Genomic DNA, 265,121 nt, shown 5'->3' with positions numbered 1-265,121 from the left:
CTTTTAAAATATTTGAAGCAACAGAAACTTGAGGTTGTTTAAGCAAAAGGAGTTAATTCTAGAGATACAGGGTATCTCACAGAGGTCAATGACAAGAATGGACTTTATGAGAGACTCGGACAAGACAATGGAAATTCATTGGGAGTCTGGAGTATCACCTCTACCTTGTCGCTGAGACAGCTCTTCATTCTTTTCCTGAACGTTCTCTTCTACACAGTCCACACTGTGGAAAACAGTCGCCAATACCTCTCCTCCTTTCAAGAGATCAAGCCAGGACAAGATTGGACTCCTAGTCTTAATACTGACAGGGATTCCACTTCCCATGCTAGTCCCTCAGCTGCAGTCATGGGGTGGGGAGGAGGTTCACACAGCACCTAGGTAGCTGCTAGAATCCCAGTTCTGAGACCCTAAGGCTGGCAGAGGTAAGGGTGGTCAGTGGGAGGCAGTCACAGTGAAGAGAGGTTGGGTACTCCACACACACTCACAAACGTGCTTTTATTTCAAAGTTTGGCCACGTAAAGAATAGCATTCTTAGGGATGCCAAGAGCAAAAAGGACAAAGGGGCTGAGAGGGAGGGAGAGGACACGCTTCTTGCTGCCAGACTCAGCTCTGAGAAGCCACAGACTGGGCAGCAGGGGCTGCGTCTTAGCAGGAACGGGTCTGTTGAGTCAAGGGCGAGAATACAAAGCTCAAGTCTTTTGGCTCTTTCAAAAAGAAACTGTTTCTTGCTTCAAGCTGCTGTTCCCTGCTTTAAGAGTGAGAGTAAAGGCGTGTGAGGTTGGAAATTCAAAGGAAAGCCAGTTCGGTGGTTTGTTCTTTGTTTGGCTGATCTTGGGTCATTAGCAGCCTGCTGCTCATTTTGAGTATTAAAAATGAGGGTAATTGTATTGTTAATAAGTTGCTCCCTCTCTTATGGACACTATGCTTACATACTTCACTGGATTCCTTTCCGAAGAACCCAGAGCCTAACTTTAGTTGTTTTAGGGGTTGTGTAGTAAATCGAGGGTCACAGTCTGGAGGGGAGTTTGGTGATGCAGTGAACTGAAGAAATATTTTAGGGAAAGGACAGTGTCTTAGATAGGGCTATGATATCAAAATATCATGAACAGTGTAGCTTATGAATGACAGAAGTTTCTTTCTCACAGTTCTGGAGACTTGAAGTCTGAGATCAGGGCACCAGCACGATTGGTTTCTGGTGAGAGCCTCTCTTCAGATTGCAGACTTCAGACTTGTATCCTCGCACTCGGCAGAGAGCAGGGAGAGGAGGCAAGCTCTCTCCCGACTCTTTGAAAGGCACTAATCACATCGTGAAGGCCCCACCCTTGTGTGACATCATCTAATCCTAATCACCTCCCAAAGGCCCCACCTCCTAACACCATCACATGGGGAGGAGCTGTAACATGTTAAGGTTACAACACGTGAATTTTGGTGGAAAACATTCAGTCCAAAACAGACAGAAATGGGATTATGTCCAAGCCCTCTAATGCTACAGCCAAGTGAAATACTGCCACTTCTCATCCAGTGGAACTTAGATCTACAGGTTTTGAGGTAGAAAAGGAACTCTTGTAGGAAGATGGAGCCAGGCATCTGCCCAGAAGGGTTCAAGATGTCCCGCACCCTCAGGACACTCCTCCCTGCCCAAACCCGGATGTGTTCCTTGATTGCATGACTTATTGTGGCCTGCCATCCTTTGGGATCCCATGAGGAGTTCAAGGCTGTTCCCTGCAGGGGCTCCTCTCCTGAGGAAGCACAGGATATGGTAAATGATAACAGCACCACAAGGCCCTGCTCTGTGTGCATCTCTTGTTAAGCGCCTCATCAGAAGTAGCTGGTGGAGAATTATGATTGAGGTTTTCTTATCTCTTTTTCCATCAGATCATGACTAACAGTGAGAATAAAATTTAAGAGTCTCTAGTGTAGATAATTAATAGAGTCCACCCCCCTCACTTGGATTGTTCATTTATCTCCCCCCCCCCATCTGTTGAGCACCTCTTGCATAGCACATACAGTGCTGTGTTAGAACTAGGTCCCTGCACTCGGGTCCTCAGAGATGTGCTTAATATTTCTGAGCACCTACTATGTGTTTAACTTACATTATCTCATGTATTTATCACAACGTCTTGATGGTTTTTATTTATTTTTTAATGTTTATTCATTTTTGAAAGACAGAGAGAGAACACAAGCAGGGGTGGGGCAGAGAGGGGGACACAGAATCAGAAGCAGGCCCCAGGCTCTGAGCTGTCAGCACAGAGCCCAACGTGGGGCTCGAACTCACAAACCACAAGATCGTGACCTGAGCGGAAGTTGGATGGTTTTCATTTTTTACAAGAGAGAAAATGATGTGCTCAGCGGGTAAGTGACCCCCTAATGTCACACGGCTTTAAGTTTCAGAAACTGGATTTGAACCCAGATCTCTGACTCAAAACCATGGTCCCTATCCATTCAAGGGGGAAACAGACATTTCAGCAGCTAACAAGGTGAGTGCTCTTAAAGAGGCAGACATGAGCAGTGGCAGTGGCTGGCTGCCTGGAGAGACTGGGGACACTGGCAGATGATTTATTCTTCAGGACTGGGAGGCATATGGGAACAACACCTATTCCCTTCCCTGAAGGCACATTCAGGGTCTGGAGTAGCTCCTCTCTGTTTCCCTCCTCACCTCTGTGACCTAGTCCCTCTTAGTCTGCCTATTAATTATAATCAGCAATAACTACATAATCCCTGGCCTATGTCTGGCTTGCCAGATAAAATACAGGATGCCCAAGGAAATCCGAGTTTCAGATAAATGAATAATTTTTTACTTTAAGTATGCCCCCAAAGTTGCACGAGATAACAATTATGCTAAACAATTATTCAGTGCTTATCTGAAATTCAAATTTCACTGGGTGCCCTGTATTTTTATTTGCTAAATCTGGTGACTCTAAAAGCCATCCAGAGGCCTCTTATCTCATCCTGTCAGCAGCCTTGTTAACCCTTGACTTTTCTGCACGTTGCATCCTGATAGCAGCCTGGCTGGGCTCCTGGTCCCCATCTAAGCACCCTGCATCTGTTGCCATACACGTCCCAACATGACAGCTGGGTCTACTGCTGCGGCAGAGGAAAGTTTTCATCATATTTTCTTGCTTTGCTTCCTCGGAGAGCACCTCGTTGGCACCACCAGTCAGGCTGGCACCACAGGCTGAGCCTGAAGGTAGAAATCAGCAGAAGTTCATCTCAAAGGAAATGGCCCAAGAGGACAAAGTGTTGAAACAGCAGAATTTTGTGGCTTAAACTCAAAACATGGCCGGTTATAAACATCCGTCACTTTGCACGTTGGAAAGAAACAGATGTTTTTAGTTACTTGATTCTTTCCTCACTTAGAGTTCTTGGCTTCTCTCCTCTCCCCTGTTCAGATACTTATTAAGGACCTACCATGGGCACCACATTATCAGGCAGGCAGAGAGACAAATAAAACTTTGCCCACAGGTATCTCATGGCCCTGAAAGGAAGCCAAGACCTGTCTAAACACCTGTAACATGTGTTAGAAAATAAGGCCCAAGGAAAATGCAGAGAAAATGCTGTGGGACTTCAGAGAAAGAAGAGGGCATTTTGGGGAAAGGGAGGGGTTCAATCCAGGCAGCCTCAAGGAGGAAGTGTCATTTGAGCAAAGGATATTTATCTTTTGTTTTCTTTTTTCTTTTGTTTTAAAGTAGGCTCCACACCCAGCATGGAAACCAACATGGTGCTTAAACTCACAACCCTGAGGTCAAGACCTGAGCTGAGATAAAGAGTTGGCCACTTAACCCACTGAGCCACTCAGACGCCCTGCAAAGGACATTTACCAAAGGATAAATAGTGTTTAAACATCTCTGAATTTGCTAAATATCAAATTGTTGAACACTGGCTCATTAATAGTAACTTATCAATTTGTCAAATGATGAGCTCACTAAAACCTCGTTTCTTTTAAGTATTTGTAGAATCTATAGCAATTTGGTTTTTTTCACCAAGGCTTCCAAATAATGAATTTAGTCTTTTTTTTTTTTTTTTTTTAATCTCAGGCCATGTTCACATCAAAAATATTATACAGTTGATTTCTCTCTTCCATCCAATCTAAACTCCATCCTGCTACCTCCCTGGGTTTGTGTGACTGCACTGACTTCATTCCCATTGGTAGCCCCTGTTACTGACACATGCTGGAAACTTTCTCTATCCTGTGACTATTCCTTTGTAATTGTGATATCTTTGAAATAAACACAAGTAAAGAGAATAACGATAAACTTGTGCCTGCTGGTCAGCGGTAACAAATCTTAACATTGCCCCATATTTGCTCCAGGTCATTTTTTCCCCAGAAACAAAAACTACAGATACAATTGAAGCCCCTATTGGGCACTTGCCTGTGATTTGATTCCTTTCCTTTCCCTTCCTCTCCAGAATCTGACAGTTCTCATTCCCATGTTTGTCCTTATTCTTTTCTACATATGCGTGATTCCATAAAGAACGTTTATTGTTTTGCATCTTTACAAACTATACATATATAATACTGTTTATATCCTTCTATAACATTATATTCTTGTGACTTATCCATTCTTTTTTTTTTTTTAATGTTTATTTATTTTTGAGACAGAGAGAGACAGAGCATGAATGGGGGAGGGGCAGAGAAAGAGGGAGACACAGAATCGGAAGCAGGCTCCAGGCTCTGAGCCATCAGCCCAGAGCCTGACGCGGGGCTTGAACTCACGAACTGTGAGATCGTGACCTGAGGTGAAGTCGGACGCTCAACCGACTGAGCCACCCAGGCGCCCCTATCCATTCTTCAACATAGAACTGTTAGTTTATTGTAAGTTACTGAATAGTATTCCATTTTACAAATATACTACAATATATTTATTCTTCTGTTGATGACCATTTAGGTTATTTCTCACTTTGTATTATTAAAAAAATTTTTTTTATTAATGTTTATTTATTTTTGAGAGAGAGAGAGACAGAGCACAAGCAGGGGCAGGCAGAGAGAGAGGGAGACACAGAATCCAAAGCAGGCTCCAGGCTCTGAGCTGTCAGCACATAGCCCAATGCAGGGCTCGAACCCACAAGCAGAATATATTTCTAGGGTTATAGGTTATGTTCAGCTTCACCTGTGTTAGATATTGCCTAACTGTTTATCAAATATTTGAAGCAATTACTCTCATGAACAATATTTCTGTTTATCAAGCCAGGGGCAAGGGCAACTCCCACAGATAATACCCAATAAAAGCATGTGCCAACTTGCAGGTATAAGGGGATATATATAGTACCCCAAATTCTGACCATTTCATGGGCAAGTGCACTCAGGCCAGGCACAGCTGGATACACCATGTACTATTGCCTCACATGTTTATAAAGGAGTATGGAGGAAATCAGGATCATCTGACCAAGCTGGCTGTGTGATTAAGGGGTCAGCCTTCCTGGCATGAGAAATGTGTTAGAAACAGGGGCGCCTGGGTGGCTCAGTCAGTTAAGTGTCCGACTTTGGCTCAGGTCATGATCTCGTGGTTTGTGAATTCCAGCCCCGCATCGGGCTCTGTGCTGACAGCTCAGAGCCTGGAGCCTGCTTTGGATCCTGTGTCTCCCTCTCTGTCTGCCCCTCCCATGCTCATGCTCTGTCTCCCTCTGTCTCTCAATAATGAATAAACTTGAAAGAAATTTTTTTTAAAAAGAAAAGAAATGTATTAGAAACAGCCCAAATAATTCAGAGAGTTTATAGGCCAGAGGCTTTGCAGCCCACCGCAAAGAGCCAGCTTATTGCTAGGCTGTCTGAGAGAGGCTCACAATGGTTATCCAGTTGAAAACCTGGTTTATCTCTCTGCATTACGCCTCAGCCCTGGGAACTTGTTAAATAGAGGCCTTCCAACCCAAGGTGTTACTAGGTGATAACATTGTGATGAGTTTGCATCATGGGCTGTGAGAGGTATTTTTATAAAAAGGTATTTTGAAGGTTTGTCCTTTCTGTAATACAAAGGGAGAGTGTTTAAACATTTTTAACATAGGTCTTCAATCTATCTAGAACTTACTTGTATTAGGAAGAAAGTAGAAGTTTCATTATTTAAAACAGTGAGATTAACTTTTTATCCTGTTTATTGAACGATTTATGCTTTGCTTTATCGACTTGCAATGCCTTCTCTGTCGCTTACCAATTTTCCATATATGCATGGGTCAGTTTCTGGCCGCCTCGTTCTATTCTTCTGGTCTATTTATCTACACATAGGCTAACACCATCCATTCTTAGTTATTCTTACTTTATAATCAGTCCTACAATCATTTTTGAAATAGCAACTCCCTCAAACTTGTAATTAAAAAATACTGTTTTGATTAGGGGTACCTGGCTGGCTTAGTCAGTAGAGCTTGTTGTGAGTTCAAGCTCCATATTGGTTGTGGAGATTACTTAAAAATAAAATCTTTAAAAAAATGTTTTGATTATTCTCTTTTTACTTTTTAATTTTTTTTAATTTTTTTAACGTTTATTTATTTTTGAGACAGAGAGAGACAGAGCATGAACAGGGGAGGGGCAGAGAGAGAGGGAGACACAGAATCGGAAACAGGCTCCAGGCTCTGAGCTGTCAGCACAGAGCCCGACCGCGGGGCTCGAACTCACAGACCGTGAGATCATGACCTGAGCCGAAGTCGGACGCTTAACCGACCGAGCCACCCAGGCGCCCCTGATTATTCTTTTTTTAAATGTTTATTTATTTATTTAGACAGAGAAAGCCTGCGTGCACGTGTGGGGGAGGGGCAGAGAGAATCCCAAGCAGGCTCTGTGCTGTTAGCACACAGCCAACACAGGACCCCATCCCATAAATGGTGAGATCATGACCTGAGCTGAAATCAAGAGTTGATTGCTTAACCAGCTGAGCCACCCAGGCACCCCGGTTTTGATTATTCTTGGCCCTTTTGCTCTTCCCATTTGATCGTTAGATGTAGCTTGCCAAGTTATCTGAAAATTCTGTTACGATTTGTATTGAAAGTAGAAAATATAAATCAATATACATATTAAATTAATAACCTTGGGAAGAACTGATATCTTTATGATAAAGAGTATTCTCATCCATTATCATGGTACATCACACCATCTTTTATCTCTTTCAGTATTACCTTTGAGTGTACAATAATTAGATAGGACTCCCCACTTAGGTTTGGAACAAATTGAGAAAAAAAAGGAATAGTACCTGGGAGGCCAGAATTTTACCTTTACTGCTGATAGAGACCATGTTGGAGGATGTGGCTTTAGGTTAGATAACCAAGTGATTGGTAGTTCAAGCCAACAAATATTAGTAACATTCAAAAGATTTATGCAAACAATATAATAGACGTAGCTATATATAGGACACTGTCAGCAGTTGCTCCCCAAGAAGAAGAAAAACAGAACTGAGCCTGGCATGCCCAGATTATTCTTCCTAAATGTATTATTTAATGTCACCCTGTCCTCCAAGGAGCAGAATGAGTAAAGGGGCAGAGAGACAGAGTGCAACACCAGTAGAATTCCTTTCAAATGTATGAAAATCTTACAAGTAGGGAAGAAGTATTCTTCCTGACAGGCACCTAGGGTGCTTGGTTTCATTAAATTAAGAATGGAATTTGTTTCCCGTTACATTTTCTCCTTGGTTACTATCAGCACATAGAAATTCTACTGGTTTATCTATGATGACCTCATTTTCAGCAACCTTAGAACAATTTTATGAGATAATACACCTTTATCATTCCTCTTCTATATGAAGAAGCTGAGGCGATGAAGAGTTTAGGTAGCTTGATCAAGGTCACAAGCCTAGAAAGTGGTAGAGACTGGCTCTGGTGTAGGCAGTCTGATTTCAGACTCATCACACTAAATCCCCAAAGTATCTATTGGATGACCCAATGCTTATTTACCCAGTCCCTGCTGGTGGGCATTTAGCTCATTCTGTTTTTCCTTATTACAGATACACTGCAATAAATAACCTTGTACATGTGTCATTTTAAACACATGTGGGATAGATTTTTGGCATAACAAGATGTCCTAGGTTCATCTTGCACCTTTCTTGCCTGAGACCTGGAGTCAATTGCTTTAGAAAGGAACGCTGGTATCTTTTAGTAGGGAATGGTATTTAGAAAACAAAATCTAGGCATTTGACATATATCTTTTAATGAGACTCTCTTAATTCTTTGTGTAGAAAATGTCTTCATTTTGCCCTCATTCTTGAATAAGTTTGACTAGTGAAACAAATTCTGAGTTAACCGTTCCTTTTCCTTAGCACTTTGAAATTACCTTATTATTTTCTGGCATGAATAGCTGGTAATAAGAAGTCTGCTGTCAGTCTAATTATTATTTCTCTGTAGTTAATCTTTTTTTCTCTGATAGCTATTAAGATATTTTCTTTTTTTTTTTTTTTTTTTAATTTTTTTTTTCAACGTTTATTTATTTTTGGGACAGAGAGAGACAGAGCATGAACGGGGGAGGGGCAGAGAGAGAGGGAGACACAGAATCGGAAACAGGCTCCAGGCTCTGAGCCATCCGCCCAGAGCCCGACGCGGGGCTCGAACTCACGGACCGCGAGATCGTGACCTGGCTGAAGTCGGACGCTTAACCGACTGCGCCACCCAGGCGCCCCTAAGATATTTTCTTTATCCTAATTATTCCACAATTCCACTTCAGTGTGCCCAGATACAAATTTGTTTTCATTTGTCTTACTTGGTACTCAGCATGTGCTTTTTAAAAAAATTGAATATAGTTCACACACAATATTACATTAGTTCAGGTACACAACATAGTGATTTGAAGAGTTTATTTCACTATAAGTGTAGTTACCATCTGTCCCCATATATGGCTATTACAATGTCACTGGCTATGGGGTGCCTGGATGGCTCAGTCTGTTAAGCATCTGACTTTGGCTCAGGTTGTGATCTCACACTTTGTGAGTTTGAGCCCCGCATCCTGCTCAAAATAAATAAATACACGTTTTAAAAAAAGAATTAAAAAATACTTATAAAAAAACCAATACCACTGACAATATTCCTTATGCTGTGCATTTTATTCCCATGACTTATTTATTCCATAATTAGAAGCCTGTATCTCCCACTCCAGTCCACCCATTTTGCCCAACCTCCCTCCCCACACCTTCTGGCCGCCATCAGTTTGTTCTGTGTATTTATAGGTCTGATTCCTCAGCATGGACTTTTTATACGAGACCTTATGTTTTTCTTCAATTCTAGACAATTTTCAACTATTTTTTTGACTTTTTTGAGATATAATTCATATACCGTAAAATTCACCATTGTAAAACACACAATTGATACTTGATTCCTTTTTATGTTGTATAATATTTCGTTGTATGTACATACCGCATTTGTTTATCCATTCATCAGTTGATAGACATTTGGGTTTCCACTTTTTGTTTTGGTTATGAACATTTGTGTTCATTTTTTTAAATGTTTTTTTCATTTTTTAGGGAGAAAGTCAGAGCATGAGCAGGAGAAGGGCAGAGAAAGAAGGAGACACAGAATCCAAGGTAGGCTCCAGGCTTCAAGTTGTCAGCACAGAGCTGAGTTTATTTATTTTTAATTTTTTTAAACGTTTATTTATTTTTGAGACAGAGAGAGAGCATGAACAGGGGAGGGGCAGAGAGAGAGGGAGACGCAGAAGCAGAAGCAGAAGCAGGCTCCAGGCTCTGAGCTGTCAGCACAGAGCCCGACGCGGGGCTCGAACTCATGAGCCATGAGATCATGACCTGAGCCGAAGTCAGACGCCTAACCGACTTAGCCACCCAGGTGCCCCTTGGGTACTTGTTTTTATGTGAATATATGCACAAACCTATGCTTTCAATTCCCTTGGTTGGAATTCTCTAGAAGTAGAATTGCTGGGCCGTCTGGTAACTCTATGTTTAAATTTTAAGGAATGGCCAGACTATTTTCCATAGTGGCTGCACCATTTTACATTCCCAAGAGCAGTGTATCATGATGATTCCAATTGCTCCACATCCTTTTCAACATTTGCTTTTTTAATTTTTAAGTTCTAGTCATTCTGGTGGGTATGGAGCGGTATCTTGTGGTTTTACATGATGTTGAACATCTTTGTATGCACTTATTGGCATTTGTATATGTTCTTTTTTGAGAAATGTTTATTCAACTCCTTTGTCCATTTTTAAATTGTAAAGTTTGTCTTTTTATTGTTGAATTGTAGGAGTTCATTACATACCCTAGAATGATGGTGTCCTTTTGAAGTACAAAAAATTTTAATTTGGTGAAGTCCAATTTATCTGTTTCTTCTTTTATCAGTTGGACATTTGGTGTCATATCTAAGAAATGTTTGCCTAATCCAAGATCACAAAGATTTACTCCTTTTTTTTTTTTTAAGGGCTTTATAGTTTTAGCTATTACGTTTAGGTCTATGGGAATTTGGAGTTAATTTTTTGTATATGGTATGAAGTGGGGGTCCAACTTCATTCTTTTACATTCAGATGTACATGTGAACTATTAATTTAAAAAATTCTTCTTGGGGTGCCTGGGTGGCTTCGTTGATTAAATGTTGAACTTTACCTCAGGTCGTGGTCTCAGCGTTCATGAGTTTGAGCCCTGCATTGGGGCTCTTTGCTGTCAGTGCAGAGCCTGCTTCAGATTCTCTGTCCCCCTCTCTCTCACTCTCAAAAATAAATTAATATTAAAAAATATTTTTAAAAACGATATATTAAAAAATAAATAAATAATAAAAAATTCTTCACCGTTCTTTCCATTCTTTTCTTCTGAGACTTCTAAAAGAGATTACATTAGACAATCTATTCTTCATGTTACTTTGCTGTTATATGTTTTTACTTAAACAAATCATTATTACTCCTCTGCTATTTTTGTTTAAGTTTTTTTTTTTTAATGTTTATTTAACTTAGACAGAGACAGAGACAGAGACAGAGCGTGAGCAGGGGAGGGGCAGAGAGCAAGAAGGAGACGTAGAATCCAAAGCAGGCTCCAGGCTCTGAGCTACCAGCACAGAGCCCGACACGGGGCTTGAACTCACAAACTGTGAGATTATGACCTGAGCTGAAGTCAGACCCTTAACTGACTGAGCCACCCAGGAGCTCCTATTTAAGTTTTGGGTTTTTTTTTTTACATTTATTTATTTATTTTGAGAGAGAGAGTACACAAGCGGGAGAGGGGCAGAGAGATCGGGAGAGACAGAGAATCCTAAGCAGGCTCCACACTGTCAGGGCAGAGCCCACCGTGGGGCTCAAACTCAGGAACCATGAGATCATGACCTGAGCCAAAATCTAGTCAGATGCTTAACCCACTGAGCTACTCACGTGCCCTCCTTTGTTATGTTTTAATTCGTATATTTTCTTTTTGTGCTTCGGTCTGCTGTATTTTTTAAAACATCGAATAAATATTATGTTCCCAAGATTTCTAATCCAATTTTTTCTGATTAAGAAATAAAACATTTAGGGGTGCCTGGGTGGCTCAGTTGGTTGAGCGTCCAACTTCGGCTCAGGTCATGGTCTCGCAGTTCATGGGTTCCAGCCCCGCTTTGGGCTCTGTGTTAACAAACAGCTCAGAGTCTGGAGCCTGCTTTGGATTCTGTGTCTCCCTGTCCCTCTCCCCCTCCCTTGCTCATGCTCTGCCTCTCTCTGTCTCTCAAAAATAAATAAATGTTAAAAAAAATTTAAAAAAAAGAAATCAAACATTTAATTTATTATTATGCAATATAAGCTTATACAAAATTCAAAAGATACAAAATATAATTAAGAGGTTATTGGGTTTTTAAGATATCTATCTACCTGTTCTTGTTTCATTTTTGTCAATTTTTGTTTCATAATTTTGTATCCATATAATGCACGTAAGTCATTGGGCTGTTGGGAGGAAGGAGGAGAGAAGCATTGACACTGAAATGACAGTGGGAAGGAAAGGAGGGGCAGGGAGAGTTTGAGAACCACGAAGGGTTCAGTTAGATAGGAGCACAGCCTGTGGAAAGAAGACCAGTGGGAGGCAGGGGCTGAAAAGGTAGGTGTCGGGGTCAGTCTGTGGACTTTGGAATAAAAAGTGAGAAAAGCATAGGTGAAGATTTTCAACACTATTCTCTTAGCCATGTATGTAGTCTATGAAGATTTCTTCCCCACACAATAAACACTATGCTTTAGGAAAAGTAATATGTTTCAGATACGCCAAAGGGAGAAAATGGGTATTCTAGGCCTCATTAAAAGCCTTCGTCTTGGGGGATCTCTCCTCCTTGCTCTGTCTTGATCTCTTTTAATAGGCCTATGTACTTATCATAAGCCAGATGTTTCAGACACTTTACCCATTCGAGTGTTTCTGTATTTAAAATACCGTGTTTTATTGTCTACTCCTTGGAGTATTTTAAATGCCCCTGATGTGGAAAGGCATTTCCTCCGAAAGCATTCTTCTTCCCCGGGTCCCTCAGGGTTCTCCCAGCAGGGGGCGGCAGTGGCACACTTCAGGTGCTATGGGAAGGGTGGGGTGTTGTGAGGTGCGCTGTGGGGAGGAACTTGTAGGAGGAAACCCATAGAGTGGAAAAAGTTAACTAGTTACTCAGTCCCACCTCAGAGCCAAACCCACACCCTGTGGTGGGTGACGCCACAAACACCATGTTTTCTGTAAAGCTGACAGTCTTTTCCTCTGAAGGGAGGAGAATGCTCTCAAAGGTTTTGGGTATGTAAGCAATGAATCACGGGAATCTACCCCCAAAACCAAGAACACACTGTATACACTGTGTGTTAGCCAACTTGACAATAAATTATGTTAAAATAAATACATAAAAGAAGAAAGAAAAAAAATAGGTTTGAGAACCTGACTTTTCGTTCTTTGCTTTTTCCTAACACTTTATCTTCTGCTTTTGCTCATGAAAGTTCTAGTTCCTCCAGTTTTCTCTCTCCCATTCTTTCATTTCCTCTATTTTCCCACTGCCATGATCATTAACCAATCTACATAATCACCTTACTGACACCCAGTCATTCTGGGAGTGGAGATGCAGTGAGAGGGAGGGGCAAAGCCGGCTGCTCCCCTAGCTCTTTACCGCCCCCAGAAGTATCACATTTCTCTTCAAGACTCTAATCACCTCTATCAAAGGCCTTGGACAATCTCTAACACGTCTTCACTCACTTGCTGGATCCTCCACCTAGACGGGATGAGAATGTGGGGACCCACTTGCAATGTGGCCTGTAGCTTGGTGTACTCCTACATGCCATGTGGGGAAGGAATCCTGGGGAGCAGCGCATGTGGGAACCCTGGGGATCAAAGCACAGTAGTGAGGGGTGGTTTTGCAGGGATCCCAAAAGAATGTGACCCTAGGACCTTCTCACTGCTTTCCCCCCAAATCCACATTGCCCTTCTACATTATCTCTGTCCTGTCATATTGAAATAGAGGCAGTGTGGGGGATAGAAGTAAACACATGGGAGTTTGTCACCTGGGGGGTGTGGTAGGACTCGGCCACAAGCCATACACTGATTTTACTGCTGTTGGTTTTGGGCAAATCACTTACCTGCAAGCCTCAGTTTTCTCATCTGCAAATGGAAGTTAACAATGCCCTCCATAACTACCTCACAGAATTGAGACAAGCATGTAAGATAATGATATGAAAAGGTTTTATAAACAATAGGATGCTTCCAAAACAACATATATTATGACTATTTGTTTTTCAAGTATTCTTTGGCTCCTGTTTCATGGGCACAGAGTCAGGTATTGGGACAAATTGGATTCTTGAAAGTTCCAGGGCTATTGAGAGGCAAGACAGGACAGAACAGAGTGGGAGTATTTCCAGGGACTTGGCTCCTAGCCTTCTGTGAGAGGAGGGGATTTCTTTTCTTCTTTTTCTTTCTTTCTTTTTTTTTTTTTTTCCTGTGGCGAAGGAGATCTAATAGGGAGATCTACCTCTAGACTTCTGGTGTGGACAAGACCACCAGAGAGTCATCAGTGTTAGACCATTTCCCTGTCCCTCACTTAAGCCTGCGTCTAAATTACACCAGATATGGGGCACCTGGGTGGTTCAGTCAGTTAAGCCTCTGACTCTTGATTTCAGCTCAGGCCATGATCTCACAGTTTGTGAGTTCAAGCCCTTCATCGGGCTCCATTCTGACAGCACCAAGGCCTGCTGGGGATTCTCTCTCTCTCTCTCTTTCTCTCTCTCTCTCAAAATAAGTAAATAAAACTTAAAAAAACCCCAAATAATAAATAAAATAAACTTAAAAAACACACACACACAACTATACCAGATGGATAAGAAAGAATATGGCAGGTAGTCTGTTTGTTAGGTGTTTCCAGGGAAATTCCACAACCTCTCCTGGTAACTCAGAACAAAGTATATTTTACAGTGAGTCTGTATATTTTATTTTTGCCCTTTGGCTGCAGTTGAAGGTTTGGAACGCTCTGAGGGAAGGAAAGCCTCCATTGATTTTCAGGTCCCATCTAATCCCAGCACAAAATGGCCCTGATGTTGACCTGATCTGTATTGTTCTGACCTCACCAGAGCTAGAAAATATACTGGTCTCCATTCTTGAAATACAGTATTTGCAAAGTTCAAAACAACCTTTGCAATAATTTGGCTTGCTACTTCTCTCCTAACTCTCCCTCCTTTGGGGACCAAGTGAGATACGAGTAGGAACTGGCAGGACTGAACTCCCATTTCTGATCAAGGACAGGCCCCATTATGGCTTGGCTTGGACTCTCCTCCCTTTCCTTATCGCATGAAATCAGTCATTGCAGGAAATTGGCTTCTCCAGATTGTGAGAGACAGGAAGCAACGCTAAGAAGCAGGGTCCAAGAGGGAAGCCAGAGATTTAGCATACGGTCCAGCCCCGTCATTGCCTGGCCCCGTCCCCAGTCCTCCTTTCTTGCAGTTCTGTCTTATTCTTCACCACCTCTGGCCTCACACACCCTTTCCCTGGGGCCTGGCGTGGGAGGCTGAAAAGGACTGTATAAGTCAAGGCCTGCGCTCTCAAGTCTTCCAACATGTGCTGGACTCTTCCAGAGATGGGAGCTGTGCTGTTTCCCCAAGAAATCCGCTTCATTTTGCCTTTTATCCAGCTGACAGCTGCCTTTGTAGTCCTTACTGCCCTCTCTTCTCATGGGACAGCTCTTCAGATGCCTTAGTCTCCAGGCTGACCATCCCCCACCTCAGGGAGATCCTGATAAAAGCTTGAGTTTCTCAGAAACTTAAAAACCCAAAGGGAGTCAGAACAGGAACCTAAGTGGGAAGGAAATGCTGACAACAATGCCCTTAGTGAGCTCTTTCCTTGCTAAGGAGACCTGGGGTTTACGCTGATGTTTACTACAACTTTGACATACTGCCTTTTCCTCTTCCTGTGAGCCCAGTGTCTTCTGGGAAGATATTTTCCCCCCATTCAGCTCACTTTATTAATGTTTGCTAAAATATTTAAAAGTATTTTTAAAGACATCATGGCATTTTGCTCCTAAGTACTGCAGTATATATCTTTAAAACATAAGAGGGGCACCTGGGTGGCTCAGTCGGTTGAGCGTCCGACTTCGGCTCAGGTCATGATCTCACAGCTCGTGAGTTCGAGCCCAGCGTCGGGCTCTGTGCTGACAGCTCAGAGCCTGGAGTCTGCTTCTGCTTCTGCGTCTCCCTCTCTCTCTGCCCCTAACCCACTCGCATTCTGTCTCTGTCTCTGTCAAAAATAAATAAACATTAAAAAAAAATTTTTTTTTTAAAAAACATAAGAATATTTTCTCGGCAGAGCTGAAACCAAAATATAATACCTAGCAAAATTAATTACAATGATCTAATGCTTAATCTATATTCATTTATTTATTTTTAAATGTTTATTTCTATATTTTGGGGGGAGGCAGAGAAAGAGGGAGAGAGAGAATACCAAGAAGGCTCCCCGCTGTCGGTGCAGAGCCCAACATGGGTCTCGATCTTCACAAACTATGAGATCGTGACCTGAGCCAAAATCAAGAGTCGGAGGCTTAATCGACAGAGCAACCCAGGTGCCCCAATCTATATTTAAAATCAGACCAATGCTTGGATGTCTTCATCTTTGCCTTGCTCTTGAGAGGCTACACAGCCCTCAGCCAGCAAACTTGGCCAGTCATTGCTTTTTTCCTCTGCATGCTATCCCTTCGTGACCCAGACTGGTGTCCCTGAGACTTTGGGTCCCTCAGCTGGTTGCTTCCAGTCACGTGGCCCAGGAGCCAAAGCTCCTGCCAAGCTGAGCACCACGCCATACAGCTGTGCTGGGTCACTGCAAACAGCACCGAGCAGAGGGGAGGAGCGAAGGCTCAAATCTGCCCACTCTTTTATCCGTGGGCTGTGTCTGGCTGGAGGGCATTCCTTGTAACTCACACAGAGACACTGTATGGCAGAAGCCCTGCCCCTGGAGATATTGGTGGTACTGCCAACCTAGTAGTTAATCCTTTCTCCAGTACTTCATTGTGCAATTTAACCTTCATAGAATCATAGTCTCAGGGCTGAGGGGTTCCGAAGTTCTGAGCCCTTAGTCTATCCCCAACACCAATAAGGTGTCCAAATCCCTTCTGAATGAGGCATGGTATTTTGAATTCCCCAACCTCCCCCTCCCTTCAAGCACTTAGATTCTTACATTATGCCTGCAGCAATTCCCCCCCCCCCATCTCTTTCTCTCTGTCTCTCTCTCTCCTTCTGACTCATTGCTTGCAATAGCCTCATGAATTCTCAACAAAATATAAACTACCTTCAATCTTTTATCCGGTTCATAATGACTATCACTGACAGACACAATCAACAGAACATGAAACTGACAATTGCTTATAATGAGACATTTAAAAAGTTGTAACTAAATACTGGAAATAAAAATTTTAAAAGAATTTGGGCCTGCAAAATTTGAATCAGAAAATTTGGACTTCATAGGGGCGCCTGGCTGGCTCAGTCAGAAGAGCGTCCAACTCTTGATCTTGGGGTGGTGAGTTCAAGCTCCATGCCGGGTGCAGGGATTATTAAAAAAATAATAAATGAATAAATAAATAAACTTTAAAAAAAAAAGAAAATTTGGACGTTGTATACATAGTGACCATGTAAACAACTCACAGTGGTCATTAAGGCAATTTCAGTTGCAAGGAATAAAAAGTTCAACTGAACGGGCTTAAAAGGGGAGAGCAGAGAGGGGATTTAATGACTGTACAACAACCATAAAACCCATAAAATAGCTCTTTTAGATGTAGTTTGATCACTTTTGTTTCCATGGAGGCCCCTACGTCCTGCCCCTCTCTGTGTGCTGGTTTAGTCCTCAGCCGGTATTTCCTCATGGCAACAAAATGGCTGCAGTGATTCAAGGCTTCACATCTTCACAGCACCCTACGCAGAGGAAGAGAAGGGAACTGCTTTTCTAGAAGCCCCCACCAAAAGTCTTTTTCCAACCTTATTGGTATGAATTAAGTCATGTCCTATGTCCTGCCATAATAACATTCCAGTGCATCAGCCAGGAGTGAAGTTAGCTTTCCTCAAAGTTCCTGGATTGCCTGGTGAAGATATGGTTCCTGGACAAAAGCTGGGGTTGTCACTAGGAATAAGGAAATAGATGTAGGGGTGGAGGGGCAGGGAGTACAGTCACAATGTCACCTAATATGACAGAAACTGTGGTAAAATTTGATGTAGATCTGATACAGATAAAGAAACTGAGCAATGAGACAAAACTTAACTTAAAATTTTAAAAGGAGAAGAATTGATCCTGGTGAAAATGTCTCAGCTGACTAAAAATAAAAACAGATAAAATGGAAATGTGTCAGTATCATAGAAAGATGAACAAAGAATTAAAGTGGCTTAGTGTTTGTTCCAGAAAACACATTCCTGATGAAAATTAATCAATGTTGGTAAAATTCATTTGAAGTGTTTGCATTGAAAAGCTCCTTGGGGACAAGATGGAAAGGATCAAAATGTTCTCTAGCTTCCTACACCAGCTCCTAGTGACCACTGCCCCTTTGAGGTGCCCACGAACCGTCTCATTAATAATCCATTTTGGTTCTGGGGATAGAAATAAACACAATGGCTTGTGGTGTGTAGAATTGAATTTCCTCACTGTTTTGAAAATTGTAATGTGTCTGCCTCCACAGGTCTGTCCCTTAGACAATGCTACAAGGGTAATTCATTTGCAAGTCTTCCCAGACTCTGAAAGATAATTTGTTCTGGTCAGATTCCTGGAATTCATATAAAGTCACTGGGTTTGTCTCTTGCAACTTTTTCTCCCACCTTGGGTTAACTTTTCCTCTGGGTGTTTCTATTCTAAGAACATTCCCTTTGACAGAGAAAACAGAAGCAAAACACAAATTGAAGAGTTCTGCTTTCTCTTTGTCACCCACTAACATGACAACATTGACCACAAACAGTGTATCCCCTTTTTGCTTTGAATATGACTTTATGAAGCCCTTTATGGGTCTCTATTCATGTGAGGCTTTCACTTTCTCAAAAGTCCATTGGGCATCCGTTCCATGTTTTTGTGTTTATCAGTGGATATGCACCTCTCTGTTCATCTTGGGCTTACTTTCTTGTACAATCAAATCAACAAACATACATGCAACTGTTTGGTTTCTTTAAGCTCCTTTCCCTTTTTCACTGACGTGGGATTTTACAGGTAAAGTGAATGTTCCTAAGAAGTACTGAATTCAGGGTACCTGGGTGGCTCAGTCGTTTAACCGTCTGACTCTTGGTATCGACTCAGGTCATGATCTCACAGTGATGGGACTGAGCCCTGAGTCGGGTTCTGTGCTGACAGCGAGGGGCCTTCCTGGGAGTCTCTCTCTCTCTCTCTCTCTCTCTCCCTCTCTCTCTGCCTCTCCCCTGAGCATGTGTGTGCTCTCTTTCACTCTCAAAAATGAATAAACAAACTTAAAAAAAAAATAAAATCGAGGGAACATATCTCAGTGTGTGCTGTCATTTTTCTCACCACCACGGACTTCAAGAAGACACAGTTTCTTTCTTCCAAAGGTTCCTGTCACTTCCACTCTGCCAACCAATTCCTCCTTTTGGCCAAATTTAGGCTCAGGGTGGCAGTTCCCCTTATCACTTCCTCTGCGCTCTGGAAGATGAAATTGTCAGCAAGCAATAATAATAGCTAAGGTCTATTGAGTGCTTGCTGGTTAAGGGGCACCATTCCTATGGGGAAGCTGAGGCCCAAAGAAGATAGGTGTCTGCTCAAGTTCATCCTCTTTGGCAGGTGCTAGAGCCTGGACATGAGAGCCAGAGTCTGACTCTAGAGCCCAAGTTCTGTCTCTGGTTAAAAAGCTTATCACACTCACACTTGGTCTTAGTTGGACAGACTTTTAGCCAGACTGACGATGTAAAGATCTCTTCATCAGCATCTCCCTACTTCTGGGCCATTTTTATGATGTGGAAAGGCTAGCGGTCAGCTTTCTGGATCTCTCCTCTCCTCCTACCCTCAGTCTTCGATCCTTGTGACCTATAACCTGATAGCCTTTCCACTCCTGACATGGGTTCCTTGGTTACTTCCCAGGATGCCTTCATCTCTTCCCCCAACAAGTCAGGCAGGGAGGTTTCTTTAATTTTATTTATTCTTTAAATGTTTATTCATTTTTTGAGAGAGAGAGAGAGAGAGAGAAGGAGAGAATGAGCAGGGGAGGGGAAGAGAGAGAGGGAGACACAGAATCTGCAGCTGGCTCCAGGCTCTCAACTGTCAGCACAGAGCTGGACATGGGGCTCAAACCCATGAACCCTGAGATCATGACCTGAGCCAAAGTCAGACGCTTAACCCACTGAGCCACCCAAGCCCCCATAGAGAGAAGCTTTTTTAAATGCCTTTGCTTCCTCCTGCTGGCAGATCATCTTGCACTCCTCATAGACGTGGTAGGGGAAAGATAACAGGGCACACCTCTGGGGGCCACTTGAGGTTGTGATTCCAAGTAGTATGGCTATTCCTGTGACTCCTCCTTCTGCTCTTTTGTTTTTGTTTCTAAAGTTAGGTAGGTTAGAGAGTGTTACACTTTTTCGGTTTCTTAAGTAACCCTGTTTCAGTTAAACTGCTGCCCAAGCCTGTTTCCATTTCCAGTCATCAGGAGTACATCTGACTTTACCCCAAGTAATAAAAAGCCTAATAATCACAATCTGTATGATTGAAGAGATAAGATTGAAAGGAACATTTCATTGAAATGATCTCAGGGGCGCCTGGGTGGCTCAGTCAGTTGGGTGTCCCACTTCGGCTCAGGTCATGATCTCACGGTTCATGAGTTCAAGCCCCACGTCTGGCTCTGTGCTAACACCTCAGAGCCTGGAGCCTGCTTTGGATTCTGTGTGTGTGTGTGTGTGTGTGTGTGTGTCTGCCGCTCCCCTGCTCACACTCTGTTTCTCTCTCAAAAAAAATAAAAAGAAAAAAAAAGAAATGATCTTAATTCAGTATTGCCAAATTTAACTTATAAACCACTATAAACTTAGAATTATTTTCTTGTTGATAATTCCAATTGTAATAGCTGTGATTACAATTACATAGAATTATAATTTCAGAATAGTTTAAATAGTAATTATATAATAGTATATATTATATGTTATATATATTAATATATAATAATAATAACCCAAATCACAAGAATTTCTATCACATAATCATAAGCCAATCTTCTCAATTCTTAATTTGAGCTGATATTATTTCACCTGTAAAAATTTATTGGTTAGGGGTGCCTGGGTGGCTCAGTGAGTTAAGTGTCCAACTTCAGCTCAGGTCATGATCTCACGGTTTGAGCCCCCCTTGTCTCCCTCTCTCTTTGCCCCTCCCCTGCTCACACTCTATCTCTCTCTGTCTCTCTCTCAAAAATAAACATTAAAAATTTTTTAAAAATATTGTTTATTAATGTTTCCACTAATATCTTCGGCATATTTTATTTATGTATTTATTTATTTTTCTCCATATCATTCCAATTTTAGCGTATGTGCTACCGAAACGAGCACTGGCATGTTTTAAATATTTCAGGTTTCCTGTATTATTATCAAGTTTTGGCTAACATTTAACTCTTGTTCTTGTATGTGTTTCCAGACCTAACTCACCCAGAAGTATACCCCAAAACACTATTTCAGGATATCAGACACAACTCTCTCTGAAGAGAGCTCTATCACTCATGTAACTCATTTCCTTCTAGGGTGGGGGACTCTAATTTTTGACTGGTGCCAGTTGGATTGCAGTTCTTATTTCCTTGGGGTCCAGCAGCTTTGCTCACAGCTGCACATCATGAGGTCCTATTCTTTTTTTTTTAATTAAAAAAAGTTTTTTTTTTAAACATTTATTTATTTTTGAGACAAAGAGAGACAGAGCATGAATGGGGGAGGGGCGGAGAGAGAGGGAGACACAGAATCAGAAGCAGGCTCCAGGCTCTGAGCCACCAGCCCAGAGCCCAACGCAGGGCTCGAACTCACGGACCGCGAGATCATGACCTGAGCTGAAGTCGGAGGCTTAACCGACTGAGCCACGCAGGCGCCCCTCATGTGGTCCTATTCTAATAGGAGTTGTTGCCGTCATTGCTTTCTGCTAGTTCCAGGAAAATCTTCATTTTTACCTTTCCAAATCCCAATACCTCCTTCTCGCCGCTGCCTCTCCTCTTTCCCCCATCAACTTTTCCAACTTACAGAGGTTTTTTTGATTTCTCCCTCCTCCCCACCATTTGGAGGGGTTCTTGAATGCAAGTGTTCCTGACTGCAACCAACAGAAACTGATTGTGCATCCTTTGGGCAGGAAAGGAATTCTTGGAAGGATAGTAGGTAGGTGTCAATGTGAGGCTGAAGATCTTGGTGAGCAAATGAACAGCACCAAGGGGAGGTGGGCAGCTGTAAGGACAGCCGTGGTCATGCCATGGGGACAGCCTGCTTGGAAAGCTGTGTCACTGTGGCTGCTGAGCACTGCCCCTGGCACTGCTGCCATCATTGCCTCAGATATCGGAGGCTGCCGCTGTCACCTCTGGAGCAGTCAGCTTCTTTGCATCGCTTCCTCCAGACCCATGGTTCTAAGCACAGACTCAGACGGTTGAGCCTGGATCATGCAATCATACCCTAATTTCCAAGGCATGGGGCTCTGTTTCCTACCACGGCCGTGCAAAGAAAGACTACGTAGTAAGGGGGTTTGGATGCTGACCACTTCTCAAAAACAACACAGCAAATACTATTATAGATCCAAGTCTTAGGTAAATGGTGTTCTTTTCCCCAAACAGAAGAAGGGAGTCATTTCTGCTCTCAAAGGAATTCCTTCTTTCACAAGGAATACCAGCTGCCTGGAGTTTTCTGATATATACTGACATATAATTAATTTTTATACTTAAACGATATGAATTTGTAAATATTTATATGTTTATTATCTTTATATTACACTTAAAATAACTGGATAATATATTAATATAGTATAATTAATCTATGTTAATGGTCTCCTTAGCAACCATCTCCATCATAGGATTAGGATAATTGTATTTAAAAAATTTTTTTTTAACGTTTATTTATTTTTGAGACAGAGAGAGAGCATGAACAGGGGAGGGGCAGAGAGAGAGGGAGACACAGAATCTGAAACAGGCTCCAGGCTCTGAGCCGTCAGCACAGAGCCCGACGTGGGGCTCGAACTCACGGACTCTGAGATCATGACCTGAGCCGAAGTCAGATGCTTAACGGACCAAGCCACCCAGGTGCCCCAAGGATAATTGTATTTTAAATAAGAAATGTACGCACTCGCTCCAGCAGCCCGTATGTTAAGATTGGAATGATAAATAAGAAATCTATAACTTCAAAATCTCTAAAACGTAACATTTAAAAACATTTAAACAGGGGTGCCTTGGTGGCTCAGTCGGTTAAGTGTCTGACTTTGGCTCAGGGCATGATCTCTCCGTCCGTGAGTTCAAGCCCTGCTTCAGGCTCTGTGCTAACAGCTCAGAGCCTGGAGCCTGCTTCAGATTCTCTCTGCCCCTCCCCCACTAGTGGTCTGTCAATCTCTCAAAAATAAATACGCATTTAAAAAAATGTTTTAAGCCACATTTAAACAGATGTTAAAGGGAGTGTTCAATAGTAGGGAAATATTTTTGCTTTGGAAGGCTAAATGTATGTACTTGAAATACTCCACAGCTACAAAGAGAAACTCTGCACACTTTCAAGGATAGTGTGGTCAAATACTACGTCAGTCTGTCACTTAGCATGAGGTTTTTGAGCATTAAGATGTTGACAGTCGCTCTAATATCTCATCTGCTTTAGAGTGTAATAGTTAGGAAACAAGATGTTTTCCATAAATGTGTTTTCCAGGTAACTGGGTATCAACCTCAGCACTGATTTTTTTCACTCTGATTGTTTAAAATTCTTTTTTTATGTTTATTTATTTGTTTTGAGAGAGAAAGTGTGTGCAGGCATGCTCATACACACAAGCAAGGGAGTGGCACAGAGAGAGGGAAAGAGAGAATCCCAAGCAGCCTCCACACTCAGAGCCGAGCCCACGCGAGACTCAACCTCACAACCACGAGATCATGACCTGAGCTGAAATTAAGAGTCGGTCGCTTAACCCATTGGGCCACTCAGAGAGTTCACAGAGTTGTACACCCATCACCACAATCAATTTTAGAACATTTTCGTCACTTCAGAAAGAAACTCCCTACCCATTAACGCTCTCTCCCCAACACTCTTCAAGCCCCAGACCTATGTAACTGCTAATCTTTCCGTTTCTATAGATTTGCCTATTCCGGACATGTCATATAAATCGAATCATGTATGTGGCCTTTTGTGACTGACTTCTTTCACTTAGTATGTTTTCAAGGTTCATCTGTGTTGTAGCATGTATCAGAACTTTATTCTTTTTATGGTCGGATAATATTCCATTGTATAGATATACCACATTTTGTCTTTCTATGTATCCTTCAATGGTTGTTTTGGCTGTTTCCACTTTTTGGCTATCGCAAATACTGCTGTTATGAGCATTCATGCATATATTTTTATATGGCCCTATATTTTCATTTCTTTTGGGTACCTACAAATGGAATGGCTGGGTCATGTGATAACTCCATGTTTAACCCTTTGAGAAACTGCCAGACAATTTTCCAATGTTTCTGCACCGCTTCACATGCCTGACAGAGACGTGTGTGAGGGTCCCAGTCTCTCCCCATCTTCGCCAGTACTTGTTATCCGTCTTTTTATTTTAGCCATCCTGGTGGGTGTGAAGTGATATCTCATTGTGGTTTCGAGTTGCATTTTCCTGATGACAAATGATGTTGAGCGTCTCTTCGTGTGCTTATTGGTCATTTGCATATCTTCTGGAGAAATGTATGTTCACATTCTTTGCCCATTTTTTAATCGGTTTATTTGTGTTTTTGTTATTGAGCTGTAAGAATTCTTTATGTAAGTTAGTCTGTTCTTGATGACCTAGAGCCCTGTTACGAGCATCAATGACTGAGGGTCACTGCGCATGGGTTATGGACCCCTGCAAGGCTGTCTGCCCTATTTTAAAGGGCAACATGGCATGGTCAGGAGGAACTAAAAGCAGTTACAAGAGCATGCCCTCGTATATTTACGTTTATCTTTTTTTCTTACTCTCTGCCATCACCCCTTATTCTCAAAGGGGATAAATAAAGAAATATTTATTATTACTCTAGGTAGAGGCTGAGGATGACTCAGTTTATCCCATGTATGAGGTGCCCGTCTTTGAGACAGCATTCTGCTGTGTTTTGGTTAATGATAGTTGCCAGAAATTTGATTTCTGGAAGAATTAGGTGGCATTTTACATAAGTAGAGGTAAGAAATTGAATACGATGGGATTAATGAGGGCAGGGTTTGGGGGAGGTGAGTCTTCAGTGAAATCACTAAGGTAGTGACAATAACCTGGTGGAGAAGAGGAGATCCCTGCAGGAGGGACTTTGCAAGATGTGTATGGGAAATGCATCGTGGGTGCAACAGATCTTGGTAACTATGGTGAGAAGCAATGAAGGGAAGAATGTCCTTCAGAGTGGTGAAATTTGCCTGAATTCAGCCCTTGCACTCAGTAGTAATAATTGGTTCTGACAGGTCAATCATCCTCTGTTGTGCTAGTGTGAGAAAAAAAAAAAAAAGATCACTCCTCCCTGTTTCCGCTCACCAGCTTCCCCTCCTCTGCCGACCCCACCCTGCCCCCAGCTTGTGGCTAAACTGCCCAACTGCCAATTAAAACCCACACTTCCCAGCATGCCTTGCACAACCCAGAAGCCCCCATCCCCACCATTGATTCTGTTCATCAGCTGAAAGCAGCCGTAGCAAATCAGCTTCCAGATTCAGGGCGCCTACCACAGGGCCTTTCGCTCTCTGGGGGCCTCTCCTCACTACCTCCCCTGACTGTGGCTGAACCTGCTACCACTTGATAGCAAACCACACTTGACACAGGAACAGGGAGGAGAGTGGGGCCCAATGCCCTACGCCTCTACAAGATCAACAAAGTTGTGCTTCTTCTCCTGCCACAACAGGCTGCTTCTGAGCCTTCCGCCCTTCCTTCCTCTCTCCCAGGGTCTCAGGAGGCCTGGCAGGGCCCCCAGTGGTAGTCTTCTTTTTGACGTGTAGAGCTTCTGGGGGTGGGTGCGTGTAAAATGAATTGGAGAGCTTTTGACTGGTGCTCTGTAGCAGTTTGTATGCGCTTTGCCCCACGCCAAGGCCTCTTGGGTCTCCAGAACCAGCACTTTCTTCTCTCTCTGGTCCTCCCTCCCTTCTAAGGAACCCGCTTCTTGTCCTACAGCTGACCTCCAGACCTGAACCCTCCCTGTTTGAGGAATCCCACCACCATTTTTTTTTTTTTTTTTTTTTTTAGATTCTTTTGCTTCCCTGAGCAGCCAGGACCTTGTCTCATGCTTAGGCCTTTCCTTCTCCTGGCATGCTAGAGTGCCCTAGCTGTTGGGAAACACGGGCAGACTGTGGAGCAAGCCAGGCTTCAAATCCTGACACGAGTCCACCATTCTGAAATCTCTGAAAATCAAAGGTGTCTTTGTTTGTTTTGCTTTGTTTGTTTGTTTTTGGTGTCTTTTGTTTTGTTTTGTCTTGTTTTGGTGAGTTTGGCACAAACTTACTGGGTTGCAAAACCTGACCTGAACTGACAAAACCCTATTTTGCTCACTTTATCGTTTGCCCACTTAGTATAAATATTCATGTTTGTTGAAAAAATATTAATTTGTTGATTTCGGGGTGTGGTTCTAGACCCTGTTGAAAGAATTAGCCAGCATATGCACTGTGTTACCCTTGTAAATCATGAAAGATCATGATTTTTTTGAGACACTTTTGGCCCCAGAATTTTAGGATGGGTTATTTTGGACCTGTACTATAATGCAACACAGAAGAGGACTGGATAATTGTAGACATCCAAGTGAGAGAACACCACAGAGCTGATCAAAATCACAGCCATGAAAACTTAAGGGTATAGGAAAATAATTGCAATGCATTGTTATAAATTATTTATGTAAATTTTTAAAAGAACACATGGAATCTGAACTTTATATTTATTTCTGAGAGAGAGAGAGAGAGAGAGAAGAGAGCGTGCACAAGCAGGGGAGGGGCAGAGAGAGAGGGAGAAAAGGAATCCAAAGCAGGCTCCAGGCTATCAGTACAGAGCCCCATGCAGAGCTCAAACCCATGAATTGGGAGATCATGACCTGAGCTGAAGTCAGTTGCTTAACTGAATGAGCCACCAGGTGCCCCTAAACTTTATATCTAAAAAAACATATTACTTATGCATAGAAGAAGCTTGGAATGCAACATACCATAATGTTAATAGAGAGTTGTCTCTGTATTGTGCCTCCATGGTTGATTTTCTTCTTTTTAGCCTTTCCAGTGTCTATGTAATGCTGTTATAGTCAGCAATTTTTTTTAAAAAAACCACTAACTTACTAAAAACAAGTTGGTACTAACACTTTTTACTTTGTGGCCTTGGGCAAGACATGCAACCAACCACATGACCCCAATTTTCTCTTCTGTAATTTAAGACTATTAGTACCTACTTCACAGAGTTGTTGAGGGACAATGTATGTACCTAGGCAGGTGGCCATGATTTTTGGACCTCATGTCAAGGTCTGCTTTATCCTCCACCAGACGTGGGCTGCCCATTGTTTTCTTACAATAGCACAGGGCAAGTTCCCCACACCTTGCCTGCTATGACTCTTTGTAAGCAGGGATGATCAATCAACAGTCCATTCAGGTCTGTCTGTCCGTTGCCTTGCTGTCGTTGTAGTCTTCTTCTTCTTCTTCTTCTTCTTCTTCTTCTTCTTCTTCTGTTTCTTCTTCTTCTTCTTCAAGTTTATTTATTTATTTTGAGTGAAAAAAAGAGAGCAGGAGAGGGACAGAGAGGGGCCGAGAGAGAGGGAGATGGAATCCCAAGCAGGCCCCATGCTGTCAGCACAGAGCCCAATATGGGGCTTGAACTCACAAACCGTGAGATCATGACCTGAGCTGAACTTGGCTGCTTAACCGACTGAGCCACCCAGGTGCCCCACGTTGCCTTGACTTCTGCCACATGCAGAGGGTTTCCCACTCTGCCAAGTCTTATGCCAGTTGTGGACTCGATCCCATCTCTGCTCATCTCTACCTGATCCCTCTGCCAGGGAAAATAGATATATTTATATGGCACCGCATGCTTTGCGAGAGATATTCAGCACTGACCCTTCCTTTCTTTCATTACCTTATTTCTTGAAAGAGCAGTTGTCCCTCCCTGTGTTTATTTTCATATGCCTAGGCACTAATTATCCAGCACCCTGGCTCCTGACCCCACCCCTCTACTTAAAAACTGCTGCTTTGAAGATCATTCATTCGCTAGTCCATGTACACATACAAGCACCTGATGTGTGTCAGCAGTGAATAAAAGTTCTTTCCTTCAGGGGCACCCAATCTAGTTGGAGAGGCAGACAATTAGTGAGTACATTTATAAGATGTTAGCCAGTGACATGAATTTAAAAATGTTATGCAGTGGGGCGCCTGGGTGGCGCAGTCGGTTAAGCGTCTGACTTCAGCCAGGTCACGATCTCGCGGTCCGTGAGTTCGAGCCCCGCGTCAGGCTCTGGGCTGATGGCTCGGAGCCTGGAGCCTGTTTCCGATTCTGTGTCTCCCTCTCTCTCTGCCCCTCCCCCGTTCATGCTCTGTCTCTGTCTGTCCCATAAATAAATAAAAACGTTGAAAAAAAAAATTAAAAAAAAAATGTTATGCAGAAAAATTAAAGTAAGGGAAAAGAAAGTGATGCAGGGGTGCCCTTTTAGATGCTATGTTCAAGGAAAGCCTCCTTGAGGAGGTGACATTTGAGCAGAGGCCTAAAGGAAATTAGGGAGTGTGGTGTTTGGCTATCTGGTGGAGGGAGAGGGCATTCCAGGCCTAGGAAAGAGCAAATGGCAAAAGCCCTGAGACAGAAGCCTGCTTGGCTCAAATGAGGAGCTATCAGGAGGACAATATGCTCTGAGTGGAGCAAATGAGGAGGAAAGTGTTAGGGTATGAAATCAGAAGGACAGAGAGGGGACCTGTAGGTTCACAGCCCTCCCAGGAGGGTAATCTGAAAGCCCTCCCTCGTGTAATCTGAAACTGGCCCCTGTACTCAGAGGGCAGGGAGAGACCTAAGAAAGGGCAGGCTGCTCAGGGTTGGTAGATGGCAATGTTAATAATAGGTACGGGAACTTACATAAAAGTCCTGTCCTGAGCAGCAGCAGCAAGATGAATGGATCCCTGCACCCGCCCTCCAATCTGAAAAGTTTATAAGGAGGCCCCGACTGGGCACATAGATACCATGCAGGTGTTTTCAACATCACATCACCATCTCAAGGCTCTGTCCTTGGAGGAGACTCTGGGAGTGGGAAAGGAAAGTGGAACCCATATTCCAAAGGACAGGGGAGGGAAAGAGGAGCCTGTGAGTGCCTAGGTCCAGCTCATGGGTCTGTCAGTGATCATGTCTTTTTTGATCACATTCCCCAACAGAACCAGATCACGCAAGGCGTTGAGCCCATGATAAAGACTGGGATTTATTTTATTTTATTTTATTTTATTATTTATTTTGAGAGAGAGAGAGAGGGAGAGAGAGAATCCCAAGCAGGCTCCACCCTGTCAGCACAGAGCCCAACGTGGAACTCGATCACGACCCAAGCCAAAATCAAGAGACGCTTAACCAACTGAACCACCCAGTTCCCCCAGTAAGGACTCAGATTTATATTCATCAATTGTGAAGAAGGATTTCTCAATGACCAATAAGTGACTTTTCTTAAATCTTCAACCTCTCCAACTGCTCTAGGGCAAATGACACTTCAACTTTCATTCATTTAAGAAATTTTCTGTTGCTAGAGGCACCTGGGTGGCTCAGTAGGTTGAGCTTCTGACTTCGGCTCAGCTCGTGATCTCACAGTTCTTGAGTTCAAGCCCCATAATGGGCTTGCTGCTGTCACACTGTCAGCACAGAGCCCACATTGGATCCTCTGTCCCCTTCTCTCTGCCCCTCCCCCACTTGTGCTCTTTCCAAAAATAACAATAATAAACATTAACAAAAATTCTGTTGCTAAAAAACAAAACAAAGAAACAAAGGTTCCCTGGATGGTTCAGCCCATTGGGCATCAGACTCAATTGGGCTGGGGTCATGATCTCACAGTTCATGGGATCGAGCCCTGCATTGGGCTCCATGATGGCAGCGCAGAGCCTGCTTGGAATTCTCTCTCTTTCTCTCTCTCTCTCTCTCTCTCCCTCTCTCCCCCACCTCTCTCTATGCCCCTCCCCTGCTCTCTCTGTCCCTCTCAAAATAAATAAGCATTCAAACAAACAAACAAACGGAAACAGACTCATGCAGAAAACAATCTGGTGGTTGTGAGAGGGAAGGGGTGGGGCGATGGGAAAAATAGGAGACGGGGATTTAAAAGGTATAAGATACATTAAGGAGATGTAGTGCACAGCATCAGGGAATATAGTTAACAATATTGTAACAACTTTGTATGGTGACAGGTGGTAGCTAGTCTTCTCACAGTGATCACTTCTTACTGTATGTAGATATTGAATCACTATATTGTACCCCTGAAACTAATACAATATTGTATGTATTGTTCGCCAACAACACTTCAATAAAAAGAAAGAAAGAGAGAGAGAAAAACCTTTGCTGGGCACCCACTAGATGCTAGACCAGGTATTGCTAGGGATGCATACCAATGTGAACAAACCATAGTCCCTGCCTGCCAGGACCCCCTGCCCCCGGAAAGGCAGAAGTGGAACAAGAACTGCCCGTGTGCAGCACCGGACAGAAGAACCTTGATCAGACTCCTGCAGACGTGCAGAGAGATGCCATCACCTCTCCTACAGTCTCTCCTTGGCATGACTTTATCTCATGCATCACCTTCCTGATCTCTCCTTCAGTCTTTGACCCCACACCCAGTCCCATCTTGTAAGCATGCAGTTCAGACGCTGCCTTTTCCACAAAGCTTCCTTTGGAGTCACCCAATAGTCATGCACCTTTCTCCCATGACTCTCCCAGCACCTGTCTTTGCATGATTCATTCCCTCCCAACTCTGCCCTGAACCGAACCATGCCTATCGTGTGTGTCCCTCCCCATCAGTGTCACAGTGCTAGCTGCACCTTGGCACTGACAGGATACTTCTGCAGGAATCTTGTCATCTTTGCCCCACACGAAATCTTTCATCATATGTTGATACTGTCAGTATTTCTAGAAAAGGAAGAGGCAGGGGCAGGGTCCACACGGAGGTCAGTTACTGGAATTAGTGGCTGAGTGAGGCCATGGGCTCATTATCCTAGGAGAGCTTTGTGAATTGTGTAAGTCCCCACCTCATGGGCAACAAGGAGCAGGAAGAGCTGACCTGAGGATTTGAGACCCACCCCCTCCCCAAACGGTTACAGCAGAGGAGTAAACAAGCCAAGAAGGACCTTCAGCCAAGCCACCCTCCCTCACCCTCAGTCGTTGCATTGAACCCTAAGCTTTTCCAGGACTGGCATCATGAGGGGTTGAGTGGTTCCACTGTGGGCGGTGGCCTCTCCTCTTTCCGTTTTTGACTTTTGGTTCTTAAAAACTACATTCCAAACGAGGGAAATGAAACTACTGAAGACTCTCCCCCAGCAGCCGGCTGATGTGGGGCAAGAGAACAATTCCCAGTTAAGGCCCCAAAGGAAATCCCCTCCCTGTCATGTGCCGAGGCCAGGAAAGTGGGGGAGGCACCAGCTCATTGCTTGGCCAGGCCCAGCTACCAAGGTATAGGGCCAGATGGAAGGGCTGCCCTCTCTGTGGTTGGGTCAGAGAACCCAAGGTGGACTAGAAAACACCACAGGGAGATCTCGGTGGGGAGGCTTTGCAGAGGAGGGGAACCCAAGCAATGCCTTGGGGATGGGGAGGGTTGGGGTAGGCGGAGGAGAAGCCATTGCAAATAAGGGAAGCCTCTGACAGAGGGAATACAGAGTGGGGAACATTTGTTCTGTGTTTAGGGAAATTGTGAGCAGACCAGATTGGATGAACCCACTCTCTTCACTGAAAGGAAAGAAGGCTAAGAGGAAGAAGGTAGTCCCAGCCCCCACTGTCGTCAAAACTCGGGAGGCCAAGAAGGTGGTCAATCTCCTGTTTGAGAAAAGGCCCACAAATTTTGGCATCAGATAGGACATCCAGCCCAAAAGCGACCTCACCTGCTTCTTCAAATGGCCCCACTACATCTGGCTGCAGAGGCAAAGGCCTCTTCTCTAGAAACGTGTAAAAGTGCCTCTCATGGGGGTGCCTGGGTGGTTCAGTCGGTGGAGTGTCTGACTTTGGCTCAGGTCATGATGTCTCGGTTTGTGAGTTCAAACCCCGTGTCAGGCTCTGTGCTGACAGCTCGGATCCTGGAGCCTGCTTTGGATTCTGTGTCTCCGTCTCTCTCTGCCCCTCCCCCACTTGTGCTCTGTCTGTCTGTCTATCAAAAATAAATAAAATGTAACAAAAAAATTTTTTAAAGTGCCTCTCATGATTAACCAGGTCACCCAGGCCTTGGACCGCCAAACAGCTATTCAACTGCTTAAGCTGGCCCACAAATACAGACCAGAGACAAAGCAAGAGAAGAAGCAGATATTGTTGGCCTGGGATGAGAAGAAAGCTGCCAGCAAAGGGCATGCCCCCCCTCGGTGGCCACCTGTCCTTCAAGCTGGGGTTAAAACTGTCACCACCTTAATGGAAAATAAGAAGTCTCTGCTGGTAGTGATTGCACATGATGTGGATCCCATTGAGTCGGTTGTCTTCCTGCCTGCCCTATGTCATAAGATGAGGGTCCCCCACTGCATTATCAAGGTGAAGGCCAGACTAGGGCATCTTGTCTACAGGAAGACCTGCACCAATGTTGCCTTCACACAGGATAACTCAGAAGACAAAGGTGCTCTGGCTAAGCTGATGGAAACCATTAGGACCAATTACAACGACAGAAATGATGACATTCACTGTCACTGAGGAGGTAACGTCCTGGGTCCAAAGTCGATGGCTCACATCGCCAAATTGGAAAAACCAAAGGCTAAAGAAGTGGCCACCAAACCAGGCTGAGTGTGTGCTGTTGAATGTTCTGTACATCAAAGTCATAAAGAGTTCTCTTTAAAAAAAAAAACCAAAAAAGACTGGTTGAAACCCACTTGCAGACACATGTTGAAGTGTGGGAGGTAACAATGACTAGAGGCTGGAGGCAAGACCAGGCTACAGGAGGCACCTGGACTTTCTCCCCCAGTTGACAAGTGTCCAGCTTCTTGCTTTCACCTCACATCTCCTCAGAAACCCTGGTGTCCTGCTTGACACTAAATTTGGCTTTGTTACAGTTGAGCAGGAGATGGGTACAAACTCACATATGGAGCAGGCTCAAAGAAAAAGGCTCAGAGTCCCCCAGACTGTCACCATCCCAAGGAGGGATGTGCTTGGCTAGGGCAGGGCTGGATGCATGGTTGAACTCCAGAGGAAGTACCCTGATCCCCTCTGTCTCGACCAGCCTGCTTGGGAAGGGGTCCAATCCTGGGCTCTGCAGCCAGGGCTACAGCCTTGCTGGCATGAAAAGTGATCTGTCTTCAGCTGCAAAGCAACATTGGTTTCAACTGGAAGTCTTAGGTCCTTCCAGCTCGCTCTAGAGCTGTTGGTGCAATTTGCCAACAGACTGGCCTGTCTCCACACATCCATGAAGACCACTGGTTTTGTAACCGTTTTTGTTTTTGTTTTTTGAGGGGGTGGCCACTGCCTTTCCTGAGATAAATTCTGTGAAGAATCTCAAAGCATAAAACATTTAAAAGTGGAATTGTTTGGGATGAGGAGGTAATGAAATGCCCGGGGTCCCACCAAGCAGTCCTTAGGCGCCTCTGAGGAGCCCCTAAACTCGTTGAACCTGGTTTTAAGGTAAGAAAGGCAATGGCAAGCCGTGAAAGTGCTTTAAGCAGGGAGTGAGACGATCGGATACACATTTTAGAAAGACGCCTGCAGCAACTGGGTGGAATCTACATCGGAGACAGAGAGCCCTGACAGAGAGACAGGAAGCTACTGAAATGATCCAGACAGGAATTGATGAATCTAGACCCAGGACAGTGGCAGAAAGGATGAAGAGTAAGTTTGGATTCCGAGTTAGAATCAGTACGAATGGGTGGCCAATTGGATGCGAGGGGTAAAGTCTTCCCATGAACAGTGACGACCAAACAGGGAGAGAAACTGGCTGGGACAAAGGATAAAAATTCAGTTTAGGATATATTTCATTGCAGCCACTCTGGGAGGAGTTGACTGACCATCAGACAGTTAAAAACAAAAGTCTGGATCCTATTGGGAAGATCTTGGGAGAGAACGTTGGAGCTGGAGATTGTAATTCAGAAGTTCTCAACATACAGGTTGACACAAAAGACACGTGAGTAGAAAATGCATCCCACAAGAAGAAAAAGGCGTGAGTAGAAAATGCATCCCACAAGAAGAAAAAGGCCTGGAAGAGAAACTTCGTTCTCTTCCATTTGACTTTTATTGAGTTTTTCATTAATGTCATCATTATTACCATCATGAATGAATATTTTACGGAGCAAAGACAATTTTCTGGGTATTTGGAGCAGGAACGACTTACTCTTGTTCTCTTAGGATGGACATTCCAAGAATAATAATGCCATACAGCATCACAAATCAACAGGCTACAAGAGATGGGAGCCAGCCCTCCAGGACACTTTAACCCTCTAGCTCTGATGGGAAAGAACAGAACTGAAGATCCCTTCCCTGACTCCTACTGTGGTTGCCTGCATTTCTCACTTGGGATGCAGCAGACACTATAAATATTTTGCCTTCTCCACTAGATTCAAGTTCCTCGAGAACAGGACCAATGAGGTAATGCACAGAAAGCTCTTAGCATAGTAGTGCCTGACAGCCGATGGTGGCTATTATTAGCTCAATTATTCTTTTGACCTCTTGGCAAGAGCTAGCAGGGAAATTTGTACATATAAGGAAAAAAACTTAATCCATGCAACCTATGATCAAGAAGTTCATGGCACTTGATGGGGAACCTGGTGGCTCAGTCTTTGGCTCAGGTCATGATCTCACAGTTTATGAGTTCGAGTCTTTGGCTCAGGTCGTGATCTCGTGGTTCATGAGTTTGAGTCTCATGTTGGGCTCTGTGCTGAGAGCCTGCTTAGAATTCTGTGTCTCCTTCTCTTTCTCTCTGCCCCTCCCCCTCTCACATTCTGTCTCTATCTCTCACAAAGTAAATAAACATTAAAAAAAATTTTTTTTAAGTTCATGGTACTCAAAAAGTTCACCACAAAACAATTTCTGTGTGTTTTTCTTTTTTTGATATGTGGGACACATAAAAGGAGATTATTAATAAACTATCTGAGTGGATGACTCTTCCAAAGGTGGACTCTCTCCTGATCGGAAAAAAATGCATATCCTACCAATATCCCAAGTCTGCTCCTGCTTGACCCTGGGCTATAACCGTGGGGAAGAGTTTCTGGGTCAGCAGAGCTCATAGGAATTGGTTCACCACCCCTCAAAATCTCTAAGGCAAGAGAGTCAAAATGGATTAAAGACCTAAATGTGAGACCTGAAACCATAAAAATCATAGAAGAGAGCACAGGCAGTAGCTTCTCTGACACTGGCCATTGCAACGTTTTTCTAGATAGGTCCTTTGACGCAAGGGAAACAAAAGCAAAAATAAACTGTTAGGACTATGTCAAAATAAAAAGCTTCTGCACGGCAAAGGAAACAAGCAACAAAACAAAACTAAAAAGACAACCTACTGAATGGAGAAGATATTTGCAAATGACATCTGAAAAAAGGTTAATATCCAAAATATATGAAGAACTTACACACCTCAACCACCCAAATAATCCAATTAAAAATGGGCAGAAGACATGAACAGACATGTTCATCATTACTTATCAGGGAAATGCAAATCAAAACTACAATGAGATATTACTCATATCTGTCTGAATGGCTAAAATGAAAAACATAAGAAACAACAAGTGCTGGCGAGGATGTGGAGAAAAAGGAACCTTTGTGCACTGTTAGTGGGAATGCAAACTGGTGCAGCCACTGTGGAAAATAGTATGGAGGTTCCTCAAGAAGTTAAAAATAGAACTACCCTATGAGCCAGCAAAATACTGGGTATTTACACAAAGAATCCAAAAATACTAATTCAAAGGGATATATGCTTCCTTATGTTTCTAGAAGCATTATTTACAATAGCCAAACTATGGATGCAGCCCAAGCGTCCATCAATTGATGAATGGATAAAGATGTGGTATATATACTCAATGGACTATTACTCAGCCATAAAAAAGAATGAAATCTTGCCATTTGCAACCACATGGATTAAGCTACAAAGTATAATGCTAAGCAAAATAAGTCAGAGAAAGACAAATACCATATGACTTCGCTCATATGTTAATTTAAGAAATAAAACAAATGAGCAAAGGGGAAAAAAAAAGAGGGAGAGGCAAACCAAGAAAAACACTAACTATAGAGAACAAACTGATGGTTACCAGAGGGGTGGTGGGTGGGGGAATGGGTGAAAATAGGCAATGCGGATTAAGGAGTGCACTTGTGATCACAAGGGTGATTAAAATAAAACTAAAAAAAAAAAAGGCTTTAAGGCAAGAAAGCCTGGGTAACCTTGGTTAGCAGTCCTGGGAGACCCCCCAAAATAACCGGACTCGTGGCTAACGTGCAAGCGGCCCTGCGCGGGGTGGGGGGCCCTGCGCAGCCGCCCTCTCCCATCCCCCTGTCAGCACCGCAGGGCAGTTCCCTCTAAGATGCCTGCTCTTGCGAGTGCTGAGTCGCTGAGCAGCTTGCTCTCCATGTGACTTCAGTTTCCGTCCGTTCCTTCCGCAAGTGCTAAAATAATCTGATGCCCCAGGGAGAGGAGGCAGCCCAGCCCCGCGTTCGGCTGCTCTCGAGGAGTCCGAAGCCCCGGGAGAGGATGCGCCCCGCGGAGCCGCCTGGGCCTGCGGGAGCCGTGAGTATTTCCTGCGGGACGGCCCTGCTGGGGTGGGCGAGCTGGCGCGCGGCTGGGTGGTAGGAGGTCAGCGTCCGTGGCTCGCAGCTCGGGACTGACGGGGAAGTTGTGGCTTGCTGCATCCAAACGCCACCGCTTTTGTGCTCGGTTTGGGGGCCACAGCTCCGGGTAGGTGGAGAAACCTCCCTCAGGGAGCACTTACAGCCCAAAAAGGTGGTGTGGTGCAGTGAAAGCAATGAAGGCTTCGGATTCCTCCTTTGGGGGTTTGAGTCCTGGCTCTCTGGGGAGAACACTTGAGCCTCAGTTTCTTCATCTGTGAAATGGGAACACTAATGCTCCCTTCCTGGGCTGAGTGACTGGAGGAGGTGATAAGACTCTACTGTGAACACTCAGCATGCTGAGTGCTTTGACGGATCTCCTTTCCTGTCCCACGACGTGGATTGAGAATCACCATTTCATAGATGAAGGCACTGAGACTCATTTACAGGGACACATATTTATGGATGTCTTACATGTGTCGGTGCCTTCAAGGTATTGGGGATAGGACTTGAATAAGACAGGCAAAGCCCACTCCCCAGAGATTTTGTCCCTGGGAAATTCTATAGGGTGTTGTTACTCGGACCCACAGCTAGTAAGTATCAGAGGGAACCTAGACCCCAGGCTTTTCTGGCCCCTTGTCCAGTGCTCTTCTGTAGTAGCCCTGGTGGCCTATCCATGTGGGCCAGATTATAGAGGTTCAGCTTGTATCCCTGTGCACTTAGGAGCTGTCATAAGTAAGGAGCCACTGACCACGCTTTACCCCAGAGAGAAGGTGGCCACGTGCCCAGCTATGGCTGGAACTATAGGAGGCTGAGCAGGATCTTAAGAATGGAGCCCCTGGAGAGGGCTGGTCCTGAGTGGTGCACTTCCAGGGGACCCCACTGGAGGTTTCTTCCCTGATGGGTGCAGCCTACTGGAGTCTGATGGGAGAAACATTCAGTACCTAGAGCTGGCCCTGCGAGCCCCCATGTTGTGCCCCCTTCACCTACTGGCTGTGCTGCAGTAGACGCTGATGGTTTGCTGGGTTTTATAGCCCTGAGACTTATTTATTTTTCTTGCACACCCCATAGGTTTGTACATGTATGTCTGAGAGTTCCTAGGGGTGATTAGAAAATCGTGGGGCAAGAAAAAAAAATTGAACAAAACAAAACCTTGATTATTGCCTTTAGGTTAAAAGAAAACAAAACAAAAGTCTGTTTCACAAAGAGGGTGCTTCATCTAGTGGGCGCCCTTATAGGAACTTCATGAAAACCCATATAAACCTGATCCCACATAGTGCTTAAACCATTCATTCAAGAGCGGGGACTTCCCAAACAGAAGGCAGGGCCTGGGGTCTTTGGCCTGAGGCCTTTTTAGGAATGCACTGACCTCTGTCGCTGGCTTGTTTCTTCCTCACAGAAGAGTGATGCCAGTATCCGTTACAATTTTCATTCTGACTGCAGTGTGCATCCACACCACAAAGTGTAAACTAGACTCTTGGATGGACAACTAGATGTACCTCACGCTATCCTCAGACCCACATTATAACCACAGAAGTTAGGGGACAGTGGGCTTTCAACCATGACTGAAAACCTTATCTTGCTCAGGACATGCTATATGCTCAGCGATGCTTACTGACATGCCTGGATATTAGTGACGAATCTTTTTTGCCTTTGATAGAACTCCTTTATTATACTCATTTCCCACCCCTCAAACTATTCTTCGCACCATCACTGATAAAATGTCATGTGCTCAATGTGTAGGGGCTTCTGGGCTAGGTGAGGGGATGATCTCTGAAAGCTCGGAGAGGAGAGGAGAGGGAAAAAGGACACTGGCACTTGGATCTTGTCAAGCTTCACAAGCAACTGTAAACCTGAGTTCAGGGGTCTTTTAGTTAGAAATGACAAAAACCTAACTCAGCCTGGCTTCAGGGGAAAAAAAAAATATTGTTTCAAATAACCAAAAAGCCTGTGTGAAATAGCTTCAAGCATGGGTGGGTCCAGGTGCTCAAACACTGCCAGCTTTGCCTTTTCCTGTTATTAGGCAGGTCCTAAAGTTGGTGGCAAAGATGATCCCATTCCTCCATGAATTCAAAGAACTGCAGCTCCAAGCTTAGTTCCCACAAGTTTGGCATCTGAAGGCAGGAACAGAAAGCCTCTTTCCCAATAGTTCTAACAAGAGTCCTTCTCTTGATTGTCATGGGCTTGTCATCTGTGATGTACCCAATGTAAACCCATCACTGTGGTTAGGGAAATAGGGGGCTCTGATGGGCCTGGTCTGAGGCCTCGTGCATAGGCCCCTCCTTGGAGCCAGGGATTGAGGTCAAACCCAAACAAATGTGGGCTTCTTAAGAAAGGAAGGGGGTTTGTTGCATGACAATGGAAATGTACTTAACACTATTGAGTTTTACGTTTAAAAATGGTTAATGGGGCGCCTGGGTGGCTCAGTCAGTTGAGCGTCCAACTTCAGCTCAGGTCATAATCTCCCAGTTCATGGGTTCGAGCCCCGCATTGGGCTCTGTGCTGATAGCTCAAAGCCTGGTGCCTGCTTCAGATTCTGTGCCCCCCTCTCTCTGTCCCTCCCCACCCGATGAATAAACATTAAAAAAAATAGTAAATAAAAATAAAAATGGTTAAGATGGTAAATTTTAGGCTATGAGTATTTTACAATTAAAAAGCAACAAAATAAAAAAGGAAGATAAAGGAAGAGGTGGTTTCCTCAAAGGGGAATTGAGGAGATGTTACCAGAAGGAGAAATGAGTGTGGGTAGGAAGAACCAACTGATTTCCAGAGCAAATGGAGTCAGGTGCTGACACCAAAGCACATGTATCTTCTTGCTCTAATGCATGAGTGATTTCAGACCAACAAAGGGAATAAAGGAGGAAGTAGAACCCTGTCGTGTTCTCACCAGCGAGGTAGGCATAAGGAGCAGAGCTAGTGCCTATGATGGGCTGAATGTGGCCACAAAGCCCTGTGAGGACACAGGGATGCCCCACATCCAGCCCCAACCCAGAAGGTCGCTGTAGTCAGGTGCTAGCTGTGTGCCCCAAGAAACTTTCTGCTGCCACCTCCAAGAAAAACAAAGAATCAGGAGGGGATTTCTCCACAGAAGATAGCACTTGGGGCTCTGTCTTTTTACCTTGACTCTGTCCTTTTACCTTTTTACCTTGGGGCTCTGTCTTCTCAAGCAGGACCTAAATGTCTGAGGCAGCCCAGCACCCACGGTGCCGGCAGGGGCTCATCTTGATGTGCACATCATGTTCTCCAGTAACTTCATGTCACTCCTTTCTAGACGTCAGGCTGGACACTGGTTCCTTCTGGTCCTTCCTGTTGTTACTCCTCATCTAGACCAGCTATGGTCCCTTGGGTCTCTCCTGCCTTTCCAATGTCTCCTTGGGGGTCCTACCAGATGCCAAGGCTGAGCTCTCTCCCTCAGGTCTTTCCTGGGTTGGCCCTGGGTCACCTCCTTCAGCTTTCAGACACGCTAATGGTCTCCTTATCACTGTCTAGGCTGACAGCTGTAGACCTCCTCATGGGACTCTCCTGATGGCCTTTCTCTTGTTCTAGGTTCTCCAGACTTTCCCCAATCCCTGAACTGAAGCTTCCATTATATTTAGTAATACTGGCTTCTTGTTTCCTTCTAAATTCCCAGGTTTTTCCCAGGCTTTGTAGCTCCTTTTGCAAACCTGTAAAGGCCTTCACCTTTGTCATAGTTACACTTCATGGCATTGACAGGTTACCCACAGAAGACCATGGCCCCATGAGCACTCAGGGGTACTTACTATTCAGAATATCAAACACTGCATGGCAGAGGCACTGACCAATCGGAATGGACATTGTCATTAGAAGCAGAATCCTGGGGCCCATGTTGGGTCAGGTGTTAACCTCCCTGGCTGCTCGATCATGGTGGGGCCTGGCAGTTCCAAGAGAGGGGCCAGGCTCATGGGATACCTATTTGCCAACAAATACAAACCTGTGCAACCCAGCTGAACATTCACTCAACATATATTCGTCCCAGGCAGGCGCACATCCAGCACCTCCTACCTGGGCCAGAACTTGGGTTTTGGCTTGTTGAACAATTGATTTGGGTCTTTCTGAGCCTTGGACTTCTTATCTATAAAATGGAGATAATAAGCAGGGACTTGAACATAGATTTTCATTCCAGTATTCATAGCAGTCTTATTCACAGTGGCCAAAAGGTGGAAATAACCCAAATGTCCATTGATGGGTGAATGGATAAACAAAATGTGATCTATACATACAATGGAATATTATTCAGCTACAAAAAAGAATGACATTCTCATACATGCTATGACATGAAGGGACTAGAAACCTGATGCTAAATGAAATAAGCCAAGCACAAAAGGGCAGATATTACATGATTCCACTTACACAAGGTACCTAGGATAGGCAAATGTATAGATAAAGAAAGGACTGTGGGAGTACCTGGGTGGCTTAGTCGGTTAAGCATCCGACTTCGGCTCAGGTCATGATCTCACGGTTTGTGAGTTCAAGCCCGTGTCTGGTTCTGTGTTGACAGCTCAGAGCCTAGAGCCTCCTTCAGGTTCTGTATCTCCCTCTCTCTCTGCCCCTCCTCCATTCATGCTGTCTCTGTCTCTCATAAATAAATAAACTTTAAAAATTTTTAAAAAAAGAAAAAGAAAAAAGAAAGAACTGTGGTTACCGGGAACTGAGGGGTGGGGGAATAGAGAGTTCCTGTTAAGTGGGTACCGAGTTTCCATTTGGGATGCTGGATAGGTCTGGAGAAGGCTTATGGTGAGATCGCATGGCAAAGTGAATGTATTTAATGCTACTGAATTGTACACTCAAAAAGGTTTAAAATGGTAGCTTATATGGGTATTTTACCACAGTGAACATGGAGACAGCAACGCCTATTTTATAGAACTGTTGTGAAGTACTAAACGAGATCCAAGGTCGGTAAGAAGACTTTGCAACTTCATGCTGTTATTGCTATTATTATTCAATAGTGTTAAGTTATAATCCAATTGTTTTGGCTTTATCCAAGAATCCCCTAAGAATCATTGGTATTGGGCATCTGGGTTGTTTATTTGGTGAAGCGTCCAGTTCTTGGTTTCAGCTCAGGTCATGATCTCACCGTCCGTGAGTTTGAGCCCTGCATGGGGCTCCACGCTGACGTTATGGAGCCTGCTTGGGATTCCCTCTCCCTCTCTTTTTGCTCCTCCCCCGCTTGAGGATGCGCTCTTTCTCTCTCAAAATAGATAAACTTGAGAAGAATATTATTTTAAAAATCATTGTTATTTTTGGCGGAGGGGATTTCTTCTTTTAAAATCACATTACTCCCATTCCTCTGTGAATTCAAATAAGTTGTAGTGGAAAAAAAAATCAGCCTTAGAACAGGCAGCCACCTTGTCAGTGCAATTTGAGGGATTTTGAGAAAGACAAAATCATCTCCCCTACCGTCCTGAACCTACACCATGAAAACTTTATTACATTTCATCATTACCGATATAAAAGAGACTTGTATTAAAGAGCATATCCGTGTAAAGAGCTGTGAAGTGGGGCGCCTGGGTGGCGCAGTCGGTTAAGCGTCCGACTTCAGCCAGGTCACGATCTCGCGGTCGTGAGTTCGAGCCCCGCGTCAGGCTCTGGGCCATCAGCCCAGAGCCTGAAGCCTGCTTCCGATTCTGTGTCTCCCTCTCTCTCTGCCCCTCCCCAGTTCATGCTCTGTGTCTCTCTGTCCCAAAAATAAATAAACGTTGAAAAAAAAAATTAAAAAAAAAAAGAGCTGTGAAGTGTAAGATACCCATTAAAGAGCAGTGTATTAAAGGAATATCAGTCATTTACACTGCAGTGTAGACAGCTTTCCTCCTAATTCTGAGGACTCTAAAGCAGTGATTGTCAAATCTTTTTTTTTTTTTAACAAGACAAACTTTTCTCCAAATAGCTGACTTTGCAATCTCGATTAAATTAATTAGATTGATCTAGAAGGTTGAACAAGTAGTAGCTTCATTTTTTGTTAAATCGCTTGATATGCATTCTAAAGTTTTTAGGGGGAAGTATACTGATGACTGCAATCTATATCTTTTTTAAAAGTTTGTTTATTTATTTATTTACTTATTGAGAGAGCACAGGGGAGGGACAGAGAGAGGAAGAGAGAGGATCCCAAGCAGGCTCTGCACTGTCAGCACAGAACCCAATGCGGGGCTCGAACTCACAAACCATGACATCATGACCTGAGCCGCAATCAAGAGTCGGACACTTAACCCACTGAGCCACCTAGGCGCCCTGACTGCAGTCCATTTATAAATGCATCAAAAAATGAGACGACTTGAGATCCTAGGTGGCTCAGTCAGTTAAGCATATGATTCTTGGTTTCAGCTTGGGTCATGATCTCACAACTCGTGAGTGCCAGGGCCATGTCGGGTTCTGTGCTGGCAGTGGGGAGCCTGTTTGGGATTCTCTGTCTCCCTTTCTCTTTGCCTCTCTCTCGCTTGTGCTCTCTCTGTCTCTCTGTCTCTCTCTCTCAAAAGTAAAAAAACAAAAGATCTTAAAAAAAATAAGATGGATTGAAGGCTGGATAGAAGGATAGGTAGATCGATAGCTATGTGATAAAAACAAATATAGTAAAATGTTAATAGCACAATCTGTGTGATGGGTATACCAGCAATCACTGTCAAATTCTTTCAACTTTGCTGTGTGTTAAAAATTTTCACAATAAAATATTGGGGAAATGTCAAATTACTCACAATACCTGGTTAACTGCTCATTTTGCTTTTCATAAACATAAAAATCAAATAACAAAAATATCAAAAAACTTCAATAAGAGCTGTAACTCTATGATATATTATTATGTTATACGGATCATTGGATCATTGCTCAACTGAACTATTAGAATGAGATGAGGAGGTGACATATGCACTGGGCCTTGAAGGATGAATAGGAGTTTGGCAGCTGGAGAAGACCAGAAAAAGGACCTTTCCCTCAAAGGAAACAGTGTGTGAAAATATACAATTTAGTCATGGATAGCAAGTATCCCAGGTGGCTGGGGCTTGTGGCATTGGGTTGAATTTTGCTGGATTCACAGACTAGGTTTGAATCGCAGCTCTGACATTCTCTAACTATATGGCCTGAACCTTTGTGAGCCTCAGTTTACCATGTGTAAAATGAAGATGATAGCATTTATCTGCTAGGATTTTGTGAGGATTATGACATGTAAAGCCCTGGCATAGCACTTATCCCAAGGTGAACCCTCAATAAACATTAGCTATCGCAATTGAGAGCCTGGGAAGCAATTTGACAGCTTGAATACCACCCCATTGAGCTGGTCAGTTGTCCGGAATCTACATCATTTCTTTCCTCAGTTGGGCTCTTTTTCAAGGGAACCAAGGTTGGAGGGGCGGAGGCAATATAGTTCCACTCTGGGCCATAAGCCTTGGTTCTCACCTATAACCCCTTCCCTGCCTATAGTCTCCCACAGACTTTGGGTGGTCTCTCCTCTTCCGAACATCTCCAGATCCACACTCCACAGCTCAGACAGATGGGAGAAGGTACTGCCACTCTTCTGTTTTATTTATATCAGTATGAGCTCCCTGTTTGCACAGAGGAATTCTGCGTTTAATTCTGACATGACCTTGTCTTACTAATGAAGTCTGCAACATTTCCTTATATTGACAAAGTTCTTCACACACATTCTCTCATTCGGTCCTGAAACAACCCTGTGAGGTCAGCAAGGCAGGTATTATTGTCACCTATGACCACATTGGAGTGTGAGAGAGAAACCTGTGATATTGAAAGGAAATGACAAGTTTGAAACTAATGCATTGTTGGTAGGGTTCCTGTCCACAGAGATTACGTGGGTCTCTCCTAAATGAAGGTGACAACACATGCCCACTACCACTAACCATGTAAGAGCAAGGTGTTATGGCCCCAGGGGGAGCATATTTGCATTTTTTAAAACCTGTGGTCATGGAACAGGACAGAGCGAACTGACCTCTATTGGTTCTAAAGGGCTGACCCTGACCACATAGGGAAGCCGGCTGACTCATTTGTAGCCCTGAGGCCACAAAGTCGGGCAGGATAGTGTTTAAGCAGCATTCCCTCCACACCGGCTGCCAGGAATTGGTTATAGGTAGAGCCCAAGAGAAGAAAAGCTGCTGTGGCCTCCAGCCTCCCTCCAGGCAGAGACAGAACCTAAGCCATTCCCAGATGAAGACTCTTCCCCCAAGAGTGGGTAAAGCTTGGCTGATCACGTGTGCTAGGCTGTGGTGCAAACAAGAGATCTATCTGTATTTTAAACCAGTGCCTGGAAACCACTGCACGGTGTTCCCTGTGGCACCTTGTCCATATCATCCCATCTCTCTGGCCTGAGTGTTCTCATCTCTAAAATTCTGGTGGGTAGTTCCTTCAGAAATGCTACAATTCTCCTGAAGAAAAAAAAAAAAAGTCAGTTACTAGATTTGAACGAACATGCACGTGGCAGAAGAGTCATGTGCAACAGAACTGTCCTTTCTCACATAAATTCTTGGGGCCACACATCCAAGGAGCATTCTAACAAATTCAAATGATACTCCTCGCTTATTTGTGCAGGGGATCACGAGTTCTAGAAGTGGGATCCGAGTTCTGGAAGCAAATGCAAGCGGTATTTGCACGACCAGCTGCTTACAAAGCAGTGAGCTCCTACCTTGGGTGTGTTTAATGCCACAGGCAGGTTGATTACCTGCCAAGGATGACACGTTAAAGATGACAAAAACTATTTTTGAACCTTCTTTTAAAACTTACCTTAATTGGGGCGCCTGGGTGGCGCAGTCGGTTAAGCGTCCGGCTTCAGCCAGGTCACGATCTCACGGTCCGTGAGTTCGAGCCCCGCGTCAGGCTCTGGGCTGATGGCTCAGGGCCTGGAGCCTGTTTCCGATTCTATGTCTCCCTCTCTCTGCCCTTCCCCTGTTCATGCTCTGTCTCTCTCTGTCCCAAAAATAAATAAACGTTGAAAAAAAAAATTTTTAAAACTTACCTTAATATAGTAGCAACCCTACCACACAGGCATTATGATTCCCATTTTACTGGGGAGGAAATCGAGGCCAAGAAATTGAGTGATGTACTGAAGGCCAGGCTTTGAACCTGTTCCATTTGTCCCCTTAGCCTGGACTTTGAACAGAGCCAGGCTTTGAACCTGTTCCATTTGTCCCCTTAGCCTGGACTCTTTCTTCACCCTTACAGTCACCTTTCTAGAAGCTGGACTAAGAACACGCAGCCCAAAATCTAAATCCCTGGGGCCCTAAAAAAGAAAAAGAATTTCTATAAAACAACTTAGTTATTTTAGTTATTAGTCGATGATATTTTTCTTCCATTAACTCCAAATATCCCTTTAAGCACACTTATAATAATTTCAATTTTAAGCACCTATAAGAAATTCTCTATTTTTGTGATATTTGTTAGGCTCTGATTATAACATATATTTTAATTTCAATTAATAGTATATCGATTCTATTCTTTTAAAACTTGTCTTGGGGCACCTGGGTGGCTCAGTTGGTTAAGTGTCCGACTTTGGCTTACGTCATGATCTTGTGGCTTGTGAGTTCGAGCCCTGCTTTGGGCTCCACGCTGCTTGGAGATTCTCTCTCTCTGCCCCTCCCCTGCTGTCTCTCTCTCTCTCAAAATAAATAAATAAATTAAAAAAAAAACTTGTCTGGATATAGTAATTGAAGTTGATTGTTGGAAAATTAGAAAACACTAAGAAACAAAAATACAGATGTGGAAAAAGTAAATATTAGGTGCAGTTCTCTCCACTGTTGAGATTCAGCTGTGTACCCTTTCAAGTATTTTCCATGCACATGCACATGAGTGCAGATTCCTTTAGCACACTTGGGATTATACTATACATTCTGTTTTGCATCTTCCTTTTTTTCTTAATATTTTATTATGACCATCTTTCCATGTCGCTAAATATATTGCCACTGAAACATTTTTAATTGTAGCACATTATTCCTATCATATAGTTGTATCATAATGTATTTAGCCAACCCTTTCATTGTTGGACTTATAGATGGTTTCCGCTTTTTAAAATATTATCACTAGGGGCGCCTGGGTGGCTCAGTCGGTTAAGCGACTGACTTCAGCCAGGTCACGATCTCGCGGTCTGGGAGTTCGAGCTCCGCGTCGGGCTCTGGGCTGATGGCTCAGAGCCTGGAGCCTGTTTCCGATTCTGTGTCTCCCTCTCTCTCTGCCCCTCCCCCGTTCATGCTCTGTCTCTCTCTGTCCCAAAAATGAATAAACGTTGAAAAAAATTTAAAAAATAAAATAAAATAAAATATTATCACTAATATCTCACTGAATATCTCAGTAAAAATATCTTTGCGTACATTATAATTCCTTAGGATAAACCCCTAAGAGGGGAATGATTGAATCAAAAATAATCTACGTTTCAACATCTTTGATAAATTTTGTAAAATTGTCCTTCAGAAAAAGTGTGCCAATTTTCCCTCCCACCTTCAGGGTCTAAGACGATGCTGGGGGTGATGGGGACTCAAAAGCTATTGTGTTGCCTATGTTTTAACAAGTTCATTACTAAGAGAGAAAGCCAGAGAAGCAAATTGTGAGGTCTGAATTCACACATCACAGTTCTAAATGCCATGTTGCCCCAATCCTCAGTATGCAAGTTCTTTTTTAGATGTGTCCACCATCTGAACATTGATTCTATGCAAAATATAGGAATGTACTAATTCAACCAAAGATTACAGCTGGTTCTTCACTTTTATGACTCTTCTTTATTTTCTTTCACATATAATACCAAAACCAAATTTTAAACAATCTTTGGATTTAAAAGTCCACTGTTTGGACATTTATCCAAAGATATAGAAATAAGTCAATAAAGGCATGTGACTGTTCAACATCATTAGCCATTGGGGAAATGCAAGTCAAAATCACAAAGAGGCCACCTCACACCTACTAGGATGGCCGGAATACAAATGACAGAAAATAACTAGTGTTGATGAGCACGAGAAGGAAATGGAACACTCCTGCCCTGCTGGTGGGAATATAAAGTGTGCAGAAACTGGAAAACATTCTGGCAGTTCTTCAACGTCAAACAGAATTACAGTCTGACCCAGCAATTTCATTCCCAGTATGTATAGGCAAGAGAATTGAAAACATGGCCACACAAAGACTTGTACATGAATGTTCACAGATGCATTATTCATAATAGCCAAACGGTGGTAACAGTTCAAATGTTCATCAGCTAATGAATTCATAAACGAATGTGGCAAGTTTGTCCGGACAATGAATATTATTCAGCCATAAAAAGGAAGGAAATGCCGATTAATATGTGCTGCAACATGGATGAACTTCGAAAGCATTATTATAAGTGAGAGAAGACAGACACACATCGTATGATTCAATATACATCAAACATCCAGAATGTACAAATGCACAGAAATGGAAAGTAGACTAGTGTTTGCCAAGGGAGGGGGGAAGTGACTGCTAATGAGTACAGGGTCTCATTTTGGGGTGTTGCAAATGTTCTGGAATTAGACAATGGTGATGGTTGCACAACGCTGCGAATATACTAAAAACCATTGGTGAATTACATAGTATGTGAATTATGTCTCAATTTTTAAAGTATATCTGTGGCTTATTTGCAGGAAAAGAGAGCACAGAGTATCTTTAAACCTTTTTTAGACATGTTTAGTTTGATAGCTAGTTATCAAAGTAATCCAAACTCACTATTCAAAAGTTGAATAGTTTTTATCTTGAATTTATGTGTTTGTTTGTTTGCTTATTTGTTTATTTATTTATTCATTAACTTACTTATTGCCTCAATCAGAAGGACTCCCCCCGCCCCCCCCCCCCCCCCCCGCCTTCTCATCTTGAATTTAAAGTTTGAATCAATGGGGCACCTGGCTGGCTTAGTCAGTTAGAGCATGCGACTCTTAATCTTGAGGTCGTGAGTTTGAGCCCCACATTGGATGTAGAGATTACTTGAAAATAAAATCTCAAACAAATCAAAACAACAACAACAAAAAACCAACATAAAGTTTGAGCCAAAATGTCATTCTTGCTTTTCTTTCTTTTTTCCTTCCTTCCTTCCCTTTCTTCTTTCCTTTTCCAGACTACATTTTAAGCAATAAATATATCTTGCTAAACCATTTGCTTGGTGTCAGTATAATTTCTCCAAGCAAAAGTCTTGCAAATCAAGTTAGTTTTATGTGCAGATTCTTATAAAGAAGAAATAATGTCTACAGTCATCTAACATGATGATTTGTCAGTACTCAAAATAAGTCAGTTTTCCTGTAACAAGAATCTAATTAGTTTTGGAGTGCACTTTTTAAAAAATTTATTTTGAAAGAGAGTGGGGGAGGGACAGAGAGAGAGAGAGAATCCCAAGTCAACACCATGCTGTCAGTGCAGAACCCAACTGGAGGCTGGATCCCATTAACTGTGAGATCATGACCTGAGCAGAAATCAAGAGTTGGTCACTCAACTGACTGAGCCACCCACGTGCCCCTAGAGTGCACTTTTAAAAACATTTGTGTTTTTATGTGTTAATTTTTCATAACTTTTAGATTTAAGTTTATTTATTTATTTTGAGACAGACAAAGAGAGCACATGTGCATGCAGGAGCATGCAAGTGGGGGAGGGGCAGAGAGAGACTCCCAAGCAGGCTCCACACTGTCAGCCGAAATCAATAGTCAGACGCTTAACCGACCCAGGTGCCCCCATAACTTTTACCTTTGAAACCGTTTCTAACTTACAGAAAAATTGCAACACAACTAAAAGAATGCCCATAAATTCTTCACCTCTGTTCACCAATTGTTAAACATTTTGTCATATTTGTTTTCTTTCCCTCTCTCTCTCTATTTATTAAAAAAAATATATATATATATATATATATTTCTGAATGATTTGAGAATAATGTTGCAGACATTATGCTCCTTTACTTCTAAATAATATAGTGTTTTTTTTTTCTAAGTATAAGGATAGTCTCTTACATAAATGTAATCAAAATCCAGACATTTAACTGGATGCCCCTTTACTTCTAAACAATATAGTGTATATTTTCTAAGTATAAGTATAGCCTCTTACATAAATGTAATCAAAATCCACACATTTAACTGGATCTCCACCATAAAACTGTTATTTTCACCTTTGCAAAATTAGTAAGGAATCTGTAGAGAGATAGTTTAAGACTACTGTCTTGTTTCCCAACAAAGTTTTGCTCTTCAGTTTTCCTTTTCCTTAAGTCTTGCCTATAGATTGCACTTGGAAAAATACATTGCTAGCTTTCAGATTTCAGCCACTGTCTCTAATTTTCAGGTAGCATCATGAACCTTGCATGCATCTATTGTCCAGTTTTGTCCTTTGGGTTTAAAACTTATTAAAGAGCAAGTCCTATTTTAGTTGGCTCCTTTTTGTTGGCAAGATGCAACAGTAGGGCCAGCCTTTGAGGGGTGTTGCGGGGTACTATCATGAGAAAACATGGAGGTTGGAAATGGATCTGACCCTGCAGAGAACCATCAGGAACCCTAGAGGCGGCCTCAGAGCCCATTCTCACCACCCAGCCTGGAGGGCCCATCCTCCTGTCATTTTTCCTATCCTCCCTTTTCTGATCTCTGTTGAGATGAATGTTGACTGTTTTCATTCTTTTCTGTTCACACACCTTGTCATCTGACTCATAGCTTCTGCTTCCTCACAGCAAGATCCCTCAAAAATTCAATTCTACCTTCTCTCTGTGGCTTTTAGTTCCAGTTTCCACTGCCAATGACCTAATTGTCTCCCTTGTCTCTGCGTTGGGATCACTCATAGGGTGCTGGCTGCATGTAAGGATTGACCTCCTCTGGTCAGATGCTTCCCCAAGATTCTATTAGCTTGTTGGAGGTGGAGGTGGAGGGATACGTAGAGATGGTGGTGAGGTCATGTGTCTCCCTTGAGGGCTGCCTCGCCAGAGGGACTGTAGGTGTGGTGGACAGAGCTATCGACCTGGACAGTGGAAGTTATATTAGTACATCAGGTCAGAACACGTGATCTACCACTCTAGGGCTCTTTTCAGATAAGAGAGAAGCAGCCTGGAAGCTCTCATTTGAATGTCAAATGTTCCAATTTTCAGGATATCTTTAAGGTTGATGTGTATGTGCATTTTTAACTTAACAAATGTTTTCTGAACACCTTTCTGAGAAGAATATTTGAAAAATATATGTTCCAGAAAATCTGGGACAGAAAATCACCATAATTCCCCCTCTGCCTTTAGAAACCCCAACATTTATTTCATTTTCCCTATTAATTTTTATTTTGAAAAATTTCAAACTCACTGGAAGGTTAAAAGAAAGTATCATGCTAAATTTATCAGTTGGTAATATTTTCTTTAATTTTCTTCCTTCCTCTCTCCCTTCCTTTCTCTCTCTTTCTCTCTCAGGCCATTTGAAAGTAGGTTATATAATTTGTAGACATCATGAAACTTCACCCCTAAATACTTCAGCGTGCATTTCCCAAGAATAAGAGCACTTTCCTACATGACCAAAAAATCATCACCACACCTAAGAAAATCAGCAATAATTCGATAGTATCATTTGTACATAATACCATCTGAAAGCACATTATTCAGTACCTCAGTTGTCTCAAATTTTTCTTTTAGAGATTTTTGAAAATCCAAAATCTACTCAAGGTACATGCATTACACTTGGTTATTATGCTTCTTTCTTTCTTTCTTTCTTTCTTTCTTTATTTTTATTATTATTTTTTTAATATATGAAATTTATTGTCAAATTGGTTTCCATACAACACCCAGTGCTCATCCCAAAAGGTGCCCTCCTCAATACCCATCTGCTTCTTTTTTTTTTTTTATGTTTATTTATTTTGAGAGACTGAGAGAGCGTGAGAAGGGGAAGGCAGAGAGAGAGGGAAAGAGAATCCCAAGCAGGTTCCACACTGCCAGCGCAGACCCCGACGTGGGGCTCAGCCTCACGAACTGCAAGATCATGACCTGAGCCAAAATCACGAATGGATGCTTAACCGACGGAGCCACCCAGAAGCCCATTAAGCTTCTTACTCACTTGTAATCAAACCTTCCCCCTTTCTCCTCCACTGCCTTTTTTTTTTTAATTAAAAGAGTTTTTTTTTAATGTTTACTTATTTTTGAGAGAGAGAGAGAGACAGACAGATCACAAGCAGGGGGAGGGGTAGAGAGAGACAGAGACACAGAATCTGAAGCAGGCTCCAGGCTCTGAGCTGTCAGCACAGAGCCCAGCGCGGGGCTTGAACTCACCAACTGTGAGATCGTGACCTGAGCTGAAGTCGGATGCCACCCAGGCGCCACACCTCCACTGCCTTTCTTTCTGTTTCAAGACTCTGACTTCTTCGAAGGGCCCAAGCCAGTTGTCTTATAGGATGATGTATAGCCTGGATCTGTCTGATTGTCCCCTCATGACTGGGTCCAGGGCAAACGTTTTTGGCAAGCGTACTGCCAAGATGGGGCTCTGTGTTTCCCAGGGTGCCACATCTGGAGGCTCAGAGTGTCAGGTATTCTCACTACGGGAGATGCTAAGTTTGAACATTTGGTGAGGGCTCAAGTCACTTCAATTTTTTGCTACGATCAAAGAGACCAAAGCTGTTTGCCTGGGGCTTTCAAATACTTCTCGGTAGTAGGAATGATTTGAAGTGTTCACAGACTGGTGTTTCTGTTTTTTATTATCCATTCTCTGTGGTGTGTGACCAGCTGCCCTTCCCTCTCTCCCAGGATCCCAGGTGGGATTTGCTCTTTTCTTTTTAAACAAAGGCAGACTCCCTTCCTGTGGAACCCTCTAGCTAGCAACTGTACCTTTCTTCAAGGGTGTCAACGTCACACATTCACGCCCCACGCTCTGCCTCTAGAGATTTCCTCCCCTCAGGCCAGTCTATAAATATTTGTTTCTGAGACCGGTACCTCTGAGAGTTACCATCTTTCTCCAAAGTCCTCTTTCTTTAAAGCATTTTCAGCTATTTGATTACTTGGAGGAGGAAATTCTCAATGACATGCTAATGTATGTATCACATTCTTAACACTGACTGATCGCGCCTTTAGCAAAGAGCGCGCAGTGTGCAGTCGCAGCTCTGGGGGCAGCGGCTAGAGTAGCAGCGGTGACGGGAGGTGGGGAGGTGAGAGTGTGGGAGTGAGGTGATATTCGGGGTGCCCCTGAATGTTAGAAATCCAGCATCCTTGCCTGAAAATGAAGCGGAGCTCTCCCACATTCATGTCAGGGTTACTCCTTAGCATTCCCAAACTTTTCGTACGAGGAGATCTTTTTATGGACAAAAATACCTGTAGATTAGCCTTTACTTGTGGTTGTGTTTCACTCCCAGCTGGTTAAGACGTTACATCATGACAGAAAGCTACTTGAAATGAATAACACTTAAAAAAAAAAAAAGTTTTATTTTTTTTTTATTAATACAGGAAAATCGACATGCATTTGGAAAACAAGCAGTGTACATATATGTTTAAGTGTCAGGGGGGTCTAATAATACTAAGTGTGCTGCTGCACCCCTGGATGATTTTGATTTTTGTGAGGACAGGGACATGGAAATTTCAGGACTTCCAGAAGCAGAGACCAGTCAAAAGATTTCACTCACCCTCTCCTTCTGTCCTTCGTAAAAGCAAGCAATCTCCCACACGTCCCCTTGCTGAAGCCATTCTTTGGACTGCATGCCGCCACCTTCTTCCACTAAAGGCGTCCTGAGCCCAGAACTGATGTGGTTGGATATGGAAAGCGCTCACCCAGCATACAGTCAAGCTGCTGCTGGCAGGATCGGGACACCCTGTCCAAAAGGAGTAAATGTTCCCACCCCTTTCAGCCCACAGGGCCACCTACTCAGTCTTCTTTGACCTTACTTGGCTCAGTGAAGCAGGACCTTTTCCCTCCTACCTTGTGGAAATAGAAAAAGCAAACAAGCACACTTTCTAAAACAAGGAGGAACTTTTACAGCTGATGGGCATTCTTCTTCCTCACTGTTCGTGTTCTCTTGCTGTAGAATACAGTCTCGATTCATGTTGTTTTTGTGAAGTGGATCGTTTTTCACCACTTATTTATGTTCATCCTAGGTATGAACAGAGAAAAAATAGACAAAAAGCCATATTGTGTTTCTGCCTGAAAAGGAACACTGTGTAGGGTAGCCTGGCTGGCTCAGTCAGAAGAGCACGAGACTCTTGATCTCAGTGTCGTAAGTTTGAGCCCCACATTTGGCACAGAGATTACTTAAAATAAATAAATAAACTTTTTTTTAAAAAAAAGGAACACTGTATGCACATGGGATTGATGTGGGTTGAGTCACAGTTTTCCATGATAACCAATTAGAATGCATAGTCTCAAGACCATTGGTTGCATAGGGGATGCCGTTGAGCATCGGAGGTCCTGATATTTCAAGGACTTCTAAGAGAAGTTTGTGATGACTGGACACAAACAGAATAGCTAGAAGATAAAGAAGAAATGTAAATTCAATACTACGAGGACTTCACTCTAACAGAAGGGTAGGATTTATAATCTCAATATCTCCAACTCAAATGTGTTACAGACACAGTACAGTACTTACGTCCTGCTAGCACCTGAGTCAATAGTGCCTTGTCTTTGAAAGCTTTTCACTGATTAGAAGCTGACAATCTCTGGCATCAGCCATGATCAGGAAAACCGTGACTGGATAAGACATAGAGAGACCTTATAGAAATTATTAACTGAATAAAAGAATGTAGGATTGTAGATTCTATATAGAAGAGAACAGGACTTACCATTTTTTTGCCTCTACACTTAGAAGGAACTCTTCAATTTTGTTACCTGGCTTAAGAAGATACGAGCTGAGTCTGTTAATGCCATCTGCCTCTCGTGTCAGGATCTCAGCTTTCATATAGGGGAGTTTCCCAGTGGTCACCCAGACCAGGAGACGTCATACTTATTCAGACCCTACTTAGGGAATGATTTGCAGTTTCTTATGGCTCCGGTTCCTCTGTGGCTCCTCAGTGGTCATAGTCCATGAAATGGAAACCATGAATCCAGGACCTTTTAATTATAGTGAGGGGAGGTTCCAGGTTACCTCATTTAAATTATTAATTTCAAACGGCGCCTGGGTAGCTCAGTTGGTTAAGCTTCTGACTTTGGCTCAGGTTATCATCTCACAGTTTGCGAGTTGGAGCCCCGTGTCGGCCTCTATGCTGATGGCTCAGAGCCTGGAGCCTACTTCGGATTCTGTGTCTCCCTCTCTCTCTGCCCTCCCTCACTAGCGCTCTGTCTCTCTCTCTCTCTCTCTCAAAAATAAACATTAAAAATTTTTTTAAAGTATTAATGCCACACTCGTGTGTCCTCCATTATAATTATTTTCCTTTCCCTTCCCTTTCTCTACCCAAAGTGTAGTTGAGGTGATTTGGCTTAAAAAATGGATGTATTTTCTAGAAGATGCCAGAGAGATTGGAGTGAAGTGGGACAGTTACTTATTTGCCACCAGCTTAGATGCTCCCTTATAGCTCACCCAACTAAGGTTAATCGTGAGGAGGGGAAGCAGTCCTGTGCACACAGCAGAGGCTTCATGCGATTTCCAGTGAGATTTGCCATCCAAACTCATCTTGTACTCTTTGCAGCTCCATGGCTCTGAGGAATCCTTCTGCATACTCTTGGAATAGTGTTTCTCAACCTGACTGGTTGAGGAAGAATAAAAAGTCTTTTATTCTTTTCAGGGTCACTATATACCTTTTTTGTTTAGGACTGATCCAAAGCCATTCTCACTTACATCATTGTATCTGCCAGGGTCCAACCAGGAAACAGAAACACCCAGATTATTTGTTAAAGAGAAAATTTAGTGCAGGAAATTGGCTACACATGAAGAGGCTAAGAAGCTAACCAGCAAATAAACAATCAACCCAGAGGTTAGCAATTTCAGGAAGCTATGATCTTCCCTAGTAGGGGAAGGATAAAGTAGGGAAAGGATGGTGTTACTAGAGTCTAGGAGTCACCAATAGAAGCTCAAGGACTTCTCAGTCCAAGGCAGGGAGAGATGGAAAGATTCAGTCCTCCTTCTGCTGTCTAACTTCCCATAGTTCCTCCCATTGACCAAACCAGCCGGAGGCCAGCTGACACCCAGAGCTTGGGAAATAGGCTTCGGAAGTCAGTTCCCTATGATACAGAGCAGGGTAAGGCATCTATCTGAGGACAAACAGCTCTCAACCAGCATAGTCTTCTGTTACTGGAATTAACCTTGTTCTGGAATTTATTAACATAGAATTTTTAATGCAATCTTCCTGCATACCTTTCACACACCAGTTGGTATAATGATATATTCATTCTTACATCCAGATTTTTCATTCTTTTCCCTTCTTTGTGTAACTTGAATTACCTTGGAGATGACACGTAACAGCCACTCAACCAGCTCAATGGTGTTTGAAACTCATAAATAATAATTATGTCATTAACTACCTTCACAGTTAATGAAGCACTTTCACATATACTGGTTGATCTCATAAAAACTCTGAATAGTTATTATTATCCCCATTTTATGGATATCGGAGTCTTGGAGACTTTATATGAATTGCTTGGAGGCTTTATATGAAGTCTGCTTGGAGACTTTATATGAATTGAAAAACAAATCCTGGAGCCAGAATTCAAACCCTGGTCTGTCTGGCTCTAAATCTGATAATTTTTCCATGCTGCCTCATGAAAGAAGGAGTTGCCCAGAGGGAACAACAGTAGTTTTTCTGGGCTGGTTGGCTGATTTTAGGAGGAAGGAGAAAATATATTTTAAATTTGCAAAAATTTTCTCATTGACCCAGAAATTAAAATTATGCTCAGGGCATGACTTCGGGCCTAACATTCCAGTCTAAAGAATTATATTCTCCCTGAAGAAATCACAATCTTTCCCTGTACATATCTAGATTTGGCATTTCAGTATAAATTGAAATGGCTGTTCTAGAAGGGTCATTGTCACAGCAGCATGTACCATCCCAAGCCTGACAGAGGGGGTGAGGGAGGAAGGCAGTGGGGAAAGTCCTTGGTTTCCATTTCCCTGTCTGTTTTCAATAAAATATAGGACACCCAGTGAAATTTGAATGTCAGGTAAACAATGAATTTCTTTAGTGTAAGTATGTGCCAAATATTGCATGGGACATATTTGCACTAAAAAGTTATTTATTGTTTATCTTACATTCAAATGGCATCTCGTAATTTGCTAAGTCTGGCAGCCTTATTTCCAGTTGGGCAGTGATCCCAAGGTTGTTTTGTGTGTGTGTGTGTGTGTGTGTGTGTGTGTGTGTGTGTGTCCTGTGCAGATCCTAAGGACAAAGCCCATATGGCTCTGCTTCTGCCATCTGTGCCCTGTACATGCCATGAGGTAGTACTTCCTGCACAGGTGCAGAAATGGAAGGAGGGCCGGGAAGGGGATTCCCAGTGTCCAGCAAATACTGATGAATTCTCAATTGGAGGTTCCCTTTGTGGTAAGGAGCGCTGACCTGACCTGAAGTGAAGGTTAAAGTTGATTTACCTGGTTTCGCTTTGCTTTTCTGTTAGTCTGTTTTCACTGGTGAGTATTAAAATCTGACCATGAAGTTAAAGTTAGCCTCAGAGATGTGTAAACTTATTCAAAGAAAGAGGAAGAGGAAGGGGCCCAAGATGTCCTGAGTGTGTGAGGCAGAAAGGTCTGTGGGTCCCATGGAATGGGTGAGGAGGTTCATTTCAGTGCTGGTGCTGCTGGCCTAGGAGAAGCCTAGGGAGCAGGCCCTGTGGTCCCTTCTGGGGAGATGTCAAGGAGAGGATGGAGCAGAAGAAATGCTGGGACCAGGCACTTGCATCTGTTTGTGAGGAAGCAGAGCTGAGAAAGGAATGTCACTGGGCTGTAAGCCCTCCCAATAGGAGGGCAGTCAGTTCAACAGCGCCCTCAGGGAGAGAAATTATGCTGGTTACTCATCCTGGAGCTCAGGGAAGGGGACCTCGGTGGGGGCTGCTCTCAGCCCTGCTACTAAGTTGATCTGGAACCTTAAATAAGCCCTTAGTGTCTCTGGGCCTTTGATTTCACTGGGTGTCCTATATTTTAAAATGCAATGGCAGAGAATATAATATATTTCCATTATGGTTTTGCTTAGTTCTAAAATTATATTGGTATATGTATAATTTTAAGCCTTCTCATGGTTCCTGTTCTGTGTTCACTGGCCAGGTAAGAGGGCTGGCAACCACACTTCATCAATAATCCTTATTATACCTGAAGATTACTTTTCATTTGCCCCTTAGTTATTTTCTCTTATTCAGGCAAACTATCAAAGTCCTTTTTTGCAAAAGGTTGTATTCAAATGAGTCAAAACCAATGAGACCTACCCTCCTAAAAGCCTCATGTCAACACAGCAATTAGTAACTCTACAGGACCAGAAGCTACAATTAGTATTTCAATCCCAGTTCACCATTCTTTTGTTCATTCATTCATTCATTCATTCATGCAGCAAATATTTACTGAGTTCAGGCAATGCATCAGGCAGATTTGAGCTTTGGGAGGAAAACTTCAACAGAACTACAAAATGTGGCAAACTCTGGGTGACCTGAGATCCGGTTCCTCAAGTCCTTTGCCTCTCTCTTCTGTTGGTGGGCTGTTAGAAGTTTCAGTATTCAGCCACCTGTCCATCAAGTGGTAGAGGCAAAACAAAAATAAGTTCTTGTGAACAGTTGTAGTGAAAGGTTGAAAGTATTGGCTAACTTGAGGTATTTGAATGATCTGTGGGTTTCCACCTCCTGATAGCTGTGGGCCTCTAAGACCAGACATAGCTGGGAACTGGCTCCTTCTACCAAGAGTGCAAAGCAGCCCTCTGGGATGTCCTTCTCTTACTCACTTCTTCCTTGCCCTCTGTCCACAGTGCTGCACTTGAGATGGAGTTACTGCCCCTCTGGCTGTGCCTGGGTTTTCACTTCTTGACAGTGGAATGGAGGAATCAAAGTGGAATGGCCACGGCAGCTTCCCAAGGGGGCTGCGAGTTGGTGAGTTTTCCAGGAAACTCTGTCTGTTGGTTTTGTCCTGACAGGGTCTGGTCTATTGGAAGACTGATGTATTGTCAGTCAAAGAGGGCAGGGAATGAAAGAGTCTGAATCACTCTGTAGCTGCCTAGCATGAGGCCATGTGCAAGCTGCTCCTTAACCAAAGGTTCAGATGACACCTGAGAAAGACCAGGCAGTCCCTGCCCATCTTCCTCATACCTACTGAAGCCAGGAGGCCCCAGAGACAGGCACAGGTTAGTCACCTGAAACGAGCACCCTGTTAAAAATCTGGATGATTGAGCTCTACTAATGGTATCAGAATCCCTGAGTAGGGCGTAGTAAAATTGGATAAGCCCTGACTCAGCTTGTATATGAGCCAATAGCAAATGCTCAAACAGCTGTACTGCAGAGCAACATTCTTGATCACATTCAGGCTGAAGACGATCAAGGGAGTGGATATCTGAGCTTTTACAGTTTACCCTCTCCAGGGCTTTCAGCCTCTATCTGGAAACAGATCTGGCTCATAACAACTGGGCACATTTCTGGAAAATTTCCCCCTTGCCTATAAGTCAAAAGTCTGCTTGAGAAACATATATTTCATAAACATTCCTTGAGTCCTATTATATACTAGGTACTAGAAAGACAAATTGGATGTCGGGGTTAATACCTACAATCAGAATTGTATTCTTAAAGCTGATAAATTTAAAAAACCCAGTTGGTCATGGTTCTTAACCACCTTTAGTAACCTCTGACCACTATGCTGTAGTATACTCTAGTACAGAGTGGGGGTTATGAGCCAGACCAGGTTTAAATCCCAGCTTGGGGCACCTGGGTGGCTAAGTCGGTTAAGCGTCTGACTTCGGTTCAGGTGGTGATCTCACAGTTTGTGGGTTCGAGCCCCGCGATGAGCTCTGCGCTAACAGCTCAGAGCCTGGAGCCTGCTTCAGATTCTGTGTCTCCCTCTCTCTCTGCCCCTCCCCTGCTCGTGCTCTGTCTCTCTGTGTCTCTCTCAAAAGTAAATAAACATTAAAAAAAAATTTAAATCCCAGCTTGCTAGCTGGTGACATGGGGGGAGGGGGGGCGCGCTCTGTGTCTCAGTTTCCTCATCTGTAAAATATAGAATAGTGGCACCAACCAATAATACCATAACACTGCATTGCTATGATGATTAAATGAGCTAGTGTATATAAAGCACTCAGAACAGGGCCTTGTTTGTACTAAGAGCTATGTGTTTTATCTGTCATTATTGTTGTTAGTCTCTGTTACTACAGACTTCCATTAATTCCTTACAGAGGCTATTAAAAATTAACTTCAGGGCCGCCTGGGTGGCTCAGCTGGTGAAGCATCTAAATCTTGATTTTTGGCTCAGGTCATGATCTCATGGTTCATGGGATTGAGCCCCACATCGGGCTCCGTGCTGACAGCTCTCGCTCTCTCTCTCTCAAAATAAATAAATAAATAAATATTTAAAAACAACATTTAAAGGTTAACTTCACAGTAGCTAAATCAAGAGGGAATCAGAAAGTATGAGTTCTTTGATAGCCTTTCAGGGTTCAGGCTAGACTGCCGGTCTGACCCTCTCCAGCCTGGTGGGCAAGAGCAGGGGTCAGCTGCCAGGGGGTTCAAAGAGTGGATCACCCATGGCTCTTGGAAGGCTGAGAGTTTGAGGGTCCAGGTATCTCCGGTGCCCTGCCTTGCCTAAGCCACATGTTATCATAAAGTGGACATGGTGAGATTTTCTTGGGCTCTGACAGCCACGTCGTCCTTTTGCAGCTTTTTGGTGGGGCCGCAGGGAATTGCAGAGGTTGACCCCATGCTTACAACAGCTGTGGTGAGACAGGGTCTCGTGGCTTGAGGAAAGCCTCTCACCACAACATTCTCCAGAGAGTCCCTGTCAGGGGGAGACCAACACTTACACAAATAAAGAAATGCACCTTGTTTCTGCATGGAGGGATTCAATTTTGTAAAGATGTCAGTTATCCCCTAATTAACCCATAATTGTAATGTAATCCCTGTCAAAATTCCAAAGACTTTTGAGGGGAGGGGAAGTGTGAAAGGAACTTGGCAAATTCACTCTGACGTTCATCTGGAAATTAAAAACAACTCAAACGTGCAACAACAGAGATTAATTAATCATATCTTGCTAATCATTATAGCTAACATTTATTAAGCTCTTATGTGCCAGGTTGTGTATTAAGTGTTTTACGTAAACAATCACAAGGAAAAAAAAAAGCCCCTATGAGAAAATTACAAGTATAATTTCCATGTTACAGGTGGAGTAATGAAGGTCCTGACTGGTCAGGTAACCAGCCCAAAGTCACCCATTTGATAAAAAGCAGAACCAAACTGATCTGACCCTAGAACTCTTGCCTTTAGCCACCGTGCTATTCATGCAACAAACTGATATAGAGTTATATAACAGGATGTGATCAAATGTATTTTTATTGCCAAGACGCTATGTCTATACATTATCAAAGGTGGTAAAAGTAGATCACTGGACAGTTTGCAGAGTATGGGCTCATTAAAAAACTTTTTTTTCAGGGCGCCTGGGTGGCGCAGTCGGTTAAGCGTCCGACTTCAGCCAGGTCACGATCTTGCGGTCCGTGAGTTCGAGCCCCGCGTCGGGCTCTGGGCTGATGGCTCAGAGCCTGGAGCCTGTTTCCGATTCTGTGTCTCCCTCTCTCACTGCCCCTCCCCCGTTCATGCTCTGTCTCTCTCTGTCCCAAAAATAAATGAACGTTGAAAAAAAATTAAAAAAAAAAACAAAAACAAAACTTTTTTTTCAACAATCATTGACTTTGTCCTACTGACCAATCCTGGGAAAGGAATGCCATTATTCTTCTATCTGATCACTTAAAACATTTTTCCTGGACACCTGACACCCTGTGACTGATTGTTTTTGCCAGTCTTGTAGAACATTGCGATGCATTAAAGCATCCTAAGGCCTGTGTGACCTCTGCTATGAGAACAGGGTCGTCCCATCCATCCTGCCTCCTTATGTTGCACAGCTGTGGTAGAACACATCCAGGAAGAGCACTGACTTGGGCATTAGAAGTTCTGGACTCCTGTCCCTGCAATGCCACTGGCTCTTCGCTTCGCTCCAGACCCCACTTCTCTGTACAATTCAGGGAGATATTGAGGACTAAAGTCCTTTTAAGCTGTAATATTTATCAACCCAGAATGTAGAGGAGCGTCCCAGGCAAAACTCCTTTGGGTGACATGAAGATGCCACAGCATGTTGGTTGTTTTGTGCTAACCCTGTTGGACACACAGGTGTTAGGGTAATAGCGATAACAATACAATAGCGACCGTTTACATTAATGGTGTTTGCTGTGTGTCAGGCTCTGTGCAGCCTCTCACCTAATCTCACTGCAATCCTCTGGGCTAGCTACTCTCTATCTTCATCTCCGTTTTTTCAGAGGAAATAACAGACTTAGGTTAAGTTACTTGCCCAAGGTCGTGTAGGAAACAAATGGCAGAGGTGGGATTCAAACCCGGATTCAAACCGGCAGACAGCCCTGGTCCTCAGTCCTTCTCACAGTCGAAACCAAACTGCAAGCACAGTTGTCACCACGCAGAACCCACGACACAGGTGCTCAGATTTTCTCTGACGTGAGGTGTGTTTTAAGTGAGGCCTGGAACTCAGCTCCTAGCTGACTGTTTCAATGTGAAGGTAAAGAACAAAGAAAAGTTCCCTTTTGTTCCACATTTTCCTAGCCTTTTTTTTTTTTTTTAAATTATGATCTCTAGAGTCACTCTCAGAAGCTGCGGTAAAAGTCAAGTGGATGAGTCACATTTCTGTACATAAACTTGTCTGCCTCTGAGGCCCTCCTCTCTGCTGACCAGTGTCTGTCTGATCCTAGGTTGATGGAGTAGCCAATTGCCGAGGGCAGAACCTTGCATCAGTGCCCAGCGATCTCCCTCCCTACTCCCAGATGCTCATCCTGGATGCCAACCCGCTTAAGATCCTGTGGAACCATTCCCTCCAGCACTACCCTCTCCTGGAGAGCCTCAGTCTGCACAGGTGCCACCTGGAGCGCATCGGCCGCGGCGCCTTCCAAGGGCAGGCCCGTCTGCGCAGCCTGGAGCTGCCCGACAACTCCCTCTCAGAGAACTACAAGGAGACAGCGGCTGCCTTCCACCACCTGCAGGCTCTGCAGAGGCTGGACTTGTCAGGGAACTCCCTGACAGAAGACATGGTGGCCCTCATGCTCCAGAACCTCTCTTCGCTGGAGGCTGTGTCCCTGGCGAGGAACACCATTATGAGGCTCGACGACTCTGTCTTTGAGGGCCTGGGGCACCTCAGGGAGCTGGATTTGCAGAGAAACTACATCTTTGAGATTGAGGGTGGCGCTTTCGATGGCTTGACTGAGCTGAGACACCTCAACCTGGCCTATAACAACCTCCCTTGCATCGTGGACTTCAGCCTCACACAGCTACGGTTTCTCAACGTCAGCTACAACGTCCTGGAATGGTTCCTGGCGTCAGGGGGAGAGGCTGCCTTTGAGCTGGAGATGCTGGACCTCTCCCACAATCAGCTGCTCTTTTTCCCACTCTTGCCCCAGTGCAGCAAGTTGCACACGCTCCTGCTACGGGACAACAACATGGGCTTCTACGGGGACCTGTACAACACCTCTTCGCCGCGGGAGATGGTGGCCCAGTTCCTCCTTGTGGATGGCAATGTGACCAACATCACCACTGTCAACCTCTGGGAAGAGTTTGCGTCCAGTGACCTTGCGGACCTACACTTCCTGGATATGAGCCAGAACCAGTTCCAATACCTGCCTGATGGCTTCCTAAAGAAAATGCCTTCCCTCTCCCACCTGAACCTCAACCAGAATTGCCTGATGACGCTCCACATCCGAGAGCACGAGCCCCCAGGGGCGCTCACTGAGCTGGACCTGAGCCAGAACCAGCTGTCAGAGCTGCACTTGGCCCCGGGGCTCCCCGGCTGCCTGAGGAGCCTCCGGTCATTCAACTTGAGCTCCAATCAGCTCATGGGTATCCCCACTGGCCTTTTTGCTGATGCCAGTAACCTCACTACAATCGACATGAGCCACAATCAGATCTCACTTTGTCCCCAGCCGGCTGGCTTGGACCTCCCGGCGCCCCCAAGCTGTGTGGATTTTAGGAACGTGGCGTCTTTGAGGAGCCTCTCTCTCAAGGGCTGCGGGCTGGGGGCATTACAAGACTGCTCGTTCCAGGGGACTGCCCTCACCCACTTAGACCTGTCTGGCAACTGGGGGGTTCTGAATGGGACCGTCGCCCCTCTCCGGGGTATCGCCCCCACGTTACAGGTCCTGTCTCTGAGGAATGTGGGCCTCAGTTCTAGCTTCAGGGAGTTGGACTTCTCTGGGTTTGGGAATCTGAGAGACTTGGATCTGTCAGGGAACTCTTTGACCAGTTTCCCACGGTTCAGGGGCAGCCTGGCCCTGCAGACCCTGGATCTCCGCCGAAACTCGCTCACAGCCCTTCCCCAGGGAGCCGTGTCTGAGCAGCTCACGAGAAGTCTGCGGACCATCTACCTCAGTCAGAATCCGTATGACTGCTGTGGGGTGGAGGGCTGGGGGTCCCTGCAGCGCCTGCACGCCATTGCCGATTCGGCCATGGTCACTTGCAACCTCTCCTCCAAGGTCATTCGCCTGATTGAGCTGCCCGGAGGCGTGCCTCAGGACTGCAAATGGGAGCGGGTGGACATGGGCCTGCTGTACCTCGTGCTCATTCTTCCCAGCTGCCTCACCCTGCTGGTGGCCTGCACCGTCATCTTCCTCACTTTCAAGAAGCCCCTGCTTCAGGTCATCAAGAGCCGCTGCCACTGGTCTTCCATATACTGACCTGGCCACGTGCCGAGATTAGAAATGGGGTCTGTGCGTGGAAGAACCCTTTCTCTGCCAGATTTCCGGATCTGACGCAGAGAACAAATCCAGTGAATTGAGGTTTAAGTGAAAGTTTTAAATGTTTCCAGCCCTTAGTTGCCCCACGTTCTTCTTCCATCGTTGTGAATCATCCTCATCATCCTGGTAAAATATTTATTAAGTGATGTTCTGTGAAAATAAAACACGTGTCTCATAAATATTTTTTAAATCAAACTCGCCTTGTGTTTTTTCTTTCTTTAATGTTTTTTGGTAGTTTCACTTAGATTACTTTGCAGTGTCCTTCCCTTGGTGACATCCATGGAGCTGGCTAGAAAGGGTGCCAGTTCAGGCAAAAACAACCCCAAGAGCATGTCCTGTGGGTGGCGAGAGACAGTGCCCTGGGGGTTCACCAGTTCACCAAGAACAAGAATTTCAGAGCAGAGCCGGGAGTCTGAGGTGAGAATTCTCACCTCTTGTCTTGGCTTGCATTGTCGCTGCAGCCAGAGCGGTCCTGTCTGAGTGCCCTGGGTTCACACCTGTGGTCTCTGCAGGCAGGCATGACCCTTTCATGGAAAAAAGAGAACAACACCTGGGCCCTGAGTTCATTCGTGTAGTGAACTGAACACCAAGCGCAGCTCTTGTTTGAGGGAAAGTGAAGAGAAATGTAGAAAGGAGCGACTTCTGCTAACTTGTAGGCAGCCCCCACTCTTCACAAAAACCACAGACAACTACTCAGCCGACTTTGAGTATATGTGCACTCACTACATTCCTAGTTTCCTTCGCCTCCTTCCCTCAGCGAACAGGGAACGATTTCTGTGCTCCTCTGTGGGGAAAAGACAATGAAGACACAGGCCTCGCCGCCCTTTCGGTAGTTTAGAGTTTATGCTGTCCTTGCACTTTTTATCCTTGTTTATCAAATCATAAAGGGGCTACATGCAGGGGTGGGGGGGAGGGGGAGGAGGTGGAGAGAGGATGGAAATCCCACGAGTTGATTACTATTACCGTGAAGACTACATGTCAGCAGAAATGTTTAGGCAAATCAGAGAGATAAAAACAGTGGTCTTAATTTGACAAAGCAGAAACTTCCCTTGGTCGCTCTACAAGGGCAGAAAAGGCCGTTCCAGTCAGGCTCCGCACCCAAGCACTGTGTCAGCCTGTGTTAGATGTTGCCGGCACTGCCCCTCCATCTCTCCTGCCATTGTGTCTCTCTCCAGCCGGCACTGTCCCAGCCTCGAGCCTCGTATGTCCCTCAGGTCGCCTTGAAGCCTCCGTCCGGCGCTGTCCTGGGCGAGCCCCGTCACCCCAAGTCCATAAGACCAGCCGCCCCTAATTTCTTCCCGCATCAACACAAACACTTTTTCCCCGGGATTCTGCTGTTTCCCAGGGTGACAACCAGCTAATTAGACAAATGAGTCTATCTGCGGCTTGTACATTTACGGTTTCTCTTGAGTTAACGTGTCACCCCTCCTATCAGTTCATGATCTTAGTTTCTTGCAACTGAAGACGACTCTGTCTGATTTAAGCAGCATGGGGGTTCAGTAAAGGGATACTGGGAAGCTCTGGACTCTCTGGGAAGGCTGAGGGACAGAGCTGGGAAATGGGCAGAGACCCGGATGCTACACAGCCGTTCTGACTGCAGCCCAAATCGTGCCACAGACAATAAATGTGAAGACATGACTGCGGCCACCCCTTTACTGCTGGGCACCACAGTTTGCCCTGCCGCCACTGACCGCTCTGGACAGGGCCACTGCCACAGCTGCCACCCACTGCCAAAATACGTGACCTCCCAAATTCTGCTCTCTTGTATCACTAGCTCCTGATGCACGGTCTGGAGCAAGTGGACCTGGTCGGTTGACCTTAGGTCATATGCCCCTGCCCTGGTGGTAGAAAATGGGTTCTGCTTCCTATAAGTACTATACAGGGTGGAGTTCTCAAAACAGGAAGGGAAGTTCAATGTTGAGAAGACGGAAAAAAAAAAAAAAGAAAGACAAATGTGCACCACACCCTCAAGCAGCATGTACATTTTAGCAGAGGACTTCTTGAAGCAAATTCTTAGCATAAAGGAATGACTCAAGTAATGGAAACTTCAGGGAGGCCTTCAGGCCAGCAAGGGAGATAGTCTGGGGTCTGGCAGGCCTTTTGAAGCCACTCAATTCACACCGTGTAGCTCACCACCCACTCTACCTGTCCTTAGGGCCTAGTCTTGGAGAATGGCAAATTGCAAGGACGTTAGGACAGAGCTCTACTCCTGCCTGTGGTAGTAACTTCAGAAGGCTGTGGCCTTTTCTAAGTTGATTGGTCCATCGCTAGGGTCCAAAGGTGATTTCCTAGGTTTCTTTCAGTATGGTGAGAGGAGTGACAACAGCAGGTGGATTTCTGCAGCCAGTCCTGAGCTATGATTCCCCAGCAAATTCTGTATCTTTATCCTCCTTTGCCCACCCCTCCCTCCACCTGCAGAGAAGAGTACTGTCCACTCTGGGTGGGTGATAGGCACGAGGACCCACAGAGCCTGTTCTGAGTTCCCTGGCGGGACCAGAATGGTGTCTGCCTAAGGCCTCCCAGACAGCCAGATTGAGCACCAAGTGGTTCTTCCTCAGTGGATGGGAAGGGGGGGCCACCTCCAGCTGCTACATGCCAGAATAGACAGAATCAAAGATACATAATGTCAGAGATTGGACTATCAACACGAGTAATAGTAATTTGGACCTTGAAAACTCAGTCATAAAAAAAAAGCTTAAGATTTTTCTAGAGGCACAAAATGTTACTAGGAGAGGTCAACTGATTTTTTTTTTTTTTTTTTTGAGGACCCTCATTGCAAAAAATTGGGTAAACTATAACCTTGTTTCATATCACCGGTCATCTTTGGTCATCGTTGATCCATACAGAGCCCGCTTTGTTTGTTTAACGTGCCAGTTATCTTGCATTTGCCCTTCCAGATCCACTCTCCACCCTTCTCTGTCCTGCCCCAGGAGGTGAACCTAATGGGCTTCCTTGCTCTCTGGTTTCCGGTTGTACTTGGCTAAGAAGGAGCCTTGGCAGATCAGAAAGAAGGAAGATAGTGAGGTCAGGGTGTTCACTCTCCTGTCCATTCCTTATGGATTTGTCTCGAACTGGCTGCACTCAAAACCAAAGTTCATACTCCTCTGAAGGTGGTCCTTTCTACACAAACCTCTGCCTTGAGGTTCTAGGAGCCACTAGGGACGGGTAACAGGTTTGTCATTACCAGCCCCGTGTCATTGCATTATGTCTCAGGTTTGCCTTTCCCTGCCTGTCCTTTTTTGTTTTTTAATTTTTTTAATGTTTATTTTTGAGAGAGAGAGAGACAAAATGTGAGTGGGGGAGGGGCAGGGAGAGAGGGAGACACAATGCAAGCAGGCTCAAGTTGAGCCTGATGTGGGGCTCAAACTCATGAACCACAAGATCGTGACCTAAGCTGAAGTCAGACACTTAACCGACTGAGCCACCCAGGAGCCCCTCTGACGGAAATCCACTGTCCCTTTGTAAGCAGTCTCCTTATAAATCCTCCTTCAGTTACCCTTGTTTGAATATGGTTCCCACATTTACCCATCTGGTTTCTGTTGGAACCCTGAGCAATGCAGTTTGTTATTTTATTTAGTAATACTGAAGTAAAGAAGTCTCAGTACTTGTGTCAGAAACCCACAGAAGGCTAAGGATGCAGCCTGTGGGTATAGAGGCCAATCCTTTGGAGACAGCTCTCCTTGTGATCTGTTGTGATTGGACATGAGGAAGAAGCTGGACATCAGGAAGATGGCATACCTCATCATTTTACAAATAAATTCAGATGTGGCCCACATTGGAGATGAAGAAGTTTCCAGCCTTGGAGACCTTCTTTTAAAAGTATGAGTAGTGGGGCGCCTGGGTGGCGCAGTCGGTTAAGCGTCCGACTTCAGCCAGGTCATGATCTCGCGGTCTGTGAGTTTGAGCCCCGCGTCGGGCTCTGGGCTGATGGCTCGGAGCCTGGAGCCTGTTTCCGATTCTGTGTCTCCCTCTCTCTCTGCCCCTCCCCCGTTCATGCTCTGTCTCTCTCTGTCCCAAAAATAAATAAACGTTGAAAAAAAAAAAAAGTATGAGTAGGAATGCCTGGGTAGTTCCATTGGTTAAGTGTCCGACTTCAGCTCAGGTCATGATCTCACGGTTCATGAGTTCAAGCCCTGAGTTGGGCTCTGTGCTGACAGCTCGGAGCCTGGAGCCTGCTTTGGATTCTGTGTCTCCCTCTCTCTCTGTCCCTCCCTTGTTTGCACTCTCTCTCTCTCTTTCAAAAATAAATAAACATTAAAAAAATAAATAAATAGGGGCGCCTGGGTGGCTCAGTTGGTTGTGTCCAATTTCAGCTCAGGTCATGATCTCACGGTTCACGAGTTCAAGCCCTGAGTTGGGCTCTGTGCTGACGGCTCAGAGCCTGGAGCCTGCCTCAGATTCTGTGTCTCCCTCTCTCTGCTCCTCCCCTGCCCGCTCTCTCTCCCTCCCTCCCTCTCTCCCTCTCAAAAATAAAAAATAAACAATAAAAAAATTTTAATAAATAAAATAAAATAAAAAGTATGAGTATTGTGATGGCATGGAGCCAAAGAAAACAGACAATGGGACTAGGAAATAAGTGTTATAAAGAAAAGAAAAAGGAAGATACTCCTCACTAACTAGTCATCTTCTATTCCATCGTCACCCACGATTACTAAGTGCTTATTTTGTGCTAAGCTTTTGTAAGGATAATTTCACTTCATTTGGGAAAACCTCAGACTGAGAGCAGTTGAAGTTTTCCCAAGGTCACACTGAACTGTGGGAAAGACATTATTAGCATTAAGTTGAAGAAGAGAAAAGAGCTTCGGCAACTTTGTCTTTATCAAGTTCACCGAACTAAGGACAGCACCCCACAGGTGGCTGGTGGCTACTGACCAGCACAGGTTGGCTGATTAAATGGCGGATGTGGGAGGTTCATATGAGGCATAGATGAGGAAGTCCACAGTGCTTGAAGACCTCCGAGTGCTCAAGCAGCTCTTGGTCTCAGCGTTCCCATGTGTGGTAGACAAGGGCCCCTGAACCCCAGAAAAGATAAACAGAGGAGAATTGTCACACTCAGGCCTCGACATTCCGCATGGAGTCTCTCTCACATGGTACTTATCAAGGGCTCTTAAAACATTTAGTGACTATTCCCAAGAGCTGCTTGTGTATTTCGCACTTTTAACTGTCCCATCGTCATGTCAGTGCAATGACCGTCCTCAGCAGCCTTTTGGGCTGTTCTTGGTCCTGTGGACATTCCTCAGGTGCTCAGTCCTACACTCCTGCCACCTTCAGATCCCTTAATATGCCATATATGGAGGACTAGATTCCAAACTTCTATCTTATTTAAAACTCTTATCCCTGGACAAAACAGTCCCTCCCTTTGCTTATTTCAAGAATGTTTAGCTTATAAAGGGCAGCACATACCATTTCATGTATAAGAACATGCACAGCAATACTGATACCAATTGGGTCTGTATCACAATGATTAATCCCTAGTTACTTTAAGCAACAGTATCTCACATGTTGCTGAAACTGAGAGAAGTTTCTTGCATAATCTCACCATTTTAGGGGAGGTGGCATTAGCAGATCACAGTTTGAAAACAACCTTTCCCACAGATGTCCAAAAAACATTATCTAAGAAGAGGGTTTGGGGAAGGTATACAGCCAGACCAAATTGAAATGGGAATAAAATTGGCTTGAACACTGGACTGGCCTGAAAAATGCAACCCCAAAGGGGCCTCTAAGCCTCCAAGGGAGAAGGGGGGCCAACGTGGGGAGGGTGCAGAGGAGCAGGAGGGTCATGCATTCTGGAGGGTGGGTGTGTTTCTTTCTTTTCCGGCTACTGTTATCGATGCGGTAAGCACATCCCTTCAGCTGAATGCCCTGGAGAGGAAGCCCCGAGCTTCCTGTCGTCTTACCAGTGCTGCAAAATGCAATGTAGAAATAAAGAAAAATGGGGAAAAGAGGAAGAAATGGGAAGCTCCTCTGGCTAGGTCAGGAATTTCCAGGAGGAAACCTAGCTCTTCTTTTCCTGGAAGGGTAGAGGAAAAGGCACATCCTAGACGTCAGCTGATTCTCACATCAGTCGGGATCCAGCAAATAATCTCTCCATATATAAAAGGAACTTTATGAGGAACAACAGAATAGACAACAAAGTTGAAGATCTTGAAGGGAAGAATAAAGAAATGTGTATAGGGAGATACTGCCAGAAAAATATACCCATCCCCTGCGTTAATGCCCTTAAAATCCCTCTGTTTGTGAGACTCTACTTCCAAAGTTTTGCAGTGTTGGAAAGAATAGTTTTAATACCAGATTCCGTTTTGTTTTGCTGCAACGAGAACCTTAGCTATCTAGGAGATACTTTGCGAGATTTAGCTGAAATAACACCCAGGCCTCCAGGGTGGATTAAACAGGTGGGACAACAGGTTGTCATACACCTATCTATCTATCTATCCATCTATCTATCATCTATTTACTTACTTATATCATTAAATAACGTATCACTTAGCAAAATAGTCAACCCTTGCCAGTTTTATCCCCATGGAAATCTTTGGCCATGTACCTTCCCCAAGCCCTGCTCTTGGATAATGTTTTTTGGAGATCTGTGGGAAAGGCTGTTTTCAAACTGCGATTGGCTCATGCCACCTCCTCTAAGACTGGGATGATGCGAGAAACTTCTTTTAAGCTTTTCAAGCCAACCCTGACTTTCCTGAACTAGATTTCTTTAACAATATTATCTTCCTCTATTGCCTGTGTTTCACATCACAGAACATCCTTCCTCTTAAAGAGATTAAAAACAACAAAAATTCCACTTTGATCAGAACAGTCGATTAGAAAAGGAAACTCCCTCCAGCTTTCTAACTTTTCAAAAATGTCATACTTTCCCCTTGAAATAGGAATAAGTGTTGCATCCCCAACTGCAAGTCCTACAGTTTTCCTAGCAGGCAAGTTAGGTGACACGTGGTGACAGAGGCAAAGGGGCACAGACATCTGCGTTGCTAACATCACGTTACTGTCTTTTTTTGTTACATCCAGTTTTGTTTCTAAAGACAAAGTTTTCCTACTTCTCTCTACTCTCTTTGACTAGAAGCTCCACAGGTATTTAAATGATCTTCTGGACTGACAGTTCTGAAAGATTATCAGATATTCTGCAATATGAATCACATCCCAGAGAAAAGACCTGATATACGTGTCAAGGGACAACCTGAAGTGCAGAGGGAGGTGCCCAGCTCTCTCAGCTGGTTCTCCTTGGGAGTGGAGAGCATTGCAACAAAGACTAAGTTAAGTTTTCCTTTCTTGTTCACTGTTGACACAAAAAACTGTCATGAATTGCAAAAATGGCTACAAATTCTGCTAAAGCATTAATTGAAACAAATACAATGCAAGTGGTTCCTTAAGAAAGGAAAGACTGTACGGATACAGGGATTGAAAGCTTCCATGATCATGATGTAGGAAAAAAAAGAAAAGGTGGAGCATCTGGGTGGCTCAGTGGGTTATGCATCTGACTCTTGATATTGGCTCAGGCTGTGGTTTCACGGTTGTGAGATTGAACCCCGCCTTGGGCTCTGCGCTGAGTGTGGAGCCTGATTGGAATTCTCTCTCTTCCTCTCTCTGCCCCTCCTCTGCTTACACGTGCGCTCTCTCTCTCTCAAAATATATAAATAAACATTAAAAAAAAAAAGTTTCACATTATGTGGATTGGGTAGTAATGAAAACACAGTGCAACCCATGAGCATGACAAATTTTGAGCAAAATCATTCTATTTAATGCATCTAGAGACAGTAGTTGCCCAAGATAAGGCAAAGTCACACAGGCCTTTACCTAAGTTCCGGTTTCACGTGGATTTCAATGCCATTTGGATATGTGTATGAGGATAGACAGATGAAGAAATTGCATGTGAAGAAAAAATAAAAGGGGTGGGAAATGGGCTAGATGGGCATTGAGGAAGGCACTTGTGATGAGCACTGGGTGTTGTATGTAAGTGATGAGTCACTGAATTCTATTCCTGAAACCAATATTATAGTGTATGTTAACTAACTAGAATTGAAGTTAAAGGATGAAATAATTTAAAAAAAACAAACATAAAACAAAAACAAAACAAAAAACAAAAAATAGGAAGGTCCACAAATAGAAAAAGTGCGAGATCCCCATTTTATCAATATTAAAGGACAAAAGCTTAACAGAACAGTAGAAATTCAAAGTGTACAAAAAATATGAATAGTTCAGTGAAGATATTATCAATGGGACAAATTAATAACAAAAAAAGATGAAAAAGAGGGAAGAAAGCAAAAATATTCGATTTCATAAAGACAGTTTCATTTAGAAATGAAGGACGGTTTGCAAAAAGAATGTGTTCACAGGGGTGCCTGACTGGCTCAGTCGAAGGAGCATGGGACTCTTGATCTTGGGGTTGTGAGTTCAAGTCCCACATAGGGTGTAGATTATTTAAATAAATAAATATATTTTTTTTAATCCTAAAAAAAAAAAAAAGACCGTGTTCACAAACAAGAAGCTGGTATTTGTGAAGTCACTCCCTGAATAGAATCCTGGAGAAAGGCATTCCTGACACTATTCAGCTTTCTCTACGTTTGGGGGGCCCCAACGCCCTACCCACTTCCCGTAGGAGGTAGAACAACTTTGTACTTGAGTTTATTCAGACAAATGGTGAAATCTTTTGACAGCTGGATTTTATTTTCTTCTGATAGCTATTAACTTGAGTACTCCCCCTTTTAAGCATTTAAGATCTTGTATTATAGATACAATTCATTTCTCAGTCCTCAAAGGAAGAATATTGCTGATACTTGAATTATTCGAGAAGCTCAGCCTCTAGTCGCTGGCACTGAATTCTGTTGGGTCATCACTGAATTTATCATCTTTTCTCTTCCTGATTTATTTAATCTCCCCCCCCCCCCACCCCCACACCTAGTTTGTACCTCCTCACTTCCCTTCTTTCACTGTTAGGTGCTCTTCTTGGGTGTATTTTTGTGAGTTCATGACCAAATTTTGCTTCTTTTGGGGGGACTTAACTTTCCAGTGTTGATTTATTTGTCCCATAAATGTAAGTATCTGAACCCTGGCAAAATGTTGGACTTACTGTTTATTTTTGTATTTTGTTTGTAGCTTTAATCACTGAGTCATTTAGGGAGATGTATTTCTGTTGCATGGTTACCAAGATAGTGACTGTCATGGCTCGTTTGTTAAGACTTAACTGATGTCTGAACTTTCATGTCCGTAAAGTTTGTTCATTTTTAGAGGACAATTGAAGTTTGAGTTGGTAGATGAAACTACTAGTTCTCATATTACTGGGTTTCAATATTAAATTCTAGGTCCTGCTTAATTTCTGGTGGCGGATGACAGTGCTTGCTCATCACCTCCTTTGAGCTGACTGAGTATAGTCTCTTTTGGGGGCTTATAACAAATGAGGGAGGGTTGCTGTTTGAATGATCCTGCTCCTTTGAGTCCTCGATGACTAACAATTTCTACCTTTCATGGGACGTGGTCTTCTTCCCAATCCCAACCTATTCTCTTCTACATAAATGATTTTTAAACTAATCATTTGATGATAAATTTTTACACTATCAGTTCCTGAGCTCTGATAGTAGGAAGGTAGGACAGTCTCAGGTCTGGCTGTTGAATCTACTTTGAGGTTATTCATGATAGAGGAGCAGTACTAGGATAACAGAGGAGTTTTAAACTCGGAGTTATAGCTGAGGTTGTAGTCCCAGCGTGGCTTCTAACTCCACGTGTCCCCTTAAATCATATATTTCTCTCCCAGACTTCACCTTCACCACCTACAAAATAAGGAAGTTGAACTAGATTGTCTCTATAGTGCCTTGCAAATCTAACATTCCATGGTTCTTAAGGAGCTTTCTGTTGGACTATGTGAATGAAGCCTGCAACTATTATATTTGTAAATAAAATACTAATTTTTACAATAAAGTTAGAAACAGTGGGGGTCAGCTTAGGTCAGAAATGGAGTGATACAAAGGTGTCTGGTTTGCTAATGGCCCAAAGATGATAATGAAGCAGCCTTAGCTTCTGCTACACACTTTTGTCTAATGGCATGTAACTGTGAGCTTCCAGAATTTTGAGAACACATGGATTTTTTTTTCTTGTTGTCTATGAGCCTTTTGGCCAATTTTGATCCAGTAACCCTTTGAGACTGGTGTGTCTCAGGTCTACCTTTCTCCTCAGGGTTCCAGGATCCACCTAAGGGATACTGACCAGAAACTTCCTGCTTAATACCCCTTAAATGGGCCGGAATTCCCCTCTGCACACAAACCAACTGACAGCAACTGAGGAGAACAGGGCAAGAGGAAGGTTAGAAGTTACCAAGCATGACAAGGGGTGCTCTGCTAGAGAACTGCCCACAGGTTTCTTGGTATCAGTCAACTGGAGTTTAAAAAAAAAAACAACAAAAAACAAAAAAAAACCCAGCTTCATCACCCCACTGCCACATCCTTAAATTCCTAATTCCTAATAATTCCGAATCAGGGAATTATAGCTCAGTGTCTTCCCTATGATTTCAACATCATGGACCTTTTAGTTTTGCTAACTTTTAAGAATAGTCATTCATTTGCTTGGGGCTTATTTCAAGTTCAAATGCCCAGAGGAAATACCTCACTCCTTGTTCCATGCCCCTCAGTGTTCCACAGTGAAAGAATGGGCACAGATCCCCACGGCATTCATTTATTCAGCAAATATTTAGGGAGCCTCTGCTATGTACCAGGCATTACTTACTTCTTGGGATATATACAAAGCTATTTTTCTTCTCATTGGTTGTCATTTATAAATAATTTTCTTTGGGTGCCTGGGTGGCTCAGTCGGTTGGGCGGCCGGCTTGGGCTCAGGTCCTGATCTCGCGGTCCATGAGTTCCAGCCCCACGTTGGGCTCTGTGTTGACAACTCAGAGCCTGGAACCTGCTTCGGATTCTGTGCCCGCCCCCCTCTGCCCCTTCCCCACTCGTGCTCTGTCTCTCAAAAATAAATGTTAAAAAAATAAATAAATACTTTTCTTCACTTCCCTCTCTTCAGCCCTCCACTGTTCTTGACTCTCATCAGTATCTATGAGAGCTGAGTCCTGAACTATTCTGGTGAGTACAGGGCTGAGGTTCTCCTTGCTGTATTTGGGCAGTTACAAAAAGAGAGTATCACAAGGTAGTATACACTCTTTTCCGTGTCTTCAGTTTTCTTAATTTAATGTGCTCCTGAAAGATGAAAGAGTTTCTGTTCCTGTGCCAGCCATTTATTTGCCACATAATTCAAATCTGCACAGTGGCCACTTCTTTACTCTTGATTCTAAAGCTGGGGGACATAGACATTAACCCATCACAGATCCAGTCATCCAAAAGATACTTTAGCCCAGGCTCTGAGACTCAGAATCTCAAAGAAACTAGGAAACAAGTAATATTGGCTTGAGCCCTGGTGCCAGCCAACTGCCTATTTATAGTAGTTTCATATCCATTCTTGACCCTTCCCTGTTTTGCTCTGGATCTATTTGCACTAATACAAAGAAATGATTGAATAAGTGAATGAAGAAGAGGAGATAAGTAGTCCCCACAGAAGAATTCTAAATAATGCATGTAGATATACACCACTCCAAAAGGCAAAACTCAGCCCCCTCTCATCCCCCTTGCTTTTGAGTGCGGGCTAGAGTTAGTGACTGGCTTCTAAAGAAGATGGAGAGAGAAAAATAACAACTTTACAGTGGAGAGATGTGGTAGATATTACTTGAACCTGAGATGTGGTAGATATTACTTGAAGGGATCAAAGTTAACATCAACAGGCATGTCGTGTGGATATTATGCCTCCTCTGACATGATGTGATGCAATCGGCACTTCATCTCTGTGGCATTCTTTCCAAAACCCATAACCTCAGTCTAAACATGAGAAAAACAGAAGACAACCCCAGTTTGAAGAACGTTCTACAAATATCTGACCAGTAGTCTTCAAAACGTCAAGGTCAAGAAAAATAAGTAAAAACTAAGAAACTAATAACTAAACACAATGTATTATCCTGGGTTGGATCCTGGAACAGACAAAGGTCATTAATGAAAAAGTCTGGTGAAATATGAGTCTGGAGTTTAGCTAATAGTAACATATCAATGTTGGTTTCTTAGTTTTGACAAGGGGAAACAAATTTGAAGGGATATGGGAACTTTCTGTGCTATCTTCACAACTTTTCTTGCAAATCTAAAATTATTCCAAAACAAAAAGTTTACTTAAAAAGTTTTCTAGAAACACTGATTAAGAGGAAAAAAGCACAGATTACCAATATTGGGAATGTAAATAAAAATACTGCTACAGGGGCGCCTGGGTGGCGCAGTCGGTTAGGCGTCCGACTTCAGCCAGGTCACAATCTTGCCGTCCGCGAGTTCGAGCCCCGCGTCAGGCTCTGGGCTGATGGCTCAGAGCCTGGAGCCTGTTTCCGATTCTGTGTCTCCCTCTCTCTCTGCCCCTCCCCCGTTCATGCTCTGTCTCTCTCTGTCGCAAAAATAAATAAACGTTGAAAAAAAAAATTAAAAAAAAAAAATACTGCTACAGATACTACAGCTGTCAAAAGATAGTAAGATGAGAAAAGTATCTTTGTGCGAAAAATGAAATGATTTAGGTGAAATCAGCAGTCCTTGAAAAATACAAGTAAATAAAATTGTTACAGAAGAAAGAAAAAAATCTGAATAGTCCTATCAATTAAATCTGTAATTAAAATATTCCCACAAAGAAAATTCCATGTCTAGATGGTTTCACCAGTGAGTTACTCAAAATATTTATGAAAGATACAATATAAATATTGTTTAAATACTTTCAGGGGCACCTAGGTGGCTGAGTGCAGGTTCAGCTTATCATTTTGGGGTCACCAATTGTGGGTTTGGCTTTCGGCTTTGTCCAGCAAAGCCCACGACAACAGAAGGGATTACTCAAGACTCCATGCAAGTCAAGAGAGGTGAGAGGGAGGCTAAGGGAAGTCTCCCTGAGCTGCTCTCAAGCTCCCGTATTTATTAGGCATACACTATAGGGAAAACATTGCACAATGTTTTTGGTGACTACGTGCCAGTATGAATGTATAGAAAGTGTGCAAAACAACAACAAGAACAACAACAAAAACCAAACAAGGTGTTCCCAAGACTACAAAAGAGCGGATACCAAAAGCAGGGTGGAGAGCAAGATATTCCATAGATAACATGGTCTAAGGAATTCTTGAGCACAGGCAGGACTCAGTCCCTAAATATGCATTAACTAGATACCAGTCAGCTGTTTTCAGCAGGGTCAGAAAGCAGTGTAATAGGTTCCTTATAATCTCCTTAACAAGGATATAGCTATTTGATTTCCCACAGTTCAGTCAGACTCTTGATTTCGACTCAGGCTATGATCTCATGATTCATGAGATGGAGCCCTGCATCTGGCTTTGGGCTGACAGTGCAGAACTTGCTTGGGATCTTCTCTCCCCCTCTTTTTCTGCCCCTCACGCACACTCTCGTGCATGTGCTCTCTCAAAATAAATAAACAAACTTAAAAAAATACTTTCAAAGAGTAAAAGAAAAGGGAATACTTCCCACTCTGTTTTACGATGCTAAGATAATCATGATAGCAAAAAAGGAAAATTACATACATTACATAAAAGGAAATTTTTAAACAATAAATATATTTCATGAACCTAGATATAAATAGGCAAACCAAAATATTCACAAATAAAATCCAGCAATATACAAATAAATTATATCACATCTTAATCAGTAATGCCATGTTTATTTCAGTAATGCAAGATTAGTATAAAAGTTGCAATCAATTGATGTAAATTTTACATTAAAGATTAAAGGAGAATAACCATGTAACCATCTCAATATGCAAAAAAGTATTTGACAGTTAATGATAAAACACTCAGCAAGCCATTAATTGGAAAAAAAAAACCTTTTAATCTAATAAATGGTATCTATCTACACAAAGCCTATGAGTATCATCACTCTTAATGCTGAAATATTGAACACTTTCCCCCTGACATCAGAGACATGAATGATTCAATATTGTATTGGAGGTTCTAGCAATTACCATAAAACAAAATAACAAAGGCATACAAATGAGAAATAAAGAAATAAAACTGTGATTATTCACAGTTGACATGATAATATACGTAGAAAATCTAAAAGAATCTGCAAATAAACTATTAGAATTCAAAAATGAATTAAGTAAAATTGCTAGATAGAAAAACAATCTGCAAAAACAGTTGTAGTTTTTTGTCTTATTATTTTTTTATTATTTTAGAGACAGCACTGAAGAGGGGAGAGAGAGAGAGAGAAAGAGAGAGAGAGAGAGAGAGAGAATCTTAAGTAGGCTTCAGGTTCAGCTCAGAGCCTGATGCAGGGCTCAATCAGACAACTGTGAGATCATGATCTGAACTGAAACCAAAAGTTGGATGCTCAACTGACTGAGCCACCCAGGCACCCCCCAGCTGTATTCTTATATGCTTCTACAATCAATTAGAAAGTGAAAATCTTAAAGATGAAACTTATAATAACATAAAAACACCAAATGCCTAGAAATAAATATAATGAAGGATGTGCAAGAGCCCTATACTAAAACCTACAAAACATTGTTAAGAGAAATTAAAGACAACATATCAACGGAGAAATATACCATGTTCATGGATTGGAAGACTCATATTGCGAAGATGCTGCATCTCACCAAATTGATCTATAGATTTAGTACTATCCCAGTCAAAATCCCAGCAAGATTTTTTTGTAGAAATTGATGGAAAGATTCCAAAATTTGTACAGAAATGCAAAAGACCTAGAAGGGTCAATATATATTCAAAAAGAACGAAGTTGGATGAGTTATACTACCATATTTCAAGATTTAGTATAAATTACAATTAATCAAGACTGCATTGTATGGGGGTGAAGACAAACAAATTCATTCATAAGAGAGAATAGAGAATTCATAAATAAACTTAACACATATACTCTCACTTGATGTATAACAAAGGCACCACTAAAATTTAATGGGGGAAAGATGATCTTGTCAATAAATGGGACTAGAGCAACTGGTTATTCTCACAGGAAAAAAAAAAAAAACGTCCTCTAACTCACATCATCTATAACATTTCATTTGAAATAGATCATAGATCTGAGTATTAAAACTAAAACAATAAAATTTCTAAAAGAAATGAAAGCATATCATTATGACCTTGGGGTAGGCAACGATTTTTTTTTAGGCAGAACACACAAAGCAATAAACAAAAGAAAAAAACTGATGCTTTAGATTGATTAAAATTAAGACTGTTTATCAAAGAAATGCAATTGAACGAAAATCTACTCTTATACTAGAGAGATTTTCACAATATGTATAGCCAACAAAAGACTCTTTATCAGAATCTAAAAAGAACTTCTACAAATCAATAAGAAAAAAACCCCACAATGTAATTTTTTTAATGGGCAAAAGACACAAAATTTTACAAAAGAGGATATCCAAATGAACAATGAACACATAAAAAAGTTGTTCAGATAAGGAAAGTGCAATTAAGTCCACAATAATTTACTAATTGTCATTCACTACAATGGCTCAAATTTTTAAGAGACTGATAATACCAACTATTGATGAGCATATGAAACAAGTGAACTCTATCCTAGTGGGAATATAGGATAACTTTAGGAAATTGTAGAGTAGTATGTACTTATGTTAATTGTATGCCTATCCTACAACCCAGCTATTCCATTCTTAGTATGCATCCAAGGAACATCTCCACCAAAAGACATGTGCAAGAACATTTCTAGCAGTTTTGCTTATAAGGGCTGAATACTGGCAACAAGCTAAAAGTGTATCCATAAAGGGCTCTATAAGCCAATTGTGATATATGCATGCAGTGGAATACCACACAGCAATATAAAAGAAGAATTACATACCACAGTGGATTATTCTCACCGCCCTATGTTGAACAAAGAAACCAGATGCCGAAGAGTGCATACTGTCTAATTCAATTATATTTAAGAAAAGATGAAAACGATCTATGGTGGTAGTGGTCAGAGTAGTTGTAATCTTTGAGGGGATTCGGTATTGACAAGGAAGGGGCATAAGAGAGTTTCCTGGGGTTCTGGAGATGTGCTACACCTCCATATTGGTGGTGTTACATATGTGTATATATGAAAATATTCACTGAACTGCACATTTAAAATTGATGCACCGTGCTAAACTTCAATAAAATAAAAAGAACTATGGAACAACAATAGTAACCAATCTAGACAATAACAACAATATGGATAAGAGATAATAAAAGTCAGGACCAATGCAGTAGATGTGGTGGATGTTTAGGTGGGTGGGGGGCAAGTGTCATACTTTCTGAGTTGACGCTTCGGGATTTAGTAGTATCAACAGTAGCAGCAGCTCCTTAGAAAGAAAGAACAGTGTGGAAATAGCCATCTTATAGTGAGTAAATATATTTATTTCCTTTTCCATCGTATCTTGTATTTTAAGGGAGAATATTGCTTTAAATAGTTTTTTTTTTTTTTTTTTTTTTTTTTCCAAAAAATGAATTGCCAAGTGTTACAACCCAGCTTAGGAAAACTTGCCAAAGGGGGCATGTTAATTACCTAACACACATGCAACTCCCTGTGTGAGAAAACAAAAACAAAAAAGGAGGTGTGAGGATCAGGCCTCTGTATAACAGAGGAGAGAAAGATGTTTCCTCTGGCAAGTGGTGAAAGCATGCCGTTAAGTATGTAGGTGACTGCACTTTTCCCTCTTGCAAAAAGGAAAGAGATGCAGATATATTTGTGGAGGGGATTTTTTTTTTTTCCAAAGCAGGGTGTAAACAAGAATATTTTGAACCAACCTAAGGCAATTGGGCTGTTTATCATTATTAGGGTCGCTTTGGTAGATAAGAGATGAGGTTCCTACAATGAAAACGAGTCTCAACCCACAATTGGCCACACACACATAATGTTCATTATCAAGCAGGTATAAAAGCAGTCTTAAAATTTGTTTCATGGACTTGATGAAGCCGCAGAGCTGTTCCTTTAAGTACCCCATTTCACTTGAAACATGTCAAATATTATTCTCCTGTGAGGATTCAGCTACCATCTTGTCAAACTCAAAGGGCCAGAACTCTTCTGAATCAGCAGCTGGATCACAGGACCGCTTAGCAGACAAGCCCAGAGTGCCATTCTATGGAGTCTGGGCCACCAGCCTGTGACCCTGACCTTGCAATGACAGAGACGCTCTTCAGTATTTCCAGAGAACCCACATCTACTTAGGACACGACTAATTTCATCAGTGAAACATTTCATTCTTTCTATTTTTTTTTTTTTAAGTAGGCTTCACACCCAGCATGGAGCCCAGCGTGGGGGCCTGAGGTCAAGACCTGAGCTGAGATTAAGAGTCGGACACATAACCGACTGAGCCACCTAGGTGCCCCAGCAGTGAAATGTTTCTAACATCCATTATGCTAGTTGACAAAACCTCTGGTGTGGTCTGGACACAGAACTATTGGAAGCCTTTGATGACAGGTTTTGGTCACCACCCCCACCAGTGTATGTGTTCTTGTACAGGACATCCAACCATTCCTAGCATGTAGTTCAGTTCTAATCCACACACATTTACACCATTCTGCTGAAGTCTCTAAAGTAAATCATAGACAACAGAACAGAAAGGATTTCTTAACTGAGAACAGAAAGGCGAGTTTAGTGGAAGAGAACAAGGCACTCTCTGACATTGGGCACAGGGATGAAAGAATTATGAATGACAAAAATTAGGAATAAGTGAGAGAAAGCAGGACACAAGAAGCAGGTATAGAAACATTGTTTAAAGTTTTCTTAATTTACTGCCTTTAATACAAAGGGGTTGTAAACACTGGGGAAAAAAATGTAGAAAACATAGCTACGAACTCAAGTGAATTCTAAAAGAGCCTCCTGGATGAATTACTGAAACTAGTGTTCAAATCCTACCTCTGCCACTCACACAATGCTAGGTTGCCTACTATTTACTTTGCTCTGCCTTAGTTCCTTAATCTGGATAATCCAAACAGAAATCCTTCCGGGAGGAAATTCTCTGACAGTAAATCCAAACCCAGCAGAGTCAAATGTCTGACATTGGCACACTCCTGCCCCCTGGTGGTGATTTTTAAAACTATGTGGCTTGTGGTAAGGGCACAAATAAAATGCAAAAACAAAAATCATGAGATGTCTTCCTTGTAGTGCACACTAGCTTTTTGATTGTTAATTTTCTTGCTCCTTAGCGCTGTTTCCCTCCTAATACTGGTAGTCCAAACACACACTGCAGGAAATTTCCGGAGTCATCCAATTAGCCCAGGGGAATTGTGGTATATTTGTTTTCATTTGTATATTTGCTTCTCCTCCAGATCACATGGATTTGTGAAGCACAGCCATGTCTTTGTGCCATTAGCATGGCTTTTTAGGAGGTGTGACCACAGAATTAAACCAAACCATGGGAGATATACAGAATCCACCTGGAGATCATTTAAATATGTAAAACGGTTGTGGCCCTAGCAGATAGAATATGAAAAAAATTTAAGATTTAATGCATCAATAAATTGATGAATTGAATTTAATTAAGAAGTGAAACAATTGAGTTATGGAACTTCACCCATCCTAATTTGGTGACAAAGTGAAAAGAAGTTCAAAAAATTACCAAGGCTTTTTTTTTTTTAATGTTTATTTATTTTGAGAGAGAGCATGAGAGAATGAGTGGGGGAGGGGCAGAGAGAGAGAGAATCCCAAGCAGGCTTCACACTGTCAGTGAGGAGCCCTACACAGGGCTCAAAACAGGGCTCAACGTGGGGTTTGACACAGGGCTCCATCTCAAGAACCATGAGATCATGACCTGAGCCGAAATCAAGAGTCAGACGCTTAACTGACTGAGCCACCCAAGCGCCCCGAATTATCAGGGCTTTTATTGTACTTAAGGGAATGGGATTATAAATCTGACCCCAATGGTAGAGCATATTTCTTTTTATTTATTTATTTTTTAAACATATTTCTTCTTTTTTTTTTAAGTGTATTTATTTATTTTGAGAGAGAGAGAGCACTAGCAGGGGAAGGGCAGAGAGAGAGAGAGAGAGAGGGAGAATCCCAAGCAGGCTCCACACTGTCAGTGCAGAGCCTGACTCCAGGCTCAAACTCGAAAACTGCGAGATCACGACCTGGGCTGAAATCAAGGATTGGATGCTTAACCACTGAGCCACCCAGGTACCCCGCAAATTTCTTTTTTAAAAATATGTCGGGGCACCTGGGTGGCTCAGTCGGTTAAGCGTACGACTTCAGCTCAGGTCACGATCTCGTGGTCCGTGAGTTCGAGCCCTGCGTCGGGCTCTGGGCTGATGGCTCAGAGCCTGGAGCCTGCTTCAGATTCTGTGTCTCCCTCTCTCTCTGCCCCGCCCCTGTTCATGCTCTGTCTCTCTCTGTCTCAAAAATAAATAAACGTTAAAAAAATTTTTAAAATATGTATTTTCCTGCTTTACATGACTGTGAATGTGAGTTTGGAGTAAGGGGATGCAAAGACAGAAGGGAAAGGAGCAAGAGGAAGTTCTCAGAAATGGGGGTAGGGTGCTGGAAGGGGTGGGAGCAAAGACCTTGGCACTCTGGCCTTCTGGTTGACCAGTACTCCTGTCATCTCACCTGGACATCCCTGGTCAGGACCTCATTGCTACCCTGAACATCTAGAGCCTTTATTGGCTAGACTTTCTTCCACCAGTGCTGATTCAGGCCTAGCCCTGGATAAGATTGTGATGTGGCTGAGGTATCTGGGTGTGATTCAAGAGTCCTGGAAGGAGAATTGAGAGTTTTGGCCTCCAGCTCCAACTTGATGATTTGCCAAACCATAACCTCCTGAAGACTTGATTTCCTTATCCGTAAAATGGGTATATCTTTTTTTCTCTAGCTCATAAGAAGTTGTAAGATCAAATGTGTAAAATACACGGGCAAGTACTTATAAAAGGCAAGACTCTTATCACTGTAAAGCAGCGGCATTAATAGCTAGTATGTGATAACCTGCTACCTCCAGCCTCCCCATATCAATTTTATGATATTCTCAGATTCTCCTTCCTGCCTGTCTTCCCCCTACCCCTCACACAGCCTGCTCTTTGTACATAATTGCCATCCATACCTAAATAGTATTAAATCAGAGATTTATACAATTAAATCTGAAGTAGTTACATCTTGTCCAGAAATATTTGGATATTAAACCTTATCTTTATTTGAGCAGTAAAAACATTTAGCCCTTGTCCAAGAAATGTTAATCAACAGTTTGTGGTAAAGAAGAGAAACAAGGTTTTCCTGCGCTCTGAAACCACTTATTTTATGCCCGAATTATCCTATCTAAGCTGGAATTCAGAGCGAACCTTTGGATCAGTATTTAAAAATTTTTTTTTTCAATGTTTATTTATTTTTGCGACAGAGAGAGACAGAGCATGAACGGGGGAGGGGCAGAGAGAGAGGGAGACACAGAATCGGAAGCAAGCTCCAGGCTCCGAGCCATCAGCCCAGAGCCTGACGCGGGGCTGGAACTCACGGACTGCGAGATCGTGACCTGGCTGAAGTCGGACGCTCAACCGACTGCACCACCCAGGCGCCCCTGGATCAGTATTTTAAAAGGACAGCTTTAGAGAACCTAGATTCCATTTTTTTCTATGCATATAGTTTTTTTTTTTTAATTTTTTTTTTTTTTTAACGTTTATTTATGTTTGAGACAGAGAGAGACAGAGCATGAACGGGGGAGGGTCAGAGAGAGGGAGACACAGAATCCGAAACAGGCTCCAGGCTCTGAGCCGTCAGCACAGAGCCCGACGCGGGGCTCGAACTCCCGGACCGCGAGATCGTGACCTGGGCTGAAGTCGGCCGCCCAACCGACCGAGCCACCCAGGCGCCCCTATCGTTTGTTTTTTAGTTAGGATATTATTACACGTACAGTTAACATGGTCCACTGAGAGATGTCCTGGGAAGAGGGCTTAGTGCACAAATTCTGGAGCCAGGTGACCTCAGTTCATATCCCAGCTCTTCCATTTATTACCTGTGTGGCCTTTGGTAGGCCATTTATTTTTAATTTAATTTTTTTTTTTTTAATTTTTTTTTTTTTCAATGTTTATTTATTTTTGGGACAGAGAGAGACAGAGCATGAACGGGGGAGGGGCAGAGAGAGAGGGAGACACAGAATCGGAAACAGGCTCCAGGCTCTGAGCCATCAGCCCAGAGCCCGACGCGGGGCTCGAACTCACGGACCGCGAGATCGTGACCTGGCTGAAGTCGGACGCCCAACCGACTGCGCCACCCAGGCGCCCCGATTTAATTTTATTTTTTAACATTTGTCAGTGTTTTACTTTTATTTTCGGGCGGTAGAGGTGCAGAGAGAGAGGGAGCCGGCAGACAGCCCGATGCAGGGCTTGACTCACAAACCATGAGATCATGACCTGAACTGAAGTCGAACGCTTAACTAAGACATTGGGTAGGTCATTTACATGCTGTGTCTCAGGGGCGCCTGGTGGCTCAGCTGGTTGGGCACCTGACTCTTAATTTTGGCTCAGGTCATGATCTGACAGTTTGTGGGATCAAGCCCCACGTTAGGCTCTGCACCGACAGTGCCCAGCCTGTTTGGAATTCTCTCTCTCTGCCCCTGCCCTGCTCTCTCTCTGTCAAAATAAATAAAATAAACATTAAAAACCCCCATAAATTTGTGTCTCAGTTTACTTATCAGTAAAATGGAGGAAATTGATAATACCTACCTCCATAGATTTATTGGGAAGATTACAGAAATCAATAGGTCTAAAATAGTGTCTGACCCTTAGTAAGCATTCGCTAGTATTTATTCTAAGTACATGTAAAATAATTCAAACTATTCAGAAATTCAATTTCAAAAATTAAAAATCGCACTTAGGCTTTCAAGCTCCCCACCTCTGGTGTTAATGTCGCTCCCCTTTACAGGAAACTGTTAACAGTTACCTTATGGTCTTCTGTCAAGAGTTTTTACTGATACATTTTTTCAAATCATGGGATTATAATACACTCACTTTGGCAACCTGTTTTTCTCATTTCACTGTATAACCAGGAGATTTTTCCAGGTAACTATGTCCAACTCTACCTCCTTTTTCCTATGTGCTTCACACTATGCCACAGCATGGACTCTAAATTTATTTAACTAGTGTTATGTTATGTGATGCTATGTTATGATTTTTCAGTGCCTGCACAGGGACTTGAATAACCAATGTCTTGTTGAGGGGTGCTTATGGTGTTTCCACTTTTCCACTCTCAGGTTCACTTTTCATATATTCTTTACTTTTTGTAATTCAAAAACATCCAGCCGAAGCCCACGAGGGCTTCCTCATTTCACCATAGTAGCTCATTTCCTATTGAGCAAAACTTCTTCCTCAGGTCAGCTCTTGCCACACCCTGCAGGGGTGGGGGCTTTTCCACCGAAAGGAGAAGTGGAATCATCTATCCTGGGCTTTAGGAGTAAACACCCTCATTCCCTTAGTGGTGATGCCTGGGCCACACAGCAGCCCTGCCCCGGGGTGGGGGCTGCTGAACAGCTTAGCGGCCTGATAACAACAAAGTCAACATCACTTCACCTCCAGTGCAGTTGGCTGCACTTAGTAAGTGATAACAGTCCTGGCCATAGACAGGATGCCTTCCCATAACAATACTGCACCTCTTCGTAGAAGAGACGTGTGTGCCAGGGTGAGCCTGTTTCCTTAGTGTCATCCCAACACATGTTCCTGTTTTCAGGGGTCATTGGCTATTGGTTTCTTGTCGGAAAGGCTCCTTCCTTTCCATTCTAAACAGACAAATCTCCCTCTGAGGATGAACTGAAATCGGACCCCTTTTTTGAATATTTCCCAGTTTCTGCAGACTACACTAATCCTTCCCTTCTCTGAATTTCTTCAGCAGGAAGGCCTTCTTGGGCACCTGCATACCTCAGTCGGTTAAGCGTCCTCTGACTCTTGATTTTCGGTCATAATTCATGAGATGGAGCCCCACATCGGGCTCTGAGCTGGCAGTGTGGAGCCTGCTTGAGATCCTCTCTCTCTCTCTCTCTCTCTCTGCCCCTCCTCCACTCATGCTCCTGCACGTGCACACTCTCTCTCACTCTCTCTCTCTCAAAATAAATAAATAAACTTAAAAAAAGCAACATGAAAACAACTTATCCAGTTAACCTCCCAACCAGTGTCCTTAGACTACTTTTAGGGACAGCTAGATCATTACTTAACAAAGTCATCCTTGCTATTGCTGGAAGTTTTGATCCTCAGAAAATTCTTCCTTTCATTAAGGTGAGACTTGCTTCTTAAACTTGCACCCACAGTGCCTAGATTTTCCCTCTGGAAACACTGCTACATTTTTCTGTACAAAAATTCTTTAAATAATATGCATTAAGGGGCGCCTGGGTGGCTCAGTAGGTTAAGCCTCCGACTTGGGCTCAGGTCATGATCTCACGGCTCTTGAGTTTGAGCCCCGCATCAGGCTCAATGCTAACAGTTCAAAGCCTGCAGCCCTGCTTCCAGTTCTGTGTCTCCCTCCTTTTCTCCCTACCCCTCCCCTGCTCATTCTCTCTCTCTCTCAAAAATAAACATTAAAATAAATAAATAAACTACATTAAAAACAATCTTCTCTTTTGTAGGCAAAAACTCCATCACACCTCCCCATAGATTCTCATGTGACATGGTTCAGTTTGTCAATGTCCCTTTTAAAATGAGGCTCCTGGGGGCGCCTGGGTGGCTCAGTCGGTTAAGCGTCCAACTTCTGCTCAGGTCATGATCTCGCGGTCCGTGGGTTCGAGCCCCGCGTCGGGCTCTGTGCTGACAGCTCAGAGCCTGGAGCCTGTTTCAGATTCTGTGTCTCCCTCTCTCTGGCCCTCCCCTGTTTATGCTCTGTCTCTCCCTGTCTCAAAAATAAATAAAACGTTAAAAAAAAAAAAAATAAATAAATAAATAAATAAAATGAGGCTCCTGGGGGCACCTGGGTGGCTCAGTCTGTACTTTGGTTCAAGTCATGATCTCACAGTTGGTGAGATCGGCTTCTGTGCTCAGACCCTGGAGAGCCTGCTTCAGATTCTGTGTCTCTCCCTCTCTCTGCCCCTGCCCCGCTCACACTCTGTTTCTCTGTCTCTCTCTCAAAAATTAATAAACATTAAAAAAGTAACAATAAAATAAAATGAGGCTCCTGAAAGAGAACGTGGCTCCAGACAGGATTTGGCCAGACAGCATACAACAGGCCATTCCTTCCCTTGATCTGGACATTGAACCTCAATTAGTGCCGCATGGGATTACATTAGCTGCCTTGGCGGCCGCTGCAGTCTGTTCAGACTGAATCCACTGTCAATTAACCCCCCTCTGTTTCATGTTAATTGCTGTTAAGTGAATTCCATCCCAGCCTGTGCTCCTGCAGTTTATTTTTTCTTAATGTAAGCTCTGGGCTCTACTTTGATCTCCATAATATTTCATCCTACTGGTATTAGTCCAGTCCCTCAAAATATTATAAAATCATGATTCTGTTGCTCGGTGAGTTATTACTGCCCAGCCTCAGTTGACTTGAATTTTAGTGTTACTTCTGTACATCTGGAAGACCACCCACATGTATCCACAGCTTAGGAGAGCAGCAGTAGAAGCAAAAGCCTTTTTTTTTTTCAGTTAAAAAAAATTTTTTTTAATTGAGGTATAGTTGATACACAAAGTTACATTAGTTTCAGGTGTACAACATAGATATGACACGTCTATGTTATGCTGTGCTCACCACAAGTGTGGCTGTCATCTGTCACCACATCCGCTAATACAATAGTGTTGACTCTATTCCCTAGGCTGTACCTTTTCTTCCTGTGACTTATTCATTCCATTAACTGGAAGCCTGCGTCTCTCACTCCCCTTCACTCATTTTGTCCAACTCTCCACACCCCTCAGCTCTGGCAACCATCAGTTTGTCTTCTGTATTTATGCGTCTGTTTCCGCTTTTAGTTTGTTTTTTGTTTGTTCCTTTTGTTTCTTAGATTCCACATATAAGTGAAATCATATGATATTTGTTTTTGTCTTACTTATTTCACTTAGCATAATACCCTCTAGGTCTATCCATGCTGTCGCAAATGGCAAGATCATTCTTTTTTGTAGCTAATATTCCATTGTATATCATGGCTAATATTCCACATCTTCTTTGTCCATTCATCTATTGGTGGACACTTGGGTTGCTTCCATATCTTGGCTATTGTAAACAATGCTGCAATAAACAGAGGGGTGCATGTATCTTTTCAAATTCATGTTTTTGTTTTCTTTTCTTTCTTTCCACCTGGTAATGGAATTACTGGACCATATGGTATTCCTATTTTTAATTTTTTGAGGAAACTCCACACCGTTTTCCATAGTGGCTGCACCAGTTTACATTCCCACGAGCAGTGCATGAGGGCAAGAGACATTTTTTTAAACTTCCATTTATTGAATACTTACTCCTTGCTATATTCTGTACTATGCATACACTATCTTATTTAATCTTCGCACTCGTCCAATGAAAACAGGAATTAACATCTCATTTTACAAATGAGGAAATGGAGGGGAAGGGACAAAGATGAAGGTATTCTGTTCTCTGACGGGTCTTTCTCACCGGTCATCAGTCTGAGAGACAACTAGGCACACAGGTGCTCCAACTTGGCCACACACCACGTCAGCCTCCCCCCAAAAGGAGGCTTGGGTTCAGCCGTGGTTGAAAAGTTTTGGCCGCAGAGAGGGAGGGCAGAAAAACAAACTCCTGGCTCCTTTTCCTTAGGGTGACATCTCATTAGCTTTTTGAAGAAGATGAAGTTGCACATAGGAACGGACAAAAATTAGAAACAACTAGGAAAAGACAAAATTGGATTTTTAAAAAGAAATTTTTAATGTTTATTTATTTTTGACAGGGAGAGAGAGACAAAGCATGAGGGCGGAGGGGCAGAGAGAGAAGGAGACACAATCTGAAGCAGGCTCCAGGCTTTGAGCAGTCAGCACAGAGCCCGACACGGGGCTCGAACCCACGGACCGTGAGACCATGACCTGAGCCGAAGTCAGACACTCAACCAACTGAGCCACCCAGGTGCCCCCAAAGTTGGATTTTAAAAACAAAGTCTATTGGGCATATAATGCTATAAAATGTGACGTGATCTTGGAAATTGTATTCATGGCTTTATCAGGCTGTCAGAATTTTTTTCCCCTTGTTTTCCTTTCTACACTCTGTAACAGTGAATGATGATTAAGGGAAGGATCAACCCCATACAGCCCTACTTTAATTTACTTGTACAGCATTTTTGGTCTTTAAAAAAATTTTTTTTACAGCATTTATGGTCTAAAGATATGTTTCTTATTATTTCTCCCCACTGAAATGTGAGCTCAATGAATGCAGGGTTCTATCTGCCTTGTTCTCCTCTATATCACTATTACCTAGAATCTAAGTATGACATAGAAATCCTACCACTTAAAAAAAGATTATTTGGGGCACCTGGATTTCTCAGTTGGTTAAGTGTCTACTCTTGATTTTGGCTCAGGTCATGATCTCATGGTTTGTGAGTTCAAGCCCCACATCGGGCTATGCACTGACAATGCAGAGCCTGCCTGGGATTCTCTCTCTCTCTGTCTCTCTCTCTCTCTCTTTCTCAAAATAAATTAATAAACTAAAAAAAAATAAAAAAAGATTATTTAAAAACAATGTAAAGGCTGAGCAAGTTTCACCCCAGCATTCACTCTGCATGTGGGTGTAGGCAAAGTGCTTAAATTTTAAGAAAACATTACTAACATCCTTCCAGCGCTAAGCCAAGCTGCCTTTTGATAGGTCACACACACACACACACACACACACACACACACACACACACACTGCCCTCTAATGGTAGTGGGTTTTTTTGTTTTTAATTTTAGCAGCAATAGTTGAATATTCTAGTTCCCTTAAGATGGAAGTATGGCTGTGGGTAATGGCAGAGCCAAAGAGTGGCCTGGGAGGGACTTTAAGATGCACAATGCACTTGCTCTATATGTTCAAGACAATTCTCCTGTCTACGACCCTTTCCCCAACCTTTCCAGCCAGATTGCTTCCCCCAGCAGTCTTATTCTGGAGTCCGACAGGTTAACTTGGCAGTGCTCGGGTAGGCCTACCCAGAGGTCGAGTCAGGAAGACAGTGACACAGCTTGCTTGCTAGGGCCAGCTGGGACACAAAGTGGGGTGACACTTCATATGGCAGTTGTCCTTTATTTGTTTGACTTCTCAGTTTGGCCTCTTCATCTTTTGCCTGTTTCCTATTCCCAGCTCCTCTCATAGGTGGAAATGTCAAAAGTTGAAAGTTTAAAATATGTCAGCCCATGATACCAAAAGTTTGTCCCCCAAAGACTACAAAGATGTTAATCTTCTTATCACATGGGCTACCAGGTGTCAAAGTATGATTAAACAAATTTTTTTTTCAATGTTTATTTTTTATTTTTATTTTTGGGACAGAGAGAGACAGAGCATGAACGGGGGAGGGGCAGAGAGAGAGGGAGACACAGAATCAGAAACAGGCTCCAGGCTCTGAGCCATCAGCCCAGAGCCCGATGCGGGGCTCGAACTCACGGACCGCGAGATCGTGACCTGGCTGAAGTCGGACACTTAACCGACTGCGCCACCCAGGCGCCCCAAGATTAAACAAATTTTTAAAAAGGGGGTGCAGTTGGTTAAGTGGCCGACTTCAGCTCAGGTCATGATCTTGCAGTTCGTGAGCTCAAGCCCCGCGTCAGGCTCTGTGCTGACAGCTCAGAGCCTGGAGCCTACTTCATATTCTGTGTGTCCCTCACTCTCTGCCCCTCCCCGCTCACTCTCTGTCTCTCAAAAAATGAATAAATGTTAAAAAACATTAAAAAAAATTTTTTTTAATGGAGGTGCATGGCTGGCTCTCAGCAGAGCATGCACATCTCAGTCTTGGGGTTGTGAGTTTGAGCCCCACATTGAGTGTAGATATTACCTAAAAATTTAAAAAATTATAAATAAATAAATACATAAAAAATATTTATAAAATTAAAAACATAATCCTCATAGCAATATAAAATGAACACATGTTGGGGTGCCTGGGTGGCTCAGTCAGTTAAGTGTCCGACTTCAGCTCAGGTCATGATCTCACAGCGTGTGAGTTTGAGCCCCGTGTCAGGCTCTGTGCTAACAGCTCAGAGCCTGGAGCCTGCTTGGGATTCTGTGTCTCCCTCTCTCTCTGCCCCTCCCCTGCTTGGCTCGGTCTCTTTCTTTCTCAAAAATAAATAAACATTTTAAAAAATTTGTTAAATAAAATGAAATAAACACATGTCTAAGATTTATTAACTTATTGACGAAGGGGACCAATAAGATGGTAAATTAATTCAAAAAGCATTTTGAAGAACTAAGAATTTATAGGCTTCTACAAATTAATGTTAGAATAAGATTGCTAGGGGCGCCTGGGTGGCGCAGTCGGTTAAGCGTCCGACTTCAGCCAGGTCATGATCTCGCGGTCCGTGGGTTCGAGCCCCGCGTCGGGCTCTGGGCTGATGGCTCAGAGCCTGGAGCCTGTTTCCGATTCTGTGTCTCCCTCTCTCTCTGCCCCTCCCCCGTTCATGCTCTGTCTCTCTCTCTGTCCCAAAAATAAATAAACGTTGAAAAAAAAAATTAAAAAAAAAAAAAAAAAGAATAAGATTGCTAGGTTAGCATCCTATAGGCAAATAAACCTATTGATTACCTTCTCTACTGGATGGAATTTTTTCATTTTTCATTTTTATTTTTAATTTAATTTTAGAGAGAGAGCACAAGCAGGAGAGAGGGGCAGATGGAGAGAGAGAGAGAGAGAAAGAGGGAGAGAGGGAGAAACCCAAGCAGGCTCCATGTTCAACTCAGAGCCGGATGCTAGATTCAAGGACAAGACCCTGGGATCATGACCTGAGCTGAAATCAAGAGTCAGATGTTCAACTGACTGAGCCACCCAGGCACCCCAGAAATTTTTAATTAACATGTAAGTGTACCATATCTGGGCTTTAATCAAACAGTAAACAGCCAAGTCAAACACAAATACATTATCTTAGAAAATTAAGAATCTTTGGGAAAGCTTTTAAACAAGGCTGGCAGTATAATATCGAAAAAGATGAGTGGCCCTGTCCTTTCCCTTATTTGTAAGTTTTAGATAATTTTTAATGCAAGTTTTTATATTTTTCATATATATGTGTGTATTTTTAATATAAATTTTACATTTTTTATATAAAGTACTTATATATTTCTCCTGTTTGAATTTTCCCTGTTTTGGAGTGTGCTAGGACTTCTCATATAGTAAATAGTGGATATGAGAAGGAGAAAACATAAATCTCTCCAAACTTCTCTTGTTGTAAGTTGATAACTCATTTTAGGGAGAGAGTGTTTGTTGTTGAGTGGCAGAGACCAAGTGAGGGAAGAGATGAAAAGTTTTGGGTAAAATGAACTTTGAGGATTACAATAGATTTTAATGTATCCATTCTATTTTGTAGTTCATGATCAGAAATAATGAATACCTTCGAGCTTCTTGGAAGTGGAGAATGCATTAAATCAAAAATGTGAAAATTATGTAGTATTCAGTATTTAATAACAGGGAAGAAGGACAATGAGATTAACAAACATTCAACAGTGTGATGACAGATGCTTGACTCTGGTTAAAATTTCCTTTTAAGTATCAAAGCATATGGTTAAGGTCAAGAAGGCAGCCCTAATGGAACTTGCTAACCTAAGAGTTCTTACCAGAAACTCAAAGGCTCCTGCACCCATAATCATACATTAGGGTGTCCATATTTAGGTTAGGAACAAGGAGCATTCATTCAAAGAATATCCTGCCTGTGTTGAACATGTACTGCCAATTTTTTGTTTGTTTGCTTCCAGTGGAACAAGCATAAGAACTTTCTGGCTTAAAACAACAACAACAACAACAACAACAACACCTAATCTTTTATCACCTTTTTCCTCTGGACTTTTTCTCTCCCTCTTTCTATACATCTACTATTCACTCTGTCCTTTTACATTTTCTTCTTTAAATTATTGATGTTGTTGCCCTGAACCATAGTAAGCATTTTATACCTAACCAATGATTTTAGGATCTGCCTAATTTTCTTCTGCCCTCTGCCCCTCACCAGTCTTCCCAGGACCTTTCAACATGTGAGCTATGGCCCCTCCTACTCTGTAATTTCACAAAAGTCCATAACCCTTTTGATTTTATGGACTTCCTTCTCTACCTGTTTTGGTCTGGAAAGTTCAAATGCTGGATCTCATCACTGCCAGCACTTGCTAAACTTCTGAGATCTCTTAACTCAGTACTTCACCTCTCTGACCCCATTGCTCTGTTTTCTCCCAAGCTCACCTGTCACTACTTGCCAAACCTGCCCTCTGATGCCACCCATTGTAGTACTTTTCATTGCTCAGCTCCTTTCCATTTGATTCAGTTTCCTTCTGCCTCCACAGGATTTCATCGAGCCTTAGATTCCAAGGTCCATGCTTTGTGTTCCCTTTGCCAGGTTCCTGGCCATAGTCAATCCTTTATGCTTTGCTGTCTGTTGTAGCAATCTCTTCCCAGAGATCTCTAGGCCTATCCTTGAAGCACAGGTGGTCCATATTGGGTCCAGAAATGAAAAAGGCTTGTTCCTTGTTAATGGGAGTTTTTTTTTTACTGCAAAACCAGAAAAAAATCAATTTAAATTGACTTTATTTTTTTAAGTTTATTTATTTACTTTGAGAGAGAGAGAGAGAGAGAGAGAGGGCACGTGAGCAGAGGAGGGGCAGAGGGAGAGGGGGAGAGAAAATCCCAAGCAGGCTCTGCACTCTCAGCACAGAGCCTGATGCGGGGCTCAAACTCACAAACCATGAGATCATGACCTGAGCTGAAATCAAGAGTTGGATGCTTGGGGCGCCTGGGTGGCGCAGTCGGTTAAGCGTCCGACTTCAGCCAGGTCACGATCTCGCGCTCCGTGAGTTCGAGCCCCGCGTCGGGCTCTGGGCTGATGGCTCGGAGCCTGGAGCCCGTTTCCGATTCTGTGTCTCCCTCTCTCTCTGCCCCTCCCCCGTTCATGCTCTGTCTCTCTCTGTCCCAAAAATAAATAAACGTTCAAAAAAAAAATTTAAAAAATAAATAAATAAATAAAAAATTATCATTTCGTATAATAAAATGTCCAAAGGTAAGGCAGGCTCCAGGTGTAGTATGCCAGGGCTCTGGCCCCCATCTTTCTGTGATTCCCTTTGTTTTGCTCTCATTAAATGGCAAGTGTTATCCTCAGGCTGGCCACAAAAGGATTGCAGTATTTCCAGCTGTCACATCCAGATATAATCATGTCCAGGGCAACAGAGAGGACTTTTCTTTTTTCCAACAGAGAACACCTTTTTCCAAGTCCTCTGGATCCTCTACACATGTTATTGCTATTACTGAGTAACATGCCCATCTCTAAACCAATCACAGACAAAGAAATGGGACCACTGGGATTTATTGAGACCAATCAAAATTTGCTTCTGGATCTGTGACTTATGTGGGAGGAATTATACCTGAACAAATAATATTGGGCCTCCACAGGCAATGAAGAAGGGGAAAAGGATAATGGGTAGGTAATCCACAATGTCTGCTATAGTGCGAAATGGTGAACCACTGACAGAAGGACTTTATGGCCATAAAAGCTAAAGTTTTTGAGCTTGAAGATTGATTGTCAATTTAGCCATCCACACGCTCATGGTGCACGTGGGTAGCTCAGTCGGTTAAGCCTCCGACTCTTGATCTCAGCTCAGGTCATAACCTCAGCGTTCTGAGTTCAAGCCCCGCATTGGGCTGTGCACTGGGCATGAAGCCTACTTAAAAAAATAAATAAAAATAAAAACACTTTTGTAAATTTGACCACCAGAAGTAATTTTGTTTGTTTTTAGAAGAGAGGAAGTGAGGATGGGGAACATCATTTTGTAACTCCTAGATCACAGATTTTTGTTCAACCTCCACATTCTACTTTCTCTATGTTGAACACAACCAACATTACCCTTCCATATGAACAAAAGTTCTTCTGCTCATTTTCACCCCAATCTCAATCTCTCCTCTAGCTCCTCCTCACTATAATCGGATGGCTCTGCCAGGTTCATTTTTTTTTAAATATATGAAATTTATTGTCAAATTGGTTTCCATACAACACCCAGTGCTCATCCCAAAAGATGCCCTCTTCAATACCTATCACCCACCTTCCCTTCCCTCCCACCCCCCATCAGCCCTCAGTTTCTGCCAGGTTCATTAAAGAGAAGACCAAAATCATAAACCGTAGTCTGCTCCATATCAGTCTTCTGGACTTCAGATCTTCTGTCTCTCTCTCTTTTTTTTTAAGTTTATTTATTTATTTTGAGAGATACTGAGAACAGGCAGAGAGAGAGGGACACAGAAAGAGTCCCAAGCAGGCTCCACATTATCAGCGCACAGCCCCACGCAGGGCTTGAACTCACAAACTGTGAAATCATGACCCGAGCTGAAATCAAGAATCAGATGCTTAACTGACTGAGCTACCTGGGTGTCCCTACACACATCTTTAACTCTCTTACTCATTCTTAGAACAAATGATCTGTTGACATTGATTCTACTCTAGTTCCTATTTTTTAAGGGCTTTATTGAGGTAAAACTTACATACCTAAATATATATACACCATAAAATTCACCTGTTTTTAAGAGCACAAATCTGGGGCGCCTGGGTGGCTCAGTCGGTTAAGCGGCCGACTTCGGCCCGGGTCATGATCTCGCGGATCCGTGGGTTCGAGCCCCGCATCGGGCTCTGTGCTGACAGCTCAGAGCCTGGAGCCTGTTTCAGATTCTGTGTCTCCCTCTCTCTGACCCTCCCCTGTTCATGCTTTGTCTCTGTCTCAAAAATGAATAAACGTTAAAAATAAATAAATAAATAAAGAGCACAAATCTGGGGCGCCTGGGTGGCTCGGTTGGTTAAGCGTCTGACTTCGGCTCAGGTCATGATCTCGCGATTCGTGAGTTCAAGCCCTGCGTCGGGCTCTGTGCTGACAGCTCGGAGCCTGGAACCTGTTTCAGATTCTGTGTCTCCCTCTCTCTCTCTGACCCTCCCCTGTTCATGCTCTGTCTCTCTCTGTCTCAAAAATAAATAAACGTTAAAAAAAAAAAGAGCACAAATCAATTATTTTTAGTGAATTTTTAGAATTGTGCAAACATCACAAAATCCAGTTTTAGAGTGTTTCCATCACTCTTATCATCCATCCACTGACCCACGTGCCATCAGTTCCCATTCCTCAGCTCTATCCCCAAGCAGCCACTAATCTGCTTTCTGTCTCTATAGATTGCCTTCTTAGCTATTTCATGTAAATGGATCGTATGATATGTAGTCTTTTGTGTCTGGCTTCTTTCATTTAGCATAATGGTTTATTGCTGGACAATATTCTATTGTGTAGATATTACATTTTTGTTTCTCCACTTGCCAAGTGATGGATATTTGGAGTGTTTCCCTTTTTTGGCTGTTCTGAACATTCGAGAACAATCTTTGGGTAGACATATGTCTTTATTTCTCTTACGTAGATACCAGGGGTGGAACTTCTGGGTAGTATAGTAAGTTTTTGTGTAACTTTTTAAGAAACTGCCAAACTGTTTTCCAAAATGGTTGTACCATTTTACATTCCTGCCAACAATGTTCTAGTTTTTCTGTATCCTTACTAGTGCCTGTAATTATTTGTCTTTTTTGATTATAGACATTCTGGTGGGTATGAAGTAGTATCTCATTAGTTTTAATTTTCATTTCTTTAATGGTTGATGATGTTGAACATCATTTCAAGTGCTTATTAATCATATACATATCTTCTTTGGTAAAATGTCTATGCAGGTCTTTTCATTTTTAAATTGGGTTCTTTCTTTTATTATTGAGTTGTAAGAGTTCTTTTCATATGCTGGATACAAGTCCTTTTTCAGATTATGATCTGCAGATATTTTCTCTCAGTTTGTGGATTCTTTTTTCATGTTCTCAATTTTTTTTGAGTATAGTTGAAAATGTTCTCAATATTGTCTTTAGAATACAAAATTTTAAAATGTTGATGAAGTCCAGTGTATCAATTTTTCCCTTTTATAAATCAGGCTTTTGGTGTCAATTATAAGACCTCTTTGCCTAAACCTAGTGTCATGCACTAAATATTTATGTTCTCCCAAAATTCACCTATTGAAGCCCCAACCCCCAAAGTGATGGTGTTACAAGGTAGGGCCTTTGGGAAGTAATTACAATTAGATGAAATCATAAGGGTGGAGCCCTTATGAACAGGATTAGTGCTCTTAAAATGAGTCCCAAGAGAGCTATGCTCTGCTCTCCACCATGAAAAGATCCTACAAGAAGTGGATAGCTTACAACACAGAGGAGGATTCTTACCAAGAAACAAACCAGGCTGGCACCTGATCTTGGACTTCTAGTCACCAGAACTATGAGAAATAAATTTCTGTTGTTTATAAGCCACCTGGTTTATGGTATTTTGGTATAATAGCCTAAAGTGAGACAACAAGGTCATAAAGATTCTCTCCTTTGTTTTCTTCTAAAAGCTGTAGGGGCGCCTGGGTGGCGCAGTCGGTTAAGCGTCCGACTTCAGCCAGGTCACGATCTCGCGGTCCGGGAGTTTGAGCCCCGCATCAGGCTCTGGGCTGATGGCTCAGAGCCTGGAGCCTGTTTCTGATTCTGTGTCTCCCTCTCTCTCTGCCCCTCCGCCGTTCATGCTCTCTCTCTGTCCCAAAAATAAATAAACGTTGAAAAAAAAAATTTAAAAGCTGTAGTTTTAGCTTTTTCATTTAGGTTTATGATCTCGTGTTTCCTTCATGATATCCTGCAATTTCTATCCTATTCACTCCCTTAAAGTTTCATTCTTTTAAGTTTTATTTATTTATTTTGAGAGAGAGAGAGAGAGAGAGCGAGCGAGCAGGGGAGGGCAGAGAGATGGAGAGAGAGAATCCCAAGCAGGCTCTGCACCAGTGAGGATTGATCTCACCAACCATGAGATCATGACCTGAGCTGAAATCAAGAGTCAGACATTTAACTGACTGAGCCACCCAGGTGCTCCCCCCGCCGCCCCCCGCCTTTTTGTAAGTGGGCTCCACGGCCAGCATGGAGCCCAATGTGGGGCTTGAACTCACGACCCTGAGATCAAGAGCTGAGCTGAGATCAAGAGTCAGAAGGGTAACTACTGAGCCACCCAGGCACCCCTCAAGATTCATTCTTGAATATTAAGAGACCTAGCTACCAAATCCAATGGCCTTTCTTCAATTTTCATCTACTACTTTTGTCAAAATATTCGGTAGGTGATGAAATAATTACAAAAAAACTTACGAGTAAAATAATTGCAAAAGTGCAAGGGAGACAGATCTGGTAAGACTCTCAGGACATGAGGTTTAAGGTGATCACTCACAGTACCTTGACATACAGGGTGCTTGATAACTCCTTGTTTAATTGGTAGATAGAAAAAACCCTTCAGCTTAATTCTTGTGCTGACCCAGGGATCTATATACAATTTTGGGTTAAGACTACAGTACACTAGGGGCACCTGGGTGGCTCAATCAGTTGAGCGTCTGACTTCGGCTCAGGTCATGATCTCATGGCTCATGGGATCGAGCCCCAAGCCAGGCTCTGTGCTGACAGCTCAGAGCCTGGAGCCTGCTTCAGATTCTGTGTTTCCCTCTCTCTCTGCCCCTCCCCTGCTCATGCTCTGTCTCTCTCTCTCTCTCTTAAAATAAATATTAATCAACAACAACAACAAACTACGGTACATTAAGAGGTCCAAACTGAATTGTATTTCCAGGCTCACATGTGAACAAACCTACACCTGTGAATGAACCAGAGATTCTTAGAATAACCCAGGGCCAAGATGAACTATAAGGGCAGCTCTCAAAGCATGGAGTTTCATAGGCCAAGCATGCATCTCTAGTCTAGTCTAGAATTAGACTACAGCCAGATTTGCTCTAAAGGGTGTGGCAGTGGGGGAAGGGTTCAATTTATCTAACAACTAGATAAGCTATAATTTGGTTAGAAATGGTATTAGGTAAATAAAGACAAGGCGATGCGTTTTCTTGTTTTAATATGGCAGGGTCTTGTGCATGTTAACAGACTGCCGAGAATGAACCAGCAGAGAATGAAGCTGAAAATGGGAAAGACAGGGGTAGAGAGTGAGAGAAAGAATATTGGTGAAACAAGGTCACAGAAGATGGGCTCTGGAGCCCTCTAGGGAAGCCAGATTCTCTGCGGAGTGGGAATTGAGTGAAGTTGAGGGGAGAATTTTCCCATTTTACTTTTACACTCTGGTATTTGTCTATATTTTCAAATAATGGGTGTTGATTATATATTCATTTTATAATGAGAAAAAAATTTAAGAGCTCAACAGAATTAACTTTGGATAAGATACATAAAGAAAAAAAACCCACAACTGCTCAGCTCACATGATCTCCACCCCCCCCCCCTGCTTTAGATAGGGTCTCTCTAGCTCATATATGCTAGTTTTGTTGCTTTGGCTAAACTATGTTAGAATCTCAAAGACAAAAGTTATGGCCCATTTTGCATCTTACTATAGCTCTTAATTTGGTGAATATGAGATGTGCTCAATAAACACCAAAAAACATGGATTGGGAAAGTGTGCTACAGATGACAGTAACATAATCAAAAGAGAAGTGTTTTGATACATATGGGAACTTGCACTTCAAATCACTGGGGTTGGGTGGCTCAGTTGGTTGGGCGTCCAACTTCGGCTTGGGTCATGAGCTCACGGTTCGTGAGTTCAAGCCCCGTGTCAGACTCTGTGCTGACAGCTCAGAGCCTGGAGCCTGCTTCGGATTCTGTGTCTCCCTCTCTCTCTGTTCCTCCCCTGCTCACACACTCTCTCTCTCTCTCAAAAATAAATAAAGATTTAAAAAAAATTTTTTAAATCATTGGGGGAAAGATAGGTAATTCAAAATATAGTAGTGTTGGGACAGTTGGATGGGCATCTGGGAAGAAATAAAGTTGGGATTCACATCTTGTGTCTTATATCAAAATAAATTCCTGAGTAGAAAAAAATCATGGGATTAAAAAAAAAAAAACCTGGGAGTGAGAAATGCCCGTGTATATAAGACAAAAATGCAGAAGCACAGAGAAAAATATTGATTTGACTAGAAAAAATCTGCCTGGAAAAAATAGCATAAACAAAGTCAAAAAACAAATGACAAAGGTGAAAATATCTACAATTCATATCACAAACCAAGGACTATTTTCCTTAATAAAGAACTTTTTTTACAAATCAGTAAAAAGACCAGCATCACAGTAGAAAAATGAGCAAATGACATGTTATTTCATAAAAAATCTCCCTCCAGTGTATGAAGATGCTCAGTCTCCCTCGTAATAAAAGAAATGCAAATTAAAACTCCGAGCTACAAAACAAAAACAAAAAACCTGTAAGGCTATGAGATACCATTTTTAAATTATAAATTGGCAAAGATCAATGAGTTTGATAACACTATCTGTTGAGAGCAGATATTCTCACGTACTGCTGACAATTTAAGTTGGGATGACCTTCATGTAAGTACTGTGCATTGGTAAAATACACTCCAACCTCTCATCTCTTACCATTTTTCTCTTGTTCAATCCAAATTAGCCACAATTGTGTCCTTGCTCCTCTTCAAATAAGCCAAGCACACTCCAGCCCTAGGTGTCTATGCACCTACCTTTCCCTACTACCCATGAAATGCACATCAATTTTTCCTTACCTCCTTCAGGTCTTTACTCAAATGTCACTTCTACAGGGAGGCATTCTCTGATCATTGTCAAAAAAAGTGGCTCTCAACCCCTCCATCATTCTCTTTTTACCCTGTTTTTAATTCCAGGCACTTAATATATGACATTATTCTACGTATTTATTATTGCTCCTCTCCCATTAGACTGTAAACCTTGTAAAGGCAAGGACTTTGTTGTGCATGCTGCTGTGTACATAGACTCTAGAATAGTACAGGCTCAGCATGTAATAGGTGTTCATTAAGTACACATACTGAATGAATGAATGAGCAAACTTCTTTGAAGGACAACTTAGCAATATCTACTAAAATTTAGAATAGAAAAAAAATTTAGAGTAGACATACCTAGCATTTCCCCTCTAGGCATTACATGTAGTTTTACAAAGGCACAAAGTAGAGAATGTACAAGGTTATTTGCTGTGGCATTATTTCTAATAGTGAAAGGATAAACAACCTAAGGTCAACTTTTAAAATAGATCATCTACATCTATACAATGGAATACTATGTAGATATAGAAGGATCTCTGATTCTGAAAATTCTCTTGCTACCTTTGGCAAATATTATACAGATATCACATGACCATCTTAAGCCCCTGGTGATAACATTAAGAATGCTACTTGAAGGGCGTCTGGGTGGCTCAGTTGGTTAAGTGTCTGACTCTTGGTTTCGGCTCAGGTCATGATTTCATGGTTCATGAGTTGGAGCCCCCTATCAGGCTCTGTACTGACAGTGCAGAGCCTGCTTGGGTTCTCTCTCTCCCTCTCTCTCTCTCTCTCTCTCTCTCTCTCTGCTCCTCCCACATGCACACTCCCTCTCAAAATAAATAAACCTAAAAAAAAAAAAAAGGAATGATCCCTTTAATGGAGTTTTTAATGGTAAAGAGGGTAGGGATAGACAGGTAGAAAGAGTGAATTTTTTAGTTTTATTTAATATTAATTTCCTTGCAGGAAACATAGAATATCTGCCAGTTAAACAATATTCTAAAAGAAGAAAGATGTAACTGTACACATATAACCTAGTTCAACAAAGATCTTCTCTTTGTAGATCCAAACTCATAAATAAGCCTAAACTGGCAATGCCTACTGTTCATTTTAGTATGGGTAGATTTCCCATATTACAAACAAACTTCTGTAGTTACGGGAAGAGCTTCAGGTTTTCAGAATGTCTTTAGAATGTATTTCCTGATCCTGGAGGGGCAGAATTCCCCAGCCGTCCATCAGAAGACCTCAACGTGTGGCAGCCGGCGTCCTGCAGGGTTGCTCTTCTCCTCCACAGTTAAACATACATGAAGACATAATGCCTCTGGAATAATCCCCTGTTAACCATTTATGCCCTCCAATCTTAGCAAACTATAATTTGCTTTCTGCTCCTCAAATAAAATATTCTCATCCCTATCTCTTTATCATTAACCTCCTCTTCTTTTTCTTTCTTCCAGTTTCTCTCATCTGGAATTCTATATAAACTTCTATCCAAATACTACCATTTCAAGGGCCAGGCAAAGTTCCATCTCTCCACTAAAGGGCAGTCTTTCCTGACTATTCTACCCTATGGTAACCTAGGCTCTGGCCCTCTAACCTTTCTCAAGCATTTGGCTCTAATCTGTTTGCTGCCTAATTCTGTTAATTAGCTTTTCACAAGTTTTTGACTTATCTTCCAATTAGATTGTAGGCTCCTTAAAGGCATACTCCTATATTCTGTTTCTCCTATATTCCTCATGCATCTACATAGTAGATAATCTAAAAGTCTCAGTTTTGAAAAGTAACATCGTCAATCCAAACATGACCCAACATGTATGTTTAGTGCTCTTTACAGATTTTTCTAGAGCCATGTTTATACATTCTTTGTATAATTGTATAAGTGTATAATATTGTATTATACAATTATACAAAGAATGTATAAACATGGTTCTTCTACTAGCCCCATAAATTCTTTGAGTTTCTGGTATCAGAACTCGTCAGCTGACTCTGTGTCCCAGCCACAAGACTGAAGTTGTTCATCCTGTGGGAACTCAACCTCGAGGTCATAAACAAAATTTGGATCATCCTTCTTCTTCTGATTTTTCTCAAAAAGTTCATCCATGATGCTCTTTCTTTTGGCAAGTTCCTTGTCATCTAGTTTGTTCAGGTCTTCCTCAGGATCAATCGTTGTTTCCCGCTGAATTTGTTCCATCGTTTCTGCCAAACTTTGTCCCCACAAATGACCTCGTAAAAAACTGAATAACTTCTCTAGTTGCCTCAGGGACACTTGTTCCAGGTAATTCTTGTGTCGTGGATTATTCTTTAACTGTTCAGCAGCTCTGCTGCAATCTAGGAGGAAGAAACAAAACTATATACCACACATAACACATACACCAAAAACTACTGATGTACCACAAACTACTGAAAGCATTATCGCTATTACAGCCAAGAAGCGAAGTGGCTTTTTCAGAATGAATTATTTTGCAGAACTATTCCTTTATATTGGGATATGTGGGGGAGGGGGGGGAGGAGGGATGTATTTTTTATTTCTCAATCACTTTGAGGAGATTTTAAATATTTGCAACTGGAGAAAACATCTGAAATGAAAAAGTAGTATTATAGTTTTAGATATTAGTTCTGGTACTAATATCAACACTGCACATAAAAAACACATTTGGAGGGAGAGAAAAGAGTTAATATTACTGAATAATGCTTCTCATTTAACCCATATCCAATTCTGAATGGGTGGGATTATCAATTTCCTCTTACAGATCAGGAAACTGAAGCTCACTGAGAATAAGTGATTTAGCTGGGTTCACACATCTACCCTGACAGTCAGGATTTGAACCTAAGGCTATGTAACTCTGAAGACCATGTCACTTCATTATGAGACTCAAATCATTCTTATTAAGTGACTTAGAGAAGATTTAAGATAGGCAAGATAAAACATGAGGTACCTGAAAACTTTGAAAAGTTTCGGATTGGCATGATGCGTTGGCGACTTTTCCCCTTCATTTCATTCTCATAGATTAAGATAATAGCTGGAGGCTGGAACCTAATTCCACATTTTTTGGCAATGCACATCATTTTCACATACACTTCAGGGTAAATCAGAGGAAGTTTGATGACAATGTTTTAGTCACATAATGACTTCCTGCTAAAGGGGAAAAAACGTAAGTGTTGGATAAACCACACTCCCTAGTACCCCACCTCCCCAGCAGATCTGGCTCTAGTCCACTTCTAGGAGTGCATTCTTGGCCTATCAAGCCCAATACTTTGAGAGCTACTGTGAAAGTTCAGTTTGGCCCTCAGTTATCCGTAGTCTGTTGGGTCCCTGGTTCACTGAGGTGTGTAGGTTTGTTCACACACGAGCCTGGATATGCAGTTCAGTCCGGACCTCTTGGCGTACTGCACTCTTAATCAAAGATTGTAAATGAACCCCTGCATCAGCCCAAGAATCAACTTATAGGATCTTTTTTATTTACCAGTTAAACAAGTATGCATAAGTACCCTCTATGGCAAGATAGTAAGATTTTTTTTAACCTTAAACATTATGTCCTGAGAGGTTCACCCAACCAGATCTGTCTCCTCTGTACTTTCCTAATCATTTTACTCATCAAGCTTTTTATGATTACTTATTTAATCATTTACCTACCCGTCTTTCTTTTCTCCTTTTAAGATTTTATTTTTAAGTAATCTCTATAGCCAACGTGGGGCTCAAACTCACAACTCCAAGATCAAGAGTCACATGCTTGGGGTGCCCAGGTGGCTCAGTCAGGTAAGCGTCTGACTTCCGCTCAGGTCACGATCTCATGGTTCATGAGTTCAAGCCTCACGTCAAGTTCTGTGCTGACAGCTCAGAACCTGGAGCCTGCTTCAGATTCTGTGTCCTTTTCTCCCTCTGCCCCCCCCCCCCCCGCCCCTGTGCTCTCTGTCTCTCAAAGCTAAAAATAAACGTTAAAAAAAAAAAAGAGGCACATGCTCTACTGACTGAGCCAGCTAGACATCCCTCTTCCCCCTTCTATTCTACATGCTACATGAGGTAAGCAACGTATCGATTATTCACCAGAACATCCCAGCACAATACCTGGAATGTAGTAGGCATTCCATACATACTTGTTTGATTTAATGTACTAATACAAGACACAGCCTCTGTACATCCTCTAAGTGTTCACAGTCTAGAAGTCTGATAAAAAATGCAGACTTGATGCAGATTCAACCTCTACATATACAAGCAATAAAGTTTTACATGGTTTTTATTTCAACTCATTTGTCTCACTATATGTTTTTTCAGTCACAACAAGCACAGCTATTTTGCAGTTAATACTTTCTATCCCCTCTTCCTGGTGCCCAGTGCCAAAATACACTTAATGATAGGGACTGCCTTAGATAGGACTATGACATTCTCAAGAAGACTTCAAAATGTCAAGGAACCTAGAGGTAAAGCAGCACAGGGTGATGATATCTCCATAAACTTAGTTCTGTTAGAGAATCACTTTAGGAAAATAGTACATTGTAGAAAACTGGGGGTTAGGTGGAAGAGGAGGAGGAGGAAACATATATAAAATAATTACCATTGATTCTTTCCAGTTTTTTTTCTACACATAGTTTTTTTAAATATAGTATTTTTTATATTAAGCATCTGTCTTCTGCCTTTTAAAGAAGGCTCCATATGGGACAGGCTCAAACTCACGCCTCTGAGATCAAGAGTCTCATGCTCTACAAATTGAGCCAGCCAAGAGGCCCTATGTCCTGCCTTTTAAGTTTAACGACCTATGTGACTTTGTCATTAGATGTTTTACTAAAATGCAAATTTTTATACGATAGCCAAGTGTTTTATCCTATGGACATACCATAATCTATAACATTCACCCCTTACTGTTGGACATCAGAATTTTTACTCTTAAGAAATTAATCATAGGGGCGCCTGGGTGGCTCAGTCGGTTAAGCGTCCGACTTCGGCTCAGGTCATGATCTCACGGTCCGTGAGTTTGAGCCCCGCGTCGGGCTCTGTGCTGACAGCTCAGAGCCTGGAGCCTGCTTTGGATTCTGTGTCTTCCTCTCTCTCTGCCCCTCCCCCATTCATGCTCTGTCTCTTTCTGTCTCAAAAATAAATAAACATTTAAAAAAATTAAAAAAAAAAGAAACTAATCATAAATAACTGCTTTTTCAAATTACTGTGCTCTGCCTCTGATCTGATGTAATAATTTCACCCATTCCCTTCTTAACAAATACTACTCCTAGTTCATCTCACTAAAATCTAGCCTGTTGGTAAGCTTTCTAGGAGATCCCACTGAGCACAATATAAATCCCACACACTCAAGCAAATGCCCGTACTCATGAATGACATGCGCAATTGATAATAATGTAGGGTTTTTTTTTTATTTACTACAGAGTCTTTTCTTTTTAAAATTTAACTTTTATTTGTACTAAAGTAATGTCTCTTTCCTGTTTAAAATGTAAAATAGCGATCCCTATCAAAATAACACCAACAGTCTTCACAGAGCTAGAACAAACAATCCTAAAATTTGTATGGAACCAGAAAAGACCCTGAATAGCCAAAGCAATCCTGAAAAAGAACACAAAGCTGGAGGCATCACAATTCCAGACTTTAAGCTGTGTTACAAAGCTGTAATCATCAAGACAGTGTGGTACTGGCACAATATTACTGGGTGATTAAAAAGAATGAAATCTTGCCATTTGCAACAATGTGGATGGAACTAGAGTGCATTTTGCTACGTGAAGTAAGTCAGAGAAAGATAAATATCATATGATTTCACTCACAAGTGGAATTTAAGATACGAAACAGATGAATATAAGGGAAGGCAAGCAAAAATAATATAAAAACAGTGAGGGGGACAAACCATAAGAGACTCTTAAATACAGAGAAGAAACTGAGGGTTGCTGAAGGGGTTTTGGGTGGAGTCTAAATGGGCAAGGGACATTAAGGAGGACACTTGTTGGGATGAGCACTGGGTGTTATATGTAAGTGATGAATCACTAAATTCTATTCTTGAAATCATTATTGCACTATATGTTAACTAACTTAACTAACTTTACATTTTTAATGTAAATTAAAAATAATAAGAAATAAAAGAGTGGTCAGAGAGAAGAGTAAGATTATGTCAGGACAAACATATTCCTGCTACAGAAACAGAAACAACCCCCTCCAAGTATATATCAAGTTCAGAACTCTGCTTTGAAGAATAAACAGGAGTTAAACATAGGAGGTGGAAGGAATTCCAGTAAAGGGAATAGCATTGGTTATGCCAAATGCATAATTCTATGGCATTCATTATTGTCGTAACTGAAACATGGATAGGCTTGAGATAATAGGTCAGAATCAGGCAGTAGTAGTCACACCATTCAGAGCTTTATGGTTTGATCTTACTTGGAAGTTCGAGCTTTACCCTAAAAGTTCTGGGGAACTCTCAAAGGACTGGAATCAGAGCAGTAGAAGTGTGGTTCCAGATTGGAGGAGGATTACACAGAGAGTTGGGTATTGGGAGGGATGGTAGTGACCCCAAGTGAGAAGGCTCTACACTGAGACTGGCAGGGGGGTTGAAGATTCAATTCCAAAGGTGCTAAGGGGGTAGCATCTGCTGTCTTGGTGATGTGATTGATTGATTGACTGGATATGGGGATTGAGAGAGAGAAAAGTATAAAAAAAATTCAAAGGTTAAAAAAAATAAATCAATCAGGAGCCTGGGTGGCTCAGTTGGTTAAGCAGCTGACTGGCTCAGGTCATGATCTCACAGTTTGTGGGTTGGAGCCAGGCGTCGGGCTCTGTGCTGACAGCCCAGAGCCTGGAGCCAGCTTCAGATTCAGCATCTCTCTCTCTCTCTCTCTCTTCCCCTCCCCCTGATGCTCTGTCTCTCTCTTCCTCAAAAATAAATAAACATTAAAAAATAAATAAATAGGGGCACTTGGATGGCTCAGTCGGTTAAGAAGTCGACTTTGGCTCAGGTCATGATCTCATGGTTCATGGGTTGGAGCCCCGTATTGGGCTGTCTGCTGTCAGTGCAGAGCCTACTTGGGATCTTCTGTCTCCCTCTCTCTCTCTCTGCCCCTCCCCCACTGGTGCTTTGTCTCTGTCTCTCAAAAATAAATAAACGTTAAAAAAATTAAAAACAATTAATAAATAAAAGAAATAAAATGTAAGATAATTCTCTGAGGATTATAACAAATAACTGCTGTCCTCTGCCCTTCCTCTCTTTACAGGCAACCAGTTTCAATTCTTTTAAGTGTTTCTTCCAAAATGTATCTCCATATTTCTTTTTTTTTCAAAAAATTTTTAATGTTTATTTTTGAGAGAGAGAGAGAGAGAGCATGAGCAGAGGAGGGGCAGAGAGAGAGGGAGACACAAAATCTGAAGCAGGCTCCAGACTCTGAGCTGTCAGCACAGAGCCTGACGCGGGGCTCGAACTCACACACTGCAAGATCATGACCTGAGCCGAAGTCAGACGCTCAACTGACTGAGCCACCCAGGCGCCCCTGTATCTCCATATTTCTTTAAAAATTTTTTCTTTTAATGTTTATTTTTTATTTTTTAGAGAGAAAGAGAGCATGAACATGGCAGGGGCAGAGAGAGAGGGATACACACAATCCCAAGGAGGCTCCAGGCTCTGAGTTGCCAGCACAGAGCCCTACCGGGAGAGGGCGGGGCTCGAACTCACCAACACGAGATCATGACCTGAGCCGAAGTCCGATGCTTAACCAACTGACCACCCAGGCGCCCCTCCATATTTCTTAGTAGCATGCTTATACTGCTGTTTTCAGTATTTGACAGAACATTCTGGCATCTTTCCTCTTCCAGACACCTGTCCTAGAAATGTCTGTTCTGCTCCAATCTGCATCTAGGCCTACTTGCAGATTCAACTTAATTCATGAAGACAGACGACACATTTACCTAAGTCTTCCTCTTAGGCATTAATACTTTTCTCCCCGGGGATCAGTGACTGCCATGACCTTGCTAAACATCCCCTACAGCACCTAAAAGTGTACGGATTCTGCCAACAAGTAGACGATCCTCTCCCTACTCACGTCCCCACCAGGGCAAGGCTGACTTTCTTACCCTTAGAGAAGTACAGAAAGTGCATCTTCTGCAGGGGAAGATCTAAAACCGCCGTGAGGGGGTTGTTTCCACCCAACCGCTGTGCACAGAGGAGCACTTAACTCGACTTTGAGGCCGGGCGCTGCAGGAAGAGTCGACAGCCACAGCCCTGCAGACTTGAATTTCCCTGCAGGAGGCCCGAATCCGCAAGTACCTGCCAGTGCCGGTGGAGACAGGGAGCTCCCGGATCCTGCTGGAAGGAACGCGTCCGGGGTTCGGGGTCTGGATGCAGGCCCCGGCAGGCGTTTCAAAGCAGTAAGACCTGGCACACGTCACGGCGCCTGCGCCGCTCTTCGCCCCGCCCCCGACCAGACGGCGAGGGGCGGGGCGGTGACGGAGTGAACTAGGTGGACCGTGCTGCAGCCTTCCGCGACGCCGGAACTTTCGGGGGTCCACTGCTGCGGGAAGCCGGGGAACGGCAGGACCGCAGGCGCGCGTCGCTGAGTCTTCCGTCCCGGTCACCAACTCTGTGGCAGCACTCTCTAGGAGCGGCGTTAGGCGCGCGCAGGCTCCTCCGTCCGCTAGCTCCTCTGTCTTCACACCGTCCGCACGCGCTCCTTTAGGGAGGGCGTTCTGCAGCGTCCTGGCTGCCAGGGCCATGGGCGTCCGGGCGGTGGCCTGGCTTCTTCTCTGGGAGGTGGCTGGATTCACTAGCATACCAGCCACGGCCTTCTCTACCGCTCCCACCGACACTGGTAAAGGGAGGGGCGGGGCTGCGGGAGTGGGGAAGTACAGCCATCAGGTGTCTTGGGATGCATGAAGCTTGTGACCACCAAGGAGACCAGCAAGGCCACAGTGCCCTGTGGGGTGTGAGAATCCCAGTCCAGAATACAGAGCCAGCCGGGGGTGGGGGCGTGGGAAGGGGAGGACAACTAGTTTTGTTTTACAAATATTTTTTGTAATAGACTGGATTGGGCTGGGGTTTTTCTTATGACTCCGGGCTGGGCAGACGAGTTGATTTCATTTCTTTGGGCCTGAGTTGGGGGCCGCAGTGCTGTGCTAGGTACTGTGCAAGGTGCTGTGCAATAGTCATGAGAGGGAAAGTCAGTACAAACCAGGTTAGTTTCTCCATCTGTAAAATGAGGATATTAGACTAGTGTCAATCACTGCTTTTGTGTCTTCACATATTAGGTTTCCCAGTTTATTTGAAGTATTATGAAGCTAAAGTGAAGTTTTAAACAACTGGTCTTGGTGATCTCTAAAGACTCTTCCACCACTGATATTTTATAATTAAAAAGAGGTCAATTTCCAGAGCCAGTTCAGGCAACAATAACCAAATAAAGTAATATTTAAGAGGAAAACTCTTGAAGGTGAATTCACATGCAACAACTTCATTTTGAAAATGGTATTTTTGCCTTAAAAATCACAAATAATAATAATATACTGTCTGTAAATCAGCCTTTCTTCCAACCCAGGTGAATATGATTTACTATTCCCTAGTGTATATCCCAGTAGAATTTAAGCCGATTAATATGAACTTTTTTTCCTAATTTAATCTATAGGTAGATATAAACGCCTACTCCCCACCCCTATTAAAATTAAACATAATGAAGAAACATCTGAATTTGTACAAGAGATATCCAAAGTTATTTGTGTGAAACAAACAACGGAATAATTTGTTCCCAGAGCAAATACAGATTTCTTTAAATAGCTAGGAGGGTAGAAATATCTTAGGCTTTAAAAGTCAGGCACATCTTGCTTCTAATCAGTCACTTAGTGGTATGGCCTAGAATCAGAACTGTTTATTTTTTATTTATTAAGTTTTATTTATTTAAATAATCTCTACACTCACTGTGGGGCTGGAACATATGACCCCGAGATCAAGAATCTCATGCTCTTCAGACTAAGCCAGCCAGGCACCCCTAGAATCAGTTTCCTTCTATGTGCAAATGGCAATAATTTTGCCTGCATATTTTGCTGGGTTGTGAAAATTAAAGCACGTGAAAGCCCCAAGTAGATCTATGATATGGATATTGTTATTATTTTTTAAATTTATTTTTGAGAGAGAGGGAAAGAGTGAGCATGAGCTGGGGAGGAGCAGAGAGAGAGGGAGACAGAGGATCTGAAGCGGGTTCTGTGCTGAAAGCCTGATGTGGGGCTTGAACTCAGAAACTGTGAGATCATGATCTGGGCAGAAGTCGGAAGCTTAACCAACTGAGCCACCCAGGCACCCCTGGATATTATGTAATAAATATTAACCTATGCTTTTTTTCAGTCTTTTAATTTTCATAAAATTTTTTCATGTGTCTTTTCAGGAATACATCTAATGGATTTAGCAACACATGATGTTTTATGGTTTTCTTTGTGTTTGTTTTAATGTTCTTCCTACACACTCCCATCTTTTGAAAATGGAGTAAAATTCCATAGCAAGGTGTCTGGCAGAGTTGATGATCGTTAGCAACTGAATTTTTAATTTTATGATGTTAACACCAAGTAATAGTTTTAATATCTGAATTCTGCATGGTGTCAGTACAGTGAGATTTCTGGTTATTCTAGATTTACAAAGGAACCCTTTGAATCTTTGAAAAGCCTCTACTTTTTGTTTCTCTGTTTTAAACATTCCCAACATCTTCACAGGGCATGAAAGTACCATCTTCTCAGTTTTCCAGGTGCGGATGGTATACAGAAGTTAGCAGTATGTATCAGACACACAGTTTCAGTGAGCTAGGATTAAAACTGAGATCTCCTGGCTCTTTAGCTATTCTGTTTCTTTTGGTGTCCTGGGATCATCTGAATAAAGTAGTATTAATAATAAATGCCTAGGGGCGCCTGGGTGGCTCAGTCAGTTGAGCGTCCGACTTCTGCTCAGGTCATGATCTCACGGTTTGTGAGTTAAGCCCGGCGTTGGGTTCTGTGCTGATGGCTCGGACCCCGGAGCCTGCTTCAGATTCTATGTCTCCCTCACTCTATGCCCTTCTGCCGCTCACACTCTGACTCTCTCTCTCTCAAGAATAAATAAACATTAAAAAAAAATAAAAAAAAAAATAAGTACCTACATTGAGCTCTGTTGTGGTAAGCCCTGTTGTAATTTATTACGTTTTCATGACAACTAGCAGAGAGAGAAACTGTCTTGTCCAAAGTCACATAGCTATTAAGTGACAGACTGGGATTTAAAAGTAAGCTATCTAACTCCAAAATCAATGTTCTTAACCCCTGTGCTGTACTAGAAGTAGCTTTTTTAGGTAGTTTAAATTGCTTAAGTTTTATTTTTATTTATTTTTTTTTTTAATTTTTTCAACGTTTATTTATTTTTGGGACAGAGAGAGACAGAGCATGAACGGGGGAGGGGCAGAGAGAGAGGGAGACACAGAATCGGAAACAGGCTCCAGGCTCTGAGCCATCAGCCCAGAGCCCGACGCAGGGCTCGAACTCACGGACCGCGAGATCGTGACCTGGCTGAAGTCGGACGCTTAACCGACTGCGCCACCCAGGCGCCCCTAAATTGCTTAAGTTTTAAAAGCTTTTGTTTATAGGTTGGTTAGATTTTGCAGGCAAGTGAAACCTATTCAAACAATTACTTTCTAATTATTTAAATTTTCTTTCATAGTATGCTTATTTAAAAAAAAATCTTCTGGTTCTTATAGGCATAAGGGCCACTTGTTCTGAAATTATTTTGAGGCAAGAAGTTTTGAAAGATGGTTTCCATAGGTAAGTTGCCCATTGACTTCTACTTACATCAAAATACTGTTTTCATATAATTTAGAGCAAAATCAGTAACTGGAAAATGGATAAACCAAAAATCACTTGGTTTCTTATATTATAAATGACAGATTTGTCATATGTGGTTCACAGTTTGAAATAGTTAAAATAACAGAGAAGAAAACAAATGTTTATTCTTTTACCATACATGTATATTATATATATATATAATATATAGCTAGAAACTATGTACATAGTATTCATATAACATTCACAATGGTTGTGAGATAGATGATACCTTTCTTGCTTTTCAGATGAGAGAACCAGGGCTCAGAGAATTTAATTTAGTAGAAGTTAGGGTGGTAGAGCTCTGACTCAAATTTATGACTGTCATACTCCAAAGCCATGCTATCAAGTACTAAGATGTTATGTCAACCTAAGTCACTGTTTTTGATTTATAATACTTGGTTCCAAATGACCAAGCTGTTTCCAAAATCGAAATTATTCTCAAAAATGAATATTTGCCAGGATTGAAGATATTTAAAAAATGGTTAAAAAGTTGTAGAAGCTGTTCTTTAAGAAAACTTCCCAAACTTTAAAAGCTTTTCAAGGTAATTAATTTGAAATGATTCTCAAACACTTGATTTACAAGTTCTGATACATTTTTGTACATACATTCAGAACCACTGAATTTTATAAGTCACCTTAAAATGAAACATCTCAGTTTCCACTGTCTTCAAAGCTAGCCTACATATGACTGGCTAGGAGGCATAATGGAAAAAACTTGTTTTTTGTTTTGTTTTGTTTTTTTGTTTTTTGTTATTTTTTATTTTTTCTATTTTCGACTGAGCAGGGGAGAAGGGCAGAGAGAGAGAGAGAATGAGAGAGAGAGAGAACCTTAAGCAGGCTCCATGCTGAGCACAGAGCCCAACACGGGACTCAATGCGGGGCTTGATCCCACGACCCTGGGATCATGACCCGAGCCAAAATCAAGAGTTGGATGCTCAACCAGCTGAGCTACCCAGGCACCCCTTGTTTTGTTTTTTAACTCAGACAAATTTGGGCTCAGAGTGTAGCTCTATTATTTAGTAACTGTGTGGCCTTAGTCAAGTTTATTGAAATCTTTGCTACCTTACCAGTAAAATTGGATAATGATAGTATTTCCTCATTAGGGTTGTGAGGATTAAATCTGAGAATATATGGAAAGCCTCTTAATGTAGTGCTTGTCACATAGTACATCCCCAGGAAATGTTAGCTTTGATTATTAATAATGAGATACGTGGGGGCACCTGGATGGCTCAGTTGGTTAAGATCTGACTCTTGGTTTTGGCTCAGGTCATGATCTCACAATTTGTGAGTTCGAGCCCCACATCAGGCATGCTGCTTTTAGCACAGAGCCTGCTTTGGATATTCTCTCCCCTTCTCTCTGTTCCTCCACTGCTCGTGCTGTCTCTCAAAAATAAACATTTAAAATTAAATAAATAAATAAATAAATAAATAATGAGATAAGTGACCAAGGTAGGCAATACAGTTTCTGTAAAAGAAGAGATGTGACTATAAAGTAGTAAAACTGATTTTGGGAGGGAACTCCTAAAAGGCGTTTTTGGCCAAGTTTCAGATATATTTTAGGCAATGTCAGGGTAATTATGCCAAGTAATTAGGAGGGTACCTGGGTGGTTCAGTCAATTAAGCCTCTGACTTTGGCTCAGGCTATGATCTCGCGATTTTTGAATTCGAGCCCTGCATCGGGCTCTGTGCTCATGGCTCGGAGTCTGGAGCCTGCTTCAGATTCTGTGTCTCCCTCTCTTTCTGCCCCTCCCCCACTCATGCTCTGTCTCTCTGTCTCTGTCTCTCTTTCTCAAAAATAAATAAAAATTTTAAAAAATTTAAAGTAATTGCAATATATTCTCAAAAGGAATGGGAAATACTAAATAACGCTTGACAGTGCAATCATAAATGATTCCAATGAGGAATAAAGAAGTACCTGAAGAGGCTGTTGTGACGGCAAAAGTAACTGTCCAATTAGAAGTGCTGAAAATAAAAACTGGGACATAAAACTAAGGGTGAAGAGTGATAGAACCCACAAGAATAACTTCAGAAACTAGAAATCTCAGAGTTATTTGAGACCTTCAGAAAATTCCATAAATTCTTTTTTTTTTTTTTTTTTTTAATACTTACTTATTTTGAGGGAGAGGGGACAGAGAGAGAGAACCCCAAGCAGGGTTCAAGCTCAGCCAGGAATCCGATGGGGGGCTCAATTTCATGACCTGAGCTGAAATCAAGAGTCAGATGCTTAACAAACTGAGCCACCCAGGTGCCCCACCAGTAATCATTTTTTTAAAAAGGCTTTTTAGTTATTAGAGCAGGTGTAGTCTTGCTGTTAGGATGGAGGAAGAAACATTAATAGATTATAGAAAGTAAAATTATTTCTGTCCTCTTGTTCAAGAAGAAGTAATTCTGGAGAGGGCCAAGCAAATATTGTTAGTAGGAAACAAGTGCAAAATATGGAAGGGAATTATATAAAAGGACCTTACTATTATAAATGAGTTTAGGGTCTCTTGTGATGAACTATATCTTAGTGCCATACAAGAATTTTCTTAAATGCTGAACTTCTGTTTGTAATCCTTGGATAATCTGGGACTTAGTTGATGTAGATTCTGGGCAGAATTCTAGCTCTGATTATTAAAAGTATGGTTTGTGAGGGGCGCCTAGGTGGCGCAGTCAGTTAAGCGTCCGACTCCAGCCAGGTCACGATCTCGCGGTCCGTGAGTTCGAGCCCCGCGTCAGGCTCTGGGCTGATGGCTCAGGGCCTGGAGCCTGCTTCCGATTCTGTGTCTCCCTCTCTCTGCCCCTCCCCGTTCATGCTCTGTCTCTCTCTGTCCCAAAAATAAATAAAATGTTAAAAAAAAAAAATAAAAAAAAATAAAAGTATGGTTTGTGAACCCAAAAGAGGAAGTGGTGGTCTCTGGGAACCAGCATGAATTTATTACAAATTTATGTCCTTTATAGAGATCACTAGATAGATAGATCAGAGAGTCTTTTCTGCAAGAATTTTGATGAAGTTTTACATGTTGTATTTGTGAACAAGATAAAGAACGTGAACTCGAAAATAGAACAGAGAAATGACTTCATAAAGATTAACAACAACAACAAAAAATAACAGATTCATCCAACATGTTCTGATTAATGGATTGAATGTCATCTTGGAGGGAAGTCCTGAAGAGTCTCTGTCTTTTTAAATACATATATATTTTTCTAATTATAAAATAGTACATATATTCATAATTACATATACATTATCTGGAAGAAAAATTATAAGTATGTTCTACTTTTATAGAGGTGAAGTGATACAGTGCTAAGAATGTAGGGATTAGAGTATAACTACTGGGGTTTGAATCTTGACTCTTGGATAAATTAGTTTCTTAGTGCTTTGGTTTTCTTTGCTTTTTTTTTCTTTTCTTTCTTTTTTTTTTTTTGAAGAGGGAAAGTATTTTTGTTTCCTCCCATGTAAATACAGAACTTTGGGATTTAATTGATTTGCATATTTTATCCTTAGATTTTACATTACTAGAAATGATATTTTTTAATGAAAATAGAATATAACAATAACACAAATATTATTCAGAATTCTTTTAGTGAATACAAATTATTAGGAAAATAAAATGCTATATGTAAAATTACCTCAGGCTATTTGGAAGAATATAAGCAAAGAAACAAAAATCTCTCTATATTTAGCTGCTGTTGATAATCAGTTCTTTATATGCATTCTTTTTTTTTTTTTTTAATGTTTATTTATTTTTGAGAGAGAGAAACAGAGTGCAAGCAGGGAAAGGGCAGAGGGAGAGGGAGACACAGAATCCAAAGCAGGCTTCAGGCTCTGAGCTGTCAGCACAGAGCCTGACGCTGTGAGATCATGACCTGAGCTGAAGTTGGATGCTTAACTGACTGAACCACCCAGGTGCCCCTTCTTGTCCATGTTTAAACTGAATGGCTGGTTTGTCATCTTATTATTGGGTTGTAAGAATTCTAATTGTGATGGAGTCCAGTTTATCATTTTTTTTTCTCTTGTACATCCTTTTTGTGTCCCAAGTAAGAAATCCATGCCTATTCCAAGACCATTGAATTTTTGTGTGTACTATTAGGTTTTTTTCCTTATGGATATCCAGTTGACCCAGCATCATTTGGTGAAAGGATTATTCTTTCCTCATCAAATTACTTTGACACATTTGTTGAAAATTAATTACCTTATGTGTGAGGATCTATCTGTGCACTCTATGACGCACAAACATTTGGCAAACTGGCTCAAGGCCAAATCCTGCACATGGCTTATTTTGTACTGCCCTTGAGCTAAAAATGATTTTTATGTTTTTGAAGGTTGTTGTTTTTTTTTTTTAAGGCAAAGAAAAATATGTAACAAATTTTGTAGGGCTCACAAAGCCTGAAATATTTACTGTTAGGGTCTTTACAGAAAAAGTTTGCCAACCCCTGGATGTCCATCCATATGCCACTAATGCACCACCTTGATAACTATAGCTTGACAATATTATGGCTTCAAATCAGAACGTCGGAGTTCTTCAACTTTTTTTTCAAGGTTGTTAACTTTTGGAATTAATTTGTAGATCTCTTCAAAAAAGCTTCATGAACTTTTGATTAGGATTCTGTCGAAACTCTAGATCAATTTTGTAGAGAAGTGATATGTTACCATTCATGAGTATTCCGGTGCATGAATATGGGATCTTCATTTATTTAGGCTTTATCAGTTATCTTAACAATACTGTAACTTGCAGAGTATAAGTCTTGCATATGTTTTGTTAAATATATCCCTAAGTTTTTTTTTAATGTAAAAAATATTGTTTTAAAGTTTTTATTTCTGGTTGGTTTTTGCTGGTAATAAAATACAGTTGACTTTTGTATGTTTACGTTGTACCCTAATTCCTTATTGAAATCATTTATCAATGCCTGTGGCTTTTTCATGGATTCCTTAGGATATTCTACATAGGTGATCATGGGTTTGCAAAAGAAAGGCAATCTATATGATTTTTTTTAATGTTTATTTATTTTTGAGAGAGTGAGAATGTGCGTGAGCGTGAGTGGAGGAGGGGCAGAGACAGAGGGAGATGGAGAATCCCAAGCAGGCTCCGTGCTGTCAGAGCCTGTCGTGGGGCTCAAACTCATGAACCGTGAGATCATGAACTGAGCTGAAATCAAGAGTCGGACATTTAACCAACGGAGCCCCCCAGGTGCCCCTGTATAATTTTTATATCCTTACCTTTTTGAACTGGCTAGAAACTCTAATACAATGTTGTTGTTGTTGTTGTTGTTTTAATTTTTGTACTTTTTATTTTTTCCTAATACAGTATTGAATAAAACATCCTTCCCTTTCCACCCATCCTTGTTTCTCATCTTAAATGGAAGGTATCCAGCCTTTCACCATTAAATATGGTATTTATGTTAGATATTTTTGTAGGTGGCTTTTATCAGTTGAGGTTGTTCTTTTATGTTCCTAGTTTCCTGAAAGTTTTTTTCATGATTAATGTTAAGCGTTATTAAAAGCTTTTTCTGCATCTATTATAAGAGAATCATATGATTTTTCTAATTTATTCTGTCAATATGGTACAGTACAAATGTTGATAATTGGAATAATAAACTTCCCCCTTGGTCATGATGTATTATTATCTTTTTGAAATATTACTGGATTTGATATGCTAGTATCTTATTAAAGATTTTTTACTTCTGGGGCCCTAGGTGGATCAGTCAGGTGGGCGTCCAACTTTGGCTCAGGTCATGATCTCACAGCTCATGAGTTCGAGCCCCGTGTCGGACTCTGTGCTAACAGTTCAGAGCCTGGAGCCTGCTTCAGATTCTGTGTCTCCCTCTCTGCCCATCCCCCACTTGTGCTGTCTCTCTCTCTCTCTCTCTCTCTCTCTCTCTCTCAGAAGTAAATAAACATTTTTGAAAAAGGTTAAAAAATTTTAATTTAATTTAAAAAATAAAAAATAACAAAACAAAATAATAATTAAAAGATTAAAAAATAAAAATAAATTTTAAAAAAGGGATTTTTTACTTCTCTGTTCATGAGGAATATTTTTTGTTGTGATGCTTTATTTGGGCTTTGGTGTCAGGCCAGTGCTATCCTTGTAAAATAAATTGGGAAATATTTCCTTCTACTTTATTTTCTGATTGTGCAGCATTGGTATTATTTCTTTTTAAAATATTTAATAGAATTAAACAATAAAGCCATCTAGGGCTGAGGTTTTTCATGCGGGAAGGCTTTAAACTTTTTCTTTTAATTACAGATTCAAGATACAGAGATATTTAGATATTCTATTTTTTCTTTTGTCAGTTTTTGTAATTTTTTCTTTCCAGGAATTTAGCTATTTTAAGTTGTTTAATTGGAGTAAAATTATTCAACTATTCCCTTATTGTCCTCTTCATATGTAGAGATCGTATAGTAATGTTTCCTCTTTTATTCCTGATATTGGTGATCTGTGCTTTTTCTCTTTCATGATCAATCTAGAGATTTGTCAATGTTACTGATTTTTGGAAAGAAAAGGTTTCATTGATGTTTTTCTATTGTCTACTTTCTGTTTCATTGATTTCTGCTCTTTATTATTTCTTTACTTTTTGCTTTAAGTTTAATTTCCTTCTTAGTTTTTAAATTTTTTTTTTTTCAACGTTTATTTATTTTTGGGACAGAGAGAGAGCATGAACGGGGGAGGGGCACAGAGAGAGGGAGACACAGAATCGAAAACAGGCTCCAGGCTCTGAGCCATCAGCCCAGAGCCTGCCGCGGGGCTCAAACTCCCGGACCGGGAGATCGTGACCTGGCTGAAGTCGGACGCTTAACCGACTGCGCCACCCAGGCGCCCCTCCTTCTTAGTTTTTTAATGTGGTGGCTTAGGTCATTGATTTTAGAGTTTTTTCCTTAATAAAAGTATCTTTGCATTTAAGGCTGTGTTTCCTTCTATGCAGGACTTTAGCTGTATCCTGTAAGTTTTGACGTGTTTGTTTTCATTTTCATTTAGGTCAGTATATTTTCTAATATCCTTTTTGATTTCTTTTCTTACATCAGTTATTTAGATATATGTTGTTTGATTTTAAGGTTTTGGGGGATTTTCCAGAAATTTTTTACTGAATTTTTGTTTGTTTGTTTGTTTTTTTATAGTAACTATTTATTCTAACATGAGCACCTCAAAATAAACTGAACACTAGTGAAATGTTTTCTTTACCAATTTGGAATTATTATAAATGTACAAGTTCTGCTAGCTGTTCAGCACTCAAATAGGTTAGATCATCCTTGACACATAATGGAAATACCTAAAACAATTAGTGCAATATACTGAAGTGGTCAAAATAAAATGAATTTGGAAAATAAGGCTGCAAGATTATTACCAACATATTGCAGCACTCATATTATAGATTACAGGTATGTTGTTTACGATGGTTCTAGCCATACAGGGACAACTGAAGCCCTCTTCCTTCCAAAGAAGGAGAGAGGAAATAATTAGCTGTTTTAGTAACTGTACAGTTTGCATACTTTCAAACAACTCTTAATATTGTAAAAAAGTAGTAAACATAATATGGACACTACAGTCCAGTACCTTACTTCCAATACAGTTGAAGATTGAATTTAAAATAAGTTTGGGGTGTCTGGGTGGCTCAGTCGGTTAAGCATCGGACTTTGGCTCAGGTCATTATCTCATAGGTCATGAGTTCGAGCCCCGTGTCGGGTTCTGTGCTAACAGCTCAGAGCCTGGAGCCTGCTTCGGATTCTTTTCTCTCTCTGCCCCTCCCCTGCTCACAGTTTGTCTCTCTCTCTCTCTCTCTCTCAAACATAAAGAAACATTAAAAAAATTAAAAAAAAAATAAGTTTGAATGTACATATTGTTAGTGCATCGACTATATTACATCCAAAGGGAACAAAAGCCCCTTTTAGCCCCTAAACGACAAAGCTAGTAGTAATTAAACAGATTCACAGACATCTGGTTTGTTTCATTTTTGTTGAAGAGCCCACATGTTTGCAGGGAGTGCTGTTCATTAAGATGCATTTATCAGTTTCATATTCCTAAATTTAGATGTGGTTGCACTTGATGTTTTTAAGTCTATTTAAAAAATAACAGGACTGGCTATAGTTTAGATGTCATTGATGTTTATTTTTTTCCCCTGAAGATATGGGACTGTTTTCTCATGGCTAATTTGTTAAAATGTGGAATATACACTTTAAATGTAGATTCTAGGAGAAATTATCGTTTGTCTGAATTACTGTAGCAAAGTAGAAGTATCTTTAGATCATCCTTTTTAAAAAAGAATGTTTTGGGGTGTGTGGGTGGCTCAGTTTGTTGAATATCTGACTTTTGATCTCGCAGTTCTTGAGATGGAGCCTTGTGGGCTCCGTGCTGATAGCGTGGAACCTGCTTGGGATCCTGTCCCTTTCTCTCTGCCCCTTCCCTGCACACAAGCCCTCTCTCTCAAAATAAGTAAATAAACTTAAAAAAAATAGAAATAAATAAAAAAGAATGTTTTTGCAAAGCCTAAGTTAATCAGTTACATGCCTTTTTCATAGAACTGTGGTTAACTGTGGGTCCAAATAGTATTTTGTTATATCTCTGGTGATAAGAAATGATTTCTTCTAATCTTCCAATAAAGCAGTGGACAAATCTAGAGATTTGTCAATGTTACTGATCTTTGGAAAGAAAGTATTTCATTGATGTTTCTCTATTATTTGTCTAGTTTCTATTTCATTGATTTCTGCTCTTTATTATTTCATTTTCTTCTATTGCTGAACAGAGGGACACATGTGTGTTATTAAAAATTAAGTTCAAAACACTTAAAATAATTCTGTATTAGAAACTTGACTGTATCATAAATCTCTTTTTGGAAATCACATTGGACCAGTTAAGTGTACCAGTTTCAGTGTTATTAACATTTAAGGGAAAAAAAAACATTTTAAGAAGCAGAGGAAGGGGCGCCTGGGTGGCGCAGTCGGTTAAGCGTCCGACTTCAGCCAGGTCACGATCTCGCGGTCTGTGAGTTCGAGCCCCGCGTCAGGCTCTGGGCTGATGGCTCAGAGTCTGGAGCCTGTTTTCGATTCTGTGTCTCCCTCTCTCTTTGCCCCTCCCCCGTTCATGCTCTGTCTCTCTCTGTCCCAAAAATAAATAAACGTTAAAAAAAAAAAAAAAAAAAAGAAGCAGAAGAATATTCCAGCTAGCTCAAACTGGAGGTTTAATTACTACGACACTGACTCCTGGTTGGCTGTGTGAGTTCAATAAATTCTGCTGCTCTTCCTCTGGCAGAATTTGCTCCTGGATTTTGTGGTCCATTATTTCACAGATTTTTTGCTATTACTGTATATATTTCATTTACATTCATTGATGTTTTAGCTGATGTCTCCATGAATAATAATTTTGTCATCTGCATAGGACTGTGCTTCCTGGAAATCTACAGCTCATTTATTCTAGGTCAGCTTTGTTTCCTGGTAAAGCTATGACAGTGTTAGGACTTGCTTGCCTCTGAAGTTCTTTAACCCAGTTTTTTGCTCTTGCAAAGAATTCCTCATTTGAGATCTCATATTCAAGTCTGGCTACCTGTGCTTCTCTGTGGTACATTGGTGCTAGGCTATAGTATGATTCTTGACCAGCTGCGTCCCCTACTTCAGACTTCACAGTTGTATTATCAAGCTAGCCAATTTGGGTTACAGAAGCAGCCACAGCAGTATTCTCTTGAAATTCATGAAACTGGCCCTTCACAAAACAAAGAACTAGGCTTGATTTGCCAAGGGCAGACTCTTCCAGAAGTACTAGTTTGAACTGGCATATTGTATCTACAGTATTTGGCCTGTTGGGTCTTGTTGCTCCTCCATTAGCCATGTCCACATTTGAAAGAGGCCCTAATTTCAGTCTCCTAAATGAATTTCCAGGATGCAGGGTGTCCATTTTTTTCTTTCTGGTGGTAAAGAAACCTGAGACTACACATGTAACTGTGAAGCCAAAGCTTCCTGGCAGCAGATCCCAGGCAGAGGCAAAGGAGGAGACTGAGCCTGAGGCTGTGGCTTTGGTGAAGGTGGTTTCTCCTCCTCTTTTGATTTCTAACTCAATTCCCTGTGGTTAGAGACTATACTCAACAAGATTTCAGTCCTATGAAAACTTCTAGAGACTTCTTTTATTGCCCAGCATATAGATTTTTCTAGTGCAGTGTGCTCTTGTTTGGTAGAACAGTCTATTAATGTCAGATAAACTCGATTGAAGATTGTGAATGCCTTCTATATCCTTACTGATTTTCTACTTATTCTATCCATTATTGAGAGAGGGGTATTAAAATCTCTGGCTGTAATTGCAGATTTGTCTATTTATCCTTGAAGCTTTACCAGTTTTTGCTGTGAAGTAAAATACATGAACATTTTGAAGCACTGTTTTTAGATGTTTTATAGCACATTTAGGATTATTATGTGTTCTGAGGAATTGATCCTTTTATCTTTTTGTAATGTCCTTCTTTATCCCTGACAATATTCCTTGTCCTGAAATCTGCATTTTTGATGTTAATATAGCAATATTTTTATTATTATTATTTCACTATTTTTATTATTAATGTGTGTCTTATAGATAGCATATAATTAATTGTTGCTATTTTATCCAGTCTGTCAATCTCTACATTCTAATTGGAATGATTAGACCATTTACTTTTTTTTTTTTTTTTAATGTTTATTCACTTAGACAGAGACAGAGTGTGAGTGGGGGAGGGGCAGAGAGGGAGGGAGACACAGAATCCGAAGCAGGCTCCAGGCTCTGAGCTGTCAGCCCAGAGCCCGACACGGGGCTGGAACTCATGAACTGTGAGATCATGACCTGAGCTGAAGTTGAACACTTAACCAACTGAGCCACTGAGGAGTCCCTAGACCATTTACTTTAAAAAAAAAACTCTTGGGGCGCCTGGGTGGCTCAGTCAGTTAGGCGTCCGACTTCGGCTCAGGTCATGATCTCGTGGTCCGTGAGTTCGAGCCCCGCGTCGGGCTCTGTGCTGACAGCTCAGAGCCTGGAGCCTGTTTCAGATTCTGTGTCTCCCTCTCTCTGACCCTCCCCCGTTCATGCTCTGTCTCTCTCTGTCTCAAAAATAAATAAACGTTAAAAAAAAAGTTAAAAAAAAATTCTTAAGTTTATTTTGAGAGGGAGACAGAGAGAGAGTGAGCGCACATGTGTGCTTATGTGAGCAGGGGAGGGACAGAGAAGGAGGGAGAGAGAGAATTCCAAACCGGCTCTGCGCTGACAGCACAGAGCCCAACATGGGACTCAATCCCACAAACCATGAGATCGTGACCTGAGCTGAGGTCAAGAGTCAGAAGCTTAACTGACTGAGCTACCCAGGTGCCCCTGGACCATTTACTTTAATATAAATATTTATTTGCTTGGTTTGGTTTAACCCTACCCATTTTGTTACTTTTTTTATATTTGTCCTAGCTAATCTTTTGTCTCTTTCCTTGCCTTATTTTAGATAAATTGAATATTGTTTAAGCATTCCATTTTATCTCCATTTTTGGCTTACTAGCTATACCTCTTTCTTTTTCTAATTGGTTGCTTTAGACTTTATAGTGTACAATTTCAGCTTATCATAGCCTACCTTCAAATATTATTCCACACTAAGAATAATGTCTGAATCTTAGAATCGTTCATTTCTTTCTCCTGTTTCTCTTCCTTTTTTTTTTTTTAATGTTTATTTATTTTTGAGAGAGAGTGCGCACACTCAAGCAGGGGAGGGGCAGAGAGAGAGGGAGAGACACAGAGTCTGAAGCAGGCTCCAGGCTCCAAGCTGTCAGCACAGAGCCTGTCATGGGGCTGGAACTCATGAACCACTAGATCAAGACCTGAGTCAAAGTCAGACACTTAACTGACTCAGCCACCTAGGCATCCTGATATGAGCATTTTTGAGTGTGTGGATTTTATCTTCCTTTGAAGGGCATTGGGCTTATTTTTTCTATTAGCAGTTAAATTAACTTGTGTATCAGCTTGATCCTCTTAACCTTTTTTTGTATAGCTCTAAAATTAAAGTGGCCTTTACTGCAAGGCTAATTTAGCTGCAAAGGCCTTGCCGTATTGGTATCTTTACCAAAAGCTATGGTCTCTGTACTTTGGTTGGTTGGAAATGCAGATTTCTCCCAACTTGTGTGAAATTTTAGAATTTCTGATTTTTCAGTTCCCTGGTTATTCTTTGCCCAGTCTCGTGGAAATACACTTTACTCACGCTTTTCTTAGTATTCAGAAAAAACTCAAAGGGAGACCAATTCAGATTTATAGAACTCCTACGTAGTACCGTCCTCTCTGGAATTTAGCACCTTATCTTCCAGCTACTTCAGTCTCCCTTAACTTGTTGTTGTTGTTGTTGTTGTTGTTTAAGTTTATTTATTTTGAGAGAGAGAGAAAGAGAGAATTCCAAGTAGGCTATGCACTGGCAGTGCAAAGTCCAATGTGGGGCTCAAACTCACAAACCTTGAGATCATGACCTGAACAGAGATCAAGAGGTGGACGCTTAATGGACTTAGCCACCCAGGCGCCCCTCCCTTTACTTCTATCTCTGTTTTATAATTTAAGCAAAACCACTGTGTTGTGCTTTGGGTTTCCTTCCCCATACTTGGTCCAACATGTGCCTTCAGACAGAAAGCTGGGACAATTATACATTTAGGTTTATAATCTACTTCAAATTAATATTTGTATGTGGTATGAGTTTGAGATCAAGGTTCATTTTTTTTTCTGTGTAGATTTCTTGTTTCAGTACTATTTGTTGAAAAGACTCTCCTTTTCCTATCAAATTATATTGGCACCTTTATTGCCTATAAACGTGTGTGTCTGTTTTTGGACTCTATTTCTTTCCATTGATCTTTGTTTTCATACTAATACTGTACTGTGGCTTATGACATAAATTCATGAACGATCTCATGAGTGGTTCTGACATGATATAAATATTTCATTTGACTTTATGATTTTCTGAAAAATGAATTTGAAATGCAGTGTTTTTACTAATTCGAATGTAATGTTATGCTATTTCATTTAACAATTGAATGGAGAGATTTACTTTAAATGTACTTATCTTACAGAGACCTCTTAATAAAAGTGAAATTTGGAGAAAGCCTTGAGGACTTACAGACCTGCCGACTCTTAATTAAACAGTACATTCCATCAGGACTTTTTGTGGATCCATATGAGTTGGCTTCATTACGAGAGAGAAACATAACAGAGGTATAACTATTAGAGAATTTTTTTGAGAGAGAAATTATTTTAGGGATGCTATAATTTGGATTAAGGAAAAATAATAGACAAAGCAACATTGTACTCTTTATTCATTTTGTTAAAGCATATAAAGTAATTTTTTTTAGGTAGGATAGGAATATTCTTTAAAAAATAAGTGATATGTGTCAAGCTTGTCAGTAATAAACCAACTAAACTGAACTAGTTAAATGTTTTTTGTCAGATTGGCTCCTAGTTTAGTGACTATTATATGTTTTTGTGAAGATTAATGATTAATAAATACTGCTTCAGCATTTAACAGTATCGTTAGAGTGACATATACCCCAACATCTGTATAATTCGAATGTGGGAGGAAAAGAAGCTGATATTTATTGGATATCTATATGCCAGATATCTTCTTTTTTTTTTTTTTTAAGGAAGCAAGGTATGTTAAGGATTAGAGAAAGATGATGTCCCATACCTTCTGCACAGATCAATCTTTATAAAAACCCTAGAAGTATTATCTTTCCACTTTATAGATAAGGAACCTGAGGCACAGAGAGGCCAAGTAACTTATCCAGGATCACACAGGTAAATGGAAGAGCCAAGAGATAAATCCAGGATTGTCTAATTGCAAAGTTGTTGCTCTTTCCAGAAATGAATCTTATTCCTTAGTTAATGGTTTCCTTAACTTTTGGTAAGAATTACTTGGGGCTGTTTTTTGTGCAGATTATGTCTTTCTGGGAAATCTTAATTCAGTAGATCTAGATTGGACCAAAAATCTGTTTTTAACAACTCAGATGATTCCTATTAAGAAATTTTGGGAAATCTTTGTTCGTAAGATTATAATCTCTATATAAATATAGAAAAGGTAAAATAAATATACTATACTTGGAGTCGTATATAATGACATTTTATTTCTAATTGTGGTTTAGGCCAGTTTCTTCATCTGTTTTAATTACTTAAATTTCTTCCTGAATAGGTAATTATATTCTCATGGTTCAATATTCAGCAGGTATGAAAAGGTGTATAATGATGAACTTCCACCTCTCTCAGCCCCCATTCACGAAATTTCTTCCTGTGTTCTGGTTTTTTTGCACATATATAACAGTTTAGATACACATGTTCACATATATGGCAGTGTCAGTACATATACACATGTGGAAAGACCTCATTGCTTTTTTCCTCATCTGTTTCCTTCACTGAGTCATGAATTTTGAATGAGGCTTTTGAAATTTTAATAATAGGTTTCAAATTTAAACGCAATTCTTGGCTTGTAGTGACATGGATTGGAATCATATTTAAATTTCCGTAATAAAATTGCCTACCATGTTTTAAGAAAATGGAATTATTTTTGCACAGGAGTGCCCAAAAAGAGGTCATATGCACACCCTCTTGGTAGGGATGAGATTGGGGTATGTGCAGATGGTTGTAGCAAGAAAACTGGGCAGGAACAGGATGCCACTCTGGATTGATTGACAAGTTTCTCTTTATCTTGATTTTCTGTTTCCTATTTTTTTTTTTTTGGAGAGAGAGTGAGTGAGCTAGTGGTAGAGAAAGGGAGAGAGAGAGGGGCGCCTGGGTGGCGCAGTCGGTTAAGCGTCCGACTTCAGCCAGGTCACGATCTCGCGGTCCGTGAGTTCGAGCCCCGCGTCAGGCTCTGAGCTGATGGCTCGGAGCCTGGAGCCTGTTTACGATTCTGTGTCTCCCTCTCTGTCTGCCCCTCCCCTGTTCATGCCCTGTCTCTCTCTGTCCCAAAAATAAATAAAAACGTTGAAAAAAAATTTAAAAAAAAAAAAAAAAAGAAAGGGAGAGAGAGAGAGAGAGTCCCAAAGCGGGGCTTGAGCTCACCCCAGGCAGGGCTCGAGCTCACCCAACATGGGCCTCAAGCTTATGAACCATGAGACCATGACCTGGGCCAAAGTCAGATGCTTAGCCAACTGAGCCACCCAGGTGCCCCTTGTTTCCTAATTTTCTAATCCCTAATTATAAGACTTTTAAGTGAATTTACTATTTCATTTGGCAATTTCTAGAAAAATAGATGTCTCATTTGTGACACATAGCTAATTGGAAGTTGATTTCCTGATATATGAGATGTTATTTCCTTCTGCCTAGCTGGGTTGAGACTGTGGCACAATTATTTGTGCAGAGAAACTCTGTCACAAGAAGTGGTATTAAATGATGAGTATAACTGGATAGAAATTAGTTTATATGTAGTAAATGATCAATGCTTATATATTTAGATAGAGATCTTGACTGTTCCATGAGATAAAATGTGTGACTGCAGCAAATAGAACAGTGGGTTCAAATTAAATGAGTGATGTGTGGCAACAAAATGTTTTGTAAGGAGTTTGTGATGGTTTATCAGCAATTTGAAAATAAAGACAAGCTTTAAATAGGTACATTGGATAAGGCACATCAAATGAATCTCATTTCATTTTTAGATAGGGCTATTAGATGTACTTAATCAAAATCTCTCACATTCTTTGAAAACAGCATAATATTAGATTGAAACATATGAAATTGCTGTTCTTTAGATCAAAATGGAAATGCTGTATTTTTGAAATCATAAGTTTTAATCAAAATATGTAGTATTAGGTTCTATACCCTGACCAAGTTGGAGGACAGCGACCAGATATACTCTCTCATGTGAAACAACCAAGAAGTAGACAAAATATATGAAATGATGGAAAAGATCATTGACTATCAGACAATGAGGGCAGTGATATGTGAAGTAATTGGGCAATTAATAAGGTGAGCTTTACAACCATCCCAGCTTATTGCTTTGGAGAGTTTTCAGACTATAGTATAGGGAGCAGGAACCCAAGCAGAACCTGGTAGACTTCTTGAATTGAGGAGATGAAGGTGAGATTCTGGGGAGACCGAGGTCAGCAGAATTCACAAGACAGCATGGTAGAGAGGAGAGAATTGCATAGAGACAACTCCAGAGATCCATAAAAGATTCTCCTCAAGTACATAGTTGAGTATTGATTAGTGCATGCATGTGAGGAAACTACTTGCTGCTGGGGAAAGAACCGTATGAAAAAATTAGAGGTTATAGTGTCTGGTACTCACATAAGACCAGTAGTAGTGTCTGCTCCCAGCAACCAGGCTAGGAACAGCCTCCTGATTCACTGGGCATTAGATAGAGTAAATAGAAGAAATTTTACTCAGTAGTGGGAGATACTTAGCCCTAGACTGAACATTATGGCAGTTCTGTTTAATAAATCTTAAAAGCAAGACCTTCAGAAAACCAAACTGTTTGTACGTGACTTTACTGCATACAAACAAAACTCAAGAATACTTATAGGAATACAGAAGTATCCAGCACCTAATAAGATCAAAATCACAATGTCCTGATTCTAATAAAAAATTAGGAGGTATGAAAAGATGGGGAAAAATATGACCTGTAATGAGATAAATGAATCAATCAAAACCAATCTAGAACTGGCCCAGATAGTAGGATTAACAGACAGGACATGAAAACAGTTATTATAACTGTATTCATATGTTCAAAAAGGTATGTAGAGACGTGGAAGATATAGAAGAGGGCAACATTGAACTTGTGAAGAAAGTAATGGCATTCAAAGATTGCAGAAAAATTAATAAACTTGAAAACATAGTAATAGAAACCACAAAAAATATAAAACAGATTAAAAAATAGAAATGTAAAAAGTAAATGGAGCAGTAGTGAGTTGTGGGACAACTTCAAATGGCCTACTGTCCCTGTGATTGAACTATCTTGAAGGGAAATCTCTACCCCATATTCCTTGCAGCATTATTTACAGTAGACAAGCTATGGAAACAACCTAAGTGTCCATCAACAGATGAATGGATAAAGAAAATACACACACACACACACACACACACACACACACACACACACAATGGAATGTTACCTATAAAAAAGAAGAAAATCCTGCCTTTGCATCAACACACATGAACCTTGAGTGCATCATGCTAAGTGAAATAAGTCAGACAGAGAAAGACAAATCTCACTTATATGTGGAATCTCAAAAAAACTGAACTCAGATTGGTAGACTGGTGGTGGTTGCCAGGAGCAAGAGTGTGGGAGGAATAGGTGAAGGTGGTCAAAGAGTACAAACATCCAGTTATAAGATGAGTAAGTTCTGGGAACTAGTGTAGAGTATGGTGACTGTAGTTAACAATAATGTATATTTGAAAGTTAACAGAAAAGAGTATACTTTAAGATTTTTCATTGGGGGCACCTGGGCTGGCTCAGTTGGTACAAAATGTGACTTTTAAGTTTATTTATTTTGAGAGAGAAAGAAAGCGTAGGTGGGGGAGGGTCAGGGAGAGGGAGAGAGAGAATCCCAAGCAGGCTCTGCACTGTCAGCACGGAGCCCAACTCAGGGTTTGACCTCATGAACCATGAGATCATGACCAGAGCCAAAGTGGGATGCTTAACTGACTGAGCCATTCAGGCACCCAGGAATAGATCATTAAAAAAATGTACGGTTAGAATTAACATCTCAGTGTCAGAAAAGTATTATACCTTTAATTTTTATAAAGTTTTACATTTGTAGATTGTAGAAGTTGTTCAAAGCCACCACTTACTATGCCTTAATTGAGAAGTTTTTTTGAAGAGCTCTAGTTCATGAGAGAAAGATATGGCAAATGGTATTGATATGGCACAATTTCATAGCTTAATTCACTTAACTTAGCTGTAGTGGTTTGTGACATATGTAGTCACATGACAACACTCAACTATTGTCATGAAAGAGTATAGATCCATGTCTGTTAACCAGTGTATACTCCTTTTGGATTAATGTTTGATGTATAATTTCAGTTTTTTGATAATACATTATTGCTATTTTATCTGCAGTGAGAATGGAATAACAAAATATTTTTTGCAGATCAGTATATAGTCACTAGGATTTTGGGGGTTGCACTGATAGTTTAGGCACATATTTGGGAAATCTAGCATCCAGCCATTGTCCAGATTACTTTTGATTGTCAGGTTATGATATCCAAAAATATTTTTCTCTTGTTTTACATCTAAAGTGATATACACACTTCCAGCTGTCTGAGGTTTTGGTTACCTGTCAATGCATGTACCTACTTGTACAATTTTTTCCCCTTCCCTGTTGTAGGTAGGTTTTAAGAAACTCCTAGCCCAAACTCCTAAATCACCTCTAAGACCTCAAGTTGTTGTTTATGGGTTAGCTTGTGTTGATTCTTAATTGATCTTGGTTTAAAATGGATTTAGGTCTTTGTTGAAGTTCGTGTAAAAAAAAAAAAGATTCTCATTCTAAGAATTGAGATACAATTCAAATCACAAAATTCACCCTTTTGAAATATGCAAGTTAGTAGTTTTTAGTATATTCATAAAATTGTACAACCATCACAACTATTCTAGAATATTTTCATTATTTTCCAAGAAACCCTTAGAAGGCTAACTTTTGAGTTTCAATGCCTAGTGTAAAAGTTTTTGAACCGTTTCCAAATAACTCTTCAACCAACAGAGCCCTCTCTGAAGGCCAAATTGTTATTTCTTCCTGCCTCATTTTCATTATATCCCAGTTTCAATGCACGTTTTAAAAATTCTCAATTTGGAGAACTTACCATATATTTATTTCTATGGGAAAAATAATAAGTAAAAAAGCAATATTTAGAGAAGTTGAAGATCATCATGCCATCATAAATTCTAAGTATCACAATCAGGAATATACTTTATATCAGTTTTACTTATTATGCTTAATTTTCAGCTACAGGCATATCTCATTTTACTGTGCTTCACTTTATTGTACTTCACAGATACTGTGTTTTGTTACAAATTGAAGGTTTGTGGCAACTCTGTTCAAGCCTATCAACATCATTTTTCTAACAGCATTTGCTCACTTCATGTCTCACTATCACATTTTGGTAATAATATTTTTAACTTTTTTATTATTATATTTGTTATGGTGATCTGTGATCAGTGATTATAACTTGCTGAAAGTGTAGATGCTGGTTAGCATTTTTTAGCAATAAAATATCTTTAAGGCATGTACATTGGGTTTTTTTTTAAGGCATAATGCTATTGCACACTTAATAGATTACAATCTAGTATAAGCATAACTTTTATTTGCATTGGGAAGCCAAAGGATTCATTTGATTTGCTTTATTGTGGTGATCAAGAACCAAACCCACAGTATCTAAAGAATGGCTGTATTAAATATTAGTTTTTTTGTTTAGTTTAACCTAATTGAATAAGGGAGTCCGTGTGACCTGGCTTTGAGTCTTGGCTCCTCTACTTATTCTTTATATTTTTTATTCACTCAGATACTTTGTTTGCTCATTTATATAATAAGGCTAATAGTTCCTACCAGATAGGGTTCTTGTGAAAATTAAAGGAGATAATGTATATAAACCACTTAATGGAATACCTGTCAACATAGTAACTACTCAAAGAAAGATATGTTTATTATTATCATGTCATACATACATAAGATAGATAGAAGGGGTGCCTGGGTGGCTCATTGGTTAAGCATCTGACTTTGGCTCAGGTCATGATCTCACAGCTCGTGAGTTCAAGCCCCGTGTCAGGCTTCGTGCTGACAACTCAGAGCCTGGAGCCTGCTTCAGATTCTGTGTCTCCCTCTCTCCCTCTATCCCTCCCTCATTTGCTCTGTCTCTCTCTCAAAAATAAATAAACACATTTAAAAAAATTTTTTTAAAGATAGATAGAAAATAAGATGTTCATAAGATAAGATAGAAAATTTTGGGCTGTTTTTTTATTTACACTTAGTTGTATCCAAGGAGAGTTCATTAATAAATTTCTAGCAGGAGGTCTCTAGTAATATTCCTTAGGACTTTCCTCCTGGTCAATGTTTTTATCCTTAAGTGAAAATACAGAAGACATAGTTACCAAATTCATAAATGTTACATAAATGTTGGTTGACAGGTTGAATTTCAATTAAATCTCAACATCCTGGAAAAAATAGACTGTAGCCAGGAAGATAAAATTTAATAGAGATAAATCTAGTCCCTTCATTTAGTTAGTAATAAGTCAATTATTTGAAAAAATAGTATGGGAGTTTCTTGAATGTTTTTGCAAAATTTTCAAATGAAAGATATAGGGACGAATAGGTGGAACACAGGGTCAGCGAAACTACTTTGTAGGGTGCTGTAATGGGAATTTATGTCCTTTTACATTTGTCAAAACATAGAATCTACAACATAAAGATTGAACCCTAACTTAAATGATGGACTTTAATTTGTAACAAATGTACCATTGTAACAAATGTACCATACTAATGTTGTCAATTGTAACAAATGTACCATACTAATGTTAATAGTAGAGAAAACTGTAGGGTGGGGGGTGATACATAGAGATGCTGTATTTTCTGCTCTGTTTTCCTGTAAACCTGAAACTGCTCTGAAAAATAGTCTTAATTTTTTTAAAAAGTACATATATCTTCTATATATGGATATATATCTCACTGAAATAAGGCTGCTAAAATAATCTTACAATTTTTGACTGAAAGTAATATTGCTACTATATACCCTGAGTGTTTCTAAAGGTAACTAATATGATGAATGATTCGGAAACCATATCATGAGAAACCAAGAAAGCTATGAATGTTTCTCTGAGGAGGAGAAAATTTAGTGGAAATGTTTGAGGGACCCTTAGTGAAATAGGGAACAGTTTTATTGTAGGTATTGTAAGCAAGGACAGTTGTGAATGTTATATACCAGAGCATCAAATTTCTACGCATAAAAAAGGAATAACCTAAAAAAAAAAAAAAAAGAAAAGAATAACCTTTTAACAGTAGATAAAATGAGATGACTTAAAGCAATAAGCTTCCTTTTAGTCATTGAGAGTATTCAAGCAGTGACTGGATCCTTGAACAATGCTCTCATTGGGACAGTGGTTTAATTTGATCACCTTTAAAGTTCATTATGACTCATAAGATTATATAACTCCTTGGCTTTTGCCAGTGAGTTGTTTTTTTCTTATTCCTGTGATAATCAGAGAAGGAAAAAGATGTGAAAAAATAAAGTACTTGGTGCTTCCATCAAACAGGAGAATTAGGATGTTTGCCATGATGGGAAGAAGTTAATTCTGTTTTTTTCTCTGAGATGTATCTGGGCTTCACATAGAGAATCTAAAGACAAGTTGTATGTGTGTAGGTCTGTACACACACATACACACACACTCACAGATTATGTATAGAGTGCCTATATATGTGTACATACATGTGCATGTGTATATATATGTTTATACATAAATGTGTGTGGATGGATATTTAATATATACACACACAAACATTATAATTCAGGACTAATTTCTGCAACGTATGCATTTTTACTTTTGGTGTAGAAGATCTATTTTAAATTGTTTTTTACTATATTTTTTTAAAGAAGCATTTACTATTTTTCTATTAACTTTTTATACCAAATATGGAAAGAGTGCTGACCTTTGCTTTGACTTCCTGACCACAGTACTCTGTCTTACTCACTGCCATCTTAACTTCTCTGAAGAACAGGAAATTACCAGAATGATAGCAATCATTTCAACCCAATACTGGGTTAACTGTTTTTGTCATAGTTTTCATATTTATTAAATGCTATATTCCCAGAATTTCTCTTTTTTTGGTACCTGTTTTGTCACCCAAGCAAGGTTGATAAAGGAACTACAAATAAATAATTTTTATTATGGGGAAAGTTCACACCCTAGAGTATAATTTCCTCAGTTTACTTTTAGTAAACAAACTTTTAGAGCACATCTTGTGTTTTGCGGATGGCATGGAATGGAAATTGTTTATAAGGGGGGGATTAGACATTTCTGTTCATCTGTATAGCAATCTTCTGGTTTTATTTATTGATCTTCCTCATTCATTTCTTCTTCTGGATTAATATTTGCTGTTTTTTTGACAGGCAGTGATGGTTTCAGAAAACTTTAATATAGAAGCTCCCAATTATTTGTCCAAGGAATCTGAAGTTCTAATTTATGCCAGACAAGATTCACAGTGCATCGATTGTTTCCAAGCTTTTTTGCCTGTGCACTACCGCTATCATCGGCCACATAGTAAAGATGGAGAAACCGTTATTGTGGTCAATAACCCTGATTTACTAATGTATTGTGACCAAGGTGAGGGTTGCAAGTCTTTTCTGAAGGTTGAAAATAAAAGTAAAGATGTGGTGGCAAGTCTGAAGTCAAGGGCAAGGATGACAAAAGCATGTTTCTTTTTTCTTTTTAATTTTTTTGATTGTAAAATAAACCATAGATATAGAAAAACTTCACAAATAAATAGTAAATTATTATAAGGCAAATACCCTTGTAATTACCTCCCAGGTCAAGAAATAGAACTTCACTAGTCACCCTAGCAGCAGCTCCGTGTGTCCTGTCTCAATCATTGCTTCCTCCTTTCCTCTAAAACTAACCTACTATCCTGACTTTTAATCACTTCCTTATGTTTCTTTATACTTTTTTTTCACCCAAGTGGGCATTCTTAGAGAATAAAGCTTCATCTTTTCCATTTAAATAAATGTATTACCGTTAAATCTCTTAATTTACAGATTCCTCCTCTTTCCCTTTCTTTTTTTGAAAATTCCCCTTTTGAGGAGCACCTGGCTGGCCCAGTTGAGCATGAGAGTCCTGATCTCAAGGTAGTGAGTTCAAGTCCCATGTTGGGCATGGAGCCTACTTAAAACAATAAAAATAAATAAATAAATAAATAAATAAATAAATAAATAAATAAAAATAAAAGTTAAAATAAAATAAAAATTCACCTGTGGAGAAACCTGGATTTCTCATAGTTAGGGTTTTGGTGATTACACATTACACTCATGCTGTTCATCTAGCCTCTATTTCCTGGAAGTTAGCCACTGGCTCCAGATGTGTGATCAGATTCAGCTTTGATTGATTTGACAAGACTATAGGTGGTGGTGTGTTCTTGTATGATTAGGCATATAATGTCTAGTGTATTTCTTTTTTCAGCCATTGATCCTCTGTCCCTTTGCTGCTTTCTGTTTCTTCATGCTGATTTGCAGGACTTGCAGCTATTGGTGTTTTGTATCCACTTGCATGGATTTGTGTATTTGGTGGGGATACTTTATCACCTAGTTTTGTTATAAATGTTGGCCATGACTTTTTGGTTTGGGGAATAATTTTTCTTTCTGTTTTACGTTAAAAAAAATTTTTTAAGTTTATTTTTGAGAGACAGAGCACAACCAGGAGACGGGCAAAGAGAGAGGGAGACACAGAATCCAAAGCAGGCTCCAGGCTCTGAGCTGTTAGCATAGAGCCCAGTGCGGGGCTCAAACTCATGAACCGTGAGATCATGAGCTGAGTTGAAGTCAGGTGCTCAACCGACTGAACCACGCAGGCGCACCAGTTCTTTCTGTTTTTATGTGTGATTTGTGTGAATTAAAACTATGCTTTCCCCATTTGCAGTCTTCCTAGAATCAAGACTTTAAGAAGCTCCTTTCAGATTTTGGCTCTTTGTATCTCCAAATTTGAGTTGATTGCAATATTCACAAATTAGTAGCACTAAAGACTGGGAGATTGGAAGTTTTTAATCCTACTCTCCTGCCATCAATCATATTTTTCATGATGAAAAAATAATAAAGTGTTCAATTCTGCTAAATTTGTTCATCCAGCCTAGCTTGCTTTCTTTTAATTACTCTAAAGTTTGAAAAAGTGCCCTTTTTAAAAAATATTTATTTATTTTTGAGAGAGAGTATGAGAGTGGGCAAGAGCACATGTATGGGGAAGAGGCAGAGAGAGCATGGACAGAGGATCCAAAGTGGGCTGCATGCTGACAGCAGAGAGCCCGATGTGGGGCTCAAACTCATGAACTGTGAGATCATGACCTGAGCTGAAGTCAGACACTCAACCGACTGAGCCACCCAGGTGCCCCTACATTAAAATTTTAAAATGTGGTACCTACTGTAATGGGATTTGTTAAGAAGTCATGCTTAACTTCTGCACAGTCTTAGTAATTTTGTAATTCCTTAGCATCCATGTAGAGCAGGCTCCTAAAATAAAACAGCATGTGATAGATGGATTCAGGTCATGTACATTGTGTATTAAAAGTTTGAATACTGAGGGGCGCCTGGGTGGCGCAGTCGGTTAAGCGTCCGACTTCAGCCAGGTCACGATCTCGCGGTCCGTGAGTTCGAGCCCCGCGTCGGGCTCTGGGCTGATGGCTCGGAGCCTGGAGCCTGTTTCAAATTCTGTGTCTCCCTCTCTCTCTGCCCCTCCCCCGTTCATGCTCTGTCTCTCTCTGTCCCAAAAATAAATAAACGTTGGAAAAAAAAAAAAAAGTTTGAATACTGATATCTCAACATGAAAGACTGGCCTCACCTCTATCTAGTCCAGATGCAAGTTTTCTGATATAATGTTCTACCATTTCTTCTCAGAGTTTCCAATTTTGAAATGCTGGGCTCAGTCAGAAGTGGCCGCTCCTTGTGCTTTGAAGAGTAAGGATATCTGCCAATGGAACAATATGAAATATAAACCAGTGAGTTAATAGTTTATGTTGTTTTTAGATCATGCTGCCTCATTTAAAACTCATAATGTTTCTGCCACATTTAAAGGATTAGCATTTTATATTCTACCATAGAAAGCTGTGTTTGGTTGTTCTCAATGTTTCTTTGCTACTAGTGGCAACAGTGGTTCCTCATTAGAGCCAGAATCATTTAATTTGGGGGCCAGATATTAACGTTAGTTCCATGCCTCATTGGTCCAGAGTTTAAGTATAACTAATATGCTTCTTTTTTAATGTTTATTTATTTGGAGAGAAAGGGGGGAAGGGGGGGGAGAGAGAGAGAGAGAGAGAGAGAGAGAGAGAGAGACATCAAGTGGGGGAAGGGCAGAGAGAGAGAGAGAGAGAGAGAGAGAGAGAGAGACAGAATCCTAAGCAGGCTCTGTGCTCTGTCAGCACAGAGCCCAATGTGGGGCTCGAACTCATGAACCGTGAGGTCATGACCTGAGCCAAATCAGGAGTTGGATGCTTAACTGACTGAGCCACCCAGTTGCCCCCCCCCCCTTTTTAATGTTTATTTTGAGAGAGACGGAGAGAGACCCAAAATTATAAGATTTATTAATTTTTAAACAACAAAATGAGTTAATTTCACCATATTGCACAGAACAAGTGAAAAAAGGAAAATAAGACTCAAAGTAGTATTTCAACTGTGATAAAGTTTTAGATCGTTGTATTGCAATTTGTATATCTAAATCTAGGTCATTGCTGGCCATTTTTATAGTTTTGACCTCCCAACTTGTTTTCAGCTAATAAATTAGGTTAAGTATTCATACTTCATTAACTTTGGCTTTGTCTAAGGAGTGTACAGTTTTCTATTTACCTTTAGTTAACATGGTCTACTTCTTTCCTCTCTTCGGAGTGAGTAGTTTTATATAATCCATCTCTTTTCTTTCTCTTTTTTTTTTTTTCTGTCCTTTCCTTCCTCTTTTATGGGCTGCATTTTAACTGATGGTTGTAATAACTGTTTGTGTTTCTCTTTGTCTCTAATTCTCTTTAAGGCCTGCTTGCTTTGGTTGAGCAGCACAATCTGTGCCATCGTTTTCACAATTTACTTTTACAAGGAGTCAAATGGATTTGCAACCGAAGTAAAGTAAATTTAAAATATTAGGTAGCCTGTGAGTCAGATAAACATAAAGCAGATTTGTTCATATGTTCAATTGTGGATATTTAAATTTGAAGTATTTTCCTTGGAGTTGTGCTTTGAAGTCTGTCTACCAGCTAGCTGAGAAAATAACTACTTAGAGTGCAGGCTTACTGCAAAGCACTGCTATTTTGTTGTGGAGAACTCTCTTAGAACTGACAGTTGGTAAGATGTATGACTGTGCCAATATCTTTTGCAATGTAGAGTTGCTTTTGAGTAGATTTCCATTACCATATGGAACCCAAATTTTTTTTCAAACTCTAAAATATATCTGGAGCATTGCATTTGATTTTTTAAATGTGAATTAAGAGTATAATCAGTGTTTATTTATGATTTATTAATTTAAGGGGCGCCTGGGTGGCTCAGTCAGTTGAGCGCCGGCTTCAGCTCAGGTCATAATCTCACAGTTCATAAGTTCGAGTCCGCATCGGGCTCTGTGTTGACAGCTCAGAGTCTGTAGCTTGCTTTGGATCCTCTGTCTCCCTCCCTCTCTGCCCCTCCCTTGCTCATGCTCTGCCTTTCTCCCTCTCAAAAATAAAATAAACATTAAAAAAATTAAAATATTGGTAGTGTGTTGGGAATGCAAGCTGGTGCAGCCACTCTGGAAAACAGTATGGAGGTTCCTCAAAAAACTAAAAACAGAACTACCCTACGACCCAGCAATTGCACTACTAGGCATTTATCCAAGGGATTCAGGTGTGCTGTTTCGAAGGGACACATGCACCCCAATAATTTATAGCAGCACTGTCAACAATAGCCAAAGTATGGAAAGAGCCCAAATGTCCATTGATGGATGAATGGATAAAGAAGATGTGGTATATATATATATACATTGGAGGTATATATATACTTGGCAATCAAAAAGAATGAAATCTTGCCATTTACAACTACGTGGATGGAACTGGAGGGTATTATGCTAAGTGAAATTAGTCAGAGAAAGACAAAAATCCTATGACTTCACTCATATGAGACTTTAAGAGACAAAACAGATGAACATAAGGCAAGGGTAACAAAAATAAAAACAGGGAGGGGGACAAAACATAAGAGACTCATAAATATGGAGAACAAACAGAGGATTACTAGAGGGGTTGTGGGAGGGGGGAAGGGTTAAATGGGTAAGGGGCATTAAGGAATCTACTCCTGAAATCATTGTTGCACTATATGCTAACTAATTTGGATGTAAATTAAAAAAAAATAAAATAAAATGCATTTCAAACTTCAAAAAAAATATTGGTAGTGTGCATTGCTACAAAATAAGTAATTACCTTATTAAAACATTTTGAATTCAGTTCTTTTAGACCATGTAACTTGAAATAAGAGGTCATAATTAAGCCCTTTGAATTTGTGTGTGTGTGTGTGTGTGTGTGTGTGTGTGTGTGTGTGTGCATGTGTGTGTGTGTTAGTATTGCTTTTTCATATATACCAGAAAAATAGGTGACCATTACTACAGTGGTGATCTATACACTAAGGCTTGTTGGTTTAAGACACCGTTTTTTTGGTAGGGTGGCTTTGTTACAGATTATGTTGGTAACTTTTTTTTTATGTGAAATTGTAATCCAGATATTTATAAAAAGAAACCAAAAATAAAAGTATTCCCAAGTTACCTAAATTTTAATATTTTTAAAAACTATTTTAACCTATAAAATTTACTAGAGTTTCTAATTGAACCTCTTTATCTTCAAAACCAAATAGAAAATAGAAACTAAGTTGAACATAGAACTTTTGTATTACAGGCTAGTAGGACAACAGATTTGATGTTGTACCAATAAAAGACCTATTCAATTGTATAATTTGTGAATAACAGACTTTTAAAAGCTATTTTGGAGGAAGAAACAAAAAAACAGGAGTAAATGGATACTTAGCTTTATTGTTTTAATGTTTTTTCTTTAGGGCTTTAACTGTGAGAGAATTCTGTATTCTAATAGAAAACATAGTAAGAGGAAGTAAATGTTTATATTGATTACAGAGGTGATGATGGGAGACAGCATCTGCAGAAAGCAGAAAAAGTCAAAACTAAGGAGAATTTAAGGATTATTGTGGGGATTGAGTCTGATTCTGTTATATTAAATAAAATGTTGAATACAAAAGAATCACTCAAATAGTAATGTTACATGTAGTGTAGCACTGGCTGGAAGATATTTAAAAGAAACAAATTAAATTAAAAAATTAAAGAAATTGTGGTTTCACCTTAAGGTGTGCATTTTGAATATCTCTAACTTCTCTCTCTTTCTTCCTCTCTCTCTCTTTCTCTATAGGTATATAAGAATGTGACTCTACAGGTTCCAGTGGGACTGACTATACATACATCTTTAGTATGTTCTGTGACTCTGCTCATTACCATCCTGTGTTCTACTTTGATCCTTGTGGCTGTTTTCAAATATGGCCATTTCTCCCTATAAGTTTTACCGAGTTAAGTGCTTTCCATAAACCTAAATAAGACCTATTTACTTGTGACTAGAAGTGTTCTTCTAGAATTATGTCATTATTTTTGTCTTCATTTATGACTAAAATTATGTCTACTAGAGGAAATTTTGGATCATTTTCAACTAATTCCAAAATTTAGTGCTCTGTTGTATAGACCTTTGGTAATCTTCAAGCTAGTGCCAATAGAGGAAACTTAGTTTCGTTAAATTAATATTTATTTTGTGAGAAGTGATTTTATCTTCATTTATTTTACAAAAATGGGTACTTTATGTATTAGAGACAAATTATTCTCATTGTGAATAGAAACATTTAAATTTCAGCTAAAAATTGAGAAAATCATTATAAATAAGAATAAAATATTTTGGATGAATCAGTTTATTTAAACGTCAATTTTATGAGAATATTACTTATCTAGAGTTTAAAGAAAATAAAGTAGGAGAGCTAAGAAATTATTAATATCAAAATTGATTATTCCTTAAAGCATTTCCACACTTCTTTTATATTTTATTATACTCTTCTGAGTATACGAATTTACAAAGGGCTTAATGAAACTACGTACTAACATTTAGTACTGAATTTGTCAAGAAGACAATTCAGATTGTCATTTTAAAGAGTATATTTTATTAAGTTGTACATGTACAAAAAATCTTTTTTGCATCATCAGTGATTTTTTTTTAAACAAAAGCTTTTGAGGTACTGTTTTTCTTGGGGAAAAAAGTAGAAAATAAAGTAAGTGCCATAAGCTAGTTAAAAAATAAAAAGGCAAGCATGTTCTTCTGTTTATTTAGGGCAGTGCATTTAGGACAAGCATATTCCGAAACAGAAGCCAATAAACCAGGGTATGTTGGCAATGTTTGTTTTATATAGAGTAATGGAATGATAAACATTTATATATATCACTGCTTAATTTCCTAAAACATTCTGGTGTTTTTATAGGAATAAATCTTTTGTATTTTGACATGTATGACTTGACTAGTCAAAATAGTTCTTTTTAAAGGTGTGTTTAAGAACTTAAATATTGAAAAAAGCAACCAAGTGCCATAAAACAGAAATATTAGAGATCGATAAAATTTCAACCGGTCTAATTTTATACTTGTTTAATGTTTTCTTATAAGAAAGAACTCCATGCTTTTTACAAGCATTTCTTTCATACTGGGATTTATATAGTGGCATTGAAGTAAAATTATATGTCAGTCAAAATTCAGTAACATCAACAGACAACATTTTGAAATATGGAGAGGGGAACATGGTACCTCTTAAGAGTATATGTGGAGTAGAGGGCAGAGTGTACATATATCTTTATTTTCTTTTGCGTATTAGCACCAAGTTTCATCAGTATTTAAACAAGTTTTCAAGTTAATATTTGAGATGGTGGTTTGGAACATGATTCAGCCACTTACGTATTTATACAGGTATTCAGAAGTGTAATAAAAATGTGAAAGTAAGTGAAGAGTACTTTCATATGACTCTTCTTGCCTAATAAGTGGTTGCTAATGACATTACTTTTGATACAGTGGAACATTTCTGGCTTTGAAATCTTTATATTATCTTCTTTGGATGCTTACAAAATGAATAAGCACTTTATTTTTTGTAATTAAAAAAATTTTTTTAAATTAAGCTCTATTCCCAAGGTGGGGCTTGAACTGATGTCGAGAGTCACATGCTCTGTCTACTGAGCCAGCTAGGTACCCCTAAGCACTTTATTTTATTTATTTATTTGTTTGTTTGTTTGTTTTTATTTTTGAGAGAGTGAGTGAGAGTGTAAGAGGAGCAGAGAGAGGGAGAGAGAGAATTGCAAGCAGGCTGTGTGCTGTCAGTGCAGAGTCCAACAGGGGGCTCAGTCTCACGACCTGCAAGATCATAACCTGAGCTGAAATCAAGAGTCAGAAGCTTAACCATCAGAGCCACCCAGGAGCCCCTAAGGACTTTACTTTTGTAATCAGTTTTGTAATTCAGTGTATGGTCTTTTTTGTTTAAGCTAAGAAAATAGGTACTGTCCTATTGGTCATTCTGTTCCAGTATCTGCTCCACTTTTATGGTTTAGTTTTCTTAAAGTAATATGTTCTTTTGGATGAACATAACAGAGATGTGGGTTACCTCAACTAAGGGTGGTGATGGGGCAGAGATTATTTGAGTGTGTGTGTGTGTGTGTGTGTGTATCTAAGCCACTCTACCAAGAATTTACATTATTTAGCTAGATCTCCGGGAAGATGGTATAATATATGACTTGGGAACTGGAAAGATCTATGGCAGCTCTTAATGATTTCAGAATATAATGAGTTTAAGGACTATTCTAGTAAGATATTCTATTTCAAGCTACTCACCTATATTTTCATAATTAGTGCTTATTGGTAAGATAAATTAGAGTGAGGTGACCAATACCTATCTGCATTATCCTCCAAACTTACAAAATATTCATTTGGCAGGTTGTTGAATGTAGAGTTGAGAGAATGAAATAATGTGGATTAAGTATGCTCTTCAGGATCATCCTAACCAGTGATAGGATGAGTAGGTTTAGCTATCTATCTGATTTGCATCTTTGACCTTACTTCTAGAATCCGTTTCCTCCTGAAGTGTATCTTTTTAATGAGTTCCTTTAGTAGGTCCCTGTTGTTGACAACATCTTTTTTTTTTTTTTTTTTTTTTTTTTTAGTTGAAGTATAGTTCACACACAACGTTACAGTTAGTTTCAGGTATACAACACAGCTATTCCACAAGTCTATATTTCATGCTATGCTCACAAGTATAGGTACCATTGTCGCAATACAATGCTATTACAATACCAGCAACATTTTTGTTTGATGATATCTGTATTTTACCCTCATATGGCCAATAATTTTGCTACACATACACTTCTAAGGTTGGTTATTTTATCTTGGTATAATATTTTGGTAATCTTGGTAAATATTTTTCCATTGTCAACTGGTACGCATTGTTGCAGTTGAGAAATCTTCAGAAGTTTAATAGTTATTTCTTTGTAGGGTAGGTCTTTTCTTTCTAGTTGCTTTATTTTTGGTATTCTGCAGTTTCATATTGACATGTTTGAAAAGATGTCTTTTCTTTACCCTGGTTGGGCTTCACTTTGCTTCCTGAATCTGAAGGATCTTGTCTTTATTCAGTTCAGGAAAATTCTTGGCCATTATCTCATTATATACTGCCTCTTTTGTCTTCTCTCAGAGTTCTTGCTAAGCATATGATAGACCTTTACAATCCATCCCCATGTCTCTTGATCTTTCTTTCATATTTCCCTTGTCTCTGGGCTATTCTCCATAATTTCTTTAGATCTATGGTCCAGTTTAGTAATTCTCTCTTCAATATATAATCTGCTATTTAACCGAAACATTGGCTTTGATTTTAATTATTAAATTCTTTATTTTTAGAAGTTCTACTTGGTTACTTCTCAAAATTGCCTGGTCACTTTTAAAAAAATACTATCTTGTTTCGGGGCACCTGAGTAGCTCAGCCATTTGAGTGTCTGACTTCAGCTCAGATCATGATCTCATGGTCCGTGAGTTCAAGCTCAGCATCGGGCTTGCTGCTGTCAGTGTAGAGCCCACATTGAATCCTCTGTTGCCCTCCCCATCTTGCATGCTCTCTCTGAAAAATAAACATTAAATAAATAGTATCTTGTTTCTTGCTCCTGTATTATTTTGTTTAATCAGTTTAATAAACTCATTTTCTATTCTGTAACCAATAATTCGACTCTCTAAAGTTCAGACTTCATTATTTTGTTCAGTTTCTGCTGATTCATTTATGGTGCCTTATTTTCTCAGGTATATTGTAGTTATATTTTGGGTGCTCATATTTAGCTTTTGAAATCCTGTTTATCTTTGGGAATCCTTTGAGTCCTGGGTTAAGAGTGAACCTGTGTGGTGAGGATTTGTATTTGTTTCTTCCAGGCCTCCAAGCACTACCAGCCTGGGACTACTTTCTTGTCCTGAAGTTTCCTGGACAGTATAGGTAATGTCAGTTTGAACTTTCAAACACATGTGAGGGAAAGTTTCTGATTATGAATTCTAAAGAGAAATTGTTTCCCCCTCCATACCAAGTCCAGACAAACATACTAATGTCTGCTTGTCTCCCAGGGCTGGTGCAGGGGATATTTTTTATCCTCAGTCTATTCTTGGAGGGCATAGCCCTTTGAGTTTCCCAGTCTTATGCAGGAACAATGTCCCAGCTCTTTGTACAGCCCAAGGCCTTGTCTTTGCTCTTCTGTCCAGCCAGTAAAAAAAACAAAACAAACAAACAAAAAACAAAAAAAACCCAGAAACAAACAAACAAAAAACCATTTTCTGAGATAAGTATATACCCTCAACACAACCATAGCTTCACTGTCCTGCTTACTACTCAGGTTTTTTGCTGTCTCTTTGGGTTGAGTGTGGGGTTTGGAAGACTGTCAGAGGTATTCCTCCTCCTTTCTTGAAAGCTTAGTTATGCCTTCGAAAGGATGTTCTATTTTATCCAGCATTTCGGTGTGTTTAATAATGGGACTGTTTTTCAGGTTATCTAGTAATAGTGTGCCATATTGGTCTTTGATTCCTTTCTCTCTATATCAGTTTGGATTCTACATGTATAGATAAACACAGTCTAGCTACCTTTTTCCAGTTCTCCTTTCTCCTTAGTATCAGTCATGATTACAGCCTTTCTAGTTTATTTCCTTCTATTCTTGCATCTATATACTCCATTCGCCGCACAGCAATCTAGTGATCTGAAAATGTAAGCCAGATAAAATCACTTCCCTGCTTAAAACTCTTTAGTAGCTTCTTGGAATAAATCCAAATTCTTTAGCATGGCATTCAAGATTCTTCTTGACCTGAATCTTGTCCACTCTACTGTTTTATCACAGTACATTACTCTTCTTGCTCTAAGCTCAAGCTACACAGGTCTTCATAACTGACCATAGCAAGTCCTTTTCTTCCTCCTGCCTATAATGCTTTCTCCTAGGGGCTTCTCATGGCTCTCTCCTATTCTCAGCTTAAATGCCCCCTCCTTAAAGATGCTTTCTCTGGCCACCGGATCCAAAGTAATCTCCCCAGTTGTCTCCTCATACCAGATATCACTAGTTTAATAATTGTGCTTGCATATTTGTAAGCTGCACAAAGGCAATGTGACTCATGTTCACCCTTGTATCCCTGATAACTAAATGTCTGATACATTTTAGATGCTCAAATGTTTGTAGAGTTACTGAATACACTGATGGACTCCACTGTGGATAAAACACGAAGGCCTTGATTTCAAGGAGATGGGACTTATTTTAGCAGCAAGACATAGTAAGAGTTTGTAAGTAAAATGCAAATGGGTAATGGATGAGTTCCCAGAAACAAATGTTCTGGAGCAGGTTTATGTAACAGCAGTGTCAGTCAAGCATCTTTGGTTGGCACAGACCTGACTGGAGACCATGCTAAGTTAAAAGAGGAACTGGCTCTCCTTCTCAGTTTAAAGAATATTCCCTAAACCCCGTCCCCCAAAAAAGAAAGAGAAAGGCGAGAAAAGCGGACTGCACGTCTCCAAACTACGACTCCCAGCAGCCCCGGGCGAGCCCGCCCAGCGGGAGGTGGTGCCGATCTCCACCCTGTGGAGCTCGGTGCTTGGGCCGGCGAGGGGGCGGAGTTCTGGCCCCGCCCCTACCCGCTCCCCGCCGTCGCCCTCCCCCAGGGTTGTGGCCACGCGCAGCGGCGGCGGTTGTTCCGCTTCCCCTCTGGCCCGGGCCGTCGCCATTGCCGAAGGCTCCCTACCCTCCCCTCCCGGCGCCCGTGGGGCTCGGCTACCGCTCGGCTTTGCGGTAGCAGCGGCTGCGCTCCAGCGCGGCTCGTCTTCCCGCCCCGCTTCCCCCTCCCTCCCTGCCTGCCCTGAGCCTTGCGCTTGCCCGGGGCGGTTCCAGAGCCCGCCGGGAGCTCGGACCGAGGCGCCTCGCTGGGGCGGGGACCTTCCCTCGCCTGGGGTAAGTGTGCAGGCGGGCCGGGACGCGGGCCGTCGCTCTCTTCCTCCTTCTTTCTCCGCGGCCTGGCCGGCGCCAGCGGCCCGCGGCAGCCTACCTGCTCGGAGCAGCGCCGGGGCAGCCGCCACCTGCGTGCCTGGAGCCGTGGCTCCTGGGGCGGTGGCTCATTGTCTGCTCCCTAGGGCTGTTTTCTTCGGCTTCAGCCCGAAATGGGAAGCTTGCTGGGGTGGCGAAGTCTGACTCTTCCTGGACCCAACCCTGCCCAGGGCCGTGTCGCGCCACAGGCTCTGCCCACTCTCGGTCTCCCTTCCCTAGCCTTTCAGCTTCCTCCTGTTCTCAGTTTACTTTAGTGTTCGACCTAACGACTCAGGTTTTAGTCCTCGATGATTTTTCCTGAGTCCCAGCTCCTCCTTGCTACCTCTCTGGTCATCATAGTTTCATTGCTTAGGCATATATGGTCTCTAGTCCCTTTACTCTTTTCTAAACTACAATGTGAAATTTCTTCCATATTTCGTATTGGTAGAAACATAGTTTTCCGAGAGTTTGAGGGCCTCACCTAACAACCGAACTTTTGGGTCTTCTCGTGATTCTTGTTTGATCTTCAGCCAGGAGGTGAATATTTGCTTCTTTAGGTAATTTAGGTGAAGGTTGGCTTTTCACCATGTTTGGCTTTCTTTAAATCAAGACACATACGACATTGCTGCAACATCCTCGGTGGACTCAGCCTTTTGAGTATTTCTATAAGTCATCCCAGAATTAAAGTATGAAAAGTAATTTCTGTTGTCGGTTGGTGTGGGGCTGTATCCTCCTTGTATCTTCATTTTAATTGGAATACTCTAGGCAATTGTGAGCGTGATTTGTTTCCTCTTTGATAAATCATGTACAACTTCCATTGATAGTTATTTCATTTCTCCTTTAAAAGTGATCTATAGTTGTTTTTTTCTTTTTAACCTCTGTAAAAGACAATCAAAATGGTTAGGCCTAAAATTAGACTCCGACGAACTGTGTTTTGGATCAAGGTTGTGCACGTCACGTTTTTTCCCCTGCTCTGTTAGACTCTTCCGCTCTTATAAGTAGGCAGGATATTGAAATGTACAAGAATTTGCTTGGGGGGGGTTTTAGTTTTGTAGAGTTATCCAAAAAAATAACATTAAATAAAATTAGATTGGGTTGAAGGCAGTGAACAGTAATTTTTAAAGCAGGTTACAACTTGTCAACTCTGCCAGAAACTCTGTGGCATTGGTAAAACACACTCATACTAACTTCTAAATGTTTTTTATGTGTGTACATGTATATACACACACATACACATATTATATACACACTTATAAGTGGAAAGCTTTGTTCATGTTCTCCTATTAAGCTATTAAGGGTATTGATTTAAGGCAATTCTTCCGTCCTTGGCTTTTAAATCTTTCTAGCTATTAATTATACAAGAACACTGATGTACATTAGGAAAAATGAACCTTAAAATGTTTTTGAACTGTAATACATGTAGGTATTAAGCCTACTTCCAGGTTTTGTTGAAAGTGGTTGATGTAAATTCAGCGAATTTTGTTTTCATTAAATACTCCATTTTTACCTAAGTGTTAGTACTGAGCCTTAATACTGTCATCATTTGATGTCAGTTGTCCTTAACTTAATTGAGAGGTCTTGTTGCAGGTATAAAAATGATAGAGTGTATAATTTGGTGTATAATGTCAGCTTTTCTGCCAGTTTCTATAAGCAGATAGTTGGTGTTTTTTTTTTTTTAATATTTATTTATTTTGAGGGGTGGGTGGGCAGAGAGAGAGGGAGACACAGAATCAGAAGCAGGCTCCAGGTTTTGAGCTGTCAGCACAGAGCCTGCTATGGGGCTCAAACTCACAAACTGTGAGATCTGTGAGATCTGTGAGATCGTGACCTGAGCCAAAGTCCAACGCTCAATTGATTCAGCCACCCAGGTGCCCCTATAAGCAGATAATTTTTACCAAGGAAGAGTTCCTTATTCCTCTTCCCTTAGGGCCTTGATTCCTGGTTTACCATTATTCAAAAGGAGAGTTACTCTTCTCGACTTTGTGACGTTCATTACTAACCTTGCAAACCTAAAATTGTAAAGTAATGGTAAGTTTGTACTTGAGGTGTATCTACTAAACAAATGAATTGGGGTTCCTATGGTTCTCTGATCTTTATGATAGGCAGGTTTCCAAGTAGACGTGATTAACAGTGGTGTATATTTCTTTTTTAGTATACTTTTTTAAAGAAAAAAACTTAGAACTTGTTCAGGTAACTAAGGATAAACTTTCAGTTATTTTTTTTTTTTTTAAAGAGAACTTGTTCATATAGACTAAAATAAGTAGGTACTTTTAAATCCTTATGTTTATTCTGTCAATATTGATAATTCTAATATTCAAGTATGTTTCTTTTGATTAAAACTTGAAACTGGACCTTGTTGAAGGCTTTAAGCCTTTGGGATTCTGATGTTTGTTTTCAAAAGCCCTCCCAGTTAGAGAGCTAATTCGAGGCCAGTCAGAGGGCTGGTTAAGTTGCTGACAAACCTCGGTTGTCCCTTGTATCCTTCTGGTACCTTGGTAGAAACTGAAAGAAGAAAAAATAGCCCCCTTGGCTTTGAAGAAGTACTGATTGTTTTCTTCTGTGATCAGAATTTTCACTGCTTCTTCATTTTAGGATCACTAACCTATTTAAGAATAGTCATTCCGAACATTCCTGCAGGATTTCAGAGTACTAGCCTATTATTATCTCTGAGGTACATTAGCACTTACCATTTCATGTATCTCAGACGGTTAGATGCTGGAGACCTGGGTTTGAATCTTGGCTCTTCTAGTTGACTCTGGGTAACACATGTTCTCTTTTCAAGATTTGGTTTTCTTCATCTGTAAAATGGGGATTGATAGTAATAATCATATAATACAAATTTCATGGGGCTATTTAAAGTAAATGAGATAATGCAGGTAAAGTACTTTGTGAATGTAGTACTTAAGTTCTTTATAGAGGTTAGTTAATATTCCATTCGAAAATAGGCTTTACATTTAATTTCTTCTGTAACAAGCTCCCAAACTTAAGTTTAAGAATGCTTTCTGGAAGAGGTTGGAATCTCAGGACCAAGTTTCTGAAACCATAACTGTTAAAATTATTTTTTGGGAAAAGTTTTGCCACAGATATAAAATATAGGTTTTCTAAGTACATGCTTTTCAGATTTCAAAAAGTATGCATATTTCTCATAGAAAATTTGGAGAGTAGTGAAGATTGTTAAGAAACAGGACAAAAATCACTTTAGCCTCAAATAACCATCATAACAGACTAGTGCTTTTTCCCTTATTTTTAAATTCCAGAAGCGGTTTTTGCTTTTTATAAAAGGTTCCAGCAACTCTGGGCGCCTGGGTGGCTCAGTTGGTTGAGCGTCTGACTTCGGCTCAGGTCATGATCTCGCGGACCATGAGTTTGAGCAGTGCCTAGAGCCTGCTTCAGATTCAGTGTCTCCCTCTCTGCCCCTCCCCCGCTCGCATTCCCTCCCTCCCTCCCTCTCTCCTTCTCTCTCTCTTTCTCTCTCTCAAAAACAACTCAATTATTGGGGCGCCTGGGTGGCGCAGTCGGTTAAGCGTCCGACTTCAGCCAGGTCACGATCTCGCAGTCCGGGAGTTCGAGCCCCGCGTCAGGCTCTGGGCTGATGGCTCAGAGCCTGGAGCCTGTTTCCGATTCTGTGTCTCCCTCTCTCTCTGCCCCTCCCCCGTTCATGCTCTGTCTCTCTCTGTCCCAAAAATAAATAAACGTTGGAAAAAAAAAAAAAAAACACAACTCAATTATTTACAATAAAAAAAAAATGAACATTACTCATTCCTCACTTTATAGTCCCATTCCCTACAGGTACCCCTGCTAACAATTTTGTTTTCTTTATGAAGTTAGGAATAAGCATTATGTTTGTGGGTTTAACCAATTTTTTTAAAATAAAAGATCTGGTCATTATATAATCTTTTCCATCCCAATACACATAGCTGTACTTCATCTTTTTAACAGTCATGGTGTAGTCTATTGTATGGTTGCACTTTATTCATGGTAATTTATGTTACAGTGGTCCTCCCTTATCCATGGAGGATACGTACCAAGACCTCCAGTGGATTCCCGAAACCAGGGATAGGCTGAACCTTATATATACTGTTTTTTCCCATGTATACATATCTGTGGTAAAGTTAATCATTTAGGCACAGTAAGAGATTAACAACAATAACTGATAATACAGTAGAACAGTTATTACAATATGCTATAATAAAAGTTATGTGAATGTGGTGTATCTCAGAATATCTCATTGGATTCTACTAACATTTCTTGTGATGATGTGATGATAAAATGCCTATATGATGAGATGAAGTGAGGTGAATGGTGTAGGTAGACACTGTGATGTAGTGATAGGCTATTACTGACCTTCTGACCAAACCTCGGTAGTAGGATCCAGGACTGCGGTTAGACTGCTGGCAACTGAAACTGTGGAAAGAGAAACCGTGGGTAAGAGAAGACTGCTGTGCAGATCTTCATCAACTTACAATGGGGTTTTGTCTCAATAAACCCACTGAAAGTTGAAAACATTGTACGCCAAAGCATTATAGCTCAGTCTAGCCTACCTTAAATGAGCTCAGAACACTTAGGTTAGCCTACAGTTGGGCAGACCCCTCTAACACAATGCCTGTTTTATACTAAGGTGTTGAATATCTTATGCACTTTATTGAATAGTATACTGAAAGTGAAAAATAGAATGGTGTTTTAAGTATTTCAGTTGTTTATCCTCTTGATCACGTGGCTGACTGGGAGCTGCTGCTTGCAGCTACTGCCCAGTGTCATAAGACAGTGTGGTACTGCATATTGCCAGCCCAGGAAAAGAGCAAAATTCAAAATATGGTTCCTACTGAATGTAGAAACTTCACTTTCATACCATCGTAAAGTCAAAAAACTGTAAGTTGAACCATGAGAAGTCAGGGACAGTCTGTATTCTCAATTTTCAGCAAGTAAAACTGGAGCCTTAGTGAACTTACTATATCTTTGTGCACATGTGTGTATACACAAATATTTCCTTAAATAAGATTTTTAAGTGTGCATTTTAAGTTTTGATTGATGCCAAATTGCCATCCTAAAAGGCTATATCAGTCTATACTTCTTTATTGAATTGTCGAAGCTTTTCATACATGATAGATAATAATCTTTTACTTTCTGTTTAAGCCCTTTCCCATTGCATGTTTATCAGAAACATTCTTCTTAATTGTTGTATTGGGGTGCCTGGCTGCCTCAGTTGGAGGAGCATGCAACTCTTGATCTTGGGGTCATGAGTTTGAGCCCCATGTTACGTGTAGAGTTTACTTAAATATATAAAACTTTAAAAAAATTATAATTGTTGTACTATCCTTCTGGAATTAGTGTCTGTGCACAATAGGGGTAAGGAAGAGTTTTAACAATGTAAAATAGCTTGGCTACTGAAGTGAAATACGGGCATAGAAAAAATTTTAGGAGTTTTAGGTTGCTGTGAAAATGGATTATAGAGATTCAGGGTGTAATATTGTAATGGTTTTATTGTAAGCATCACATCTGAAAAGCAAACAAACAAACAACCAAAAAGCCCTCTTATCCCCATCTTTTGTCCTCTACTGATTTCATCCTCATCCTTCAAATTTCCACCTGTGTAGCTCTCTTTGGCAGTTTTTCTTGAGCTCCACTCTGGTTTAGGTATTCTTATTGTTCTTATATATTTTCTTAACATGTTAATCCATAATCTTTATTTGCAGTGTGGGGAAAGCCTGAGTTATTCATCTAGAAATGAGAGTTATTTCTCAATTTTTGCCAGTTGAAACTAATCAAAGAGGGAGGTGTAAGGAAGAATTCACTAGTGTTAGTTAAAAGTAATACATGTACTGGAGCCCCTGGGTGGCGCGGTCAGTTAAGCATCTGACTCCTGATCTCAGTTCAGGTCATGATTTCACAGTTCATGAGTTCACGCCCCCCATCCTCATGGGATTCTGTCTCTTCTTCTCTTTGCCCCTCCCCTGCTTGTGCGCACACTCTCTCTCAAAAATAAATAAACTTAAAAATTCTTTTTTTTTTTTTTTACATTTATTCATCTTTGAGAAACAGAGAGAGACAGAGCACAAGAGGGGGAGGGGCAGAGAGAGAGGGAGACACAGAATCCAAAGCAGGCTCCAGGCTCCGAGCTGTCAGCACAGAGCCCGAGGCGGGCCTTTGAACTCCTGAGCCGTGAGATCATGACCTGAGCCGAAGTTGGACGCCTAACTGACTGAGCCACCCAGGCGCCCCCAAAAAAAATTTTTTAAGTGCTACATGTACATATGCATGCAGAGCACTTTTAGCTTGCACTACTGAGTTCTTCCTCACATCTTTCTGATCAAGCTATTGGTAATGTTTTTTCATGTGAATGTTTAATAGGTTCTGGAAAGCTAGAAGGTTTCATTTTGGCCTTTTATTTCATTAGGACAAGGTGATTTTAAGGTGTATTCTCAGCTTTGAAATTTTTAATTTCTGTTCTTAATTTATAGGCTTGTGAACAAAACAAAATTATTATATAATAAAAATATGAGCAGCAAAAGGTGGGTAAAGCATTTAAAGAAAATTTCAGGTGCTCTAAAGAGTAAATTATTAAAGAAGGGAAAAGTTACATTGGCACATATAATAGTGGAAATAGAACTAAATGTTTGATACAGTATCTCTATTGTAAATTGTAAATTCTTACTGAACTTTTTTCACCTTCTTGATTAAATACTTGAAAAGAATAAAGTTGCTTTTTTTTAACCCCTTATTCCATTATGTATGGATATCAAAATACTGTTGATATTTTGTTATGCTTCTTGCCACTATATATGTATGTATACATACACACACAAATATATATACACACATATACATACACACATATATATATATACACGTATACATGTACCTATATATGTGTGAGAACAGTTATATATATATGTATACACACACATGTATACACGTACACATATGTGTGTGAGAACAGTTACTTTTATAAAATTGGAATCCTGGTTTTTATAATTTGTTATCTTGCTAAATCTTGAACATTTCCCTTTGTTCTTAAGATCATTTTTTAATGTGGGGCGCCTGGGTGGCTCAGTCGGTTGAGCGTCCGATTTCAGCTCAGGTCATGATTTCGCAGTTTGTGAGTTGGAGCCTGGCATCGGGCTCTGTGTTGACAGCTCGGAGCCTGGAGCCTCCTTCGGATTCTGTGTCTCCCTCTCTGCCCCTTCCCCGCTCATGCTCTGTCTCTCAAAGATGAATTAACATTAAAAAAAAAAAAAAAAGATTGTTTTTTAATGTTTGCCTAACATTCCATTGTACAGCTGTGCTGTATTTGTTCTTTTCCTATTGCTGAATGTGTAACTTATTTCCTCTTTCTCTTTCTGCCCCTCCATTGCTGGTGCTCTCTCCCTCTCTCTCTCAAAATAAATAAACTTAAAAAAAATGTTTAAAAAATTTTTTAAAGAAGAGAGGTAATAATTGTCATTCTTAGAATGTCTCTGGTATTTTTACAATTAAGGATGGTGGCAACTGTTGGTTTTAGAGAAATAGTGTTATTTTATTCTGTTCCTACCTTACAACAATAGGAATGGCTTCTGAATTTTAGCAGATGTTTTTATGACACTTTTTAGGTGTTAATAAGGTTTTCCTTCTTTTAACTACAAATAAGTGTACATATCATAAATTTGCTAATAGCCAAAGGTATCCAAAGGGACATGTTATGAGGAACCAAAACCCCACTCATATTAGTCAAATGTGTAGAATTTATTGAAAGAGTAGAAAAGAATCTCAGAAATTTAGTTTAATAGTATACAGGCCAAATGGTAACTTACATAGTTACTTCTGTAGAATCTTGAGGAATCCTTTCTTTTTCATGAGTCAGTTTTGATAATTTGTATTTTCCCATTTTATATTTTTAAGATTTTCAAATTTGTTATATGGATGTATGTAATATGTTATAATTAAAATCTGGTATTTCTACCTTTTTATTAGTGATTTTGTTTTTCTTGATTTGATTTCTTTCTATGATTCTTGATTTGATGTTTGTCTACTTAGTTGTTTTTAATAACCAACTTTGAGGTGAATTCTTTTGGTTTTCTGATTTCCTGATTTCTACTTTTCTCCTTATTTTGATCTTCTTCTTCTTTTTTTTTTTTTTTTTGAGCTTTTTCTACTCAAGTTCTTCGTTCCTCTTTTTTTTTTTTTTTTTTTTTTTTTTTAAATAATGAAAGCATTGATGCTCTTAATTTGCTTTTGAGGACTGCTTTGGCTGCACTCTAAAATTTACATGAATCATGTTCTTATATTTATTATTTTCCAGATAGTAGCTCTAGTTTGATTTCCTCTTTGACTCAAGTGATATTTAGGACACTTCTATTCACTCTGTTTTTATAGTCTTTTAAATTATTTTTTAAGATTTACTGGGGCACCTGGGTGGCTCAGTCGGTTAAGTGTCTAACTCTTGATCGTAGCTCAGGTCTTGATCTCAGGGTCATGAGTTCAAGCCCCATGTTGGACTCTCTGCTGGATGTGAGGCCTACTTTAAAATTTAAAAAAAATATTTTTTTAATTTACTGAGAGTTTTGTGCATGTGTGTATGATTTAAAGGATAATCTAATTTGGTGAATGTTCTGTGAAACTTAAAAACATTTTCTGTTTGGGTACCTAAGTGGCTCAGTTGGTCTCACAGTTTGTGAGTTTGAGCCCATATCAGGCTCTGCGCTGACAGTGTGGAGCCTGCTTGGGATTCTCTCTCCCTCGCTCTGCCCCTCCCCTGCTCCCTGGCACTCTCTCTTTCAAAGTAAATAAGCTTTAACAAAAAAAACCACTTTCTGTTTTCAGAGTATATATGTAAAACTTTATTCAAATTCTCTTATTTGGTTTATTATTCCTTCTTAATAGTTCTTATTAATTATAAAATTTAGTCTTCATTAATTTTTAAATCTTAATATGTCAAAGACTGACAGGGTAACATTGTTTTTAAGAGCCTTATTTTCACGTTGGGACTTTTACATTTTTGTGTCTTCTGCCTGAATCTTCTCTTCATACATTACTGTTTTGAAGGGGCCTTACCTGATCAGTCTACTAAAATAGTCCCCACCTAGCCCACTTGGTATCTGTCTTCTTGCCCTTCTGTGTCTTGTTTTGTTTTGTTTGGTTTGGTTTTTAACAGTAGGCTCCATGCCCAATGTGGGGCTTGAGCTCAGGACCCCGAGATTAAGATTCACATACTCTACTGACTGAGCCAGCCAGGCATCCCTTTTTGTCTTTCTTTATAGCACTTTCATCTGAAGTTATTTGGTTTCTTTCTTTTTCTTGTTTCTCTGTTACTTTGCTATTCTACTTAGAACACATGAGCTTGCAGTAAGTACATGTTGGTTGGTTGTCGGTTTCTTTCATTTCTAATGATTTTTAATATTTAAGTTAATAGACTTTATATATCAATTTTAGGTTCGTGGCAAAATTGAGTAAAGAATACAGAGTTGCCATATACCCTAAGCTCCCCTGTACTGCCATCACTCCTTCCCCGACAGTCAATATCTTGCCATGTGTGGTATATTTGTTATAATTAATGAACCAACATGGACACATCAAACAAAGTCCATAGTTTACATCAGAGTTCACTCTTGATATTGTACATTCAATGGGTGTGGACAAATGGTGGATAATGAAATGTATCCATCAGAAAAACAGAACAGTTTCCCAACCCTAAAAATCGCCTGTGTTCCACCTATTTATCCCTCCCTTCTCCCTAATTCCTGGCAACCACTGGTGCTTCTACAGTCTCCATAATGTTGCCTTTTCCAGAATATCCTATGATTGGAATCATATAGTATGTAACCTTTTCAACTTGGAATATGCATTTAAGTTTCCTTCATATCTTTTCATGGCTTAATAGCTCATTCATTTTTAGCACTGAATATTATTCTATTGGATGTACTACAGTTTGTTTATTCATTTACCTGCTGAAGGATATCTCAGTCGCTTTCACATTTGTCATTTATAGAGTTGCTATAAACATCTGTGTGTATTTATTTACTTATTTTGAGAGAGACAGAGCATAAGCAGGGTAGGGACAGGAGAGAGGAAGAATCCCAAACAGGCTCTGTGCTGTCAATGCAGAACTTGACACCAAGCTTGAACCCAAACTGAGTTGAAACCAAGAGTTGGTCGCTGAACCAACTGAGCCATCCAGGTGCTCCTGTATTTGGTTTTTGTATGGATAGAAGTTTTCAGCTGATTTGAGTAAATACCAGGGAGCACAATTGCTGGATTGTATGGTAAGAGTATATTTATTTTTGTAAGGAGCCTTTAAATTGTTTTTCAGAGTGTCTATACCATGTTGCTTTTCAACCAACAGTAGGTGAGGGTTCCTGTTGCCCAACATCCTCATGAGCATTTGATGTTGTTAGTGTTTTAGACTTTAGCTATTTTAATAGGTGTATGTAGTGGTATCTCATTGTTTTGATTTGCAGTACTCTAATGATTGATGTTGAGCATCTGTTTTCTTTTTTTTTTTAAGTTTATTTATTTTGAGAGACAGAACATGAGTTGGGAGAGGGGCAGAGAGAGAGGGAAAAAGGGAGACTCCTAAGCAGGCTTCAAGCTGTCAAAGCAGAGTCTGACCTGGGGCTCAAACTCATGAAACCGTGAGGTCATGACCTGAGCCAAAATCAAGAGTTCAGGATGCTTTGGGGCACCTGGGTGGTTCAGTCAGTTGAGCATCCGACTTTGGCCCAGGTCATGATCTCATGGTTTGTGAGTTCAAGCCCTACATTGGGTTCTCTGTTGTTAGTGTGGGCCCACTTCCACCCCTCCCCTACTTGCATTTTCTCTCTCTCCCACAAAAAAAAAGTCAGATGCTTAACCGACTGAGCCATCCAGGTGCCCTGAGCATCTTTTTACATGCTGCTTTTCCATCTCTGTATCATTTTTGGTAAAGTACCTCTTCAGATCTTAGGCCCATTTTAAATTGGATTGTTAATTTTTATATTGTTGAGTTTTAAGAGTTCTTTGTATATATTCATTAACTGCCCTTTATATATCAGATGTTTCTTTTGCAGGTATTTTTCTCCAGTCTGTGGCTTGGCTTCTCATTCTCTCAACTCTAATGATTTTTATCATGTATTTTGATGCAGTATTATTTGATGCATGTGTAAGTTCTCTACTGCTAAAGATCTTCATTATAGATTACACTTAATCAAAAATAATCACCCTGCTTTCTGAGTCTTGTATTTTACTTAAATTCCTGTCTGTCCTAAATTTCTTTGTTCAATAAATTACCCAGCTTTCTCATTCCATGCCATTTTGTTTTAGTTGTGTCTCCTTGTTTTTTCTTTTTTCTTTTTTCCTTTAAAGTAGGCTCGAACTCAATGACCCAGAGATCAAAAGTTGGATGCTTCACCAACTGAGCCAACCAGGCACCCCTAGCTGTGTCTCTTTTAAATTACATGTGGTTTGTTTTTGTTTTATTTCAAGGTAAATGCTTAAAGTTAGTTTATTGTCATAATGAATTATGTTGGGTGTGTTTCTATTATTTTATTTTTAATGCTTTTGTTTTTAATGATTAATTGCTGCTTTAATTGTTGTAAAATACACATAAGATAAAATTACCGTCTTGACCACTTTATATAAATCTTTGACATTAAGTACATGTACATTTTGTACACCCATCATCACCATTCATCTCATCTTCCCCAACTGAATCTCTTATACTCATTAAACACTAACTCCCCATTCCTCCCTACCCGCAATCCTTAGTAACCTATCTGTGATCTACTTTATGTCTTTTATGATTTTGCCTATTCTAGATGATTCATATAAGTGGAATCATACAATATTTGTCCTTTTGTGTCTGGCTTATTTCACATGCCATGTATAGCATGGATTGGTACTTCATTCTGTTTTAAGGCTAATACTCCATTGTATATATATACTTGACCCTCGAACAATATGGGGATTAGAGGTGTCAACCCCCTATACACAGTTTGCATCTCACTTTTGACTCTCCCAAAATTTAACCACTAATGCCCTACTGTTGACCAGAAGCCTTAACCACTAATAATACCCTACTGTTAACTGGAAGCCTTACAAATAACATAAACAATGACTAACACATAATTTACACATTAAATGTATTATATATCTATATTCTTATAAAGGAAGATAAAAGAAAATGTTACAAAGGAAATCATAAGGAAAACATATCTATTGTACTGTACTATATCAAAAAACTGGCATATAGTGCACAGTTCAAACCTGTGTTGTTCAAGGGCCAGCTGTATACCATATTTTGTTTATCCAGTTGTCTGTTGATATTTTCTGTCTTTTGCATTGTAAATTATATTTGGGTTGCTTTTATCTCAGATATTTGGAATTTATACATCCTGTTTTTAAGTCCACTATTTTATAGTTTATATGAATTCAAGTGTAAATCTAGGTTAAAAAAATAAACCTATCTGCTTTTTCAGTCTGAAAAAGAAAATTATACTTTGACTCCTTCTATATTAGAAGACTAGCTTCTCAACTCTTTTTTTTTTTTTTTTTTTTTAGCTTCTCAACTCTTAATCCACTTTCACTTTATCTGTGTTTTCACTCTATGGTGAGCTTGGAACTTCATATAGTTAGTATATTTTTTACCCATTTCATGTTTTTAACTTATCTTTCAAGACTTTTCTCTTGGTAATTACATTGAATGTTAACACAAATTCTTTAAGTTTTATTTAAATGGAGTTGGTGCTCATTGCCAGTTTTCTGTATTTTTTTTTTAATGTTTACTTTTGAGAGAGAGAGAGAAGAGGAGAGAGAGAATGCCAAGTGGGCTCTGTGCTGTCAGCGCAGAGTCCCATGTGGGGCTCAGACTCACGAACTGTGAGATCATGACCTGAGCCGAAATCAAGAGTCGGACACTTAACCGACTGAGCCAGCCAGGCACCCCAACCAATTTTCTGTCTTAACATTTAAGTTGATTGATCATGTATGTCAACCAGAATTTTCAGCTAATATTTTTAGTAAGAGTAACTAGAAGACATATTTAATAATTACTAGATCACTAACATCCTCAAGTTCTGTAGGTGTCGTTCTGTGTTGTCTTGCATTAATCATCTTGCTTCAGAGCTTCCTGTGCCTGGTGGTGATAAAGATTTTTCTTTTTACTGAAATGTTCTGACAGATTATATCTTTTATAAATGTTCATTAATATTGCCTGATAACGTTAGTGCCTTATAATCTTTGTTCTTCATTCTTTTTTCATTTCCAGAAATGTTTTTGGTTATTTTGATCTAGTTCTGTTTTCTTTCTTGAAAATACTTGTAATAATTAGGCTGGCTTATCATTTCTGTCTTTTCCATGAGCTTCTCAAAATGTTTGTCCTTATCACTCATTTTATTTTCCTTTATCTCTTCCGATGTAGGCTTTATTTCTGCTATTGAAATTTTAGCTTCTTTACATCCTTTAAAAATTTGCCCTACTCCCTTTTCTTCTACTCTGGTTTTATCATTGTCTTTTCTCTCCATATATGCCTGTTTCATAGAGTTTGCCAAACTGGAAGTTAGTTGTGTCTTGAGGTTATTTACCATCTAAATTAGGCTCTGCTTCTATGTGATGGGTAATTATCTCTTGTGCTACATTATTTTTTGTTGGAACCAACAAAAATTGTTGAATATATTTTCTGCTTCTTCATCTTTGAATTATAACAGTTATATAGTATCTGATATGCATTTGTCAGAAATGTTTGTGAATTATCCTTGCTATAGTTGACTGGGATTCTGGTTGAAACCTCTTCTTAGGTGTATTGCTGAAAGATAACACAGCTCCTAGTCTGAGTTCCAGTGATTAGTAGATACTCATCTAATATGATAGTTCTGGTGGGATCTTACCCTACCCTGGTTTCTAATATGCACTGTTAGGGCTCTTTGTGATTCTAGCATTCTACCTACAACACAACACTTTGCTTATATAGGACTATACCTCCCAGGAAGCCATGCGCCAATCCATGTTTCTCTGTACTTACACAGCTCCACCTGAACCTTACATACATACACACAGGCACATAGACACTTCTTGCTTGTTTTCTGGAAGTTGCATGGTAGTTTCCTAAATGCATGTAGAAAGATCAGACAGGAAAATGAATGCTGGCTGCCACAAAACCCACCTCTGCATAGCAAGAAACAGCTTAACTAGACTGGCTGATTAGTTTGTTTCTTTGAGGCCGACTTTGGGTCTCTAAATAAAAGGTGGCTTGCAGAGAGGACAAGATATCTTCATATTTTCTTTTAGGCAGATGGTTGAACTTTCTTATATGAAGCAGAGCATGGCTGGGTCATGAATCTTTTCTCAGTTAAGATTGACCTTATACCTAGTGGAAATCCTTCAGAGATCTGATATAAATTGTTTTCATGGAAATTTGGGATAGACTACATGGTGGCTTCTGATTTGATACCATTTTTTATGAGGATAAGCTGGCTCCAATTTTTGTTTAACTTAGATAACCACCCAAGGAATTGAGTAAAATCGGTCTGCTATTGGCCATTTTTCAGTAAAAGGTCTTATTTTAGATTGATAGATTATCACTTTGATGGTAGGAAATGGTATCTTGTTCCAGTTTGCATCTCTCTTTTCATATATTTATTGCCCTGCTCTTTTTTTTTTTTTTTTTTTTTTTTTGCTATTTGGTGTTTGTGACCAAAACTTTTTTTCTTTTTAAAGTAGTCTTTGTTGTTCCTTACTTCCCCATTCTCTACCTTACAGGCTTTTTGAAGCATTTTCTGAGTCTTGACCCTTCTTTCATGCTTGGTCATTGTTTCACTTTTTTAGTGTGGTGATTGGGTGAAGGCCCGGGGGAAGAAAAAAAGGATCACATTTAGACTACAACATTTCTTTACATCCTGCTTCCTCTGTGTATAGAGACCTTCCTCTCTTTACTTGCCTGGCAAATTTCTTCTCATCTTTCAAAAGACAAGTCTGATTTCTTGGCCTCATTACTCATATGAATGGGAGCTGTGGGTCCTGTTTTCCATTGCTCTTACCTTACTTCACAGTAGTCATCTTGTTATTACTTTTCCCACTGACAGCAAGCTCAGGGGGGACACTGAATGGTAGTTATCTTTGATCTCTAGCATCTGACACAATGTAGGCACAAAATAAATATTTGAATGACTTAGGAGAGCCTGAGGGTGTTTTTCCTTTAACTGTGTTATTTCCCTGCTTCTAGTATGAAAATATAAAAAACAGGTCTTTCTGGGAAGTGGAATTTAGATTTTATTCTGGTCTGGGTTTTTTTGTAATGATCATGTACTACTTTTGAGAATAAGAGATGAAAATAAAAAATACTTGTTTTTTTTTTAACTCATTTTTTATTAAAATTTTTTTTAATTTTTTTTTTTTTAACATTTATTTATTTTTGAGACAGAGAGAGACAGAGCATGAATGGGGGAGGATCAGAGAGAGAGGGAGACACAGAATCTGAAACAGGCTCCAGGCTCTGAGCTGTCAGCACAGAGCCCGATGCGGGGCTTGAACTCACGGACCGTGAGATCATGACCTGAGCTGAAGTCAGACGCTTAACCGACTGAGCCACCCAGGCGCCCCTATTAAAATTTTTTTTTATGTTTATTTTTTTGAGAGAGAGATAGAGTGTGAGCAGGGGAGGGACGGAGGGAGAGGGAGACACAGAATCTGAAGCAGGCTCCAGGCTCTGAGCTGTCAGCACAGAGCCCGAGCAGGGCTCAAATTCGTAGACTGAGAAATCATGACCTGAGCCGAAGTTGGATGCTTAACTGACTGAGCCACCCAGGTGCCCCTAAACTCATTTTTTTTTTTAAGTTTATTTTGATAGAGTACGCACGTGTGAGCAGGGGAGGGGCAGAGAGAAATGGAGAGAGAGAATCCCAATCAGGCTCACACTGTCAACATGGTGCCCAATGCGGGGATCCGTCTCATTGTTCAAGAGATCATGACCTGAGCTGAAATCAAGAGTTATATGCTTAATCACCTGAGCCACCCAAGCACCCCAAGAATAAAAAATACTTAAAACCAAATCTCTCAAACTTCTGGTGCTCCCAGTTGCCCAGCACCTGTGACTTTTTGGCCCCATTCAACAGTCTGACCTTTCACTACTTGCTGCCATATGTCCTCTTGTCTCTTTGCTGTCCCATAAATTAGATCATACTTACATGTTCATACTTGTTCCTTTTGCCTGGAATCCTACCTTCTGAGTAGGAATACGATCTGTTGTAAATTGAGGAATTCTTGTAATAGGGATCGAATCGTGAGAATTTAGACTGCTTAATGTCCTGCTGGTCTTATCCTGAATATATATGGTTGTTAAGGTGAGATTCCTAGATCAGTTTTATCAGTTGTGAGGATCAGAATAAATAGAGCGTTTAATTAATTGTCTTAGTTTTCTAGAATAGTGACCTGAAAGAAGACAGAATAGTGACTGTATCTTCAAATTTTGCTGGGTCCCTTCTAGCCTAAAAAGGAAAAAACCTTTACTTGACTCTGATGCCATCATAGATAAAACTTTCATTGGTTTATTTATTCAGCAATTACTCGTGTAAACAGATGAACTGGACACAATTTTAGGTGATGAGGTGGTCAACAAAATAATGGATCTGTGCTTGTGGAGTTTATAACATAGTAAGGGAAGACAGACATTAAAAAGGCAAATCCAGTGTGATGAATGTTAACAAACGAGATAAAATAAGATACATGGGATGGGAGTGAAGAGATGTTAGAGAAGGTTTTCTGAGAAAGTGACCTGTATGCCAATACTCGACAGGCGGAGGTGGTAGACAGAAAATAGGCTGACCAACTCAGTTGCAGTTTGCCACAGGCTTTCTTGGGTTTAGTATTGAAAGTCCCATGTCCCAGGAAAGCTCCCTAGTCCCAGGGAAATTAGGATGACCGTTCAGTGAACAAAAAATCTTCCTGGAAGGTCATGTGTGAAGGCCTGAGATGGCCGTTAGAAAAACTGGAAGAATGGATAAAACTTAAAGCCCGTAGAGGGAAAGACTACAAAGAAATGAGTCTGGAAAGTTAGGGACCTTATCATGCATGTATTGTTGGGCTTTATCTTCAGTATCCCACTTGAAGGCTTTAAGTAGGACACTGAAGTGACAAAATTTAATGTACTTCAGGGTTGCTCCCTGCAGTGTGAAGATTAGACTGGGAGGGGCTGAGAGTGCATTTAGGAATAATAACTGATTAAGTCATGGGCTGCAGTGACTTAGAAGTTTTGAGAGGCATGGATGATTTTTGAGAATTAGGGTATTATGATAAGAGTGTGAAAGCCTGAAACAAATGATTTTCAAAATTGTTTTCCTCCAAGAACATTAATTTCTTAAAGGAAAAACTGAACATTTTTACTTCCATATTTTTATGTCACCTGATAGAAACTTTACTAGCAGAACACATAATCCAGACAGCTGTTATTTTTCGGTGTTTTTGTTGTTGTTGTTGTTGTTGTTTTGTTACATGATAACAGTCTTTTTCTCACATATGAAGAACAGTAGCACAGAATGTAGGAGGAATGGCTTTGAAGTTACGATGATTCATTTTCTGAACACAGCAAGAAGTGTGACTTTAAATAGTTTTGTCTCCTGGAAAGCTGTCCCATTGAAAGGCTGTATGATCATTCCAGTGATGTTTCTATTCTTCAAATCATTTGTTTAGAAATCTTTTTTTTTTAATTACTCTAGGAGGCTGCAGCAATTTCTTCAGAGTAGCTTCTTTACCAGAAGTAAACCCTCCATCTCTGCCTCTGTTTCTGTTATTCCCTTTCTGCATCTATATGGCTTCTTTTCCTTTAAATTAAAAAAAATGAAATATAATTCATCTATGATAAAATCCACCCTTTAAAGGGTATACATTTAAGTGGGGGTTTTTGTGTGTTATATGTTTTAACTGTATTCATAAGGTTACCTAACCATCACTACTTTTTAATGTTTGCATTACCGCAAATAGAAATCTTGCACCCAATAGCAGTCACTTGTTTTACCCCAACTGCTCCCCCCTTGTCCCAGGCAACCACCAATATGTTTTCTGTTTCTATAAATTTGTTCTGGATATGTAAGTAGATTCATGGAAAATGTCTTATGTGGTTGGTTTGTTTCATTTTAGCACAGTGTTTTCAAGGTCGATTTATATTGTAGTGTGTATGGATACTTCCATTTCTTTTTATGGCTAAATAATATTCCATTGTATGGGTACACCACATTTTATTTATCTACTCATCTGTTAATGGAAATAGGGCTGCTTTCACTTTTTGACTGTTAGACAAATAGTGCTTCTGTGAACATTTGTGTATAGGTTTTTGTGTGGACATACTTTCATTTCTTTTGAGTATATACATAGGAATGGAATTGCTGAGTCATAGGGTAACTCCATGTTTAACCTTTTGAGGAGCTAACAGGCTGTGTTCCAAAGCGACTGTACCCTTTTGCAATCCTGCCAGCAGTGTGTGAGAGTTCCAATTTCTCCACATCCTCACTAACACCTGTTATTTTCTTTTTGATAGTAGCCATCCTAATGGGTGTGAAATGGTATCTTGTGGTTTTAATTTGCATTTCTGTGATGGCTAATGACATTGAGTATCTTCCAATGTGCTTATTGGCCATTTTTATATCTTTTGAGAAACATGTATTCAGATCTTTTGGGAAAATATCTTGTGTTCAGCGTTGAGTGGTTTAAATTTTTTTTTTTTTTCAACGTTTACTTATTTTTGGGACAGAGAGAGACAGAGCATGAACGGGGGAGGGGCAGAGAGAGAGGGAGACACAGAATCAGAAACAGGCTCCAGGCTCCGAGCCATCAGCCCAGAGCCCGACGCGGGGCTCGAACTCACGGACCGTGAGATCGTGACCTGGCTGAAGTCGGACGCTTAACCGACTGCGCCACCCAGGCGCCCCAGCGTTGAGTGGTTTAGAATAGTGCCTCTCAGAATCTTTTGGTACTGGACTAACAACTTTTGTAAAATACTATACAAGGGAAATGAAAGAAAAATTAGACATACAAAATACAAGCCCTTTTTGTTGTTGTTAGTGTCAATAGCAAATTACTGTGAGAGTTTCTAAATTGAGTTTCTCTCAATTTTTGTATTTCATTGAGTACTGGTAGAAAACAGTTAGCATAACTCTTTTTGAGTGGTACTGTTTTACATTACTAAAAGGCATTTGAAAAGTCACGCAACTTTTTCTGTGTTTGAACTCAAGGCAATTGCATGTTTCTTATATTTTCTGTACTTCCAGCTATGACTCCCAATTCTAACTTGCTACTGAGGTAATCCCACAGAGGGCTGGTTTTGAGGCTTGAGGAAAACACGCATTTCATACAGATTTTACACAAGCTAGTTACATTTTACTGGGATAAGCTAGAGTGTACCGTTTCAGCAAAGATCAGGCAAATTAAGTTTGGGGCCAGTGAGGATAGCTTTCTGACCCTTTCCCACTTTCCCTCATAGGACATACTCTCAGTGTTGATGATACTGTGCTTGTTAGAGGGGGGTTTCTGCCAGGTTTCCAAAAGCACAGAAGGCAGCTTTACCATAAAACCTTGTACTCCTTTATTTTACATCCAACCTTATCACCCTGAAATTCCAATGTAGTTATGTTACTTGTTTGTAAATAACTTGTCACTTGGCTGTTTAACATCCTTGTTCTGAGCATAATTTTTTACCTTATTGTTTCACATTTATACAAAAATAAGCATTATTCATCCTCAGCCTCTTTCTGACCCTGTAGCCATGAATAGTCTGTGAGCATGAGCAGTTCATATCTCCTATCTTACTGGGCCTAGGAGGTCTAAGCATGTTGGCTGTTCCAGTCTCTGGAACCTTGTAGTCTAGGGACACCAAGGAGTACATTCTAATGCTATCCTGATTATTTATGGTTTGGTTGGTGAAATTCTGAAACCATTGCAGATCATTAAAAAGTGTTTATTTGTTTATAGCAGTCTTAAACTAATGAGGATGTATAGAGTATTTATGAATCATGTGAAGTGAGTTTAAATATTTGTTAGTCCCTCTGTATTAAAAGAATTATATTGGACAGCATCAGATTGATGCAGCAAATTAAGAAAAATGTTCCTTGCCAGCCATGAGTTTAAAATCTTATAGAGGGGCACCTGGGTGGTACAGTCAGTTAAATGTCCAGCTTTTGATCTCGGCTCAGGTCATGATCTCACAGTTCATGAGTTCGAGTCCCACATTGGGCTCTGTGCTGATGGTGCAGAGCCTGCCTGGGATTCTGTCTCTCCTTCTCTCTGCCCCTCCCCTGCTTTTGCAGTCTCCCTCTCTCTCAAAACAAGTAAATAAACTTTAAAAAAATATCTTACAGAAAGAGAGAAGAAAAGTTAGATGCCGGGTGATTGAAGTTCAAAGAAGTGTGTAAGTGTAAAACTTACAGATGGGACTCTATCATTCTGGGTCCAATCAGAAGAGAAACCACAGAATCATTTGAACGTGGAACGAATTATTGATTATAACAAGAGGGTAGAATAATGACGCGTGAGCTAGTAAGAAGTAAATACAAGTCTGAAGAATATAGTAATAGCAGATATAAGGAACAGCTGCTACCTAGGGCTCATAGCTCACTCGGCACCTAGGAAGGAACCCTCCTTCCCCCAGAGCTGAGATCTAGACCTTGTTGGAGACAGCATGCCTATGGATACCTAAATAGCAGTGGTGCTGTGTGGGCAGAACTTGCTGAACATCTGTTCTCTAGGGTACCAGAGAAAGCTGTTGACAGGGAGGTGTTAGTTAACTCCACTACAAAAGCTCCCAAGAAGAGAGTAGGGGGAACTGGTGGCTGCTGGGTATGCTGCTGGTCACCTTGCTGAATACAAGTCTGATGCTGGAGGAGTCTGGTGAGCAAACACACCAGAACCAGGAAGCAAAACTTTTCTCCTACAATGTCTCTCCTGCGCCCTCTACTGATAAGGCTTAACATCATGCCCGCTGGCCAAGGAAAAACTTTAAAAGTCCCAGGTCTATTTTCAGAATAGACAGACTGGGTGAACTTGGAATTGAGAGGCACTAAATCAGTAACCAGCAAGGGAATGGTATTAGTGCTGTCAGAGCTCATAGGAGTAGAACTTCTATGAGATTATGACAGTTGAAGAAGTAGTAGTATATGAGCAGGGCGCCTGGGTGGCTCAGTCAGTCAATCCTCTGACTCTTGATTTTGGCTCAGGTCATGATCTCACGGTTTGTAGGATGAGTCCCATATCAGGCTCTGTGCTGACAGCTTGGAGTCTGCTTGGGATGCCCTTTCTCCCTCTTTTTCTCTGCCCTTCCCCCATTCTCACTGTTTCTCTTAAATTAAAAAAAAAAAAAGTAGTAGTATATGAAGCTCTTGTAAGATCAATAGGGTTTTTTTTTAATTCAGCTATGATTGACATACAATGTTATATTGGTTTCAGGTGTACAGTATAGTGATTTGACAATTCTGTATATTACAAAATGCTCACCACAATAAGTGTGGTTACCATCTGTCACCATACAGTGTTATTATTACAATCTTATTGACTGTATTCCCTATACTGTACTTTTCATCCCTATGACTTATTTATTTTATAACTGGATGTTTGTACCTCTTAATCCCCTTTACCTTCACCTATTTCACCTAAAGTTTTTATTTTTTTTAATTGAAGATGACAGCTATTATTCCTCATTACAAAAACAGTACATGTTCATTTATAAAAATTAGAATATAGAAAAGTATTTTTCTCCTTGTGTATTGTAGAAACATGGGAAAAACATTCAGGTCTATTACCCTTAAAAAGAATCAATGTTAATCATTTGATCAAATATGGCTAGGTAGAGGAGATAGTTGGGAGGGAAAGCTTTCTGTGGTGGTGCTTGCTGCTGCTTTTGTATATTTGTTTACAGAAGAAATTGGCTTTGAAATATAATAATGCAAAATGATCTATACTAGCATTTGGAGGAACTTTATCTTTGGTGTTTATGCAAAATTTATTTATGTAATAAGTACTTTAAAATTTTTTATTATATTTTTTGTATTATTATTTTTAATTCCAGTACAATTAACATACAGAGTTATATTAGTTTCAGGTGTACAGTATAGTGATTCAGCAATTCGATGTATTACTCAGTGCTCATCACAATAATCCCTTTCACCTACTTTACCCATCCCCCCTGCCCCACCTCCCCTCTGTTGACCATCAATTTGTTCTCTGTGTTTAAGAGTCTGGCTTTTTGTCTGTCTCTTTTTTGTTGTTTGTCTGTTTTGTTACTTAATTTCCATGCATGAGTGCAGTCATAAGGTATTTGTCTTGTCTGACTTAGTGTACTTAGCATTATATCCTCTGGATCCATCCGCGTTGTTGCAGATGGCAAGGTTTCATTCTTTTTTGGGGGGGTAATATTCCATTATATTTATATACCACATCTTTATTCATCTGTATAAAAAAATTTTTTTTAATGTTCATTCTTTTTTTTTTTTTAATTTTTTAATGTTTATTTATTTTTGAGAGAGAGACAGAGCATGAGCCGGGTAGGAGCAGAGAGAGAGAGGGAGACACAGAATCAGAAGCAGGCTCCAGGCTCTATGCTGTCAGCACAGAGCCTGATGCGGGGCTTGAACTCACAAACTGTGAGATCATGACCTGAGCCGAGGCCGGACGCTCAGCTGACTGAGCCACCCAGGTGCCCCAATGTTCATTCATTTTTGAGAGACAGAGTGTGAGCAGGGAAGGGGCAGAGAGAGGGAGATACAGGATCCGAAGCAGGCTCCAGGCTCTGAGCTGTCAGCACAGAGCCTGATGTGGTGCTCAAACCCACAAACCATGAGATCATGTGCCTGAGCCAAAGTTGGACGCGTAACTAACTAGGCACCCCATTCATCTATTGATAGACACTTAGATTGCTTCCATATTTTGCTATTGTAAATAATGCTGCAATAAACTTAGGGGTGCATATATCTTTTTGAATTAGCATTTTTTATATTCTCTGGGTAAATACACAGTAGTAGAATTGCTGGATCATATGGTAATTCTGTTTTAATTTTTTGAGGAATCTCCATACTGTTTTCTATAGTGGCTCACCCAGTTTGCATTCCCACCAGCAGTGTACAAGGGTTCCTTTTTCTCCATTCTGACAGGTGTGAGATGGTATCTCATTGTGGTTTTGATTTGCATTTCCCTAATGAATAATGATGTTGAACATCTTCATGTACATCTTCATGTGTTCTTTTGTTCATGTCTTCTGCCCATTTTTTAAATTGATTATTTGGGTTTTTTTGGGTGTTGACTTACATAAGTTCTTGATATATTTTGGATACTAACCCTTTATCAGTTATGTCATTTGCAAATATCTTCTCCCATTCTGTAGGTCATCTTTGTTGTCTTTTAGTTTTGTTTCCTTTGCTATGCAGAAGCTTTTTATTTTGATGTAGTATTTTTGTAACTTTTTATAGAAGCTTGTCAAATAGACAATCTCTAGACATTACTTTGGTGTTCTTTAAATGACCATCAGGAAGTTAATCACATTGTAGTTGCAGTGTAATCACATTGATGGAATGTTGCATCTTAGAAGTCCATCATGCTTTTCTCCTCTTTGCTCAAAGATTTTCATATGAATGCGCTTCTTAGTAAACAGGGTTCTCTGGAGGACTTAATCTGGGAAAACAAATTGAAAACTGAATTATGCCCTTGTTGAGGTATAGGAAGTAATCCTTGCCTAGATGTCAAAGACTGAAGGATTCTCATGAAAGAAAGCCTTTATAATTCCATATCTGTTTATTGGCATTTAAACTTTAAAAGTTGGACAGTAATTCTAAAGAATGAAAGCAAAGTTCTTGGGTGTTAATTCACAACTGGGCTTATATAAATAAGTGGCCAGGATATATAATGTTAGGCCCATTTTCAGAGATATATTCTATACTACTAAATCTAGACTGGTTCTTGTTGACTTGTCAGCCTTTTAACCAAGTTGGTACAGAAGTGAATTGTTTGCTTTCCATTTTTGATAAACTTAAGGAAAACATTAAAACTTTATACTAAAGTTTAGTTTTTGAACCTTTTCGGTATAATCTTGACTTAGAAATATCTTAATATTAAAATAACCACTCTTCCTCTGACTGTATATGAGTGGTTGTATAGAAGGATTTAGAATAGTGCTGTTCAACTTGAACTTGTTGCCATGATGTAAATGTTCTATATCTCTGCTGCCCAATATGGCAGCCACTAGCCACATGTAACCACCGAGCATTTGAAATATGGCTAGTATGACTAAGTATCTGAATTTTATTTCATTTTAATTAAATTTAAATAGCCATATATGTCCAGTATATCCACCCATATTAAATAGCGCAGTTTACAGAATGGTATGTTCATATTGAAACAAGTTTTATTTACTTTTTTTAAAGATTTTATTTTTTTAAGTTTATGTATTTATTTTTGGGAGAAAGAGAGTGGGGGAGAGGGACAGAGAGAGTCCTAAACAGGCTCTGTGCTGTCAGTGTAAAGCCCCATGAGGGGCTAAAACTCACAAACTGTGAGATCATGACCCTAGCCAAAATCAAGAGTTGGCCGCTTAACCAACTGAGCCACCCAGGCGCACCAAAGGAAAACTTTTCTAAGTATTTAGTTGTTGTTGTCATTGTTCTTTTTCTTTGTTTTTAAGTAGGATCCACATGCAACATGGAGATTAATTTCACAACCCTAAGATTAGAGTCATGTGCTCTATGGACTAAGCCAGCTAGGTGCCCCTTGAGTGTTCAGTTTTTTAAACCTCTGTATGTAATTTGATACTGCTTAGGAATATATCTGTAATATATATATTATGTATATCTCCATCATTTTCCAAAAAACATTTAAAAAAATTATTTTTTTTAATGTTTATTTTTGAGAGAGAGAGAGACAAAGTGTGAGCAGGGGAGAAGCAGAGAGAGAAGGAGACAAAGAATCTGAAGCAGGCTCCAGGCTCCAAGCTGTCATCATAGAGCCAGGCAGGGGGCTTGAACCCACGAACCGTGAGATCATGACCTGAGCCGAAGTCGGACATTTAACCTACTGAGCCACCCAGGAGCCCCAAAAAACATTTTTCTTAAAGCAAGGAGGTATTTTTTTTTGTCTGTCTTTGCTGGATTATTTTATTTCATACCCTCCCAGAAGTGGAATGCAGCCTCAGAATTCTAATCACAGCCTACAGGAAGATGTGGCAGCCAGCCTCTCAGGATCATTCACAGTCAGTCTGTGAGGTGAAGCGTGTTCACTGTGATCTATAGGTAGTACTGGAGTATCCTTCCCCCATTTTTTATCTGTGGAAACTGTCTATCTTTTATGTCATTTATCAAGTCAAAGTCATGCACTTTCACAAATCATTTTGAGATGGTAAAAATGATCTCTTATTCCTCTGTACTCATGCATTCATTCAACAGATATTTATGGATTGCCTTGCATGTGGCAGGTTTTGTTGAACCATGAGTAAGGTATGTCACTTGTGGACTGAGACAGTTAAAAGCCCACATGCTCCCTTAGTCTCTCTCTTCCATTTCGGTGACAACTTGTTAAGATAGTAAACTTTAGAATCACAGCAGCCTAGATCCATAAATTATCTTAAGGAAAAATAACTTCCTCAAGCTTAGTGTCCACTAGAAATAAACCTTCTTTGTGTTAAAACATTAAGATTTTGCAATGTTTGTTATCAGCACACAGCCTGGCATATAAAGGGTTGTTTTTGGTCTTTTATTGGTATGACAGTACTACTATAAATATTCTTACAATTTGCATATGTGCAAGAGTTTCTTGGATTTATATCCAGGAATAAAACTGCTAAGTTGCAGAATGTAAAGGCAAACAACTTTACAAGCTAATACCAAATTGTTCTCTGAAGTAGTTTTGCTACTTTGCACTCCTGCCAGCAGTTATAAAAGTTCTCTTTGCATCTTGGTAGCATTTGATTTTGGTCAGCCTTCTTAATCGAGAAGATGTAAAATGGTATCTACTAATGGCCTTAACTTACATTTCCGTATCTACTACTGGCCTTAACATTTCCATGATTTTTTATGAGGTTGGGCATGTTCTCATGTATTCTATTCACTTGTCATCTTCCATGAAATGCCCATTCATGTCATTTGCCCATTATTTATTGGGTTGTTTGTCTTTTACTTATTTCTTTTTTGGGGGGGTGCTATTTATTCATGACAAGTATCTCACATCCATGATCTTCTTTAGTCAGAAGTTCTTTGAAACGATGCCATCGGCCTTGACCAGAGTGGAGTCGTTTCTCTCACCCATCCTGTGAATGGCGCCACAGATAGCGTAGGTTTTAAACTGGCCATTGAACCTGCCCGTCACCTTGTCAGCTTCAGCCACTTTCATGTGAATGGATGCGTGGTCCTTGGTGCCGATGATGCAGTTGCTAGAGGAGCATTTTCACAGCACATATAGGTCACGGACTCGCTGGCATCATTTTGCCTGCCAAGGGTGCACCTGCTGCCACTGCCACTAGCGCGAGTACAGAACGTATTTCTTTATAAGAATTCTTTCTATATTCTGGATACAATTTTTGTCAACTTCTGTTGCAGATATCTCCTGGTTTATGGCATGTCTTTTTATAGTATAGAATGTAGTCTTATTTATCATTCTTTTCCTTTAGAGTCACAAAAGGTATTCTTCTACATAAAGATATCCTCCTATATAATCTTCTAAAAATGAGAATTTTACGGGGCGCCTGGGTGGCTCAGTCAGTTGAGCATCTGACTTCGGCTCAGGTCATGAACTCGCTTTCGTGAGTTCAAGCCCTGCATCAGGCTCTGTGCTGACAGCTCAGAGCCTGGAGCCTGCTTTAGAATCTGCGTCTCCCTCTCTGCTCCTCCCCTTTTCATGCTGTCTCTCTCTCTCTCTCAAAAATAAATACAGATTAAAATAATAATAATAATAATAATAAAAATGAGAATTTTCCTTTCACGTTAAATCTTTAATCCATATAAAATTTTACTTGATATGACATAAGGCAGGGATCTTTCTTCGCCTGGATTCACCAGAAGGCAGAGCTTGCAGCAGAAGGCTTATGTATCTTTTCATTATTAGGAAGAATATATCCCAGGGAGCAGAAATAATGGGAAAGAGGGAGTGGAGCATACGTAGAGTGGTAGCCCATATGGAAGTGTAACTGATTGCTCAATCCCATTGTACTGTCCTCCAGGAAGTTATAGAAAGTTTGTCACAGGATCATCCAACACAGGATAGAAAAAGGATCTGTCTAATGAGATGGGATGTCTTCTCATCACGGATAGTTACAGGTTCACCCCTGCACTACCAGATTGCACGTGGGTGGGTGGCAATGTACGCAGCTCAGGAATGAAGTGAGGCATTGTTATGTTGTGTATGCATTTAAAAAATGGCCACGTCCATTCCTCAAAAACCTAAAAATAGAACTACCCTGCAATCCAGCAATTGCACTACTAGGCATTTATCCACAGGATACAGGTGTGCTGTTTTGAAGGGACACATGCACCCCCATGTTTATAGCAGCACTATCAACAATAGCCAAAGTATGGAAAGAGCCCAAGTGTCCATTGATGGATGAATGGATAAAGAAGATGTGGTATTTATATACAATGGAGTATTACTTGGCAATCAAAAAGAATGAAATCTTGCCATTTGCTACTACGCGGATGGAACTAGAGGGTAATATGCGAAGCAAAATTAGTTAGAGAAAGACAAAAATCCTATGACTTCACTCATATGAGGACTTTAAGAGACAAAACAGATGAACATAAGGGAAGGGAAAAAAATAATATAAAAACAGGGAGGGGGACAAAACAGAAGAGACTCATAAATATGGAGAACAAACTGAGGGTTACTGGAGGGATTGTGGGAGGGGGGATGGGCTAAATGGGTAAGGGGCACTAAGGAATCTACTCCTGAAATCATTGTTGCACTATATGCTAACTAATTTGGATGTAAATTTTAAAAAATAAATAAAATTTTAAAAATGATAAAAAAAAATAAAAAATGGCCACATCCAGCATAGAGCTGGTTGCTGGAGTAGCAGCTTGAATAAGAGACAGGTGAGGCTAAAAGGATTGGAAAAGATGCATAAGTGGTGTGGTATCTGGTACAGGATCCAATTTCTTAGATAAAAAATGTTCATAGCAGGGCAGGTCTCTCCACATGATTCTATTTTGGGAGTGTCTTTGCTACTCCTGAGCCTTTGTTCTTCTGTATAGATTTTAGAATTAGCTGTCTAGTTTATCATAAAACCCATTTGGGATTTTGATTAAGATTACTTTGGTATTTTTTGTTTTGTTTTGTTTTTAAATTAATTTATTTTAGAGTGAGTGCATAAGCAGGGGAGAGGAGGGGGGAGAGAGAGAATGAATGAATGAATGAATGAATGAATGAATGAATATCCCATTCAGCATGGAGCCCCACACAGGGCTCAATCCCACAACCCTGGGATCACAACCTGAGCTGAAATCAAGAGTCAGACGTTCAACTGACTGAGTCATCCAGGTACCCCTGATTAAGATTACTTTGAATCTGTAGATTAATTTGAGGAAATTTGGCATCTGTACAGTTTTGAGTATTAAAATTCATAAACATTAGTATCTCTCTCCATTTATTAGTTCTACTTAATATCTTTGAGTATATATCCCCTCTGTGTAAACGTTCTAATTACATGGTTCCCAAACTGATATCCCACTGAGCTCAGAGTCACCATGGGATTTTAAATATTAGAGGGTATCGGTGATTGACATCTGTTGAGCACTGTGTGGACTTTGAGCTCTTGGGAGTTCACAGTTTCAACATTAAGTTGTGATACATTTGATAATGTCTGTCTTTATGAAGCAATTGCTGAGATTAAAAGTACAAAGATCAGCATGGAGCAGGAAATGAGTGTGGGCAGTGTCTGAGGTCTTGAGTTGTGCAGTGCCCATCAGGTGCATGTTTCCCAAAGTTGTTTGGACCTAACTACTAAATAAATGAAACCATTTGGAATTTCTTTTGTCATTGTTGAATAATTACTGGGAATAACAAGGGCACCGTGAGTTGAGAAGATTTGGGAACTTCTGTTCTAGGAACTTGGTATTTTTTTATTATGTTATAAATGGTATCTTTTCCCTTTCCTATTTCACTTGGGGAAATGCAGTTGAGTTTTGTATATTCCTCTTTATCTTGGCAAAATTTGTGTTTACCTTAATAATTTATCATAGTTTTGTTGGCATTTTGTAGACAATCTTTTTAGTTGCAATTAATAACACTTGTTTCTTCTACCATAGCAAAACCATTGGAGGAAAAGAACTAAATGGTAATAAACCCAGATAAAAAATTTTTCAAAGCATTTTTCACATCCTGCAGTCTCCTGTCCCCATTCACTTCAAAAATAGTAATTCAGGTATTAATACATTTTATAGGTAATTGAATTGAAGGACTAGAGAGATAAGTGAATTGTCTTTCAGTAGTCAACTTGATTAGTTGCAGTAGTTTACTTGCCTAAACTGGCTAACATTGTTTATGTAGGTGAAAAACACATTTTGGTATTCTACGATGTTGACGTATACGTATATAACACTTTGCCAGGTGCTGTTGGGGAGTAAAGAGAGAGATAAAATTAGTACCTTCTCACAAAGGGAGTTTGGTAGAGGAAATATGATACATCATAATAGTTCATAATAGAAGTAGTGTCATAACCTGGTTAATGAGTATTTGCTAAATGTGTAACACATAGTGAAGTTCCCATTGTAGATGTTGTAACCCCGAAAGATGTAAGAACAGAAGAAAATGGGAATTTTTAGCCTCTACCAAATTGCATTTAATTTTGTACGTGGTCTTTGTTTCACTTAATAGTAAAGCTAAATAAGTTTCACGTATTGTCTGTGAAGTGAAAAATGCGAGGACATTTTTAGCAGCCAATGGATTATTAGATTGGGTCTCTGTGGTATCTTATTTATTTCAAGTAGTGGTATTCATTCTACTTTTGTTGGTAATTTATTGAGGGGGAGAGAGAGAGAGAATCCCAACCAGGTTCTGTGCTGTCAACTGTGAGATCATGACCCAAGGCAAAATCAAGAATCTGCGCTTAACTGACTGAGCCACCCAGGTGCCCCAGTCCCCCCCTCCCCATTTTGTTCCCTTCCTCCCCCCTACAGTAACCAATCAAAGCTTTATCCTTCGATTAAAAAGATAATAAGCATGTGTTAGTGCATATGTGCATGTCTATGTGTTGACATGCCTTTTCTTTCCCCTTAGATAAATGGTAGCATATGATACTTCTATTTTTCTCCCATCTTTGATTTTCATTAGTAGCATACCCTGAAATCACTCCATGGGGTAGAGTGATTTTCTCATTCATTTTCACATATAATACTTTAGTGGGTGATACATATAGCTAATTAAACCAGTCTCCTATTTATTACTATTTGAGATGCTTCCAGTCTTTTGCTGTTACAGGTAATACAACTCCTTATTTATATATAATAATGTATATTTATATTTTTTTATATTTGTTTATTATATTCATTATAAGAAATAAAAGGAAAACTATAATACACATTTGTAAATAACTTGATCACAACTGCTCAAAAAATCAGCATGAAGTACCTGTATCTATCTGTTCATAGGCTTGACCTAATGCAATCTCATGTAGATGTACTGCCATTGATTACTCATCCAGCATGAGCATGTTGCTTTAAGTGATATGATATTACAGATGGTGAATAAACATCTCAGTAAAAGTGAACTGAGCAAAATGAAGGTCAAGGTCCTCTTGGTTTCACAGTGGTTCCATGGCTGGAAAATTCAGTGAGAGTTAAAACTGTAAAAAATATATTTTAGGGGCACCTGGGTGGCTCAGTCAGTTTAAGCATCTGACTTGGTTTGTGGGTACGAGCCCCACATCGGGCTCTGTGCTGACAGCTCAGAGCCTAGAGCCTGCTTCCGATTCTGTGTCTCCCTCTCTCTCTCTGCCCCTCCCCTGCTCAGGTTCTGTCTCTCTCTGTCTAAAATGAATAAACGTTAAAAAAATTTCTTAAAAAATATATTTTATATGTAAAAAAGATATTTTTACATATAAAATATATTTTATATAGGTTTATATATATATATATACACACACACAAACACACACACACACATATATATACGTATATATTTTTATATATAACTAAACCATTGCACGGTGGGACATTCAAGAGTTATGAGGACTTGCTGGCCCATTGTGAAATACTGGTTATCTGTGATCTCTGCTAACTACCAGTAGAACTCCTTTTAATTCCTATGAGTGTTTATAAAGTAAAACTTCAGAACTCTAAGTGTCCGTAAGTGCTTTAATCACATCCGGCAAGTGTGTGTGTGTGTGTGTGTGTGTGTGTGTGTGTGTGTGTGTGTGTGTGTGGTAAAATATACATAACATAAAACTTAACATTTTCAAAACTTTTCTTATCCCAGACAGAAACTCTGTACCCATTAAACAATAAGTGCTCATTTCACTCTACCGTCAGGCCCTGGTGATCTCTATTATTTCTGTCTCTATGAATTTGACTACTCCAAATGCCTCATGGAAGTGAAATTATACACTATTTGGCCTTTTGTGTCTGGCTCATTCTACTTAATGTTTTCAAAGTTGATGCTCATTAGAGCACATATCAAATGTCACTTCTTTTTTATAGATGAACATACTCTACAGTAGGTATATACCACATTTTGTTTATCCAATCCTCTAAGTTTTGGTACGTAGCTTTGTCACTCTCATTCAGTTCTAAGTATTTTCTAATTTCCATTATATCATTTCTTAACCGTAAGTTTTTAGAGATGTTTTAAAATTTCCAAAACTTAAGGTATATTTTTCTGGTTTTCTTTTTGTTCTTGATTTCCAACTTGACTGATTTTGGTTAAGAGAATAGTGGAATTCTAATCTTTTGAAAATTTTCTTTGTCTCAAATTATTTTTATTTTGTCCTCATTCTCAAAAGAGTTTTGTTGAATCTGAAGTACGTTGGCACCTTCTCTCTGGACATTGAGAATGTTCCAGTGTTTTTTGGCTGTTGTTGCTATCAGGAAGTAAGCTAAAGTCCAATTGCCCTTTTTTCTCCTTTGGCTGATTTTTGGAGCTCTTTGCTCTTTGATCTTAATTTCACTCTGATGTGTCTTTACTTTGGTGTGTGTAAATTACTTTTATCCTGCTTTTGATTTATTAAGTTTCTTCATCTTATGGATTTTGTGTCCTTCATCACTTCTAGAAATTTCTCAGCTACTAATTTATCTGGTAAACCATTCCTTCATTCATTATGTCCTTTCTTCTGAAACTCCAAATAGTTATATCTTAGGTCATCCAACCTACTCATCTTACTTTTCTTTCATATTTTCTCTTTGTGTCTATGCAGCATTCTAGTTACTTTCTAAAGAGACCTACCTCACCCAGTTCACTAATTCTTCCTTCCACTAAGTCTGCACTCCTTTTTACTTCAAATGTCAAATTCAAATATTCAGGTATTATGGGTTTTTTTTTAAGTTTTTAAATTTGAGATTGAGAGAAACAGAATGGGGGGGGTGAGCGGGGAGGGGCAGAGAGAGAGAGGGGGGAAAAAGAGAGAATCCCAAGCAGGCTCTGCACCGACAGTGCCTATTGAAGGACTCGAACTCCCGAATCATGAGTTCATGGCCTGAGCCAAAGTTGGACACTTAACTGACTGAATCATTCAGATGCCCCTTTCCAAAAGTTTTGTATGGTGGTTTTTCATATTTGCTTTTTTTCAAACTTCTGATACATATTCTGTGTCAAATCATTCTACATCTATTTCACCAGGCCGTTTTGGCTAGTTCTGTCATGGTGCTTTGTTTCGTTTTCTGAATTTTCACTATGAGATGTTCCTTTTCCTTAGAATTTTATCTTTGGGTATTATTTGAGATCTGAGTAGTACCCAAAAAGATCTAAAGTTCTTGTCATTTGATTTTACCATTCACTAGCATGACCATATTTAATTAAACCTATTTGGGAATTTGGGGGACCTCAGAGGTGGGATGAATTCATACCCAAAAACGTACATTTTGTTGTTAGGATTCCTCAGAGAACCTCACCCCCAGCCCCCACTCCACAGTATCACTGGACTCAAAATACTGAAGGTTTTCTTGTTCCATTTGGCCCAGAGGGATTCATTCCTGATTTACTCTTGAACAGATTATACTTTTTAGGTCCTGGTCTTGTGTGGAAGGGGCTTCTATTAGATTTTTCAATTCAGGCAGACTTGGCTTTATCACCTGTCCCCTGTGACAGCCATCAAAGTGGAAATTTAAGGTCTCCAAGGGTTAGTCAAAAATCCTTCAAGAATAAATGGATTGGTAACTTGCTTACTCTTTGTTCTTGGTTTCACTTTGCTTTGGGCTCTATGGAAACATCCTTTTCATCTTAACTAGCCTATCCTTACATTTTTATAGATTTGATATATTATCCACTCCTTCATTTATTTGAGTTTGAATCAGAGTTTCTTTACACTACTTTATTCTTTTCCAGTGCCCCAGTTGTCTTCTGTATCTCTTCCCCACTTTCCTTTTCCTTTCTGGCTTTGCTACTAACAGACCTGATGTTATGGCCATTGCCACCAAATAAAAACACTCCTTTCCTTTTAATTTGTGAACTTGCCTTCCATAGCGTGTGTTGTACATTTGAGGTGATTAGTGATATTTTTAATCGACACTTTCTCTCTCAAAAGCTTTTGAAGCTTTTGTGAGGTGGGAAGGGAGGAGAGGCCAGTGTTTTGGGAGCTCTTATAGCTTATTGAGAGATTGCTAGAAGTCTATCAAATAGTGTTAGATTTCATTTTTAAGGTACTGAAAACTTAAGATTCATTTGTTATTTATATAAAATGTAAGTAAAAAATATAAAGCAAGTTGTGCTTTTCAAATCATTTTTTAGTAGTGTATGGTTTGTACATTAAGTACCATAGTTGATCCAAGTTAGATTATAAAAAATGTAATGATTTTTACTAGTTAAGACTAGTTCCAGACACCACTCCTTTTTTTCATTTCTGTCGTATATTTAGCTTCCCCTGGTCTCCTTCAGTAGACAATTGAGGAATTGTTTGTTTTTGAGTCGTGTCACAATTAAACAATGGGCCTGTTAGAAGAGTACAGTGTGTTTTGGGGCTTTTTGTTTCGCCTACTTGTTTTTCACTGAAAAGTAGCAAAAAGTGAACAGATTTAGAGAGAGGCATTATTATCATTTTTTTTTTAAGAAAACATTTTTGGGTAATGATGGAGCAAAACACTGGTAAATCAGAATTTTATCATGAATTGTTTTTATATTGTTTCTGGCTAAAATATAAGATGTAAAGAACCTTATCACATCGTCACTTAGCACTTTTTAGGCATTTGACACCATCAGTAGAAGCAACACACAGAAAAAAATAACATTGTTTTTTTTTTTTTTTTTAATTTTTTTTTTTTTTAACGTTTATTTATTTTTTTTGGGACAGAGAGAGACAGAGCATGAACGGGGGAGGGGCAGAGAGAGAGGGAGACACAGAATCAGAAACAGGCTCCAGGCTCCGAGCCATCAGCCCAGAGCCCGACGCGGGGCTCGAACTCACGGACCGCGAGATCGTGACCTGGCTGAAGTCGGACGCTTAACCGACTGCGCCACCCAGGCGCCCCAAAAATAACATTGTTTTATGGAAAAGGATTAAAGACTAACGCCATGAATTAGCTATTAGAGGAAAAGTGTAAATCTTTCCAAAGATATTTTTGTTAATATAGGGTAGTTTATATGTTGTGTAGTGAAATGCTTTTTGATAGAACTAATAAATTTGGGAAGAATATTTCCTCTGGTGACAGAGTATATAGTACCTTAAATCAGTAACTATTACTGTCTTAATACATGCAAGGATCTGTGTTAAACATTAATGCCTTAATACATGCAAGGATCTGTGTTAAACATTAAAGGAGACAGTACAATATATAATAATAATAGTGGTGGTGGTGCCTTTCAATTGCTTGAAGTCTTGAGCAGGAAAGATACCTAAAAGAATAATTAAGGATGCACAGTTGTAACTCATTGCCAGAGTCCTTTAAAGGTTTTGTTTTTAAGTAATCTCTAGGGGTGCTTGGCTGACTTGGTGGAACTTGTGACTCTTGATTTCGTGATTGTGAGTTCAAGCCCCACGTTGGGTGTAGAGATGACATAAAAAAATCATAAAGTCTTAAAAAAAAATCTTTACACCCAACGTGGGGCTCAAATTTGCAACCTGGAGATCCAAAGTCCTATGCTCCACTGACTTAGCCAGCCAGATACCCGAGAGTGATTAACATATATTAACATGATTAAGAAAACAACAACATGAGATTGAGTTGTTACTGACCTTGAATTCTGGTCTTAGTTTGTTAGTAATTAAATTCAGCCTACTTATTTTGGGGGGTGTTGGTCCTTCGCATAAAATAAGAAAGAGGGGCGCCTGGGTGGCTCAGTCGGGTTAAGCGTCCAACTTCGGCTCAGGTCATGATCTCGCACTCTGTGAGTTCGAGCCCTGCATCAGGCTCTGTGCTGACAGCTCAGAGCCTGGAGCCTGCTTCGGATTGTGTGTCTCCCTCTCTCTCTGGCTCTCCCCCCCATTCATGCTCTGTCTCTCTCTGTCTCAAAAATAAATAAACGTTAAAAAGAAAGAAAGAAAGAAAGAAAGAAAGAAAGAAAGAAAGAAAGAAAGAAAGAAAGAAAGAAAGAAAAGAAAGAAGGGAGGGAGGGAGGGAGGGAGGGAGGGAGGAAGGAAGGAAGGAAGGAAGGAAGGAAGGAAGAAAGAAAGATGGACCAGGTAAATTCTAATCCAGCTTTATTACTCTCTGAGTTAGTTTTCCTGTGTAACTTGTATTCAGAGGATGTGAGGGGCCTGTGTGGAGGTGGGGGGCAGGGGTCAGTCTTGTTCAGAGGATTTGAAGGATCATTTTGAACAAGGATAGACAGGAATGATCTTACATAGGAAATAATTCTTGCTGAACATTGAAAGATTTGGTTAGATACAGAAAATACTGAAGAAAGTTTAAGAATGGAGAAATTTATACACAAAGATGAGTTAGGCCAGAAAATTCTTTGGTGTATTTGGGTAAAATGAGGCATATGATTTATGTGGTGCATTCATGATATCAGATCAATTCAGTAGTAAATGTCCCTAAATATCAGAGTTTAGTCCTCAGTCTGTTGCTTATGGGTAGCTCTAAGTAAAACCTGAATGCATGGAAACTCTTTAGGAAGCTGGTTAAAGTTTCTAACCTCTTCTTCTGAGCAGCAGTTGAAGACATAGATACTGGTTAGAGAAATCTTGAGATGAAGTGATGAAGTCCTCAGCTAAGCTGATGTCATAGTATCAAGGATTGTCATGCTTGTATTTACTAAGATCTAATCACTTATGAGGCATATTACTTAGAATTGTTGCTGTCATATTTGTCATCTTGAGTAATTTCATTAAGGATATCTGTGACCCATACGTTTAATGTTAAATTTGGGGGTTTATTTAGACATGTGTTGCCTGTAAGGTAATAACATCATGTTAATTGGGATTTCCTTGAGATAGTTAATTCAACTTTACCTGTAATGTATAATCACCAAGAAGAATGTTGTGAAACAAATAATCTATTAGCTCCTCTTTAGTTCTATTGGACTGAATGTATGCAGCAAATTAAAAAGCTACTGTGCAGTATATTATAATAGAGCAGTAAAGAAAATTTTGGGGGTGAACAAAGTACTGTATATGGAAAGGCTGTGTTTTGAAAGAATGAATAAATATGTGTCTTTTGCCACCTCGGTAAAACAATAATTGGCGTATGAGGGTGAAGTGTAGAGCTGGGATATACTTTAAAGCAGCAGTTCTCAGTGTGGTGTGTGGTACCACTGGGGTTTATGAAGTCAAAACCTATTTTCACAATAATACTAAGATACTCTTTGCCTTTCATACTGTTGACACTTGCAGTGCTGGCAGGTAAAACAGCCTATATTTTGGCTCAAATCGAGGCAGTGGCCATACACTTGGAGGGTTTTTTTTTGTTTTTTCTTTAAAACCAGTTTCACTTAAGAATGTACTTCGTATTTGCAACTACGTAGGATGAACTGGAGGGTATTATGCTAAGTGAAATTAGAGAAAGACAAATATATGACTTCACTCGTGTGGAATTTAAGATACAAAACAGATGAACATAAGGGAAGGGAAGCAAAAATAATATAAAAACAGGGAGGGCAACAAAACAGGAGACTCTTAAATAGAGAACAAACAGGGTTGCTGGAAGGGTTGTGGGTGGGGGGATGGGCTAAATGGGTAGGGGGCATTAAGGAGGACTTGTTAGGATGAGCACTGGCTGTTATACACAGGGGATGAATCACTGGATTCTACTCCTGAAATCATTATTGCGCACTACATGCTAACTAACTTCGATGTAAACTTATATATAGATAAAATTTTTAAAAAATGTACTTCATGAAATCAATAAAATGTTTAATTTTGTTGTATCTCGTTTTTTATTTTTTTAAAAAGTTTTTTTAACTTTTATTCATTTTTGAGAGACAGAGACAGAGCATGAGTTGGGGAGGGGCAGAGAGAGAGAGAGGCACAGCATCCAAAGCAGGCTCCAGGCTCCAAGCTGTCAGCACAGAGTCCAATGCGGGTCTCAAACCCACAAACCGCGAGATCATGACCTGAGCTGAAGTCGGCGCTTAACTGACTGAGCCACCCAGGTGCCCGTCTCTTGTTTTATTTTTGTTTTTGTTTTTGTTTTTATCTGGGGAAGGGGGGCAGGAATCTCAAGCAGGCCCCACGCTCAGCATGGAGCCCGCCCCATGGGCTTGATCTCATGACCGTGAGATCATGACCTGAGCTGAAATCAAGAGTCAGAGGCTTAACTGAGCCACCCAAGCACCCCTGTATCTTTAATTTTAAGTTCACTTTTAAAGTATTTTATGTAGCGGGGTGCCTGGGTGGGCTCAGTAGGTTAAGCGTCCAACTTTGGCTCAGGTCATGATTTCATGGTTCTTGAGTTCAAGCCCCGCATCGGACTCTGTCTCCCTCTCTCTCTGCTCCTCCCCCACTCGTGCTCTCTCAAAAATAAATCATTAAAAAAAAATTTTTTTTAATTTGAGATAGATATTCACATAGCTGAAACTTACCATTTTAAACTGTACAATTAAGTGGTTTTAAGATATTAAAAAGGTTGTGCAATGTCTGATGTCTAATTCCAGAACATTTTCATGAAATGGCGTTCAGAAAGAAACGCCATACCCATTAGTAGTCACATCCCATTCCGTTCACCTCTTAGTGACCACTAATCACCTGCTGTCTTTGTGGAAATATTTGCATGTTCTTGACATTTCATATAAATGGTATCATACAGTATGTGGTCTTCTTGTGTCTTTCTTTTTCCACTTATGTTTTAAAGGTCCAGCCACGTTGTAGCCGGTATTAGTACTTCACTCCTTTCCGTGGCCAAATATTCCATTGTATAGATATGCTACATTTTATCTGTCCATTTGTTGATGGATATTTTGGGTGTTTTTTTTTAATCTTTTGGCTATTATGAATAATGCTATGAACATTCATATGCAACTTATTTGTGGACATATGTTTTCAGTTCTCTTAGGTATATACTGGGAGTGGAATTGCTAGGTCATATTGTAGATAATTCTATAACTTTTAAAGGAACTTATTACATAATTCATTTTGAAATAGACTTTTTATCGTGGAATAATTTCAGATTTGCAGAGATAGTAGATTTCCTGTATAGCTATCACCTATCTTCTAATGTTAACACAAACCCTAAAATGTCTGTCAAAGCAAAGAAGCCAACATTGGTACATTACTGTTAACGAAATTCTAGGTTTTATTGGTATTTCACCAGTTTTTCCACTAATGTCCTTTTTTTGTTACAGAATATAACATTGTCATGTCTCTTTAGACTCCTCTGCTCTGTGAACAATTTCTCAGTTTTTCTTTGTTTTTCATGTCTTTGATAGTTTTTTTTTTAATTTTTATTTTTTTAATGTTTATAATGAGAGAGAGAGAGAGACAGAGTACAAGCAGGGGTGGGGCAGAGAGAGAGGGAGACACAGAGAATCTGAAGCAGGTTCCAGGTTCCAAGCTGTCACCACAGAGCCTGACGTGGGGCTGGAACCACAAACCACGAGATCGTGACCTATGCCAAAGTTGGATGCTTAACCAACTGAGCCACCCTGGTGCCCCTTTAAGGAGTATTGGTCAGGAATTTTTGTAGAATGTCCCTCAGTTTGGGTTTATCTGATGTTTTTCCCATAGTTAGACTGGGGTTATGGAATGGAATTTGAGGAAGAATACCATAGAGGTAAAGTAGGTTTCTCATCACATTCAATCAGGTGGTGAGTGACGTCAGCACAACTTATTACTGGAGATGTTAACCTTGATCACTTGGTTAATGCAGTGTTTGCCACATTTTTCCACCATGAAGTTATTTTTCCCTTTCCATACTCTTGGAAATGAGTCACTAGATCCAGCATATATTCAAGTGGGGAAGGAAGTTAAGTTCCAACTCCTAGGAGGGGATGTAGCTACAATTATTATTTGGAATTCTTTTATAAGGAAGACTTGGCACCCCACCATTTTATTTATTCATTTGTACTGATATGAACTGTATATATTTATTTTTCACTTTGGGTTAAATATAATGCTACTTTATTTTTCTGCTCCATTCATTCCAGTATTGGCTTTTGGGAACTCTTTCCTGTGTCCTTATCCTTTTTAAGTACTTCTTTACCTTCTGACAATATAAGATACTCTAGGCTCATCCTTATTTTCCCTGTCCCAGGCCTAGAACCAGCCATTTCTTCAAGGATCCCTGACTACAGTTAAGTAATTTAATTTGCCCAAGGTCACACGCTTAAATAAATGGTGAAACCAGGATTCTGACTGAGGGAATCTGATTCCTCAACCCATGCTTTCAGTATGCAGCTGAAGGTGCACTGGCAGTTTCTAGTCATGTTCCATCTGTGAACCAGTCTTTTTTTTTTTTTTTTTTTTAAGTTTTTTTTTTATTTTTTATTTTTTATTTTTTTTAATTTTATTCATTTTTGAGAGAGCATAAGCAAGGGTGGGACAGAGAGAGAGGGAGACACAGAATCTGAAGCAGCCTCCAGGCTAAGCAGGCTCCAGGCTCTGAGCTGTCAGCACAGAGCCCGATGCGGGGCTCAAACTCATGAACCATGAGATCATGACCTGAGCTGAAGTCGGACACTTACTTAATTGAATGAACCACCCAGGCCCCCCAAGTCTGTGAGCCAGTCTTAAGGATACAGTTGATAGTCATCTCACCCTAAATAATTATTAAGCCCTGTTTTATATTGATTTTTTTTTAACCACAGCTGTGATGGTTGTAATCAAGCTAAAAATTACTTGTTAGGCACAATTAACTACTGTTAATATTTTGGTACATTTCTTTCTTTAAATGCATGCAAATGTATTTTGAGATTTTGTTATATTATCCTAATTTTTAAATATGCACAAATATGAAGCATTTACAGTGTAACCAGAATCTGAATGTGCCATGTCTGTTTTAAGTGGTGATTAAGATGAAAGTGAGCTGCTATAGAGTCATTCTGTTTTGCCTTGATGTTATGGTCACATAAGAGATAAACATCTGTCTTGATTTATCAGTTTCTCAAGTAATCCTCCAAGTGTTGTTCCTAAGCCTTATCTTTCTTCCATTTCTAGCAACAGATAAGTCCTCTCTTGTGATGCACACCTGACAGTCCACGCTTAACAGCCAGTTGCATCTCACTCCAAAGCAGAACAAACCCCATATGTTGTGATCACTTGGTTTGGAAGAATCATCTGACTAGGTCATCTGCGTGACATTCTTAGATTCCACCCCCATTTCTTCTTTTGACCACCAATATTAATTTCAATTCAGGAAGTCTTTCTCACACACACAGATCTTTTTTTACTCTCTTCTCCCTGCCATTCTCTAGCTAGTTATCCCCAGAAAAGTTTATTTTCCCCCTTTACAGTCTCTCCTTCTTCCTCTTTTGTAGGCTGAAAAGTAGTTGTCATTATGGAAGACAAAATACACAGTGGTTTTGGGGATGCCTGGGTGTCTCAGTCGGCTAAGCGTCCAGACTCTTGATTTCCACTCAGGTCATGATCTCACAGTGTCTTGAGTTTGAACCCTACATTGCGTTCTGTGCTGACTCTGCAAAGCCTGCTTGGGATTCCCTCTCTCTCCCTCTCCCTCCCTCTCTCTCTCTCTCTCTCGCCCCCCCTCCCCTGCTCACGCTCTCTCTCTCAAAATAAATAAACTTAAAAAAATTATTTAAACTATTCTCTCTCTCTCTCTCTCTCTCTCTCTCTGCCTGCCCCTCTACTCCACTTGTGTGTGTGCTCTCTCTCTCAAATAAAAGACATTTTTTATTCATTTTTAATTTTATCTAACTATAGTTGGTATTCTTTACATTGTATATATACAAAATTTTATTCACTTAAATGCAATAAGTAGCTATAATAAAATCAGGATCTAATTACCAATTGAAATCTTGTTTAGTGAGGAGATGTGTTGTTTCCTAATATATACTTTTGTATCAGACCTTATCTGGAAGTTAGGCATACCCTCCCCTTTACTGCTGACTTTAAATGTGTATAATCTACTTTTTGTAAAAGGACTAAAATATATAAATATATATGTAAATATGTATGTAAATAAGGTTTATGTGATATTAATGTTTATATATATAAACAAGGTTGACGTTTTCTACTGAATTAGTCATGTGGATTAAGAGGGGTTACTTGACTGCCTGGACAGGGCATCACATGATGACAGAAACTTGAGATTTGGCCATACTCTGGTTTTGAGCCAAAATCTAGATTTACTTTTGAACTAGATCAAGTTCTATGGAACTGTCTGCAAAGCTTGCAAGAGACTAACACATGTAGTTAGAACGTCACATTTTCAAAGAAACTATATATTACATCAGTGGCACATTCTCATCCTTTAGGAGAGTTTATATGAAGGCTAAGTTGTAATCACAAGGCTAGGGAAGCATGGACTCAGATTCTTTGTTAGGAGTGGTGTTGGTTGATATATTTAATAGCAAGCATTCTATCTTTGCTACAGAAATGGACCTGTCAGGCACCTATCCTTTGGCTGGTTAGAACATAATCTTCCTCTTTGGAATTCCCTTTTTTTAAGACTCCATGTTGTCTGTCTTTTCATTGGAATATTTACTCTTAGAATCAACTGATTAGGTGAATATCTTTTGATATGTTATTATCATCATGCTTTCCCAAAACTTACCCTAGTCCTCTTAACTGGACATGGCTTTTCAAACATTCTCTCAGCTAACCATTTACCACCTTTGTTACGGGAGATTACCTATATTAATAACCAGTTTCGTCTCTTATTCATTGAATTTTATAAATTTTGCAAACTTCTCTCTAAATGGATAACATTTTCTAATTCACAGTTGAAAAGAGGACAGTTATTACTGTTTCTGCTTGTCTGTACTATTTTTTACTTTGTTATTGACTGTATGATTTTTGCCTATCTATTTCAGGCCACATCATAATTCCGAATCATGTCTGATAACGGAGAACTGGAAGACAAGCCTCCAGCACCTCCTGTGCGAATGAGCAGTACCATTTTTAGCAGTGGAGGCAAAGACCCTTTGTCAGCCAATCACAGTTTGAAACCTTTGCCCTCTGTTCCAGAGGAAAAAAAGCCCAGGAATAAAATCATCTCTATATTCTCAGGCACAGAGAAAGGTAAATAGCTATTGTGGCTTCAAGAGTCTCGGTTATTATTATTATTATTTTTTAATGTTTATTTTTGAGAGAGAGAGAGAGAGAGTGTTGGGGGATTAGGCAGAGAGAGAGAGGGAAACAGAGAATCCAAAGCAGGCTCTGAGCCCAACATGGTGCTTAAACCCATGAACTGTGAGATCCTGACCTGAGCTGACATCAGATGCTCAACCAACTAAGCCACCCAGGTGCCCCATGAGTCTCATTTGTATTTTATGTTACCAATTTTGATATTTTTTCTCAATTATGATCTCTTTTTAATTAAATTATAATAATAAGTTGATATTTTATGGTGAGAACAATAACAGATCTAAGAAAACAATTGATGGTGGTATATAGGCACTATTAGAAAGGCTAGTTTCTCTTAACCTCTGATAATAAAGAATAAAACTAAGTTTTTACTCATATACTTGGTATATCAAATGAATTTCTCTAATCCTCTCCTTCATTTTCTAAGACATGAGCTTCCCAACGTGAATGAGATTTGGAGATTTGAGAAAGAACTCATTGAGAGAGTTTGTGATTTTTCAGTAGCAGTAATACTTAGTACTATTTTTTAATCTTGTATTCTGTTAATGCCCTCCAAGGCAGCACTCCGTGATTAGTAAATTAATGTGTCTTCTGCAAACATGAGTCTGGTCCAAGGTTTGTCAATCTCAGTAAGATTGACATTTGGGGGCCAAATAACTTTGATGCAGGGATTGATCTTGTGCATTATAGAACATCCTATAAGCCATTCCTAGCTTTTACCAACTAGATGTCAGTAGCACCTCCCACCCAGCTATGACAACTAAAAATGTCTCCAGACATTGCTACATATCCTCTGTGGAGCAAAATCACCTCCAGTTAACAACCACTGGCCTAGTCATACAAGCTGGGATAAAAACTATAAATAGTCATCTCCTATAAATTGAAGTCACTAAATTTGTTTTGGTGCCAAGCCTCAGGAAAGAACTTGTGGTTTTCAGAGCTTTTTGAATTTTAGAATTAGATAGGCATTATGGACTGGTAATGGGTTTTAGAGTAAGAATTAGGGATTAGTTTATTTAATTACATTAAGCATGGCTATATGGCTCTGATAGCTAATAATAGATATAAGTGTAGATAAGGATATATTTCCACTCATAGATAGCCAAGTTAACATGGTGAAGGAAACCCAAATGGAAGAGGAGTAGTGCTTTATATATAATAATAAATATACAAGGGCCTGTTGGCATGGCCATGGCAGGTTTGCTGAAGAAGACCACTGGCCTTGTGGTTTTGGCTTTGTGTAGTCCACACAAGAGGCTAAGAATATTGTACACAATGATTCTTGATGTTCTTGAGCAAATTCCTAAAAATGCAGCAATAGAAAGTATACAGAACAGATTACAAATGAGAAGTTGAGTATGGTTAAAGTGTAACCAGATGTTAAGAAATTAGAAGACCAACTTCAGGGTGGCCAACCAGAAGAGGTGATTCTTCAGGCTGAAAATGAACTAAGTCTGGCAAGAAAAATGATACAGTGGAAACTATGGGAGCTTTTAGTGGAAGAGCCTCCTGCCAACCAATGGAAATGGCCAATATAATCATCATTAAATGACTGTTGTGTTGATGGGGAGCTAATACAATTAAATTTTCTGTTATATTAATGTTTCCATATTATTGACATCTTAAAATCAAGAAAACATACAGGACATATTTAGGAGACTTGTTAAAATTGATGACTATGGTAATAGGGATTTGTGACTCCATTTTTTATGTAAAGCATTCACTTGAGTTATTTCAAAGATGTTTTGGGGGGGGGTTGTTATTTATTTTTTTTAACAGGTTAACAGATTTGAAAGTTAATTGGAAAAATCCCTATAGATTTTCAATGCAGAGTTCATAATCAAAATGTGAAGTCATTTTAGTGTTTTTATATCATTTAATGTTTTTTATCCTGAAAAGAACAGGAAAGGAATTTAATTATTATTTTTTAGACAGATTTATAGGTCACTGAAGTGAAGTAGTAAGAGTAAAAACCATCAAATGATAAGGTGAAGAAATTGATTTGGTATTTCAAAGAAAAATTTCTTATTTGCAGTGGTAATTGGAAAAACTTTTCCTTTTGTCTCATTTAAAGAAGTTAGCTTTCTGTTCCTTAGCCTTTAGCTTTCTTGATCAACCAAAGTACATCAGGATAGAGATTGAATTTATGTAAAAGAAGAGACAGCAAAAGTTTAAAATTTATCTGATATGGTGGATAGGCTTATATTCAGAACATCTTTGTCATAGGGTTGTAACTTCAAAGTAGAATGACTGGTAGTTTTCACTAAGTTTCGAGTATGAGTGCAGTTGGGTATAAAACTGAAGATAAATACTATTCAAGGAAAGAAACAGTTGGCGTAAATTACTTTTCATGTGTCCTTACCCTTCCTTCCTAGACCCTGTCCTTTCTAAATACTTAAACTTGATATTTTTTAACTTCAAAGATAGTACTTTTGTGTGTGTCTGTATGCATGTGTGTGTGTGTTGCTATCCCTTATTGCAAAGCAAAATCCAGAATTTTCAGAATGAGAGAATTGTGTTTTTTTCCAATATATTTCTCCCCTTCCAGAGCTGTAAATTGAATGGTAACTGAATATTAAATGAAAAAATAATACACATTTTACTTGAGACTTAAGAATACATAATCAATGAAAATTTACATAGATTGAAATGTACAGAAATTAACTGTACAGTTTGACCAGTGGGTACACCTGTGAAAGCCATAATCGTTACATCACCATATCACATTATACACCATTTTTATCTCCCCAGCCTAGAACTTTACATAACCCAGCCTAGAATTTTATCAGTACCTCTGAAGCCCCCATCTGCCACACCCAATCTCTCTTTTCTCCACCTCCCACCAATATCTACCATCTTGAATTATGCAGTTTTTTTCCCTTGCTTTTTATTATAGTTTTACAACATAATATCTCCAAACAACGTATGGTTTAAGCTTGCCTATTTGGGAACATTTTATAAATGGAATCATAATGTATGCATTTTTCCAGGACTTACATTTTACATTTTTCACTCAACTTTATGCTTTTGAGATGCATTTTGGTATACATAGCTATAGTTCATTTTCACTGCTGATGTTGTTATATGCAGCTCTGTTTTGTTCATTTTCACAGATGTATACTAGTACACTGTATAAATATATGGCAATTTAGTTAGCTGGTCTCCTATCAAAAGACATCTGGGTTGTTTTCATGAACAGTGCTGCTCTATGGGTAATCTTGAGGGCTTGTGCAAGTATTTCTCTATGGCAGTGCTTATTAAGCATCAGGTGACCCATTAGTTTAGTTCTTGATTCTCATTGCTTATTAGAATCTCTTTTTGGGGGGGGAGGGACCTAAAAAAATAAATCTATGTCCAAGCTCCATCTCAGACCAATTGAATCAGTCTTCAGGGGCTTACCTGGGCATCAGTTTTGTTCTTGTTTTTAATTTTTTAAATACCTCTGGTGAATCTAATGTGTATCCAATGTCAAGAACCACTGCATTAGTGTCTTGTGAAATCTATATAGTAGGTATAATGTTAAATGAAATAGAAATAATCAGAGTATGTCGCACACTGTGCAAGAGTTGTGTCATGGGGGCATCTGGGTGGCTCAGTCAGTTGAGTGTCTCTCTCTCTCTCTTTCTTTTTTTTTTTTTTTTTTTTTTTAGTATTTATTTTCGAGAGAGAGAGTGACAGAGCACGAGCAGGGCTGGATCAGAGAAAGAGGGAGACACAGAATCTGAAGCAGGCTCCAGGCTCTGAGCTGTTAGCACAGAGCCCAACCTGGGGCTTGAACTCATGAACCATGAGGTCGTGACCTGATGAAGTCAGAGGCTTAACCAACTGAGCTGCTCAGCTGCCCCTAGCATCTTACTCTTGATTTAGGCTCAAGACATGACCCTAGGCTCATGGGATGAAGTCCCAAATTGGGCTCCGTGCTGAATGTGGAAACTGCCTGGGATATTCTCTTTTTCTCCCTCTCTCAAAAACAAAAAAGAAAAAAAATGTTTCTTTCATGAATTCATGAAACTTTTGTTTCAGTTATGTGTGTATTAGGTCAGAATGTAAACGTATTGATGTGGGTCTTGGCCAAAGATTTAAAAGTTGCTCTGAGATGTATACTTGGGAGTAAAATTGTAGGGTTACAGGGTATTCCCATGTTTGTCTTGAGTAGGTTTGTCAGATTGTTTTCTGAAGTCTTTTTAGTGTTCATTCTTACCCACAGAACATGTATGTTTGCTGAACATCCTTGCAAATTCCTGTTTTACAGGACTTGAATTTTTGCCACCTTGGGAAGTATGAGATAATATCTCATTGTGGGTTTAATTTCCATTTCCCTGAAGACTTGGGAAATTATTTTTTCATATGTTAATTTACCAGTTATTTGTGTTTTCTGTTCCATCTATTCCTCAGTCCATTTTTCTGTGGAGTTGCTTTTTCCTTCTTTATTAATAAACATTTCTTGGGGCGCCTGGGTGGCGCAGTCGGTTAAGCGTCCGACTTCAGCCAGGTCACGATCTCGCGGTCCGTGAGTTCGAGCCCCGCGTCAGGCTCTGGGCTGATGGCTCAGAGCCTGGAGCCTGTTTCCGATTCTGTGTCTCCCTCTCTCTCTGCCCCTCCCCCGTTCATGCTCTGTCTCTCTCTGTCCCAAAAATAAATAAACGTTGAAAAAAAAAATTAAAAAATAAAAAATAAACATTTCTTATTGTCTATATACTAATCCTTTGTCAGCTAAATGTTATTAAATATAGTTTTCCGAGTGGTGATTTGCCTTTTCACCCTCTCAGTGATATCTTTTGTTGAATAGAAGTTACTAATTTTGGTGTAGTTAAATCGATCAATCCCTTTATCAAATATGAGCTTTTTGTGTTTTAAGATTTAAATCTTTGCCAAACTGTGGGTCAAAGATGTTTTCTTATATTTTTCTAAAGGTTTAACAGTATGCCTTTTATAATTTAAATCTTTGAACTGTCTGGATTTGGTTTTTGTGCATGTATAAAGAGAGATCCATTTTCACTTTTTTTGAACCAGTGTTCCCAACCTTTCATTGAAACTTTTGTCATTTCCCCACTGACCTGCCATACTAGCCCTTATCTGTCAGGTTTCCCAGTATGCCAGGGTCTGTTTCTCTATTGTCTACTTTATTGCATTGGCTTATTTGTACCTGAGCTAATACTGTACTGTCTTAATCATTATAGCTTATAATTCTTAATACCTGAGAGAGCAAACCTGCTACCAGGTTCTTCTTTATGATCTTTTGTCCTTTTGCTCTTTTCTTTAAATTTTAGAATTTGTTTATCACGTACTTTAAAAAAAAAAAAAAAAAGAACAAAACAACCAGGGGCGCCTGGGTGGCTCCATCGGTTGAGCGTCTGACTTTGGCTCAGGTCATGATCTCACTGCTTATGGGTTCGAGCCCTGCGTCAGGCTCTGTGCTGACAGCTCAGAGCCTGGAGCCTGCTTCGGATTCTGTGTCCCAGTCTCTCTCTCTCTCTCTGCCCCTCCCTCGCTCATGCTCTGTCTCTCTCTCACGAATAAATAAAACATTAAAAAAAAATTTTTTTTTAAAAACAACCTGCTGATGTTTTCATTAGATTTGCATTGAATTTGTAGAGTGAGATGGGAAGAATTGCATTCAGCTTTATTGTTAAGTAAGAGTAGAGCTCCTGCAGTCTCTGTGTAGCCTAGTTGTAGAGAGAGAAGGAGAAAGAAAGATGGAATGTTTGGAGGGTAGGGTGCTCCTTAATTCTTCTCATTCTCTAGGGTTCTTCCCTCCCTTTCCAACCCAGCCTCCCTGCACTTTTGTTTCTTCCTAGAAGTTGTCACCTCCTACATTAGTGTGATCTGAAACTTTGAGGGTTAGGAAGAAGGGAGAACCCTGTGTGTGTGTGTGTGTGTGTGTGTGTGTGTGTGTGTGCGCGCGCGCGCGCGCATAATCATGCTTCTATGAACACAGAGATCTTACCTGCTTAACTAATCCCAACATTTCTGAACTGGCATTCTCCTGCCTACATCCTGAGTGGCTGTTTCTCTCCCATAGTTTTATCTGAATTGCTTTTCATCTTTAGGCATTCCTCACTGATTTTGTTCCATGATAAATAAAGAGATTTGACCAGGAAGGGGAGGGCTACAGTATGTGGTTAGTCTTGAAAACAGAGTCTAGAAGGGAAAAATTGTATTTTTATTTTAAAAAATCATAATTACTGTAAGATTTTTGCCATCTCTAATGTCCTAATCTAGAAGTACTCATTTTATTCATTTACATCCCTCATTGGTGTCCTTACTAACAGGCAGCTAATGTTTTCATTAAAAAAAAAACAAAACAAAATCCTGGCCTGTTCTCAGTGATTCATTATTGGTTAATCAGTGTCACTGGAAGAGTTAAGAAAATTAGAAATTCTACTTTTTGCTACTTTTTTTTTTTTTCTAAAATGTTTACTCCTTTTTGAGAGGGGGAGAGCCCATGCAAGTGGAGGAGGGTGGGGAACAGAGGATCCGAAGCGACAGCAGCAAGCCCAGTGTGGGACTCAAACTCACGAACTGTGAGATCATGACCTGATCTGAAGTCAGACGCTCAACTGACTGAGCCACCCCGGCACCCTTAGAAATTATACTTTTTATGACAACTTGATTGAACAGATCTCTTCACATTTGGTACATACATATCATATGTACCCTGTGAGTCATCAGAGATAGTGATAAGCAAAGCAGATGGTATCCCTGCTCTCATGACATACCAAAAACTATAACATGAACTTACAAACTATGAAAGTGGTAATAGGATTAGTATAAGACATCTGTCCTCTCCGGGAAGGCTTCCTAAAGAAGTGACAATAGACCTGAAGAAGACTAAAGAATGAATAAGTGAAAATAATTAGGAAGATGTTGATAGTTATATGTGTGTTCTGTGCCTAGAAAAGAGTTTCAGACGGATCATAGCATATTCATGGAGCTGAGTACAATGCAGTGTGACTCTAAAGCAAAGAGAGGGAAAGAATTCTAGTATGATGTATGGAAGAAACTACAGACAGCAGAAGCAGCTGAAGAGGTGGGCAGGGAACAGGTCATAAAGGGCCTTATATTTCATGCTATAGAGCTCAGATTTTATCCTGTTTCCTAGGGAACCATTACAGAATTTTAAACATGGGAAAGACATGGACACATTTCTGTCTTAAATAGGAGAGACTAGTAGCTGTATAGAAAATAAGTTTTGTTGGAGGCCTAAGACTGAAGTTGGAAGCTAGTTAGGATTTTGCAGTAGTCCAGGTGAACAATGGCTTAACAAGTCTGGTAGTTTTGTTAATAAAAATGGCAATGAGCCACTGTCTTGGCTTATTTTTAAAAGCTCTATTCAGTTAGTTAGTGTTGAATGGTATAGTATTTATTAACCAAGGCAATTTTCTAGTTATTCAGTCTGTATGCACCTTTACTTCTGGACAGTGATGAAGATGATAGAACTGTGAATATCCCTTCTGGTTCAAAAATTGAATTCTAACTTTAACAAGAGTCGCCCATACCCGTCTTCCTATTTGCTAGAGAATACTCTTCTTTGTCATGAAATAAAGTTGGTTTCACTAATTTGAAGTTGTTCTGGGTCAAAGGAACAAAAGGGTAATCACTAATTCAGTTAGAGTAGAAATAGAAGAGTCTCCCTTTTAAGGAGATGGGGGGGTGGGGCGGTGTCCAGCCTTATATTCTAGCTCAAATGTAGCCTAAAAGGTGGTGGCCTTAAAGAATGTGGCAGTGACATACTTATGACTCTTTTTAAGTACATTCTGTGTAACACATGACTCAGGGGCCCCACCTTTTGGCCTAAGTTGCTGCTGGCCTGCTTGTTTTGTTCTATAATGACGAAGTTGTGGGTTTTATTTCTGAGAGAAAAGAGTTTCTTTCCCTGATCCATTACTTCCAATCTAGTGATTCAGTTGCTTGGTGGATATCTGTAGATAGAAGATGGTGGGGGGTTTTGGTGGTGGTGGTGGTCCTTGTAGTTCTTGGTTTCCAGAGTTATAAAGGAATGATTCTGTTTATGTAACAATATCCTTCTAGCACATTGTTTGATTTGAAACATGCTTCACTATCTTTTTCTTTTTCTTAGATATTTTTTTAAGTCTCTCCTTTCCTTTCCTGAGACAACTAAAATACAGGAAATACATGTATGTATGTATGTGTGTTATATAAAAACAAATGGAATTAAACAGATTTTTAGGGTATTGAGTCATTTCTTTTATAGTGGATTAATGTATGTAAATGTCTTAAGTTCTGCTTGTTTTTATTTCTTTAACTTTTTATTCTGTACTCCTGATACATATGAAACTTTCTTTAATATGTGTCTCTAAACTCAACATTCTCGGGGCGCCTGGGTGGCTCAGTCGGTTGAGCGTCCGACTTCAGCTCAGGTCACGATCTCGCGGTCCGCGAGTTCGAGCCCTGCGTCGGGCTCTGGGCTGATGGCTTGGAGCCTGGAGCCTGCTTCCGATTCTGTGTTTCCCTCTCTCTCTGACCCTCCCCCGTTCATGCTGTGTCTCTCTCTGTCTCAAAAATAAATAAACGTTAAAAAAAAAAAATTAAAAAAAAAATAAACTCAACATTCTCAAATTAAAAAATATGGCTGGGTCTTAGGCACAAATGAAACCAGCAGTCCTCTTCCTACATGTCTTTCTTTATTTTGTTTTAGAGAGAGAGTCCAAGCTAGGGAGAGGGGCAGAGGGAAAGAGAGTTTTAAGCAGGCTCCACACATAGCACGGAACCCAATATGAGGCTCAATCCCACAATCCTAGGATCGTGACTTGAGCCAAAATCAAGAGTCAGACGCTTCACTGACTGAGCTACTCAGGCACCAGATTTTTTTTCTTAAATTTTTTTTTAGTTTATTTATTTATTTTTTGAGAGAGAGAGAGAGAAAGAAAGAGGGGAGGAGGAACGAGCAGAAGAGGGGCAGAGAGAGGGGGGGAGAGTGAGAATCCAGGCAGGCTCCTTACTGTCAGCGCAAAACTTGACATGGGACTCAATCTCAACAATTCTGAGATCATGACCTGGACGCCTAACCGACTTGGATGCCTGACCAACTGAGCCACCCACACGACCCTCTAAGCAGATTTTTTTAAAAGAAGAGGAGGGGCACTTGACCGGCTCATTCAGAAGAGCGTGCAACTCTTGATCTTGGGGTTATGAGATAAAGCCCCATATTGATTGTAGAGATTACTTAAAATCTTTTTTTAAAAAGGAGGTTTTAAAAGGAGAAGAAACAAGTACTTTGTAGTACGTGAAATTATGTATTTTGCTGTCATCAATTCAGAGTCATATAAAAAGTAAACTATTGGTTTATAGTTGGTTAATAAATATTTCTTCTGTATTCAGGATACTTAGTTAGAAATCTAGGGACTTCTGAAGAGTCTTCTAAAGAGAAATAGAGGGCATAACCTCAGAATACTCATAGTGTAGTGGAAGATGAGAGGTTTTTGGTTTTGGGGGTTTTTGGGTTTTCTTTTTCTTTTTTTTTTTTTTTTTAATGTTTATTTTTTTTGAAGGAGAGAGAGACAGAACGTGAGCGGTGGCGGGGCAGAGAGAGAGGGAGACACAGAATCCAAATCAGGCTACAAGCTCTGAGCCATCAGCACAGAGGCCAATGCAGGGCTCGAACCCACGAACTGTGAGATCATGACCTGGGCCAAAGTCAGACGCTTAACCGACTGAGCCACCCGGGCGCTCCGGGGTTTTTCTTTTTAGGTTTATTTATTTTGAAAGAGACAGAGCATGGTGGGGAGGGACAGAGAGAGGGAGAGAGAGAATCCCAAGCAGGCTCCATGTTGTCATTACAGCCCAGTGCGGGGCTCCATCTCACAAGTTGCAAGATCATGACCTGAACCAAAATCAGGATTTGAACACTTAACCAAATGCTTAACTGACTGAGCCAGCCGGATGCCCCAAGAGGTTGTTTATGATAGATGGGGTTGTGCATTTCAGTAAGGAGAGCAAAATTTATACTCGGCTTTAACAGTTCCATTTCCCTCTGCTCCTTGCCACATCTAATGTGCCCTGCCCTCTTAATATAGTAAGATCTCAGGCACCTGGGTGGCTCAGTCAGTTAAATATAGTCAGATCTCTTGTAAATAAGTATTCTATATGTCAAGGAGACCTAGAAAGGAGATGGACATTTGAACACAAATCTGTCATCACTAGTCAAAAAAATATATGTATTTCCTTCTGATGCTAGGTCAGTAGCGTCTTGTAAACAAAGAATAGTATATAGTAACATTCCAATTGTAGATATGCAGACCTATCAGACAACACAACTTTTAACTCTTTTATACTAGAATTTTCTGGTTAACAAAGCAAATTGACCACATCTTGCTGTCCTTCCCCAGACCCAAGTAAAGTGATAGTTAAAAAAAATTTTTTTAATATCATAAGGGCAAAATGAATAGGAGACAGTAGTGTACAAAAGATTTCAATACATATTTGGAAGATGAAAGGGTGGAAAAATGGCAGCTGAGTAAACTGAACAGATGAAGACCTATCCTAAGCATTTGCAGAGGGAACGTCTATGAGAAGTGAACCAGTTTTCGTGTAAAAATCTCAGAGGCTTAGAATTTAGAGGCACACATCATGTGTGTGGTGGGGTGGGAGAGCTATAATACACAAGTTGAAAATGGGTGGGTGGGAATTAGTGGAAAATCTATGTAGGAGGTGTCAGGCCCCTTAGGACTCCTTCTTTATCCCATTCAGCCAATGAAATGCTGTAAGTCCCATCTTCTGGTAGAACAAAAGAACAAACTGATGCTGATATGTATTCAAGGAGAAATTAAACCTCAGAGGCCCCTCATTCTTGTTGGAGGAGTCAGTGAAAGATGTAGCACTAAAATAAGAAAAGCAGATTCAGTGTAACTTAATATAATAAACTTCTTTTCTCTACCCTGCCTTCAGAATACTTAGAGCTTGACTCAAAGCCCTCAGACTAGAGATTAGAAGATTTTTCAAAGTGTAGGTACCCCCCGTCCCCATCTTTAATGAAAAGGCTGACTTATTTCCCAGTTAACTTTTTAATACTTTGCTATATGAAAAAAACCAGCCTATACACACAAGTGAACTATATATAATCTTCAAGAAGAAGATAAGTGGCATCCATGAAACAAGGAAAGTATTCTCAGAGAAAGATCAGATCAGAGAACAATGAGAAACAATTCTTGGAAAATCAACATTTAAGATTACCAAAACAAACAAAAGATATCAGTAGGTGGAAGATTGGAAGATAGTCAAGAAAATTTTCCCAGATTATTAAAAATGCAAAGATGAGAAAAATATAACAGTTACAAGATCAGACCAAGATGTACTGATGTAACTAGTAATGAACAAAGAAAATAAAGTGAAATAATCCAAGAAATAATAGAAAAGTTTTCCCAGATCTGAAGAATATAATTTCCAGACAGAAAGGACGCACCGAGTACCCAGCCCAATGAAAGAATAAAGACCACCTCAAATCATATCATCCTGAAATTTCATAATAATATAGCTAAGACAGCAAAACCTGTTGTATACACAGTCCAGATGGAGTAACAGTGACCAGATTTACCCCTCCACCTGAAAGAACTGAAATAGAACTGGGGGGGAAATATGCAAAACAGCGGTTTTCATGATATTGTCCATCAAATAATGAAGAAAAGCAATCCCTAAGAGATAGGAAATGATTGAGGTGAGCCCTACAATTGATCCAGCTTACTTCCGGGCAAGAGTTCCCAGGCTGCAGCACAGGGAGGGACAATTAGGTGGTCTCCTAGAGCTAAGAAACAGAGCTGGGAGCTGGGAGATGTCAAGGCAGCTAGTTTGTATACACACACCAGAGAGGGAGAAAGATCTGTAGAGATCCCCATTGAGTCTTCAGTAGCACATGCATGTGAGATAAGTACCCGGAGGTGGAAAAAGCAGCCACTGGAAATGATAAGAGGAAGCTGTCCTCAGTGCTCACACAGGGCCCAGAATATTTCCTAGTCCCACCATTCAGAATAAGAAACATAGAGAGGTCTTGCCTCAGTAATGGGACAGAATTAACTCTAGATTTAATGTTGCTCCAATTTTGCCTAACAAAACTTTAATTCCTAAAAGGATCAACTCTTTCTAAATTTGTTTCTTTCCTATATAAGTAAACAGCTTAGAATCACCTATGTGTGTCTCAAAACAAAGCTCACCAATATTGATAGGAATACAAAAATATCAGGTACCTACCACGGAAAATTTTTGATGTCTGCCATCCAGTCAATATTTTCCAGGCATGCAAAGACCCATAATGAGTAAAATCAATCCAGAAATGACACAGATGATAGAATTATTAGGCAAGGACATGGAAATAATTATATTCTATATGTTCAAGAACCCAAAAGAAAGATTCAGCATATTTAGAAGTAGCGATGGAAGATAAAGAAAAAAATTTTAGAGATGGAAAATACAAGGGATAAGAATCACAGATTAGGCTTGCAGAAGAAAAGATTAGTGAATTTGAAGACCATGGCAATAGAAACCATCTACAACGATATTTTAGAGAGGGGCACCTGGGTGGCCCAGTATGTTAATAAGCATCTGACTCTTGATTTCAGCTCAGGTCATGATCTCACAGTTTGTGGGTTCAGGCCCCATATCGGGCTCTCTGCTGAGGTTCTCTCTGTCTCCTCTCTATCTGCCCCTCCCCTGTTCATGTGCACGACTGTGCATGCATGCTGTCTCCCAAAATAAATATTTTTTTTTAATAAAATAAAACGAAAGAGGAGAAATCTGAAACAAAAGTGAATAGCTGTGGGATAACTTCATGCAGACCTGATACAAGTGTAATTGAAGTCTCCAAAGAATGGGAGGGGGAAACAAAAAAAAAAGTACTTTTTAAAAAGTGGCTGAAAACTTTACAAATTTAATGAAAATTATAAACCCATAGATTCAAGAAGATAGTGAATTCCAGGCACAAAAAATATGATGAAAACTACACCCTGGCACATAATCAAATTGTTTAAAACCAATAATAAAGAGAAAATCTTAAAAGCTTTCAGACCTTGGCTCAATTTTCTATGAACCTAAAACTTCTCTAAAAAATGAAGTCTGTTAAAAAACAAAAAAGCTTACTGTTGTAAGCCGAAAAAATAGCTGCCAGAAAGAAAAGACACACATGTATAGGAACAAAAAATGACAGCGGACTTTATGGAAGTAATGGTGCATCCCAGAAGACATGGGGCAATATCTTTAAAGTACTGAAAGAAAAAAGTCTGTTAACTTGGAATTCTCTGTCTTGTCAACGTATCTTTCAAAAGTGAAGGGGAAACAGGCTTTTTTAAATGTGTAAAGGCTGAAAGAATTGATCACCAGCAGGCCTGCACTGTAAGAAATGTTAAACCAAATCATTCAGGCAGAAAGAAGATGTTGTCAGATGGAAATGTGGATCTGCATAAAGGAATGAAAATCACTGAAAATGTTTTTTCTTGTCTAAATCTCTGAAAAAATAATCAAGTGTTTAAGAAACGAAGTACTGATACATTCTATCACAGATCAACCTCAGAAACTAAGTAAAAGCCATTTACACACATGTTGTGTGGTCCTTTTTCTTTTTTTAAGTTTGTTTCTTTTGAGAGTGACAGAGACAGCACAAGTAGGGGAAGGGCAGAGAGGGAGACAGAATCCTAGGCAGGCTCCATACTATCAGTGCAGAGCCCATCACAGGGCTCGAACTCAGGAAACTGCTAGTTCATGACCTAAGCTGAGCCAAGAGTCAGACGCTTAACCAACTGAGCCACCCAGGTGCCCCCATGTGGTCCTATTTATATGAAATGGCCAGAATAGGCAAATGTGTGGTGACCAAGATTAGTGGTTGTGTAGAGCTTGGTAGGGGGAGAAGGATTAATGGGTAGTGATTGCTGATGAGTACAAGGTTTCTTTTAGGGATGATGAAAATGTTCCACGGTTGGATTGCAGTGATGGTTGCACAACTCTATATATAAATAAAACCCAGATTAACTTTATGGCATATAAAGAGTTACCACTTAAAAAACCAACAAAGGAGGGGCTCTGGGTGGCTCAGTCGGTTAAAGTGTCCGGCTCTTGATCTCAGCTCAGGTCTTGACCTCAGCGTTGTGCGTTCAAGCCCCATGATGGGCTCTGCACTGGGTATGAAGCCTATTTAAACAACACAACAACAACAAAGGAGATAAAAGGGAATTATAAAAAATACTTAGTTAATCCAAAAGAAGAAAAAGAGGAAAATGTAAACAAAGAATAGAGACCATTAGAAAACAAATAATAGAATAGTGGGTTTAAACCCAGCTGTATAGATAATCACATTAATTGTAACTGGTCTAGACACCCCAATTTAAAAGCAGAGTTTGTTAGGGGCGCCTGGGTAGCAGTTAAGCATCCAGCTTCAGCTCAGGTCATGATCTCACGGTTCACAAGTTCAAGCCCTGCATCGGGCTCTGTGCTTACAGCTCAGAGCCTGGAGCCTGCCTTGGATTTTTAAAGTATGCTAACGGTGAAAAGAAAACCTGTACTGACTGATGTTAGATAAGGTAGACTATAGAGCAAAAAATACTGCTCTAAATATTTAAGGGATAAGGATAAGAAATAGGTTATTTTATAATGGTATAATGTCAGTTCATCAAGAGGATATAATAGATGTAAACATTTATGCACTTAATAATAGGACTTTGAAATACATGAGGCAAAAACAGAATTTTAAGGAGAAATAGATAAGTACACTTACAGCTGGAGATTCCAGGATACTTTTATCAATAATTGATAGAGCAAATAGATAGAAAAGTGCTAAAACTTATCAATCACCTTGACCAGCTGACATTTATAGAACACTCCACCCAGCAGAATACATATTCTTTTCTAAGTGAACACAGAACACATCCTGAGATCATATTCTAGGGAGATTTTTAAAACCTAACAATTCAGAAGAATTTAAATCACATGAAGTATATTCTGTGCCCACAATATAATTAAATTAAAAATCAGTAACAGAGAAATTTCTGGAAATATTTCAAAAGTAAAATAAGAACAAAAAAACCCACTTCTAAATAAAGAACTCAAAAGATATTTAGGAAGTATATTAAACAGAATGAAAATTCAAAGCATCAGTATCTGTATGATGCTGCTAAGATAATACTTAGAGGAAAATTTATGCCACTAAACACCCATATGAGAAAAGAAAAAGATTTCAAATCAACGACTTAAGCAAAGCTGTCTTAATAAACTAGAAGGGAAGAGTGAGTGAGATCCAAAGTAGTAGAAGAAAAGAAGTAACAAAAATTAAATTGGAGATCAATAAAATAGAAAAATCAGTGAAACCACAAGCTGACTTATTGAGAATATCAATTAAATGAATAAACCTCTAGGCAGACATAATGGTGAGTAGGGTGGGGAGAGAAGACACAAATTACCAACATTGAGAAAGAAAGAGGTGGCATTTAAAAACAATTTTTTTTAATGTTTATTTACTCAGAGAGCAAGTAGGGGGGAAGGGCAGAGAGAGAGAATCCCAAGTAGGTTCTGCACTGTCTGTGCAGAGCTGGATGCAGGGCTCGATCCCATGAACCATGAGATCATGACCTGGGTTGAGACCAAGAGATGCTCAGCCGACTGAGTTACCCAGGAGCCCTAAGAGGTGGCATTTTTACAGATACTAAAAATGATAGGTAACAAATTCAACATGTTAGATAAAGTGGGTAAATTTCTTGAAAAACACAAATTTTCAAAATTCATTCAAGAAGAAATGGGTAACCTAAAAACACTATCTCTTAGGAAAATTTAGTTTGTAGTTATTAACTGTCCACAAAGAAAATGTCAGACCCAGATGGCTCCATTGGTGAATTCTACCAAACATTAGGAAGAAATGTCAACATTTCTACATAATCTTCCAGAAAATTGAATGAGAAGGAATACTTCCCAACTTATTTTATGAGACCAGCGTTACTCCGATGCCCCAACCAAAGATATCACAAAAAAGAAAGCGACATACCAATGTTTCTCATTAACATAGATGGAAAATCTTAGCAAGATTTTAGCAATTAGAATCTCACAGTATATGAAAAGCGTAATAGTACATACTGTCCAGGTGGATATCATTTCAGGAATGCAGGGTTGGTGCAACATTTGGGAATCAGTCCATGTAATTTATTATATTAACAAAATAAGAAAGATAAAACATGCTCATCTCAGTAGTTACAGAAGAAGCATTTGACAGAATATAATATTTGTTTCTGATAAAAATATTCAGCAAACTTGGAATAGAAGGAAATGCCCTTAACCTGATAAAAAGAGCATCTTTGAAAAACTTACACTAGTGTCAAACTTAATTGTGAAAAAAAAAGAATGTTTTTCCTTTAAGACCAACAGTGTACTAGAGGTTGTAGCCAGTGGGGTAAGATAAGAAAAAGAGATGAAAGGATGTCAGAATGAGAAAGAAGTAAACCTTTATTCACCAAAAACATGATTGAATTTTAATATGAAATCCTGTAATAGCTACAAAGCTGTCACTGGAACTAAAAAGTAGACATTGTAAAGTTCCAGGTATAAGCTCTATATCAGGGTTTCTCTGTGCTGTCAATGAACAGTTGAAAACCAAATTTAAAAAGCTGTACCATTTGTGGGGTACCTGGCTGGCTCAGTCACTAGAACATGTGACTCTTGATCTTGGGGTCACAAGTTTGAGCCCCATGTTGGGGATAGAGTTTACTTTAAAAAAAAAAATGTGACCTCTGACTAAGTGCTTTTACATAAAGGTGCCTTGGCAGGAGAGAAAGAGTATTTTTCACTGGTAAAACATACTATCACAGTTAACCAGAAAACCTTTTCAAAGTTCAGTAAGTGCTAGTATCTTGCATTGTAAGAACACTCCTTCACTAACTGGCTTTGCCATTAAAGCCACCAATGCCTGGAGTTATATAATAAATAAATAAGAAGTTGTACTATTGCAATTGCAACAGAAATTTTTAAATACTGAGGCAGAAATCTGACAGAAGCAGTGACATCTATACACTGGTAACTGAAATATTGCTGAGAGAAGTTAAAGAAGTCCTAAATGAATGGAGAGATTTGCTGTTTTTCATCAATTAAAAGATTCAATATTGTTAAGAAATCAGTTCTCCCTGAATTGATCTGTAGATTCAGTGCAATTCCAATCAAAATCTGAGGAGGATTTTCTGTAGAAATTATCAGGCTCGTCCTAAAATTTGCACACAGGAATGCCTAGGTGGCTCAGATGGTTAAGCCTCTGGCTCTTGATTTTGTCTCCGGTCATGATGCCATGGTTTTGAGATCAGGCTCTGTGTCAGGCTCTGGCTGATAGCTGGGAACCTGCTTGGGATTCTCTCTCTCCCTTTCTGTCTGCCCCTACCCCACTCACACGCATGTGCACTGTGCTGTCTCTCAAAAATAAAAAATAAATAGGGGCGCCTGGGTGGCTCGGTTGGTTGAGTGTCCCACTTGACTTAGGGCGTGATCTCACGGTTGGTGAGTTTGAGCCCCACATCGGGCTCTATGCTGTCAGCACGGAGCCCACTCCAGATCCTCTGTCTCCCTCTATCTCTGCATCTCCCCTGCTTGCTCTCTCTCTCTCAAAAATAAAACATTTTTTTTAAATGATTATTCCATTATTTTTGAGAGAGAGACAGAGTGCGAGCATGGGGGAGGGGTAGAGGGAGAGGAAGACAGAATTTAGAGCAGGCTCCAGGCTCCGAGCTGTCAACACAGAACCTGACGCGGGGCTCAAACTCACAGACTGAGTTCATGACCTGAGCCGAAGTTGGACGCTCAACCGACTGAGCCACCCAGGCGCCCCTAAAATAAAACATTTTAAAAAATTTTTAAATAGACATTTAAAAACTTAAGTAAAATTTGCATGGAATTGCAAAGGACCTAGAATAGCCAAACAACTTTGAAAAAGGAAAAAGTGGCAAGGCTTATACTATGTAGTTTCAAGTGTGTATTTTTAAACTACAGTAGTCAGGGCAGGCTGGTATTGTCATAAAGGTAAAGAGATCATTGCAACAGAGTTGCGCATCTAGAAATAGACTCAGGCATATTTGGATAGTTGATTTTCCACAGTGGTTCAGAATGGCATTGGCCTTCTAAATAGCAACGCTGGAAATGAGAAGAAATTCCAAGGGGGGGGGGAACATTTTCAACCTAAATATATATAGTCAAAAATTATCAAGGGGTAAACTAAGAAGAAGGAAACAGAATAATCCAGAAAATAGATTCTAGCACAGGGTAAAAGTTTAGGAATGTCCTAGGACAATAGCTAGGCCAGAAGCCTAGGCATAAACTGCAGATTAAAGCAGGATATGAGAGCGTGGGAGGTGGGGGGGGGGGGTGGCAGGGGTAGGGAGGAACAGATGTGTTTATAGAGAATATTTTTTTTAACATTTTTTCATTTTTGAGAGAGCATGAGTGGGGGAGGGGCAGAGAGAAAGGGAGACACAGAATCCAACGCAGGTTCCAGGCTCTGAGCTGTCAGCACAGAGCCTGACACGAGGCTTGAACCACGAACCATGAAATCATGACATGAGCCAAAGTCTGACACTTAACCACCTGAGCCACCCAAGCGCCCTAAATTACAGAGAATATTACTGATGTGTGTCAGAAATGTAGCAAAAATAATTGGTACAACCACAGAAACACTGGAAAGTGTTAAGATGTAACAGTTATTAACCTTATAAAAAGGAAGGGTTAGTGTTGCACAAGAGACATGCGCATAGACTCTTTGGCTATACCATCATAATAATATTAAGTTCTTTTGGGATGAAGATAGCCTGATGGAAATAGACATTGTTTTCTAGTTTGCTCAGTGAACTGAAGTGTAGGCTTTTATGAGAACCAGTGTTCTAAAGGGCTGTGTCTTCTGCCCTGTGCTCTTTTATTCAGGCCCAGTGCTGGGTCAGTCTTTGTACCTCTTTAATTAGGCCATTGTCTGGTTGTCCCCACCTCTGCTTGATGACAGAATAGGTTACTTTACTTCTTTTATCAGTTTTCTATCAGCCAGTGTCTTTAGGGGAAGTCTCTTCTAGAATAACTTTGTTCCTAATCTGGTTTGGGGGAAAACCTGATTATGAGTACCTTTATTAATCTTGTTTAAATAGACTGATTCTTTTTTTAATGCCCTCTAGGAAGTAAGAAGAAAGAAAAGGAACGGCCAGAAATTTCTCCTCCATCTGATTTTGAGCATACCATTCATGTTGGCTTTGATGCAGTTACTGGAGAATTCACTGTAAGTTTACCAGATTGGGACTCGTTTATGTCCCTGCACTTAAGCCTTTCCTTGCATCATTTATGTTTCAAGTTAACTTTTCTGTCCACATGTTAACTGTGAACTTTTAGTGCTTTTCTCTTATGAAAGTGTTTGTGGTTGGATGTATCTTTCTTCTAGGGAGCTGAGCTCATTAGTTAAAATTATGCAAAATAGATTTAGAAAAATTGACCTTTAGAAAAATAAGACCTACAATTTAGTCAGGCCTGCAGTTATGTAGATTGACTTGTTTTTTATGTATCTTGTCATTTTCCTCTGGAAGTTGATTTTATTAGAGCAACTCAAAACCACTTATTTCTTAATATCTTTTTTGTTAGGGCATGCCAGAACAGTGGGCTCGATTATTACAGACCTCCAATATCACCAAACTAGAGCAAAAGAAGAATCCTCAGGCCGTGCTGGATGTCTTAAAGTTCTATGACTCCAACACGGTGAAGCAGAAATATCTGAGCTTTACTCCTCCTGGTAAGATGTCCAGCAATGGTAAAAGGCTGATTCAAATGGGATTGCAGAATTTTGAAGCACACCTAGATAAAAAGATTGCTTCTGGAAAAATAAAAACCTAAGCTATGGTTCTTGTCTCTACTTTTTCCCCTGCTCTAGAACTGCCTTTTGTAAACTGATTGGAGCAGCTCTCATGCATAATTTGGAGTCTGGGGAGTATGCTATTCTCTTAGTTTTGACAAAAGTGGATGTTTTGGCCTATTGTTTGTTTTTTCTTGTCACTGCTTTTGAATGACTCCCAGCAGTAGAAGAGAAAGATGCTGATTTATAGGCATGTTCATACTAGAAATATGTTTATTGTCAGTGGGACAGGAGGAGGGTTGTTTTCCTATATTAAACACACAGACTATGAAGTAAAAAAATGTTTAAGTCATTCAAAAATTTGAAATTGGTTCAAAAATACATGAATATAAAATAAGCATTAGAACTTAAAGATTTTATACCTTGGAATTAAAATCATTTGGTAAGAATTGGAGTATAGTGGATTTTTAAAAATAGTTTATTTGTTCAAATCAGGATCAGAATAAAGTCCATACATCACTGTATCTTTTGAATCTCTTTCGATATTTAGGCTTCTTCACACTTATTCTTAGATTCTCTTTTCCTTGCATTTTATTTGTTGAAGAAACAGGATCATGGGTCCTATTTCCTCCAATGGATTTTGCTAATTACATCCCCAGGGAGTCATTTAATATGTTTCTCTGACCCCTAAAGTCATACATGTACTTTTTAAAATTTTTTTAATTTAAAAAAATTTTTTTTAATGTTTTATTTATTTTTGAGAGAGACAGACAGAATGCAAATGGGGGAGGGGCCGAGAGAGAGGGAGACACAGAATCTGAAGCGCAGAGTCCAGGCTCTGAGCTGTCATCTCAGCACAGACCCCGACGCAGGGCTTAAACTCACAAACCGAGAGATTATGACCTGAGACAAAGTCAGACGCTTAGCTGACTGAGCCACCCAGGCACCTCCATACATGTACTTTTTAAAAACATGATTGAGCTAAAATTCACCCATGTAGTTTTAATTAATTGTACTTAATTTGATTGCATTTTCACAGAAATAAGGGCTATGTTCAAGGAAGAAATAGAGACCACTTGGCCAAATGATCTTGACTTTTTTACCTAGATCTCGACCTTTTTATCCTTAGCAAAAGGTCAGACTTGTCCCTGGAACTTTTGTGTCAGCTAGTAAGTCTGTGTAAATTAGTATTTTTTTAAATCAGTGTTTGACCAGAAAATGGTATATTCTTTTCACCCTATATATATCTTTAATATATGTTAAAGTCACGTTAAATATATACCTTTAATATAATCACATTTATAAGTTACACTTATTTATATAATATATAAGTATGTTTTGTATATTATGTTAATTTATAATGGTAATATATTAATATATGTTAAATAACATGTTAATATATGCATAATGTGCTCACATATTATTATATATTATTACATATGCATATGTATAAAAAATGTAAATTTCCCTGGGCCTTTTGAAAAGTAAAACAAAACAAAACTTGCTTTTCTAAACTCCAGAATGAATATTTTGACATTTAATGTTTTTTTGTTTTTTTTTTTTTAACGTTTATTTATTTTTTTTGGGACAGAGAGAGACAGAGCATGAACGGGGGAGGGGCAGAGAGAGAGGGAGACACAGAATCAGAAACAGGCTCCAGGCTCTGAGCCATCAGCCCAGAGCCTGACGCGGGGCTCGAACTCACGGACCGCGAGATCGTGACCTGGCTGAAGTCGGACGCTTAACCGACTGCGCCACCCAGGCGCCCCTTGACATTTAATGTCAATGAACTGTGTTTTGCCTTCAGGAATATGCTTTCTCATTTTTAAAAAAAATTTTTTTTTAATGTTTATTTATATTTGAGAGAGAGAGAGAGAGAAAGAAACCATGCATGAGCGGGGGAGAGGCAGAGAGAGATGGAGACAGAATCAGAAGCAGTTTCCAGGCTCTGAGCTGTTAGCACAGATCAACACATGAGCCGTGAGATCATGACCTGAGCTGAAATCAGAGGTTTAACCAACTAAGCCACCCAGGCGCCCCAAAGGAAAATTCTTGACATAAATTTTGATCAAAAAGAAAGCATATTCCTGGGGCACCTGGGTGGCTCAGTCAGTTAAGCGTCTAACTTCCACTCAGGTCATGATCTTGGAGCTGGTGAGTTCAAGCCCCCGAGTGGGGCTCTGTGCTGACAGCTCAGAGCCTGAAGCCTGCTTTGAATCTTTGTCTCCCTGTCTTTCTGCCTCTCCCCTGCTCATTCTGTCTCTCTCCCTCTGTCTCAAAAATAAATAAACATTAAAAAAAGAATTTTCCTTGGGGTGCCTGGGTGGCTCAGTTGGTTGAGCCTCCAACTTCCGCTCAGATCCTGTTCTCATGGTTTGTGGGTTCGAGCCCCGTGTTGGCTCTGTGCTTGCAGCTCAGAGCCTGGAGCAGTTTCAGATTCTGTGTCTCTGTCCCACTCTGCCCCTCCCCCACTCGTGCTCTGTCTCTCTCTCTCTCTCTCTCTCTCTCTCTCTCTCTCTCTCAAGGATAGTAAAAAAAACATTAAAAAAAAAAATTTCCCTTTGTACAACTGCCATTGTCTGAATGGTAGCTTTAAGTTTCTGATAGTTTACTGAGGAAAGTATTGCTATGAATAAATTTGTTTTATTTTAATTACACTTTGACAAGTTTAGTTTCAGATATGTTTTTAACAACTTTATTAAAATCATAGTTCACATGCTATAAAATTCACCCATTTGAAGTATATACATCAGTGATTTTTAGTAAATTTACAGTTCCATTAAGATTTGAGATTTTTTTAGCACAATCTTGTGTAAATTCTTATTTGAATATTGATACTGTCATTTTTCTGAAGACTTAATTCAACTTGAAATCAGTCTAAGAACATTTTACTTGCTCTGCTTTGTATTTTCTTCCTTTATTATATAGAAGTTGTTTTATTTTTTGAGTTTGTTGACTTAGCATTATTTTCTGTTCCACATTCAGAGAAAGATGGCTTCCCTTCTGGAACACCAGGAGTAAGTTAATACGTTACTTCTTGTAACTCTTTTTCTAACTTAAGTTACCAAAAACAAATCTCAGTTTTTATTTTGCTTTCTAAAATAAACTACAGCCACCAGAAAAAAAAGAACTACTTAACATGTCTTATTTATTTATTTATTTATTTATTTATTTATTTATTTATTATTTTAAATATGTTTTAAGCTAGATGCTTGATTAAGCAAATAAGGAAGCCATATTAAGTAAATAGAATTTCCTCAATTGGGAAGAAACAGTCTCCTAGAGTTATGAAGACTAAATGAGGTAATATGTAAAGTACCTACTTAGCACATATCTGGCATATAATAATAAACTCTGTATAAAGGTTATCGTCTTCCTTTATTTGATTAGCCACCATTTTTTATGGTGATAATCTGGCTGTTTAAAATGACCAAAAATGACTCTGACTTATGTAAAGCCTAGAGGATCTTTGTTTTTGGTCTTAACAAATAAAGTGATTATTTCCTTTTAGGACTTGTTTAAAGGGTGTAAAATTCTTCATATAAAAGGTATAAATTTTCTTTTAAGAAAACTTGATATTTACTGTAAACATTTATTTCATAAACTCAATTTCTGTAAGTTATAGAATTGCCTTTACTCTTTAAGTGATTATATTAGAACCAGTGAGGTTTTACCATTTTGAAATGAGGTGTTAAAGAAATATATTTTTTCAAGTATGTTAAAAAGAGAGTCCTATTTTAACATATTGTTGTATTTGATGTATCTTCCTTACTTTGCTCATGTGATTAATACAGCTGAATACCAAGGGGTCAGAAACATCAGCAATAGTAACAGAGGAAGATGATGATGATGAAGAGGCTGCCCCTCCTGTTATTGCCCCACGACCGGATCATACAAAATCAGTGCGTGTCTGATTATTAATTGGACTGTGGGTGTCTGGGCATGTGTGTTTAAAAAAAAAAAAAAAGGCAGTCTGTATTTGACTTCCAGTGATGAATTTTCAAAAGCCCTCAGTGTGGGGAAATTTGACTAGGAGATCTTTACCTAAAATCCACTCATCAAAAAACTGATTTTTTATTGAAAACTTAAATTGAATGACTTCCTTAAAAGTTAAAATACTCATTGTTTTTTCTTTCTATATTACACCTTCTCTTCCAGAGAATTCATTTATTTCCCTTTCTCTGTTTATTTCAATGCAGATAACTACTGTATCTAAAACCTAACTCTTAACTTCTTACCCAGATTGTGTACATTATCTCCCATTTTACATTTCTCTCAAGGTCTTGATGTCATTCAGGAGGCTGCTGTGAGTGAAATTCCCTACTGGATATGGGAGAATTTAATGACCTCAGATAGAGGCAGAAAGAGTCCTTTGCCTCCCCCTGTACTAGCACAAGGGAAAGTGTGGGGAAGGTGCCGTGTTGTGGAACGCTGGCACACTTGGCAGGAAGGACTCTGAGGACTGCCACTGGATCCTGATCTAATGAGAGAGGCCTCTGATTTCTTTTTAAAAATTTTTTTTTTCAACGTTTTTATTTATTTTTTTGGGACAGAGAGAGACAGAGCATGAACGGGGGAGGGGCAGAGAGAGAGGGAGACACAGAATCGGAAACAGGCTCCAGGCTCCGAGCCACCAGCCCAGAGCCCGACGCGGGGCTCGAACTCACGGACCGCGAGATCGTGACCTGGCTGAAGTCGGACGCTTAACCGACTGCGCCACCCAGGCGCCCCGGCCTCTGATTTCTTTGTTGACCTCCTAGAATTGGCTGCTTAAAATGAAATAGTAGAAATCATCTTTGGGTAAAAGTTTTTGTGAGAATTAGTAGTTACTAAGACAAATCTGAAAATATTCTCATTGTTTAGAACAACTGGAGAAAATTAGTTTTGGTTAGAAATCAAAGAATTGAGGGGCACCTGGGTGGCTCAGTCAGCTGAGCAACCGACTGGATTTTGGCTCAGGTTACGATCTTGCATTGGGCTCCATGCTGGAGCCTGCTTAAGGTTCTCTCTCCCCCTGCCCCTCTCCCTTGCTTGCTTGTGAATGCTTTCTCACTGTCTCTAAAATGAAAATAAAATAAAAACAAACAAAAAATGTATCTTAAGTCAAAGAACTGAATAGTGTGCCAGTAAGAATACCTAAAAGTATTTTTCCTCAGATCTCCGTTATTGACTCTCTCTGCAGATTTATACACGGTCTGTAATTGACCCTATTCCTGCACCAGTTGGTGATTCTAATGTTGATAGTGGTGCCAAGTCTTCTGACAAACAGAAAAAGAAGACCAAAATGACAGATGAAGAGATTATGGAGAAATTAAGTATGTTACCTACATTTTACATTATTCTTAAATTGCTAATAGTTCTTGAAACATTTGGCTCAGATGGGTTTTAATTTATACCTTATATTTTGGCTTAAGACATAAAAAATAGTTTTCTTCTAGGAACAGTAGCTTTAATTAAAATCTCCTGAAGCCAGTCATACTCTAATTTGCTTGTTTATTATGTGTTGACTATTGAGTAATGTCTTTGCAATGGTCAGTACCTTTGGGAGCAGTACTTTTTCCCAAAGGGCCAAATCTAAGGCTCATGATTAGAGACCTTATTGAAAGAAATTTGTCTATGTTTATGCATACTTCTAGCTTCTCAGTATGAAAATACAAAATGTTCCCAAATAACTAAACAATATGGCATTCCTGTATAGATATATGTGTAAACATTAAATATATTTTTTTCTCTTCTCCCTTTAAATCCATCAGCTGCCATTGGCCTGAATCAACCATTGGAAATAATGTACACAGTGCCAGGGAGAGGGTAGCAGTAATGTCTGGTCACATGTGTACAACAGCTGTAGTTATAAAGAGCACTTTATATAGAGAGGGATCAAGGAAAAATACTACAGCTATGGTAGCTCTAGACCTAAGATTGGGTACCTATATAAAATTGGATTATTTGTGTGAGTTTCCTTGATATGATCCTATCTCCTTTTACCTTAAGCAAGTGAAGACTTTGTGTGGTTTTCTCATGTTTTGACTTAATGATAGTAAGAATATAAATTATAGTTTTATATCCAAATCCTGATTTTAAAACTGTTCATTAGTTGTGACTTTGTGAACCTTCCTAAAACAGATATATGATTAGTTCATACTAAAGTAATCTTTATAGTAATAAGTGGCTTTCTAAATATATTAGAAGGTAGAAGATATATGGGAAGAGTCAGAAAAGCCATTTAGGTTTATTCACTTGGATATCATTTATGTATTATTTCTGATAGTAAGTAGTTTCATAACTTATCATTAGTTTAATACATTTCAGTGTATTAAAGGATACTCATCTTTACCCAAGAATTTTCCAATTAAGACTGAATCTCCCACATCCTGAAAACCTCTTACATTCTTAGGCAGACTAACACGGTTGGTCATTTTAAATGTGTTTATTTTTGAGAAAGTGATAGGATAATTAAGACATTGGTTAGGAGGTCCAACCTAATGTAAATAATATGTTCTTGCTTCTGATAAGTTTCATTAGTGTTTTGCTTTTGAAACATACATTATTTTTAAAATTTAGTGTTATGTTTGAAAGCTAATGTTCTAAAATCAGTAGAGTTTATTAGGAATAATGATGGAATTAGTTTACAAATTTAAAATACTTGACTGAGTTTCCAGTGTTTTGTTTGTTTTTTGTTTAAAATAGGAACTATTGTGAGCATAGGTGACCCTAAGAAAAAATACACAAGATATGAAAAAATTGGGCAAGGGTAAGTATTCATGAATATATTATACAATATTTAATAATTCTTGGGTATACAGTATGATACCTCTTTTTTTTTGCCTGTTGACATTGAACACTTACAGTATTCTGTGAGTGGTATTCTTGTAAGTAGTGCATTTATTTCTACATGCTACTAAAAACTTGTGCCGTTTAGCAATAATCTTACATTGCTTTTTCTTGAATGTTATTTCCCATTGGTTGTTAAGAGATTAGATGGGGAAATTGCCCTGCCCATCAAATACATTTAAAAGATAATAAGAACATTTACTACAAGATTATAAGCAATAAAAGCATGTATTTAATCACATCACTGAATATTGGTTTTTGAGTCTGATACCCTGATTTTGTCCAGTAATTTGTCATTTTTACATTTTTTTTAATGTTTATTTTTGAAAGAGAGCATAAGCGGGGGAGGGGCAGAGGGAGAGGAAGACAGAATCCGAAGCAGGCTCCAGGCTCTGAGCTGTCAGCACAGAGCCCAATGCCAGGCTCAAACCCACAAACTGTGAGATCATGACCTGAGCTGAAGGCTGGCGCTTAACTGGCTGAGCCACCCAGCCGCCCCCAGTAAGTTGTATTTTTAAACTATACTTGGGACTCCTCAGTCGGTTGAGCACCGACTTTGGCTCGGTTCATCATGATCTTGCGGTCCGTGGGTTCCAGCCCTACATCAGGCTGTGTGCTGACAGCTCAGAGCCTTGGAGCTGTTTTGGATTCTGTATCTCCCTCTCTCTCTCTCTGCCCCTCCCCCACTTGCTCACAGTCTCTCTCAAAAATAAATGCCAAAAAAAATTTTGTTTAAACTACACTTTTTTTTCTGTTGCTTGGGAGCAAATGACCATCTTAAATTTTTAATTTTTTTTAATGTTTATTTTTTGAGAGAGAGAGTGTGTGTGCATGAGTGGGGGAAGGGCAGAGAGAGAGGGAGACACAAAATCTGAAGCAGGCTCCAGGCTCTGAGCTGTCAGCACAGAGCTCAATATGGGGCTCAAACTCACGAACTGTGAGGTCATGACCTGAGTGGAAGTCAGATGCTTAACCAACTGAGCTACCCAGGTGCCCCAACCATCTTCAATTTTTAATGTTATTAATCACTGGAAAAGTATTCTGTGAATTTAGAAAGAGAACTTAAGTCTTTTTTGAAAACTTACTTATGAATCTGTTTGTATATATGAATTTCTTTTTAAAAGTTAAATTTAAGTGGTGCCTGGGTGGTTCAGTTGGTTGAGTGAGTGACTTGATGTTAACTCGGGTCATGATCTCAGGGTTTGTGGGTTCCAGCCCTTCATGGGGCTCTGCACCGATAGCTGGAAGCCTGCTTGGGATTCTCTCTCTCCTTCTTTCTCTTCCCCTTCCCCTCCCCCACTTGTGTGCACACATTCTCTCTCTCTCTCTCTCTCTGTCTCTCTCTGTGTCTCTCTCTCAGAATAAATAAACTTAAAAAAAAAGAAAAGCTAAATTTAGGGGCATGATCCCAGAGTAGTGGGATCAAGCCCCATGTCGGGCTCTTCACTAAACGTGGAGCCTACTTAAGATTCGCTGTCTCCTTCTGCCCTTCTCCCCTGCTTATACTCTCTGTCTAAATTATTTTAACAAACACAACTAAATTTAGTTGCATCACTGGTTTAATAACAAAAATTGAAAATCATCTTAATATTCTTGAGCATGATAATGGATAAATTATATTGAATAATATAAATAATTATTATTATGAATGAATAACACCTATCCCAAATCCAATGTTGAATTAACGTTAAATCACATGGGGCACCATGGGGGCTCAGTTGGTTAAGCGTCCAATTTCAGCTTACATTATGATCTCACAGTTTGTGAGTTTGAGCTCCCCACCAGGCAACTCTGCTATTAGCTAGTGCAGAGCCTGCTCTGGATCCTCTCCCTCCCTCTCTCTCTGTCCCTCCCCTGCTCATGCTCTTACTCTCCCTCAAAAATAAACATTTAAAAAATTTTTAAAAAATTGCAGAAAAATCTATAAATGAAACCCTTAATAAGAAATTTAAAAACTATGTTAAATGTATTTTATAGTGATACACACCTATGTCCTTTATAATTAAAGTGTAGGAATGTGCTTGGAAATGGTACACATCAAATACAGACTACTTTTGGGAGAAAGGAGGATGCCTTTGTAAAGTGCACACAAGGACATTACAAATTTATTTGTAGTTTTTTTGTTTCGTAAGCAGGGAAATGGATCCATGAGTATCTATCACTTTTATCTTTCTTTTTATGACAAATTTCTAACATAAGTTTTGGCCACAGGGATTACCTTTTTCTTATTTTTCCCCCTCTTGTTTTGCTTTTACTCCTGTTTAAACATGTTAAGTCTAGGGGCGCCTGGGTGGCTCAGTCGGTTAAGCGTCCGACTTCGGCTCAGGTCACGATCTCGCGGTCCGTGAATTCGAGCCCCGCGTCAGGCTCTGTGCGGACTGCTCAGAGCTTGGAGCCTGTTTCAGATTCTGTGTCTCCCTCTCTCTCTGACCCTCCCCCGTTCATGCTCTGTCTCTCTCTGTCTCAAAACTAAACGTTAAAAAATTTTTTTTTAAAATAAATAAAAAATAAACATGTTAAATCTTGGGGTGCATGGGTGGCTCAGTTGGTTAAACGTCCTACTCTCAGGTCATGAGCTCAGGTCATGATCTTATGGTCATGGGGTTGAGCCTGTTCGGGCTCTTCACTGACAGCACGGAGCCTGCTTGGGATCCTCTCTCTCTCCCCCTCTGCCCCTCCCCGGCTCGTGCTCACTTATGTTAGTGTGTGTGCGCTCTCTCCCTCTCTCAAAATAAACAGATAAATAAAAGATGTTTAAGTCTTAAGTGTACTTTAATCCTTTTGTAATTGTTCTGAGTATAAAGTTTTTAGATATATAAATGACAGTGATTTAGAAACCTTAAATCTGGTTGTGTCTTTTTCCCCCCTAGGGCTTCTGGTACAGTTTTCACTGCTACTGATGTGGCATTGGGACAGGAGGTAGTTTCTTTTTCATACTTTGGGTGTTACAATTAGCTTTTAGTGTAGGAAGAAACTAGACACATCTGTGAATAATCAGTAGGAATCTTTTTTTCAGTTGAATATATTGGAAGAATTACTTTATGTAATTTTGTAGCACTTTTCTTAATAGGGAAAAAAAGAAGGAATTATGCATTGAGTTTCATAAAGGAGCAAATATTTTAAAAATTATTTTCCCAGCTTGGAAAGAAAAGAGGATTCATTCCTGGCATTGGTATGACCTTGGGCTGATTAATCAGGTTTAGAGAAAATACAAAAGTAGTTAGGTTCTGTGTATTACAGAGCATTGTGCATTGCCAGTGTGGAAGTAAAAGTACTACCTGTGAGTAAGCTCACTGATAATATAATGGATACACAGTAAATTAAATTATTACCTGATTGGTGTTTGTAATTTTCTAAGAGAATTAGAAAACTTGTTCTGATTTTTCTTGTTTCTCTTTCCATCATAGGTTGCTATTAAACAGATTAATTTACAGAAACAGCCAAAGAAGGAATTAATCATTAATGAAATTCTAGTGATGAAAGAATTGAAGAATCCCAACATAGTTAATTTCTTAGACAGGTAAATATGAGTATTTCAAGTCTCCTGGTGTTGGGGGCTAGCCCCTTGAGTTAAGACTGAGTAGAATGTCAGTGTTGAAAAGTAAGCTTGAAGGAGGAGGAGAGGTAAAAAATAACACATTGTAGTTTAGCAGGCCTTTTTCTACATATATCTCACTTGGCAAGTTAGAGAAAGCAGTTAAATGAAGGACATTGCTGCTGGTGCTTGTATTAATTATAAACGAACACAAGCAGCAACATTAATGGAATGAGTTGTGATTAATATGTTGACTAACGGGTGCCTGACTACATGGTTTCTAAACTTACATCAGTTTTTATTTTAAATGCTGTCTTTCATGGGCAGATAGTGTGTTAAAACCTCATTTAATTTTGGAGTTGATGTTAAATAGCAGAACAGAAAGCAGAATAGTGATTATATTGGAGATAGAGGATTATAGATGACTTTCTTAGTGCCATATTGAAGTTTGTTTAGACTGGGGAAAAGATAACACATTTTTAGATTTCAGCCCTAGTAATAGGGGACATGTTCATAAAAATCCACTTCTCAGGTATATTTCCCTGCTTTTGGAAATACTGTTTCAAGTCAGTCTAGCATGGCAGGTAAGATAAGCCATAAGGTTTGGAATTAGTTACACTTGGCTTCAGATTCTAGTTCTGTCACCTACTAGCTATGTGAACTTAGATGAGTAGCTTCTCCAAGCCTCCATCTCTTCATCTGTAAAACAGGACTAATAATTACTGCCAAACAGTGTCATTTTAATTGGAATGATCTATGTATACACTCAAGTCACAATTGGGGGCAAACTTTCAAGTCACTCAGGAAAATCATAATGACCCTCAGTTAATTTTCTGTGCTGTTTTCTCAGCTTGCCAGTTTTCTCCCTGGCTCTCAAAACTTCCAACTTTCTAGTTTTGTTATTAGGGTGCCTGGCATTTGAATTCTTCAACACAGAGTGGTGGTGAAATAAAAATGTGAGTGTATTTTGTGTGTTCATAATAATTTTAGCTACCTGATGGGAGATGAATTGTTTGTGGTAATGGAGTACCTTGCTGGGGGATCACTTACTGATGTCGTGACAGAAACCTGCATGGATGAAGCACAGATTGCGGCTGTTTGCAGAGAGGTGAGTGTGTCCCCTTTTGGATAAGTTACAGCAATGTGTGGTTAAGCAGGAGGTAAAAAAAAAAAAGGGGGGGGGGGCAGGAGCTTTTTGCACAGGTAATTTTTACTACGTGAAATACTCCATGTACATTATTCTTTGCAAGCGGCAAGCGTCTCCATACCATTTTATCCTACATGAGAGTTTAAACCCTTTCTTATGTATAAGATAATTCTGAAATGGAGCACGGTTTTTTGAAGAGCCCAGCTCACAGGTAAATTTCAGCAGGGTGATCATTAAAATTTAGCATCCAAACAGGGTACTTTTAAGAGTGCAAGGGAGGGCCAGTCAACAGTAGAAACATGGACTGTCTCAGGCAAAGCAAGACACATGTTTACCTTAAGTGTTAAGTTTGCTTCTGGCTTTATAAATTTCATCGAAGGTGAAAAACTGATTGTTTCTTGATATTCATTAATGAATTTTTAGACATACTGTTGCTTCAGCCAATAGAATTCTGCCAAATTGCCCAATAAGTCCAAGCCTTTGGTTGTTTCAGGAGGAAAGGAAATAAGAACTCTTTAATAAGAACTCTATAATATAAATATTATATTTCAATAATATGATATCTCTAACAAAGAATGTTTGATCACTTAAAAGCTAATAAAAACTTAAGAATTTATCTATTTATGGGGCACCTGGATGGCTCGGTTGAACATCTGACTTTTGATTTCAGCTCGGGTCATGATCCTAGGGTAGATTCAAGCCCTGAGTTGGGATTCTGTTTATTCCTCTCTCTCTGACCTTACCCCACTCATACTCTCTCTCTCAAAATAAATAAATAAACTTAAAAAAAAAAAGAATTTGCCTATTTATATATAATTTGTTTCTCTAATTTCTTTTCATAATTGTTTTAAAAATTATTTTAGGGGTCCCTCTAATTGGCAACTTAGAGAAAGCAGTTAAATGAAGGACAAATTTGTTTCTATTCATTTGTACCAGTGTTATGGGGAGGATTTGTTCTTTTCAAGAATCTGCTTAAATGCTTGGTAAATGTAATACAGTATTACACAATTTATCTGTTTTTCCTTGAATGAATAGTAGAATATTTTGAATGAGATTTTTAGTTGTTATTCATAATGTACATCCTTTATTTGTTGTTTTCCTCTTTGGGGGGTAAGAAATAAAAACAGCTTTTTCCATGTTTATAATTTATACTCAGTTTATATTCAAAAACATAGGGGCAAGCAGATTTTAAAACTCTAATGTTCCTGTATTTAAGAAAGGAGTAAGTTTTTCCTCACTTCTGACTCCATGCTTTCTGAAACATAGCATAAGAGGAAAGTTATTCTTTTATCATTGGTGTCTAGGTTGTGGATATAGCTTTATGTAAAATCCACTGTAAAAGAAATGGGAGAAAACATCTTACATCACATCAGTGAGCAGCTGGATGGAACTAGACCTCCCAGGATCTTACCTACTTTTCAGTGGCTAGATTAGACTTCTGAAGTCATGCTCAGGCCATAAGTACTGTGTGTGAACTTCCTTTGGACTTTTCAGGGACTGTTTCATTGATACGTGTTTTTCTTGTTTAGTGTTTACAGGCATTGGAGTTTTTACATGCTAATCAAGTGATCCACAGAGACATCAAAAGTGACAATGTGCTTTTGGGGATGGAAGGATCGGTTAAACTTAGTGAGTAACAAATGAAGAAATAACATTTATTTGTTATACTTCTGCCTTTTGTTTAAGTAAAAAAAACAAAAAACCTATTGGGGCACCTGGGTAGCTCAGGTGGCTGAGTGTCCAACTCTTGATTTTGGCTCCTTCACAATCTCACAGTTCGTGGGTTCAAGCCCCACATTGGGCTCCGTGCTGTTAGTGAGGAGCCTGCTTGGGATTCTCTCTCTCCCTTTCTCTGCCCCTCCCCCACTCACTCACTCACACTCTCTCTCAAAGTAAACTTTAAAAAATTAACCTATTAATATTTTTATGACTTAATATATGGAGGAGGACAAGGGAAAGAATGGTAAAGAATATGAGCTCTCAACTGGACAGCTTGGGTTTAAATAGCAGATAAGCTACTAGTTGCTGACTAATTTGGGGTGAGTTACTTAATCTCTTTGTGTTTATTTTCTCAATTATATGATAAGGAAAATAAGATTAAGTATCTGAGAATTTTTCTGAGGATTAAAAATGTAAAGCACTGAAGAAAAGTGCCTGGTACTGTTGTAATGTTGGTGCTGCCTTCCAAAGATAAACTAAAATTTTCTCTGTTGTCTGTTAGGGTAGATCTTTCTTATTAATGCTGTTCAGCTTTCTTTGGATTTGGTAAAGCATGGCCTAATTGAGGGAGGGCTATATGACCCTGACCTGAGAGATGACAAGGGAAAAAAACTCTTATAAACCTCTTTTCCTAATTATCTTCTGTATCAGACATGATAGAGTCATGGAGGAAAAAAATCCTAGACTTCCTTTTCCTCTGTTGGCTATAATCTGTCAGTTTCATCCAGGCCCTCTGGAGGATTCAGGAACAACTTCTATTGAGTTTCCTGCAACTATGCAAAATTCAAGGCATTTCTTGGATCAAGAAATCAAAAAGTTTTCCTTCTGTTCTCTAGAATGTTTGGCTCCTTTTTCAACATCTCTTTTTTTTTTTTTTTAAATATTTTTTTTTCAACGTTTATTTATTTTGGGGACAGAGAGAGACAGAGCATGAACGGGAGAGGGGCAGAGAGAGAGGGAGACTCAGAATCGGAAACAGGCTCCAGGCTCTGAGCCATCAGCCCAGAGCCTGACGCGGGGCTCGAACCCACGGACCGCGAGATCGTGACCTGGCTGAAGTCGGACGCTTAACCGACTGCGCCACCCAGGCACCCCTCAACATCTCTTCTTAAAGATACTTCCTCCAGGGACGCCTGGGTGGCTCGGTCGGTTGAGCGGCCGACTTCAGCTCAGGTCGTGATCTCGCGGTCAGTGAGTTTGAGCCCCGTGTCGGGCTCTGTGCTGACAGCTCAGAGCCTGGAGCCTGCTTTGGATTCTGTGTCTCCCTCTCTCTGACCCTCCCCCGTTCATGCTCTGTCTCTCCCTGTCTCAAAAATAAATAAAACGTTAAAAAAAAAAAATTTTTTTTTAAATAAATAAATAAAAAAAAAATAAAGATACTTCCTCCAGAGAGTATTCAACCACAAGAAAGAGGGTTCTGTTAGATGGTCAAAAATATAAGATTACTAATCTTAATCAGCAGGCAAATTACAAATGGACATTCTCCTACTGTTTTGGTGGATACACATGTAAACTGAATTAGACTTTTTTGGATAATATTTTATCCTGGCTCTTCCACATACTAGATGAATGATCTTGAGCAAGTTACCTAAAAATATGTATGCCTTACCCAATTTGTAAAATGAGAATAATATTAATAAATATGCCTATCTCATAGAGTTATCATAAGGATTAGGTATGTTAATTCTTATAAGATACTTGGAACAGTCCCTGGTTGTTAGAAGTACTCATTTTAGCTATAAATACTACGATTTGATGGAACAATTGCTTTTAGGATTCTTTTCTATAGGTTTACTGAATATAAGCACAACAATAAACACAAAGTTGTTCTCTGCAACACTGTAAAAAAAAAAACCTTAAATGTCAAGGAGCATAGGAATGATAAAATAAATTATAAGCCTTTTTATTTTGTAATATTGCATATTTACAGTAATGAGGTAGATCAGTGTACAACTATGGAAAAATCTCTCAAAATAAATTTTAAGAAACAATATACTGGAGCACCTGGCTGGTTCAGTTGGTGGGGCCTGTGACTCTTGATCTCAGGTTTGTGAGTTAGAGCCCCACATTGGGGGTAGAGATTACTTTAAAAAAATAATAAAAAGCACTTTACAAAGTATCCTAACTTAGATAAAATAAACCATGCAGTTCATGGTAATTTTTGTACCTATGTAAATTCATAACAAGAAGTCTAAAGCTTAAGAACTTAAATGTTAATAGTTACTTTTTAAATAGAATGGGTCTGTAGAAGGGAGGAGAAAATTCTAGATTCTCATCTTGATATTCCCACTAAATAAACACTGAGTGCTAACCTAGGCTTTCTGCTCCTGTTATAAAATAAGGTGGTTGGAGTGGAGTGATGCTGGCAAGGACTTTGTTAGGTATGGCCGTAGTGAAAGCTGTTCCTTTTCTAGAAGTCTGCTAAGTCAGATATGTAGTAATTCTACCTTCTGTTTATTTTCTTCAAAATTAGTTCCCACCTCCTGACCTTTACCTGTTTTATAGAATTTAGTTTTGTTCACCTTTGATACCTTTTCCTTTTAGACCTTTTTCAACTTCTTTAACATTTTTAGGATAAAAGACATGATAATTTGTCCTTTGCTTGTGGGAAGTAAAAGTAAACAAGTGAAGAGTATGTAACATCATCAAAATATTTGTAAACCCATTCTGGTTTAGTTTTTTGTTTGTTTGTTTGTTTGTTTGTTTTAATGTGAGCTCTGTGCCCAATGCGAGGCTTGAACTCACAACCCCAAGATCAAGAGTCATATGCACTACTGACTGAGCCAGCCAGGTGCCCCTGGTTTACTTTTTTTAATACAGTCTTCAAAAAAAAAGAACAACAAAAACTGGGGTGCCTGGGTGGCCCAGTCAGTTAAGCAGCCAACTTCAACTCAAGTCATGATCTCACAGTTCGTGGGTTCAAGTCCCATCTGTGCTGACAGCTCAGAGCCTGGAGCCTGCTTCAGATTCTATGTCTCCCTCGTTCTCTGCCCCTCCCCCACTCGCACTCTGTCTCAAAAATAAATAAACATTAAAAAAAAAAAAAAGGCTGAACAGTCCATTGTAATTGTCATCTATCATGACCTCTTAGATGGAACTATCCATGACACCATTAACTCTAGATACGGTTTTTTGTGTTTTTTTTTTTTTTATAGCTGACTTCGGTTTCTGTGCCCAGATCACCCCTGAGCAGAGCAAGCGAAGTACCATGGTTGGAACGCCATACTGGATGGCACCAGAGGTGGTTACACGGAAAGCTTATGGCCCTAAAGTGGACATATGGTCTCTGGGTATCATGGCTATTGAGATGGTAGAAGGAGAGCCTCCATACCTCAATGAAAATCCCTTGAGGGTAAGACCAGTTAAACACCAGCCTTATTTTTAGGAAAATACATTTCTTTAGAACATTTATTTAGAATCTGATTGTGCCAGTCACTCGCCAAAAATTTAAGATACAAAGTTGATATAACCTGGTCTCTGCCCTCTGTATCTAAAAATTATTTGCTTCTGGGTTATTGAGTTGAATGTGTGAGGTAAAGAGTTTGTAGAGTTTTAGTAAGCTGTATGGTTTTAAAGTTTGCACATAAGAATTTGCTCACTTTTGTACAAGTGTCCCTAGATGTACCCTTCAGATTGTCAACTTTGAACCTTGGCTTCTGTACCAAGTGCACAGGAGAGGAAAGCAAGATTACATCTGTGAGAAAACTGTGTAGATGGTGATGTTAAAGGTCACATTCAAACAAAAGAGTTAGGGTCCTGAGTTAGAGATGGGGTCAGTAGACTTTAAACAATTAGATATTCCAGTAGCTGAGGTGAAGAGTTTTGGAGTTTGTTTTTTCCTTCTTTCCCCCTCTCTGTCTCTCTCTCTCAGGTGAAGAGTTTAGGAGTTTGCTTTTTTTCTTTCTTTTTTCTTTCTTTCTTTCTTTCTTTCTTTCTTTCTTTCTTTCTTTCTTTCTTTCTTTCTTTCTTTCTTTCTTTCTTTCTTCTACTTGTAAATTACCATATATGGCTCAATATCATTAGTTATTAAAGAAATGCAAATCAAAACCCAAACAAGATACCACTTCACACCTTCCAGAATGACTATAATCAGGGCCCCTGGGTAGCTCAGTCAGTCAGGCACCCAACTTCAGCTCAGGTCATGAACTCATGGTTTGTGGGTTCAGGCCCCACATTGCGCTCTGTGCTCACAGCTCAGAGTCTGGATCCTGCTTCAGATTCTGCGTCTCCCTCCCTCTCTGTCCCTCCCCTGCTCATGCTCTGTTTCTCTCTCTCTCAAAAATAAATAAACATTAAAAAAAAAATTTTTTTTAAAGAATGATTATAATCAAAAAGATGGACAATAAGTGTTCGTGAGAATGTGAAGAAATTGGAACCCTGATTCGTTGCTAGTGGAACTGTAAAATGGTGCAGCACTTGGAAAACAATTTGACAGCTCCTCTAAAAGTTAATGTTGAGTTATCATATAACCTAGTAATTCCACTGCTAGTTACATACCCAAGACAATTAAAAGGCACCTGGGTGGCTCAGTCAGTTAAGCATCTGACTCTTGATTTTAGCTCAGGCCATGATTTCAGTTAGTGAAATTGAGCCCCAAGTTGGATTTAGGACTCCAGACTGACAGAGTGGATGGAGCCTGCTTGGAATTCTCTCTCTTCCTCTTTGCCCCTCCCCAACTTACCCACACGCATTCCCTCTCCTTCTCTCTCAAAATAAAAATACTTTTTAAAAGAAAAGTTTTTATCCACATAAAATCTTGTACACAAATGTTCATAGCAGCATTATTCATAATAGTCAAAAGGTAGGAAAAACCCATATGCCTATCACCTGATGAATGAATGAACAAAAGTGGTATCCCACTACAATGGAATATTATTTAGTCATAATAAAAGTAGTGAAGTACAGGTATACGCAACATTAAACATGAAAGCATTTTGCTAAATGAAAGTCATACACAAAATGTCATATATTGTAGGGTTCCATTTGCCATCGATTTTTGTTATTCAGGTTTTGCAAAGCCGCAAACACTGAATTAACAAATTCTGAACTGTTTTTAGGGGAGATACAGGGTTGGGTTCTTGCAAGCCTTTGGTCACATTTCTATCAACAGATCAATACATAACCTTGCTTTTTGTGTGTTTATGTTTAAAGCCATTTTTAAAAAAATTTTTTTTTGAGAGGGAGTGAGCGAGAGCCATGAGCACATGCACACAGAGATGGGGCAGAGGGAGGAGAGAGAGAATCTTAAGCAGGCTCCATAGCCAGCACAGAGCCCGACTCAGGGCTTGATCCCATCCATGACCCTGGAATCGTGACATAACCAAAAATCCAGAATCCTTAACTGACTGAGCCACCCAGGTGCCCCATGAATTGTACACTTTAAAAGAGTGATTTTTGAGGCACCTGGGTGGTTCAGTCGGTTAAGGATCTGACTTTGGCTCAGGTCGATCTCATAGTCCCTGGGTTCGAGCCCTATGTAGGACTCTGTGCTGACCCCTCAGAGCCTGGAGTCTGCTTTAGATTCAGTGTCTCCCTCTCTGTCTACCCCCCCCCCCCCCCCCCCCCGCTTGCACTCTGTCTGTCTGTCTGTCTGTCTCTCTCAAAACTAAACATTAAAAAGAAAATAAGGGTGATTTTTATAGTATGTGGATTGTATCTCAATGAAGCAATTTTTAAAGTTTTTAAGTTACCATATGAGTATAGGCTTATTGCCAGAAATTGTTCTTTTCTAATTTTTTTCCAAATAAGTTGGACTTGTTATAAAATGGACTCCAGAGGCCAAGGTAATGGGTATTTGTAGGAGGGGCCCTGTCTGGGTGGCTTTGGATTTTGACGTTCTTTTTTCCTGAATGCTTTTGCAACGATTCCAGTTCAAGCAAGCAATTACAGTACTTTAATAGAAGTGATTAATTTTAGAACACTTTGGAACAATTTTTAAAATCCTCTAATTTCATTCATTTGTTTAACAAATATTGATTCAAGTACCTGCTCTGCGGTAGGCACTATACAAGGTGCTGTCTACCGACAAAAATTCCTGCCTTCATAGAAGGTAGAGAGAAACAATAAAATAAGTAAGAATAGTATGTAATATATTAAATGATAGAGTCTAAGTGCCCTGACTGGTAGGAGGGATTCAGGATTGTTTGATTTCACAAGAGTGCTTGAGAGGGCTTCACTGAGGTGACATTTGAACACAGGAGATAAGAAACATAGGAGGTACCTAAGGGAAGAACATTCTAGTCAGAAAGAACAGTACATGCAAAGGCTGTGAAGCCGAAGCATTCGTGGTATATTCAAAGACCATTTAAGATTCCTCCATAGCTAGTGTGCAGGGAGCACACAGTAGGAGAAAAAAGATAGGTGAAGAAATGGGACCAGACTGTATAGTGCTTTATTAGGCTTTTATAAGAATTTTGGTGGCATTTGGGTGGATCAGTCAATTGAGTGTCCAACTCTTGATTTTGGCTCAAGTCATAACCTCATGGTTCATAAGTCTGAGCCTCGTGTGTTGGACTCTGCACTGACAACCTGCTTGGAATTCTCTCTCCCTCTCTCTCTGTCCCTCCCTGACTTGTGCATGTGTGCATGCACTCCCTCAAATAAACATTAAAAAAAAAAGAATCCTGGCTTCTTCATAAGTAAGACAGCCAAACCATTGTAGAGTTTTGAGCAGAGATGTGAAATGGTCTTACTGACATCTTAACAAGATCACTCTGGCTACTTTATTGAGAAAAGATTTTCAAGTGAGGTAAAGATAGACACAAGAAGACCAGTTAGAAGGCTATTGCAATAATCCAGGCAAGACATGATGGTATACTAGACCAGAATGGTATCAGTAGAGGTGGGGAAAAGTAATTGGATTCTGGATGTATTTGGAAAGGAGAGCCTATGGCGGTGGGGGGGGGGGGGGGGTGTGATATGACCCAAGAATTTGGCCTAAACAACTGGAATGGTGAAATTCAAGTTCACCTTAACTGAAATGGGGAAGACTACAGGTAGAGTGGCATGTGGGGTGGCAGGTGGGAGATCAGGAGGTAACATTTTAGCATATTTTAGATATGTTCTATTAAGACATCCAAGTGGATATGTTGAATAGGCTGTTGGGTATGCCAGTCTAGGATTAGGCCAGAGGTGTAAAATTGAGACTTAGCTATAGAAATTATTTAAAGCTATGCAGCTAGATAAGATCACCAGGTCAAGTGGGCATAGACAGACAATAGAAAATTTTCAGCTTGCATCCTGAGGCGTTTGTTCCATAGTTAACAGTTGATGTGGCAGACCAGCAAGGAATGGCTGGAGAGGTACATAAAACCAAAATAAACACATGTCCTTGAATCTTCACACAAAAAGTGGGGGAGGCATCAGCTTATCAGAAACTACAGTTACGTCAAGTAAGATGAAGACTAAGACTTGATCATTCAAGTTGGCAATGTGAATGTAATTGATGGAAACTTGGCAAGCAGGAACTTCTCCTGTCAACATGGAATAACAGGTACCAGATTAACCACCCTTGCCAAAAGGAACAACAACAAAAAAATGAGAATATATGAAACAATGGTTTGCAAGACCCTGGACATCAAACAATGAAGAACAGTGATCTCCAAAAGTGGAAAAGGCTTGAGGTGAGCCCTGTGACTGCCTCCAGCTTAATGTCTTAAGAGAATTTCTAGGCCATGTACAGGGAGGAAGGGCCCAGGTGGAGCACAGTGGTCTCACTGAGAGTCTGGGGAGAATAAGGCAGCTGGAGTTTACAAGACAGAGAATGGGAGAAGAGAAAGCTTCATAGAAGATTCTGGAGATCCAGGAAGTCCCCTTTGAGCATTCAGTAGAGATTGGTGCATCTTTGTGAAGAGTCTACCCAAGGTCAGGGGACCCATCTGGTAAGATTGGAGTAAACAGTTGCTTGGTGCTCACACAGAGGCTGGGAATGGTTCCTGCTTTTGTCAGCCACAGTGGAAAACCTTGTAATTCACAGGATATGGAATGGAAGACTCAAAAGAGTCCTGCATCAGTGATGGGAAGTAATTACCCCTAGACTAAATGCTGCTATGGTCCCACCTAACAAATCTTAAAAACAAGACCCAAAGAGATCTTGTTCCCAAGTAACTGCGTTGCAGAGCAAAACTCGAATATTTATAGGAATACAGAAATATCCAGCACCCAACAAATGCTTAAATATCCAGTCAGAGTTCATCAGAGAGGCAGAAGAGCAGGAAGGTACAACCCATAATGAGAAAAATCAATCCATTGCAACAGACCAGAACTGACACAGATAAAAGAGTACATAAAAGCATTAAAGCAGTTTTTAAGAGCAGAAGCATTTTAAAAGAATATTTTTTCGGGGCGCCTGGGTGGCGCAGTCGGTTGGCGTCCGACTTCAGCCAGGTCACGATCTCGCGGTCCGTGAGTTCGAGCCCCGCGTCAGGCTCTGGGCTGATGGCTCAGAGCCTGGAGCCTGTTTCCGATTCTGTGTCTCCCTCTCTCTCTGCCCCTCCCCCGTTCATGCTCTGTCTCTCTCTGTCCCAAAAATAAATAAACGTTGGAAAAAAAAAAAATTAAAAAAAAAAAATATATTTTTTCAAAACCCAAATTGAAGTTATAGATAGAAACTACAGTGTAGTTCGAAGGTTTATAGTTTGAGATTGAATTAATAACAAGTGATACATTGCAGAAAAAATGATTAATGATAATCATAGACCAAGTAATAAAAAACTATCCAAAATAGAAATAAATTTTTTTAAGAAATGAAATAGCAATAGTGAGCTGTGAGATAACTTTAAGTGTTCTAATGTATGTGAAATAAGTTTTGGAGAAAAATCAGACAATCAGGAATTCTGCAGCCAATGAATATCTTTTTAAAATTAAGTTAAAATAAGGATTTTTCTCAAGCATAGACACTGAAAGAATTTATCACCAGCAGATCTACACTACAAGAAATAGTAGAGGAAATCTTTCAAGCAGAAAGAAAATGGTAATATGACTCCACACAAAGAAATGAGGAGTATTAGAAATAGTAACTGTGAGTAAATAAATCCAATTTTTTTTTTCTTATGTAAATATCTTTAAAAGATAAAACTGTTGGGGCACCTGGGTGGCTAGTTGGTTAAGCATCTGACTTCAGCTCAGGTCATGATCTTGAGGTTCGTTTGTGAGTTCGAGCCCTGCATCAGGCTCTGTGCTGACAGCTCAAAGCCTGGAGCTTCAGATTCTGTCTCCATCTTTCTCTGCTCCTCCCTCACTCACACACTGTCTTTCAAATATAAAACATTTAAGTAAGTAAATAAATGTTAAAACTGTTTACATCAAAATAATAATGGGAAGGGGAAGAAAAAAAACATGTGTACAGGTAAAATGACAACAAAAGCATAAGGCTGAGGAGGAGAACCATAAGATTGTCGTAGTCTGGTGTAATATTGTGATGATTGTGAAATTGAAAGATGTATGCCCCTTACCTCTTAAGCAAACCCTAAAATACTGAAAGAATTACACCTAATAAAATTCAACTAAGGAGATAAAACAGAATTATAAATAATTCTGAGTTAAAGAGAAGACTCCACATGGATCGGTTTGTCAAAGGGGTAAGGTGCCAATGAAAAGAGCTCCAGTGGCCAAAGATGCAACAATTTGAACAAAATAAAGTTGTAGGGGATAATAATCCAAAGTATAAGATAATATTTATGTGTCCTTGCTGGTATAAGTAAGTAATTGAATAAATAAATCAGCAGGAGAGACAACTCTTATGCAGAAAATTTTCAAATAATTTGTGTGGATGTTCCACCCTAAGGGCAATGGAGCATAACTCCGTACTCCTTAAGTATAGACTGCACATAGTGATAAGAGCACAGTAAGAAAAGAGAGGAAAACAGTAACTTTGCAGTAGAAAAACCTGACAGGCACTGCCTTAGCCAGCTGAAAAGGTCAACATCAACAGGCATAAATTATGTTGATAGTATGTGCCACTCTAGATAGAAAGTGGCACTCTAACTGTGATGTTGCTTCCCAAAGCACATATTCTCATTCTAATCATAAAGAAAACATCAAATTCCAGTAGAAGGCATTCTGTGAAATTAAACCTGACCAATACTCCAAACTGTCAAGGTCATCAAAAGCAAAGGAAAGTCTGAGAAATTTTCACTGCCAAGAGGAGCCCACAGAGACATGACAACATGATGTAATGTATAATGAGTGTCCTGAGACAGAAACTAGGGTGGGAGGAGGGGTGAAATAGGGAAATCTATAGTACGAATGCTGGAAGCACTAAGGGCCTCTATGAGGTTAATGATGCCAGTCCACAGGGATCTATTTCTTCTGCTGTCCTTAGCTGTGGAGGTACAAGCAAAGAGCAGGCAAAGTTTGATATGTAGCAAAGTGATTGCTATGAAGTGCAAGAGGGTCGAAGTGATTATATGGAAGGAATGATGAACAACTGGAGATCAATGGGATTTATTTAAGTTTAGTGGAGTCAAAGGATCGTGGTGTTGGGGGTGTTCACAATGCAGAAGGTAGGAGGTGGACAGCAATAGTGATTTCAGAGTTGCAGTCATGGGTACTGATGAGGCACAGGCTGTGACCATGAGCTTGTGTGACCAAGGGAGGCCAAAGCACAAAAGCATGGGAGAAGAGGAGGTCAAGGAACTGTTACTGGCATCTCTGTAGCTACTGAAATCGCTCTGAATTATGAGCAGTGTTAGAGATGATAACAGTGTTTGGTAGATACTTGAAACAAAGTAAAGTAGATGTGAGTTTGAAAGCCTGGGACTTCCAGAAGAGGGAGGTAGATATCTCTGGCATGAGGAACCACCAGGACACTCCTTCTCTAGGTACAGTGGTACAAAGGGCTAAGAGGGACTGGCCTACTCCTAGAGAGCACTGTGGATGAGGCAGTTCATCAGGGGAGAACGGTTCATAAACGGAGGGGCAGTGGTGGATGAAGAAGTGAAGGTGGAAAGGGGAGCATGCAGAGCGAGGTGGGCATGAGAGTACAGAAGCTGCGGAACAAGCAGTCCCGGTCTCCTTGTAATCACTAGCATAAATGCAGATACAGAGGGTAATAAGAGTTATTTCAAGGTAGAAAAATGGCTGTTAAGCGTTTGGAGAGAAGGCATACTTGACAGGAGTGCTTGTTTTTATGGGCTTCCCTCTTAACCCCTTCTGATGGAGTATGGGGCTTAGCAGTCTGAGGATCTTCACTTGAATTGCTATCTCAAGTAATTTCTTAGCATGGCATTTGTAAATGAAAATTTTATCACATAAAGAGAAGTGAGCTCAGGTGGCAAAGAAATGGGCACACTCGTGTCCTGATTTTTTGAGTGTCAGTATCCTTTTTTATGGCATTTTGGTGATACAGCAGAAACGTGAAATAATTCAGGAAAAAATTTAGGTGACCTTGGGTTTGGCAGTGTTTTTAGATAAAACATCAAAAAGCATGATCCATAAAAGAATAAATTGGACTTGATTAAAGTTAGAATCATCCTTTCTGACAAAAACACTATTAAGAGAATGAAAAGATAAGTCACTCGCTGGGAGAAATAATTTCCAGAACACCCATTAGATGATCAGATGTTGTCCAAAATATATAAAGAACTCTTCAAACTTCAACAATGAGAAAATAAACAACCTAATGCAAAAATGGACAAAACATCTCCACAGACAGCTAACAAAGATACACAGTTGGCAAATAAGCATTTAATAAGATGTTCAACATCGTGTTTATTAGGGAACTGCAAAATTAAAACAACACAAATATATATACCTATTAGAATGGCCTTAATTTTTTTTTTTTTTAATGATGATACCAAATGCTGATGAGAATGTGGAGCAGTAACTTTCTTTTGTTGCTGGTGGGAATTGAAAATGATACAACCACTTTAGAAGACATGATTTCATCTATAGAGTTAAAAAGATCAGTGGTTGCCAGGTGTTTGCAGAGATGGGATGGGGAAGAAGAATGGGTGGAGCACAAGAGATTTTTAGGACAGTGAAATTTTTCTGTAGGATACTATAATGTCAGAAACATGACCATGTGCATTTGTCAAAATCCATACAACTATGCACCGCAAAGAGTGGACCCCAGTGTAAGTCATAGACTTTCATTTAGTGAAAATATATCAGTAGTGGTTCTTCACTTGTAACAAGTGTATTAATGTAATTAATTAATTACTTTGTTGAGTGATTGATGTAATTAATTGATTGTATTAATGTAAGGAACCATCCCCATTATCAACATCCCTCACCAGAGGGTACATTCCACAATCCATGAACCTACATTAGCACCTCGTTATTACCCAGAGTCCATAACATTAGGGTGCACACTTGGTGTGCAATTTTATGGGCTTGGACAGATGTATAATGAAATAGTAACATATGTCCATCACCAACATAGTATTTTCACTGCCCTAAAAATCGTCTATATTCTGCCTGTTTCAATAGCTTTATAGATACAGCTGGTTTAAAAAAAGGTTTTCAGACTTCAACCTACATTACAAAGCTGTAATCATCAAGACAGTATGGTACTGGAACAAAAACAGACACTCAGATCAATGGAATAGAATAGAATGGACCCACAAACGTGTGGCCAACTAATCTTTGACAAAGGAAAGAATATCCAATGGAATAAAGACAGTCTCTTCAGCAAGTGGTGCTGGGAAAACGGGACAGCGACATGCTGAAGAATGAACCTGGACCACTTTCTTACACCAGACACAAAAATAAACTCAAAATGGATGAAAGACTTAAATGTAAGACAGGAAGCCATCAAAATCCTCGAGGAGAAAGCAGACAAAAGCCTCTTTGACCTTGGCCTCAGCAACTTCTTACTCAACATGTCTCCGGAGGCAAGGGGAACAAAAGCGAAAATGAACTATTGCAACCTCATCAAAATAAGCTTCTGCAGGGGCGCCTGGGTGGCGCAGTCGGTTAAGCGTCCGACTTCAGCCAGGTCACGATCTCGCGGTCCGTGAGTTCGAGCCCCGCATCGGGCTCTGGGCTGATGGCTCAGAGCCTGGAGCCTGTTTCCGATTCTGTGTCTCCCTCTCTCTCTGCCCCTCCCCCGTTCATGCTCTGTCTCTCTCCCAAAAATAAATAAACGTTGAAAAAAAAAAATTAAAAAAAAAAAATAAGCTTCTGCACAGTGAAGGAAACAATCAGCAAAACTGAAAGACAACCTACCAAATGGGAGAAGATATTTGCAAATGACATATCAGATAAAGGGTTAGTATCCAAAATCTATCAAACTCAACATGCAAACAACAAATAATCCAGTGAAGAAATGGGCAAAAGACATGAACAGACACTTCTCCAAAGAAGACATCCAGATGGCCAACTGACACATGAAAAGATGCTCAACATCACTCATCATCAGGGAAATACAAATCAAAACCACAATGAGATTATCACCTCACCCCTGTCAGAATGGCTAACATTAACAACTCAGGCAAAAACAGATGTTGGCAAGGATGTAGAGAAAGGATCTCTTTTGCACTGTTCGTGGGAATGCAATTGGTGCAGCCACTCTGGAACAGTATGGAGGTTCCTCAGAAAATTCAAAATAGAACTACCCTATGACCCAGCAATTGCACTACTAGGTATTTATCCAAGGGATACAGGTAGACTGTTTCAAAGGGGCACATGCACCCCCATGTTTATAGCAGCACTATCAACAGTAGCCAAAGTATGGAAAGAGCCCAAATGTCCATTGATGGATGAATGGATAAAGAAGATGAGGGGTGTGTGTGTGTGTGTGTATGTGTGTGTGTGTACTATGGAGTATTACTCAGCAATCAAAAAGAATAAAATCTTGCCATTTGCAACTGTGGATGGAACTAGAGGGTATTATGCTAAGAGAAATTAGAGAAAGACAATATCATATGACTTCATTCATATGAGGACTTTAAGATACAAAACAGGTGAACATAAGGGAAGTAAAAATAATATAAAAACAGGGAGGGGGACAAAATATAAGAGACTCTTAAATATGGAGAACAAACAGGATTACTGGAGGGGTTTGGGAGAGGGGATGGGCTAAACGGGTAAGGGGTATTAAGGAATCTACTCCTGAAATCATTGTTGCACTATATGCTAACTAACTTGGATGTAAATTTTAAAAAATAAGTAAAAATAATAAATAAATAATAAACTGAAACAAAGTTTCAAGAAATCCTGTTTTGAAATCTGATGTGACTTGAGAAAAAAAAGCTTGAGAAAGGTAAATGGATGCTATATGTTGATATTGGAATTGTGCTCATTTTTCTTTCTACCCTTATGTATTATAGTTCTTTTATCAATATGTATTACATTTAGTATAACCCCTCTCCAAAAAGATGAAGCTAATTTTTGAAAAAGAAATTAGGAGGGACACTGGAGTGGCTCAGTCACTTAAGCATCCAACTTCGGCTCAGGTCATGATCTCACAGTTCATGAGTTCAAGCCCCACATCGGGCTCTGTGCCAGCCCAGAGTCTGGAGCCTGCTTTGGATTCTGTGTCTCATTCTCTCTCTTCCCCTCCCCCACTTGTGCTCTGTCTCTCAAAAATAAATAAACTTTTTTTAAAAATGTGAAAAAGAAATGAGAATACAACATCTAAAAATAAAGGGAAGGGGCGCCTGAGTGGCTCAGTTGGTTTAGCGTCTCATATGAGATCGAGCACCTTGTCAGACTCTGCACAGGGTGTGGAGCCTGCATGGGATTATCTCTCTTTCTCTCTCTGCTGCTCCTCGTGTGTGCTCTGTCAAAATAAATAAATAGACATTTAAAAATAATAAAAGCTAAGGGAGAATATATGAAACAAATAGGCAGATAATACTAAACCTTAATTTAGTGTTTCTGGTGATTGTCTTCCCCCCACCCCCGCCCCAAGAGACCACACAGGGGAGGGTCAGAGAGAGAGAGAGAGAGAAAACAGAATTCCTAGCAGGGTCCCAGCTGTCAACACAGAGCCAGCCCTACATGGGGCTCGAATTCACGAACGCTGAAATTATGACCTGAGCCAAAATCAAGAGTCAGACGCTCAACTGCCTGAGCCACCCAGGCACCCCAATAAATAAATCTTTAAAAAAAAAAATTAAGCAAAAGATCCATAAACTTTTATAAAGTGGTGTCTCACTTTGTTGCGCTACCTTAAGTATGTCAAAAATGTTCTTCTGTTTTTAGGCCTTGTACCTGATAGCAACTAATGGAACCCCAGAACTTCAGAATCCAGAGAAACTTTCCCCAATATTTCGGGATTTCTTAAACCGTTGTTTGGAAATGGATGTGGAGAAAAGGGGTTCAGCCAAAGAATTGTTACAGGTGAATTTGGAAATAATACTATTTTTGGATAAAGTTGACTTTTTTGAGTAAGCAACAGAAAGTTTACATAGGGTTAATAATTACCATTTTGCTCTTCATTTATCACCAGCAACATTGTAGCTGCTGCAGTTTAGGATTGTATCTGCTAGGAATAAAATAGCTATAACACTAAAATTAGGTATATGAGTTTTTGCATGCTGTCAGTTGTCAGACAAGTCCATTGCTGGTGTGGGTATCTGGGTCATTTAGGTGAGCTTTTATAATATTAAATAGACTAAAAAGACTGATTTCAACTATAAAAGTGATATATTGATTATGTTGACTTTATACACATACTGAAATATGTGTTTGTTAAATAAATTTTAATCCATAAAATAGTCTTTGGGGTTTAATTGAAAGGAAATTTTTAGCTTCTAAACTAGTGACATTCATGCATCTTTCCCCCTCTTTCTGGCAGCATCCCTTCCTGAAACTGGCCAAACCATTGTCCAGCTTGACGCCACTGATCATGGCAGCTAAAGAAGCAATGAAGAGTAACCGTTAGCATCATTGCCGTGGCCTCGTATTCTTTCTTCCATTTTCTAAAAGAAATCTTTTAATATATGAAAATTATTACTCTTTGGGGCTTAAAGAAATGGTCTGTATAACATGGAGGAAAAAGCAAACTACTGCTTCCTGAAGACAACCAAGAGAAAATTACAAAACGGAATGAAAACTTTCCATTGAATCCCTTCTTTATAGGGTCCAAAAGGAATTATGGACTGAATCACTAGCCATCTTTCAGCAGACAGCCCATCAGGGCCATTTATCATGCTTGAGATTTGCATTTAATTTTGCTGATTTCACTGTAATGGATCCCATTCATTGTCCCTTTGGGGGGGGGGGGAGGGTATTTTCAATACTTGAATGGCAGATTCGAGTTTTTCAAGAGTATTTGTTTCATCTGCTAGTCTTTTCTCTCCATAGCCTTTTTTCCCCTTGACATGCTCTTTTTGAGTTGCTTTGAGAAATTTTTCTCAAGCCTAAATTTGAGGCAAATGTAATAAAATTATGTAGTTCCTTATATTGGCAAAGGAGCTCAAAATCGTTTAGCTTTGTATAGAAGTTAGGGCCAGCTATTATTACATGTAGTATTTCAGTTCATAATTTGAACTGAAGGAAGGGAAGAAAAATATGTGATTTTTACCTTTTTTAATAATGTGAAAGTCAATTTTAGAAATTTCATGGTAGTGAGTTGTTTGGCATTTGTTACATGTATAATAGAGAGACTAATAATCTATATTTATAACTAAATCATTGAGACAGAAAAAGAATCCCATTGACTATACAACCTTACAATTTAATTTCCTTTCTAAGTGTATCCTCTTCAGATTGGGCTTTAGGAACCAAAGTTATTTGCTCTTTCTTGTTCCAACTTGGGCTTTGTGACTGGTTGGTATTGCTACTTTGCCCTTCCCCCTTTTTTCCCTTCATTTTGGAAATAAGTTTCTGTATATGTTGTAATTTTAGTTAGTTTGTTTTCTAATTAACCCTCGCACCCTACTCCACCCCTGTCCCTTTGGTAAATAATATAATAACCATTGAATTTTCAGAATTTAAAAGTTAATTTTTTTCCCATTTAAAGAAGAAAAATACTCGGAGCTAGCAGAAACAAAGCGAGAGACTAGAACTCTAAAATAATTAGGTAAGATTATATTCACGTAAGAGAAATGACGGTTACATAGAGATGCGGCTTCTGACCAGTAAACTGTGGAGATTTGTTATAAACATTGTTCCCAACCCGGTACCAACATTTTACTAGCAATGAGAACTTAACATGACAAAGTTCTTGATAAATTCATTGATTATTTGAGATGTTGAGTTACTCTAGATTTTTTTCAAAAAAAATAATGTGTAAAAAAAAAAACTAGAGAAAGGAAGAAAAATGAAATATCCTTGTTGATAGCAATACTTTTTTTATTTTAAAAATTTTAAGAAGGTCTGTGACCTGTAGCATTACTTATGAGAGTGCCCTCTCTTCTCCCCTCCCCGTTCTCTCCTTGTTTTTTATTTTCTTATGGAAGCAGTGTCGTCCCTCAAGCCACATTAAAGAAAACAATCTGGTTTGGTTCAGGCATTTTGTTCCCACCACCACTCTTAATTAACTTCCCACCTACTTGCCGTCAGTAGTACAAATCATGAATAAAAATAATTTTGAGTACATTAAGGGAACTAATAGAATTTTATGTCCTATCATTTTCATCACATCTGTTAAGATATGAGGATAGAATGGCTGTTTTTTATTGATAACGCAAGGTTTTCACAAAATGTGTAAAATAATTAGTGGAACTTTTACGTAGAGCACTTAATGATTTCTGTTTTCAGTTTGATTTTTTTTTTAATTAAAAAGTTTTTTTTAACGTTTATTTTTGAGAGAGAGACAGACAGACAGAGTGAGCAGGGGAGGGGCAGACAGAGAGAGGGAGACACAGAATCTGAAGCAGGCTCCAGGGTCTGAGCTGTCAGCACAGGGCCTGACGTGGGGCTTGAACTCAAAAATGTGAGATCATGACCTAAGCCGAAGTCGGGCACTTAGACCGACTGAGCCACCCGGGCGCCCCCCAGTTTGATTCCTGATTTCATTTTTCTTTGGATTATATTGACCACCTACAGCTATTACTAAATTACCTTACAGAAACAAGCTGGTTTATTTCTGATGAAAATCTACAGTGCCTCTTGAGTTTCAGATTCGAACATTCTGTGTAAATAGTTGTTTGGATGGATTATGATGAAGAAGATGCTACCAATGAAATAGAAAACCAACTAGATGTTAAGACTGTGATCCTCATGACCACTCTAGAAGGCCCTTCCATACATATGTCATAAAGACCATATTCCTTCAATTTAGTGCCAATGCCCCATTTTTATGCCTGTGACTCAACAAAGGTCTTTTCAATTTATAGAAGCAGTCTGGGATTTGTATTTACAACTTCTTTGAGGGTTACCTGCGTGTCCATTGCTGGCAACGGACTTTGTCATTAAAACCTGACTCCTAGGTTAAGGGAGCTACACTGTGGTTTATTCTTTACTTACTTGGATAAACTAACTTGTAATAGAAATATACTTTGGTTAATTCTGAAATGTGTCATTTTTAAACAACGTAATCCTAAAAGCAATATGGAATTGTGATTTATTAGTTAATTTTAAATTAAAATGTTCAGATCTTGTTGAAAGAAAAATTATATCTGAATCAGTTCATGTTTTTTTAATAACTACCTTTTGTAGTCACCCTTTTTGTCCTCACTTTAGAATGAAGATTCCCATTTAAACCTAAAAGTTACCTTAGTTGTCCTCTTGTGTTATTAAAACAATATTACTATAGTACTTATTTATTATATTTCAGATTTTCTGGTGGTCTTAAAGTTTCCTTCTCCTCTTGTTCCTTTTGCTGCTTTAAAGGGACAGTTAAAACCGGGAAACCATGAAAATATTGAATTTTTTAAACAAAGTGGTTGTGATAGCGTAAGAAACCAAAGCTAACACAACTGTCTTCGTGTGTTGAGTGCCTGGCACATAGAATAAATTCTCTTCCCTTCCACACATAAACATTAAGCTGCTTAATAATATGTATCGAGTTACCACCAGTCCTAAATGAAACTGTGCCTTTCATAAGCAATTTAAAACTACCTATATGAGTATTTCTTTATAGGGCTCACATAAATACATGTCTGTTTCTATATGCTGTATTCTAGCCAGAACAATTTTAGATCTGATTGGGCTGTAGGTATAGTTAGAAAAAAATGAGAATTTGCATCAGTTTTCTTAATTTAAAAACTTTAAATATAATGAGATCCATATCCAGTGAAATGTCAAAAAAATCATTATAGAATTATAGCTAAAATCCAGATTCATATTCCTTTTGGGTTTTTTATAGTAGAATTTCATAGTTAAGTAAAGTGAAGATTGTCTTCGGTGTTTCCATTGCTTCCACAATAGATAAGCTAAACAATTAAAATTCGTTTTCCCTCAGTGTATGTATGTGTGTGTGTGTGTGTGTGAGAAAACACACACACACACACACACGTACTTTTTTTTTTTTTTTTTTTAATCACTCAACACATTTACTGACCACTTTGGCAAAGACACTGTGGTATATATTGTGGGAATTACAAAGGAGAATCAAGCACTGGACTGGCCTGGAGAGAGTTGAAGTCCTTTTACTCACCATTCTGGAATGTTGCCAAATGAAAGGGAGAAAGAAATGTATAATTCTGTCAAATTTTCGTTCTGTATTAAGAAAAGCAAAGGATTATATTTGGAATTGGATGTCTTTGATAGGAATGTGTTGCCTTTCCCCCCACCCCTTATTTTGATAGATAGAAATGGAATTCAGTGAAAGTAGCTTGTCTTTTCTGTTTTGTCTTCAAATTTTATATTGACTTTTATTTTTAATTTAATCCCGTTCAATTATTTAATTGTTACATTGACATTAACTGCTGTATTTGATGACTTTGTTCAATAATTTTGTTCTTTCAGGGCTAGAAATAAACATTTTTTTTATGTTCATTTTCCCCTTTCCTAAACTTCAGTTCTTTCTTTAGATCAGAATAGTTTAAAAGAATAATAGATTTTCAAAAAGCATTCTAATATTTTCAAGGATAAGTGTTTTTTAAACATGGCACCATTCAAAATGTATTACAGAGCTCCCAATTAGAAAAGTTTCCGGAAATGTATGGCTAGTAAGCATGAACCTTCTCTCTTTTAAGTCAGGTTTAGGATACGTTTCTTTTTAAGTTTGTTTATATTGACAGAGAGCAGAAGAAGGACAGGGAGAGAACAAGCAGGCTCTGCTCTGTGAGCACAGAGCCCAACATGGGGCTCGAACTCATAAACCGTGAGATCATGACCTGAGCTAAAACCAAGAGTTGGATGCTCAACTGACTGAGCCACCCAGGAGCCACTAGAATACATTTCTTGTAAGTGTTCAGGCTCTCAAACCCAGGGAAACATTTCGTACCCATCTTATTCTATAACTTGGCCTGAAATTCAAATGCTTGCCTCACTGAAGTAATAATATTACCAGCATTTCTGTGTTAAATACACCAAGAGATCTTTTTTTATATATAAGTTTATTATTTTGAGAGAGCACATGTGCTCACGTGGGCGGGGAGGAAGGAGCAGAGAGAGAGGGAGAAAGAGAATCCCAAGGAGGCTCTGTGCTGTCAGTGCAGAACCCAACTGGGGGCATGATCTCACGAAGTGCAAGATCATGACCTGCGCCAAAATTAAGAGTCAGATGCTTAACCAACTGAGCCACTCAGGTGCCCCATTTTTTAGCATAGGGTGGGATATAGGTAATGACTGCTTAAAATATATTTGTTATGGGGCATCTGGGTGGCTCAGCTGGTTAAACATCTGGCCCTTGATCTCAGCTCAGGTCTTGATCTCAGGGTCATGAGTTCAAGCCCCACATTGGGCTCTGCACTGGGTGTAAAGCCTACTTAAAAAAAAAAAAATTATATATATACACACACACACACACACACACGTATATACACACACATACATATACATACACACACATATATACATATATGTATATATACACACATATAACACTATAAAGCTGTTTAGTGCTATTCTAACATTTGTATATCTTTTAGCAAATGTTTAAAACATTTGCCTAAGAAAGGTTCAGAAATGCCTGGATGACTTAAAAAGTACAATTTTTAGGAGGGGCATGTGGGTAACTCAGTCGGTTTAGCGTCACAATCTCACGGTTTGTGAGTTCGAGCCCCGTATTGGACTCTGGGCTCGGAGCCTGGAGCCTGCTTTAGATTTTGTGTCTCCCTCTCTCTTTCTCTCTGCTCCAATCCCACTCGTGTTCTGTCTCTCTCTCTAAAAAGTAAACATTAAAAAAAATTTTTTTTAATGAAAAAAAAAACACTTTGTAAAAGCTTCATGCTTTACTACTACCTTGATACTTTTGATATTTGGCTTTTTTAATTAGAGAGTTATTTTTTATGCTAAATTAATAAGTTTCATCTTTCAAAAGGAGAACATGAAATGTCTTTTTAGGCCTAATTATTCTAGGTTTTTAACAAAGCAATGTACATAGATTAAAAATCCAAATAAGGGAGTTGTAATAAATAGTACCAGTCCCCAGCTTTAAACTCCCCACGGCCAAGTCCAGCTCCATGAGAATTCCACTTTTAACTCTGAGCTGTTTGTAGCAGGCATTAATCTTCACATTTTTAAATTATATACTTCTGCAAGTATTTCTTGACATTTCTATATTTTACTTTAGCAACTTATTAACGCAGTTGAGAATTTGGGTACTGTCATACCAACTTACTGTCCCATTTCACTGCATCTAGTCTCCCATTTAAGAGAGGTAGCAATTTTCTCTTAAGTTTATTTATTTCTGAGAGAGAGAGAAAGCATGAGCAGGGAAGGGACAAAGAAAGAAGGGAGAGACAAAATCCCAAGCAGGCTCCCCACTGTCAGCACAGAGCCCGACTCAGGGCTCTGTCTCTCAACCCTTGAAATCATGACCTGAGTTGAAATCAAGAGTCATACTTGACCAACTGAACCACTCAGGCACCCCAAGAGGTAGCAATTTTTGTTTATTGGAGTAGCAGTCAGTTTTTACCTTAGGACTATGTGGGAATGTTGTTCACTTAAGTAATTTATTATCACATACCATTTATTGTACAACTCTTTGCTTTTCCTGTTGTTCATTTTCTTGTCTTACTGTGTCCTTTGAAAGTTTCTTGTGTTCCTATTAACTAAGTTATCCCAAACTCGCCACAAAATTGCAAAAGCCCCCTGAAGACTGTTTTCTGTGCAATTAGGCATCTCAGGTAATGACAGTTCCTTTTTCTTTCCTGGAACTTGAACTTGCATGTCTGAAAATGTTTCACATTTAATTGATATACAGAATTTTAGGTTAGAAATCCTCTTCCTTGAGAATTTTGAAGTCACTACTTCATTGTCTTATAACCTGACATTTCTGATGTTTATATGTAATCATTTTTCTGCTTCTTGTTCTAAAATTTTACCATTAAGTGCCTTGGTGAGGGTGTATATATTTTCATTGGCTTTGTGCATATGCCAAGCCATCTTGATAACAGACTCCTTTCCTTCAGTTCTGGGAAATTCTTGTATTATTTATTTAAAAATTGCTACTTTTCCCCCTGTGGTTTCTAGAATTCCTGCATTATTTATCTTTTTCTTACCTTTTGCTTCTTTTTTTCATAAGTTATTACTTTTTTACTGTTTTATTTATTTTTGAGAGTATGAGTGGGGGACGGGCAGAGAAAGGGGGACAGAGAGGATCCGAAGCAGAGGATCTGCGATGACAGCAGTGAACCCAATGTGGGGCTCAAATTCACAGACCTTGAGATGGTGACCTGAGCTGAAGTTGGCCGCCTCCCAACTGACTGAGCCACCCAGGCGCCCCTAACTTTTTTTTAATGTTTATTTTTGAGAGAGAACGAGACACAATGCAAGTGGGGGAGGGGCAGAGAGAGAGGGAGACACAGAATCCAAAACACCTCCAGGCTCTGGGCTGTCAACACAAAGCCTAACTCGGCTTAAACTCACGAAACCGTAAGATCATGACCTGAGCCAAAGTCAGATGCTTAACCGACTGAGCCACCCAAGCACCCCAACTATCAGATTTTTAATTTCCAAAAGCTCATTCTTTCTGATCTTTGTTTTCATAGCCTTCTGCTCTTGTTTCATAAATTTAATATCTTTCCTAAAGTAGTGTGAGTTTTTAGTTCAGGCTATCATAAAATATGATAGCCTGAATGATTTAAACAACAGAAATTTATTTCTCACAGTTCTGGAGGCTCAGAAGTGCGAGACTGAGATGTTGGACAAGGTAGGTTTCATTCTGAGGCCTTGGCTTCTAGGCTGCCACCGTCTTGCTGTGTTTTCACAGGACCCCTTCTTTGTATATGCACGTGGGGAGGGAGAAATCTTTCTGGAGTGTCTTTTTAGAAGAACACTAATCTCCTCATGAGGCCCCATTCTCATGACCTTATCTGACTATAATTCCCTCCCAAGGTCTCCATCTCCAAAATACCAATACAGTGGGTGTTAGGACTTCCAACATTTGAATTGGGGTATTACAAACATTCATGCTGTACTATCTCTGGATTGTGTGTTTTTGCTGGGTTCTTTTTTGCTTTTAATTCTTTCACATAGACTTTTTACAGATGTCTGGTACATATTTGCAGATTAATACTATTTGTGTAGCAACCCTAGGATTGTGCTGTCTGGCACTGCACTAAATACTCATTTACACATTAACTTTTCTCAGTTCTCAGCTGGGCTCTCCTTGATGTTCGATCATTCATTTTAGTCCTAGATCCTTTTTTTTTTTCTTTTTCTCCAACCTAGCTCATGATTCTCAACCCCTTTATCCCACCACCTCAACACTTTCTTCCACCTTACTGCTGGAATGTTCTTGGTTTCTATCTTTGACTTACTTTTGGTCTCAGTGCAGGATGTTCTTCCATCTCTGCAGCTAACCTCACTAAGGACCTGTTTCCATATTTCACCACCTGCCAGGTCCTCAGTCCCTCTGACTTATCTTGGCTCTCCTCTACCTGCAACCTGTAACCCTCAAGCATACTTGCGTATCCTCCTTTTAAAACAAATTTCTTTTGATTTCTCTCAGCTAAACTTCTAGAAAGAGGAAACTAAACTTACTGTTTTTCTCTTCATTCTCATATTACAAATGCTCTCAACATGTCGTTGAAACTAAATATCACCAGTAACCACTGAATGTCCAGGCAATTCTCACAATATAAAAAAAAAAAAAAAAAAAAAAAACCTCTTCAACCGGTAGCTAGTGTGCCTGCTGGGATTTTTTGAGAATTCCTAAAATTCTACTTTTTTCAGACTTCCTCGTTGTAGGATAGAGGACTTTTATTCCTAGCTTTTAAATGCTATGACCAGACATTTATTTTGGGCTAAGGTCTAGAATATAATGTAGCTATGGATTTGGTAAACTTCTAGTCAGTAGGAGTCTATTTTTGCCAGTGAATATATAATATGCAAGAAGCTCTTGAAATTATCTTTAAAATCTACCATTTATAATAGACCAAATGTATGAAGTATCTAGAAATAAGTAATACCAAAAAATTTTTATAAAGACAAAACAAAGATTTTATTGATAGATTTTAAATTTGGGTTGGGAACTGCTTTATGGATAGGATAGTTTCAATGTGCACATTGAAAAGAAAAAAAAGTGTGAAACAATTTGATCCAGTTTAACCCAGATTGATGAAACATTGGTTCAAAGTCAGAAATGCATATTCCCCTGAATTTTGGTATAAGGTGACACTTCTTAGAAGCCATCACGTGCCTTGTGTACTAATCTAGCCCTTTTGTATAGTAGTTTTGGTTTGTGTATGCTTCCAGCCTAAGGAATGTACCCACCCATTTTGTGTTCCTGTTCTTGGGGGAAACTGGTTTCTGCAGAGCTACATTTTGTTGACTGCTAACCATCCTTCCAGTCAAGAAACTTGATTAAATTCTGGAAGCCTCTTTTCACTAAGGCCCTGAGATGACCTTTGGCTAAATAAGGAGAGTTGAAGGAATGATTAATGAAAAACAATTGCAGATATTTTCCTCCAGTGTGGGAGTGTTGAAATTATGTCCCAGTACATTTAATGAAGAAGATATTTGTTTAGATTATGAGCTTCTCTTTGTTGCAAATATCCCCTGAAGGATTTAGATCCTTTTGGTGTAAATTTCACTAATCCATTAATCTAAATTCTAGTTGAACCTTCGTTAATCTCTCAGAGGATGGATGAAAAGAATTGTGGAGTATGAAAGGTCATCAAGATGAGGATCTTGACAGTACTGGGTGTAAGTCAGAGGATGAACACAGGACAATATTTTTGAAAAATATGACAGGGGATTGACCAATTTTGCTTGCTTCTTAAATTTGCTTAGGTAGGATCTTGGCTTGGTGTCAACAGTTTTTAAAATGGGACTACTTTGAGAGGTTGTAAATTTCAGTCTCTCCTAATTCAGACTGCCATGCTATTCAGGTACTGCCATGCTATTGCTGAGAGGGAGAGTGAAAGAGGAGTCAAGTCGGGATGAAAGGATGTATATCACTCCTCCCTGCCCTCCTTTCAGGATGATTTAGTGCAAACTTTTAATATTTCTAGTTCAAAAGATCTGTGGTAATATAACTCCTAAATGTGCTAAGGGCCTGTTGCAATACTTTAGTCAGCATTGGATTAGGGTGGATTACTAGATTGCGAAGGATAGAACAAAAGGCAGATTTTAAAAACTGACCCTGTTCAGGATTGCAGAGTACCATGGACTTCCATAATGAAGATCTTCTATGATTAAGTAGACTCAACTTTTGGAGAGAGATGAACTAGAAAGGGATAAAGAAAAGCATGGCTTGCATATTGTTGCAAATTGACCTAAGCCAATTTGTTTGTGTACTACTCTTAGGTTCTTTGGATAAAGCTAGCCACCCAAAAAATTTGAAGTGGTAAGGGGTAACTAACCTCACCACCAGTCTGGTGGCCAAATTGTAAGCAAGTCTCAAACCAAGCTGTGCCATGCATCTAGAAGCTAATTAAGCAAACATTTATTAGCAAAAGCATTCATTTAGCCTGTTCTACAGTTCATTGTAATCCTTGCTGTCTGTCCTGTTAAGTGCTCTGTCCACACCTTGCATGAAAGGTTTCACTTCAGGCAGAGAAGGAAACATTCCAGAGAGCAGGACTCTGTTACCCTTAAAGATGCCATCATGGAACCAGACATCCTCCTAAACAGTGTTCATTTAGAGGTAGAGCTTTGAGGGCCACCCTTTATTTTTTATGTTTATTCATTTTTGAGAGAGACAGACACAGGGTGCAAGTGAGGGAGGGACAGAGAGAGAGAGACCCAATTTGAAGCAGGCTCCAGGCTCTGAGCTGTCAGCACAGAGCCTGATGTGAACCCACAAATGGGGAGATCATGACCTGAGCTGAAGGACACTTAACCAACTGAGCCACCCAGGCGCCCTAAGGGCCACCCTTTAAAGACTCAGGTTGTAGTCCTCATTAGATTCTTTTTCTTTTTTAATTTTTTTTTTATTTTTGATAGAGACAGAGCACAAGTGGGGGAGGGGCAGACAGAGAAGGAGACACACAATCCGAAGCAGGCTCCAGGCTCCGAGCTGTCAGCACAGAGCCTGACGTGGGGCTCAAACTCAAAAGCTGTGAGATCATGACCTAAGCCGAAGTTGGACACTCAACCGACTAAGCCACTCAGATGCCCCAGTCCTCATTAGATTCTTAAACCCTGTTCATGCAAGGCTGCAGTTCCTCTTAAATTACTTTAGCCAATCCAAATAGCTTGATCACCCTTAATTTCACTGATAAGAGCCCATTGCTAACTACCAAGCAATGAATTTCACAGAGAAACACCCATCTCTCATCTCCATTTGACTTGTTAGCAGAGCTTTAGGTGATGATTGAGATATGGATACAGAAGTGCTTGTAGGGGGCACCTGGGTGACTCAGTTGGTTGTGTTGGACCCTTGGTTTCAGCTCAGGTCATGATCTCACAGTTGGTGAGTTTGAGCCCTGTGTGGGGCTCTGCACTGACAGTGTGGACCCTGCTTGGGATTCTCTCTCTCCCTCTCTCTCTGCCCCTCCCTTGCTCACTCTCTCTCTCTCTCAAAATAAATAAACATTAAAAAAAAAAGAATAGGGGGAACTAGAGGGTATTATGCTAAGTGAAATTAGAGAAAGACTAACCATATATCATATGACTTCACTCATGTGGAATTTAAGATACAAATGAACATAAGGGAAGAGAATAAAAAATAATATAAAAACAGGGAGGGGGACAAAACATAAGAGACTCTTAAATACAGAGAAACTGAGGGTTGCTGGAAGGGTTGTGGGTGGGGGGATGGGCTAAATGGGTAACGGGCATTAAGGAAGACACCTTGTTGGGATGAGCACTGGGTGTTATATACAGGGGATGAATCACTGGAATCTACTCCTGAAATCATAATTGCACTATATGCTAACTAACGTGTATGTAAATTTAAAAAAACAAAAACAACAGCAACAAAAAAACGTGTTTGTAGTAGCTGTCCATAGAGTATGACCTTTCCGACTAGGAACTGACCCCACCTTGTGTGTGAATGTCCTATTAGAACAACACACACTGTCCTTGCTAAAACATTTTAAATTACAGATGTTGTGATACAGATAAGGTTCTTGACATATACAGTTTAATATTTGTGAATTTAAGTGCTAATTAGCAGTCATCTATGGTTGCTCATCATTTCACTAAAGTAAAATGACTAGAAGGCACAGGAAAGAGGGGCATTTGGCTGGTCAATGATTTTAGTCGGTCACTCTTTATCCACATTTTCTAACTGGCATGGAAGCACTAACTTATATGGCTAAAAGGGGCCACTTAAATTTTCAGTTCTACTTTAGTGCTTTTTTTATTTTTTGAGGGACATTATGCTATTTAGTGCTGTTTGGGAATTTATGATGATATCAGGATGTCAGAGATTTACTGCACTATGTAATGTTGCCTATGGCAGATTGTGCCTCCAGTCTTAGTCCCAGAAGTCCAGTCAGGTGTCATTTCCTCTGAATGCAATTCCAGTACAGTGTGACTGAATCTACATAATCATATCTCAGGATCCTTAGATGTTGATAGATAGTTATTGGAGGCATGGAATGCAACCCAATTAAAAGTTCCACAAGGCGGGGCGCCTGGGTGGCGCAGTCGGTTAAGCGTCCGACTTCAGCCAGGTCACGATCTCGCGGTCCGTGAGTTCGAGCCCCGCGTCGGGCTCTGGGCTGATGGCTCAGAGCCTGGAGCCTGTTTCCGATTCTGTGTCTCCCTCTCTCTCTGCCCCTCCCCCGTTCATGCTCTGTCTCTCTCTGTCCCAAAAATAAATAAACGTTGGAAAAAAAAATTAAAAAAAAAAACAAAACAAAAAAAAGTTCCACAAGGCAATGAGAGCTTTCCCAAAAACAGAATATTCTAATGACTGGATTCTTTAGAGAGTTTTAGTTCTGCCATAGTTATGTCCCAGTTAAGTCTACCTTTCAAGTTCATACTTGGGATGCCCAATATAGGACCTATCCACTTTTGCCTACATACTGAAAGGGCGGGCCTACGCCAGCCGACTCCATCTTGTTCTGTGTCCTTCACCTTGACCACACCTCCTCCCCTTGAGTAACCCCCCCTCACCTGCCTAACAGGACTCGACCCTTCCCCAGGACCCTTCCCCCAGCCAATCGGCTGAGGCCATAGCCATTACCTCACCAACTGCCCCCAGGCCCCAATAAAACCTTTGTCCTTTTGAAACTCGCCCTCTTTCCCTGGTATCTCACCGCTGTGTCGGTGCAGGTAGGGGATTGAGCTCGAGCTAGCTCGAATAAAGGCTCTTTGCTTTTGCATCGGACTCGGCTCCCTAGTGGTCTTTGGGGATCATGAATTCTGGGCATAACAATACCAATCTTAAATCTCATAGGATATAGGGAAGAGGAAAGAGCTTCTACACCTTCTCTTTCCTTTTGTTAATAACCAGCTAAATTCTCCTTTCTGCAGGGCATGGGGAAAGGACTTTGCAAGAAACTATCTCCCCATGCTCACTCTTTTCCTGTTCAATGGAGTATTCTGATGCACTGTTAGTAGAATGGCCTAAATCTTCTTCCTACACCTGTAAAATGGGGTCAGTAATGCTGACTTCGTGGATTGTTGTGAGGATTATTTGAAATAATTCACTTAAGGTGCTTAGCACAGTGCCTAGCACGTAAAAATCCCTCAATACATGTCATTTTTTTTAACGTTAAGATAACTTTAGGTTTGCAGAACAGATAGTACAGAGATCTTATTTACCATTCATTCAGCTTCCCCTAATACCGTTTTACTAACCGTCGCACATTTGTCAAAACCAAACAATTTGGTACGATAATGTTAAACTACAAGCTTTATTTGGTTTCACCAGTTTTTCCATTAATGTCTTTTTTCTGTTTCAGGATCCAATCCAGAGTACCACGTTGCATTTAATATTATGTGTTCTTTCGTTTTTTGTTTTTGTTTTGTTTTGTTTTTTTAGAGATAGAAAGCACGTGAGCAGGGGAGAGGGGCAGAGGGAGAGAGAGAGAATTTTAAACAGACTCCACACCCAGCACAGAGCCCAACCTCACAACCACGAGATCACGACCTGAGCCAAAAATCAAGAGTCAGATGCCTAACCAACTGTGCCAACCAGGCACCCCGATAGTATGTTTTTAAGTAAGAAGATTTTATTTTCTCAGCTCATCCTGATTCTCAGGTGTTCAGCATTGTAACACCATCAGGCCCCTGGGAGGCATTCAAGATATTCACCTTAGGGGTGCCTGGATGGCTGAGTTTGTTGTGTCTGACTTCAGGTCATGATCTTGAGGTTCATGAGTTTGAGCCCCACATCGAGGTCTGTGCTGACAGCTCTGAGTCTGGAGCCTGCTTCAGATTCTGTATCTCCCTCTCTCTCTGCCCCTCCCCTGCTCGCACACTGTCTCTCTCTCTCTCAAAAATAAATAAACATTAAAAAAAGAAAAAAGATATTCACCTTAATTTTCTGGGACTTCCTTTGGGCCTTCATCCACATAGTGTAACTCTTCCACCCAAACAAGCTAGGTAGATGTGAGGAATTGTTTTATTCACTGTGATTCTCGAGGGCCTTTGAGGAGATGGTCTCAGATGCTGAAAGAGCTCAGGGCTGGGCAGGGGCAAAATTCCAGGATCTGGCCTGGGGGTTGGGGTGAGGAACTATTTGTTTATGGAGCTGTGGTAGCTACAACCAAGGGAGCAGCATGGGCAGGAGTGTCTCACAGAAGTGTCATATTAGGGCCGCTTAGCTAATGCAAAACTAGGTCACTAGCCCCCAGTGGTTAAGAGGGGATGTCCAAGTACAAAGAAGAAAAACATAGTTCAAAACAACTTTTGAGGGGTGCCTGGGTGGCTCAGTCAGTTAAGCATCCGACTCTTGATCTTGGCTCAGGTCATGATCCCAGGATTCGTGAGATCAAGCCCCATGTCAGGCTCTGAGCTGAAAGTGAGAAGCCTGTTTGGGATTCTATCTCTCCCTCCCTCCCTGCCCTTCACCCACTTACATGTGCTAATAAATAAATAAATTATAATAATAATAATAATAATAAATAAAACTTAAAAAAAGAAAATATTTTTGAGATAAATGAAAGCAAAATCAGAATATATCAAAACTTACAGGACATGACTAATTCCATGTTTAAAAGGAAATATATAACTAATGACCATATGTGCATGTGTGTGTGTGTACACGCACATACATATATATACACACACGTATACATATATATATACACATGTATAAGTTTACTTATTTATTTTTAGTAATTTCTACCCACAATGTGGGGCTCGAACTCATGACTCCAAGACCAAGAGTCACATGCTTTTCTGACAGCCAGCCAGATGCCCCGATGGTTATATATATATTTTTTCCTCTCTAACACTTTTTTTTTTTTAATTTACATCCAAATTAGCATATAGTGCAACAATGATTTCAGGAGTAGATTCCTTAATGCCCCTTACCCATTTAGCCCATCCCCCCTCCCACACCCCTTCCAGTAACCCTCTGTTTGTTCTCCATATTTATGAGTCTCTTATGTTTTGTCCCCCTCCCTGGTTTTTTTTTAAAGTTTTTTTTATTTATTTATTTTGAGAGAGACAGGGAGCATGAGAGAGGAGAGGAGGGGAAGAGAGAGAGACTGAGAGAGAGAGAGGATCCCAAGCAGGCTCCACACTGTCAGTGCAGAGCCTGATGTGGGGCTTGATCTCACGGACCAGGAAATCATGACCTGAGCTGGAATCCAGACTTGGATGCTTAACCAGCTGAGCCACCCAGGCGCCCCTCCCCCTCCCTGTTTTTATATTATTTTTGTTTCCCTTCCCTTATGTTCATCTGTTTTATCTCTTAAAGTCCTCATATGAATGAAGTCATATGATATTTGTCTTTCTCTGACTGACTAATTTCACTTAGCATAAAACCCTCTAATTCCATCCATGTAGTTACAAATGGCAAGATTTCATTCTTTTTGATTGCCGAGTAATACTCCATTGTGTATATATATATATATATATATATATATACCACATCTTCTTCATCCATTCATCCATCGATGGACATTTGGGCTCTTTCCATACTTTAGCTATTGTTGATAGTGCTGCTATAAACATGGGGGTACACGTGTCCCTTCGAAACAGCACACCTGTATCCCATAGATAAATGCCTAGTAGTGCAATTACTGGGTGGTAGGGTAGTTCTATTTTTAGTTTTTGAGGAGCCTCCATACTGTTTTCCAGGGTGGATGCACCAGCTTGCATTCCCACCCAATGTCTATATTTAAAAAAAAACTCAAATCAATAACCAAACCTTCCATCTTAAGAAACTAGAAAAGTCATCTAAATCCTAAGCAAGCAGAAGGAAAGAAATAATAAAGATTAGAACAAAAATAAATGAACTAGATAATAGAATAGAGAAAATCAACAAAACTAAAGGTTTGTTCCTTGAAAAGGTTGACAAAATTGACAAATCTCTGTGTAAAATGACCAAGAAAAAAAAAAGATTCAAATTAGTAAAATCAGAAATTAAAGAAGGGGCATTACTATTATCCTTACAGAAATAAGAAGAATTATAAGGGAATACCATGAACAATTGTATGCCAACAAGCTAGATAACCTAGACAAAATGATCAAATTCCTGGAAAGATGGGTTGGTCTAACAAAAAAATCATTCAAATTCATAGAATAAATATTAATACAGCAAAGTAACAAAACCACATTGCAATAGATGCAGAGAAAGCCTTTGACAAAATTCAACATCCCTTCATGATGAAAACACTAAAAAAACTAGGAAAAGAAAAAGGAACTTCCTCAACCTGATAAAACCATTTATAAAACCCACAAATAATATCATACTTAATGGTGAAAGATCAGGAACAAGACAGAGATGTCCATTCTCGTCATTTCTATTCAACATTGTACTAGATGTTCTAGCCAGGGTTAGAAAACTATGTCCATTCTCAGATGACATGACCTTAGAAAATCCTAAGGAATTCACACCAATACAAAAACTTTAGAATAAATGAGTTCAGCAAGGTTTCAGGATCCAAGAACAATATGCAAAAAGGAACAGTAATCGATAAAGTGCGGTAATGGCATAAAAACAGGCATAAGATTAATGGGATAAAATTTAGAGGCTACAAATCAATCTTCACATTTGTGGTCAATTGATTTTTGAGAAGGATGCCAAGACAATTCAATAAGGGAAAGAATAGTCTTTTCAACATATGGCACTGGAACAACTGAATATCCATGCACAAAAGAATGAAGTTGGACCCCATCTTTACACTATACACAAATATTAATTCCAAGTGGATCACAGATGTATGCGAGAGATAAAACAAAAAACCTTTAAAAGAAATAATAGGAGGGGTGCCTGGGTGGCTCAGTCAGTTAAGCATCTGGCTTTTGATTTTGGCTCAGGTCATGATCTCATGGTTCATGAATTTGAGCCCCACGTTGGGCTCTGTGCTGACAGTGCAGAGCTTGCTTGGAATTCTCTCTCCCTCACTGCCCCTTCCTTGCTCGCTCCCTCTCTCTCTCAAAATAAATAGATAAACTTTAATCAAGAAATAGAAGAAATAATAGGAATAAATCTTTATGATCTTTCAGTGGAGCAATGGTTTCTTAGATAAGACTACAAAAGCATGTGGGGCAATATAAAATAAAAGGATAAATTTATTCAAAATTAAAAACTCTTATGCTGCAAATGATACCATCAAGCCCACATAATAGGGAAAATATTTGCAAATTGCATATTTGATAAGGTATTTGTATCCAAAATATGCAATTCAATAAAGCTATTGTAAAGAAATAAGGCTGGCTCCAGACTTCTTATAGCAACATTCACCACTAAAAGATTGTATTAAGTCCCTGAAATCCTTAGTGTAAGAAAATGTCACCCTAGGATTCTATACCCAGGGAAATTGTAGTAGGGTCCCTCCCTAAGGAAAGAAAAAAAAACAAACAAAAAAACCTCAAGGTAACCTGGTTATATGCTCACGGGACAACATCCCTCACAATCTTATAACATGAGACCACTTAATCAGGCTACATGTTTGTATGTTACCATATATGGGAGACAAAGAAGTGGAAAATATATAAAAAACTATACCATGTGACGTTCGGGGACTCAGTTCTTCAGGTAGGAACCCAACTGAGTGGTGATGGCCTCCGGAGTAAAGTTGCTTCCTGGAAAGAAAAGCCTCGGTGTCAGGATTCTCTGTGTGAGAATCCTGCTACATTACTTGGGGGCTCGTTTGGGGGCTCGTCTGGGATTTGGAGCCGGTGCATTTCCATCTCCTTTGCCACTGGGGATACGAACCTCAGGGCACTCGGAGAGGCAGCTCACCTGATGGGCCAGCAGACCACTTGATTCGCAGGAGACTAGCCGGGAGTGAGGCTCGGGTGAGGACCCCATGTGTTCCAATGGAACTGGTGAGGCCCAGGAACCAGCTCAGACAGCGCCGCCCGTCAGACTTGTAAGAACCCGGGTTTGTTTTGGCAAACCTGCCCCTAAGATGCAGAAGGGGAGCCTGATCACTTCCCAGAGTTGCTGGAAAGAAGCTGCAACTCTAAGGAACTGGGTGCTGGGCGGTGGGTTGGAGTCGCAGTGTGACTGTGTGTGGGGACTTGTCTAACATTCATTGCCTTGGTCAATGGACTATGGTAATTAGAGCCAACTGTCTCTGGTTATTCTACCTCAGAACGGGGACTTTAAGGAATATTCCCAAGCAGCTGCCGGAACTCCTTTTGTTTCAGGGAAATTCCCTGCCTTCTTCTGACTGACTTGGGACTGCCTAATGCCACTAGTGGAAAACAAAACAAAACAAAACAAACCTGGAGTCTACTCCTCTCTCTGAGCTGACAAGATTTAAAACTCAGAATTCTCTTTCTCTGCCTTCTACTGACACCTCTCCTTTTCTGCCTTCCCTCCCCGCCCCCCCTCCTTTTCTGCACCACCTGGGGGTGGCCTGCACCACTGGCTCCTCAATGCCTCAGGTACCATCAGCTCCTCCTCCCACCCTAGAGGTCAAGGACCACGAACTTCGGATTTCCCCACCAAAACGTCCCAGGTGAAAGTTAATCATGGGGAACAAATTGTTTGACGTAGACCCAAGTAAAACGTATTCAGTGTTTAAGCTACTTTAAGTTTAATGGTTTGAGACAGACAATGTTTATCAACATTAAAACTTTTATTCTACCTAGATTTGCTGAAGGTCAAATAAACTCAGGTTACCTCTGTGCCAATTTGTTAACAAAAGGATGACTTAAACTAATGGTTTTTCTTTGTCTGTCTCATAGTTTTGGGGGGGGGGGGGTAATTGTTAAGATCGCTTTCAAAGTCTCTGTTAACCTAAAATGTTAAAGTTTTTACTTGCATAATAAGTTGGGATTAAATTCATTGGCTATCTAACAAGATAAGAGGCTAGAGCACTAATTATTAGATGTAGGTCTGTGCTTTTGACTTATTGCAAAAAACTAATGATACTTGGATCGGTTGAAAAACATGGTTTGTGCTTAATGGATTCATAAGTTTGCCATCTAAAATAATTCTGATGTAACATTGAGTTCACAAATGGTTACTACTTAGTTTTCACTGGAGACTAAGGTTTCTAAGAGTTAAAATTCTGCTAAGTGTAGTTAAAACTTAATAAAATAAGAAAAACAACTCTGTATGCTGTATGCTCTGTATGTAGAAAAGTAGGAGATATGAAAGATATAAAAAAATAGAAATATATTTTTGTTAAAGGCAGAAGAAGGTAATTTTGTCCTAAATGAAACTTGTTATTTGGAGAGAAATGGCTTGGGACAAAATCTAAATGCAAAGAAAAGTTGTAGAAGGTTCGTGAAGGAAGTATTTAAAAAGAAATTTTATGTGTGGTCAGGATGCACTAAGGTGCATAAATGGATTTTAAAGGTGCACTGGGTTAAGATTAAAATTCCTTCTACTTTGATCCAAAGACTGGGAAAATGATGGCAATACCCTTGGAGCCGGCCTCCAAATCCTCCACATTTGTGTTGTTCCTGTTTAGCAGAGGAACGGATGCCTCTGCCATATGAGGGATGGATGGTATATAAAGGACTTTTACTAAGATACATGGGAGCCATTTTACTCAACTTAGCCCATTGTGTGCCACAAATGGATATCCACATGGCTAAAACATATTTATGTGGGCATTGTTGAAAAAGGCAGAATAGACCCAGACTTTGGCCCTTTAACTCCCTCCCTCAATGGCCAATGATCATTCTTTTTTTTTTTTAATATGAAATTTATTGTCAAATTGGTTTCCATACAACACCCAGTGCTCATCCCAACAGGTGCCCTCCTCAATACCCATCAACCACCCTCCCCCCTCCCCCCCCCACCCCCGACCCCCCCCATCAACCCTCAGTTTGTTCTCAGTTTTTTAAGAGTCTCTTTTGTTTTGCTCAATGGCCAGTGATCAATATGTAAGTTACTGTTGGGCCAAAATAAAATTAGTGCATCCTACAACAACCAGGAAAGTCTTGCTTGGTCACAGTCCATACCCCCAAAGTCCTGCAGGTGACAAACGGAGGGGTAAGAAAAAATAGAAAAGACCAGGTCAGCTCTCAGAGGTAGGGTCAAGCCTGGGTAAGAATGACTACTCCCAGCACCTCGCAAGACTGACAGGGCTTTTGGCTGTCAGTCCCATACCCAGCCAAAATGCATGGGGCCAGGAGATGAGGTTTCTCCTGGCCAGCTCTAGGAAATTGACATAAGAGACAACTTTCTTCCTTTTTCCTATAGTTGGGTAACTCCCCAACCAAAGCCATTACTCCTTTGGAATGCATTATGATTCATTTTCTTTTGCCCAAAGGCTTGGCCCCAATACAAATTGGAAGAGGGAACCTGGCAGCCAGAGGGAAATACCAGTGACAGTATTATCCTATAATTGGACTTGTTTTGCAAATGTGAAGGGAGATGGGGAGAATTCCCCTATGTTCATGGTTTTGGGGCCTTAATAAAAAAAAATCAAGATATATGTAAGCAATGTAAGATGGATGCTAATTTAATGGCAACTCTTTCTAAAGTCCAGCAATCAGGAGGGAAAACAATTAGGGGCCCCTTACCTGTATCCAAAACAGACCCAGAGAAGGAGGAGAGGGATCTTCACACTCCTCCTCCTCGGGTCCTCAATCTATATATATAAAAAATTACAATTTTGCTCCCTGCTACCCACCTTATCCAGGCCCTCCCCATAATGTAACAGGCATGTTTCCCTTATAAGAAGCTAGAATGCCAGAAGAAAAAACCTTATTAAGACAGGTAAAAGGGGATCTAGGTAAATTTTCTGATCAGATAAGTATATAAAGGCTTTTCAGAATATTACGTATGTTTTGAGTTGACCTGGAAAGATATAATGCTTTTGTTAAATTAGACCCTTAGTGAGACAGCTGTTTTGAAAAAAAATTAAGGAAATCTAAGATTTAGCCCTTAAATTATGCTAAATTAGCCACTATTTTACAAACACAAAATGAGAGCCCAATGGCATTCCTGGAGAGGTTGAGAGAGGCTCTCATTAAATATATGGTTATCTCCCCTGAGACTCCTAAGGCTGAGATGATTTTATTTTATTTTATTTTATTTTTTTAATTTTTTTTTTCAACGTTTATTTATTTTTGGGACAGAGAGAGACAGAGCATGAACGGGGGAGGGGCAGAGAGAGAGGTAGACACAGAATCGGAAACAGGCTCCAGGCTCTGAGCCATCAGCCCAGAGCCTGACGCGGGGCTCGAACTCACGGACCGCGAGATCGTGACCTGGCTGAAGTCGGACGCTTAACCGACTGCGCCACCCAGGCGCCCCTGAGATGATTTTAAAGGACAAATTTATCACTCAATCAGCCCTAGATATTCAGAGAATATACAAAAATTGGTTGTTGGCCTTGAAGGGACACTGGAGGAGCTCTTAGGAGCTACCAAATGGGTATATTAATGAGAAGAAAAGCTCGTAAAAACAAGATAAAAGGGGCCAGCCAGATGCCCGAGGCTGCATACTTTTGGCTTCTGTAATCTTGTTTGCCTCCTGTGTCCACCAACTGCCCGGATAGCACCACTGATAAAGGCCCCCTCCCCTTTTTCTTTTGTCTCTCAACCCCCAACCATCCCAGCCATAAAAGGAGGCCGATGCCAAGGTTTGGGACTCAGCCTTTGGAGGTGACTCCCCTGGCCTGGCACTGGTGTGCAATGAACAGTCTTTTCTGATTCCCTGAGTGCATATGGCTTGTCTCTTCCTGGGTGCCAAGTACTTGCTATAACATTTGGTGCATGGGCCGGAAAACTCAACAGCCACACTGGCTCCTCAAGCCACCGTTGTGGGAGGCCAGCAGAGAGTCCAATCTTCGAGGGCCCTACAATGGAAAGGAAGGCATGCCATGTGATTTCACTGGACCCTGACCCTCATTGGGCTTGGCAATAGTCAGTCCCTGCTGCACTCGGATGGACTCCAAGGGGAATCAGAAAATTCTGCCAGGATGGGACGTCGGATCGGGTAAGTGTCCCCAGGGACCCAGGACAGAGTTCAGGCCCACCCTAGAGGCAGAAGAGGAGTCTGATCACCTCCTGGGCGACACAGTCACCACATACGACAAGGAAGTCCTGGGTGGAAGCCTGCAATCTGTCTGAATGTATGTGTGAGTGCCCATGCTCCACCGTCTCGGCTATGGAGCTTGAGTGGGTCCTACCTTGCGATTCTGATTCCTTGATGACCTCATACGGCTCAAGGCAGAATCAGGTCCTCAGAGGACTGATCCAGGTCAGGGGTTTATACTGACCTGCCAATGCTAAAGGGTGTCTAAATCCCTGAGAGGGGAGTGGCTAAGCAGAAAAAGTGACCTCTTCCCTCATGTTTGTCCTACGACACTGTACATTGGGAGGGACCTATCTAGGATACCACGATGGAGAGAGTTCCTCAAAACCAACTGTTTTGGAATGTACGATTAAGAATTTTAAAAAGGGATTTTCAGGTGACTATGGGGTCAAATTGACCCTGGGGAAGTTACACACCCTCTGTGAATTAGAATGACCCACGTTTGGTGCAGGCTGGCCCCCTGAGAGCACCCTAGATGTCCCCACAGTTCAAGCTATTTATAAAATAATTAGTGGAGACCCTGGCCGCCCAGATCAATTCCCATACATTGATCAATGACTGGACATAGCCTAAGTCAAGCCTCCTTGGGTCCAGTTCTGCATTAATAGTAAGGAACAGTGTAGGGTCTCAGTGACACAGGCCAAGAAGAAGACTTCACAGCAGAAAAACTTCCCCCCATCTTCCAAGAAAATTCAGAAGAAGTCCTTCCATTTCTGCCACCATATGCCCCCAGCAACCCATCAATCGAGGGAAGGGAACCTCGCCTGCCTGATAGTCCACCTCCATCAGTCATGCCTCTGCCAGCAGCCAGCCTACCCCAACCAGGGACACCTGAACCAGTAGAAAGATGCCTCAGGTCCGAAGCTCAAGGTCCAAGGCCCCCAGTGGCAATGCAGATGCCATTGTGGGAGACAAGTGGTCCCCAGAGAATAGGCCCCAACGGGACCCTACAAGAGGGGGCATCGGTTTTCTACTAACAACTGTTCTCCACACTGACTTCCTCAACTGGAAACAGCACACGCCTCCCTACTCTGAGAAACCACAAGCGATGATAGATCTCCTAGAATCTATAATTCAGACTCACCGTCCTGCCTGAGTCAACTGTACGCAGCTTCTTCTTACCTTTTCAACACAGAAGAGCGCTGACAAATTGTCAGCAAAGCCAGCAAATGGCTCCAGACTCAGGCACCAGATGGGAATCTAGACGTTGAAGCTTGGGTACGGGAGGCTATGCCCGAAGAGGAGCCGCGCTGGAACCCCAACACAGAGGTGGGAAGGGCCAGATTAGAAATATACCGACTCGCCTTCCTCCAGGGGATAAAAGCAGGGGCCAAAAAGCCCACTAACATGGCAAAGGTATCTGAGGTCCTACAAAAACCAGAAGAGAGTACGGCTGATTTCTGTGAAAGATTATGTGATACCGTCAGAGTTTACACTCCATTCTACCCAGAAGCCCCTGAAAATCAGCACATGGTCAATGCTGCCTTTGTGGGACAGGCCCAAAGTGACATTAGACAGAAGCTCCAAAAATTGGAAGGATTCACTGGAAAAAAAGTCGCTGAATTATTGGAAATCGCCAACAAGGTTTTTGTAAACCAGGATCAAGCTGCCAGAAAGGAGGCAGACGAAAGAATGAAACAAAAGGCAGCTCTCCTGCCACTGCTTTGGGGCGACCACCCTCTCCAGAAGGGCCCCCACAGAAACCATGACAGAGTCAAGAACAAAAAAGAGGGGTGCCACTGGGATGTGATCAATGTGCCGACTACAAGGAACGTGGACACTGGAAAAATGAATGCTCCAACCACCAAAAAGGGAAAGCAAAAACCACTCCACCCAGCCATTACCAACCAGGACCACCTGAGGCTGACCTGATCAAACTGGAGTGGACTCCAAACTAGGAGTGGACTCTGATTAGGAAAGACCAGGCTCTATCCAACTAGGCCCCCATAAGCCCATGGTCTAAATGAAGGTGGTGTGGGGGGGGTGGTGGTGAGGGGGCCAAACATTAGACTTCCTGGTCGACACTGGGGCCGAACACTCTGGTGACACACAAGGTAGCACCTCTGTCAGGTCGAGAAGTCACCATTGCAAGAGCCACAGAGGCACAAACCTGAAGGCCATTTTGCGGTCCCTGACAGTGCCGGCTCGGGGGGGGGGGGGGGGGGGGGGGTGAGGGGGGGGCGTCACCAAGTAGTTCACGAATTCCTGTACCTACCTGACTGCCCGGTCTCACTGTTAGGTAGAGACATCCTAGCCAAGTTGAGGGCAGAAATAGCCTTCTCCTCAGAAGGACAGACACCATTGTGCCTAAACAAAAAGGCCCAACCCATGATTTTGTCCCTGACGATTCCATGGAAGAGGAATGGAGATTATATACTTCCCCTCCCAGTGAGCCAACTGTGGCCCCAAGGCTAGAGGCTGAATTCCCTTCAGTGTGGGTAGAAGGGAAACTCCCTTGGTCTGGAAAAAAAACCACCCCCTGATATTAAATGACCTAAAGCCTGGATCTCAACCTGTCGAAATATGCCAATACATGGTCCCATGGGAGGCACACCTGGGGATCCAGACACATTTCAACAGGCTACACTCTACTAGGACTCATACCCTCAGAAGCAGGATGGTTCACATGCCTAGATTTAAAAGAAGCCTTCTTCTGTCTCCAGCTAGCATCTAATAGCCAACCCCTATTTGCTTTTGAATGGGAAAACCCTGCCACAGGGGCAAAGGAACAGTTCACTTGGACTAGGCTGCCACAAGGATTCAAAAATTCACCAGCCTTATTCAGTGGGGCGCTGGCATCTGATTTAGCCAGATTTCTGGGATGGGACCTAGGATGCGTCCTCCTCCAATATATGGACGATCTTCTGCTAGCCAGTCCCACAGGGACCCCGGTGCTAGGAGGGAACCCGGGCCCTACTCAGGCTACTAGCAGAGGCAGGATACCGGGTGTCAAAGAAAAAAGCACAGATTTGCCAACGGGAAGTTAAATATTTGGGCTTTAAAATTACCCAAGGCAAACGGATGCTGTGAGCCAAAAGGAATCAGGCAGTCTGTGCCATTCCGATTCCCACTACCCACCAGCAGATCCGAGGGTTCCTGGGAGGAGCGGGATTCGGTCGAATAAGGATCCCACGGTTCTCGGAGTTGGCCAGACCTCTATACGAGGTACTAAAGGGGCAAGAGAGAGCACCCCTTTTCTGGGGCCCTAATCAAGAAACTCCCAGATGTATCACGAGATTTCAACCTGTTCGTACATACAGAAGAATGGGGTGGCCCGGGGGTTTTCACCCAGGAATTTGGACCTTGCCAAAGACCAGTGGCATACCTTTCAAAGCAGATTGACTCCGTTGCGGCAGGATGGCCACCCTGTCTGAGGTCACTAGCAGCCACCACACTTTTAATCAAAGAAGCAGACAAACTCATGTTGGGGCAAAATCTAAATGTTAAGGTTCCCCATTCTGTTATTACCTTGATGGAGGCCAGAGGGCAACACTGGCTAACGCATGCT

General features: G+C 40.1%; 4 protein-coding genes and 3 pseudogenes across 8 annotated transcripts; 5 read left to right on the top strand and 2 right to left on the bottom strand.

Annotated features, from left to right (window-relative positions):
• Nucleotides 1-31,342: 31,342 nt before the first annotated feature.
• On the top strand, nt 31,343-32,397 carry LOC112849895 (large ribosomal subunit protein eL8 pseudogene; annotated as a pseudogene).
• A 3,694-nt stretch (nt 32,398-36,091) lies between these two features.
• NRROS (negative regulator of reactive oxygen species) lies at nt 36,092-64,351 on the top strand. Of its 2 annotated transcripts, XM_025913329.2 has the most exons (3): nt 36,095-36,310; nt 58,145-58,265; nt 62,126-64,351. In XM_025913329.2, exons 2-3 carry the CDS (start codon nt 58,158-58,160, stop codon nt 64,094-64,096), a joined length of 2,079 nt encoding a protein of 692 aa, XP_025769114.1. In that variant the 5' UTR covers nt 36,095-36,310; nt 58,145-58,157; the 3' UTR covers nt 64,097-64,351. The 2 variants fall into 2 exon arrangements, with proteins under 2 accessions (XP_086531235.1, XP_025769114.1); XM_086675109.1 differs by lacking the exon at nt 58,145-58,265 and having other exon boundaries at nt 36,092-36,310.
• Nucleotides 64,352-102,748: 38,397 nt separating this feature from the next.
• On the bottom strand, nt 102,749-110,201 carry CEP19 (centrosomal protein 19). 4 transcript variants are annotated; one of them, XM_086675106.1, is made up of 3 exons: nt 110,065-110,201; nt 104,755-104,954; nt 102,749-104,146 (listed from the first exon to the last, which is right to left on the bottom strand). In XM_086675106.1, the coding sequence occupies exons 2-3, from the start codon at nt 104,882-104,884 to the stop codon at nt 103,785-103,787; spliced, it is 492 nt and encodes a 163-aa protein (XP_086531232.1). In that variant the 5' UTR covers nt 104,885-104,954; nt 110,065-110,201; the 3' UTR covers nt 102,749-103,784. The 4 variants fall into 4 exon arrangements, with proteins under 4 accessions (XP_086531232.1, XP_086531234.1, XP_025769129.1 ...); XM_086675108.1 differs by having other exon boundaries at nt 104,755-104,951; nt 110,065-110,196; XM_025913344.2 differs by having other exon boundaries at nt 109,872-110,170.
• Nucleotides 110,202-110,473: 272 nt separating this feature from the next.
• Nucleotides 110,474-142,190, top strand: PIGX (phosphatidylinositol glycan anchor biosynthesis class X). The gene is made up of 6 exons (XM_086675105.1): nt 110,474-110,605; nt 113,495-113,558; nt 126,631-126,772; nt 135,644-135,857; nt 138,131-138,231; nt 141,652-142,190. Exons 1-6 carry the CDS (start codon nt 110,509-110,511, stop codon nt 141,793-141,795), a joined length of 762 nt encoding a protein of 253 aa, XP_086531231.1. The 5' UTR covers nt 110,474-110,508; the 3' UTR covers nt 141,796-142,190.
• On the bottom strand, nt 122,723-123,455 carry LOC112849317 (ras-related protein Rab-5A pseudogene; annotated as a pseudogene).
• A 5,432-nt stretch (nt 142,191-147,622) lies between the features above and the next one.
• On the top strand, nt 147,623-243,420 carry PAK2 (p21 (RAC1) activated kinase 2). Its single transcript, XM_025914161.2, has 15 exons — nt 147,623-147,761; nt 190,296-190,503; nt 209,694-209,794; nt 210,151-210,298; nt 213,344-213,375; nt 214,153-214,260; nt 215,541-215,673; nt 217,046-217,109; nt 220,060-220,108; nt 220,597-220,709; nt 221,715-221,832; nt 223,401-223,500; nt 226,746-226,942; nt 238,738-238,875; nt 239,333-243,420. Exons 2-15 carry the CDS (start codon nt 190,317-190,319, stop codon nt 239,417-239,419), a joined length of 1,575 nt encoding a protein of 524 aa, XP_025769946.1. The 5' UTR covers nt 147,623-147,761; nt 190,296-190,316; the 3' UTR covers nt 239,420-243,420.
• LOC112850499 (NADH dehydrogenase [ubiquinone] 1 alpha subcomplex subunit 5 pseudogene) lies at nt 190,510-192,137 on the top strand (annotated as a pseudogene).
• Nucleotides 243,421-265,121: the final 21,701 nt, after the last annotated feature.

Source organism: Puma concolor, chromosome C2 (genome assembly GCF_028749965.1).
Source record: "Puma concolor isolate L17-30 chromosome C2, mPumCon1.1.hap2, whole genome shotgun sequence".
NCBI classification, from domain to species: Eukaryota; Metazoa; Chordata; class Mammalia; order Carnivora; family Felidae; genus Puma; species Puma concolor.
Note: the sequence above shows the minus strand (reverse complement) of the source record. Positions and strands in the feature narration are given on the sequence as shown.

Bases quoted from the DNA above. Each gene is read 5' to 3' on its own strand.
- NRROS (XM_086675109.1), top strand. From the start codon at position 36,203: ATGCCCCAGGGAGAGGAGGCAGCCCAGCCCCGCGTTCGGCTGCTCTCG. The intron at 36,311-62,125 runs GTGAGTATTTCC...GTCTGATCCTAG, and splicing joins CGCCTGGGCCTGCGGGAGCC to GTTGATGGAGTAGCCAATTG.
- CEP19 (XM_086675106.1), bottom strand. From the start codon at position 104,884: ATGATGTGCATTGCCAAAAAATGTGGAATTAGGTTCCAGCCTCCAGCT. The intron at 104,147-104,754 runs GTACCTCATGTT...TCTTCCTCCTAG, and splicing joins AAACTTTTCAAAGTTTTCAG to ATTGCAGCAGAGCTGCTGAA.
- PIGX (XM_086675105.1), top strand. From the start codon at position 110,509: ATGGGCGTCCGGGCGGTGGCCTGGCTTCTTCTCTGGGAGGTGGCTGGA. The intron at 110,606-113,494 runs GTAAAGGGAGGG...TGGTTCTTATAG, and splicing joins TACCGCTCCCACCGACACTG to GCATAAGGGCCACTTGTTCT. The intron at 126,773-135,643 runs GTATAACTATTA...TTTTTTTGACAG, and splicing joins GAGAGAGAAACATAACAGAG to GCAGTGATGGTTTCAGAAAA.
- PAK2 (XM_025914161.2), top strand. From the start codon at position 190,317: ATGTCTGATAACGGAGAACTGGAAGACAAGCCTCCAGCACCTCCTGTG. The intron at 213,376-214,152 runs GTAAGTTAATAC...TGATTAATACAG, and splicing joins TCCCTTCTGGAACACCAGGA to CTGAATACCAAGGGGTCAGA. The intron at 226,943-238,737 runs GTAAGACCAGTT...TTCTGTTTTTAG, and splicing joins TCAATGAAAATCCCTTGAGG to GCCTTGTACCTGATAGCAAC.